Source organism: Saccopteryx bilineata, chromosome 4 (assembly GCF_036850765.1).
Source record: "Saccopteryx bilineata isolate mSacBil1 chromosome 4, mSacBil1_pri_phased_curated, whole genome shotgun sequence".
Taxonomy (NCBI): domain Eukaryota; kingdom Metazoa; phylum Chordata; class Mammalia; order Chiroptera; family Emballonuridae; genus Saccopteryx; species Saccopteryx bilineata.
This window is the reverse complement of record NC_089493.1, coordinates 64,373,969-64,633,706: the sequence shown is the minus strand read 5'-3', so window position 1 is coordinate 64,633,706 and position 259,738 is coordinate 64,373,969. Positions and strand designations below refer to the sequence as shown.

The 259,738-nt window shown below is 39.8% G+C and overlaps 1 protein-coding gene and 1 pseudogene across 1 annotated transcript; one reads left to right on the top strand and one right to left on the bottom strand.

Moving 5' to 3' along the window:
• Positions 1 to 16,643: 16,643 nt before the first annotated feature.
• Positions 16,644 to 186,724, bottom strand: PRTG (protogenin). Its single transcript, XM_066274954.1, has 20 exons — positions 186,634 to 186,724; positions 184,196 to 184,498; positions 95,078 to 95,222; positions 93,408 to 93,541; positions 91,190 to 91,327; positions 90,772 to 90,930; positions 89,955 to 90,114; positions 88,924 to 89,171; positions 86,672 to 86,836; positions 82,820 to 83,125; positions 81,713 to 81,901; positions 34,017 to 34,112; positions 33,162 to 33,348; positions 32,405 to 32,532; positions 31,037 to 31,207; positions 24,071 to 24,253; positions 22,553 to 22,673; positions 19,615 to 19,780; positions 17,595 to 17,699; positions 16,644 to 17,112 (listed from the first exon to the last, which is right to left on the bottom strand). Exons 1-20 carry the CDS (start codon positions 186,722 to 186,724, stop codon positions 16,708 to 16,710), a joined length of 3,600 nt encoding a protein of 1,199 aa, XP_066131051.1. The 3' UTR covers positions 16,644 to 16,707.
• On the top strand, positions 68,319 to 79,158 carry LOC136333901 (RNA transcription, translation and transport factor protein-like; annotated as a pseudogene).
• Positions 186,725 to 259,738: the final 73,014 nt, after the last annotated feature.

Here is a 259,738-nt window from a genome sequence, read left to right as displayed (position 1 = left end):
AGACAGAAACAGAGAGAGATGAGAAGCATCAATCATTAGTTTTTCATTGCACATTGTGACACCTTAGTTGTTCATTGATTGCTTTCTCATATGTGCCTTGACCGCGGGCCTTCAGCAGACCGAGTAACCCCTTGCTGGAGCCAGCGACCTTGGGTTCAAGCTGGTGGGCTTTTTGCTCTAACCAGATGAGCCCACGCTCAAGCTGGCGACCTCGGGGTCTTGAACCTGGGTCCTCTGCATCCCAATCCAATGCTCTATCCACTGCGCCACCACCTGGTCAGGCTAGAACTCACTTTTTAAAAACAAAATTATTTAATAACAGAATGGTAGAATTTGACTCTGCTCATCTTTCTTTCAGTCTTATGGCTCATTATTGTCTAGTGTTTTAATTCTACCTTGATTTTATATAAAATTAGTTAATAGTATTTTTGTTTTATGTAGTTAGAATGCTGCTTTGACATGATAGTCATGTTGCTCATCATGGCTTTTTTTTTTTTTTAACAGCTTTATTGAGATATAATCATATACAGTAGTTTTCAACTGCTGCTTCGTGGACCAGTGCTGGTCCACCAGAAATTCCATGCTGGCCTGTGGAAGATTTAACCACTCTGATGTATGAAGATTATAGAGTCTATAATCATTGTGTCTACAATGAAATTTCTGGAAGAACACTATTATAAACCACTGATAACTATTTTAAGAGAATGAGTCAATGATTTTTACTATATTCACAGAATGGTGCAACTATCATCACAATCGATTTTAGAACATTTCCATCCATATTATAGTTATTTTCTTTTGTGGTATTTTGATATTATCTCACCATCTCCTTACCTACTTGCTTCTTTTATTGTCACTGAGATATAGTCTTAGTATAATTTATATAATTTTTTGTTCTAATTGCCTTTAAGTTTTTCTTTGTCTTTGATGTTCCGCAGTTTCACTGAAATGTCTTGGTGTGAATTTATTTGCATATTTCTAGATTTAGGTATGTACTTCCTGACTCTGAAGATTTCATAAATTATTTAGTCATTTGCTCTTTGAATATTGCTTATCCTTCATTCTCTTTAGTCTTTCATTTTAGGATGGTTGTCAGATGTATTTTGAATCTTCTTTGCTTCTCTTTTATTTATATTTTTATTTCTCTGTGCTCAGTTATCCTGAATTATGTCCTATACCTATCTTCCAGTTTTAGATTTTCTTTTAGTGTATTTGACTTAACAGATTTTCAAAAATTCAACAATTCAGCCCTGCTCAGTTTGCTCAGTGGATAGAGCATCAGCGTGGCATATGGATGTCCCAGGTTCAATTCCCTGTCAGGGCAGACAAGAGAAGTGACCATCTGCTTCTCTCCCCCCCCCTTCCCTACTCTCTTTCTTCCCCACTCACAGCCAGTGGCTCGAATGGTTTGAATATTGGCCCTGGGTGCTGAGGATAGTTCAGCTGGTCTGAGCACATCAGCCTCAGATGCTAAAAATAACTAGGTTGATTCAAGCTTTGCCCCAGATGGGGGCTGCTGGGTGGGTTCGGGCCTCGGTACATGTGGAATTCTGTCTATCTCCCCTCTTCTCACAAAAAAAATAATTCGCCCTGGCCGGTTGGCTCAGTGGTAGAGCATTGGCCTGGCGTGCAGAATTCCCGGGTTCGATTCCCGGCCAGGGCACACAGGAGAAGCGCCCATCTGCTTCTCCACCCCTCCCCCTCTCCTTCCTCTCTGTCTCTCTCTTCCCCTCCCACAGCCGAGGCTCCATTGGAGCAAAGATGGCCCGGGCGCTGGGGATGGCTCCTTGGCTTCTGCCCCAGGCACTGGAGTGGCTCTGGTTGTGGCAGAGCGACACTCCGGAGGGGCAGAGCATCGCCCCCTGGTGGGCAGAACGTCGCCCCCTGGTGGGCGTGCCGGGTGGATCCCGATTGGGCGCATGTGGGAGTCTGTCTGTCTCTCCCCGTTTCCAGCTTCAGAAAAATTAAAAAAAAAAATCCAACAATTCTACTTTTTCATTTCTGGAAATTTTATTAATTTCTTTTTCTAATATACTTGTTCTTTTAAATATATATATACTTTCTTATTTTCATTTTTTAAATTATTTTTAATTTATTGTGTTAACATGGATTCAAGTGTCCCACTGAATATAACACCCTCACAGCCCACCCCCATGTCCCTATTTATAGCCCTTTTGCTCCCCTTCCCCTAATTCCCTCCCCGTTTCCCTCTGGGATTTGCTGTCCTGTTATCTGTATCTCTGTGTTATGTGTATATAGTTCACTCATCCCTTCACATTCTCTGATCACATCCCTTCATCCCCCTTCCCTCTGAGAGCTGTCCCTCTGCTCCCTGTGACCCTGTCTTTGCCTCTATTTCATTCCTCAGTTCACTTTGTTGCTTAGATTCCACATATAAGTGAAGTCATATGGTATTTGTCTTTCTCTGCCTGGCTTATTTCACTTAGAATAATAGTCTCCAGGTCCACCCATGTTGTCAAAAAGGTAAGATTTCCTTCTTTTTCATGGCCACGTAGCATTCCATTGTGTATATGTACCACAGCTTTTTAACCCACTCATCCACTGATGGACACTTGGGCTGTTTCCAGATCTTGGCTATTGTAAATAATGCTGCAATAAACATGGGGGTGCATTTCTTCTTTTGAATCAGTGATTTGGTATTCTGAGGATATATTCCTAATAGTGGCATAGCTGGGTCGAAAGACAGTTCTATTTTTAATTTTTTGAAGAAACTCCATACTGTTTTCTACAGTGGCTGCACAAGTCTGTATTCCCACCAGCAGTGTAGGAGGGTTCCTTTTTCTCCACACCCTCTCCAGCACTTATTGTGTGATGATTTGTTAATGAGTACCATTCTGACAGGTGTTAAGTGGTATCTCATTGTGGTTTTAATATGCATTTCTCTGATTATTAATGATATAGAACATTTTTTCATATGCCTATTGGCCATCTGTATGTCCTCTTTGGAGAAGTGTCTGTTCAGTTCTTTTGCCCTTTTTTTTTTTTTTTTTTTTGCATTTTTCTGAAGCTGGAAACAGGGAGAGACAGTCAGACAGACTCCCGCATGCGCCCGACCGGGATCCACCCGGCACGCCCACCAGGGGCGACGCTCTGCCCACCAGGGGGCGATGCTCTGCCCATCCTGGGCGTCGCCATGTTGTGACCCTCCTGGGTGTCGCCATGTTGCGACCAGAGCCACTCTAGCGCCTGGGGCAGAGGCCACAGAGCCATCCCCAGCGCCCGGGCCATCTTTGCTCCAATGGAGCCTTGGCTGCGGGAGGGGAAGAGAGAGACAGAGAGGAAGGCGCAGCGGAGGGGTGGAGAAGCAAATGGGCGCTTCTCCTATGTGCCCTGGCCGGGAATCGAACCCGGGTCCTCCGCACGCTAGGCCGACGCTCTACCGCTGAGCCAACCAGCCAGGGCTCTTTTGCCCATTTTTTAATTGGATTACCTTCCCGGTGTTGAGTTTTAGAAGTTCTTTATAAATTTTGGTTATTAACCTCTTATCAGACATATTGGCGAATATGTTCTCCCATTGTATGGGTTGTCTTTTTATTTTGTTAATGGTGTCTTTTTCTATGCAAAAGCTTTTAGTTGGCTATAATCCCTTTTGTTTATTTTAACCTCTATTTCACTTGCCCATGGAGATAAATTGTCAAAAATATTGATACAAGGGATATCAGAGAGTTCACTGCCTATGTTTTCTTCCAACATGTTTATGGTATCGTGTCTTACATTTAAATCTTTTATCCATTTTGAGTTTGTTTTTGTGAATGGTGTATGTAAGTTGGTGGTCTAGTTTCATTTTTTTGCAGGTAGCTGTCCAATTTTCCCAACACCATTTATTAAAGAGGCTGTCTTTACTCCATTGTATGCTCTTACCTCCTTTGTCAAATATCAATCAATCATAAAGGTGTGGGTTTATTTCTGGGTTCTTTGTTCTGTTCCATTGATCTGTATGCCTGTTCTTATGCCAGTACCAAGCTGTTGTGATTACAATGGCCTTGTAGAATAACTTGATATCAAGAAGTGTGATAATTCCCACTTTATCTTCATTTTCAAGATTGCTGAGGCTATTTATGTTCTTTTTTGGTTCCATATAAATTTTTGAATTATTTGTTCTATATCTTTGAAGTATGCCATTGGTATTTTGATAGAAATTGCATTGAATCTATAGATTGCTCTAGGTAATATAGACATTTTAAGAATGTTTATTCTTCCAATCCATGAACATGGTATATGCTTCCACTTGTTTGTATCTTCCTTGTTGGTTCTAGATCTTCTTGGGTTGGTGTCAGCTGTTGTTTGTAACCTGCTGTGGGCTACTTGTCTGCAGCTACTGCTCTTTTGGCTGTTTGTGAATGAGTTTTCTGTGCCTGTGTAGTGTGGAACAGGCCAACCTGTGTATAAGGATCAGCTTCCTCCTGCCTAGAGCTGACAGCAGCTCCATATAAGCCCCAAGCTCCATAATATTTGCCTCCATTTTTCAGCTGCTCCATCTCCTCTTACAGCTGCTTGGTCTTCCTAGAGTTTTCTGTAGAAAGATTGTAGTGTGGGTCCAACCCACCCAATCAAGCCCTCTACAGGTTGCAAGTTTGTTGGGTTAGGGCAGCTGAGGTTGGGAATATGTTAGTGGGATCCCTACTTCAGGGGTCTTTCAGGCAGTAGCTCAGTACAGAGATTGTGGCCCCTACTCCAGAGCCTAATCCCTCAGCCACTGCTGGATACTCAAATTTTATTTCTCCCCAACAAGGTGAGCACAGCAGGTTTAGATCTAGTGGGGCTGACAATTTCTTCTGCAGAAGTTCTTACAGCTGATGAGACCCTGGTCTCAGGGAGGAAGACTAAGTCTTCTCCTGGGGCTAACTGTGCCCCCCCCCCCAGAACGTGGCTAAGCTCCTCAACCAGATCCAACAATATGCTCACAGGGACCCACACTTTGAATGTCCATGCTCCAAACCTCTCCCTTTCCCCTTTGGAGTCTTTCTAGAATACCACTTTAGCAAGGGTTGTTAGGTCCTGAACTGATGGCCTCTCCACAGCTGGCCACTGGATGTGCCAGCCCTGGGCTTCCTTGGCAGGAACCCAGCACATATCAGTGGGAGACAATGCCTATGGCTGGCCCTCAGCAACCTTCTTGGAGCTACAAGCAATCCAAAGTTTGTGGCTGCCTCTGCTGGGCCCAGGTGCACATGGAAATATCAACTGCACTCCTAGGCTGGCTTTTACCCACTCTGGGCCTGGGGGAAAGTCTGCTTAAAATGCCAAAATTCACTGAGTCCGTCATTCTGCAGCCTCTGTCTGCTGGCTGGGCTCAGCCACTGAATAAACCTCTGCTAGAGGCTAGCACCTGTGGCAATTCAGGGATTAGGAAGGGTGGTGGGTATGGATCTGCTCCTGGGGGCCAGGTGTCAGTCTGTCCAGACTTTTTTCACAGACATTTGTAGGGTGTGGCCTCTGAGACCCAGAAATGTGGTCTGGCCATTCTTTGGACAGTTTCAACCAAGTCTCTCGTGAGGTGGAAGCAGCCGTCTTAGACTCAGGAGTGTGTGTGTGTGTGTGTGTGTGGGGGGGCGGTAGCTCTGGCCTCAACACCAGAAAACTGAGTCAATGATGTGCCCCTGCTTCCTGGCCTCTCAGAATGATCCTTTGCCCTGACTGGAGCAGCAGAGACTCCCACAGGTGGAACTTTTTCCCAGGCTGTTGCCATTCAGAGGGGATTCCTCCACCCAAGAATTATGGTGACTGAAGTATTAAAGAATGACTCAGCACAGGGGTTCTAGTGGCTGTCCCCCACAGTGTCTGTCCCTGGGCCTCCAACTTTACACTTTCCTCACACAACTCTAGTCCTTTCTCCAGACAGTTTCTACTGAGTTTCCCGTGGGGTGGAAGCACCAATCTCAGAGTCGAGAGTGAGCATGTAGGGGTAAGTTCCGGTCTCAACAACCAAAAACTGCATCACTGATGCGTCCTCTGCTTCCTGGCCTCTCAGCACAACCCAGTCGCCAAGACTGGGGTAGGAGAGACTCCCAAAGGTGGAGCAGTTGCTTCTCCCCAGGCTGATGCCAGACAGAGGGGATGCTCCATCCAAGAAAGATGGCAACTGCAATATTGGAGAATGACTCAGCACAGGGGTTCTGGTGGCTGTCCCCCAATGTCTCTCCCTGGGCCTCCAACTTTACACTCTCTTCACACAACTCTAGACCTCTCAGCTCTCCTCTGCCAGAGCCCCGGGTAGGTGGCTGTGAATAAGATTTTCTGCACAGGCCCTTTAAGACAGAGTCTGTGTCTCAGAAAGCTCAGTCTCTTTCTTGCAGAAAGAAACCTGCTCTTTTCACCGCCAAATGCTTGTGGGTGCCTCTTCTAGGCTCTGGGGCTCTGGGTTGGGGCTCCAGGCCTAGCGCTGAGCACCCACACCTCTCAGGGTGATCCTCCCCATAATGAGAGGCCCTCCGGACCCTCAGCCACCGCTTGCTCCTGGGAGCAGGGCAGCCCTTTCCACGTTTCTGCCCTTCCTACCAGTCTCGGTGTGGCTCCTTGGTTATAGACTCCTCTTCCTTTAGTCTAAAGTTGGTTTTTCAAGATGATTGTTCTTAAATTAAGTTGTAATCCAATTTGGTCCTGGGAGGTGGAAGTTGGCATGTCTGCCAACTCTGTTGCCATCTTGGAATCCTCTCTAATTTTCTTATGTTTTAATTCTTTTATATTCTCTAAAGTCAGCACAATGTCATTTCAAGAAGTTACTGTCCCACTGTTCAGTTCCCTTTTTATTTCCCAAATTGGGAGTTTAAAAAAAAAAACGAACCTAAGAATTTAATTACCTTAAAAAGCTTGTATGGGTCATAATTTATCAGTTATTTTTATTTATTTTTTTAAGTGGGAGGGTTTCAAAATTCATTTAAGCATTTTTTGATAATATTAAAAACAAAAATTCTTATCTGAATTAGAATTGTGTCTGTGGATGAGGCAATAGCATTTATGCTACCTACTATTTATTCCTTGAGGTAAGCAACCATCTACTGGAATAGGAAAATTGTTGTTTACTTGCTGCTTATTCAGATGAAATCAATTCTTACATACTATTGCTTGGAGTGGACCCTATAAATCATTCCATCCCAGGATATAAAAGCCATCATTCTATACATTGAAAGTTTTTATTCTCCATTTCCCAAAGGAAAACTAAAGAGTAAAAGAAAACATGGATTTTCTTTTTTAACTAAGGAAAGTTTTATTTAAACTGTGCAATCAATCAGTATTTAGACAGCAGTTTCATAAACATTTTGGCATTTAAATTTTTATTCATTTTTGGCATGACCTTAGGATAGTATATAAACTACCCTGGGGAGGGGGAAAATACTAGGCAATATTTACTATGATGCTAGAAAAAGAAAATAAACCCACATTATTAAACAAAATATGTTTTAAGAAGACATTAAACAGGTACATTCAAAATCAAGGCAAACATGAGCTTTCTTCCTACAATGGAGTTCAGAGAGCTGATCCCCTGAGTCAAGTATAGAATTAAAATAGCTCAGCTCTAGAGTCCATTAGTAAGTTTGCAAATGCTGCCCTTACAAGAATATTGTATATAGAGTGAAAGGATCCAAAACACCCATAATATGAAATAATATAATTGACTCCCACACTTTCATTTAATTCACATCTTTGAAAAATATAGAAAAAAATGTCACACATACATGAAATTTTGTTCAACAACAGCAACAAACAGACAAACTTAATATATGTTCTCTATTCTATTGACAGGCTAAGGCAATGTGTGTGTATTCAAGCTTTGCAAATTCCTGTAACAGGCTCAAGTTGTTAATAATCAATAATCATTTTTATTTGCAAACAGAATAGATATACAGAATGTAGTAACTGGAAAAAGAATGTTATAGGTAAAATATAAAAAATAAGCCCTGGCTGGTTGGCTCAGTGGTAGATTGTTGGCCTGGCCTGTGGAAGTCCTGGGTTCAATTCCTGGCCAGGGCACACAGGCGAAGTGCCCAATTGCTTCTCCACCTTTCCCCCTCTCCTTTCTCTCTCTCTCTCTCTTCCCCTCCCACAGCCAAGGCTTCATTGGAGCAAAGTTGGCCTGGGTGCTGAGGATGGTTTCATGGCCTCCATCTCAGGCACTAGAATGGCTCTGATTGCAGCGGAGTAATGCCCCAGAAGGGCTGAGCATCATCTCCTGGTGGGCATGCCGGATGATCCCGGTTGGGTGCATGCCAGTGTCTGTCTATCTGCTTCCCCCCAGCTTCTCACTTTGGAAAAATACAAAAAAAAAATTAAAAAAAATATTTTTGTAGCTCTGGACAGTTGGTTCAGTGGTAGAGTGTTGGCCTGGCATGTGGATGTCCTGAGTTCAATTCCTGGTCAGGGCACACAGGAGAAGCCCCAGTCTGCTTCTTCACCCCTCCCCCTCTCACTTCTTTCTCTCTTCTCCTCCTGCAGTCATGGCTCAATTGGAATGAGTTAGCCCCAGGTGCTGAGGATGGCTCCATGGCCTCTGCCTCAGGCGCTAAGATCTGTTGCTGAGCAACAGAGCAATGTCCCAGATGGGCAGAGCATTACCCCCTAGCAGGCTGGTCTGGTAGATCCCGATAGGGTGCATGCCAAAGTCTGTCTCTCTGCCTCCCCTCCCCTCACTGAATAATAATAAAAATAATTGTTGTTGCTTGAAAAGACAGTTCCATAGAAAATTAAACTTCTATAACCAATTTTTAAAGATAAGTTTGTAAGTTAGGACTATGATTAATACCATTACAAGATATGAATAAATCTGCAAAGGTGTTCAGAATATCATGAATTAAGAATGATATTGGGAAATAAAAGTGATATTGGAGGACACAAGAAAAAGGAAATATATTTCCTTTCTTAAAAAAAAGATAATAGTCCTGGCCAGTTGGCTCAGTGGTAGAACGTTGACCTGACATGTGGAAGTCCCAGATTTGATTCCTGGTCAGGGTACACAGGAGAAGCGACCACCTGCTTCTCCTCCCCTCCCCCTTCTCTCTCACTCCCCTTCCCACAGCCATGGCTCGATTGATTAAAGCACGTTGACCCCAAGCACGAAGGATGGCTCTGTGGAGCCTCTGCATCAGTTGCTAAAAAATAGCATGGTTGTGAGGACTGCCTCCAGATAAGGGTCTCTGGATGGATCCCCATCAGAGTACATGTGGGAGTCTGTTTCTCTATCTGCCCTCCTCTCAAATAAAAAAATAAAAAATAAAAAAATATAATAATCATATAATTCCTCTCAACCCTTAAAGGTAGACTTGAGCAAACTAGAATAGGTGTCAGTAGGTATTGTTCTATATAAAATTTATTCCAATTAGGTCAAAGAAATGTTAAAATGTTTCCTGATCTTGAAAAAGGAGAGCTGATAGAAAATAATCCTAAAAATGCACTTTCTCCTCACCCCTCTACCCCTCTGGGGATTTCTGACTCTCCTTAATGTTTAAAAGCCAAGATATTTAAAAAATGAAAGATTTAACTTGGTATAAAATGATTTTATGTTCGGTACTCTCAAAAGTACTGTAAATTCCCGTTTCCTCTTACACATTTACCTACATTACAAAGGAGTATTTAAATCTCATTCTGTGTCTTTTACCAACCATTTTCTTCTGTTAAGTTTTTTTGATGCATATACAGGAAATACAGTTTAAAATTGGAAAGGCTAACTCGTAAAGAAAAAAACGGGTTCTGTTTCACAGTCTCACAGAAATGACTTTCAGATTATAATTATTTATACTGAAATTTTCTTTTTAAGTTTTCAACATACTTTTGCTTCATTCCGCACCACAAATTATCCTCATTTCATAAATAGGAAAGAAACAAAAATAGGTGAAAAACTTTTCTATCAAACAAGTTTCAGAATTGTCAAGGACTAGAATTTATGTTCTCCAATGGCTTATAAATACTTAGTTCTGATTCTCCTTCAACCTTGCTCCCTCCTAAATTAGTGTGAATAATTATGTTGAATTCATATAAAAACCACTGGCTCTTCAGATCTAGCAAGGAAGGATGACTGGTTTTATTCCTCACTTTTTCCAATTAATAAATTCTGACCTGGGTACAGAGACTACAGAAGAATTACAAATGATTCTGAACACACAGCCTAGTAAGGACATGCCTGAACAGATAAGGACTCTGGAAACCATGCCTACCTTATTTTATTTCTCATGCAACTCTAGGCAGGGCATCAGTTCTGAGACACAATTCTGGCTAAGAGAAATGAAAGGTTTTAAAGGAAGCAAGAGGGAGGTAAGGAGACGACAGGGCGAGTTACAGCTCAGCCTCCTAATTCTACCGATGAATAAATGGATGTAACTAAGACAGACTTCACTCAGTTGGTTGGCTATTACTTTGTGGACAGGTTGTGTTGATACAGTAGAAGGCATTATGAGTCTGGGTAATTCAATATGATTTCTTAGCTGAGAAAATGCATCATAGTAGAAATCCTACAAACTTGGGAGTTGGACCAACTTGGGTTTGTATCTTGGCTAAGCCACTTACTAGTTGTGATCTTTGGCAAGTAAGCCATTTCAAAGCCTCAGTTTCCTGATCTCAACAATGGGAATAGTATTTGTTTTGCAGAGTGTAGCAGTTCAAAGGGATGAAGCACAGGCTCGGCACTTCACATACGCTCAGTAAACAGTATCATCCCTTCCTAGACATTACAGTTAGAAGCAGCTGAAAAATGACCAGCATTCTTATTCTTACTCAGAATATTATCAGGGTCACTACCCCACATCGGAGATAACTTTATCTGAAATGCTGAAAATTAAGATAGATTTCGAAACTATCCTTCAAAACAAAACGATTTGACTTGAAATGATCTAGGAATTAGAATAATCTAGAGCTATGGAGCCGAAAACTTTCTAGGAAAAGGGACAATTGGAATCAAAGAATGACAATAAAGATAAAATTTCCTGAGTTATTCATGTTGATAAGGTAAGTGGAAGCACTTGCTGAAACTGATGGAAAATTGAGGGGTTACCAAACTTTAAACCAAATAGTAGCTAGTGAAGTTGAAGAAATAATATAAAGGAAGAAGACTGGCTGTTGCAAATATGCTTCCAATTATAAAGGAAGAAGACTGGCTGTTACAAATATGCTTATTTTTATTCATTTAAAAAAAACTTTTATTTATTGATGTTAAAGGGGCAATCTATCTATATCTATATATCTATAGATATCTACAGATGGATATAGATAGAAACATCAATTTGTTGTTCCACTTATTTTTGCATTCATTGGGTGCTTCTTACATGTGTCCTGATCAGGGGGCTAAACCTGTAACCCTGGCAGATAAGGACGATGCTCTAACCAACTGTGCTACTTGGCCAGGGCTGCAAACATCCTTTTAAAAGAAAATGAAGAATGAACTTGAGTATGGTCCTGGTCATCTACTCTGAGTCCCTATGAAGTCCCTAGTAAGAGAAAAGAAGAAAGTTTAATTATAAGAAGGACAGTTTTCAAAAATTTCTCATGAAATTTCACAAAGTTAGAGCCAAATATTTAGGAAATTTTCTGTTAAACACATAGTACTGAGGTGTTATTTTATCAAGCACATATTCAAAAAGTTTAAAACTGAATTGGTTTTGCCAGTGATTCAAAGAGAAAGTTTAACATACACATTTGATGGGTTAAAACCTGAGGTTTTCATAGTTTTGAAATTCAAAACATGCCCAAGGGGCACATGACTTCAGACTTCTAATCTCTGTAATGCTATTGACATTTTATGGGGATCAGAATTCTACAGAAGTAATGTATCTGTTAGGGAAAATAATGGCCACCTACAGAAGTCCATGTTCAAATCCCTGGATTCTGAATATGTTAGCATACACAGCCAAGGGGACTTTGCAGATGTGATGAAATTAAGGATTTTGAGATTAGAAAATCACCCTGGATTACCCAGGCGGATTTGATCTAATCATGTGGGACCTTAAAACTGAAGAATCTTTCCTGGTTGGAGTTAGAAAAGAGAGATTGTAACTGAAGCAAGGTCCGGGAGGGAGAAGGGACACTGGGGCTCTGAGGATGGAGGGAGGGGTGCATCAGCTAGAAAAGACAAGGAAACACACCTTGATTGTGTCCCAGTGAGACCTGTGTCGGATTGCAGACCTAGAGAACTGGAAGATAACACATTTGTGTTCTTTTAAGGCCACTAAATTAGTGGCAATTTGTTACAGCAGCAATAATAAAACAATACAGTATCTGTAAGGTAAAAATGCAAGGCTTATGTTAAACCCCTTCGAAAGCCTGAGGAGAGACAAGCCTGCAAACACACACATTGCATTAGCCCTTGATCTCATATCCTGAGCACAAATCAATCAAACACAGCATTCTATGTATATGTTCTTCTAAACATCAATAAAATTCAGACAACTGTATGGTGACCTCCAGAACCCTCTACTCTGTGCTGACAGCCCTCAAAAATTATTTTGCCTATTAATTAAAAACCAAAGCGATTTGACCAGAGACCCATGGCAAACTGTTAAAAATAGTCTACAAAATACACGTGTAGGCTTAGAAAGATTAGGACTCTTTCAATAGAGTTGAAACTTTGTTTTTACATTCAGTAATCAAAATTTACATTCAATGAGCTATAAACATCCATATAGATGTCTACAGGCGCTGCTGAAGTGATGCCGCCTGTCGATATTCTCGCATTCAGGGGAAAAAAAAAGAGCTTTGAGTTGCATCTTTTTGTGACACTCTGAATTGTTTCCAAAGGTGTCTTCACATGGACTTGAACAATGGTCCTGAGTGATCAACATGAACAAGCTTCTGGAAGAAGTCCTTCACAGAGAGCCAAGAAAAACTAATGCAAATCACTGTCATTGTTCCCAATGCTGGCACTGCTCTTGTTTGAAACAAAGGCAAATAAAAGACATTTCACTGAGGATCTAATTTCCCTGGTGTGCCAAAGCTTATTTTTTTAAAGCCACTTAATGGATAAAGCTGTATCCTTACATGTAGATGAATCAAAATATAAACCTTCAGATTTCATAAAGGATTTTTGTTTCACCCAAGGCTCCACAACAATGTGAAATAACAGGCTCTTTTGATAAAATTAAAATACTTCAATTTATGGACCACTTTAAAAAGCACATCTATCAACGATTATTCTGCTCAAACAGCGGTGTGATTTGTTTGTCTGTTACATCCCAGGGCTCTCCGGAGATGAGAACATCCCTACTCTTCAGGGACTGCCTGAAGCCTTTGAATGATCCAGGCAATGCTCTTCGCAGCAGGAAGACTGCACAGGCTAGTTCACAGACTGCCACCATAATGTCTGCAACGGAAAAGCCTGCTGATATTTCTGTTGACATCTCACACTCAAGGTGCTTAGGAAAATATCACATCATTTGGCAAAAACATCCCGTGGCTGAATCAGCAGATTTAATGGAAAGTCCCTATGTATGCTATTTGTATACTGATCAGGTTCTGGAGACACATTTGATGCAAAAACAAGAAACAACAGTTTTATGTATAACTAAATTTGCCTCTATGCGGAGGTAACCTTAAATATCTTTGGTTTTATTTTATTTTTTTAATTTGCTGATAAAAGGTACTTGAATAAAAACACTGATAAATACCCATAAAATTGTATTGCTTTTAATTATGTAAACTTAGCCCTTTGATATATTTTGCTACTAAAGCTAGATTCCCTATCAGCCTCTAAATAAATTTATTTCCAATCTGCTCATCTTTACTTACTTACAGGCTAATCTATATACTTTAATGGTCTTTGGTATGAAAATACTGATGAGCAGTGTCTTGTAACATCTGGCATAAAGATGACATGCACGTATCAGTACTTACAGTAAAGAAGTCTTTGGAAAAGAAAATAGTTACCATTTGCATATCAGCCCCTTTGGAGTGAAATACCATGCAGTGACACCACTCTGAGAGATAAGTGAGAACCTTCACATTTTAGTTACAATTTCATACTTAAGGCTTCAAAGAAGCTAGCTTTGGCCAAGTTAAAAGAAGTCTTTGTAGTACACTAAATATCTTATTCAATGAGACCAAAATATTTATCTTTGGTGAAATTATTTTTTTCTCTCCAACAAGTAGTTTCAACAATTTAAAAATACTTTAATACTGAAGAGTTGAAGATTTACTTGCTGAAGAAAAAAAAATGACACTTGAAATTCTTTGGAACTTTCTATTGGTAGAGAGCTTATTTTAAATGCTCTGATAACAATAAGGTAGTTAACATTACTAGTCTATTGAACTACAACAATCGATATAAACCCTATTATTCTGGGTTAGTAACTACTTGTGTAAGCTTTGTTACCTAGTTCATTGAATCTGGGGGGAAATTATAGTCCAATTTTCACTGTCTACTGAAAATTCTTTGGTAACAGGATTATTATGAAAAAGTCTGTACAAGAACAAAACAAAAAGGTGAAAAAGTAAGAAATGTACTGGTAAATAATTAGCAAATAGTTATAGCCTAAAGATCTACAATAACTATGGGCCCATTCATCAGAAACCAACCAAACAAAATACTTTCCTCGAAGACTTCAGATCACCTTTCTAGGCTTTTAACATGATTCGAATTCACACAGTCCTGGCCACATCTTCCATAACCATGATGGATGATGTTTCAGCTTTAGGTTTTGTATGCCTTTTAATGAAAGTTAAAAAATAAAATAAAATAAAAGGAACTCGTTGGACTCCCTAATTTTAGATACTGAGAAAAGTAGGCCCCACATACTTCTACTTCTGAACCAAAAAGCATCATACCCTGTCAGTTTGCCCATGCTTCCATGAGGCAGCTCAAAAGTAACAAAACATTCCCTGAGTACAGGAAAAAAAAAAATAACACTAGCATAACTTTAAAAGGAGGTAGTATAAAACAGGAGTCATACAGGCAGGAGCGCACTGTCCCTGCCTCAGATTGCTCACCTAAAGCTCTTTTTTTTTTTTGTCTTGTCAAAAAGCCCACATTTAGATAGCTAAATGGGGACTTTAAATTTAGTTCAGAAGTGGCTGCTGACACTTAATGTTGGGTCTGCTTCTGAACACATCCAGTTTGGCACAAAATTACAGATTAAAAAGAAAACAATTTAAAAATGTTGTATCATTAGACATTGGGATAGGAGATGCTAGAGGTGGGGCCATTATTATCCAGGAATACTCGTGATTTTTAGCACACCATTTAACATAATCCCCCTTTATACACCAAAGGTTTCAAGGGAAAACTCATTAAGATCTCTTCTAAAGTGAAGCTTACAAGTAATTTCCAGATAATTTGAAAAAATACTTTAGAAAGGATAAGGCCCCCCCCCCCCACATGGCGTGTTTAATTCTCTATCCCGTCCCACTGCTGGGCACCTAGTAGGTACTGACTCATGACTGAGAGAAGGCTTATTCTATGTGGCTGAGTAAACAGTTTGCTGATTTCAAACCAGCAAGAGGATTAACTCACTCCTGGAGTTAGCATTCCTCATTCACAGCATTGACACTGAAAGAAAATTAAATAGAGTACCAAATTCTCTTAAGAATTCATGAAAATACATTAAGGGGGTAGAGCTCTGAATACTTATCCCTAAACAAAACCTGCAGGATAACAAACCAAAATGCTTTGATAAGATGCTGTATATCAAAATAGTTACTGATAAAATCCAAGACAGTCTTAAGGCAACTTTCTGTACTCTTGTCCTGAACAACCTCATGAATATTAAAAAGATATAAGGCAAAGAATTTCACAATATATAATGGAAGGCACTGTTACCATGATAACCTCATGTTAATTTTACTGTATACTGTTGCATTTATCTGCACTCTCAATATTTTATGAGATTTCTTTACCCCTTTAAGCAAGCTGGGGTTAAAAAAAATAAACCCTAGCCCATTCTCTTTAAAAATCTGTTTTCTGCATGGAGTTTTGCTACTAACTCTGGCGATGTTGAGGATGCTTTGCAAACTAGACAGTGCAGCCTCTGGCCACCTGCCAGGCAGAGGGGAAGGGAGAAAAGGCACAACTATAGGCAGGCTGAGGTTTGGGACACAGCAGATAAAGCACTCAGACTCTAACACCCGAAACAGAAAGGCCCTTGAAGCAACAGTATTCTCCATTATGCGACCAAATAGTTCTCTCTATTCTCAAGAGAAACACTTTTTTGTCTTGGTCAGTCACTGAAATCTACAGTCCCACTTTTTCTCTTCTCAGTGGGTTAACAGTCTTCACAGCAGGAGGTGTTAAGTTATACAAATCATGCAGATGTCATAGAAATTTAAAAAAAATCAGAGCTTCAGATAAACATTCTTACTCATCTACCTATATGACTCCTTTGATCACACACATTACACATACAGCAATGAAAACAAAAAACTACTAGGAAGTATCATTGGTTATCATAGCTCAGATAAACCATCACAACGCATGAGGTAACCAAGTTGTCTTCTAAGTTTGCCGTTTGGCAAACTGAGGTAGATCGTTAGCAAAGGGGCTTTCAAAAGTCTTCCCATTGCTCCAGTGATATATTTTTATAATCCAGTCAAATATCTTGACTGTCTTTTCACATTGCTGACAATGAAACATTCAAAATATGTGAGTTAAAAAAAAAACATTCAAAAAAAGATGAAATACCCAGTAATACATCAACATTTTCACAAAAGGCTTTGGCTCCCTGTTCATTGTCCTTCGAACAGAATTAAAGGTGAGAATACCTGAACATTGGCTGTCTAGATCGGAAAATCACTTCTATCAAAGGTTAGCATGGCCAACGGTGGCTGCAGAACCAAGGAGGAAGTTGGCTCAGCATCTGATGGCACCGCAGGGTCTTGACACTTCCTTGCCGAGGGATCCCCACCCGAATCACTGCCAGTGAAGGAGTCGGAGGTCAAGGGTGTGGTACTAATAACTGAAGACAGGTGTATCTCATCATTGGACTCGTGGGAGAACCGTCCAGAATCCCCGGTCTCGTGGCTGCCTTCACTATTGGCTGAATGCTCAGTATCTGCTGTAACACCAAAGGGCCTTGGGAAGCCGGTTGTCTGACTTGGGGGGCTGGGGGAGTCTTCATCACTAATTAACACAGTCGTGCCTGGCTGGTAAAAGCAGACCGACTGAGTAAATCTTCTTTGAGGCTAGGCAAAAATACATAAAACACCATCAGTGATGACAGAACGCTCCTGAAAAATAATAAATCTGGTCTTACGTATTCTATCTATTCTGAGATAGCAAACGTTCAAGTCCATGGGTGAAAGGTCATCACTGAGCAAGGACTGTCTAGGTCAGCAGTTCCCCACTGAGGACTGGGCGCACATCGGAATCACTGGGTGGGAGAAGAGTCAAAGGCGCCGTCAGAGATTCGGATGCACACTCCTGCCACAGCCCTTTCTCCACTGCCCTCCGCTCCCCACTGAAACGCGCAGTTCTGATTACTGTTCTCATTGTCATTTCAGTGACCACTCCCCAAGGCTTTCCATGGCGTCATGCCCCAAATTAATAAAATAACACCCAAAAATAACATGAAAATTAAAGCATTCATTATATTTCCCTTTCTTTTTTAATGACTGTTTTATTTACCATGGGTTGCCAAAGATTTTTCTCATTTAAGGTGGGTTACCTGCTCAACTTTTGCCTTCTTAGAATCTTGGAAAAAACACCATTTTTTCTTTGAGTTGTTTTTAACTATAGGACCATAGCTATTAATTATCAGGTCAGTTCCTCCCTGCAGAAAGAGGAAAATGTAAATATTATATATTTTAGTTTATCACAAGTAATGTATGAACTTTTTAAATGTTAAGGGAAAAGAAAATCACAGATATTACTATTTATTCTCTTACATAAGCAGCATAGAACAAATTCAGGATAGTTGCTAGTGATCAAAAAGATATACTAGGCTTATCTTTAAAAGAGATCTATCTAAATAAATTTTTCATTTGGGGTGAAATATAATGATTCCAAAACTTATCTGCAAATGATAACAGCAAACAAAAATATAGAGAGATTACAGAAGTATGACAAGACATTGAAATTACTTGTGCTTTCATTACATTATTCTTTTTAACCTACCCATGTGTTTGAAAAATTTTAAAACAGCTGAGAAGAAAATAAACTCAGCCCATATACTGCGAAAGATGGGGGACCAGCTCTTAGACCAACTCAAGAGAACGGAGGTATCTGTCCTCCAAACTGGCTTCTGGCTCGTCTGCAGGCCTCCACTCAGCTCTGCCTGCCTTCACTCTGGATTCTCCAGTTTTTATTCCAGGTCTTCCTCCCACTCTGCTTCTCCCTTGTCCTTTCCCATGTCTAGTTCCAAGTTAGTAATAACAGAACTACAATGTATTTCTGTACTTTTTATGCTTATTTAAAAGGTTTAGGGTCTAGCGTTCTAGATTAAACGAAGTGCCACCACATAGGAATAACATTACTCGGTGGGATAAGCAGTTGAAGGAAACCGGCAGTTTGGTGGAGAAACCCCGTTCTGGTAGGCTATCAGTCAGTGACGAGTCTGTAGAGGCTATACGAGATAGCTACCTAAGGAGCCCTAAAAAATCTGTGTGTGAGCCCACATCAAACTGCACTGAATAGGTATGAAACTTGGAGAGTTTTCCTTTTATTTGGTGCAGACTTCACATTTCTATTGTCTTTTGTTGCTTTCCTGTGACCGGTCAAAAGTGCACCATGACTTTACAGGCACACTGTATAGTTGTAGTACTCTAAATTTTAGGGAAGGGTCGGGGGAAAATAATGTATAGCAAAATTTGGCAAATATTTTTTCTGTAAAGGGCCACATAGTAAGTATTTTAGGCTTTGCAGGCTACATATGGCTTCTGTTGCATTCTCTCCTTCGTCTTTTTTTATTTTTCAAACTATCCTTTAAAAATGTAAAAACCATTTTTAGCTTGGGTGATGACCACATAAAACAAGACCAGAGGCGAGGTTGAGCTTGGCTGTAGTTTACTCACACTTGGTTTATAGCACATTGGTTATGAGAGCTATTAGAATAATGCACACTATCTAATGTTGTCATGTGACTAAAAATAGTTTTCAGTTGGTGTTCTAATGCTTACCACTATACTATTATTACAGATAATAGAAAGTACATGAAGTAACATCCCACAGTGACATTCTTAACTATATCCAAATTCCTCTGGCCATAATGGGAAAGATCTTGAGACATCTATTGAGATGTTTCATATTTTTAAAAATGTCATCATCATACCTGGAAAGTTCTGATGGTCAACTGAGTTAAATAAAAATTAACCAAATTAAGTATACAATAAATTAGTAAAAAACTGTCCACCCAGTAAACATAGGGCAATTCAATTTACCATAAATACAAATGACCCTGGTGTCCTTATCTAAGACATTTTAGCTGTATATAATCCCATTTCATTGAATTTGTGCTACCTTCTCTTTTTTTCTGTATTGCTTTCTTCTTTTATTATTTTGTATAACCCTATCCTCTCCCTAAATACTCTGTGTAAGGAAGGATCTGGGTAACACTGTTTCACATTTCATTAAGTGATGCATGGATATAATATAGTCGACATGTAATTTTTGTAAGTTAATTTTACATATAAAGGGAAGACGAATGGAGGGAAGGATTACACAGCAAACTGGTCTCTGGCTGGGAGTACCTTTGCATCAATAAAGCTGTTGGGCATCATCATTGGCGTTAAGGAGTCTTCACTTTCTACAGCCCCTTCCAGGTTCTTTCCTCCTTCATGTCTACCAGCTAAGGCGGCCCCAGCACGAGATAATGGCTGAGTTCCATTCTGTGCTGTCTTGGAAGCAGATGACTTCCTGAAACGTTGCAAGAAAAGGAAATCTAATTGCGTAGGAGATACAGGCAAATTTACCAAATCTGGCCTATAATCACAAATTTGCATACAAAGTTCTTTAATGTTTGCTTCTCAAATGTCTTTAGAAATTGAGTATGAATTTTTTTTATTGAGAGAGAGAGAGAGAGAGAGAGAGAGAAGCATCAACCCATTGTTCCACTAAGTTGTGCTCCTGACTACTTCTCAGATGTGCCCTGACCATGGCTCCAACTAATGCCATTGGGGTTGAGCCCTGACCAGAGTCCAAACCTGTGATCTTAGGGCTGATGACCCCATGGATCAAGCCAGGACCCCCAGGGTGAAGCCGGTAGACTGGCAACGGCAATGTCAGCATTCCAGGGCAGCACTCTATACACCACGCCACTGACCAGTCCCAGAGTGTTAGACTTTAACTCCAACTCACTCCTGAAATGTTTATGATTTAAGAAAGCTTCTTTATTTATTTTTGTTCCAATATCTGCTTATATATACTTTTTATAAGCCCTTAATAAAAACCTTAATATTGCCCTGGCCAGGTAGCTCAGTTGGTATCATCCCAACACACCAAGGTTATGGGTTCAATTCCCAGTGAGGGCACATACAAGAATTAACCAATGACCGTATAAATAAGCAGAATAACAAATCAGTGTTTCTCTCTTTCCCTTCCTCTCTTTCTCTAAAATCAATAAAGAAATTTTTAAAATCTTACTATTTACAAACCATTCTTATTATTGTTGATTATAACTTATGCATAAATAATAATTTTTCATTTCCATGCTGCTTCAGGTCTGCAGATTGTCATACTAACATCACATTTCACTTGTCAACTAATGATGGTGACCCTGGCCAGTTGGCTCAGCAGTAGAGCGTTGGTCTGGCGTGTGGAAGTCCCAGGTTCGGTTCCCGGCCAGGGCACACAGGAGAAGCGCCCATCTGCTTCTCCACCTCCCTCTCTCCTTCCTCTCTGTCTGTCTCTTCCCTTCCCACAGCCAAGGCTCCATTGGAGCAAAGTTGGCCCGGGTGCTGAGGATGGCTCCATGGCCTCTGCCTCAGTTGCTAGAATGGCTCTGGTTGCAACAGAGCAACGCCCCAGATAGGCAGAGCATCACCCCCTGGTGGGCATGCCTGGTGGATCCTGGTTGGGCACATGCGGGAGTCTGACTGCCTCCCCACTTCTAACTTCAAAAAAATACAAAAAAAAAAATTTCATGATGGCAATTTTACAATATTACTTCTACAAGATTTAGGCATCACTAAAATGTTATGCACACAAATTTTACAAAAAAAATTTTTTTTAGTGAGAGAGAGACAGACAGGAAGGGAGAGAGATGAGAGGCATCAACTCAAAGTTGCCGCACTTTAGTTGTTCATTGATTGCTTCTCATACATGCCTTGACTAGGGGGCTCCGGCCCAGCCAGTGACCCCTTGCTTAAGCCAGTGACCTTTGGGTTTAAGCCAGTGACTATGGGATCATGCTGATGATTTCATGCTCAAGCCTCTAACTCCACGCTCAAGCTGGTGAGCCTGCACTCAAGTTGGATGAGCCTGTGCTCAAATCAGCAACCTTGGGATTTTGAACCTAGTTCTCAGTGTCCCACGTCGACATTCTATCCACTGTGCCACCACTGGTCAGGCACAAAAAAATTCTGAAAGTGAGAAACTTGGACAGTAAAACTAAGATAGTTCAATATACAAAAAGATGTTAGCAGTAACTCTTCATTAACATGTTTTCCTAGTCAAGTATCGAACATACAAACTCTGAGCAACCTAGACAAATGGAGGAGGAGTCTAGTGAGGTGCATTATCTAAAAATGATATGTATTGGACTTTGCTTTTTTCTTTTTTTACTTTACAAAAGAACCTTAAGAAAGTATATTAAAGCAAAGGCCAAAATAATGAAAGGTTAAAAACAGGCAAGTTCACTGAATGCTAAGAACTCAGCTTAAGTCAAACTACAGATGAGACTGACTGACAGAATTTACGGAGAATCAATCCCACTTAGCACATCTGTTCTAATCCATGTCTGGAGATGCCCTTCCATATGCTCCGTTGGTGGCGCAGGAAGAACTCTCAGTGAGTCACGCAGCTCAGGATACATGGATGAGGAAATATCCCGGACAGTAAAGAATCCTCTCAATCAGCAGAGCTATCAGATTAAGTGTGTATTTTTTATTTATTTTCAGCGAGAGAGAAAGAGAAAGAAACAGACAAATAGGAAGGGAGGGAGATAAGAAAGATCAACTGGAAGTTGTGGCACCTTAGTTGTTTACTGACTGCTTTTCATATGTGCCTTAAACCAGGGGGCTCCAGCTCAGCTCAAGCCAGCGACCTTTAGGCTCAAGCCAGCAACCATGGGATGTCAATGATCCCACGCTCAAGCCAGTGACCACAGGGTTTTGAAACTGGGACCTCAGTATCTCAGGTCAATGCTCTATCCACTGTATTATGACCAGACAGGCAGTGCATTTTTTTTTAAACTAAAGGATTTACTTTGTGTTTTTCAAAATACTAAGAAAATGAAGAAACTAGATCTTCATTTAAGAATATTTTGACACGGTAAAATTTTCAAATGGCAAGAAAGTAATCTTCCAAAGTGGGTACATCTCTATAGCTGTAAGAACTCAAGTAATAATACATTTAAAATGAAAAACCCCAATTACTCTAAAATGCACTTGGTTTCAATTTGCTTTTTGTGATTACCATAATTTAAATGTTTCTTTAACCACCTCCACATCTCCCACAATGGAAACACACCTGGCTTTACTTCGATATATCAAGATGAGAACACAGATGAGGATGCAGGTCAGGGCTATGCCAACGCCTACAGCAATGCCAGTCATTGACTTTTGGTCCAGATGGTAATAACCTGAATAAACTAGAAGAAGAAACACATTTACTCCAAGTCAGTCAAAAAAAAATATCTAGATTCCCTTTGTCGTAATTCTCAGATAGTTGCTTTTCTATAATTTTCCTTCCCCTCACAGGAAAACTTTTCACACTATCTGTGTCTATGCAGGAAAGACACAGATTACACTTCTATCAGTGGTCTCAGGAAAATCGGTTTATCTTCCCATATTGAGGATTCTAAATATGAGCTCTGGATATTGTATTATTATATCAAACGTGAACATCAGTTTCTAATTTATAACTCTAAAAGGCACAAGGCAGTTAGCTGTTCCTTGATGGAAAAAAAAATAGCTCTCATGTCATGTTACCTTAAAAGCAGAGCTGCGTTAGATTAGTTTTCTGTCTATGTATCTGCGTTTACTCGGCAGTGCTTCTCAAACTCCAATGTACATGTACTTCTCTAGGGGATGTGTTAAAATGCAGATCTGATTCACTCAGTCCGGAATGGGGGTCATAGTTCCACATGTTTTTATTGTAAGTTCTTAGGTGAGACTTAGGCTGCTGGTCCCCAGGCACTTTGAGAGGTAAGGTGGCTGAGGTGTGAGTCTGAGCCTTGCTCTCTCTTTCCCCTGATAACAGGCTAGCTACAGTTGCTACCTGTTTCCTGTGCTTAAATCTGACTATCCTCTCCTTTCTCTCTCTCTCTCCTTCCCTGGGCATGTGTTTCTTTCTCATTCTCTCCCTCTCCGATCTACACACCGCTGAAGGACTCTCCTTGAGGAGCTGTGAGTCCCTACTGCTGGCCCGAGGTCAGCTGGCGTTTCCTCTCTTTAACCTGCCCCCGACCCCCCCCCCCCCACAGAGACTTCCTCTCCCACAGAGGAGAAAAGGGAGGTGTCAAGCCTTGTCCCACAACAGGCCTGCTTTCCTTCAGAACAGGACAGTTACCCTGAGTGGATGGAGCGCCCTCCCTCTTTAAAGCTATTTTCCCCAACTGCTTTTCTTGAGAGAAACAGCTTTCTCTGTGGAAAGGCAGTTCTTCTGCGGTGAAAACTGTTAATGAAAACCATGCTCTTCTGAGCGTGAACACCACAGCTTCCACTGCTGTTTACTTCCCATGCAACCTCGCAGGAAGCCCACTCCCATCAGGTCAGGGCGGGTGGCTCATCAATCCTGGTGGCTGAACAGCTGGGAAGAGAAATCACGGGGATACGCTGCTCTGAAAACTGCAGGTCATTCTGAGGTGAGTGTCTTCCTATGGGCATGCAGAGAACAGCCACAGCACCAGAACCTCGCACAACAAGACAAGGACCTGCACGCAGGTCTCAGGATGTGGCTGTTGCAGGAGTGGGAATAAAGTGCAGGGGAGCTGAACCCTGTACTTTCTGTTCTTAAGAAAAGTCAGTGGTGTGACAGCACACAGACCTTTGGCATCAGCAGAATCTAAACGCTTGGGCCTCTGATTTGATTCAGAAGTTTCCTTTGGAAGCACTGCCAGCTCCACCGAGTTCGAAAAGGGTCCTTCTCCCACTTCATTGGACGCAGATATCTTGACAATGTACACATTTCCTGCCACGAGGTTTTCCAACAAAGCCATGGTGATCGCCCCTATTAAAGAAAAACACATCAATGACAAATTTTAGTATATGTGCTGCCAAAGTGAGCACCATCATGACAAATTAAGTAAACTTTATCTTTTACTCATTCTTTCAATCATGGTGCTTTGTTTCAAAAATATTTTTCTGATTGTAAAAGTAACGTATGTTCATTGTAGGATATTTGAAAAAAGAAAGTTAAATATAAATATAATGACAATCTTCCATGGTTAACATCTGGAATATGTGCATGCTATGAGTATACCTTTACTAAGTGCATTTTTCTTTCTCTCTTTTTTTTTTGACAGAGACAGAGAGAGTCAGAGAAAGGGACAGATAGACAGGAAGGGAGAGAGATGAGAAGCATCAATTCTTCGTTGCGGCACCTTAGTTGTTCATTGATTGCTTTCTTGTATGTGCCTTGACTGGGAATGGTAGGGGGGCTTCAGCTGAGCCAGTGACCCCCTGCTCAAGCCAGCAAACTTGGACTCAAGCCAGTGACATGGGGTTATGTCTATGATCCCGCGCTCAAGCCAGCGACCTCAGGGTTTTGAACCTGGGTCCTCTTGCATCCTAGTCTGATGCTTTATCCACTGTGCCACCTCCTGGTCAGGCTATATATAATACTTTATATATATGAAATATGTATACTTATAAAATGTTTTTATATATACATATATATATATATAATGTTTTGCTTTTCGCATAGGAATGGATAAAAACAACACTGAAGACATTTTATGGAATATTCAAACATAGGTAGAGAACGAATGGCATAATGAACCCAGATTCAACAATTATAATTAGATTTTAAAAATCTAATGCGAAAGTTTTTTGTTTAAACTACTATGGTAGTCACTGTGATAGATGATCTTGACCTTACTACTTAAATTAGAAGCAATACAATTAGTTTTTAAAGTATGAAAATATTTTTCACCCTCCTAGTCATTATCTAAGATTTCTTGAATGTAAACAGGAAAGAAAATACCAAAGTTAGGTAGGTATCTCTGAGTGCTGAAGACTCAGACCTCAGTTAAACAATCAGAGTCACTGCCACCAATCAGCCGAGCATCTACCGCTGGGTTCCGAGTAAAATAGGTTCTGTAGGTTTGTTGTTGAATTTGTATGTGAGTTGAAACAGGTACATTTACCTATGCAACTTAGACAGATGTTTATCTTAACATAGTTTTATTTTTACCTCTCTGTGTATACAAATACTTAAACATTTTCAAGCCTACAGATCCTATCTCATTCATAATCTTCATTTGAATTTATACACATGACATTTGGGATCAAAAGGCATTTTCTGTGTTGGCATGACTGCCAAGGATTTCTATTTGGGCACTGCTATTTCTTGAGGAGTCTTTCTGTTCTTGTTCTGCCACTGCACTGAAATATTTTTCTTACAAAAGGACTCTCTCACCCTAGTAATTAATCCTAATGTTAAGAAAGCAAGCGTAACAGAAGATCAACCAGCAAGCTGTTCCATCATTGCACCTGTGAGTGGTGGAGTCACAGGGGAACCTGGCTTTCCTAAGGTGATTTCTTCCAGATGCAGTGCATCCTTACAATAGCTTCAAAGAGCTAACAACGGCTTGCAGCAGTCACCTCCAGGCCAGAGCTAGCTACTCGAATGCACCTACAAGAGTGCATTTCATTATGCAAGTGCAATGCGGGGTGATCTGAGAGCTGAGGACATGATTCCGAGGCCGCCTCTGCAGATCACATGGTGTGAGGCATATGAACCAAGTGGCAACGTGAGAAGCCAAAACCAGCTTGTTTTTATATTCTATGGTTTCAACTTGGCTTGAAGAGAGTGTGAGCTACTTGAGTACACAACTGTTAAATAAACAAACTGACCCCTATTTAGAATCAGGAAGAGCCTTTCTACTCTTACCATGTTCTTAGGCAGGTGAATTAAACAGCAAAGATGGGGTGTGACTTGTTGCAATTAGGAGGAAAAACACTTCATTTCTTTACAAATAGACATATAAATAAATTGAGCTTCCATTTTCTCATAGACTTCACATCTAATTTTTAAAAATGGTTGGCAAAAACTAATTGGTACCTGAAATTAAAAGTGTTTTCATTTAATTTAAATTTTATAAGGGGATGAACCGAGTGCATTTGTGTATGCGGACACTCCCCTTCCTTCAGACAAAATGATAAACAAATAAAAAAGGAAACTATAAGAATCTGTCCCCCAATAAGCACACTCAGAGCAGTTCCCAAATATTAAAGTGAAACTAGACTGTCCCTATATATTCAGTCAGCAGACTGGTTCAATCTCAGGGTGATTATTTCAGCCTACTTACTGCCTTTTGCCTGTGTCTGAAGCTTTAGCTAGACTAGGAGCTTCACAAACCAGATAGTGTAATAGGCTCATTGTTATATCCATGTTTATCAAATGCTGGCATGCTACCAACTAAGTAATTTGTGACTTGGGGCACATTACTGAACTTTACTTCCCTCAAGGGGCCAATAATTTCCTCCTCATGCAATTATTATAAAGATGAAATAAACTTCCACTGGTAAGTGTCTGGCACAAGTGTGTATACTCAATGTGAGTAAGTCTTTGCCTTACCTCTGACCCCCCCCCCCCAACCGTTCTGGAGGAGAGAAAATTTCTTTCATATTTGAACCGTAATATGAATGAACAGCTAACATAATGCCTTGTATAAGATAATTCCCAGTAAATGCCAATTGAACTTATATGAAAATATAAGCTATTTGTTACCAAAGGAGTGTTCACTTAAAATCAAAAGCCTTTGTAGGATTATGTTAACTAGTGTTACCCTAATAAATTCAATAAAAAATAATAATAATTCCAACTTTAAAACACAAACAAACAAAATGTAGAAGCAAAGGGTACAGTTCCCAGGTTGGTGAAGCACCCCAGAATGAAGTCTCAGATCTTTCTATCTTCCATCCACATTCTCTAAGTGATTCTAGTTCCACAGTCTTCTTTTTTTTAATTAAAATTTCTTTCAAGTACAGGTTTTATTGTTTGTTTGTTTCTAGGGGAGATAGTGAGGCAGACTCCTGCATATGCCTCAACCAGGATCTACCTAGCAACCCCAACTAGGGCCAATGCTCGAGTACTGAGCTATTTTTAGCACCTGAGGCATTTGTGCTCCAACACAGCTATCCTCAGCACTTAGGGCCACACTTGAACCAATCAAGCCATTGGCTATGGGAAGGGAAGAGGGAGAGAAGGGGGAGAGGGAGGAGAGAAGAAGTAGATAATCGCTTCTCCTGTGTGCCCAGACTGGGAATTGAACCCAGGATGTTCATATGCCAGGCCAATGCTCTATCCACTGAGACACGGGCCAGGGCCTTCAATTATAGTTTTGTATTAGTATTTTGTATTAGTTTCAGGTGTACGGCACCAGTTCCACAGTTTTAAGTATCATCTATAACTTAATGACTTCTAAGTTATACCACTAGTCCCATAAACTTAATCTTCCCACTGCTTGCTCAACCTCTGTACATGGACATCTAAGAGGCATTTCAAATTTAACATGTTCAAAAACAAACCTTTGATTTCTCCCACCAGTTTATTTACACATCTATCTGCAGCATATCTAGTAGGCTATGTTTTCAAGTTATGTTTTAATAGCTTCTTATTACCTTCCCCATTATTATCCCTGTCCAAACCCCCATTAATTCTCACACGAACACTAAGTAATAATATTAAGTAGTCTTTAACTTCTACTCTTATATCCTTCTAATCAATTTTTGCTGGTGGTTGCCAGAGTAAGCTTCTTGAAAGGTAAATCTGATTAACAGGCTCTGATATGTTTCCTCTCTCTTAGAATAAAGCCTGTGGTCCACAAGTCTGGCCTCAAGACCTGCCCTTGGTTATCTTATCACCCCTGTCCAAACCCCCTTCATTTCCCACTGCCTGTTCTTCCCTACACTCCAGCTTGCCTTGCCTTCTCATTGTTCCTTTTATATGCCAAGCATATTTCTGTCTCAGGGCCTTTGCATTTCTCACAAATACCTCATGGCTCTGCTCAAATGTCATTTCTTTCAAACGAACTTACCTTACTATCTCCATCCCTTTGTCTTTTTCCCTTATTGTAGTTTTCTTTATAGCACTGTGACACTACCTGAATATTTTTATATTTGTGTTGTTTCTTGCGATGTGAGTTCCAATAGGAAAGGGATACTATTTTGTTCATTGTTACTGCCAATGCCTAGAAAAGAGCCTGTTACACAGCAATTATTCAATAAGAATTCATTTGATCAATCACTATGTTCCTACTATTAGGAGTCCAATTTACTTGGAAAATGTTGAGTTAAATGGATTCCTTTTTTAAAGGAGTTTTATTTCCACACTGAATCTCTAATAGGAGGACATAGAAAATGGTGTTTTTGAAATTTATTTAACATGGAACTTTTTTTTTGGAACTTTTTTTTTTTTTGTAAGGCACTTCTACGATCTTGGGAAACTTACACTATGAGGAACAGAGTTCAGGAATTGCTGTAGTATAGCATGGTTTCCTACAGTGCCTTTCAGGTTTTATAACAATTGAATAGTTTGTGCTGATTTGCTGTATATCAGCAAGTGTAAAGGCTATCATTTCAGATCCTTTACACATAAGCATACTTTCAATATCACATTTTTGCTCAACCATTTTAGCATGTACAATTTTAGCCAAAAATATATGGTCACCAGAAACACTTAAAAAATGTTTCCACTGCCTGACCTGTGGTGGTGCAGTGGATAAAGCGTCAACCTGGAAATGCTGAGGTCGCCGGTTCGAAACCCTGGGCTTGCCTGGTCAAGGCACATATGGGAGTTGATGCTTCCAGCTCCTCCCCCCCCCCCCCTCTCTCTGTCTCTCTCCCTCTCTCTCTCCTCTCTAAAATGAATAAATAAAAGAAAATTAAAAAATGTTTCCACTAATGAAAAAAATCTTATTCCATTTGACAATTGCAAGTTAATTATACATGTAAATATACATAAATACAATATGTATAGAAGAGTAATAGATATAGAGGGAAGAAATATTGATATTCTTGCTCTTCCCCCCCATCTTTTCCTTCAACTTTACCAAAACAAAATATTGTTTCTATTTAGGCAGGTGCAAATGAAGAGCTAAAGGAAGTATGTGTTCATATAATTGAAATCCTTTATTAATTACTTATAAAATACTTCATTAAATCAGATTAGTCATCTGGTCAACTGCTGAGTCAATACATCATTTTTAAAATAATTAAGTAAAATTGAATTATACATTTTAAGAATATTATGGTAGATTGTAAGACTAATAGCCCCAAATAAATTACACGTCCATCTCTCACACCTGTGGGCAGTCCTCCGCCACGCTAGCTCTGTGCTGGCCTACGTGACTCGCTTTGCCCAGTGGACATTAGCAGATGTGATGCCAGCCGAGGCTTGCCAAAGCTTTGTACATGGGGCTCCCTCCCTCTAGTCCTGATTTCAGAACTCTCTTGCTGTTTTTCAGCTACACACACTCTGTTGAAACTGTGAGATGATTTACAGCCTCGTGAGTGACCTGAGGAGAGACCAACAGAATTGCCCAGCTGATCCCAGTCCAAACTGCTGACTCACGGAAGTGTGAAAAGGAAAAGTGGCTGAGTTTTAGAGCGGTTAGTTAGGTAGCAACGGATAACTGATACAAATACAGCACTGTATTGGTGGCAAGTGCTTGTTACTTCCAGGTCTCTTTGGTGACTAGGAAATCATTACTTAGCAGGGTTTCCACTTAATGAAAAATATGAATATATGACCATCAAAACACCAGCCAAAGTTACCATTTGCTTATTTTACAACTGCATAGAGCTTATTACATCCTCAGTGTCTTTAAAGTTTATTTTCTTAATTGGGTAAATGTTCCCTTTAAAAGGTAAAATGTCTGTGACGTGCCTAGTACTATAAAGTGTTTAGAATATGTAGATGACTAACAAATTTTCTTCCTGAAATCCTTAAGCCTTTATTTGCTTGTCAAACTGTTCTTTTTCCCAGCATGCATGTATGAATTAAGAAAGCGCCAAAATAATGAAGTTTTACTATTTATGGGATGGCCTATCTAAAAACTGGCATGTAGGATTTATTCAAATGAAAGACCAAAAATTTTATATAATGATAAAAACATGCAGTAAGAATGTTAAGAGTTTTAGAATTCAGTTTCACTTGGCTTAAAAAAAATTGGTGTTAAAAAATTAAATTTAGTGCTCATAAGTCCTAATCAGCTTTCCCCCGTACTTAAGTGCACTCCAATCTTCATATGGGTCAATGTCTTTGCAAGTAGTCCATTTCAGTAGCTGTACAAAGGTCTTCTCCCTGAAACCAGCTCCTTTTGCATTTGCTGCCCCAGTGGAAGACACACTCCCACCAGAAATCTAGAAATTGCCTGTAACAATCTTCCCTCCTTCCTTAAACTCTCTAGGCCGGCTGCTTTCACATCCTTAATGTCTCTCAGCCACCCTCTCCCTTCCTTCTCAAGCCTCACCACCCTAATCCAGCTTTACCATCCCTTTCCTGGGCCATTACAACTACTTCCCAGCCTCTCTACATGACTCTTGCATCCACTCCTCCTCAACCAAACCTCTTCCACTCGCAACAGTCAGAGTGATCTCTCGGAAAGGCCTGCCATATGCTCCCGCTTCAACTATGTCAAGGGCTTTGAATAAAACCAAAATCCTTAACAATTTGATACTTGAGAAATATTAACTCAAAATAGCCTCTAGATCCCTCTCTCCCCCTGGTTCATTATCACTGATGATCTTCCTTGTCCTTCTCTTTGGCAATCTGTGCCCGCGTTACCTTCTCGGTGCAGGACCTGCCACTCTCCTGCCACCCAGGCCTTCCTCGACGCGTATAAGATCGTATAGCGTGTCACCACCGTCTCTGGGCCATCAGGTGGTTTCCAAGAAACCAGAGCAGTGTCGTCCTCTATCAGCGTCACTTTCACTCCAACCGGTGGGCCTGCTGGTGCTGTGCACACATGCGGAAAATATGCATTTACTAGGAGAAAGTGGTCATAGCCACCCAAATACCTGGCTGACAGAATGACAGGAAGACTTTGAAACACCAGAAACACTATAAAAGTATTCGAAAATCCATTTTGCCGATTACTAGTGAGAATAGTAAGATACTGCTTTTCTTTTTCTGAAAGCTAATTTCATTTTTATAATATTCAAAAGACTTTAAAAATATAAAGAAGATGGTCTATTCCTAGATGAAGAATGACTAAATCAGAGGTTGTAAACATTTTGGGGGGCTCTTGATAAAGCTTTGTCAAACTCATCACTAGACACGTTTACAATCCCACCAGTAGCACCTGCTCGTTACTATAGATACTGTCTTACCCTACTAAGTACTGAAACTAAGCTACATTTCTTACTAAAATGTGCAGAATATATATTCAAGCTGCTCTAGGAAGCCATCGAAGAAAACCACTTTTGAGACCAGAAGCATTCAGTTATTCTCCAAAAGGTTGTAGATCAGTGAGTTTAAAAGGGCAGACTTTACACTAATAATTTATATCTGCAAAAAGTAGTGAAGTCTTGTGACTTTAATTGATCCCATTTTTAATATGAGCTAAAAGTGTGAAGGGCTGGATAGGAAATATTGTTGAAACCACAGCAAAAAGTCCCTTGCTAACTAAAATATATGACCTTTGCTTTCTCTCGGCATAATTAAAATAGAGGTCCTCACAGGTATTCTAGTCCTTCGCCCTCACTCTTAAGAAAAGGAAACGCAAGTTCTGAGGACATACCTTAGCTAGAGCCACAGTAAGCTATACAGAACTGGTGCTCAATCAGGTATCCTATCTGTGCGCTGTGCACAGCATCGAACCACCACACAGACAGAGGGAGGTTTTTGTGTGGACCCTTAACACATACATTATTCGCTTATTTACATTTAAAATGATTCCGGTGCAGCCTTGAACAGCATACCTTATTTAAGACCATTTGCCTGTGTAACACATACACTGAAAGGGGGAAAATATATTAAACTTATTTAATAAAGGACAAGAAATCTCAAACGTTTAAAAACAAAACAAACACATACACACATCAATTGGTAGGTGGTGACCTGGGTAGTATCCTCTTCAAAGTGACATGTATATATAATTATATATTTTTTACACATTTAGATAAAACCCTTAAGGGAGCTGCCTTTTTTTACCTTCTGGAAGTGTAGAATGGTAGACGACGGGGCTCCAGGGACTGGAAAGTTGATCCACGTGCAATCGAACAGCAAATTCATATTTGGTGTTTGGTTCTAGACCTTGAACCAACATGTGAGTTTCTGATCTATGATAATGAGCAATGAAGTTGTTAATACTGTTCTCACATTGTTCCTCAACAATTATCAGTACTTCCAATCAATATAGCTAGGAAGAGAATACTAAAATTTATTTTTACATTAAAGAGCAATCTAATTTGACTATATTATATCAGGTATGATCCTATAAAATATTCCTATAAATTGCTGTACAATTTTCCTACAAGTATCCTAATACAAAGAGATTTCCTCTGAAATGCTGAAAGTCAAATCATACTTTTAAATCTAGTGATAGGCACCTTTTTACCTATAATCTAGTCAACAGAATAACTAGCTTTATTTTTTGATGCCAGCATGACAATGATCTTTTCTTTTCTTTCTTTATACATGGTATTCTTTAGCCACATGAAAGTAACAATAGCTTCTTGTCTAATCTTGTTGCATGAGGCTAGGAAAAAAATATATTTATGGAAATTAAATATAAAAAAAAAATGCAGTTTCAGAATTGAATATGGTAAAGACGTAAAATCCCCAGACATTTTTCTGAGATAAGGCCTGAGACAAATGCTTACAGCTGAAGCTCAAACTGGCCCGAGATGGTAAGAAGTATGAATGGGGAGGGGAGCAAAGAAAACAACCATTAATAGAAGCTACATACGTTTGAAGGTATAGGACCAAAGAAGCATTCTGCAGGCCCACAGGGTTACAGCGTATGGTGTAGTTAATTATTTGTGCAGTGGTGAATGCAGGCCTCCTCCAGTGCAGGAAGATGGAGGATGAGGTGTTCGCCTTCGCATAGAGATGGTGGGGTGGTGGGGGAGGAGGAACCATGCGATCACGAACAGCTATCGGAAAAGACACTGTTAATTTACCACACGGCACAACCTTTATTGTAGAAAGTGGTAAATGGTAAAATCATAACACCCCACCCGATAACTTGATTGTAAGCTCTTTCCTCCTCGAGAGGTTTGTAGCAGTCTAGAGATATATTATTCAATACTAAGCGACCTCTCCATGAGTTAGGTAAGGAATCAAATAGTATTAATACTTAGATTGTAAAACAATAGCATAGAGAAGTCAAGCTACCAGCCAAAGGCATTCAGAAAGCCAGCAGTGGACTTAAAACTAGACTGACACCCACATTAGTAGCAATAAAATCAAACGGCTCTTAGTGGCAATAAAACTAAACAGCAACTGAAAGAAAATAATTAGCCTCAAGGGTAGAGCAGATGAATGAAAACTCAGTATATGTAGGTATTCAGGGTTTTTGTTTTCCCAGTTAAATTTCGTATGGCCTTTTGCATACAAAAGTAAGCTAGGTTCTTAGGATTAAATACATCTCTCTTAAATATTTACTGAGCACGTACTCCAAGATACTGTCTTAGGCACCATGAAGCCTATAAGGTAATCAAACCACTACGGCTTCCAAGTAGTAAAGAGACTTAAATTGAAAGAGGAGAAAAAGGACTGTGAACCATACAGAATGAAAGAAGCTGCCATGACTTCTACTTACACACGCATCCTGGGGTGCTGACTGTCTGATCTGCCTGATAGCCATCTTCTATGTTGTTATAAGCCAGCAGCCTCACGTGGTATTTTCTTCTAGGGTCTATAAAGAAACCAACAGGTAATAATTAGGTCCAGCCACCTAGATACAAACGAGGGTTTTAGACTCTTTCTAGATTTTGGTTTTATTTATTTGTTTAATAAATGGGGTTGTTGTTTTTTGTTTTGTTTTGTTTTTTACTTGTTGATTTTAGGGAAAGAGAGGGATTGAGACAGGAACATCAATCTGTCCCTGTATGTGCCCTGACCAGGGATCAAACTGGCAACCTCTATGCTTTGGGATTATGCTCAAACCAACTGAGCTATCAGGCTAGGGCTAGATTTTAGTTTTAAAATGTGAATGAATACCAGGTCTAAGTAAAATAAAATTCCCTCTCCACCATCTTACACAATGACTCAGCAATTCACCTTAGTACGGCAATTGTTATTTTTTACTTTGCTTAAACCTCACTTAGAACAATAATATTACCAACACTACTCTTCCTCCTCCTCAACTGACCAGAGAGATTTTCAAATTTAAACAACTTGGGTTGTGTGATGAATTGCCTACAAGTTACACTATGTAGAAGTTTTTGTTTAGTTATGTGAGGGTAGTTTATTAAGAGTATGAAAGTCAAAGTTAGATGGTTTCCCCAATAAAGTTAAGGAGAATTACAACTGTCATCCTTTAATACATTTGAAAATCTTTAGAACCATGTGTTATTTGTTTCTAACTATGCCCTTTCCATAAACCTTCGTTTTTCAAATTGAGAGCAAAAGTCACCAAGAAAGATGAGTTGGAGCTCCCTCTACTGGCAATCACTAACTATCACAATCTGAAAACTACAGTCCATTCCATGCATATTAAAACAAAACAAAAAATACCTTGGCCTTTGAGAAAATAAATGATTACAAATTTTAAATAATATACTTTAGAAAACATACAGTAAGGTTAATGATACCAATAAATTTAAGTGTAACTACTTATAACTACCAAGTGCTTGCTTAGGGCAAAAGTGTATATATACATAAACAATGTATTCCCCACCCCCAGCTTCATTGAGGTATAGTTGGCAAATAAAAGTAGTATATTTATAAGCTGTACAACCTGATGTTTGATATACATTATATTGTAAAATAATTACAATTAAGCTAATTAACAGATCTATCATCTCATACAATTACCATTTTCTGTGTATGTGTGATGAAAACACTTAAGACCTACACTTAGCAAATTCAAGTATACAATACAATATTTATAATTATAGTCTCTCTGCCGTACGCTAGATCTCCAGAACTTATATTTGCATAGCTGAAACTCTGTACCTTTTGACCATCCCATCCCATTTTTCCCACCTTCCAACCCCTGGTACCCACCATCCCATTGTTTCTCTAAGTTCAATTCTATTAGGTCATATATCTAATAAGTGAGATCAGATAGCAATTGTCTTTCTGTGTTTTGATTATTTTACTTAGTGTAATGTTCTCTAGGTTCATTGAAGTTATGCAAAAGATAAGATTTCATTCTTTTTAAGGTTCAACAATATTTTTGTGTGTGTACGCACACGTGTATTTTTGCAACATTTTAAAAAATCTATTTACTGATCAATAGACATTTAGATTGTTCCCATATCTTGTCTATTGTGAAAAATACTGCAATGAACATGGGGGTACAGAGATCTTTTCAAGATACAGATTTCATTGCCTTTTGGTATATTACCAGGAAGTAGAAACACAATCATCTTTAATAGATATAGACTTACAATAAAACAATAAAGATAATTCTAGAGTGAATTCAAACATTTAAAAATCCAAAAATCAAATGTGAAGTTTATTAAACTCTCCAAAGTAATTTAAGAGTTTGTGTAAATATTTTAGAAACTGATCAATATATTCTAATATTTACTAAAACCGATTTAAAGGATTTCCTAAAATGTAAAAATTTTATTTGTTTTGATAAAATTAAAAACACAAGAAAAATTTATACAGCTTAGAAAATTTCCATACTTTCTAGATAAAAAAGTAGGAAGACTAGTAACTTAAAATATGTATTTGTTTTCCATTGATTTGAAAAAGGGGGCAACGGGAAGGGGAGGGAGGAGAGAGAGAGAAACAGAAGTATCAACCTGTTGTTTCACTTAGTTGTGCATTCACTGGTTGCTTCTCACATGTGCCCTGACCAGGGAACAAACCTGTGACCTTGGCATGCTGGGACAATGCTCTATCCACTGTATACCTGGCCAGGGAGGATGAATAACTTTTGACTATCCATCCTATAGAAAATGTTTTATAGATACATTATCTTGAATATCACAAAACTCTATATTTTATCCCCATTTATAAAAAAATTGTGCTAAGGCCCTGGCCAGTTGGCTCAGTGATAGTACCAACAGCCCAGTGTGTGGATGTCCTGGGTTCGATTTCCAGTCAGGGTACAAAGGAGAAGTGACCATATGTTTCTCCACCCCTCCCTTTCCCCTTTTCTCTCTCCCCTCCCATAGCCATGGCCTAGTTGGAGTGAATTGGCCTCAGGCAAAAAAGGCTCTGTTGTGGAGTAAAGGCACCAGATGGGCAGAACATTGCCCCCTAGTGGGCTTGCTGGTGGATCTCGGTCTGGGAGCATGTGGGAGTCTGTCTCTGCCTCCCCACCTCTCACTAAAAATAAAATAAAATAAAATCATATAATAAAATAAAAATTGTGCTAAGAAGGGATTAAGTAGCATGTCTAATGTCATACAAAGCTGAACCAAGCAACTGTGGATATAACAGTACAGGGCCTTTAAACTTACACAATCCATGTGCCTTGTCACAGCAAGTTTGTCTCCTTATAATGAATTTCAAAATAGAAGTATCTGCAAATATTTTATAAAAGAACATACAAACATATTTGGATTTCAAGTGATTTCCAACATTCAGCACTGAAACTCTAAGATTCAAAAGGTTTCAGTTCAGATCAAAGGCTACTTAATTTGAATCTGTTTTTTTCTTTCTTTTCTCCTATCATGTTGCTGAACTCATAGTCAACTGAATCAATTTGCATGGGTACAGATGGAATTCAGTAGGCTCTTCAGAATCTAGTTCTTTATAAATTCACAGTGCCATCTCCAAAAAATAGTTCTTCCCTCTGTCTGGGCTCAGTTAGAAGGGTGTCTTTTGGAAAGCTTCCTCAGTGTGATGTACCATGTCAGAAATGTAGCAGATACAGCAAAGGGAGGATGAGACAGCATTTGCCCCAGGTAGTTCAGTCTCAGGGAGCTGGACCCAGAGACAGCCACCTCTCACAGAAAACTGGTTTTGAGTAGGATTATGAGGATAGGTGGAAAGACTAATCCTTTTTCTACTGTGAAAACAGCAATCAAAATCTCCATGAATACTTCTCCAGAATTTTTTTTTAACCCTAAGATTGCTTCTTCAACTTTTCTCTCCTTCCTATTTATAAAACGAACTATTTACACTAAATCTTTTTTTTTTTTTTAACAGGGTCAGAGAGAGGGATAGACAGACAGGAATGGAGAGAGATGAGAAGCATCAATCATCAGTTTTTCGTTGCAACACCTTAGTTGTTCATTGATTACTTTCTCATATGTGCCTTGACCGAGGGCCTTGAGCAGACTGAGTAACTCCTTGCTGGAGCCAGCGACCTTGGGTCCAGGCTGGTGAGCTTTTTGCTCAAACCAGATGAGCCCACGCTCAAGCTGGTGACCTTGGGGTCTCGAACCTGGGTCCTTCCACATCCCAGTCCGCCACTCTATCCACTGCGCCACCGCCTGGTCAGGCTACACTAAATTTTAAACCAAGAATTAACTTTTTGTTGTTGATCAGACAGAATCAGCTTGTATGTTCTGAGAGGACAGATGCTCCCTGAAGACCCTCAGCACCCAGCTATTCCCCACTCAGTACAGGCTCCAACAAGCCCACCGAGGGGGAGCACGCTCTCTGGGGCCCATCTGGAACTCATCCGCGTGGCCAGCACGACCCTCGTCAGGGCTAGGACGCTTCCCCTGCTAGTTGACACGAGGTCAGGAAAAGGTAAACCAACGAGCAGGCAAATCAGGCACATAGAGGTGCACTAGATTCCTCTCTATCCACATGAAAAAGCTAAGACAAGAACCAGGAGCACTTTGGAAATGATTTTAGTAGAAAAAATAAATAGGACATACTATGTGGAAAAAATATTGTAAATGAGTGGGAGAGTCCATTTCCATTTGTTCACCTGTGACCTTGGATGCTCTACAAAGAATCTTGTTCTAAAAAATAACAAGTGCCAGGATGGGGGGCCTGGCTGAGCAGTGGGCCACATGTCTTCACTGTGTGCTCCTCCAGGTTTCAAAACACAGGACTCCAATCTCCAAATCTAGTAACTATTTTATTTTCATGTGGTAATCCAGAGACCCTGGAGCAAACTGGCTTATTCTTGTTCATCAATTTGTTAGAAACTTGATTTCAGGTAGTCTTTGTAAATTTAAGAGGGGACTCAGGGACCCAAAGCCATCAAATAATGTTAAGATGAGCTTGATCAGGCAGTAAGAGTCATTAACTAAGAAAGAAAACAGAGAACAGCTCCACAATTAACAAAATTATTGATACAGAATAAAAAAAATTAGTTTAGGGCCAATATATTAAATACAGTTAAATGCACAAATAATGTGCCTCAGCTTAAATAGCACAAAGCCTAAAATTCTGCAGTTCTGCAAAGACCCTTTAATTAATAGATAAAGGACAAAGCAGACATCCAGGATCCACACTGAAGTGCCACAGGGAACCAGTTCCCACAGTCTGCTAAAGCTCTTCTTGAGTTAAGCATCGCCACATATGTGGTGCTTGGTTACAGAGACTCAGCAGACTTGGGCTATGTGGTTTAGGGGGAAAACAGCAGAGTCAGGAAGAGCAGCCACAAAGAATAATACAGGCCTTCTCAAAACCAGGAGAGGGGAGGAGAAGAAAGAGAAAGTAGAAAGTTAGTCCCAGTTTCTTCAAAACTCAACACAAGGGGTATAAAAATCACTCCTCAATAGGGTTAACTCTTCGTGGTTCCAGGGCTGATGGCTCACATAGGTAGTATTTGGATCTATCGTTAAAGTTGCTTATAGATTTAGCAACATATAAACATGAAGGGTCAGAAAAGAAAGTTCAAATTAATGTAATATAAATCTGACTCTAAACATTTTCATTCATAACTATGTAGTGTCAGCTTAAGTTAACAAAATCATGGTCCTAGGCAAATGAACATATCTTTCTCTATTAAGAAGTCAACCTTCGGCCAAGAAGTGAAGATCTCCTCTTAAAATATTTCTATAGCTGTACCCTTGACCATTTCTCCACTGGCTCCAGGATTTGCCTCTCTCCTCTCCTTTCTGATTCACTGTCACCACCACCTCTTCCTTCAAGTTGAGTTTGTCTCATCTAAGGAGGAATCAGAACCAGAAGTCTGGCTGGTCAAGAAAAGTATCAAATGAACAATTATCAAGTGCCTCCTAAAAATCAGGCACTGTATAAAAGACTCAAGGATTAGACAGGCATAACTTTTGCTTTTCATTTCAATCTACCAAAGGAGACAGACTGGTAAATGAATACTCTGAATTATTTACGAATTATATAACCTTGAACAAGTTTCTTAAGTTTTCTTAACCTGAGTTATTTGCTACTGGAAACAGATATAACCCTTAGAGGGATTTTCAAAGTTTTAAATGAAATCATGCCTATTAATTACTTTTTATAGTTCCCATAATTAGTACGCACACAATATTATTCTTGTTATTATATGAGTAAAGTTTCCTGGGAGAATATAAAAAGTACTACCAAAATATAGTGCACTTAAATTTGGGAATCATCTTTGTGAAGTCAAATGAATATAGAAAAAGTTAGTTCATACAAGTAAGGTTTAGAATCCAGAATATCAGCAAATTAACAATAAGCAAATACTGCAGCTGATTCTAACTACCCTCTGTTCTCATTAAGTCCCCAATGTGGGGAGCAGCCAAAAGTCTCAAGCATGTGTCTGACATGCATGAATGACAATGTGTTGTGGTTTGTGTGTATGGACTGCTAAGAATACTTGCTGTTTTGACAACCATGTCACATGGTGTATAATCCTCTCAGTGTAAATCTACCTTCACCCACATCTTCCATAAAAATCTAATAATCTCTCATCTGCTAACAAAGAAATCACCTGATGATAAATGCTTTGGAAAATAATAGATTTCTTCATTTATGAAACAGTCGACTGTTTCATAAATATAAAGTATGGAAAAGTTGGAGGACTAGTATTAGAAACAGCAAGCAGATGGACAGAACAAAGTAGTTCATTCTGTTAACAGTTTTAACCATTAGGTTTTTATTACTCTCAGTAACTCAGAACAAAAAACCCCAAAGGTCAATAAAATGAGACTCCTTGTAATGCCAAAAAAATTTAAAGACGTACTGATCAAGAACCTAATTATCATTATAAAAGCACATGATTTAACAATAATAGTGCATTAGCTGCATTTTTAACATATTAAGTAACCCACTAAAAACTTCTGTATTAACATCTCTATTTCTTATTGCAACACGTTCTTAAAAATGACAAAAAAACCCACACCTTCTAGTGTTTTATTGAATAACTTGTGCTTCTTTTCTCTATCACTAGATGGCATCTGTGTGCCTCGAAGGGAAGTGATGACCCCACTCATTTAGCTGAAAATGATGAATGAGCAATTCAAAACAGGTAAGCACGGAATATGGCTATTACTCAAGTTCCACTAAATAAAAGACTTCATGAAATGCAAAGCACTGAAAAGGGAGAAGGGTCTCCTTGTATCGCTGTTTGTCAAATGAACTTTTAATAACCCTGTGAGCTAGCTATTGTTTTTGTCATCTGTTCTCAATAGAGGAGGATGCTGAGACAAACAGGTAAGAATTCTGACTTCCTAATGAGTCAGCACTACTGAGTAGCAGAGAGATAATCTAGCACAGTGGTTACGGGCTGAGACGTTAGACCCAGACTTCCTGGATTCCAGTTTTAGCTTGGTCATTACTGTGTAACTTGGTGAATAATTCTTCTCTCTGTACGTTCGGTTAACATCACTTATAAAATAAGCATGATGATGATAACAGCCTCTACCTTTTGAGGCCACTGGGAAGAGGAAATAAATTAATCCACATAAATTGATTAAAAGAGAGCCCATATATAGTAAAATAACATCAACAATTAGACTGATAAAAATAATATACTGGGCCCAGGCCGGTTGGCTCAGCGGTAGAGCGTTGGCCTGGCGTGCGGGGGACCTGGGTTCGATTCCCGGCCAGGGCACATAGGAGAAGCGCCCATTTGCTTCTCCACCCCCCCCCCCTCCTTCCTCTCTGTCTCTCTCTTCCCCTCCCGCAGCCAAGGCTCCATTGGAGCAAAGATGGCCCGGGCGCTGGGGATGGCTCCTTGGCCTCTGTCCCAGGCGCTAGAGTGGCTCTGGTCGCAGCAGAGCGATGCCCCAGAGGGGCAGAGCATCGCCCCCTGGTGGGCAGAGCCTCGCCCCTGGTGGGCGTGCCGGGTGGATCCCGGTCGGGCGCGTGCGGGAGTCTGTCTGACTGTCTCTCCCCGTTTCCAGCTTCAGAAAAATACAAAAAAATATATATATATACTGATATCAATATGAATAGTAATGACAGAAAAGAATTACTATTAGCATCCCATGACTCCCAATCCCTGCCCCCCCCCCACACACACAGGATAGGCTAGTGCAGTGCTTAAAGCAGGGACACTGGAACCAGACTACATGGGTTTGAATCGAGTTTCCTCATCTATAAAATGGAAATTAAATAAGTTTATATTTGTAAAGTGCTTAGAAAAATGTCTGGCAACTAGTAGATACTTTTTAATGCTAAATAAATCAATGAGGCCTAACCTGTGGTGGCACAGTGGATAAAGTGTCGACCTGGAAATGCTGAGATCGCCGGTTCAAAACCCTGGGCTTGCCTGGTCAAGGCACATATGGGAGTTGATGCTTTCAGCTCCTCCCCCGTCTCTCTCTCTTCTCTCTCTCTCTGTCTCTCTCTCTCTCTCCCTCTCTCTCCTCTCTAAAATGAATAAACAAAAAAAAAAATCAATGAAGAGGAGGGGGCTGGTTTGAGAATTAGGGGATTTGGATTTCAATCTTGGATTTAGTAGCTGTGTGGCTGCAAATTGGGCAGTCTCCTGGAACTCAGTTTCTTCATTTAAGATTAGGAAGTTGAAATGTATCTGTTGTTCTCAAATTTGTTCAGGCAACAGTGTATTAAGGGAGTGAAGACAAAGGTACAAATAAATATCATGAAAGATGGGTGGTATTAATTTGTCAGGGGAATCAAAACAAGGGAACAGTTACTACTAGTTTGGAAAGTGGGCAGGGCTTCAAAGAAGAGCATCTGAGCAGAATCTGACCTTCTGGTAAGCATGGAAAAGAAGGGATCAAAGCCAAGGGAAGAGTGTGAGCAAAGGCTTGGGGTCAGGAACACGTGGATCCTGGATGAGTAAGAGGGAACAGTTCAGTAAAAGTACATGAGTGAGAGCCACAGAGAAAGGTAGGCTGGGGCAGGTCTCAGAGAGCTTTGTGAGCCAGGATGGAATTGTGGATTTTATAACATACATACAGAAGAGTAAATGAAATTGTTGAGGAAAGGGATTGATGAGAAGGAGGAGTAAGAAAGCTCCCAAGTTACCAGCCTGAGTAAACCCACAGACCCAGAAGAGGATATGCTTGGGAGAGCCAAAGACATGATGAATCAAAGGTACTGGAGGAAACTTCAATGGCCAATGGGTGATCAGAAGTATTGCACAGAGGTAGCAGTTAGGATGCAGAACCACACATAGCAGTCATCTCCATAGAGGATGGGCGCCAATGGAGAGAGAAGACATTAGGGACTAGAAACCTGGGGGTGAGAAGGGAAGTGGTATAAAAGAGTCCTGAGGAGAACCAGGAAGGTAAAAAATGTCACAGAAGCCATGAGAAGGAGATTGGTTGACAATGTCCAATATGGCAGAGAAGTCACCAAGAGTAAGAATAAGATCTGGTACGTAGGTTCTTTAACAGAGTAAACAGGGGTGGGGTAGCAGAAAACACGGAGGAGCAGGAGGTTCTGGGTCACTGGAGAAAAAGCTATGAAGGGGAATGAAAACGCATCATCTTCCGATATGTATCTAAATGTTAACAGTGGTATCTATTGCTATCCAGTAGAATTTTTATTTTGATTCATGTATTTCTATGTGTTCTACAATAAATATGAATTGCTTTGTTAATAAAGTAGTTGGGGGGAATGTATTACCTTTTATATGTCAACAGTTAGTTGGCCCTGGCCAGTGGGCTCAGTGGTAGAGCAGTGGCCCAGCATGTGGAAATTCCAGGTTCAGTTCCTGGCCAGGGCACACAGGAGAAGCGCCTATTTGCTTCTCCATCCTTCTCCCTTTCCTTTCTATCTCTCTCCTCCCCTTCCATAGCCAAGGTTCCATTGGAGCAAAGTTGGCCCGGACACTGAGGATGGCTCCATGGCCTCTGCCTCAGGTGCTAGAGTGGCTTCCATTGCAACAGAGCAATGCCCCAGATGGGAAGAGCATCGCCCCCTAGCGGGCATTCCAAGTGGATCCCAGTTGGGTGCATGCGGGAGTCTGTTTCTCTGCTTCCCTGCTTCTCACTTCAGAAAAATACAAAAAAACAAAAACAAAGCTAGTAAGTACTTTATATGACTTAACTTAAATAATTCTTAATACAACCCTATAAAATAAGTATTTTAAAAAAAAATTTCAAGAGAGACAGAAAGGGAGATGAAAAGCATCAACTTGTAGTTGTATCACTTTAACTGTTCCTTGATCGCTTCTCATAAATGCCTTGACCTGGGAGAGGTGGGGAGCCTCAAACCGAGCCAGCAACTCCTTGCTCAAGCCAGTGACCTTGGGATCATGTCTATGATCCCATGCTCAAGCTGGTGAGCCTGCACTCAAGCCAGTGACCCCGGAGTTTCAAACTTGGGTTTTCAGTGTCCCAGGTCTATGCTGTATCTACTGTGCCACCGCCTGGTCAGGCAAGAATTATTATTTTTATTTATAGATAAGGACACTTCTACATAAATAAACTACCCTTCCTTTAAAAGTAATAATTTTTCTATATATAGGGTAGAGCAAAAGTAGGCTTACAGTTGTATATAAAATACAATTTATTCTTGTATTATTTATTAATTCCTGTATTATTATTTATTATTGTATTATTTTCCATATGAACACCTGTAAACCTACTTCTTCCCCACCCTGTAAAATGTCCTCAAGTATTTTTAACTTCCCTGATTCTTTAGAATGCTGGAAGTTAACTGAAGCTTTTTTGAGACTTCGAAACCATTTTTATGGGCATCAATTATTGTATCTTCCACAACGTAGAGTATTTTTTTTAAAAACTTATTTTTCTTGTCCTTCAGCTCTAGGTTTACGCTTCTGAGACTGTTTTAAAAAGCCAGGACCATATAATCACTAATGTTTGAAAAGTCAAAGAGTAAAACATGTAAGAACATGTATAAATTAAGAGGCTATCTTCTAAAGCAGGGGTCCCCAAACTATGGCCCGTGGGCTGCATGCAGCCCCCTGAGGCCATTTATCTGGCCCCCGCTGCACTTCTGGAAGGGGCACCTCTTTCATTGGTGGTCAGTGAGAGGAGCACAGTTCCCATTGAAATACTGGTCAGTTTGTTGATTTAAATTTACTTGTTCTTTATTTTAAATATTGTATTTGTTCCTGGTGTTTTGGGTTTTTTTTTACTTTAAAATAAGATATGTGCAGTGTGCATAGGGATTTGTTCATAGTTTTTTTTATAGTCCGGCCCTCCAATGGTCTGAGGGACAGTGAACTGGCCCCCTGTGTAAAAAGTTTGGGGACCCCTATTCTAAAGAATGGCATCCTCTCCTACTGATTGGCTTAAATCCTTTTTTGGCTCACTACCAGGTTTTAGGTTATGTCTGAAAGAGGCTACGTTGTAGGTCCTGAATGAGTGGGTGATATTAACGTACACTGAAGGCAATAAAATACACAGCAGAGCAAAGTCAGAGGAATCAGACATAAACATTAAGGAAAAAATTAATTTTACTTTAAGTTGAAAACATTCAAGAATTCCAATCCTTTTGGATTTTGATCATCGTTCTACCCTTACACTTCAAGTTTTAGTGTCTGTGCTGCCGAAGCAAGCACTACACTTCAAGTTATAAAAGGTAAAACAGGCTCACTTAACAGGAAGTTCCCACACCCTGCTCCATGCCTCCCCCCTAACACGATGATGACCACGTGTTCCCTAGTTAGAAATGAACTCAGACAGCAAGACTGATGGACATCAATTCAAATTTGATGAATTCTCTGTTGTAATACTAACATATCTAGAGGTTTGGTTTCCTGGAAAACGCACAATAGAAAAGAATTTTTTACAAAGTGTCTAGCTGTGGACCAACAAACACTAAGAGATAGTACTGGAGTCTTGAAAACCATGCCTTTGTCTTTTCCAGCTGCTGCTTGTGGGTGAGCTCCAGAGGCCTTGAAAAGAGCCAGGCCGCAGTGGACAGTCAAGGCAAGGTAAAATTCAGAGAAAACCTGAGGTTAGGACCACTAGTAAACTTTGCCCCACAGGAGTCAGTCCATCTTTGAGATCATTTCTAAAACTCAAACCTGATAAAGATATCACAGGTTCTATTCTCCGTCCTTCCACGGAAACTTCTCAGCTAGTGGGAAAAACCACCTCCCAGGACCAAAGGAAGATAAAACAATCACATCTATTTTAGGACAATCCCTGCCACTTTTTTTTTTTTGTTCTATTTACATACATGGAACATGTTGGAGTGGCTTAATAAAATGTTTTCAGAAACTACAAAGCATTACTTTAAGAAGCACTATGTACTACTTCAAATTATTTACTTAAAATGCTGCTACAGAAAAGCTTTGCTTCTATGAGCAATATAGTGTCACAATTTAGATAGTTTTAAAACATTAAAAATAGTCAAACAAATTAGAATATACAAGCAAAGGTAAGTAACAGACTGAAAACTTGGCTGATATAAGGTCAACGTCTGAAAATGCTGAAGTAGGAAATGCTCAGAGGAAGCGAGAAAGGTAAAATTCTGAAGGATGCAACCGAGTGTCTAGCCAAATGTCCAGTTTTAATATAATCTTTTGTGCTACAATGTTTTGTGTGAGCCTTTTTAGGCCTATTGTTCCCCTGCAGTCTGACTGAAGAGCTCCTTGGTTAGGGCTAGCCAGGGTGACTGCACTGCCCCCAAGCCTGTCCCTCCAACACAATACCCCCCATATAATTATTCAGAGAAGAGGCCAGCAGTGAGGACTGCTCTGACACCTGGGTCATGGCCTCTGACATAGAATCTGAGGCCAGCCCAAGTCTGGTCCAACAGCAGACGAGCAGGGAGAACGCGATGGGGGATGGGTGGGAAAGGCAAGCAGAGTAAAAGACTTTGCTTTGAAATGCTATGTTGAAGCACAGTAATTAAAACACAAATCACACTTTTAAACAACGTGATTTACCTTCAAGTTATCCAAATGCTGCAAGGCCTGCACTGCTTCCTCCCTCTAAACAGTACTGAGATGAGGGGAGCAGGTCTTTTTTCTAAAAGGAAATTCTTTGTCTTGTACCCTCAGACTTATGTTAGAATGAAAAAAGTTAACACATGATGGTTAAAATAATGCACTACCTGAATGTACTAGCATAATGAGTTAAAAACAGAGGTTTCTAGCTAAAAGAATGTAAACTTTACTTAAACCTAGATTTAAAAAAATTCATTCTCCTTTCATTTAGAAACTGACTTTCTGTAAGGGATTGTGAATCAGACATTTTGTACTATTTGCATTATAAAAATTTTAAGTTTTATTTTTAATGACCACCAAGCCAAAATGTTATAAATCTGTCCTGTGATAATATAGAATATTTGAGTGTAAACTAGACAGAATGGCAGATGGGGTGGGCAACCCCCCCCCCCCACTTTCCCTGTGTTCTGTAGGACAGTTCTCTTTGAAAGCTGACGGTAGTTATTTGTCTAAACCTGAAATGATTCGGTCCTTTTTGTTCTGCCCCCTGAAGGGCCTTAAGACAAACAACACCTCTCTTACTAAGTTTAGGATAATTTAGAAGTTCTTTGTATGTGACAGTTGAGAGTCAGTTGTAAATCCTATTAATAATCTCTATCTTAACACCTGCTCCCCCCCAAATGGATATTGTATAAATTCAGAAGCATAAAACTTTCCCAATTTATCACATCCACTAATATTTTGATCACACGTTATTTCTCTTTTGATCACATGATTTCATTTCTATCAGGCTTTCAAACCTCCTTTAAATGCATTTTTTTTGACAAATGCATTACTGGAGGCTATCTGAATATAAAAATATTTGGGGTCGAAGACTTCCACCGGAACACTGCCATAAATGAATCTGATTTCATTCCAAATACTGGAAAACAAATCTGAAAGCGATACTGGAGGCTCCTACAGTTTTTGGTCTTTAATGTCTCTTTCTTATGACACTCCTTTCTCTTTGTGAATCCCCGTGGAAGGCACCTCGGTCCATGTGTGTGATGAGCCAGCGCTAGCGCTCAGTCTCCCCAACACTGTTAGTTAATGGAACTGTGCCCATGGCTGTCACATCCGTGGGGGTGGGGGAAGCAGGGAAGACTCCAAAAGAGCAGCAGCCTGAACTGTCCCCAAATTTAGGATAATTTATGTGAATAGTACTGAGTTGGGTCCACATATATGTTCCTGAATGGTTTAAAAGTGAATAAATGAAACAACTGATTATAACAATTTATTATTATTATTATGTAAAAAAAATCTTAGAATGGAGGTGAGTGGTGCAGTCACAATGACGAAGCTAAAAAATTTACAAATACAGTTTACTTACAAAAATGAAATAAATTCCTTTGATGATTATGTTGATATTTCTATCAAGAGGAATCCTTACCCTAAAAGCATCCAAAGTACTTGAGTTAAGCTACTGTACTTGGTTCAGCATTTGTTTAAGTAGCTGCTCTGTCTGCCGGCACACATGCACTGTCTGTCTGACATACATCACTGCCTTACAAACAATATTTTTATAGACTGACAGAGAGAGCCTATTCATGACAACCAAACTTCCCCTGAAGCCATGAAATAAATTTCCTTCCAGGACTAACATTTCTCCATTTCACTGTCATGGGCCTGCCATGCCATTTTGACCCTTTTGTGAGGCAACATGAAAATACCATCTATCATCTCCTGAACCACAGTGACTTGGTCGGAGGTGCACAGTTTCATTGCAAAAACATCTGTGGTTTGATAACCATTCCTCCAAATCTCAGACCTCAGCAGTTAAAAGCATGCTTACAAGATGGGAAAGATGCAGGCAGACAGCTTGAAACCAATCTTAAATTTCTTCTCAAGTGGGAAATGTAAGCTGGTGAACTATCAGCTTCATCAATCATAGTGATAAAACATGATTGTGTTATTTATTTATGCCTCTTTTAGAACTCACAAGAAGCGCTGTGTTACAACAATTTATTAAAACTTTACTGAATGTATCACTCTGAAATCTGATAAGAGAATTCTGGAACTTCTTTGATACAGGCAGGTGCAGGTCATTGCCATGATAACTGGCTATAAACAATCTATTCAAATTCCATATAAACCTTAAATTGTTCATGTATTGAAAGACAGTTAAGGTCTTTGGGGTACTGGAAAGTACTCAAAATACCTTAAGATGTTTTTCAGCACATATGAAGGAGAACCTCAAACAATGTGAGCATATAGTTAAACCAAAAGGATTTTCCGATAAAATATTCAGCAGAAAAGGTAAGGTTTCTGATATTCACTATCTGTTATTTTAGAAGTGCTGTTGTTTTAACCTTGTGCATAATAACAGTAAAACCATTCCTAATTTGGAGGTACTAATTAAAGATTTAAAACACAGCACAGGGCACTTTTAACTTTTTCAATTATTTTTTTAAGTGTTGATGGATTTGCTTTATTTGTTCTATTTGTGTGTGTACAAGTATACATATGCACACATACATCTTTTGTTGTTAAATCATCACAACATCTAAATACTTGGACATGTTTCCCAGGAACAGTGCATTCTCTCCTGTATAACCTCAATAGCATTATTATGGCCAGTAAATTTAATGACACAATTTTATCTAATATATAGTCCACCTTTTTAATATCCCAAATGGTCCCAATAATGTCTTTTATAGTTATTCTCTAATGCCACCATCCCCTAATCCAACACAGGGTCACCTCCATCTGTAATTGTTCCCTGTCCTTTTCCTATCTTTCACTGACAATGACATCTTTAAAGAATCCAGTCCAGATGTTTTGTAGACTATCTCACCATCTGGATTTTGTGATTTAATCAGTTCCCTGATTAGATTCAGATAAAATAATTTTGGCAAGAATACTACATAGATTATAATACAGGGTTTTTTGTTTTTTTTTTTAATTAAAGGAAAGAGAACTTAAAATCCATGTCTTTTGTAAGTGCGATTTGTTAGTCTGCTTGTTGAAGAAGAAGATTACAGTTTCAGAAGCTTTCCCAACCCCAGAATAGCCCAATTTTCTTAGTGGTCAATTTTAGCTCTATCTCTTTATATTCATTTATAAAAGTTTATTTTTGTATTATTATTTATTAATTACTGTATTGTATCATATGAAAAACTGTAAACCTACTTTTGCCCCACCTTGTATTATAATTATGTATAATTATGTATAACTGAACTGTTGCCTAACATTACAGACATTAAAGAGAAAAGCACCAACATGTTTTTAGGCTTTTTGTAAGATTTCTAGAACTATCTGGGACAGTTACTATATATACTATCTATCTATCTATACCTTTATATCTATCTATCTATCTATCTATCTATCTATTTAATGCAAATGCAGATTTCTTTTCTTCTTTTAATTTCTAATGAGTCACACTGGAATGCCAGTCTGTTACATGTACACAGCCTGGGAATGCAGTATACCAAGAATCAGGACAATAAAAGTATGCAATTGGGTCAAAAGGAGACAGAGAATTAATATGATTAAAACAATCACTGTAATTTCTCAGAATGGAAATGTGCATAGAAAAATGGGCCTTTTTAAAAAGAAGGTCTCCACACTTCTTGAAATTTTCAGAGGTTATAGATGCAGTTTCCACAGTTTTGCAGGGTCAGAATTAAGGCCCATCTGCTATGATTTCTCTTCTGAAACAAAAGGTCATTTTATGAAAAGAGTGGGAGTGTATTCAAGAAAGGGAAACACACTAGAAACCATCATACTTGGCCATCCAGATGGAGAAAGGTGAAAGTTCAAAAAAATTATTTTAATTGTTTCCCCCACTAATATCTCTAGGTCATCCAATACCTTAAACTTGTTATGTGATCCTAAAAATCGCAGGAATCTTCTCTCTTTATTATCTTAAGTCATTGTCAAGCATAAGGTCATATGATTTTCCATACATATAGATTCACAAAGAATCTCCAACAGTTTGAGTAAGTGTTTTTCTGGAGGTACTGTATTTTGGGAACTTAATTATTATATTACAATTTTCTAATAATTAAACTGTCCTGTGCCCATAGCTAACAGTGTTTGTAGTTTGCTCTGGCTGCAAGAAAGTGCACAGCTAAATTTATGGGCATTTTTAGCAACTGTACAGGACCTTATGCAATAAAGACATAATCCTAATTTCAGTGACTTTTCAATCTTTTTCTTTGCTCTAATTTCTTCATTTAAGCATATCCAATTTATAAAAATACTTTATACTGTTTTTTTCTCATTATGATAGAATATACATGTATTATAAAAAATATATAAAACTTAGACAAGTAAAATAAAATATCCCTAATACCAGCACCCAGAGATAAACACTGTGAACATTTGATTGTATGGTTTTTTCATTTCCCTCCTTACCCATATGCATACCTACTTAATATTTTTTTGTATTTTATAACCTGCTTTTTTCACTCAACATGCTGTGAACAGCAATTCATGCTATTTAAGATCCTTCTAAAACATCCCTTTCAACATCTACATTTATTCAAATTCTATGGATTACCAAAGTTTATTTAATTAAACCTCTGTAAGTTGAATTTTTAGGTTTTCCCCCAGCTTTCCACAATTATATATAAATGACCCTGTAGACTACAGTGAACATCCTGTGGCCAAATGTTTGTGCATGCTCACTATTATTTTCTTATGATAGGTGTCTATTAATGGGATTTCTAGGTCAAAGAGTATGCGTGTTACAACTTCCCTGCCACCTACTCTTTTTGGTGTTGCTCAATTATCTCTAGAAAAGTTGTGTATCATTTATACTCTATTAGTATGAATGTTCTCAAATTCCAAAATCTTAACAACACTGGGCTTTATTATACCCTATTTGTGTTTTATTTTGTTGAATTTTGTGTTTCTGTATCAAGTTACTCCAAATTTTTCTTAGAAGAAAGGAGGAGATATGTAAATTTGCAACAATGACTTTAGCTAGATGTATTTACTCAATCTACTAGATAAGGTGTATAAACTGTGATAATCATGCCAAATAATCTGCACAGGTTTCATAAGTTATTGTTAGCATCCTGGGAGGCTGAGAAAGCTGATGCCATTTTTAACCTTTGGCTGAAGCAACTGCTGTATAGTCTATGTTAAACCACAATTACGTGCCAATGGAGTCAGCTATCTTGGCTAATTCAAGAGGATGCCAGCCACTTAGGTAGGACAGCCTACATTTTCTGGGATGATAAATGAAGTCTTTCAAGATGTCAAACATCTCAAAATGAAATAGAAAAATACATACGATTTCCACAAACTCTGTCAGGATTATGTTATCACACTTGCTTATCCAAACCAACTGATAAATCAAGTTGTTTAGATAGGAAGATATACCAGTATTTAGTCTGTTCTGATGATCAGTCTCTGACTATACTTCATGCCATGCCTTCTTTAATCCTTTCATGATCCCATCAGGGTCCTTCACCCAATTAACTTCTATTATCCTTCAGATCTTAATTCAACATCAGATTTCCTGAGAATCCTACCTCAATCCTCCACCCTCAAACTATAAAGTGTCCCCTATAATGTGGCATTACAACTCTCTATGATTTTTCATCCCAGCATTTGCTCGTTTGTAATTATAATTTATGGAATGATCTGCTTAATAGCCATTTCCTTTTCTAGATTGTAAAGCTTCATAACTGCAGCAGTTACTCAAGAATACTTGATTCTTTATTTTACAATAGTGTCTCCAAATTATTTTATTTCACTCTCCATTAATAATTTTTTCCTAGCTTGCATAATCATAACATATACATTTTTTCACTCATAACAATACCTGTGTGACTGTTCTATTATGTACATAAAAACATACAAAAATATTTTTAAAAGCTAAGATAAAAATACTTTCCTTTGCCAATGGCTGTCTTGCAGCTTCTTCAACCCCATGAAGTAATTAGTGCAAAGCTTAAAATTTCATTTGCATTAACTAAGTTTTTAAAGAACAAACCTAAAACAAAACAAAACAAAACCCACAAGTATAATTAGTGCAATATAGCAAATGGTTTTTTCTATCCTCCTTGAAGTTTCTTTCATGTGCTAATGTGGCATTTAAAAAAAAAGAGGGGGGACTCTTTAACCTACTTAGATCTTTAAGGACCTCACACATCTAAAGATTCTTTACATTCTCCAGAAACTTCCAGAGTAGTCTGAGGGTTGACATGCACAATGATTAATGGACAGTATTGATTTAAATTCCTACAAAAAAAAGTTTTCCCCTCTGTAAGGAAAACTGTTGTTTACAAATCATGTCAAGCATTTTATCATCCTTACAGATTCTTAACAGAAAAATGAAAAGCTTACTAAAATTTTCCCTTCCTTCATAAAAATATTACTTGAAGGTTCTGGTTTATTCATCAATAATTATGAGCAACTTACTGATACCGAGGAAACACTGCTTTTATCTGTTATCATTTTAGTGAGGTTTTTATCAGCTCATATAGGAAACAGAAAACAGTGAATCAATTTAATAAATTAAATTCAAAATATAAACACAAGGTACTGTAGAAAATACTGACAAATACTAACCTATTTTAGAGAAAATGTCAAGTTAAAGGCTCAATATAAAGCTATTAAATAAAGATTACATAGCTGTGAACATTTATTAGACAGAAATTGTCAAAGCTTCTTCAAATGTCTTAATTTGAATTGCCATTTGGAACCAAGTTAAAAATTCTTCTGGAGACAGTGGGACTAATTTTGTTCTCCTGTACTCTTTATACTTTATATCCGAATAAAACCTTGACTTAATGTGTAAAAAAGATAAAACTATTGGTGACTACTATTCTCACTAATATTTTGATAGTGCCTGTTTTTTTTTTAAAGAAAGTTTTTTGTTGTTTTGCTTTCCCTAAAGAAAAGATATTTCACATGGAAATTTAATTTGAGAAAGCCAGCAGGAAGGGTATCTGCTGAGAGAGGGAGACAGAGAAGGATGCCTTGCCCAGGGCACCCCTGACCAAACTATTCTATCATCAGACCCCAAACTGAAGTGACACAAACTGAAAAAGAGAAATACACCACTCTTGGAATTTCACTTTATAGACTAGTAAAAAAAAAACAGAGCTGCCTGAAATAATGGAACTTCCTTATCCTGCTTATTTTCCCCATCTCCACAGGGGCCTCACTTTATTTAGGGTTCTTTTCAGCCAGGCATGTGAAGTGAGGCTCCACAAGTACTGTAAATCTTCACCCAGCGCCAGGGGTCACAGGGTTATCTGTGCTGTGTGGCTTTAGGGTTTGCTTTACCCCTTTCTTCCTTTCTTTTCTTTCTTCTTTTTAAGCAAGAAAACAAAATGTGTGCATATGAATCACAGAAAGCTAATTTAGGTACTAAAAAGGTTCCTCTTTTATACAAGAAATGCTTTCTCAAGAAAGCCACTGAAGATCAACTTCTCAGGAATTCTACAAAGAGAATTCTACTCAGATGCAGCCCAGTCCCCTCCCCACTACCACTGTCTGCTAGAAAACTTGCCACTTGGCTGCTAAAGAAGCAGTGAAACAACTTCAAACCTACAAAAGTGACGGCCATTTAGACAACTGCATCAATTTCATTCTCGGAAAAAACACCTCTGTTCATCTTGAAAAGGAGTAGCTGGGTATCATTTTTGTTCACAAATTATACTTCATTTAATAACGGGACAGATGTGTTGTACAGAGCTTTCCATGTTTTAGAGCTTAAAAAATGATGACTATTCAAGACTAAGAATATAAAAGTCCAGGGAAAAAAACCCATCAAAAGTCTTTATTTTTTCAGAACTATTTTCCCCATTAATTTTTTTTGGGGGGGTTGATATAAAAAGTTAAACATTATTTTAAGATAGTGAAAAAATGTTTAAGGAAATGCAGACACTTATTGCTGTCTTCCTTCTCTGTCTCCAAAATGACCTTTCAAAATGGAAAAGACATACAATTGTAAGGTATAACATCTTATAGGATGCCATAATGCAATTCTGATACAGTAACAGTACAATATATAGCGTAAGAGTAAAAGGCATTTACTCTTTCAGGGGACACTATCTTTTTAATGCTTTTTGCAATCTTGATTTTCAGAAGCAGAAATGTAGAACTGCTATTGCATTCAACTGAATTGCAAAAAAAGCCTTTCAAACACTGAAGAGTATAAAATAGCTACTGTGATTTGCTACAAGATTCAGTTTCAGCGCCTGACCCGTGGTGGCGCAGTGGATAAAGCGTCGACCTGGAAATGCTGAGGTCGCGGTTCGAAACCCTGAGCTTGCCTGGTCAAGGCACATATGGGAGTTGCTGCTTCCAGCTCCTCCCCCCCCCCTTCTCTCTCTCTGTCTCTCCCTCTCCTGTCTAAAAATGAATAAATAAAAAGAAAATTGTAGCAAGATTCAGTTTCAAATCTGCCAACTTTATTTCTCCCATAATATTGCAACAATGATTTGCCTGATCCCTTCTGCTTTTCTTTCTTTTTCTCTTAATTTTAAAATTTTATTTAGAAAATTAGCTTTAACAGTGTGACACTGATCAATAAGAGTACATAGGTTTCAGGTGAATATTTCTATAGCATTTGAACTGGTGATTGCATTGTGCACCTATCATCCAAAGTCGAATAATTTTCTGTCACCTTATATTTGTCCCTCTTTACACCCTTCCCCCCATCACCTCCCCATTCACTCAAGTCCCCTTCCCCCTCCCCCACATTCTCTTCCCCCTGGTAAACACTTCACTTTTATGTACGTCCATGGGTCTCAGTTTTATATTCCACCTATGTGTGAAATCATACAGTTCTTAGCTTCTTTTGATTTACTTATTTCACTCACTAGAATGTTCTCAAGGTCCATCCATGTTGTCGTAAATGTCACTATGTCATTGTTTCTTAAGGCTGAGTGGTGTACCAATGTGTACATGTACCATATCTTCTTTATCCAATCCTCTATTGACACTTCAGTTGTTTCCATGTATTGGCCACTGTGAATAATGCTGCGATGAACATGGGGGTGCACGTGTCTTTACTATACATTCAGTAGAGGGATTGCTGGGCCATACGGTAATTCTAGTCTTAATTTTTTGAGGAACTACTATACTTTCTTCCATAATTGTGCTAATTTGCATTCCCACCAGCGGTGAATGAGGGTTATTTTTTCTCCACAGCCTGTCCAACACTTGTTATTACCTGTCTTGTTGATAATAGCCAATATAACAGGTGTGAGGTGGTATTTCATTGTAGTTTGATTTGCATTTTTTGAATAGCTAGTGAAGATGAGAATCTTTATTTACCTGTTGGCCATTTGTATGTCCTCTTGGGAGAAGTGTTTGTTCAGGTCTTCTCCCCATTTTTCAATGGGATTGTTTGCTTGTTTGTTGCTGAGCTTTGTGAGTCCTTTATATATACTGCTCACAAAAATTAAGGAATATTTTATTGCTTCATATTCATTTTGAGATATTCCCTAATTTCTGCGAGCAGTTTTTGGATATTAACCCTTTATCGGAGCTGTTGTTTGCAAATATCATCTCTCAGTTAGTTGGCTCCCTATTAGTTTTGTTGTCAGTTTCTTTTGCTCTGCAGAAGCCTTTTAGTTTGATATAGTCCCATTCATTTATTTTTGCCTTTACTTCCCTTGCCTTTGGGGTCAAATTAAAAAATTGTTCTCTAGGGCCAAAACCCATGAGCCTAGCACCTGTTTTCTTCTATGTAATTTACTGTTTCAGATGTTATATTTAGGTCTTTGATCCATTTTGAATTAATTTTTGTGAAGGGGGACAAACTGTAGTCAAATTTCACTCTTTTGCATGTGGCTTTCCAATTTTCCCAGCACTATTTATTGAAGAGGTTTTCTTTTCTCCATTGTGGGTTTTTGCCTCCTTTGTTGAAGATGATTTGTCCATATATATGTAGTATACTTTTATTTCTGGTTCTTCATTCTGTTCTATTGGTCTATATGTCTGTTTTTTTCTGCCAATACCATGCTGTTTTGATGATCGTGGCTCTATAGTATAATTTGAGGTCAAGTATTATGATACCTCCGGCTTCATTCCTTTCCTCAGGATTGCGTTGGCTATTTAGGATTTTTTAAGGTTCCATACAAACCTGGTAATTTTTTTTCTATTTATTTTAAAATGACATTGAGATTTTGATGGGGGTTGCATTAAATTTGTATATTGCTTTGGGTAACATGGCCATTTTAACTAACATGGCCATTTTAACTATGTTGATTCTTCCAATCCATGAACATAGAATATTTTTTCCATTTTATTGTATCTTTTAAAATTTCTTTCAATAATGTTTTGTAGTGTTCGGTATATAGGTGCTTCATATACTTTGTTAAGTTTATTCCTAGGTACTTTATATTTTTTCTTGTAATTGTAGAAGAAATATTTTTTTAGTTCATTTCTGAAATTTCATTGTTGGCATATAGAAAAGCAGTTGACTTTTGTATATTGATTTTGTATCCTGTGACTTTACTGTATTAGTTTATTATTTCTAAAAGAATTTTGGCTAAAACTTCCAGAACTATGTTGAATAAGAGTGGAGAGAGTGGGCAACCTTGGCTTGTTTCTGATTTTGTAGGGAAAGCCTTTATTTTTTCACCACTTAGTATATTAGCTGATGGTTTGTCATATATGGCCTTTATTATGTTGAGGTACTTTCCTTCTATTCCGATTTCATTGAGTGTTTTAAACATAAAGAGATGTTGTATTTTATTGAATGCTTTTCTGTATCTATTGATAGGATCATATGGTTATTGTTCTCTGTTTTGTTGATGTGCTGTATTACATTAATTGATTTATGTATATTGGACCATCCTTTTGCTCCTGGAATGAATCCCACTGGATTGTGATGTATTATTTTTTTAATGTGTTGTTGTATTCAATTTGCTAATATTTTGTTTAGGATTTCTGCATCTGTGTTCATTAGAGATATTGGTCTGTAGTTTTCTTTTTTTGTGTTGTCCTTGCCATGTTTTGGTATGAGGGTTATGTTGGCCTCATAAAATGTGTTGGGGAGTATAGTTTCTTCTATTTTTTGGAAGACTTTGAGAAGGATAGGTACCAAGTCTTCTTTGAATGTTTGGTAGAGTTCACCAGTGCAACTATCTGGTCCTGGACTTTTGTTTTTGGAGATGTTTTTGATAGTTGTTTCTATTTCCTCCCTGCTTATAAGTCTATTTAGGTTTTCCACTTCTTCATGGCTCAGTCTTGGAAGATTGTATAGTTCTAAGAATTTATCCATTTCTTCTAGGTTGTTGAATATGAGTCTGTCCTCTTTTTTCTTAGCCAGTGACTTGTCGATTTTATTGACCTTTTCAAAGAATCAGCGCTTCGTTATATTAACTTTTTCTATACTTTTTTTGTTCTCTATTTCATTTAGTTCTGTTCTAGTTTTTACTATTTCGTTTCTTATGCTGACTTTGGGTTGCCTGTGTTCTTCTTTTTCTAGTTCCTTAAGGTGTGATGTTAAGACTTGGGATCGCTCTTGTTTCTTGATATAAATCTGTAATGATATAAACTTCCTTTTTATTATTGCTTTTGCTGCATCTCAGAAATTTTGATACATTGTTTTGTCATTTTCATTTGTCTGTATATATCTTTTGATCTCTGCTTTATTTTTTTTAACCCAGTCATTTTTTAGAAGTATGTTGTGTAATTTACTCATTTTTGTGGGTTTCTTTACTTCCTTTTTACAGATGAATTAGAATTTCAAAGCCTTGTGATCAGAAAATATGGTTAGTATAATTTTAATCTTCCTGAATTTGTTGATGTTTGTTTTGTGGCCCAACATATATTCTTGAGAATGTGCCATGCACACTGGAGAAGAATTTATAATCTGACATTTTGGGATGAAATGTCCTATAAATGTCTATTATGTCCATTTGGTCCAGAGTGTTGTTTAAAGCTGATATTTCTTTATTGATTTTCTGTTTGGATGATCTATCTAAGGCCATCAATGGTGTGTTAAAATCTCCCAAGTCTGACTGTGTTTTTGTCTGCTTCAGTTTGAAATCATCAGATGTCTTATATATTTTGGTGTTCTCTGGTTTGATGCATATATAATAAGAAGTGTTATATCTTCTTGATACAATGTCTCCTTTATCATTATGAAATGTCCATCTTTGTCTTTGCTTACTTTTGTTGTCTCGAAGTCAGCATTGTCAGATATGAGTAAGGCCACACCTGCTTTTCTTTGGCTATTATTTGCTTGGAGAATCCTTTTTCAACCTTTCACTTTGAATATACTTTTGTTCTTGCAGCTTAGATGTGTCTCTTGAAGGCAGCATTTGGTTGGGTTTTGCTTTTTGATCCAAACTGCTACTTTGTGCCTCTTTATTGGTGAGTTCAGTCCATTTACATTTAGGGTAATTATTGACATTGAGGATTTCCTATAGCCATTATATGTTTTGCTTTCTGGTAGCTCTGTGTCTTGTTTGGTTCCTCTCTTTTTTGTTTCTGTCAGTTGTGTTTGGTGGAATTCCATACTTCTTTCCCATTTCTTCTTTTTTAAAGCTGTGTGTTTCAGTAGTGACTTTTTCATGGTTGTTGCCATTACATTAAGAAAAAAATGTTCATGTGTACAAGAGTCCTTTGTCATATGAGTGCTCCAGCACTCCATCCTCCTTTGATACTACAGATCTTTATCCTCTCCCCTTCTATGTTATTGTCGTCACAGGTTATTCTTGTTTTTATTGTGACCTTGCTGGAATTTTTACTTGTAGTTTTGATTTGTTTTGTTCTTTGTGTCTGGTCGAATAACCCCCTTGAGTATTTCCTGCAGTGAGAGTTTTCTGGTGATATATTCCCTCAGTTTCTGCATGCCTGTAAAAGTTTTTACTTCTTCATATTTGAAGGATAACTTTGATGGCTATAGTATTCTTGACTGATAATTCCTCTCTTTCAGTACTTTGAATGTTTGAGTCCACCCTGTTCTGGCTTGTAGCGTTTCTGCTGAGAAGTCCAATGATAGCCTAATAGGCTTTCCTTTATATGTTATGGTCATTTTTTCCCTAGCTGCCTTGAGGATTCTTTCTTTCTTTTTTTTTTTTTTTAATAATTTTATTTTTTTAATGGGGTGACATCAATAAATCAGGATACATATATTCAAAGATAACAAGTCCAGGGTATCTTGTCGTTCAATCATGTTGCATACCCATCACCCAAAGTCAGATTGTCCTCTGTCACCCTCTATCTTGTTCTCTCTGTGCCCCTCCCCCTCCCCCTTTCCCTCTCCCATTCCCCCCTCCCCCCCGTAACCACCACACCCTTATCAATGTCTCTCAGTTTCACTTTTATGTCCCACCTACTTGTGGAATAATGCAGTTCCTGGTTTTTTCTGATTTACTTATTTCGCTTCGTATCATGTTATCAAGATCCCACCATTTTGCTGTAAATGTTCCGATGTCATCATTTCTTATGGCTGAGTAGTATTCCATAGTGTATATGTGCCACATCTTCTTTATCCAGTCATCTATTGACGGGCTTTTTGGTTGTTTCCATGTCCTGGCCACTGTGAACAATGCTGCAATAAACATGGGGCTGCATGTGGTCTTTACGTTGAGGATTCTTTCTTTGTCATTGATTTTGATCATTTTATTATATAATGTGCTTTGGAGTAGGTCTGTTGGGGTTGGGGTAGCTTGGCCTTCTTTCTGCTTCCAGATTCAAGGCTCTAACTCTTTCCATTGGTTTGGAAAATTCTCATCAATTATTTGTTTGAATAGACTCTCCATTCCCTTCTTCCTCTCTTCTTCTTCTGATATACCCAATATTCTTATATTGCTCTTTACAATGGAGCCAGACAATTCTTACAGAGCTGTTTCTTTTAACTCATGAGTCTCTGTAGCATTTCTAGTTGCTTGTCTTCCATGTCACTGATTCTTTCTTCTATCTGGCTTGTTCTCTTAGCTAAACTTGCTATTTTAGTCTTCAATTCATGTACTGAGTTCTTCATCTCTGTTTTTAAAGTTTCAATCTCCTTGGTGAGGCATTTGTTTTGTTCATTAATTTGTTTTCTGAGCTCATTAAGTTGCCTGTTGGTGTCTTCTCACATCTCAAAATTTTCAGAATTTCTCACATCTTGCATTTTCAGAACTTCAATTTTGAATTCTCTATCATTTAACTTCAAGCCTTCCATATGATTGAGATTTTTTTTTCTGGAGATTTTTCATTTCTTTCTAAAATACACCTCTGTCTCATATAGCCATGGTCTTCGATTTCTTCTTCCTTGATGGCATTTGAGAGTGGTATTGTTAAGAACGCTAACAAAAAAAACACTAAAAAATTGAAAAATTTAAAAAATATAATAAAAAAACTTAAAAATTATGACAAGTAAAAAAAAAACACACAAGAGAAAAGATCGAAAGCAAACAAAATAATAAAAACAAAACCACCACCAAAAAATAAGAATCAAAATATAAAAGTTAAAAAAATAAAATTAAAATTTGAAAAGGAGCAAAAGGAATGAGAAAAAAAGGAGAAAAAGGAAAAATAAAATTTGGTTTTGAGAGGTTTCTTCCAGTAGGTATTGCAGTATTACAACTTTTAGCTGTGAAATTCCTGGGCTGTCCACTGGGATGTTGCTGTTGCAATGATGTAGGTGGGGCCACAGTCACATTGGTTGGTGGGGCATATTGTGAGGGCTTTATGGCTTTGGCCTTACAGCTTTGGCTTCACTGCTTCAGCTTCTGGCTTTACAGCTCTAACAATGGTGATCTCAGTCTTCCGGGTACTTCTTCCCACATCTCAATAGACCTGGGGACTGGATATGGAGCACCTCTGTTCCTCAGGGGAGAGAGTGGCTCTAGAGAGCTAGCTGTGAGGTCTATCTCTGCCACTCTTCATACTGCAAGGTAAGGGAGGTGGGATCTGGGAGGCTACAGTGCTACACTTTAGCTTCCTCTGTCTCTGTCAAGTGTGGGCTGCAGGCAGACTCTAGGAACACTGACCATGACCCCGCACTCTGGCCATTGGTTTATTTCCCCTTCTGCCTCTCTGTCTCACTGCTCCTCCCAGCAGCAGTTACTCCGAGTTTCCCACTCCATTCCCCTCAGACAAAATCCAGAGAGCCCAAGCTTCCACCCTCCCCATAGTTCAGCAGAAAAGAAAAAACCTAGTCACTCCAGGTTTGTCTCCTCTCCTCTCCAAAGTCCACTGCAATTGCATTTTATCTTCCACTCCTCTTTTCACCCCATCTTTTAGTCCATTTGGTACATGGATCTTTCAGATGTGCCTGTGAGCCCAGCTAGGGTTCCTTTGCTGTGTTACAGTTGTTTAATTTGTTGAAATTTCAACAGGAGAGATCAGGAATATATCTCTCATGTTGCCATTACTTTGATATCATCCTACTTCTTTCTTATTTAAAATTCCTCTATCTTTTGTAGCAGGTAAAAAAAACTAATAAATGTTTAAAATTGCACCAAATTAAGACTATAAATATGACTTTATATGGAAAGAATTTTAGCTTCCTGAGGTCTATAAAGATGATATTTTAAAAAGACTGCACTAAAAGTTAAATAATTTTCAAAGTTTCACACAGAGAAATTCCAACAAGACTTACTGGATGCGCCCAGTTTCTTGAAAATGACCTAATGTCCTTTGTTTTACAATTATGCTAACAGGCGTTTCTTGTGTTCAAGTCTTTGTCAGTTCAGTTTCCTTCAAAGTAGCTAAGCCAGGAAGATGCAGGGGTTCCTTGGATGGTATCACAGTGCAGTCTTAACTTTCAGCTTCTCTGACTTCCTTCAATGATTCACTCTCTTAGATCTTCAGAAATCTGAGTCCACATACTAAGTTACTTTAGACATCAGTACCAGGACACCAACCTTTCCAATCCAACATTATCAAGGCTGAACTCATTATCTCCCACTTCTACCAACCTGATCTTATGTCTGAAAGGGATGACCCTCAGGAGCTCTGGGTAGGTTGGAATAGGCCTTTCAGACATAAGATCAGGTTGGGAGAAGTGGGAGATAATGAGTTCAGCCTTGATAATGTTGGATTGGAAATACCCAGAGCTTCTGAGGTCATTCCAACTTCTTCCTCTACCTAATCATATTTACCAACAGTTAGTAGTTATTGAGCACTATGTACAGGCATGTTTAACTTTATAAGAAAGACCAAAACTGTTTTCCAGAGAGGTGGTACCATTTTTACACTCCTATAATAATGCATAGGAATTCAAGATGTTCTGCATCCATGTCAGCACTTGTTGTTGGCCTTTTGGGCATTTAAAAATTTTTAGTCATTCTAATATGTATGTAGTGGTACCTTATTGTAATTTCCATTGTTTTTCCTTTTCATTGACTTTATTGGAGTGAGACTGGTTAACAAAATTATACAGGTTTCAGGTACACAATTCCACAACACATCTCTATACACTGTACTGTGTGTTCACCATCCCAAGTCAAGTCTACCCCATCACCATTTATCTGCACTATACCCTCCTCCATCTACCCCCATCCACCATCCCTCCAGCAATCACCACACTACTATCCATGTCCATGAGTTTTTCATTTTTGCCAACCACTCTACCCCCTCACCCAATCCCCCAACCCACCTTGACACTTGTCAGCCTACTCTCTATCTATGACTCTGTCTCTATTTTTCTTGTTAGTTTATTTTGTTCATTAGATTCCACAGATGAGTGAAATCATATGGTACTCGTCTTTCTCTGACTAGCTAATTTCACATAGCATAATACTCTGCAGGTACATCCATGCTGTTGCAAAGGGAAAATCTCCTAACTTTTAAGTATCCTATTGTGTAAATGTACCACTGCTTTTTTATCCACTCATCTAATGATGGGCACTCTGGTTGCTTCCAAATCTTATCTATTGGAAAAAACACTACAGTAAACATTGGGGTGTGCATATTCTAATTAGTGTTTTGGGTTTCTTCAGATAAATTCACTAAAGTGCAATTGCTGAGTCATAAAACAGTTCCATTTTTAATTTTCTGAGGTAACTCCATAGTGCTTTAAATAGTGGCTGCACCAATCTGCATTCCCATCAACAGTGTGCATGAGGATTCCCTTTTCTCCACAACCTCACCAACCCTGTTGTTTGTTGACTTATTGATAATAGCCATTCTGACAGGTATGAGGTGGTATCTCATTGTGGTTTTTTGTTTTGTTTTGTGGTTTTTTTTATTTTTTTTATTTTTCCAAAGCCAGAAACGGGGAGGCAGTCAGACAGACTCCCGCATGCGCCCGACTGGGATCCACCTGGCATGCCCACCAGGGGGCGATGCTTTGCCCAACTAGGGCGTCGCTCTGTTGCGACCAGAGCCACTCTAGTGCCTGAGGCAGAGGCCACAGAGCTATCCCCAGCGCCCGGGCCAACTTTGCTCCAATGGAGCCTCGGCTGCGGGAGGGGAAGAGAGACAGAGAGGAAGGAGAGGGGGAGGAGTGGAGAAGCAGATGGGCGCCTCTCCTGTGTGCCCCGGCTGGGAATCGAACCCAGGACTCCCGCATGCCAGGCTGACGCTCTACCACTGAGCCAACTGGCCAGGGCCTCATTGTGGTTTTAATTTGCAACTCTCTGATGATTAGTGACACTAAGCATCTTTTCACAGGTCTCTTGGCCATGTGTAAGTCCTCTTTAGAAAGGTGTCTATTCAGGTCCTTGGCCCATTTTTTAATTGGATTGTTCGTGTTTTTGGTGTTGAGTTTTATAAGTTCTTTATTAATTTTGGATATTACCCCTTATCAGATGTATCACTAGCAAATAGGTTCTGTCATTCAATAGGCTGTCTTTTCATTTTGTTGATTTTGTTTGCTGTGCAAAAAACTTTTCATTTTGATATAGTCCCATTTGTGTATTTTTAATTTTGTTTCCCTTGTTCAAGGAGATATATCAGATAAAAAATATTGCTATAAGAAACGTTTGAGCCCTGGCCGGTTGGCTCAGCAGTAGAGCATCAGCCTGGCGTGCGGGGGACCCGGGTTCGATTCCCGGCCAGGGCACATAGGAGAAGCGCCCATTTGCTTCTCCACCCCCCACCCCCTCCTTCCTCTCTGTCTCTCTCTTCCCCTCCCGCAGCCAAGGCTCCATTGGAGCAAAGATGGACTGGGTGCTGGGGATGGCTCCTTGGCCTCTGGCCCAGGCGCTAGAGTGGCTCTGGTCATGGCAGAGCATCGCCCCCTGGTGGGCAGAGCGTTGCCCTTGGTGGGCGTGCCGGGTGGTTCCCAATCGGGTGCATGCGGGAATCTGTCTGACTGTCTCTCCTCGTTTCCAGCTTCAGAAAAATACAAAAAAACAAAAAACAAAAAAAACGTTTGAGATTTTATTGCCCATGTTTTCTTCTAGCATTTTTATGGATTTGAGTCTAACATTTAAGTCTTTAATCCCTTTTCAGCTTATTCTATGTATAGTATAAAAAATGGCCTAGTTTTATTTTTTTGTATGTATCTGTCCAATTTTTACACCACTATTTATTGAACAAACTATTTTTTTACCTCATGGTATGTTTTTGCCTCCTCTGTCAAATATTAATTGACTATAAAGGTGTGGGTTTATTTCTGGCCTCTCTATTCTGTTTCATTGATCTATATACCTGCTTTTAGCCAGTACCATGCACTTTTGAATACTATGGCCTGTAGCATAATTTGATATCAGGTTGTGTGATTCATCCAATTTGGTTCTTCTTTCTCAAGACTGCTGCAACTACTCAAGAGTCTTCTGATTCCATATAATTTTTGGAATATTTTTTCTAGTTCTATGAAGTACATCATTGGTATCTTGACAAGAATTGTGCTGAATCTATAGATTGATTTGGGTATTATGAACATTTTAATGATGTTAATTCTTCCTATTCATGGACACAGTATATGCTTCTTACTTGTATCTTCAATTTATTTCTTCAGTGTCTTATAATTTTCTGGGTAAGGTCTTTTACATCCTTGGATACATTTTTTCCTAAGTATTTTATTCTTTTTGAAGCAACTGCAGATGGTATTGTTTTCTTCGTTTCCCTTCCTGATAGTTCATTATTGGTGTATAAAAATGCAACTGATTTCTAGGTATTTAATTTGTATCCTGCTCCTTTACTGAATTCATTTATCAGTTTTAGTAGTTTTTTGGTGGAATCTTTAGGATTCTCCATATACTGTATAATGTCATTGGCAAATAACTAGTTTTACTTCCTCCTTTCCTATTCAAATACATTTTATTTCTTCTCTTTTCTGATAGTGGCGGCTAGGACTTCTAGTATTATGTTGAATAAGAGTGGTGAAAGCTATTGATGCAACACATTGGTAAATATACCACCCAAGAAAGACTGCATGTGTGGTATGGGAGAATGAGTCCGCACAAGGATCCTGGCAGCTGTCTCTTTGCCTTTCTCTCCAGAGCCACAGACCCTAGACTTTCCTCACATGACTTTGGTCTGCTCCATTCTCCTCCACTAGAGCCCAGAGTGAGTGGCTGAAAATGCAATTTTGAGCCTTGGCCCTTTATGAGGGTGCCTGTGTCTTCAGTGCATTCCTGACAGATAGAAAAACCTGCTGCTTTTCAGCCATATGTTATGTTGGACACCTCTTCCCTGCTCTGGGTTGGGGAGCCTGGCTTGCAATTTAGGCCACATGCTTCTTGGGGGAATCTCCTGCAGCTGAGATATTCCCACGGAACCTCAGCCACAGCCCATGGGAGCAGGGCCAGCCCTTTTCACATCTCCACCCTTCCTACCAGTCTCAATGTTGCTGCTTCTGTAAATCCCTGGTTGTAAGACTTTTGTTCAGCTATTCTCCAGCAGGTTATTCAGGATGATTGTTCTATAATGTACCTGTAATTCCAGTTTGGTACAGTACTATAAGAGAGATTGTAAACAGTATTGTAGCTCTAGGAGCCCATCATAAAGCTCGATGGGAGCAGCTGAGTGGGCTCAATTTTTTTTTCCTTTTGAATGACTGCTAAATGCTCCTGGCTTCACACTATGGATTCAAAGAACAATTATCTTAAGGGTTTATGGAATCTGTGCCTTTGTTTCCATCATTTCCTTGTTAATTTAAAACAAAATTAATTTGGCAGTATCACAGTTTCCTAAAACTATATGTATCAAATCAAAAATAGTAAGACTTTCACAGGGGGCAGAATATATCATTAGATTTGTAACTGAATGCCTCCTAAGAGCTAACTCAAGCTAAGGGAAAGATAAATTAAAACACCTGAACTAACATAGTTACAGAATTGGTTAAAAACAGGCATAAACCAAAGGTCGAAAATCCTTCCCCTTATAAAATAGCATTTTTTTCAGATATAGATCAATATTACCACACTTACATAAATAATTTTTAAAGAGTGAAATTTGCTGACTTGGTGGATATTATTATTATATATTATTTTAGGTGAGAGGAAGGGACATAGACAGACTCCCACATGTGCCCTGACTGAGATCCACTGGGCAGCCCTCAGTGGGGTGGATGCTTGAATCAACCAGCTATCCTCAGCTCTAGGGCTGACACTTGAACCATTTGAGCCACTGGCTGTGGGAGGGAAAGAGGGCAAGAGGGAAAGAAGGGGGAGAAGGGGAAGAGAAGCAGATGATCGTTTCTCATGTGTGTGCTGACCAGGGATGGGACCTGGGACATCGCATGACAGGCCAGTGCTCTACTTGCTGAGCCAACCAGCCATGACTGGTAGATTTTATTTTATACAATGATTATAGTCCCAAAAAGTTGAGTATAAACTTATTTAAGGTGGTGTAGATAAACTCAGTCTTGCATCCTCCCACAACCACAGATAAGAATTACAACTAAACTACAGAACAACCATCACCATTCCAAATTGCCTGAAATGTGGCTGAATGGAAGTTCCACAACTAGGGATTGGAAGAAGAAACCACATCGAGTAATAAGCTGGTCCCACACCTATGTGTGGCAGTTTAAAATTGGGAGGGTATTTCAACTGTGGAGACTCCCCCTGAGGAGTGAGGGGTCCCGGCCCATGCTTCCAGTGCCAGGATGTGAAGTCCCCATAACTTCTGGCTGTAAAAACCAGCCAGGATTGCAGCTGAGTGAGATAGAGAGCTCCTGGAGTCCCAGGCAGCTCCTCTTAAAGGGCCCACACACCAAATTACTCAGACTCACTCCCTCTGAGCTCCAGCACTAGGGCAGCAGCTTGAAAGGAACCAGGGACATAAAAGGAAGAACTGGTCTGTTGGGCATCAGGGCAAGAGCAGGGTGTGGGCGGAGCTTTCTGCTAGACAAAAGTGCTGGCAGAGGTCATTGTTCCTTTTCTGAGACTTGACCCCCCCACACACACACACAGAGCTGGCAGGCAGGCATGCTCCATATCCGAGTCTTCATTATACTATTTGCCCCACCCAGGTGATTCTCTGAACCCCATCCCACCCAATGTGTGGGCCCACTGAAGCCATTTTCAGTGGATTTTCCATTGAAACAGGCTGTCTTGGTTCATATTTTGAACTTCCATAAATCAAACAAGCAGCATCTGGCCTCTAGTTGCCCATACTGAGTGGTTGCACTAGTGGAAGCCAGCCTTGGTTCACAACTTGGTCTTTCCTGAGCACTTTCAAGCCCAGCACAAGAAACAGTCATTTGTGTATCATTTTATAGCTTATGCCGCGTCACCCCAGGCAGGGCACAGGTAGGGGTGAACTCGGTGAGCACCAATGCCCCACTGAAGCAATACCTCTACTGCAGTAGCAGCTGGTCCTCGCAGCCGACTGGCCTGGGGATCAATCCCTTCCAGTTCTGCCAACAGAAATTAAAGCTGAACTTCAATAGGCACACAGCCCACACAGGGGATGCACCTGGAGTACCGAACTCGGGTGATTGGAGAGGCTGCTGTCACTGGGCCTTACAAGATACCTACTACACAAGGCTCAAGTAAGTCTGGGAGATGTAGCAGCTTTATCTAATACATAAAAACAAATACAGCCTGACCAGGCAGTGGCGCAGTGGATAGAGTGTCGGACTAGGATGCGGAAGGACCCAGGTTCGAGACCCCGAGGTCGCCAGCTTGAGCGCAGAATCATCTAGTTTGAGCAAAAGCTCACCAGCTTGGACCCAAGGTCACTGGCTCGAGCAAGGGGTTACTCGGTCTGCTGAAGGCCCATGGTCAAGGCACATATGAGAAAGCAATCAATGAACAACTAAGGTGTCACAACGTGCAACGAAAAACTAATGATTGATGCTTCTCATCTCTCCGTTTCTGTCTGTCTGTCCCTGTCTCTGACTTTCTCTCTGTCTCTGTAAAAAAAAAAAAAAAAAAAAAAAAAAAAAAGCAAATACAGAGAAGAAGCCAAAAAGCAGAGACAAAGAAAATGTCTCAAATGAAAAAAACAGAAGAAATCTTCAGAAAAGGAGCTAAACAAAATGGAGGTAAGCAAACTATTAGAGCAGAGTTCAAAATAATGGTTATAAGGATGCTCAAGGAACTTAGTGAGAACTTCAACAAAGAAATAATAACCATAAAAAATGACACAGAAATCATAAAAAAGAACCAGTCAAAAATAAAGGATATACTAACTGAAATGAAGAAGAATTTACAGGAAATCAACAGCAGAGTATATCAAGCCAAAAATAAAATCAGTGACTTGGAATATAAGAAAGTAAAAAATACCCAATCAGAATAGCAGGAAGAAAAAATTCCATGAAAGTAAAGAGAGTGTAAGGAGCCTCTGGGACAACTTCAGGCATACCAACATTCGCATCATGGGGGTGCTAAAAGAAGAAGAGAGAGAGCAAGAAATTGAAAACCTATTTGAAAATATAAAGGCAGAACACTTCACTAACTCATCTAAAGAAATAGACATACAAGTCCAGGAAGCACAGAGAATACCAAACAGGATGAACCCAAAGAGGCCCACACCAAGACACAGCATAATAAAAATGCGAAAGGTTAAACACAGAGAATCTTAAGAGAAATGAGAAAAGCTGTTAGTTCCCTACAGCAGAGCTCCCATAAAACTGTCAGCTGATTTCTCAACAGAAATTCTGCAGGCCAGAAGGGATTATTAGCAAGAAATATTCAAAGTGATGAAAAGCAATGACCTACAACCAAGATTACTCTACCCAGGAAAGCTATTATTTAGAATCGAAGGACATATAAAGAGCTTCCCAGGTAAGAAAAATCAAAAGGAGTTCATGACAACCAAACCAGTATTATATGAAATGTTAAAAGGTCTTCTTTAAGAAGAAAAAAATAAAGATAAAAAATATGAACAATAAAATGGCAATAAATACATATCAATTAACAACTGAATCTAAAAAACAAAATAAATGAACAAGCAGGACAGAAACAGACTCACAGATACAGAGAACAGTTTGATGGTTGCCAGATGGGAGGGGGGTTGGAGGGATAGGTGAGAAAAGTAAAGGAATGAAGAAGTACAGATTGGTTGTTACAAATTAGTCATGGGGCAGCATAGGAAAAATAGTAAATAATATACTAAAAACTGTGTATGGTTTCAGATGGGCATGAGACTTATCAGGACAATCACTAAGTTATGTCTCCTCACTGGGTTGTGCACATGAAACTAATATAATATTGTATGTCAACTGTAACTGAAAAATAAAAAATGATTAAAAAAATAAAATAACCTCATTTAAAATGACAGAATAGCTGTTTCCTTAAGGAATCTTTATTATTTGTGTTAAACTGCCATGTATAGTTGGACTGTAGCTAATTTGGAGTATAGACTTTTATAATGTCTCTGAATCATAAAGTTAGTGAAAAAGAAAGTCACAAAACCTCCTCTTTTCAGGGGAGAAAACAGTTCAGAACTTCTTCACATCTTACTTCTCCACATTATACTCTATACACCGAAACAAAAATTTAATCAGGTCACTGGTTTGCTTAAAATCATTTAATGGCTTCAAAATGCCCTTAGTGTAAAGACCAAATTCCCTCACATGACTTACTAGGTGCTTATAACCTGGTTTCCCGTGGGTCTCTCTGGCTTCACTCTGTGGTCATAGTAACACAGTAATTTAAATTCCTTCAGATTATGGCTCCCCTCACCTGCTGGCCATCCCGCATGAATGTCACCATTCCCCCAGGGTTCTGTTATTCCCTCTTTTTAGAAGTAGATTTACCCTACAGGTAAGAAGCTTAAGTTTCAGAGCCCTTTACTTGTATGGGGTCTATTCAAGACCTTGTACCTACAGTATATTTTTATATTTTTTTATTCTATTTTTAAAATTCATTGCCTGACCTGTGGTGGCACAGTGGATAAAACATTGACCTGAAACACTGAAGTCGCTCGCCAGTTCAAAACCCCAGACTTGCCTGGTTAAGGCACATATGGAAGTTGATACTTCCTGCTCCTCCCACTCTTCTCTCTCCCTCTCCTCTCTCTCTCTCTCTAAAATGAATAAATAAAAGGAAATTTTAAAAATACAGGGAAAACAATAAAATCAATATAAAATTTTTTAAAAATTTATTTTATTATATAGTATTTACCTGATTAGGCCCCACATTGCCTGAGTCTGTCCCTGACACTTTGCCTAGTTGATCTAGTCTTCTTTTAGATCTCAACATAAATGTTACTTCTTCCTGGAAGCCATCCCTCCATTTCAGCACTGAAATAGGTCAGAAACTCTTGCCAAGTGCTATAGAACAGCTACCTGATGTCCACTATCCAAGAGTTCATCTTATTTTAATTGCTTAATTAATTACTGGTCTTCCTGCTAGACTCTAAGTTCTCTAAATGCTATGACTATGTCTACATTGAATATAACTGTGTCTTATTTTAGGAACTACAACATAGTAAGTTTGATAAATATCTGAGAATGAAAGAATCAACTCATGAATGAGCGCTCCATGGCAAACAAAATACAGAGACAGAGGACCCAAACTGGAAGATTATACATTAGAGCCTGTGATTCCTTTACTTCCTGGATGTTTGGGGAAGAAATATTATTGATTGAATGATGATACCCAGAAAGGCCTTTTCCCTCAATGTGAAATCTGAGAAGTATGACTAGAAAAAGGGTAAGTAATGAAATGTGCAATAAAAGTAGACTTAAGAGAGACTTAGTGGGAACAATAATTAAAAACTATATCTGGCTTGATGACAAAGTCAGCAATATGGGAACCTAAAAGGTAGCAAAATACATTTCTGAAAGACTTCCAAAATGAGTAACAAACTAAAGTGAAAGTTATTAACTTATTAAGAATTAACATTGGCTATTTAGGAAAAATATTACTAGGTGATATAGACCAGTGTTCTTAAAACTTTAATGTGCATATTAATCATCTAGGAATACTGGTAAAATGCAGATTCTGCTTCAGTAGTTCTGAGCAGGAGACAGATAAGCCTGAAATTTAGCATTTTAATAAACTTCCAGATTATGGTGGGGGTTCTGGGACCGCACTTTGAAGAACAAGAATTAGAGTCTGCATCTAGAATTGGCAAACTATGACCTGTGGTGGTGCAGTGGCTAAAGCATCGACCTGGAATGCTGAGGTCGCTGGTTCAAAACCCTGGGCTTGCCTGGTCAAGGCACATATGGGAGTTGATGCTTCCTGCTCCTCCCCTCTTCTCTCTTTCTCTCTCTAAAATGAATAAATAAAAATCTTTAATAAAATATATATACATATAGAATTGGCAAACTAAAGTAATATGGTCCACTGCCTTTGGGTCAGCCTGCCAGCTAAAAAATGATATATTTAAGTATAGTTGGCACATAATATTACTTTCAGGTGTACCATATAGTGACTCAACATTTATATACCTTACAATGTGATTACCACATTAAGTGTAGTAGTAATTATCTATAACCATGCATACTTATCACAAGATTATTGACTGTTTTCTCCCTTACCTTTTCTTCCATCCTTCTCCCCTCCTCTCCTCCGGCAACCATCAGTTTGATCTCTGTTTCTGTGAGTTTGTATACATATACATACATTTATACACACACACACACACACACACACACAGGGTGGGGCAAAAGTAGGTTTACAGTTGTTCATATGGTAACTACTACAATAATAAGTAGTAATATAATAATAAACTGTTTTGCATACTCTCAACTATAAAACTACTTTTTTTCCCATCCTGTGATAAAACAGTACTCAGCAATAAAAAAGAATGAAATATTGCCATTTGCAACCACGTGGATGGATCTACCAGGTATTATGCTAAGTGAAATAAGTCAGACGGAGAATGTCAAATACTATATGTATAATGTTACATATGTGGAATGTAAAAAACACAAACAAAACAAGACAAAAACAGACTCATAGAAACAGAGATCAAACTGATTGTTTTTGTAATTTTTTTTAGAGAAAGAAAGGAAGGCAGACTGAGAAGCATCAACTCATAGTTGCTTCACTTTAGTTGTGCATTGATTGCTTCTTGTAAGTACCTAGACCAGGAGGCTCCAGCTGAGCCAGTGACCCCTTGCTCAAGACAGCGACCTTTGGGATTGTGGTGATGATACAGCACTCAAGTTATTGACCTCATGCTCAAGCTGGCTAGCCTGCGCTCAAGCTGATGAGTCTGCACTCAAGCTGGTGACCTTGGGGTTTCAAACCGACCACCTCAGTGTTCTGGGTTGATGCTCTATCCACTGAGCCATCACCAGTCAGGCTGGTTTTTGTATTTTTAAATAGTCAGGAAAAAATTTTAAATAATATTTTGTGACACATCAAAATTATATGAAACTCAAATTCTCATGTCCATAAATATAGTTGTATTGGAATTTAACCAACATCCATGCATTGATATATTTTCTATGGTTACTTTTGTGCTAAAGTGGCAGAGCTGAATACCTGTGGCAGAGACCATTTGGTCCACTCTATTGCTTTACTCGGCCTTCCATAACAAATACCACATACTGGGTGGCTTCAACAACAAAAATTACTATTGCACAGGTTCTAGAACTAAGAAGTCCAAGATCAAGGTCTGACAGGATTCAGTTTCTGGCGAGAACTCTCTTCCTGGCTTCCAGACAGTCCCCTTCTCACTGTGTGGGAAAAAATGTGCTTTGGTGTCTCTTCCTCCTCTTTTATCCCCCCTATCAGATTAGAGCCCTACCCTTATGACCTCATTTAACAATTATTACCTCAAAAGCCTCTCTATGTATATCAGGTGTAATGGCAGATAACCTTTCATTCAATATATGAATTTAGGGGCATAAACGTTCACTTCCTATTACTCACAAAACCTAAAATATTTACTTTCTGGTCCATTATAGAAAAAGTTGGCCTACCCTTGCTCTAGACCCTTGACTCTCAAAGTGGGCAGAAATGCAAAAATCTCAGGACCCACCCTGACCTACTTAAGATCCTTGGGTAATTCATACATATATAAATATTAAAGCTCAAGAAGCATCGATTTCCAAATCTAATGATCATGGTAAATAACATGGAAAAAAAATTTTAATACAGATTTCTAAACTCCACCCTGAGAAGAGTACAATTTTTAGAAACAGCTATAATAGCATAGCTAATCTTTGTTGAGCACTCACAGTGCAATTTGCCAGGTACTGTGTTAACCTTTCTGTTCATGATTCTATTTAATCCTCCTAATATTCTAAAATAGCTATTATTATCCCTATCTAAAAGATTAGGCCAGCCACCAGGATTTAATTGGTTAAATAAAGTAGTGGAGCTTGAAGTCAACCCAAGGCAGCAAACATAAAAAATTATTTAACTGATCTACATTCTTTTAACTGTTGGTTCCATGTGCCTACTCTAATTAAAGCATAGTAAATAATGTACCATGGAAATAAGTAACACCATGTAGGGTCAAAAGAAGATTCCCAGAAGAGTTGTGTTTTTAAGCTAGAAAAGATTTCTCCAAATGGAAAGAGGAGCTGTATCTCTAAGTTCACCCAGAGAAGACCAAAAATATTTTAGAATAGCATATTTCATTCAAGAAAAAGAATGTAAGGAAAGCTAACCAGAGGATGCATTATAACTTTTATACAGTGTTTAGAGTTTCTTCAATCTGCAAACAATTTTGATTTTGAATAGATGTAGTTGCAAATTAGCAAATGAAAATCTTTTTTTATTGTCTCAATGTAACAGCATTATTTTAGCAACAAGATTTTTTTTAGAAGTGAATGTTCCATCTCTTTTGAGGTATTGGTTTTTCAATTTTTCAAGTACTGAGGTTCTAATATTTGACCTATCAATCATATTTGGCATTCCAGATACTGTAGAGAATGAAATATTCAAAAGATTTTTATCCTCTTGATAAAAAAAAAAAGTTCAGTATTCCTTGAAGACTGTGTTAAAGTTTCAACCTGTTTTGGCTTGATAACAGATTAAACACAACATTTAAAAAAGGTACCTTAAATGATATTTCATAGAGAAGTGAAATACAATACTTTTAAAAATGTTCCCTTTGTGGGCCCTGGCCCATTGGCTCAGTGGTAGAGCATTGGCCCTGCATGTAGAAGTCCCTGGTTTGATTCCCGGTCAGGGCACACAGAAGAAGCGCCCATCTGCCCATCTGCTTCTCCACCCTTCCCACTCTCCTTCCTCTCTATCTCTCTCTTCCCCTCCCACAGTCAAAGCTCCAATGGAGCAAAGTTGGCTAGGGTGCTGAGGATGGCTCTATGGCCTCGGCCTCAGGCACTGGAAATGACTCTGGTTGCAATGAAGCAATGCTCCAGATAGGCAGAGCACTGCCCCCTACTGGACTTACTGGGGGGGATCCCAGCAGGGCACATGCAGGAGTCTGTCTCTCTGCCTCCCTGCTTCTCACTTCAGAAAAATACAAAAAAAAAAGTTTCCTTTGTTATAATTTGTACTCACACTTTTTTAGTTTTATGCCCTATATAGTTGTTTCCAAAATCATTCCTTTAAGAAGTCTACTAACTTCAGTTAAATGAATTTACTTTGTAAATCTTTGCAAGGAAAAGAGTAATAGAGTGCAATCAGATACTGTTCAAAGGAACTATTTCTACTAAAACTGCAAATTAACTGTAGTAAAGCACAGGAAGAAATGAAGACAGGCAAAAAAATGTGAAGTATGTCCCTAAAGATCTTCCCTGGGTAAATAACAGCAATGACGCTAAAGGAATTTTTACACAGAATCTAAAAATGATCTGTTAATGAGTAAATGCAAAGTGATCTCACCAATGCCGCTTCATCAAGTCAAAGCTAATATGGACAGACAGGTTCAAGATGTTTATAATGTTGATTGTATGTTACTTTAGGATAGGATAGAGTAAAATAGGGAAGGATAAGGACAGAACAGAAGAGAACAGAATAATCCTAGCATCTATAATGATATTTGAGCTGAAAGTGGATATCAAGACACCAGATTATCTGGAATGAATTTATAAACTGAAAGTATGGAAATATACACTTGAAACTATTCACAAATAGGAAGATTTTGTTATAAAATATAGTGTATTTGTGACTCTATCTTAAGGGGCACAATCAGGAAGTTGCAATAAAAACACAATATAAGAATTTTTTTTACCTGTAGACTGTTTCCATAGAACTTTTGAATGCTATCAAAGCTTCCTCATGTGAGAGAGATGAGGAAACAGTCTCTGAAAAGACTGTGCTTGTCTTAAAATGTGACTTCCATATTTCATATAATGAGTGATTCTAATTCTCTTCAAAACAAAATCACTATTGTAGTGAGGTCCACAATGAACTCTCTTCAATAAAAGTAGTCTCTTTTATGCCACAAAATCTTGTTCTGCCTTGACTAAAGAAAAGATTACAACTCCTTCCACATATCAGTTTGGTTCATTATTGGTTGTTCTTGACTTACTTTCTTGAGATATGTAACTATGTGACCAAATCCTATTCTATTATGGTAAAAGATAACACCCATAAATCTGACTTAATTTTATTATGTTTTCATACAAACTGGCAAAAGGACTCTAAAATTACATTGTTAACTTTTGACTTCTGCTTCAGAAGTAACTGGAAGTTCCAAGTTTAGATTCCACACCCCCCCCCCCGCCCCTAAATAAATAATCCATGAGTATTGAGGGTATGCAAGTTAGCTACAAAATTGCTAATGATTTTAAATATTTCAGATCTTTATAAATAGTGCTAAATCTCATGCTCACTAATCATGTTTGCTGTGAAATTTAATAGCACAACTTCTTTGGCAAAAAAGAAGCTAAATATTATCTAATATAAGTGTCCTAAATGTGAAACTAACACTAGTACCATCTAAATAATATCTCCCTTTTCACTCTATTATATAAAGATTGTATAATTAAGACTGCTTATGAAAATCATCCCTTTGAAATTAGAAACTCTACCTTCAGAATTTGAAGCCGATAAATAAACAAAAGACAAAGAGGAACAAATTATTTCAATCAGTCTATTATCAGGAAACACAAGTGTGTTATTAATTTTGCTCTCAGTTTGTTGTGTTACAAAAAATAAACATTGTAAAATTATACTTAAAACTGGACTGAACATTGAGAATGCCAAGAAAATAAAACTAAGTCAAAAGTAATCACTACAAAGATGAAGAATCTTGAAGAAAACCTCAAATCACAATTTAATACAAATCATATAAACATTAAATCACAAGACTAATGCTTTTTCCAAACTCTCTACGAGAAAACCACTTCTAATTAAAACCAAACTGTACATTTTTAAATCATTAAACTAGAATAAACTGGCAATATCAAAATACTTCCAATGTTTATATTACACTAATAAAGACAGAGTCATTTTAGCTACTTTAAAAAACAAAACATTCTACATTTCAGGAAATAAAGCTTAGGGTTTAGAGTAAAATGTTCTAAAATAACTTTCATTGCTAAGTGTAATTAAATTTTGTTAATCAGAAACTTTGGAGAAAAGTGAACAAGTCAGTCAACTTAATATCTTTTGGTTTAATCTTTCTTGTTTTGAGCAGAGGTAATCTGTAACATCTCTTTATCTAGTACTACAATGCTTTATTAAGAAAAATAAAAAATGCTTGTTAAATAAATTGAAAAATATACATTTATTCATCTCTTTATTTTAGAAACAAAGAACTGTATACATTAACAAGAAAAATGTGTTCCAATAACATACTGGTTTACTGAAAACTTAATTACCAGAAGTGAAAACAAAAGAATGTGTATTAGGACATCAGAAGGGGGATTAGTATGAAAATGAAATTTTGAGACATCAGTTGCTACTCAAATTGACATTGAATCGGCAAAGAGAAGCATTTAAATTTCATTTCCAACCCTACTTAGCAAATCCAGTTCCAGTTAGAGTATCTTTAATGTGCAAAAGCTCAGTAAAAGCTAGTATTCACCATGCAAGATACAGATAGGGTTCCCTTAACCTACTGCCCTCTAGACACATCACTCTCTGTTAAACAGGCAGCTACGGCCAGATGCTCTCACTAAAACTGATCACAGATGGTCAGTTGTCCAGTTAACAGAATATACTGCTCTCCCAATAGCCAAGCGTAAGAAGGAAAGGACTGAGAGCTGTTAGCACTTGCCTGCTTAGTGAGTTGAAACTATTTGCTTGCTCTAAGATTGGCTAACCCCCAACAGTGAAGTGACTTTCTAGAAAAAGCAAGAATAGGCCCTAGGGCTCTCAAGAGGAAAAGGCATCCCAAAGGTGGTCTAGTTAACAGCGGATTCAAGTCCTGATGCTGAAATCCACACAACTGCATCTGTGCTGGTCAGCCATTTCCGCTGTAACTCTGGCAACTCCTGGGGTGCAGAATTTAGTGTCCGACAAGAAAGCCCTAGAACTGGGATAGAGTCCTCTGTTACCCTGCACGGTGATGAGTCCAACCACTCAGTCTAATTCTACAGTCAGAATATATGGAGCTGTTTTAATAGATAGGGTATACTGACTGCAACAAAATCATTTCTGAGTTTATGCATCATAAAGAGATTTTAAGCTGAATTAGCCAAAATAGCTTACAGAAAGGATGTTACAATACAAAAGATATTACAACACAGGCAGCACATATGTGATTTAATTCTAAAACATCATAGGGGGGGAAGTAAAGGTTTACAGTACTGAAGCTATTACTTAGAGATTATAAAAAAAATCAGTACCACGTTCCAATGCAAGCTGTCGGCCCTATACTACCACACCCTGCTGGCTTCAGCTGCAAAGTATCTTACAGACGTTAGCTGTCCTTTCTAGATTCAACATTGACAAGAAGCAACTGGCTGGTTTCTTGGTTTAGCTGTTAGACTCGAATATGCAGATAATGCTGTAAACTACAAGGACTCAGTACTTGATAACACAAAAAATGCTGACAATGCAGCTAAAAATGCAGAGCCACTGATCAATTTTGATGTTAATAATCCCGATTTTAAGGCTGGTGTAACGGCTTTGGTTAACCTTAACCTTTAGATTCAGCATCACGATGATTAGCTGGTAATGCTACAGGCAATTCGCATTTTAGTCCAGGAGCACTTGACGCAGGATGCAACTGCTAAAGTAAAACGAGTCAAATCAAATCAAATCAATCATTAAGGAGGACTGCCTGTGCTTTAAACAAGCATGTTCTTGGTTCTGACACAGGAGGTGCAGTTCTTAGTGAAGCTGCTCAAACTCTGCGATTGCGTCATCCACACGGAAGAGCCCAGAGAGCCACAGACAAAACTGAACGAAGTCGCCTAGCAGTTCAGGCAGTTGTTGCCGATCCGAAGACAGACCACAGACTGGGGCAAGCTGGAAGATGACATTTTAGGATTTCAGCCTCTCACCTACTTAGTACAGTTGGGAACCATGTACACTGGAATGTGTTCCAAAATAAAATGCCGCATTTTCAAGGGAAGAATCCCAGAAAACTGACTATATTCTAGAGATTTACCATCATGGCATTTTCTTTAAAGTTCAGAAAAAGTGTATGTGTGTGTTGGGGGGGAGATCAGTGGGTCTTCTTCTTTATATATATGCATCTGTAGAAATTTTTTTAATTTTAAAGAATTGTTTTTCATTGCCAAAATTTTAACTGCTTTTTAACCTTTTTAATTTATTTTTAATTTAGTTTTTATTTATTCATTTTAGAGAGGAAAGGGAGAGACAGAGAGAGAGAGAGGAGAGACAAAGAGAGAGAAGGGGGGAGGAGCTGGAAGCATCAACTCCCATATGTGCCTTGACCAGGCAAGCCCAGGGTTTCGAACCAGCGACCTCAGCATTTCCAGGTCGACACTTTATCCACTGCGCCACCACAGGTCAGGCACTTTTTAACCTTTTAACAAGCAGAGCATTGTTTTGGTTGTTCTAATAAAGTATTTACTTGTTGATAAAAAGCTACCTGTATATTCAGGAAGAGTACTCTATGAAGCTACTTTTTTATATCTTCAACATATTTATATTTCCTTAACAGTGAGTTTGATGTACAACTTTTCATCAACAACTGCCCCAAATCTTGTTTCTTACTTGATACGGTGTACAATCTTCTCGAATAAATGAAACACATACTGTAAGGAGAGCAAGCCCACTGAGAAGCCATGGCTAGGAATACATGTTGCTGACTTTGGTGACAGTAGGTTTAGGCAACATCATTTCATTATACAATGATTTAAGGAAGGTCACCCTGCAGCATATGTAATTTCTCATCATTTATAAAGCTGTGTGACAGAGATCAATAGTGAAACTCGTTTAACCAAAAGCAAATTGAATTAAAATTGGACACAATAAGATTATAAGCACAATGCCATCTGGGAACCTGTGGCAAAGAGCTAGAAGCTGGAGTTCTATGTCCCTGTATCTGAAAACAGATTCCCACCACCACTTCTATTTTTTCTTTTTCTTTTTTTAGTGAGAGGAGGGGAGACAGAGAGACAAACTCCCACTTGTACCCCTCACCACGATCCACCTGGCAAACCCCTTGGGGGGATGCTCTGCCCATCTAGGGTCATTGTTCAGTAACTGAACTATTTTTAGTGCCTGAGGCAGAGGCTCCACTGAGCCATCCTCAGTGCCTAGGGCCAACTTGTTCTAACCGAGTCACGCTGCAGGAGAGGAAGAGGGAAAGAGAAGGAGAAAGGGAGAGAAAAAGGGAGAGAGGAAGGGAGAATAGGAGGGAAGGAGGGAGGGAGAGAGGGAAGGAAGGAGGGAAGGAGGGAGGGAGAGAGGGAAGGAAGGAGGGAAGGAGGGAGAGAGAGAGAAAAGGTGAGGGAGAGGGGTAGAGAAACAGATGGTTGCTTCTCCTGTGTGCCCTGACCAGGAATTGAACCCAGGATATCCACATGTTAAGCTACGCTCTACCACTAAGCGAACCGACCAGGGCTCACCACCGCTTTTTACTGACAGGGAATCATGTCTAATTTTGATCTCACAGCCTATGCTACCATGAAGCCAGGGAAGGACATGGGACAGCACACTGTGCAACCACTGTGCCTCTTCCTTCCTGCACCTCAAAGGGCAGTCTGTGACAGAGAAAGTTAATGTGCATTGTGAAGCCCAATATGTGCAGAAGATATTGAAACACTTCAGTAGGAATTTGTTTGGTAATCATAATTAGAGTTGGTGCTTTGTATTTAAGGGTTAAAATCTACTTGTGAGCAACAAACAGTTAAAGTGTGCATTTTATAATTTGAGTATATACCTGTGTGTAGCTCATGTATTTATTGTGGATACATATTATTTTCTACTAAACATGTTATACATTCTGAAATTCTTTCACTCAGCAAAGATAAATAGGGAATAAAATAGTGTCTTTCAGAACTCTGTTGAATGCAATCACCAAGTTAAGTGCTTTTTTTTCTAGTGTTTCTGAGTTAGAGCTACATAAACAATTAAAGTAATATGGGTCATATGTAACAGCATCATTTTGTACATAATGTACACATACTTTATAAATGTAAATTAATACATCTACATAGTATTCTCGGACATTTCTAAGTTAAACTTAATTACTGCATATTCTCTGATCCTTTGGTGATATTCTTATTTTACCTTCATAGTCTACATCCACCACACACCCACAATAATTGATCAGGATCTCCCTCTACCAGAAGTAAACTTTACAAAGAAAAGCAGTTGCCCACATGTGGGGGGAGAGATAGAAAGATACCACAGTTATCTGACATTTGCCAGTCACTCACAACGATGAGTCAAAGACCAGTCACTGACTTAAGCAAGACACAGCACACAGCGATGTAGTGAAGTCAATTCTTTTTTTCTTTTCACCATTCAGTTAGTTCTGCCAGTTTATACCCAGTAACTGCTCTCCCAATTGGTTAGAGAGGGAGGAAAAAAGAAAAAGCGCAGTGCAGACTCACTTACCTAAACCACTGAGCGTGTAGAGAAGGTTGCCGGTGTCCAAGAGGATGGGCCCGCTCTCCTGCTGCCCTTCCTCCTTGTAGTACAGCTTGTAGCCCCGGATGGCTGCTGTGTCCTCGGCGTCCTGCTGCCACTTCACAGAGATGGTGGTGCAGTTCAGAGGCTCCAAATGTAGCTCTGGAGACTTGGGGGCTAGAAAAATTCACCAGCAATGTTATGTATTAAAAAATCCATAATTCACATGAAAATGCCAGAAAGTAGAGATCTCGGCTATCAAGCCAACAGTTGCAAAAAAGTTCAAATCCAACCAATTTTAACTTTCAAATTTTTGCAATAATATTAAAGTTTGAGACAATTAAATATATGAAATACTATCTAAAAGACTAAGGCTTATAAATAAGAACAAAATAATACCTATATTTATGTAGTTTTTAAAGAGACAGTAAGTACTTTCTAATTCTGACCGTCTGATATTCCTCTGTGATAGACAGAACAGGCGTTATTATCAATCAATTAACAATAACAACAAAACTAGTTATGTTATATTTCACATTAATGAAAGAGAAAGGTCTAAACTTCCTAGACTTATGGTTTTTCTATTAAACTGATGTTTTAAAAAATATATAATGATAATATTAATCAGGTATATATATATGAACTTCACTTAAGTCCATGATCTAGGGCAGTGGTCCTCAACCCCTGGGCCGCAGACCGGTACCGGTTCGTAGGCCATTTGGTACCGGTCCACAGAGAAAAAATAAATAACTTATATTATTTCCACTTTATTTATATTTAAGTCTGAATGATGTTTTATTTTTAAAAAATGACCAGATTCCCTCTGTTACATCCGTCTAAGACTCACTCTTGATGCTTGTCTCAGTCACGTGATACATTTATCCGTCCCACCCTAAAGGCTGGTCCGTGAAAATATTTTCTGACATTAAACCAGTCCGTGGCCCAAAAAAGGTTGAGGACCACTGATCTAGGGAATACTTTCATTCATAAAACAAAATTAAAAAAAATAGAAACATAACATCTTTAAGTAAGAAAAAATCAATTCCAAAGTATAAATACAATGTAATTCTCCCTGAATCAACTTTAGAAATATACCTTGCACGCTTGTAGCTTTGGGCGTCCTATGTGACGTCCATACTGACGACTCCCCCAGCCCCACTCTGGTGGCAGCAGTAATCCGTACCAGGTAGACACTGTCAGGTTTCAGGCCTTTCAGAAGGTACTCCTGTGTGGTTCCCGGGAGCTCCAGAACTTGGATGGAGCTCTCAGTGCTTAGGCGGAAGGACAGACGATAGAGCACCACTTGGCCCCTCCGATACTTGGCTGGGATTGGCAGCCAGGAGATGAGAATATCAGTGGGACTTCGACTTGTCAAACTGATTTCGGGAGGTCTCAGGGGAACTAGTCATATAAGAAAACAGGTTGTTTATAAATATTTAGAATCCAAATAATCTATCAGCGCAGCAGTACTGAATTCTCTTAATAGCAACATATAACATAATAAAGAAGAGATGCTGTTAGCCCTAGCAGAGATTTTCAGAGTACAAATCAGAAGGGGGGGAAAAAAAGGGAAAAAGAATGAGAAAGGACCAACCCCAGGGAACTGAAAAAAGCAAGGTCGTCATCACTGTCATTGTTTGGAATGAATATAAGATTATTTATTACTCATACAAAATATGAGAGTACTTCTCAATCTCACCAAAATGCCTTAGTAACAAGGAAGAGAGAGTTATACAAGAGTGGGAAAACTTAGGATACCAGGGTCATCACCTGGCAAATAATATTTTGAAGCGTAATAGTGCTGTCTTAAAAGTTAGTGTAGATTTTGTATTGCCAATTATAATATATGGTGCTTAAGAAGAAAACAATGTTTTTCCTCTAAATACAACTGTCACTCCAAGAAAATGGGCAGTCTCATACTGAGTTAAGATAGGTTTTAGAGTTAGCCTGTGTTTAAATCTTTATTCTTCTACTTACTACTCTGTGTTGTACTGGCCAAATTAAGGTTTCTGTGTCTATGTTTCTTCAGATATAAAATGAAAATACCAGTAATAGCTCATTCTATCATCTTTCCTATCTAAGTTAATGGCAATTATTTGTGTAACTTAAAACAAAAACCTTGGAAAGGAAGAGAGAGAGAGAGAGAGAGAGAGAGAGAGAGAGAGAGAGAGAGAGAAAGGAAGAAGAAGCAGAAGCAGAAGGAGGAGGAGGAGGAGGAGGAATGCAGAAGCAGATGATCTTTTCTCCTGTGTGCCCCGACTGGGAATTGAACCTGGGATGTCCACACTCCAGGCTGACGCTCTACCACTGAACCAACTGGCCAAGGCCCACACTGGCTGTTAAAATGCGAGTTTAAGTACTGTCACTCTTCTGCTCAATATAGCTTTCATTTCACTTAAAGTAAAAGCCAAAGTCCTCTCTGTGGCTTCATACAAAACCCCTGTGTGTACAGGTCGGTTCCCATTAGCCCTCTGCCTCCTGTCCCACTGTTTTCCACTTGTTCCCTCCCCTCCAGCCACACTTGTGTTTCAGGTCCTCTGCCTAGAGGGCCCTTGCCAGTCACCCACCTAGCCAGCTCCCTCATTTTCATTTCCTTCAGGTCTTCATTCTAATGTCACCTCAGTGAGGCCTTCTTTGGTGACTCTTTGTAAAGTCTCAAATCCTCCCCAAATTCCCTTTTTTCCCTTCTCCTCAACACTTACACTAACATGACTATCATGTTTATTATTCCTTTACCTCCTCTCCCATTAGAAAGCAAGCTTCATGAGTTCAGGGACAATTTTTTTTTTTTTTTTGCTTCTTGTTCACTATTAAATATCGAATAACATATAGCAGGTTCTTGAAGAACATTTGTAGAATGAATGATGAAATAATAGGTAGAAAAGGGAAAATCAATTTATTAAGCATTTCTGAGTCCTTTACTTATATGAACTCATGAATTCTCACAAAAATTCAACGAAAGTAGTAACATTACCATTTCTACTTTACAGCTGAGGAAACTGTGATACAAAGAGGTCACTTGTCCCAAGTCACCCAGCTTATAAATGAAGGAGCAGATCCAGGCAGGCCAGACAGAGACCACATTCTTATCCCCCATACTCTACAATCTCACATAACAATAGTTCTTCCATCACAGACTTACGTAGGAACTAAACAAGAAGGGATAGGTACTCCACGAGTGTTACTTGTCTTGGCTGTGTACTGCTATGTAGTCTAGAAGATACACACATACACACATCTCAGTTTGAGAAGAATGAACTTAGAAAATGGGGAGAGACTCATGCAGAAACCTGACATCAGTGCCAGAGGTCTGTACGTTGTACACAGTACAAAACCAACATTAAATTAAAAGGTTTCAGAGTAAAGAAAGGTTTAAAGGAAAAAAACTTTGAGATCATAACTTAAATGGAATTGTCAAGCTTTAAAAAACAAGTAGCTTGCTATACTTAGACTCATTTTCTTTAAGGATATGGGGGTATACCTCATATACCCCCCCAAAAAAAAACCCAAAAAGTAAAACCAAACAAAAAAACACCAACCTGTGTTTCACCTCAGACATGAAAGTTGGTTGTTAAATGTAATGTCTAGAGTTAACAAACGTAATGACTAGAGAGGTCATATGGCTCATTCCAAAAGGAAACAAACTCTTAAATGACAACTGAAATTTGGAATTCAGTATCCAGATCAGTGATAACCTTTTCATTTACTCAATCTCTGAATTTATAAACACCTAAATAAGTAGCATTATAAAGACATCAGTAGGAGAACTGGGACCAAATGAACAACAAGAAAAAAGATCTGGAAATCATTTCTATAAAAATGTTTTGAATACTAAGGGTGGATCATCTCTTAAGGATAAAAAAACATTTGTAAAGGGAGAATAGTATAATTAAGCATACGTTAAATGATTTCCTTTTCACTGTACGGGATAAACCTGGGCCTTCTAGAGCTTCTGGAGAAAGAGAGATGAGATGCAAAAGAGGAGACTCAGTTCTCCAGTACTATCTTAATAGATGGAATTTCCCTCCTTAACTGTAAGAATACATGAAGGCCTGCCACAACTCAGTTCCAACCCATGGTCAGGTAACAAACTGAACAAGTATTACTTTTCTCCTTAAGTAGAAGAACCATATTGAATCTAAAGATAGACTACCTGATTTTATTTAATATTTATAACTGGCAGGCACTAAATTGTATAAACTCCCAGTTTCAGAAGTCCAATACCTCTGCCCTCCAGTTATTATATACAGTGGTCCCTCATCTATCATGGAGGTTAGGTTCCAGAGCCCCCCACGATAGGCGAAAATCCATGGAATAGCAACCTTATATCTATTTTGTTATTTATATATATTTTAAGGCTTTATAAACCCTCTCACACTCTTATAAACCTTTCCTACACTTACTTTGTTTATTTTACCGCAAAATAATTAAAATAATAAAATACCTATATATATACCACAAAATCTCGCAATATAGCGAAAAATCCGCAATACAAAATTAGATATATACAATTTAAAAATCTGCGATACACTGAGACCGCTAAAAGTGAACCGTGATATGGCGAGGGATGATTGTATACTTAATATGTAACTGTCCTTATATTTATTCATGTGTCAAGAATATACTCAGTAAAAAAGAAAATTTTTTAAAAAACCTGCAATAGATTTACAATTTAAACTAGAAAACTTGAATACAATATTACTAGCATTTTATTATTTAATGTTCTGTTATGAATTATAAAGAAAAGTTCTCTTTATTTTTATCATGTTACTGTCAAAAAAGAAAGCTCATGTTTGAAACAGCAAATTAGCCTGCTAGTTACCACACCTGGTATTTTTTTAACCAAAAACAAAGTATGTTCCTCTATTTTAAACACATTTATTTGTTGAAATTGATATAAACATATGAATGTTCATACTTTAATAATGAAGAACCATGTTTTCTTACCATCCTCTAAAGTATTCTGTGTCACATGGTCAGACATCTGGCTGGCTCCCATTGGCATGTATGCTACAATGTAGAAAGTGTAATTGCTGGCAGGTTCTAAGTCATCAATAATATAATGAGTTGTGTCATTTCCGATGACTACTTGATATTCTTCGTTATTTAAACCTACATTGAAGAATCAATGTTTAAAAATTAAGAATATTCAAAATAAAATTAGTAAGACTATTTTCTCTCACTGTAAAACACTGCTCGGTCTTTGAGTCTGAGCTCTAACAGTTACCTTGTATGATTCTCCAGAAATTGTGAATAAGAAGGTCTTTATTTTCTAAAAGTAACCCATTTGTCTTGCTATACATTACTAGTTTGCGTTCCCCCTAGATAATTCAAACTGAAAATAATTAATCTTCTCTAAACTTCATTAACAACTAGTCAAAACCCAAAGCAGAGACAATATGCAGCAGTAACACACAGAACTCAACACTACAGAATACTGGAATTCATAAGTGTAAGATTTACTTGCTTAAATTCATAGCTTCTTTTTTCTTTTAAACATAAACAGAGAGACAGTAGGGAATGTAATGTCTCTATGTTTTATAAAAACAAACCAAACTAAAAGATGTCCTGCAAAAGATCTCATGCAGCCCCTAGAGATTCTATTAAATTTGACTGACACAAGTTGTTCTTTTATGTATGCTGAAAGCAAAGTAATGGGGAAGCACAGAATGTGCTTCAGGATGCTTTGTTTCACAATGAGCTTTTTCTTTTCTTTTTTTTAGAGGAAAGAAATTCTCAGCAATTCTTAATAAAATATGCACGGCAAGGTACAGAAGAGGATTTGTCTTTGTGGGATTTAATTCCTACGGAGCAAACCTGTAAAGTAGAACAAGAGAACTGGTCGCTACTGTGATTTGTGAGCAATTCACCAGTAAATGGACGTCAACTTAATCAAAACTCTCTAAGGACAGGGCCCCTTCTCTCCACACTGGATTTATAAACAAAACAGAAGGCAAATTCCACTATTAAGTTTTCCCACATTTCTGAATGAACTTGATAGCATTTTAATTAGACAAGATTACAGGCATTTCACAACAGACTGCCTAATGTCTCGTTAATTAGGAACTGCATAGTACGATTTCTGACCTACCAAACGAGGTCCTTGAGTATGAATTAAAAAGCCTTGTTCCATCTCTCTGAATAGACCACTGAGTCGCATGCAGAGGCTCTAATGAAAGAACCATAATAGTGAACAAGAGTGGGCTCCACCAAAACCAGCATTCCTTTTACCTTCCTCAATCACTGAAAAGGGAATTAACATACCCCAACACGCTCAGTTATCAGATTTTCATTCTTCTTGCTACCATGACCCCTGATTTAAATTCAAAGTATTCCTTTACAAAATACTACTTCAAAGTACAAAAAAACAAACAACAAACCACTTGTTTCTACAGACAATTTAATTATATCACCATTCTTTGGGTGTTCAGATTTTGTCTTTAATGTCTATTGCATAAAGGGCAGGCTGTTTGTGTATAGAACTGAAATCTGCAAATCTCTACTTTGGTTTCTATGAAAAACCAACAGAGAAATCTCTAGAGTTTATAAGCAGTTTTTCCTTTTCCTCTAAAATTTTTGGCAAAAGAAATGAGAAAAAGAATTCCAGGAATGGAACAAATAGTTCTAAATAAAATTTGCAGACAAATCTGATTTCTACTTTTATATAATAAATGAAATATAAATAATGTCTTGTTCAATTTTCAGAGCATTCTATATAATTTCAGAAAACATTCAAAATATATTCAAAATCAAATATATGGGGAATTTGACAATGTTCACTTTAAAAATAACATGCTATAGTAACTATATGTTACTACATTATTTTATTAAGCAGTTAAATCATTGGTCCTATATAACTGCATACTTAAAATTGGCATATTAAGTCTTAGTTAAGGAATCTACACCTCTGCTGAAATGAAATCTGTAAATAAACCATTCTGTATATTTTACCTGGCAGAGATAGTACTTCCTTCTAGATTAAAAAAAACTTCAACTATATTTATATATACAAAGTATACAATACAAAATTGAGAAAATGACAGATACACACATGTGATAGATCAATTATTTTATGAAAAGAGATAAATGCTATAGAACTTCAAAAATATTATGTGGATTATGTAAATCATCATTCAGACTGAAAACAAACCCAGGATAGCAAGTGGAACTTAAAATTAAACACTCCTCAGACTGCTTACCTTCTGCTTTCATGTAGTGCACAGAATAAGCAATGACTTTGTCTGAATTATAAAGTGGCCTCTCCCAAGCTAAAAGGATGGCTGAACTTGACATGGTTTCAGCATGCACATTATAGGGAGCACTGGGTCGGTCTTCCGACATTACCACAGTCAGTCTGGCTCTAGATAAGATAGATCCTTGGCTGTTCTCAGCCATGCACTGATAAATAGCATCATCTTCAGGGATAATCTGGTTAATTACCAATTTACTGAAGAAAGGAAAAAAATTATTTATTTCAACAAAAAATTCTAAGAATGATGTAAAAATAAAGTTAAACCATTGCTAAGTGTATTCTCACTTTAAATGACAAATATTACTATGAACAATGTTTAGTCAGTTCTATTGAAAAATCTCTATGAATTACTTAAAATTTATTTTATTTTCTGATTCTACATAAATAAGTACTTGTCATACCTAAATCCTTTTTGCTTTAGATGACAGATCACTTTCTTTTTAAAAAGCTGGCTTTCACTAAGAAAGTATATTGCTCTGTAGTAGCATATAATTTACATAATACTGCAATGTTACATAAAATTGAGGCCAACAAACTTTTTTATAGTTTTGTGCAACATAAATGAGAATATTATAATAAGATTCATTTTATAGTAATAAAAGTGAGTTCTTAAAACCATTAAGTTTGAATTGTGGAGGAATTCTTAGACAGTTCTTTCTTTCTCACTAAGAAACTGAGACCCCTAAAGGTTAACATGCTGGCTAATAATTTAGCTACTTGCTTATCAGGACTATAATCCAGGTCTGGGGAACTGTCCAACGTCCATTTCAGTACAGCTATCCACTTCTACGATCCACATCTAAAAGGATCTATGACATGCTGATATTACAATTTTCCTTAGGTTAATTTTTTTTTTATTTTAGTTTTAAATACCAAGATAAACTGAAGTACTTGATATTATGATTATAGCCATTTCACATAAAAATTACTAAAGCCATTACATCTTATCTAAAATAGTAGCAAAGTAACATAGCCTACCTGTTGTACATTTTAATTCTACCATTTGAATGTATCTTTCTTCCATTTTTCAACCATGACATTTTCGGTGAAGGGATTCCTTCTGCCTGACATACAAACCGAGCAGTGCCAGCTCGAGGCCTTGTTAAACTTTCTGGCCATTCAACAAATAGAGGAGGAGCTATTTTTCAAAAAAAAGAAAAAAGAAAAAAGAAAAATTATTTCTGTGGTCCCAACAGGAATGATACAGAGTCAGGGAAGAGTATAGCAAATGATCAAATCCCACCCCTGAAAATATTTGACATTTTGAGCTCCAATCTACACTCTGCATACATCTATTCAGATGCCTTCTTGATGCATAGCTCTGTTAGATGTCTACTGCCCTATGGGTTTCCCCATTGAGACCATCTATATATATCATATAAACACTCTAAACATATGTGTACCACAATCCTACTTAACTAAGCCCAATACACAGCCCTTTATGAATGCATATAGACAATCAACAGATTAAAATTTTAGATTAGTGAATGGGTATCCAAAGTCTTTGTGGGTGAGTGAGGAGGAGATAAGAGGAAAGCCTAAGTAAGAAGGTATATAATGGTATGCAGGCAAAAAGAATACTGACTACAAAATAATAGTTATATTTTAACATAGGACTTTATGTTAAATTTAAATCTAATAATCCTAAAATTGATCATCAGAGTAAGAAACTTCATATCAACCTTCCTGTCAATAACACAAAAATCAAGAAAGGTAGAAGTAAGCCATAAATGAGATAAAACAGCAAACATAAAAATGTAAGACCCTCCTAAATGGAGAACGAAAGAAAACATACCTAATACAGTTAAAGTTGCCATGGCAACTGTAAAGTTACGAGTGCCTGGGATAGTGGCCCGACAAACATATACCCCAGCATGTTGCAGCTTGACATCAGATATCATAAGATTACCATTTCCAAGTACCCGAGTATTAAAGACATCAATAGACTTGTGATCTGTTTTGAAGAGAATACTTCAGTTAAAACAATGTAAAATATGACATAAAATTAATTCAAAGACCACTCTCCAAACAATCCTATCATAAAACGTACAAAATTTTCTATATTAAAACTACTTCTCTACACAGTAAAATGCCAAGAAATTTAAAGCCATCTAATTGCCAAACATGTGTTTTGTATATAAAAACCATTTTATCACTTTTGCTATAATGAACAAAGTTCAAGGAAACGACTTTTTCCCCCTGAGAAGGCGTACCAAGACGGCTCCAAGAAATGATTGGTTTGGGATTTCCTGTGGCCATGCATTCCAAAACAACAGTCTGATGAAGAGATGTTGTTATGTTCTGTGGACCTGCTATAATGGTTGGCGTGTGGAAAAATTTAGATTCCTTAGCTTTGGAGAGAGAAAAAGCAGAATATAAAAATAAATGGTTAATTAAAACATAAGCAAAATGAGTGAAAATACTTCTTCTTATTCATTAAAAAAAAACCAAATTGAGATATAACTTATATAATATACAATTCATCCATTTGAAGTATAATTCAATGGTATTTTCAGAGTGTGTAACCATCACCACAGTTATTTTAAAACATTTTCATCACCCCAAAAAGAAGTCCCATACCCATTAGCAGTCACTTCTCAATCTCCTCTCCCCATAGCCTGGCAACCACTGACTAAGCTACTTTCTGTCCCTTTGGATTTCCTTAGTCTAGACATTTCATAAAAAAGGAACCATATATTACATGGTTCTGTCTTTGTGACTGACTTCTTTTAACGTAATGTTTTCAAGATTCATACATGCTGTAGTTATGTACTAGTACTTCATATCTTTTTATTGAATAACAATAGAATAGTTAATTATAAATACAGAACACATTTTACTTATTCATTCATTAGCTGATGGACATTTGGGTTGTTTCCGTATCATTCATTTTTAATTGCGTTCAGATATTCATTTAATACTCTCACGAATCTTGTTAAGAATTCACGTGACAGTAGGAAAAAGGGAAGGAGTAGAAGAGTGCTTTTGTTTCTATCTTTCAGACCACCAAGTTAACAGAGAGTTACTAAAATGAAAGCAAAGCATTATAAATGTAATTTCAGTCTCAATGTTTTTCAAAGACAATTATTTTTAAAGATTTTATTTATTGATTTAGACAGAGGATAGAGAAAGGGGGTGAGGGGAGTGTGTAGTAGTTGCTTGCTGTATGTGCCTTGAGCAGGCAAGCCTGGGGTTTCAAACCAGTGACGTTAGCATTCTAAAGTCGATGCTTTATCCACTAGGCCACCACAGGTTAGGCTCAAAGACAATTTTTTAACCTCAAAGGATCTTTTAAGATGTAATGTTTTTTGTAAAGAATAAACGCTCATGTGAAGTTTAATGATGTCTAATCCAAGTTTTCTTCCACTATATTCAAGTAAATTTAAATGAATTATTTTAAAATAAAAACTAGCATCTATATATAATTCCATTTTAATAAAATACATATTTCCTTCTTCCTATTTACCTCTCTACCTAATTTTCTGTCTAATTATATTCATGTATGACAAAATATAAAAAATTATATTCATTTAATGTTAACAATCATAATTTCTGAGTTTTTGGAATTGGGGCTATTTTAAAACTATATTATCTCCTTGTACTTTTTTTTTTTTTTCCACTTTTCTGAAGCTGGAAACAGGGAGAGACAGTCAGACAGATTCCCGCATGTGCCTGACCGGGATCCACCCGGCACGCCCACCATGGGGCAACGCTCTGCCCACCAGGGGGTGATGCTCTGCCCATCCTGGGCGTCGCCATGTTGCGACCAGAGCCACTCTAGTGCCTGAGGCAGAGGCCACAGAGCCATCCCCAGTGCCCGGGCCATCTTTGCTCCAATGGAGCCTCGGCTGTGGGAGGGGAAGAGAGAGAGAGGAAAGCGCGGCGGAGGGGTGGAGAAGCAAATGGGCGCTTCTCCTGTGTGCCCTGGCCGGGAATTGAACCCAGGTCCTCCGCACGCTAGGCCGACGCTCTACTGCTGAGCCAACCGGCCAGGGCTCCTTGTACTTTTTAACTTTTATAAACAGTACTGCTTATAATAAACATGCATTATTATCACAAATGTAAATTATGATTTTTCTTAAAATACCAAACTGGAAACAAATATCTCTTTATTGACAATAGACAACTCTGGTGGAAATGGATGGATGTTATTTTCTGTTTTGTACTTTATAAATATTTTTTAAAAGTGAAATAGTTACAAAATATTCAATCTTTCCTAAAGATGTTGACACTAACATAACATAAAACAAGTTAGCCTACTAAAGAAGAGTTGCTTAATTCATAAAATGACAATTTTTTAAATAGATTACAATATTTTCAAAGAAATAAAGTACTACTACTCTATGGCATACTATTACAGCCAGAGAATAAAAATTCATAGCTGTGCCAATAAAAAAGAAAGGAGAAGAAGAAAGAACTTCTGTGAGGTACCTGGAATCACTGTTAGAGAGGCCTCCATGCTCTTACGTCTGTGGGCTACCGTAGCAGCAACACAGCGATAACTTCCGGTATCACTTTGGCCAACATCATAGATCTGCAATACTCCTGTTGGCAGGGCAGTTATCCTGTTATGAGAAGAAAGATGATTCAATTCTTTGCAGTAGATTTAATTTTTTAATTTTAACATACAGTCTATGATAAGATTTAATATATTCAATCTTCTTTTTATTTTCTTTTTTCCAAATGAGAGAAGTGGAGATAGAAAGACAGACTTCTGTATGCATCCCAACCGGGATCCACCTGGCAATCCCTGCCTGGGGCCAAAGCTCTGCCCATCTGGGCCATGTTCACAACTGAGCTATTTTTAGCGCGTGAGGCAGAGGCTCCACAGAGTCATCCTCAGCACTGGGGCTGATGCACTCAAACCAATCAATCCATGGCTGTGGGAGGGGGGGAGAGAGAGAGGGAAGAGAAGAAGGACAGGGAGGTGTAAAGAAGCAGACGGTCGCTTCTCCTGTGTGCCCTGACTAGGAATTGAACCCCGGATGTCCACATGCTAAGCCAACACTCTATCAGTGAGCCAACTGGCCAGGGCAATATTCAACCTTTTCAAAGTGCCAAATGCAATACTTTAAAGACCTTTTAAAATATTAGCTTGATTTGCCCTGGCTGGGTGGCTTGGTTAATTACAGCATGTCCCAAAGTACAGAAGTTGCTGGTTTGATCCTTGGTCAGGGCACATACAGGAACAGCTTGATGTTCCTATCTTTCTCTCTTTCTTTTCTGTCCCTTCCTCTCTTGCTAAAATTAATTTAAAAAAATTAAAAAATAGATTAGATTGATCAGTTGTTTTCATTTGGGCCACTATAGATCTCTAAAACATAAATAACTATGCAATATGTGATTTGTGAAATTTATCAGTCTAATTTTACAGAGTCTCACTTGACATTATAGCTTAGATACAGCTAACTGGTGGTTGATTTTTTTTCAAATTCCTGACTTTTTGTCTCTTAACATATATTCTCCAAGGTACACCTGAATGTAAGTTTTTAAAAAAAATAGGAAAAAAAAAGCACTTCTTTGAATAACTTCTTCCATTTAAGTGCCCTGTCATTTTAGCCAATGATTTTTGCCTACTTAGGAATACTGCTAACTTTTTGAAATTGCTACAAAGTTCTTGATCCTTCAACTTCAATCAACCTTCAGGTCTTAAGGGGGGTGTGCCTGTGTGCGTACACAACGGAGAGGAGACCGGGGAGTGGAAAGCAGGGACAGAAGTGGGCAGCTGCCAGGGCACACGTGGGAGACCCTTTCCACCAGCACTGCTACTGCCAGCAATAAAGGGGTACCTTGGTTTTCCAAATCCTTGGGCCCCAAGCCATCGACTCAGGTGGTCCTATGACTGGAAAAGATACTTGAGAAAAGGAACAAAGCAGTAAGATAGTCTCTCTGAATTCTGATCTGAACCTAAAAAACAGAAATTATGCCCCATGTGCCAGAGACTGATGATATCATTCTTACCTAATTATGAAGTTTCTTTAAGAAGTTGATTATTGACACTATCAATGAAAATGAGTTTCATAAGTATCTTTACCACATATAGTCTCATGATAAAGTCTTCATTACCCCTGCATCTCTCCAAAGGCAAAAGTTGCATTTACCTGTCCATTGATACAGGTAGAGTTGTTCGATTTAATTCCCATGTTATAACTGCCGGTGGGTTTGATGAAATCTTGCATGCAAATCTAGCAATTCCACCTTCTTGGACCTTAGTAGAAACTGGCTGAACTTCAAATGCAGAAATAGCTATAAGATAAAATTTGACAAATTCAGAATAAGTACATGAACTATTTATACTATACTTGGAAATAGCATTATGCTAGATATTATTTATCAGACTTGAGCTCTTGCTCAGATGCTAAGACCATCCCAACATACCACAAAAATAATTTAGGGAATAATTATGGTAAAACCACTGAGCAGTTTCCCAAATCAAGGAGTCTGGTCTTTCCCAGGATGAAATTCTAACCAACTTCTTAAGAAACTTACAACCCGTTTAGAGGAGGAAATTGACATAACTGAAATAAAAAATAAACAATTGATAATGTAATTTAAATACATACTGAACTGAGCAGTACAAACTCCAGATACTGTTGTTATTTCAGAGGAGAGGAAAATCAATGCAAACAGACCAGAGAGTAAGAACCATTTACAGAGGTTAGCTTTAAATTGAGTTTTGAATAATCCACTGGGTTTGGATGAAAGGGGAAAAACAGGAATAACATGAAGGCAATAACAAAAGTTGAAGGAGAGCATAGATAAAACAGATTTGTAGCATGGTACAAATTAAGACAGCCCCAAAGATTTTTGAGCAAAGAGGTGTCATGATAGCAGTATTTGGAAAAATTTTTATCAGGCATTGTTATATATTGTAGATGGACTGAGAAAAGAAGAGTTTCAAGTCACGACGAACAGGCTGTATAAACAGCAATGACAGAACTGCATGGTGGCAGTGAGACGGGTGAGATACTCTAATGAAAACAAGGACTTGGCTCTTTCAGACACAGATATGTCAGTGTTTGGAATCAAATGAGGCTGGTACTGGTGCTGCACACACAAAAAAGAAGACAAATGGTGTCCTGATGAACAAAAGGTAGAGAGACTCAAGAGACTATTTTTAGACTCACATATTTCTAGAGCAAAGCTAAATCTTGAGGTGTTGATATGTCCTAGAGATAATTCTTTACCACATTAGGCAGGCCTCTGGAAACTGGTCGTCAGTGTCCACGGTCTCAGTCCGGCAGAGCCCAGACTCCAGGTGCTAGTGCGGTTTTCCTTCCCTCGACTAAGTCTTCCAGGACACAAAGAAAGAGCCCCAGGGATGGCTGTATTCCATCGCCTCCGATTCCAGTTAAAAAAAATACATGCTTTTATGGTTTATCAATAAAGTGAGAAGTTATGAAAATAAATGCTTCATTAGACTGGAAAGGGTAAAAGGTCACAGAAGGCTAACAAATTCTACCTAGGACTGACTTCATCAATTCTGTAAATGGATCACAGGCCTTTAGAGGAATGGGACAAAGCCAGTAAATAATGGTGAACACAGTTTTAGGGGCATGTATTTCCAAAACGCATGGAATGGGGGTAAAGCAATACTTTTTTGTGTCTGTCACAAAAAGTTTCTGCTTCCTCAAGAACAGTGATTCTGAAACTGCTGTTGTTAGTGGAGCCACAAAGTAAAAAGCATTCTCCTAATAACCGTCATGTGCCTTTTTTATTCTCATTTCTCTCGTGTGTATATAGTGTTTTCCTGACACTACATGATGGGTGACATCACCACAGACTCAAGGCAGAAGCAGGCACCTGTGAGAATCCATATATCTCCTATTAGGCTAATTACAGAGAGTACACAATGCAAAACAAGGCCTCTCCTCTGATTATTTTATTTTGGCAAATAGTTGTTTCATGACATGTGTTATGTTAATATGAAATAAATAAATGTTTTCATTTCAATCAATATTTTTAAAAATTGTTTTAATTTCTAATAATAGGTATCAACAGATATAACCTCCACAGAAGCTCTTTAAGGGTCCTCAAATAAGTTTTAAGAGTACAGTGAAACTATGCCCTGGCCAGTTGGCTCAGTGGTAGAGCATCGGCCTGGTGTGCAGGAGTCCCAGGTTTGATTCCCGGCCAGGGCACACAGGAGAAGCGCCCATCTGCTTCTCCACCCCTCCCCCTCTCCTTCCTCTTTGTTTCTCTCTTCCCCTCCTGCAGCCAAGGCACCACTGGAGCAAAGTCTGCCTCAGGCGCTAGAATGGCTCTGACTGCGGCAGAGTGACGCCCCAAGATGGGCAGAGCATCGTCCCCTGGTGGGCATGCCGGGTGGATCCCTGTCGGGTGCATGCGGGAGTCTGTCTGACTGCCTCCCCGTTTCCAGCTTTGGAAAAATACAAAAAAAAAAAAAAAAAAGTATAGTGAAACTATAAAATGTTTGAGAGCCTCTATTCAAGAACATCAAACTCTATCATTACAATTTTTCTTTTTAATTGCTTCTGTAATTAATTCTAGGATGTTAATCTATTTATAAACATTTTTATTCTGACTCAAACCAATGTCCTACTACCTTACTGAAAAATTAGGGAATAGATGCTTATATTTATCTTCAAAATATCAGGTTCACATTCATAACAGCCTTATTTTTCAATAACAATGTAGGTCATTTTTCTATAATTAACTGAACTATGTCAAACATTCATATTTTTGGAAACTGAAGACCTAAGTTTCCATAAATGTAATGCCTGCTTTATGCAGTACTAATTTTTCTTATTGGTCCCATATTACCTTTTTTATGTGTAAGGGGGTGACTTTTAGTCCTGGTCATCACTGATAATACGTCTATATACAACTTTCTCCATAGCCCCTTGACACCTCTAGGCTAAAATATCTCATATAGTTCAACTTCCCTTCATAAAGCAGTTCTTCCAGCCCCAACTATTTGAACCCCACAATGAATCAAACACCCAATTCAGTATGTTTTATCCCATAAACTCTATATTTCTCTCATTTCTGACTTCTCTCTATCCCTAATAATCTTGTCTTCCATTCAGGCCCTTATCACCTACTGCCTGGAAGTTTGGCAGGAACCTCTTAGGTGATCTCTTTCCTACCATCAGAGTTACCTCCAGAGTGATGGTCAAAAAACGCCAATTTGATTTATATTCCTAATTAATCAATTAGTCCCTGCAAAACTCTCACTTGTTTTCAACCACTTAGAATTAATCATGTTCCATGAACATTGAATATACTATATTTCATACCTGTGAACATTTTATAAATATCTCCTTCTAAAATACCCTCGGTCCCTCTGTCCATCTGATGAAATCCTATCATCATTTATAGCCTTGTTCACTTGTCCCATACTTTGAGAGGTTGTTCCTGACCTTTTTATCTGCAACTTCTGGATATTGCAGGCTTTTATTGCTACCACTATTCCATAGTATTATTCCACTTGTTTATAGTCTTTCTCCCTTTCTAACACTGTGAGCTCACTGAGGGCCAGCAGTGGGTCACAGTCTTAGCAAGATCCCTTAGACAGCAAATAGCACAAACTCAGTACTAAAACAATACTTGTTGAATTGACCTGAAATTAAAAAAAAAAATTCTCCAATTCTATTAGGCCTTTAAACACGGTAGCCAGAAATGTAGAGAGTTTTCCAGGCTTAGGAAAATAATGCTTTTGTTTGTTTGTTTATTATAATTCTAAATGATGCCCAATGTTTGTTTGTTTACTATAATTCTAAATGATGCCCAATGTTTTAGCAGCATTACTTTGAGAGATAAAAATCTGTCTTTTCTCTATTAGAGGATTTTTATAAAGATTCAATAAGCCAATATAATGAGGGCGCTTTATACATTATATGACTTTTTATAAATATTGTGATTATTGAGAATAAAAATAATCATTCTGTTGCCTCAAGTAATCTCCCTCCAACCATGCAAGAAGTTGAGTGCTATTCGTTATTATTAATCTTATCTAACCAAACAAACAATATGATACCCAGAATCTTTTCTTTGAGCCACTCCTTTCCCCACCACCACCAGATGCATAAGTCTGTGACACCCCTATAATTTTTTATTTTAAAAATTAAATTAACTTTGCACTTCAGGTCAAATGCACTAGAACTTTGGAGTTACAAAATTCTGAGAACTAAAAAGCTTTATTGAGATATAAATCCCATAGCATATAATTTATATACCATACAATTCACTCATTTAAAGTATACAATTCAATGATTTTTAGTATCTCTATTTAGAGTTTGAAACCATCTCCATACTCAGTTTTCGAATATTTTCATCACTCCACAAAGAAATCCCACATCCTTTTAGTTACCACTCCATAATCTTTCCATCTCCTCCCACACCCCAGCCCTAGGCAATCACTAGTTTAGTTTCTTTCCTCCCTCCAGCTTTACTAAGATATAATTGACATATGCATTGTATACAATGTGATGATTTGATTGATACACACATGTTGGTAAATGATTACTACATAAGGTTAGTTAATATATCCATTAAGTAAGGGTATTTCTTGATCTCACTCTGGTTGTCAGCAAGGTCTAATGCAAGTTTGAAGATGCTTTTCAATCCTCCCAAACACCTTTATATTTAACATGTCTAATATTTTGGTTCCTTTTGAAAATTCAACCTACTGGCAAAATAATTTTTCCCCAAGAAGACCTAGCTAGATACCCGATTTCTCCATGCATAAGACACACCCTAGTTTGAAAAATTTGGGGTCTTAAAACTGGGTGCATCTTATCCAGTGGTTGCAGAATTTTTTACTTGCATTTCCTGCTTTTTTATGCTTGTTTTTGCACTCATTGTTGAAGACAGTAATTCGTCATCAGACACAGATGAGGACAAGCTAATGGATGGGAGTTTTGACAGTGATGAGGAGCTGTATGAATTTTATGATGACTAAAACTTGAGTTCAATAACTTTATGTAATACATACATTTTTTTAATCAAATTTTGGGGCCCCAAATTATGGTGCGTCTTATACACGGGAGCATCTTATACATGGGAAAATGTGGTACTTCTTGGGAGTCTCATTGGAACCTCTGAGACTGAAGAAAAAGAAGCATTCATCATCCCACAGTGAAAATGAGTTGTCATCTTTCTGTCTGTACCTCCTCCACTTGGGCACCAACCCCACCCTCTTCCCTCACCTCTGTGACTCTGAGTCAGCTGCTGCTTCTCTACCTCTCTCCTCCATATTTCTTTTCTTTTTTTTTTTTTTTTTTCATTTTTCCGAAGTTGGAAACGGGGAGGCAGTCAGACAGACTCCCGCATGCGCCCGACCAGGATCCACCCGGCATGCTCACCCCTCTGGGGCGTCGCTCTGTTGCATCCAGTGCCATTCTAGTGCCTGAGGCAGAGGCCACAGAGCCATCCCCAGCGCCCGGGCCATCTTTGCTCCAGTGGAGCCTCGGCTGCAGGAGGGGAAGAGAGAGACAGAGAGGAAGGAGAGGGGGAGGGGTGGAGAAGCAGATGGGTGCTTCTCCTGTGTGCCCTGGCCGGGAATCGAACCCGGGACCTCTGCACGCCAGGCCGACGCTCTACCGCTGAGCCAACCAGCCAGGGCTCTCCTCCATATTTCTAAAGAAGAATTCATTCTAGTTGCCTCCCCTCTTCTTCTGACTTTATGCCTCAAGCACCTAATGTGCCTTCTTCTCCTGTTATTTTACAGAAGCACTGCCTGTTCTCTTATTTTGCTGACTCCTTTTTTTCAGGCGCTCTCTCGCCTCCTCTGGACCTTCCTTCCAGAGATTCTCTGTTCTTTTCTGTCTCCATGTTCTTCTTGGGTGATCTCATCTAGTTTTAGTTTTCAGCTACATCCATCTGTTGCTGCTGACTCCCCAAAGTCCATCTCCAGCTCAGATCCCTGTCCCCAGAGATTCAGACTCATGGCTTCAGCGGCCTACCAGGCATCTTCACCTGTAAGTTATAGAAGGCACATCTAATTCATCACATCCAAAATGAAATTATCTCTTTTCTCCCAAGCTTATATCTCTCCCTCAATATGTCACACCATTATGCAACTCAACTACTCATCTGAGACAAAGACTACTGACTCCTGCTCCCTCTTCATTTGATCACCTGGCCCACTGATTTTTAACTCCTAAGCATACATCAAATTCATTTCTATGTCCCTGTCTCAACATCTCTCACTGGAGCCACTAAAAGTCTCTTATCTGTTCTCTCTGCTCTCATTTCCCCCCTTCCCCCTGCCCTTCGAAAACATCCTCCAGACAAACACCAGTGTTTGATATGGCTGCACGGGACTCACAAGCAACTTCTATCTATTAATTCAAAGACTTCTAAGGTTAACCTATTACTTCTATAATCAACAAAGAAATCATTTCACAAAAAATGTGATTCCAGCCTGACTGATGGTGGCACAGTGGATAGAGCATCAACCTGGGACACTGATGTTCCAGGTTTAAAACCCCGAGGTTGCCAGCTTGAGAGCAGGCTCACCAGCTTGAGCGTGGGGTCACTGGCTTGGCTAGAGTCCCCCGGTCAAGGCACATATAAGAAGCAATTAATGAACAACTAAAGTGATGCATCTACAAGTTGATGTTTCTCATCTCTTTCCCTTCCTGTCTTTCTCTCTCTCACATGCATGCTTAAAAAAAAAAAGTGATTCCAATTTTTTTTTTCAATTTTAATTTTATTCTCATTTCTTGATAATAGAAATTAAGGCAAAAGAAAACTGAGGCAAAGTATATTGAGACTAAGGCAAAATTTAGCCTTACCTGGTTTATAGAAAAATCAGGAATAAAATCCAGTAAAATACTGGGCATGATTTAGACGGATACAGTACAGCAGTATAGCCTTGCGGTTAAGGGTGCAAATATTAAAATTTATAGATCTGGGTAAGAATCACAGCTCTGCATTTATGAGACCAAATCTCACTAGAGTTCAAATCTCTAGTGGTAGAATTATTTATGGCGATTTTTTTGTAGTTACTTTTTCCTACAAAATACATAATTAAGAAAAAGTAATGGCATTTAAAAATACATTTTCTATTCTTACATGGAGCATGAATTGAAGAGCCTGTCTTCATAAATTTCCTACTATTGCTCTACTAACTGAGAAAATCCCTCATTCTTAATTTTTATCTGCCTCCTTTTTAGTATTTTGAGCTTCTCATGTTTTGGGTAGACATCACCTATGACCTATGGATGCCCAACCAGTGTCCTCATTCTGAAAATTCAAGAAAAAAAAACACATCTAAATAAAAGACTTTTTTCAATAAAACACAACATCTTATTTCAAGACTTAGAAACTTTAGCAAACCATGCAAATATAAATATCTATATTGTAATATACATAACCTCTGTTTCCTTGCAAGTATTTGTTTTTATATTTTGATTTTAAGTGGGGCATTAAGCTAAATAAATGAATACCTCCTTTACAATGAATGTTAGAGTCCCCTAAAACTTTAGCTATGAACTATTTTTGGCATTATCCAAGAAACACTTTGCACTTATTTAAATGGCAAAACGTCTTGCATCCTTGTGGAAATCTCAGCTTTCTCCTTGATGTGGACTTTGTTTCTGCCGGTTAGGTACGATTTTACAAGTCTACAGCCTCCTTGTGAAACCTGACCTCTTTTCTTCCCTCCACAGTCAGTGCTAACATAAACCGAGAGCCCCACAAGAAGTCATTAAAGCTGTGCTGTTAAGAGGCCAGAGCTCTATAAAATGGGCAAGAAACAGGGTCTGAAGAAACATGCGCTGTTCTCAAAAACAACTCTGCAAACACCATAAATGTAAGTGCCTATTTTATTTGTGACTTCCTCCTCTTTACCTGTCGACTTGATCATTTGCCTCTATGATTTATAGTCAGAAAAAAAAAAGGATCAAAGATGCTAAAAGGAAAATGTTCTCCAAACTTTTAGTTGATCAGAAAACAACATATACGTATTTCTGGAAATGCATAACTACAATATTAAGCTAATGTGCCAACCATACTTCTAAAAACTTAATACGTGAAATACTTGATACATGTTGATTCTAAAACCAACTAAAAGTTACAGATACAGTTTGAAATGACCAGCGATTCAATAATTTAAAACAAGTTCACAGACTATTCCCTAATGTAAGAAAAACATCACTTTCTTTTGTAAATTGCATTTAAAATATTCTTACGCTAAACAGAAAATATCTGTCAATCAGAATCTGGATGCGGGGTTTATACAGGTGGTCCTAATGCTGCCGATCAGCCAGGGGTCTGGAGACCTCAGCTGGTCTAGGACTGCATCAGTTGCTACTGCCACACCCCCTCTTTAGGGAGTCCCAAACAGCGAGGGAGCATGGCCAACAGTCACGTTCTAGCGCCTCTGTGCTGTTTCCACAGCTCTAAGCCACCAATCAGTAGTTCTGGGGAATCTTGTAAAGTAGCTTATCAAGAAAACAGGGAATTTCTAGCTCAGACTCTTGAATATCCACAAGTTCAGAGTTCCTCATGAAGTACCATGTTTTTCGCAACATAAGACGCAGGTATTTCCCCCAAAAAGCGGAGGGGAAAATGCCCGTGCGCCTTATGGAGCGAAAAATATGGTATTTTATTAAATATTTTAACACACCATTTGGTTCAGGATATTTTTTTCTTATTTTCCTCCTTACAACTCTAGGTGTGTCTGTCTTATGGTCAGGTGTGTCTTATGGAGCAAAAAATACAGTACGTGTGTGAATATGAACTTAAAGTTTATTCCTGTGACATGGGCCTTTCAAATCATGCATTTGTCTGCTAGAGGCTTTCCTAATCAAAACACAGTAGTTAACTTACTTCATCAGGTCCAACTTACTTTGAGTCTTTATACTTGAAGACTGACCTGCAACAGAACAGGAAGCCAACCAAGAGACCTGACCCAACTAATCCAAGCATCAGTGTAACGGATGCTTTACCTGATTGAGATAAAAAACAACCAAGATACAAGTTTTAAAACAGAAGTTGAAAACTTATGTCCTTAAGATTAAGAAACTACTTTTTACTTTTAAAAAATTTGTTTTACAAAAAATTTCACCTTTTCGTAAAAATAATGTAAGAAGACCGATGTGATCATTATGTCTTGAGTGTAAACCTCTTTTTATTCAGCTGTACTGAGTATGCAATAACTATCATGTAAGTGGCTTCTTACCTGACTTCTAGAAAATTTAGTAGCCTGCTTGAATCTATGGCTATTTTGACAACTAGGTGCTAAGAGGTATGTCTTTGCTTTTCAAAAGTCATATTTAAACCAAAATATGCATCCAAGGAAATGTAAATAAAATGAAGGCTACAAACTTTCTAAGTTGGGAACCAGGGACTTTCAAAAGTAGATACTACATGCAACATTTCCACAGACTAGATTACTTTCCATTCTATTCCTACTGTATCCATACTGAAAGACACCTTTCATATATATCACCTGACAAGTCTTTGCTTCTTTGATATTTTATCAACCTTGTGTTGACAAATGCAAGACTTCGTACTCACAAACTCAATTCCTTTGCCTGGAAAGAAGGATACAAAGCTCCGCAAGTGTACTGCTGTCAGCTGAACCACTCACTGCTGTCCAACAATTGTTATCTGGTTTCAGGAATTTTCTAACTTTCCAAATTATTCAGGTCCTCAACCATTTTCACCCTAGATTGTCAATTTGTTGAGTTCAGGGAATATGTCTGTGTGTTGCTAGGCCCAAAACAGAGCCTTGCATACAACAAGCACTCAACAAAGGTTTCTTAAGTGAATTCAATGAACCAAATCATAAGATGGCCGATCATCCTCCTTCAGGGAGGACAGTCCTTCTTTTGTAAGTTCCGTCCTCCCTCAAAAAGTGTCCTCCTACATGTCCTCCTTTTTTTTTTTTTTTTTTTTTTTTTTGTATTTTTCTGAAGTTGGAAACGGGGAGGCAGTCAGACAGACTCCCGCATGCGCCCAACCGGGATCTACCCGGCACGCTCACCAGGGGGCGATGCTCTGCCCATCTGGAGCATCGCTCTGTTGCAACCAGAGCCGTTCTAGCGCCTGAGGCAGAGGCCACAGAGCCATACTCAGCGCCCGTGCCAACTTTGCTCCAATGGAGCCTTGGCTGCGGGAGGGGAAGAGAGAGACAGAGAAGAAGGAGAGGGGGAGGGGTGGAGAAGCAGATGGGTGCTTCTCCTGTGTGCCCTGGCTGGGGATCGAACCCAGGACTCCTGCACGCCAGGCTGATGCTCTACCACTGAGCAAACCGGCCAGGGCCATGTCCTCTTTTTTGATATTGGAAGACTAATCAGCAAATGTCTGTATTCGATCAATGCAGAGTTGATCCACTGTATGGGATGTGACGTATTTGTATTTGACATGACGATTTTTCAAGGATCAGTACAGTGCAGTGAGATACGATTATGAGACTCATGCGCTCCACACAGGAGACCTTGAGAGAGTGTGCAATATACCGAGCACACAAATGGCTTTGTGTACTTCTTACTGAAACACAACACAGTACATACGACATTGTAGACCCACAATTATTTCTTTCTCAGTGAATATTCAATCATAGACAGGTAAGTACAAATATTTTATTAATTCATTATCTATTTAATAATTTCCAAATATGTATAATTTTATTTACAAGTATTTTCCCAAAATTTGAGTTTTAAAGTGGAAATCTAAGTTCAAACCATATCTATTAATAATGCATTTTGATTAAATAGTTGCATAAAAAAGATGTTTTATAATTAGAAAATGATAAATACACACAAATATCACTCCAAATTAGTGGTTTTGTTTGATATTTAGTTTTGTTAATTTGGCTTCTGGAAAATTCGCCTACCATGATATAATGTTTTCAGTTTCTAATGTGCTTGCATTGTTTGTGTAGCTCTATATTTTATTTTTAATTTTAAATTTCATTTAAGGGATGGAAAAAAAAAGAGACAATGCCACTTCAACAATACATTGATAAAGGAATTTCCATTCCTCATATCAAAGAAAGATATCATTGTTTTCTGCAATATTTGCAGTGGAGAATTTTGTATTGCAGTTGGGGCAGAGCAGTGATAATGAAACACTTGACCACCAACAAACATAAGCGATCATTAGGTGCATCAGCTTTTAGTTGTAAAGTAACAAGTTGTTTTAAAACTTCAAATTATTTTGAAGATGAAAAACAGTTGGCTGTAATGGAGGGAACATTTGTATTTCATACCATAATTCACAAAGTTTTTGTAGTATAGATTGTACAAATAAATTACTGAAAAAGTTTCACAATGCAAAATTTTCATGTGTCAGGACAAAATGCGAGGCTATTTTAAAATCAGTATTTAAAAATTACTGTGACAAAATAGTTACAGAGGACTTGGATACTGCAGCATTTGTAACAATTTTATCTGATACATCAAATCATAATGAAATTAAATTGTATTCAATAATAGTAAGATGTTTTAATGTTACCAAGGGATTTCAAGTAAAAATTTTTAATTTAGAATCCATTGAGGGTGAAACTTCTGAAATTTTGTCAAACCATCTATACAGAGTAATAAATAAAAACAACTTGAAATCCAAAGTTGTTGCTCTAACAGCTGATAATACAAATACAAATGTTGGTGGGCAAAGATGCAAAGGAGTGAATAATGTCTATGTAAAATTACAAGAGTTACGCCAAAATACTAGGAATAGGTTGTAATGCACATATTTTGTCAAATGCAATCAACACAGTGTCATGTGCCATGCCAATAATAACTACAATTTATTTGCATTTTAGTCATTTCACTGTTCGTGTTGCTCCTTTAAAACAATTTTGTGGAGAAGCAAATGTTGAATACAAAATACTTTTAGGATATTCAGAAGTTAGATGGCTTGCTCTAACACCTGCTAAAGAGCGTGTTCTACAATTATTTGAGCCTCTCTGTTCATATTTTTTAAGTTTAGACAAATGTCCTAAAATCCTGGAATCGTTTTTCAATAATAAAATATCTGAGATATTAATGTATTATGTACATAATCAAGCATCTATTTTTCACAAAACGATTCAAAAGACTGAAGGTGAACATATTTCAGCTACAGAAGTTAGTCTTATTTTGAATGACTTTATCCTTCTATATAAATCTTGTTTTGAAAAAAAATTTCTTCCTTTACTTATAAAAAGAAAATTGTCAGACTTAGAGGAATCAAATTCGGGCATAACAGAAAAGTTTATCAAAGAAGCGCAGAATTTTTACCAGACATGTTTTCAATATATTGAAGAATGGTCTGAAACAAATATGGGAAATAACAGTTTTCAATGGTGTTTTTTGACTTCATCGCAATCATATTGGACAGTTATTGAATCTTGTCTTTTTTTATCTAAAGAAATGCCAGACATCAAAATAGACAATTGTCTCTTTGAAGAAATTAGAAGAATGAATGTATATTTAAATTCTGAAAAATTAATACAATGGGAAAATGAACATGTTGAAATTAATAAAAGATGAGTGGAAATATTCAGTCATTTCAAAAATGAACATATTCCATATGAAAATTTATTTATTCTTGTTCAATTTACATTGTGCTGCCCTTGAACTAATGCAGCAGTTGAAAGTTTTTTCAATTGCTAATGATTTGGGACAAGTGAGAAGTGGAGAATGAATGTGATACTCCAGCTGCAACACTTGCCGTAAAATTCAATATGAAGGATATTTCTTGTTCAGATATTTCCAATATATTGTTACAAGATGATACATTGACAAAATATATTCATTCAATGGAAATATTATCTAAATGAGTACTTTTTTCTTACAATTATTATTTAAAATTAATAGGCATGTAAGCATGATTACAATATAAAATATTACAAATGCTTTTATTATGCACTTATTATCTTATAGTGTATTATTGTTGCAATGAATAAAATGTTTATTTACAATATTGTTTTCTTCAATTTATTTTTGTCCTTCTTTTCATTGTAAAAAAGTTGGTCACCTTACAAATCACCACCTCCCATCTATCTGCAACTGAAATCTCTGCCTCTTATCTCCTTGAGAATATTAACATAATTTTGGCTATATCTCTCCCTACTGTATAACCTTGAGCAAACGACTTACCCTTCCTAAACATATTTTGTTATGTAAAATAGGGTTCTTGCAGGGGCTTTATGGATTATAAAAGGTAATGCATATAAAGCACTTAATATAATGCACTCGATTTACTTATTTCTATTACATTTTTGCACATAGCTTTCCTCCTTATCACTTGAAAATTTTTCTTCACTTAGCTACTCCCCCTTCACTCCTGGTTCTGATGAAGAAGTAACCATTCCAACTTGTGTCAAGGTTAACTCTGTCCTGGCACTCTTCCTCCCACCCCTGACGACCTTCTCTGGGCCTCTATTTCATTTATCATTCCTATTCTCTTGCATCACTCTCTCATTACTAGTTGCTTCCTTACTGACTGTAAAAATCTATCTTCTCTATCCCAAAATATAGTATAAACCCAGGCCAAACTAACACTCAGCCCCTCTCTCTCCTGTCCCTGAAGTTCTTCTGGAATGACTCCATTTTGGCTATATCTCTCCCTACTGTATAACCTTGAGCAAAGGATTCTTGCACCTAATTCTTTACTTCTGCAGAGGCGGGGATGGAGAGGAGGGAAGGATAAAAGCCACAAGTGTATTTATATGCAGCGCTCAGGAGTATTTTTTTCATGGGGTTTATGGACCGATAGAGATTACTGGGCTGGCTACAACCACTGTAGCCATTAAAAAACGACCCAACATGGTCCTGGCTGGTTGGCTCAGTAGATAGAGTGTCAGCCCTTTGTATGCACGTCCCAGGTTCAATTCCCAATCAGGGCACACATGAGAAGCAACCATCTGCTTCTCTTCTGCTCCCTCTCCCCCTTCTTTCCCTCTTCTCCTCCTACATCCAGTGGCTTGGTTGATTTAAGCACTGGCCTGAGACAGTGGTTGCTGGGTAGATCCTGGTTGGGGTGTAAGCAGGAGTCTGTCTCACTATCTCGCCTCCTCTCACTTAAAAAAAAATGACCCAACAGAGATGATATTAAATCCTGATGATGTGTTCTGAACTATACGTAATTTTCAGTGGCAAATTTAATAAGGCTGAAGGTTAACCGTTTCCCAGCCTATCTGGTAGCTTCCCCCTACATTTCTACCTTTTAACACCCCTTCCAATGCATACACTCAATGAAAGAAGTGTCAGTAACTTAGCAACAGTCACCTAAAATAAGCAAAGGACTCAAGAGCCAGGAGTTAGCAGTGATTTCAATGGGCCTAAAGATCACAATACTTCATATATAACTGCCCACTATTAAATGTCTACTAAAATGACATTAACTCACAATTAGTTATGATGGAACTGTTCTTAGTGTGAAACTGTAAGACTCAGAATGATGGAAAAGAAGAAGTAAAACTGTCATTATTTGCTGATGACATGATACTGTACATAGAAAACCCTAAAGCAGGGGTAGTCAACCTTTTTATACCTACCACCCACTTTTGTATCTCTGTTCGTAGTAAAATTTTCTAACCGCCCACCGGTTCCACAGTAATGGTGATTTATAAAGTAGGGAAGTAACTTTACTTTATAAAATTTATAAAGCAGAGTTACAGCAAGTTAAAGCATACAGTAATAATTACTTACCAAGTACTTTATGTCGGATTTTCACTAAGTTTGGCAGAATAAATCTTTATAAAACAACTTACTATAGTTAAATTTATCTTTTTATTTATACTTTGGTTGCTCCGCTACCACCCACCATGAAAGCTGGAATGCCCACTAGTGGGCGGTAGGGACCAGGTTGACTACCACTGCCCTGAAGTCTCAGCCAAAAAACTACTGAATCTGCTAAATGATTCGGCAAGGTGGCAGGATATAAAATTAATATTCATAAATCAGTGGCATTTTTATACACCAACTATAAACTGCCAAAAAGAGAAATTAAGGAAGCAATCCCAGTGCTTCCTTCGATAACTCAGTTGGTAGAGCGGAGGACTGTAGCAGTGAAAGAAAGCAATCCCTTTCACTATTGCAACAAAAAAATAAAGTACTTAGAAATAAATTTAACTAACGAGGTTAAAGACTTGTACTTGGAAAATTATAAGACACTGAAAAAAAAATTAAGGAAGATATACAGAAGTGGAAGCATATACCATGTTCATGAATATAAAGAATTAACATCATTAAATTATCTATACTACCCAAAGCAATCTATAGATTCAATGAAATTCTTATTAAAATACCAATGGCATACTTCACTGATCTAGAACAAATATTCCAAAAATTGATATGGAACCAAAAACGAACCTGAATAGCCTCAGCAATCTTGAAAATGAAGAATAAAGTGGGAGGTATCACACTTCCTGATATCAAGTTATATACTACAAGTCCACTGTACTCAAAACATCTTGGAACTAGCATAAGAACAGACATACAGATCAATGGAACAGAACAGAGAACCCAGAAATAAACCCTCACCTTTATGGTCAATTGATATTTGACAAAGGAGGCAAGAGCATACAATGGAGTCAAGACAGTCTCTTTAATAAATGGTGTTGGGAAAATTGGACAGGTACATGCAAAAAAATGAAATTAACCACCAACTTACATCATTCACAAAAATAAATTCAAAATGGATAAAAAACTTAAATGTAAGTTGTGAAAACAAAAATCTTGGAAGAAAACATAGGCAGTAAACTCTCCAATATCTCTCATAGCAATATTTTTGCCGATTTATCTCCATGGGCAAGTGAAACAGAGGACAAAATAAACAAATGGGACTATATTAAACTAAAAAGCTTTTGCACAGAAAAAAACACCATTAACAAAATAAAAAGACAACCCACACAATGGGAAAACACATTCACTGATACATCTGATTAAGGTTAATAACCAAAATTTATAAAGAACTTATAAAACTCGCCCTGGCCGGTTGGCTCAGCGGTAGAGCGTCGGCCTAGCGTGCGGAGGACCCGGGTTCGATTCCCAGCCAGGGCACACAGGAGAAGCGCCCATTTGCTTCTCCACCCCTCCGCCACGCTTTCCTCTCTGTCTCTCTCTTCCCCTCCTGCAGCCAAGGCTCCATTGGAGCAAAAATGGCCCGGGCGCTGGGGATGGCTCTGTGGCCTCTGCCTCAGGCGCTAGAGTGGCTCTGGTCGCAACATGGCGACGCCCAGGATGGGCAGAGCATCGCCCCCTGGTGGGCAGAGTGTCGCCCCTGGTGGGCGTGCCGGGTGGATCCCGGTCGGGCGCATGCGGGAGTCTGTCTGACTGTCTCTCCCTGTTTCCAGCTTCAGAAAAATGAAAAAAAAAAAAAAAAAAAAAAGAACTTATAAAACTCAATGCCAGAAAGATAAACAATCCAATGAAAAAATAGGCAAAGGAACTAAACAGACACTTCTCCAAAGAGGACATACAGATGGCCAATAGGCATATGAAAAAATGTTCAACATCACTAATCATCAGAGAAATGCAAATTAAAACCACAATGAGATATCACCTCACACCAGTCAGAATGGCACTCATTAACAAAACAACACATAATAAGTGCTGGCAAGGGTGTGAATAAAAGGGAACCCTACTGCACTGCTGATGGGAATGCAGACTGGTGCAGCCACTATGGAAAACAGTATGGTGTTTCCTCAAAAAATTAAAAATAGAACTGCCTTTTGATCCAGCTAACCCACTTTTAGGAATATATCCTAAGAATCTCAAAACACTAATTTAAAAGATGATATGCACCCCCATGTTTACTGCAGCATTGTTTACAATAGCCAAGATCTGGAAACAGCCCAAGTGTCCATCAGTGGACGAGTGGATAAAAAAGCTGTGGTACATATACACAATGGAATACTATGTGACGTGAAAAAGAAGGAAATCTTACCTTTTGCAACTGCATGGATGGACCTGGAGATTATTATGCTAAGTGAAATAAACCAGGCAGAGAAATACAAATATCATATGATCTCACTTATACATGGAATCTAATGAACATGGTGAACTGAGGAATGAAATAGAGACAGAGGTGGGGTCACAGGGAGCAGAAGGACAGCTGTCACAGGGAAGAGAGATGAGCAGAGAGGATCAGAGAAAGTGAAGGGATTAGTGAAATTATATATACATATTACACAGATATAGATAACAGGACAGCAAATCCCAGAGGAAAGTGGGGGAGGAAGCCAGGAAGAGGAGGCAAAGGGGAAGTAATGGGGGGCACGTTGTTGGGGGGGGGAAGAGGGTGTTATATTGAATGAGACACTTGAATCCATGTTAACACAAGTAAAAAAACAATAAAAAAAGACTCAGAATGAGGCTATAAATGACTTAAAATCATTCCAAATATTCTGACATTAAATATCTTCAGCCTCATTATTATTGTTTCTGAGATCTAGTATACAAGGAGGCAATGACATATTTATATCTGTGCATAAACATATGTATCATAAAGCACAAGAATGCGCCGGGACTTAAGAGACTTACATTAGCCAGCAGATGCCATGCCTGTGAAAAAGGATGAGGACAATTACATACTCTTTGGTCTAGAAAGCTTTGGATAAGTCTGGAGCAGGAAAAGCCTCAAATCAGAAAGTAACATGAATATATTTAGTCAGTAGATGTTAAGAGGGTTGCACATAAAATATATATAAGGTCTACCGGAAAGTTCTGTCCGTTTCTATCACAACAAGTTTCAACATATAAGCACATGTTTATTTGGCGCATGTGTGCCTATTTTTTTTTTCTTTTCTTTTTTCATTTTTCCGAAGCTGGAAATGGGGAGGCAGTCAGACAGATGCCCGCATGCGCCGGACCGGGATCCACCCAGCACGCCCACCAGGGGGTGATGCTCCGCCCCTCTGGGGTGTCACTCTGTTGCATCCAAAGCCATTCTAGCACCCGAGGAAGAGGCCACAGAGCCATCCTCAGCGCCCGGGCCAACTTTGCTCCAATGGAGCCTCGGCTGCAGGAGGGGAAGAGAGAGACAGAGAGGAAGGAGAGGGGGAGGGGTGGAGAAGCAGATAGGCACTTCTCCTGTGTGCCCTGGCCGGAAATCGAACCCGGGACTCCCGCATGCCAGGCCAACGCTCTACCGCTGAGCCAACCAATCCAGGACCCTGCCTCTCTATTTTTATCACTTAATGTATACATACTGACATAGCAAATTAACTAAAACAAAGTTGATTCACGTTAGTCTTATGTGTGAAGCGATAGTGTACCCATGGCTACTAATAAAGTTCATTTACGCCATTGTAATTTTTACGAATTTCAACAAGGAGGAAATGCTACAGAAGCATGTCTGTCGCATCCACCATATCTCCTGGACTTAGCACTCTCCGACTATCACTTGTTTTTGTCCTTATAAAATTTTTTGAAGAGCAAAAAATTCAAAAATGAAGAAGATATCAAACAAACACTGGTTCAATTTTTCGCATCAAAAGATAAACATTTTTCAAAAATGGGATATACAAATTGCCCTCACGCTGGCAAGAAATCATTAATAATAATGGCAATTATATTATTTAATAAAGTTTATTGACGGTAAGAAAAATTTGTATTATTCCAAAAACAGAAAGACCTTTCCGGTAGACCTTTATATATATACTATATATATATATGAAATGGTAGAAGATAAAAGACAGGAAATTTTGTCATGCCAAGGCTATTCTTGTATGTAGAATAAAAAGCTACATCCTAATTACAAAATGTTGATAGAAAGGCAAAGGAACAAGAATAGCCAAAACAATTTTGAAAAAGAACAAAATCGGGACCCACAGTTTGACTTAAAGAAAATAACTTCAAGAATTATGATAAAACTAGAGAAATCAAGGAAACATGGTATTGACAAAATGACAAACACAGATCAATGGAACAGAAGAAAAAATACAGAAATAAATCAATACCAATATGTCAATTGTGCACAAAGTTGCAAAAGCAATTCAATAAAGGATGGTCTTTTCAACAAATGGTGCTTAAACAATTTTAAAAAGTAATCTTCACCTATACTTTATATAACCATCAATTCAAAATGGATCACAGACAGACCTAAATGTGAAACATAAAATTACAAATCTTTTAGAAGAAAACATAAAAAGAAATTTTTGTGATCTTCATTAGGCAAGAAGTTCTGAGATACGACACCAGAAACACAGTCCATAAAAGAAAAAATAAGTTAAACTGGACTGCACAAAAATAAAACAAAAAACTGACCTTGAAAAAAACACTGTTAAGAGAAGAAAGACACAAGCCATATAAATCAGGGAGAAAAAATTTGCAAATTACATATCTGACAAATGATTCGTATACAGAATATATGAAGAACTCTCAAAATTCAACAATTATAGACCACTCCATTTAAAAAGGGACAAAGAACTTAAACAGAAACTTTACTAAAGAAAAAAATATATATATATGGATGACAACTAAACACCTGAAAAAGGATCAGCTTCATTAGTCAGTGTCACAGGAAAATGCAGATTAAAAGCACAATAAAATACCACTACACACCTAGAAGAATGGCTTAAATGAAAAAACAAAAAACACTGACCACACCAAGTGTTGATGAAGAAGTGAAATATCTGGAACTCATATACTGCTTGTGGGAATGCAAATCTTACTGTCACTTTGGAAAATAACCTGGCAGTTTCTTGTAAAGGCAAACATACTGACTGCATTCTCATCTTTAAACATTTACTCAATAAGAATGAAAACTTCTGTTCACACAAAAACTTATACAAGAAAGTTTATAGAAGCTTTATTCATAATAGCACCAAACTGTAAACAACCAAATGTGATTCTACTGGTGAATAAACTTTAGTAGCTTTATATAGTATACTACTACTTAGCAATAAAAAGGGACAAGCTATACACTTAGCAACAGAGATAACTCTCGCATGCATTATACTAAATAAAAGTAGTAAGACTCAAAATGCTATAGACTGTATAATTCCATTTACATTACATTCTGGAAAATGCAAGATATAGTGGCTGCTAGAAGTTTAGGAGAGGAAAAGGGTGTGACTACATGGACAGCACGAGAGAATGTTTTAGGACGATGAAACTATTCTGTATACTGATTATGGAGATGGTTACATGACTATGCATGAGTATAAAACTCGGAATGTGGACCCCCAAAAGTTTTACTGTATATAAAATAAAAAATCAAGTATAAAAAGACTATTCCTTACAATGCAGAAAGGCTTTTAAGTTTCTAGTTACTCCTAATAAAGATTAATGAAGCACAATGCAGCACACATGAATTTTAAAAGCTGACTCTTGCAGACCATCTTCACTTCTGTGAGGTCACACCCGACTGTCCTGAGTAGAGTGAGAGACTCCTTTCATACTGCCAGGAACTCGAAGTATCCGTTTGCTTCCTTGTTTTATGAGCTCTACTTCCTGCTCGTGCCCATAGGACGGGGCCTGTATCTTTTACCCCTGTAGTCCTTGCAAAGCCCCACAGATAGATACGGCACTCAATAGTAACCTGACAAACACATAAAGTATACCTCCAGGTACTTATATCCGCAGTTCAGTCACCACCTTATTCATGTGGAGTGTATATAATGTGATGTGTGCATAATAATAATCTGAAAGACTATCAGATAGTGAAATTAAGTTTACATTATCTTTAGATTACTGTACATATATGAAAAGTGTACACAAAAAAATGTATCCTGATAACTAGAATTGACCTATGTTCCTGAAGAACAGGAAGAGTAAGAAACCTAGAGCCCACCTGCTCCTCCATCTCTGGAAATGGTGGGACAGCAGTCACACTTCTGCTGAGTCGCTAGAAGAGTTAGGAATCAATAAGGCATCTCACGCACATACGTGAAAACACGTGTGAGTTCACGTGTATGCATGCACGCACACACACACACCTGAAAAACCAACCCTTCCTGAGCAGCCACGCCCAGCAGCACACTAGCAGCACACTGCCGGACTGCAATTCCCATACAGACCTTTTCTAATTACTCCTACTAAAGATTAATGTACAGGCTGCTGCCCAGTACCTCCTGCAAGACACCTGTCAGTTCCTGGGCTCCCTGGCATTCTGAGTCCATTTTGGGAAATCTCATAATAGTCAACCTGACACAGGTCCATCAAGCCAGGCTTGAAATTCTGTAGAATTTGACCCTGGAACCAGTGAATTTTATCCAAGGACCTGACCCTCACATGAGATTTTCCAGAGTGGCTACAGTGTTTTGAAATTTATATCTGAACATTTGAGAGCTCTTTCAGGATTAAACTGCACCACTGAATGCTAAAGTAAAGGCGCACTGTGTTTGCACACATAGTTGTGCCACATTCATACTTCCGCTCTCCTAAAGCATAGATGAAATGAGTTCTATTGAAGGAAGAATTGCAATGTTGAAGCCTCAGCTTCTTTTCCTGCCATCCTCATCTGCAGTTGAAGTACAGTTCTCTTTAGCTAGACCTTGACCCGTGTGTGTTCTTATAGATGAATGACATCCACCCCAAAGACATCAGCAGGCAACCAGGGTGGCTTCTTAGGACCAGGCCAGAAAGAACACCAGAAGATGTGGAAATGTAATACTTTAAGACAGGGGTCCCCAAACTTTTTACACAGGGGGCCAGTTCACTGTCCCTCAGACGGTTGGAGGGCCGGACTATAAAAAAAAAACTATGAACAAATCCCTATGCACACTGCACATACCTTATTTTAAAGTAAAAAAACAAAATGGGAACAAATACAATATTTAAAATAAAAACAAGTAAATTTAAATCAAGATACTGACCAGTATTTCAATGGGAACTATGGGCCTGCTTTTGGCTAATGAGATGGTCAATGTGCTCCTTTCATTGACCACCAATGAAAGAGGTGCCCCTTCCGGAAGTGCAGCGGGGGGCCGGATAAATGGCCTCAGGGGGCTACATGTGGCCCGCGGGCTGTAGTTTGGGACCCCTGCTTTAAGAGAAAGGGTCTGTCATAGTAAGAATTTAAGGAATAGACTAGGAACAAGGAAAAATCACCTACCTAAGCAAAATAAATAGGAGCAGGCTGTCAATAAGAACAATTAAAGGAAATAAAAACAGTGTTCTATAATTGCTAAGCCACCATAAAATTACTATCAACATTCCTTGTTCCTTTCTAGAGTTGAGAAAATAAAAATAAACCACTATTCACTTTGCCTTTCATCCTTCCCAACTGCTACTTAATCTTGAGTTAAAAAATATATTTTTAAATACTCAGTCTCCATATGGTACTACTCTCATAATCTAGACAGAATCCTGTTAGTTGGGAATAAAATCTGGTCTCACTTTGAAAGACATCCCCAACTGGGATTTTACTCTTCTCAAATTATCTGTCTCCCCAGCCACAGTGTGTGGTCACAGAAGTGTATGAGACATGCTAATGCGTTTATCAAGTGATTATTCTTGGCCCCTCTGCTGGCAAAAACAAGCAGGAAATGATACAGAAAAAACATGCCTAGTAAGCCACATTAACCAGCTTCAAAGCTGTTCAACTTGTGTGGCTCCTATGAATTCAAGGGGAAGAGAAGAAGCACCCTTGCTTTGTCTTTACCAAGACCACTTCCCCTTCAGCCGTTTGCCAAGTAATTGCCTTATACTGCCTAATCCAAGAGATGCCTTCCTTATGCCTTGTTGTCATTCCATAAAGAATTAGTTCTGCTTAATAGCTCAACTGTGCAGGAAGAACATTCCATGCAATTTTACACTTTGCATCAGTCAGAAAAACAGAAGGATCAAGAAAGCATTAAGATGAGTCAAGTTCTGTAACAAAATTCACATCACTCAGTAACTTCAGCTGTGTAGAAATTTTAGGAAAAGTACCAAGTATATTAAATTAGAGCAGGAATATTTCTACTAGGATTACTTCTGCTTTTCCAAATAATTACTTCAAAGGCATTTAAAACAATTCATGAGCTGCAGTATATTATTTATTGACAAACTTTACAGTATTCTTCTCCTTTGTTATTTTATATACTGCTTTCTCAGATTATAAAAAGACATGGTTTTTCTTTCTCCTCTACATAACCTGACACTCAGTGAATGTTTAGTAAATGCTTATTATGCAATACAATTCATTAAACTTGACACAATCACAATTTATTACAATTACATGTTCTATATCAATTCATAAGCTGGCAATCTATCACTATGAAATGTCTGAATCTTTCTTTCAACTTCTAATAGCTGTTAAAGACCAAGCCTATTTAACAGATAACAGAAAAAAAGTACACACATTGTCACACGCACACACTCATCAGATGTTAAGCAACTTAAAGTGAACTCTTTATAAAGTGGACCTTGAGTTCTAAGATAAATGTCCACAACATAATGAAGTCTTTTTAATAATACCGTAGCCCATTTTTTAAAATTAGGTTTAACCACACATCCCTTAAAACGGAAAAGAGAATTAACCTACTATGTATCTTATATACATTAACTCAATATTCCCGAAAACTTTAACAGGTTAAGTAATATTACCTTACTTATAGGTAGGAAAATATGTATGTTCTGAGAAGTTAAACTACTTGCTCAGCATCATATAATTAGTAAATAGTGGAGCAAGGAGTCAAAATGGTGCTTTGCAAAAAAACAAACAAACAAAAAAAAAACACACCCACGCTGCAGTCCTAGAGACATAAGTTTGCATAAGGAGTCCACCATAGATAGCACTTTAGGGCAGAAATGCTAATCTGGCCTTCTGAGGCTATTCTCCAAGTAGAAACATACATCCATGCATAAAAACAGGCACTTTCCTTTCCTCTGATTTTCTCTGCTTTAAATGTTCCTAGAAGCACCAACAAAAGCAAACTCCCCTAAGCCTCTGTTTGATTGAACATTATATATATTACACCTATAGTCCTCAGTGAGGGCTGTAACACCTCTGCCAGAAATTCTTTCTCCCTCTTTATCCCTATTTGTAACTAACATTAATTTTTTAATTGAATTTATTGGGATAACATTGGTTCACAAAACTATTCAGGCCCCCACTTTGCTCACCTCCACCTTGCCCCACCTCCTTTCCTTTTAGCTGTCACCACACTGTTGTCTCTATGTGTTACGTATGTTTTTTGGTTAATCCCTTCACCTTCTTCCATCCAGTCCCTGGACTCCCCTCCCCTCTGACAGCTGTAAGTCTGTTCCATGTGTCCATGTCTCTGCTTCTATTTTGTCAGCTTATTTTGTTCATTAGATTCCACATATATGAAATACGGTATCTGTCTTTCTCCAACTGGCTTGTTTCACTTAGCATAATTATTTCCAGGTCCATCCATGCTGTCCCAAAAGGTAAGATTTCCTTCTTTTTTACACCCATGTAGTATTCCATTGTACAAATGTACCACTGCTTTTTAATCTACTGATAGACACCTGAGCTGTTTCCAGATCTTGGCTACTGTAAATAATGCTACAATGAATTTAGGAATGCATATATTTTTTTTCAAATTAATGTTCCAGGTTTCTTAGGATAATTGCCAAAATTGGGATAGTTGGGTCAAAGGACAGATCCACTTTGAAATTTTTGAGGAAACTCCACAATGTTTTCCACAGTGGCTGCACCAGTCTGCATTCCCACTAACAGTGCAGGAGGGTTCCCTTTTCTCCACATCCTCGCCAGAGCTTATTTGATTTATTGATGACAGCTATTTCTGGCACGTGATATCTCATTATGATTTTAATTAGCATCTTTCTAATGATTAGTGACATTAGCATTTTTTCATATGTCTATTGGCCACCTGTATGTCCTCTTTGGAGTGAAGTGTTTATTCAGATCCTTTGCCCATTTTTTAATTGGATTGGTTGTATTACTGGTGTTGAGCTGTATTAAGTTCTTAATATATTTTTGAAATTAATCCCTTGCCAGAGGTATCATTGGCAAATACGTTTTCCCATTCAGTGGGTTTTTTTTTTCATTTTGTTGATGGTTTCTTTTGCTGTGCAAAAGCTTTTTTGTAATTCCATTTTTAAATTTTTTCCTATGTTTCTCTTGCTCGAGAAGATATATTGGCAAAAAAAATTGCTATAAGAGATGTCTGAAGAGAGCGAGGGAGAATGAGAGGGGGAAGAAAGGGAGAGAGATCAATTTGTTGTTCCATCCATTCATGCATTCATTGATTCCTGTATTTGCCCTGACCAGGGATTGAACCCACAACCTTGGTATATTGGTAAGATGCTCCAACCACTTGAGCTAACCAGCTAGGGCAGACATGTTTGAGATTTTATTACCTATATTTTCTTCTTTGATTTTTATGGTTTCATTCTTTTATGGTTTTATGGTTTATTCTTGTGTTGTAGTGTAGGTTGGTGGTCTAGTTTCATTTTCTTGCACGTACCTGTCCAATTTTCCCAACGCCATTCACTGAAGAGACTGCCTTTACTCCATTGTATACTCTTGCTTCCTTTGTCAAATATTAATTGATCATAAGGTGTGGGTTTATTTCTGGGCTCTCTGTTCCATTGATTTATATGCCTCTTCTTATGCCAGTACAAGGCTGTTTCGATTATAATGGCCTTGTAGTATAGTTTGATATCAGGTATTGTGATACCTCCTATTTTGTTCTTCTTTCTCAAGATTGCTGAGGTTATTCTGGGTCATTTTTGGTGCCATATAAATTTTTGGAAATTCTGTTTTAGATCTGTGAAATATGTCATTGGTATTTTAATAGGAATTGTGTTGACTCTACATATTGCTTTGGGTAGTATGGACATTTTAACGTTGTTAATTCTTCCAATCCATGAGAATAGTATATGCTTTCACTTATTAGTATCTTCCACAGTTTCTCTCTTCAATGTCTTATAATTTTCCAAGTACAGGTCTTTTACCTCATTAAATTTATTCCTTGATGTCTTATTTTTGTTGTTGTTGTTGCAATAGTAAATGAAATTGTTTTCTTAATTTCTCTTTCTGATAGTTCATTATTGCTGTAATAAATTTCACCAATTTCTGAATGTTTTGTATCCTGCTACTTTGCCAAATTCATTTATTAGATCTAGTAGTTTTTTGGTACAGTTTTCCAGGTTTTCTGCGAATAATGAATTTTATCATGTCATCTGTGAATAATGAATTTTACTTTCTCCTTTCCATTTTGGATGACATTTCTTTTCTCGTGTGATTCCTGTAACTAGGACTTTCAGTAGTATGTTGAATAAGAGTGGTGAAAACATACAGCCCTGTTTTGTTCCCAATCTTAATGGAAACACTTTTAGTTTTGCCCTCTGAGTATAATGTTGGCTGTTGGTTTGTCAAATATGGCCTTTGTTATGTTGAGGTATGGTCCCTCTATTCCAACCTGGCTGAGAGTTTATCATAAATGAGTGATGAATTTTATCAAATGTTTTTCTGCATCTATTGATATGATCATGTACATTTTATCCTTCATTTTGTTTATGTGATGTATCACATTTGAGTTGCAAATATTGTACCAACCTTGCATCCCTGGAATAAACCCCATTTGATTGTGGTATATGAGCTTTTTAATCTATTTCTGGGTCCAGTTTGCTACTCTTTTGTTGAGGATTTTAGCATTTATGTTCATCAGGGATACTGGCCTATAATTTTCTTTGTAATGTCTTTATCTGGTCTTAGAATTAGGATAATGCTGAACTTGTAGAAAGAGCTTGGAAGTCTTCCTTATTTTTAATTTTTTTGGAATAGTATGAGAAAGACAGATGTTAGTTTTTGTTTTTTTGTTGTTTTTTGTTTTTTTTTCATTTTTCTGAAGCTGGAAACAGGGAGAGACAGTCAGACAGACTCCCGCATGCGCCCGACCGGGATCCACCCGGCACGCCCACCAGGGGCGACGCTCTGCCCACCAGGGGGCGATGCTCTGCCCATCCTGGGCGTCGCCATGTTGCGACCAGAGCCACTCTAGCGCCTGAGGCAGAGGCCACAGAGCCATCCCCAGCGCCCGGGCCATCTTTGCTCCAATGGAGCCTTGGCTGCGGGAGGGGAAGAGAGAGACAGGGAGGAAAGCGCGGCGGAGGGGTGGAGAAGCAAATGGGCGCTTCTCCTGTGTGCCCTGGCTGGGAATCGAACCCGGGTCCTCCGCACGCTAGGCCGACACTCTACCGCTGAGCCAACCGGCCAGGGCAGATGTTAGTTTTTTTAATGTTTGGTAAAATTCACTTTTGAAGCCATCCAGTCCAGGATTTTTGTTTGCTGGAAGGTTTTTGATTATTGCTTCCATTTTATTAGGTGTAATTGGTCTATGCAGGTTTTCTTATTCTTCTTGATTCAGTTTTGGAAGATTATGTACTTTCAGGAATTTATTCATCTTGCCAGGTTGTCCACCTTGTTGGCATACAGTTGTTCAAAGTATTTTCTTACAACCCTTTGTATTTTTGTGATGTCAGTTGTTACTTCTCCTCTTACATTTCTGATTTCACTTATTTGGGTCCTCTTTCATTTTTTCTTGGTTAAAGGTTCAACAATTTTGTTTCTCTCTCCAAAATACCAGATCTTGGTTTCATTGATCTTTTGTCTTGTTATGTATGTATGTATTTATATTTATTTGTTTGTTTATATATTTATTTATTTTTGGTCTCTGTGTCATTTCTGTTCTTATCTTTATTATTTCCTTCTATTCCCTCTGTGCTTTGTTAGTTGTTCTTTTAGGTGTAGGGTTAGATTGTTTATTTCAGATTTTTCTTGCTTCCTGAGGTAGGCTGTAATTCTCTGAACTTCCTCCTTAGGACTGCTTCCACTGTGTCCCACAGATCTGGGGTTCTTGTGTGTTCATTTTCACCTGTTTCCAGGTAATCTTTTATTTCTTTCTTGATCTCATTGTTAGCCCACTCACTGTTTAATAATCTGCTATTTAGCCTCCATATGTTTAAATGTTTTTCAGCTTTTTTATAGTTGATTTCTAGTTTCGTATCATGGTGGTCAGAGAAGATGCTTAATAAGATTTCAATCTTCTTGAATTTGTTAAGACTAATTTTGTGTGCTGACGTGTGGTCTATCTTTGAGAATGTTCCATGTATACTTAAGAATGTATATTCTGCTACTTTGGGATAAAATGTTCTGTAAATATCAACTAAATCCATCTGACCCAGTGTGTCATTTAAAGTCACTGTAACCTTGTTGATTTTTTGTCTGGAAGATCTATCCATTGATGATAGTAGTGTGTTAAAATCCCCTACAATGACTGTATTGCTGTTGATCTTTCCTTTAATGTCCACCAACATTTTCTTTATATATTTAGGTCCTCCTACGTTGGGTGCATATATGTTCACAAGAGTTATAGCCTCTTAGCCCTGGCCGGTTGGCTCAGTGGTAGAGTGTCGGCCTGGTGTGCTGGAGTCCTGGGTTCGATTCCTGGCCAGGGCACACATGAGAAGTGCCCATCTGCTTCTCCACCCCTCCCCCTCTCTTTCCTCTCTGTCTCTCTCTTCCCCTCCCGCAGCCAAGGCTCCATTGGAGCAAGGATGGCCCGGGCGCTGAGGATGGCTCTGTGGCCTCTGCCTCAGGAGCTAGAATGGCTCTGGATGCGACAGAGCAACGCCCCAGAGGGGCAGAGCATCGCCCCCTGGTGGGCATGCCGGGTGGATCCCGGTCGGGCGCATGCGGGAGTGTCTGACTGCCTCCCCATTTCCAGCTTCAGAAAAATGAAAAAAAAAAAAAAAGAGTTATAGCCTCTTGTTGGATCTATCCCCTTAGTATTGTGTATGACCTTCTTTGTCACATGAGCTTCTATGATTCCCAAACTTGTTATGATGGCTTTCAGATGGTGTCTTAGTGGTCTCAGTAGCACAATCTTCCAGATCACTTGAGCTCTGTGCCCTAGGAGTCTTCTTAACGTTATATGCACCCTTGAGTCTTGAATGCCATAAATCCCTTCATAGGTGGAGTTAACTTTTCAGGCTGACTATAAGACTACATCTTGATCATTATATATAAGACTATGTGTAGGGGTTTCCCCTGGAGTAGAATTGTTCCCAGCAGAGTTTGGTACCTGCCAGAATCCCTCTTTGGCTGTACTGCCTTTGTGGCTAATTGGGTCAAGCTCCAGTGTGGTCTGAAGCCCACCACCGGCTATGTTGGTTCTGAGTTCACTTGGATGGGGTTCAGGTACAGGTCAATGTTAGATGTTGTATTTGTTTGGCCCTGGGCTACCTGTCAGGAGTTACCACACTGTTCACTATTTGTGGTCATGCCTACTGGGCCCTGGGTATGCATGGGAAGGGCCAATCTGTGTATAATAGTTGGCTCCCTCCAGCTTAGAGCTGGGATCAAATCTATAAAAGGACCAGAGTTTCCTGAGATCTGCTTCTACCTGCCAGCTATTCCACCTCCCCCTAAGGTTGCCTGGTCTTCCTCCAGAGACTTCCAAAGAAAGACCAGAGTGGGCCCAGGCTGGCTGTGACCCACAGAGCTTTCTACCAGTTGCAAGCTTGGAAGGGTGGGCTAACTGGGGTTGTGACATCAGGGCTAGTGAGTCCCCTACATGGGTATCACACAGTCAGGCACTCAAGAAGGGAAAGGTAGCCCCTACTCCAGAGCCAAACCACAGTTTCTGCTAGAGCTCCAACTCCAGTTCCCGCAGGAGGGGCATGCCACGGGTTCAGGTTGGGTGTAGCCATCACTCCCCTCCACAGGAGCGAGCTGTGCTGGGCTGAGCCACCGTACTCAAGTAGGTCAAAAGGTTCTCCCAACCAGGGATGATGCTGGTCCAGCTGCAGGAAAGGACTAAGAACTTCATTTGGTCCCAGACAATAGCCTCTGCAGAACTCACACTCTGAATGTCCCAGCTCTGAGCCATTCTCCCTTCTCCCCGTGGATCTGAGCTCAGCAGGGCAAGGTAATGGGACTTGGCAGGGCTTATACGAACAGTCTCCCATTGAGGGTGGTACCTGCTAGCCTGTAGGAGGGGTTGGGCACTTCTTCCCCTTTCTGGTCTAGTGCAGCCTGAGCTTGCAAAGAAAGACAGGACTGGCCCCCTGCAATATAGCTACACAACCTAGCACCTGCCCATCTGATTCCTGGACAAAAGCTTCCCCAGGAGACATGGTCCAAAAGTCCCAGTTCTGCACAGTGCTCCAGTCCCTATGCATGGCTGAACTCAGTAGGACACGGTGAGCCAAGAGATTCAACAGGTGGCTATGGGGGGTGGGGTGGCTCCAGCTGTGCACTCAAGGTAGGGGAGACCTAACCCCTTTCCAAAGACACAGTTTAGTTGCTGTCTGAGTCTCCACCAAAAGCCTCCCCAGAAAAAGAGCACTCCAAAGAACATTCCTGGGTGCAGTGAGCAGACCCCTCCAAAGGACCTGAGCATGGCAGAGTGGCCTCGTCAGCAGCTGGGGACTGGGCAGTGCACTACCCAGGCTGAAGCTGTAATAACAGGAGAGCTCATCCCTGGGAAGGTGGTGTCTGGGCCTCCCAGGTGGACGGAATCCCCACTGATTTTCACCATCAGATGCTATGCGGGCTCCTCTTCCCATCTCCGTTGCTCTGAGCTAGGGATCCCTGTTTGAGGTTGAGAAACTACGTTCCTTCGCGGGGGGTGTGGGGGCAGGTTTAGGCAAGATATCCCTCCAGCTTCTCAGCCCCCACACCTAGCTGCAGGGGCCAGCCCTTTCTGTGTTTCTGCCCTTCTTACTAGTCTCTGTGCAGCTTCTTCTGTAAATCTTTGGTTATAATATTTCAGGTCAGCTAGCCTTCAGCTAGTTATTCAAGTTGATTGCTTTATAATTTAGCTGTAGCCTGACCTGTGGTGGCGCAGTGGATAAAGCGTCAACCTGGAAACACTGAGGTTGCCGGTTCAAAACCCTGGGCTTGCCTGGTCAAGGCACATATGGGAGTTGATGCTTCCTGCTCCTCCCCCCTTCCCTCTTTCTCTCTCCCTTCTCTATAATGAATAAATAGTCTTTAAAAATATATATATATATATAATTTAGCTGTAAATTCAGTTTGGGGCCAGGATCAGGTGAGTGTAGTTTCCACCTACTCTGTAGTCATTTTGAAATCCAACATTAATTGCGTAATTATTTATCCAATGTTCCACATTACTCTCCAATATGGATTTTCTTGTCTAGCCTAAGTAAATGTACTCGCCATTCCTTAGAAAACACTCAGAATCCAAGAACATTACACTGCTAGGGCCCTCCGTAAACGTAAAAGCCATAGGATGCTACAATGCCCCCAGCCATCAGGTCAAGACTGAGAGTCAGGGGAAGACATGTATGATCAAGAGCCAACGGACTGACTGGTAAGAAGCAAGGGATTATTAAGAGTGGTCCAGGCAGGGGGTAGAGCATGGACAAAGGCAGAGAACAATGAAAGAGCAGAGTACAGAACAGTAGAGAATTGAAATTCCATGTGGTAGGAGTTTGGGGTATATAGAAGAATCTGAGGGTAAAGTGGAGTGGCAACATGGGGTGAGAGGGCAGTAAATGCAGCCACTGGGCAGATGATGGAAAGTCTTGCTTATTTATGCTCTAATGCTTTGCTGCTATAAATATGGTCCTTGGAGCAGCCTTTGAACTATTCTTAGATTATCATGCTCCACCTCAGACTTACTAAATGCCAATCAGCCCTTTTTTAAGATGCCCAGGTGACTTATATGTAGTTCAAATTTGAGAAGAATAGCTCTAAGCGTTTGGGTTGAATTCTAAAGGCAATGAGAAGCCACTAAAATATTTTAAACAAAGGATAAACATGATCAGCCTGACCAGGTGGTGGCGCTGTGGATAGAGCGTTGGACTGGGATGTGGAGGACCCAGGTTCAAGACTCTGAGGTCACCAGCTTGAGCGTGGGTTCATCTGGTTTGAGCAAGGCTCACCAGCTTGGGCCCAAGGTCGCTGGCTCGAGCAAGGGGTCACTCGGTCTGCTATAGCCCCCCAGTCAAGGCACATATGAGAAATCATCAATGAATAACTAAGGAGCCGCAATGAAGAATTGATGCTTCTCATCTCTCTCCCTTCCTGTCTGTCTGTCCCTATCTGTACCTCTCTCTGACTCTCTCTGTCTCTGCCACAAAAAAACAAACAAACATGATCAGATATGAAAGCAATATGGAAGACTAATTATGAATAGGTACAAATGCAATTTTTTTATGGTTTACTTGCTATTGAATTCTTCTGCTTCAGAATGCCCATTTCATGTAAGTACTTCTCACTTTTCTAATTTTCTTTTTTTTTTTTTTTAAATTTTATTTATTCATTTTTAGAGAGGAGAGAGAGAGGGAGAGAGAGAGAGACAGAGAGAGAGAAGGGGAGAGGAGCTGGAAGCATCAACTCCCATATGTGCCTTGACCAGGCAAGCCCAGGGTTTTGAACCGGCGACCTCAGCATTTCCAGGTTGACGCTTTATCCACTGCGCCACCACAGGTCAGGCAAATTTTCTATTTCTATAGTTGTCAGGAGGTGGGGGGCATGGCTGGTAGAGGAAATAGGGAGACATTGGTAAAAGGGTTCAAACTTTCAGCTGTAAAATGAATAAGGTCTATAAATCTAATATAAAATATGGTAGCTATAGTTGGTAATGCTGAACTGTATAATTAAAATTTACTAAGAGAGGCCCTGGCTGGTTGACTCAGTGGTAGAGTGTTGGCCTGGCATGTGGCTGTCCTGATTTGATTCCTGGTCAGGGCACACAGAAGAAGCAACCATCTGCTTCCCCACTCCTCCCCCTCCCCCTTCTCTCTCTCTCTTCTCCTCCTATAGCCATGGCTTGATTGGTTCAAGTGAGCTGCCGCTCCCCCTTCCCCCCCAGCACACTGAGGATGACTCTGTGGAGCCTTACCTCAGGAGTGGAAAAATAGCTCAGTTGGGTTGCCAACCAATGGCCCCAGGTGGGCAGAGCACTGTAGGGGACTTGCCCGGTGGATCCCAGTCAAGTCAGGCACATGCGGGAGTATGTTTCTCTGCCTCCCTTTCTCTCACTTAAAGAAAAAAAAATTTACTAAGAGAGTAGAACTTAAATATTATGACACACACACAATGGTAAATATGTGAGCTGACGAATGTGTTAATTATCTAACTGAGGAGAATCCTCTTGCAATGTATACATATATTGAGTCACATGATATACACATTAAATATCTTACAATTATATGTCAATTATACCTCAATAAAACTGAATTTTTAGAAAAAGTACTTCCTTACCTATACAGAGGCTTCTCATGATAGGACTAGCACTTAAGGTTATTTCAACCAAGAATGCTCCTTGCCTGACCAGGCGGTGGCGCAGTGGATGGAGCGCTGGACTAGGATGCAGAGGACCCAGGTTCGAGACTCCGAGGTCTCCAGCTTGAGCGCAGGCTCATCTGGTTTGAGCAAAGCTCACTAGCTTGGACCCAAGGTCGCTGGCTCAAGCAAGGGGTTACTCAGTCTGCTGTAGCCCCAAGGTCAGGGCACATATGAGAAGGCAATCAATGAACAACTAAGGTGTCGCAACGAAAAACTAATGATTGATGCTTCTCATCTCTCTCCCTTCCTGTCTGTCTGTCCCTATCTATCCCTCTCTCTGACTCTGTCTCTGTAAAAAAAAAAAAAAAAAAAGAAAGAAAAAAGAATACTCCTCCTTTAGGATGAAAGCATGCCTAACCATATCCAACTAGTGATTTAAATCAATTTTATACAAGCATGCTTCTAAACAGTTTCAAGAACTCAAAGTTGTTCCATAAACCACTTACTCTTATTTAGCTTGGGAAAAACCTTTGAATTATTTGGGTAGGGGAGATATAGGCTATATTTGCTGTTCACAAAAGATCTTTTAACTGAGGAAACAAAGTCTTTTAGAAATTTTTACTAAATTATATGCAACCTTCAACTCAGAAGAATAAAAGCACAGAATTTTGGATGCCAGCCATATAGAAATCCTCTATAATGTGTTCAATAAGCCAAATCAAAATAAGGCATAGTTTATAGGAATGGGGCACAAGAAAGTTGAAGCTTGTATTTCATCTATTGTCAAGTGTCACATTCATTCCAGCAAAGGAAAATTAACTGATTAAATCTGCTTTTTAATGCTTGTTATTGGCAGTGAAGAGAGCCAAACAGGCTGACTTTTTCTTTGATGGCTTAATGAATGTCACAGAAAAGATTTTGTACTAAAAGCAACATGACCCTGCTGAAAAGGCCAATAAAACTGATTTTCTTAATAACAAAAACAGCAAAAATGTAGTTATATGTGTTTGAAAATGTAATGCATCTATTTCTTTATCTGAGAAGGGGAGAGAAAAACAGTAATTTGTTGTTCCACACACCCATGCATTCACTGGTTGATCCCTGCATGTGCCCCAATTAGGGACTGACTACAACCTGGATATGCTGGATGATGATCCAACCAACTGAGCTACCCAGCCAGGGCTGTGATGCATCTTTCATGGTGACCCAGAAATTACGATACAGCTACCCATGTTCAGTTCTCATAGCCATCTGACCCCCAGACTAATATTTCGAAAGGATTATAATAGGAAATAAACTACATTCAGAACCAGTTGTAAAACTGGATTCCCCAATTTTGTGCAGAGTGCTATTTACAGCCTAATGTAAATTTTCCAAGTGGCTTAAAAGCAACCTGAGTTTTTTTGTTTTTTTTTTTAAGGAAACGATCATCAGTGGCATCAGGTAATTTGAAAGATTTCTGTGAATACACCGGTGCTCAAAGGCCACTCAGGCAGTGCTTCCCAATCCGCTCTGTTCTGTGGCGAGCACCCACTCGGAGGGCTGGGAAGTCTCACTTCCCACATGTACGCATCTGCTGATGGAAGGAGTCTGTGCAGAAAGAGGCAAAAGAATCCGCGAGAAAGAGAAAGAACAAAATGCAAACAATAAAGGGGAAAATATTATGTGACAAGAAAGGAGACAAGTAAAATGACAAAGAAAAGGAACAGATCAGGAATGAATGATGTAGTAAAGAGAAACAAAATTTTAAAACAAAGGAACAAATCACTGCTCCATTAATCACTGATGAACAATTATAAAACTAGACTCTAATACATTTTAATGTGGTGACAAAGTGCTAAAGGTGACTCTACTAGTAAATGTACCTAGCAAAGATTATTTCAACCTCACCCCTGCTGGGGCTGTGAATTTTTTTAAAGTTCTGAGTTATCTGGGAAAATGAGTAGTTAATAGAATTACAGGTCTTTTTAAAGCTCCATGAGACCTTACAGATAGTTTAATTAAATTTCTGGATGGCTGTAATTATGGATGTAAGGACATGATAATGATTCAACAGCATCAGTGAGGCCACCGACAACAACAAACAAGTTAAAGAACTAGTAGAATTGCAATCCATTTAATGGCTTTACAAGCACTTTGGAAAACAGCTTCTCCCCTCCCTCCCTCCCTCCCTTATTTCCTCCCTCTCTCTCTTTCTTTAGAAAGAGTAAGGAAGGGAAGGAGAGAGAGAGGAGAGAGAGAAGCATCAACTCGTTGCACTTAGTTACACCACTGATTGTTTCCCATCTGTACCCTGACCAAGACTTGAACCGGCACCCTTGAGGGTCGAGCCGGTGTCCTGAGGATCAAACCCTGACCAGGGCTCCAACCAGCGACCTCAGGATTGAAATAGCACCCTCGTGAATGAGCCAGAACCCTCAGGATGCAGCTGTTGACCCCAAGATCCAACAGGCGACCTCAGCACTGTGGAAGGACACTCTATCCACTGCTCCACCAGCCAGGGAGCTTGGCAGTTTCTTGAAAAGTTAAACATATACCTACTACACAACCTAGCCATTTCACTCCTCAGTGCCTGGCTAGCTAGGAGAATGAATTTGTAGTTCACACACAGATTTGTAAGTGAATATTCACAGCAGCTTTGTTTATAACAGCCCTCAATTGTTGGTAAACAGCCCCAATGTTCATTAATAAGTAAGTGGATAAACAAAGAGTGGTCTATCCACACAACAGGTTACTACTGAACAACAACAAAAAATTGTACTATTGCTATACACACCACATGGACCTATCTCAAAATACTTATGCTGAATGAAAAAAATTAGACAAACTAAAGAGTACATATTATACAATTTATTTACATAACATTCTAGAAAAGGTAAAGTAATTGATAATAACAGAAAGCACACCAGTGGTTGCCTGCAGATGGGGAGGAGAGGTAGATTACAAAATGCACAAGGAGGCCCTGGCCAGTGTCTCAGTGGTTAGAACGTCAGCTGGCGAATGGACATCCTGAGTTCGATCCCTGGTCGGAGCACACAAGAGAGGCGACTATCTGCTATCCCCTACCCTCTTCTCCTCCTCTCTCTCCAAAGATGCTTGACTGGTTTGAGCGCAGCAGCCTGGGGTGCTGAGGATAGCTCAGTTGGTCTTAGAGACTCAGCCTCAGGAGCTAAAAAAAAGGAGCTCAGTACTCGAGCATTGGCCCAGACAAGGGGTGCCAGCTGGATCCCGGTCCAGGTGCACGCGGGAATCTGCCTCACTGTCTCCCCTCCTCTCATGTTAAAAAAAAAAGATGCACAAGGAAACACTTGAGAGTGATGAGTATGTTCATTACCTTCATTGTGACAATGAGTTCATCAGTACATATACATGCCTAATTCACCAAATTGTGTATTTTAATCTGTACAGTTTATTGTACATCAATCATACCTCAATAAAACTTTTTAAAACTAAAGTGGGAAAAACCCTGACTCGTGTGTGTGTGTGTGTGTGTGTGTGTGTGTGTGTGTGTGTGTGTGTGTGTATGGTGAGGCAAAAGTCGATTTACAATTGTGAATATGTAAAACAGTTTATTCTTGTATTATTTTCCGCATGAACAACTGTAAACCTATACTGCCTGTATGTTTATAAATATATAGAAAAAGATCCTGAAAAAGCTACATAACGATTAACAGTGACCACCTCTAGAGAAACAAGTACTTATTTTTTTCTGTATTGACTTCAATTTTTATGGTAAACTTGTATTACTTCTGTAACTTCAATAATAAAAACAGAAATCAAGGCTCACAAACATTTCCACTAGTTTCCTCATCTTAAACTGTATTTCTTATTAGTTTTAATGTTAGTCTACTTAGACAGTTATTATAACAATGCTATTCTATATTTTGCATTATTCAAGTACAATTTATTAGCTACTAACTTGAGTTAAACAAGTGTATTTGCAAACTAATGGTTATCTGTAGGACTTTTTTTTACCCCCATGGAAAAGTGATCACCAACTGCAAACCACTAGACTACTCATACACAGTTTGTGTCTTTCTCTTACTCTCATACCTGAAAAATGTGAATCTAGAGTTGTCTTTAAAAGTTCACTTTCTGTAATTCTAGGTTGTGATTACAAAAGTCTTCTCTATAAGCTAAAATATTATCTCTTTTAATGCATTCACTTGCCTCCTGATCAATTTTGATGTTATCTAATATAATCAAAATTATCCATCAAAAATATACTAAATCCTCAAATTTTATCTAAGATACAGAGGGAGATAGAAGAAAATGTGAAACCTTATACCAGGCCTCAGAGGACCTGCCTGTTCCTCTTTAAAAGGCTATAGAGCAGATATGACTTTAAAAAAAATCACAAACAAAAAACAAAACTTTTTTTTATTATTAATGGGGTGACATTAATAAATCAGGGTACATATGTTCAGAGAAAACATCTCCAGGTTATTTTGACATTTGATTATGTTGCATTCCCATCACCCAAAGTCAAATGGTCTTCTGTCACCTTCTATCTGGTTTTTTTGTGCCCCCACCCTTCCACCACCCCCTCCCTCTCCTCCCTCCCCCCCCTCCCCGGTAACCACCACACTCTTGTCCATGTCTCTGAGTCTCATCAAAAAACAAAACTTATGGTGGGGACTGAGAAAGAAACAACGAATCTTGATCCACCAATTAATAGCTGTGTGACAAGATCTCTATGTCTTAGTTTCTCAATCCATAAAAAAGAAATTTCTTATTTTACAGTTGTTGTGCAGATTAAATGAACTATTCTATAAAAATGATTTAATTCTGTTCATCTCGTCCCATTCCTCTATAATCCTGATTCATTTACAACCTATTCCTTCCAACTCTTCCTCGTGTCTTCCCTGACACAGTGATCTCTAAAGCTGACCTCTGCCTCCAGCTTCGATATCCTTTCACTTTTCCCACTTCACTCCTCCATCAGTGCATCTTCCTACTCCCTTCTCAACCCCATCATGACCATAAGTGATGGACCAAGGGGCTGTTCCTTGCTCCTCAGCTGATTTGGACCCCACAGCATCTACAACAGTGGGAGGTCCTCACCTTTAGACTTCCTCCTTTTCTTGCACTTCCTTCCTTGACCCACTTGGACGACTCCTCTTCTTTTACTCACTCCTTAAATGTAAGGCTGATTGTGTCTTCAGCCCTCTGATCTTTGTACACTACACACTCTTTCCTTAGTGGTTCCATCAATTTCTGCCACCTAATATATATGTTAATAACTGCTAAATCTATGTATTTCTGGGTTTCAACTTTCCTCTTGGAAAAATCTTCAATTCTACCAACATTATGGCTAAATGTCTCCATGTAGATGTCCTAAAAACACCTACAGCTTTGTATGAGAACAGACTTATTCTCCTCCTTCTCACTCACTCATATCATTTCCTAATCTTTCCCTTTTCTGCCTCTCCTACCCCACTAACACTTTCTTTCTGCCTACCTACTCCCATCATTCTTTCCAATCTGATTTAATTATATCATCACCCAAAAACATAAGTCATAAATCTTCAAATTATCTTCAAGGATAGAGAACACCAAGGCTTCACTCCCATACTTTCTCATATCTTTTCCATCTGTAGTACACTGACCACAAAAGTAGCTGAAATTCTTCACTAATCCCTGCCCCTGCTCTTTACAATGTATCTTTATAGGTTTCTCTCCCCCTTTGAATCTGGGCTGCCCTTGAGACTTGCTTTGCCTAGCAAAATGGGATGGACATAACAGTGTGCTATTTCCATGCCCTGAGAAGGCTTGTGTGATTTCCCTCACTCTCTTAGAACTTGCCACAGACACGTGAACAAACTCAGGACAGCCTGCTAGATGATGAAAGACATGTGGTCCAATCTCTCCCATTACTCCAACCAACAGGCGGCCATGGGGGTTGAGATCACCTTAGACCAGCCAGTACCTCTCCTCCCAGCAAACCTTCCCACTGATTGCAGACACATAAGTGCGCTGAGCTGACATGAGTGTAACCTAGCCATCAGGTAGAGCCAACCACCAGTTCTGTAGACTTGTAGGAAATTATACTTATAGTTCAAGCCACTATGGTTTAAAAGTAGTTTGTTATGCAGTGATAGTTAACTCATACACTTTCTTTTTTGCCCTCATGGTTACTATCCCAACTCATGCATCCATCTCTCAGTTGGCTATTGGAAAGACCCCATAATTGCTCTCCTTGTTTTATCTCTCACCTGAAATCAGTCATATATATATATATATATATATACACACACACACACACACACACACACTCACACACACATACATATATATTATAAAAATAACTTTGGTGTGTACATATCTATGCATAAATGTATATATGTGTATCCATGTATTATGTGTATGTATGTATACAAAAACATTTGTTAATGGACTACAGATATAAATGATAAGTAAAAAGTAAGTTAAATAAATAGATGATGACTCTCGAATATTACACAGAGGGAGGTACAGAGAAGGAAGAGATCGCAGTGAGATGCAAATTAAGAAGGGGGTACCATGTTCATCACAGCATTTAATCACAGTGACCAAAACACAGAAACGACTAAAGTGTCCCTCAACAGAGGACTGGATAAAGAAGATGTGGTACATATACACAATGAAATACTACTCAGCCATAAGAAATGAGGACATACTGCCATTTACAACAACATGGATGGACCTGAGACTATTATACTGAGTGAAATAAGTAAATCGGAAAAAGCTAAGAACTATATAATTTTACACATAGATGGGATATAAAACTGAGACTCATGGACATAGATAAAAGTGAAGTAGTTACTAGGTGGGAAGGGTGTAAAGAGGGACAAATATATGATGATGGAAAATGATTTGCCTTTGGGTGATGGGTATACAACATAACCAACAGTTCAGATGCTATAGAAATGTTTACCTGAAACTATGTACTCTTATTGATCAATGTCACCCCATTAAATTTAATTTCTAACTAAAAGAAGAAGAAGAGGATAAATCCAGGTATAATACTTAAGTTGGGTTAAGTTAAAATAGAGCAATGAAATGGACTATAAGGTTTACACGATTGGATTCCCCTGTGCCCCACACCGTCAATCTCACTACTAACTTTTCTGACCTCAGCATTTGCCATTCTTCTCTCTCATTTCAAAGTCAGATAGATCTTGAAGTGTAGGTTTCACTGTCAAGCACTCTAATCTAAATTAAAACTCCTATTTTTCTTTTGTCAAAATAAATAAATAAAAATAAAATGGAGCAATGAAGGCATTCCCAGGCCTCACTGTAATCTCTTTAATCATGCATTTTAGCCTTTTAAATAAAATGAGTAAGCTCACATAGAACCTCTCTTTTCTCTACTGGTAAGTCTTAGACATAAGAATGTGAACTCTGGAGGGTAAGCGAATCAATCACTAGCAACCCACACTATAGTCAAAATGGTGAAATGAAATGCTTGGTCAGAGTTCACTGGTCACTGGTCAAAGACAAAGACCCCTGTCTCAAATAATAGCTTTAGCCTTCCAAGAGGCTTGTTCTCTGTACCAGCAAAGATTTTCTAAATGCAGCTCTGCTGTGTGTTTCAACCAAATCCACAAATCTCAGGTGGGTTTGCTGTCTTCGGATATTAGAATAGCAAACTGAAATGCAGCTGATTCAACCCCTGATTGTTCACCCAATTTGATCATTGAGACAACCCAAATAATGATCCATGATCTGGTTATTATAATTGTGCTACTTCTCAAATTGAATTAACCATGTGGCAATCTGATTGATAACTCAAAGGTCTTGCTGAAGCCACTTCAGACAATTTGGTGCCAAAGATATGGTTTTAATCTTTCAAAATACACAAGGGCAGATGCTATTTCAGATTATAAGAATCATTTTATATCGAACATTTATGCAAATTAAGATTTTTTTAAGATTTTGTAGAAAAAAATAATAAAAAGACAGTTAAAATAAAATTTTAAAATAACCTGTCAAACAACTCAAGCAAACAAAGAACATTTATAGCAATGTAAGATAATTTAATTTCAAAGGTCACTAAAAGAACACTTTATCTCTGACAAAAGAGAGAAATGTATATATTTTAAAGCACTCCTTTAAAGATATTTTTTCAAACTATTTCAAACATATAGAAGCTGGAGTAACACACGTAACAAACACTTATGTACATCCCAGCGAACTTTATCAAATATCAACATATGCCACATTTGTTTCAGATTTTTTTTTTTTAAAGAATATAAAGCATTACAGATTTGGTTGTATACCTGTCTTTAATCTGATCTTTCTCTCCCCAGAAGTACCCACTATCCTGAATAATATCCTCAGTCTCATAGATATTTTATACTAAGTATCCATACAATCATAAACAAAATGTGTACTGTTTTGCATGCATATTTTCAATCTATATACAAAGGCATCATACACTATTCTGTAATTAATTTTGATGCTTAACTTATTTTGCCATTTATGCACTGATATATATATATATGTAACCCAAGTTAATCATTTTAACTGTATCACTGTATATAGTATCCTATTATTTATTAGCTATTTCCTTACAGATGGACATGTAAGTTGTTTCCAACTTTCCATTATTACAAAGGATGCTTCAAGAAACATTCTTATACAAGTTTCCTTATATACATGGGCAAGAATTTTTCTATGACATATACCTAGAAATAAAATTAGTGAGATAAAGAGTACACTGCTTTCTAAAATAGCTCTACCAATTTAGATTACCATCAGCTTTCTTTGCCATTATTTAAAAATATCAGGTATTTTGATTTTTGCCAATGTAGTAAGTACAAAATAGTATTGTTAAAGTTTTTGGTTGTTTTTTTTTTTCAATTTCCCTGACTTCAAGTGAGCTAAGCATAGTCTCATATGTTTATCAGCTATTCAGGTTTTGTCTTCTGTAAACTACCTCCTGTTCACATTCTTTTCTACTAGGATGTTTGCCTCTTTCTATTGATTTGTAGGAATTCTTTACATATTTTGGTTACTATGCCTTTGTCATTTAGATTTATTGCATATATCTTATTTGGATTGTGGCTGGTCATTTAACTCCTAGCTTACTTATATTATCTTTGTAAAATATGGAAGTTTAAAAACTTTTTAAAGTTTTACATTGTAGCTTGACCTGTGGTGGCGCAGTGGATAAAGCGTGGACCTGGAATGCTGAGGTCGCTGGTTTCGGGGCCCTGGGCTTGCCTAGTCAAGGCACATATGGGAGTTGATGCTTCCTGCTCCCCTCCCCCTTCTCTCTCCTCTCTAAAATGAATAAGTAAAATCTTTAAGAAAAAAAGTTTTACATTGTATTATTTTCTTCAGGTTTAGGCTTTTTGTAAATTATTTTAAAATCCTTCCCAATCCAGAAGTAAAGCCAGGCCTAAAGTTTCAGGCCATTTAACCTTCTACATTTCTCTTCTGTTTTGGTCTCCCATAGATGGTCCTCTTGTTTTTCAGCCAGACTATGCCTTTCAAGCTTTCTATTCTTATATTTTACCTAAAAGTGTTACGAATTTGGAGCAGAGAGACTATGTCCAGGCATGAACTTACTGTCCTATCTTGATAAGAAGTCATCTATTTTTTTATTCTAAATGGAGAAAAAGCTTTAGGTAAGGTTAAGTTTCTAAATAAAAATTATTTTCTCTGCTCATGGATCACATAAGCTTTGAAATATTAAATCAATTGTTTCAGTTATCATGGTCTAGTCCGGATATTGTCTATTCAAATCTTTCAATCACTGACACTTAAAAAATACACACATACAAAATAGCTATAAGAGATGACATATATGTATTTTTTTCTACCTAAAACATTTTATTTATGCATTGAAATTAAGCAGTGGCTTCTTAAAGAAATACATAAATATCTTTTGTTGTTGGTACAGTTAAAATTTGGAAACAAGCCTTAAAAATCTCTGTGCTTAATGAATTCAAATGGTAACCCCACAAGAGGGACTTCCTAGGAAAGTTCATTTAGAAAATTCTTTAACTTCTTAGGAATTGAGCAGTAAAATACACAAATATGACTGATAATTATACTGAATACAATCACTGTAATTCTTTTAATCTAAAAGTTTACTCAAATATTAAAATATTTTTCAAAGTAATACTAACAACACTTTCTTAAATATCAGATGTTTTGATACATTTTTTATTTAAAAAGGAATCATAATCTATTATTTAATTGAGGCTACAACAACAGGCTGTATAGAGAAACAAAATATCACCCAAAGATCTCAGTGCCAAAGCTTTCCCATTTGTTTCCTGTCTAATTAGTTTCCACCAACCATGTCCATGGCAAAACCGTAAGAAAATAAAACTGAATTTTCAGGCTAATCAGAATATTTCCACCTGCCTTCAGGGATAAGAACACTTTCTTTAGCTAATACTCACTGTTTTTAATCTGATTGATTCTATACACAAAGCTATTAGTCTACTAGGAATTCTAGCCCTTATCCTTAAAAGCAAGAGTTTGGAGTTGGGAGCTGACTTGGGGCCTTGAGAGTATTTGAAGCATTTGTAAAAGTGACCTCAGGGCAACTTCAAGCCCTAAAGGATGCTTTTAGTGTTTGCAAAAGCAGCAGGAAGTTCCTAATCCCTTTTTTCCTTAAAAGAAGAGATAAATGTCTTTGATTTGGGATCACAACAACCAAAGTCCTCTGGAATTATAGCCTCCCAAACACCCTGAGTACTAAGGATCCAAACTAGAGGTCTGCAGGGAAAATAATATTGGTTTTAAGATCAAAAAGGGCTAATCTTTAAGCCAAAACGGCAGTGAAAGAAACTCAGAAAGGAATTTACTACTGTTGGCTTGCTCTATCAATTAACACCAACTCCAAGTGAGAGAAAACCTTTGTGATAAAACATTCAGATGAACACTTCATATTCTTTTTGAACTGGCACAAGTTAAAGAAGAAGGCATGGGTAAATTATTCAATAAATGCATGGCTATTAAAATGCTCAACACTTCAAAAAATTCTCAACACTTGTTCACAGGGACTCTTTTTTTTTTTTCAGATACCATCCAAAAACTATCAGATAGACAGTATATCACTCTCCTTGAAAAAGAGCCACCAACTTATAAATGATTTTGGATTGATGATCAACTGTCCAAATAAAAGTTTGTATCAATCACAATATCCCAGTTTGTTATTAACCACAACCAAGTTTTTATCAGCATTAACCTATGGCCAGAATGAGTTACTCTGCCTACTCAGCACCTTTTCCTACCTCCCTAATCCATGGAACTAAGCTAGTTAAGACTTTAGTTGCATGGGAGGCAAGGAGTCATTGAGAGGTTTTAAAATATCAGGAGGATTTCAGTAGATGCTGCAATCAATATCTTCATAACATAGAAACTATCTTAAAGCCAAGTGCTGAGAGGATCTAATCTTAAAAAATAAGAGTATAATCTAGTTTGTAATTTTTTTTCTAAATGACCAGACTACTAAAAGGAAAAAAGAAATCCTCCTTTGCCTTTTCTATTCCCTTTTTGTATCTACTTAGTCAAAACATACAGATAAGAAGAATTCTTAGGACTGTAACTGCTGAGTTCATCACAGTGTAAAAAAAGTAATTTCATAGACATATATATAACAAAAATATATATGTATAGATGTATATATATTTAGAAAATTTGATAATACCTAAAATTCAAGCTGCTATTATGAAATTAAAAGTTTTTCATTTGCAAATGAGATTCATGTTTCCTAACATGCTCATGGGCAAAGGGTTTGTAGGCAGTAAAAGCTGAGGTTTTATAGCTACATGATACCAAAAACACCTTGATGAAAAGGGGGAAATCCAGCCACTGATGCAAAGGCTTTAAGTTACATGACACAACTAAGTGATGAAAACATCCGAATCCCTCACCCTGAACTGGTCCACCCTGATGCCACAGAGACCTGGGCATGTTTACATTTAACACAAGTGAAATATTCTAACTTATTTCAAACAGAATGCTTTAACTGAAAACATAAATGATATTTTCTACATAAAATATTAGACACAAAGAGACATGTCACAATGAGCCATTTCCAGTTGAAAAATGTCAAAATCTGGGTAAAGCACAGTATTACCCTGTAGTGGAATTCTACTAGTAGCCAACGATTTTAAGAAGCCTTAGAGGGTAAATGCTCTCTCCTGCTGATTTATGAGATGTTTCTTTCAACCATGCCTCTCTAGTAATTCTATGCAAGAGAGAAAAAGCAAAAGGCCACAATGAAGGCTTCTGGGTTGTGCCATCTGAAAGCTTTTATTCTTCTGAAGAAAGAAAGTTATGACCTTTGACATTGTGCTCTGGTGCCAAAGAAAATGTTCATAAATGTATGTCAATAATGAAGCAGAAATCAATAATTTCATCTCATCTAGTAAACTGTTATGTAGTGGGGCACAACGTGTCCGGAGAGCCACAGATCTTCTTACGTTGCTGTTTCATTAAGATAAAAGTTTATTTCCCTCTTTTTCATTTAAAAAAATATTGTAATCTTCACTCACATACATGAAGCCAGTTAAAACAAGCCTCCTTTTTTCTTAAAAGAAAAAAGCCTTGTAAAAATTCATGTACATTTTTAATGCATATTTTCATTTGCCCTTCTTAAATATTATGGATATAACAAGTTTATAAGGCTAGTTCTCCTAAGACTCAAATCACTGTTCATATAATAATTTTATACACATATACATATATAACTGGTTTTATAAATATCCACACTGTTAAGCCATTATCTTAGTTGAATTTGCTTTGAACTGCTTAGAAAAGCTGTAATTCCAAAAATAGGAGTTAGGGGACTGATTGTTTATTTGTCTTAGTTAATTATACTAAAATATTTCAAATATTTACAAAAATGGTTGCATTTGTATATACCCCATCAACATTATCTGCCAAGTTGATATTAGAAGATAAAATAAAAAACGGGAAAGTTTGTTTGTTTAAAAATCAAGGTTTTCTTCTCAAGTTGAAAACCTAACAGGCTAAAATTTTAGAAATGTATCTTTTTAGGGAACATCAATTTAATGTACAGCACAGAGAACTTTAATAAACAAATGATGAATGCCTTTTAATGGTTTCATATACTCACTGATTGTTATTTTTAAAGAACATGTCCCCCACGGCTGAACTGTATATGTTTAACTGTTATTTCAGATAAAATACAACAGCAATTTAACCATTGATGCTAAATAACTAGATTTTCTGATAACCATGACATTGATAAAAGTTTCAGGAAAATGTAAAATGGTATAATACCAGAATAATATAATTTCTAACTTTATGATAATGTCAAAACTATTAAGACAATGAGAATTCATCCAACTGTTAAGTTTGAGGCAAAATTCAGTGTTCCTAAAAACTGCTTGTTTTCACTCTACTGAAACTGCTCTAAGCCTTTAATGACCTATTAATTGCCTGGTACAAAGGGTATTTTTCAAGTCTTGTCCTACTGAAACCCTCTGTTGCATCTGATGTTGTTTCATAAACTCTTTGAAACGGCTCCCTTGGCTTCTGTGATTTTGTACTTCACTGGTTTCCACCCTCCTTCCTGACAGCTGTTTGTCTCTGTTGGTTGCCCATGCTTCTCGCACTGTACACCCGTCCTGCTCAAAGTCAAGACTTCAACTCCACTTAAGTCAGTCTGTGATGCTCAATTTGGTACCGTTAAGCCATGCCTTTCCTGACTTCTAATTCTTCTCTTGGACTACCTGTTAGCCAGCTCCACCTAGACATCTCACAGACGCCTTAAATGAGTATTTCCCAAGCCAGCCTCATAAACCTTGTTCCCGGCATCAGCACTTCCTCCTCCTCCTGTGTTCTCTGTTTCAGGGGGTGGCAACCACCATTTACCAAGTCACCCAAATAAAAAAATATGGACACCATCCTGAACTTCTCCCCTTCCCTTATTCCCCACATTTAACAAGTACTGCCATTTTTACCCCTAATGATGACCTAAAATCTTTCCTTCATACCCTTATCAGGGCTCTAATCCAGACCCTTACGGGCTTTCACCATGCTGCTGTGTCACAGCCTCTCTCTGCCATCCACTTGTCTTCCGTTCTCACACATTCCAGTGGATGACTCTATAGGACAAACTGGCCAATGCAATCCCCTCAGCTCCTCATCACAGGTCACATTCCAGGTTGCTTAACTTGGCAGGTATACTATGTAGTGAGTATTTCCTTATCTGGATCTTGCCTACATCTACAACTCCATTGTTAGCCACCATTTTCTGGAAATTTACTCTTTAGCAACACCAGATTATTATTTCATACATATTGTATTGTTCCTTACTACACCTTTTTGGATCATCTAACTAAAATCTAAAATCTAATTTCTTTTAAAATTTAGTTTAGGGACCATTTCTATAAGGATCTCTCCCTTAGTGACCCCTAAGGCCCCACTCCAGACTTGAAGATGCATGGGGAAGTATTTACAGGCAAATATTGTAATGTCTACAACTTACTTTTTTATTTAGAAAATTAAATTTAATGGGGTGACACTCATCAATAAGAGTACATAGGTTTCAGGTAAACATTTCCACAGCATCTGAACTGTTGATTGTGTTCTGTGCCCATCACCCAAAGTTAAATCATCTTCTATTATTGTACATTTGTCCCTCTCTACTCCCCTCCCCGGAAACCACTTCACTTTTATCTACGTCCATGAGTCTCATTTTTATACCCCACCTATGTGTAAAATTATATAGTTCTTAGCTTTTTCTGATTTACTTATTTCACTTAGTATAACATTCTCAGGTTCATCCATGTTGTTGTAAATGGCATTATACCATCATATCTTACAACTGAGTAGTATTCTGCTGTATATATACCACATCTTCTTTATTCAATCTTCTATCAAGGGACACTTTGGTTGTTTCCATGTCTTGGCCACTGTGAATAATGCTGTGACAAACATGGAGGAGCATACGTCTCCGCATTCCAATATTTTCAAGTTTTTTAGGTAGCAACCCAGTCAAGGGATTGCTGGGTCATGTGGTAGTTCTATTTATTATCTACTATCTATTTATTATCTAATTATTCTTAATTTTTTGAAGAACCATACTTTCTTTCATAATGGTTGTACTAATTTGCATTCCCACCTGCAGTGAATGAGGGTTCCTTTTTCTCCACAGCCTTTCCCACACTTGTTATTACCTGTCTTGTTGATAACAGCCAATCTAACAGGTGTGAGGTGCTAGCTCATTGTGGGTTTGATTTGCATTTCTCTAATAGCTAGCAAAGATGAGCACCTTCTCATATATTTATTTGTTATTTGCATGTCTTCATGAGAGAAGTGTCTGTTCAGGTCCTCTACCCATTTTTTAACTGGATTGTTTGCTGCTGTGCTTTGTGAGTTCTTTATATAGTTTGGATATTAACCCTTTATCAAAGCTGTTGTTTCTGAATCTCATCACTCATTTGGCTGGCTGCCTTTTTGTTTCATTTTCTTTTGCTGTGCAGATGCTTTTTAGTTTGATGCAGTCCCATTCATTTATTTTTGCCTTTATTTCCGTTGCCTTTGGAGTCTGAAAATTAGATTTTTAGAGAAAGAGACAAAGTAAATTTGGCAAATGTTAATTAACACCTAGGAATCTAGGTGAAAGGAATTTGGACGTTCATTATACTACCCTTCCACTTTTCTGTAGACCTGAATACAAAAAGTTATGAAAACTAATATCACATATGCAACTCTACCAGGAATATACTCTATTACTGCATAACCATACTGTTTTAATAATTGCTTATTTATGAATCTCTTTACCCACTAACCTATCATTGAAGTTAGGGACTGTTTTTTGTTTTGTTTTATTAAGTGTGGCATTCTAAATTAATAAAAACCTATCAGAGTAGACTTTCAACAAATATTTTTTTGAAAATGAATAACTATGCTAAGTCAGAAATATGCCTAAACACAGAATTCTCAATCAGTAGTAGGTATTTAGTGTCTACAATGTGCCAATCATTTTCTTGGGAGCTATGGCAGGAGGAACTATCAGTCAAGGTCACTGAAAAATCCCATTAACTAGCACTTGGCTAAGACAATGAGGAAAGAACTGTGTTTGGAAGGGATGCTGAAGATCAAAATGAAGAGAGCCAGAATTACACAGAGCAATTAAGTTAGAAAATTAAAAACTAAGTCCTCAGTGATCAGGCATGTAGTTTCTGAGGTAAGATGCGATTCTTCAAGATGCTGTCCTCATTTTCTTGCAAAACAGCAGACAGGGTGAATACAGATGCTTTCTCTCACTAAAACACACAGAAATGTTGCACAAAACATATTTGAAATAACATCACCATCAACAAAAAAATTTATGGTCAGAACAGTAAACTTTATAGCCTGATGCCATGAGGGCCCAGAAGTGGCTATAAAGTATGAGAGGCTTCTACAAAGAGGAAGTGGTTTTGTTTCATCATAACATAGTTAACTGAGACCTGAGACTAGAATCCTGGAAGCACCTTATGAAAAGATGAGTAGAAAAAACTCACCCTTCAGCAAAATTAGCACCCATCTCATTCATTTATTCTGAATGAGAAGAAGTTTCTCTCATGAGAAACATAAACCCTGGCCCATATCACAAACTGGTGTAGATTCTAAATTAATACAACTATTGCAGAGCTGCCAAGGATTAACACCAAAATTTGTCCATGACCATCGAAACCTTGGGGCATCAAACAGAAGTAAACACTTCTATAACATAGTATGTATTAAGCCAGGGGTCCCCAAACTACAGCCCGCGGGCCGCATGTGGCCCCCTGAGGCCATTTATCCAGCCCCCTCTGCACTTCCAGAAGGGGCACCTCTTTCATTGGTGGTCAGTGAGAGGAGCATAGTTCTCATTGAAATACTGGTCAGTTTGTTGATTTAAACTTACTTGTTCTTTATTTTAAATATTGTATTTGTTCCCGTTTTGTTTTTTTACTTTAAAATAAGATATGTGCAGTGTGCATAGGGATCTGTTCATAGTTTTTTTTATAGTCCAGCCCTCCAACGGTCTGAGGGACAGTGAACTGGCCCCCTGTGTAAAAAGTTTGGGGACCCCTGTATTAAGCCTTACTGAAGATGAGCCCATAACATAAGGGAAAATCACTAGACACAGAAAAGGAGGAGGCTGGCACTTCAAGAATCTGAAATAACAGTACAGTTGAAAGACACTGTGAGATATGGATTTTTTATTTTTATTTTTTAATTTTTGTATTTTTCCAAAGCTGGAAATGGGGAGGCAGTCAGACAGACTCCCACATGCATCCGACCGGGATCCACCCGGCATGCCCACCAGGGGGCGATGCTCTGCTGCAATCAGAGCCGCTCTAGTGCCTGAGGCAGAGGCCACAGAGCCATCCTCAGCGCCCTGGCAAACTTTGCTCCAGTGGAGCCTCGGCTGCGGGAGGGGAAGAGAGAGACAGAGAGGAAGGAGAGGGGGAGGGGTGGAGAAGCAGATGGGCGCTTCTCCTGTGTGCCCTGGCCGGGAATCGAACCCGGGACTTCTGCACGCCAGGCTGATGCTCTACCACTGAGCCAACCAGCCAGGGCCGAGATATGAATTTAAAATGTTTAAAAACACAAAAGAAAAGACAAAATATAAAAGTTGTAAGAAAAAATATGACTGCAAAAGTCTGGTAACACAGCCTAAAGGACATCAATGAACAACCAACCCATGCATTATGGAAGTTCCAGAAGGAATAGAGCAAGAGAATAGGGTACAAAGGATATTTGAACAATGGCTAAAAACTTTCTGAATTTGATGAAAGAAATAAATCTACATACTCAAAAAAGTTCGGTGAACTCCAAGTAGGATTTCTTAAAAGAGATCCACACAAAAATTTATTGTTAAATTATTGCCAACACAGAAGCAAAGAGAAAATATTGAAACAGCAAGAGAAAAATGACTTATCACATACTTATTATATGTCAATGAGAATAACAGCTGATTTCTTGGAATGACATATTTAAAGTGACATTAAAAAAAAAACCCATAAGCCAAGCATTCTATTATCCAGTAAAACCGTCCTTCAGAAATGAGGCAGAAATTAAGACATTCTCAGATAAACAAAAGGCAGCTCATTACCACCAGACTTGCCTTACAAGAAATCCTAAAGGCAGTCCTTTGGGTTGAAATGAAAGGACACTGAACAGTAACCCAAAGCCATATGAAGAAATAAAGATTTCCAGTAAATATAACTAAATAGGCAAATATTAAATGCACTATTACTGTACTTTTGGTTTGTACCTCAACTTTTTATTTCCTACATAATTTAACAGACAAATGCATAAAAATAATTATAAATCTGTATTATCAAGCACACAATATATGAAAATGTAATATATCACAATAACATAAAAGGAAAGACTGAGCTGCACATGAGCAGTTTTGCACATTATTGAAGTTAATTTGGCAGCAATTCAAACTAGATTGTTATAAATTTAGAATGGTAAGTATAATCTCCATGGTAACCTAAGCAAAATATCTAAAAAATATATACAAAAGAAAATGAGAAGGGAGTCAAAAGGGTTCACTACAAAAAAATCAATTAAACACAAAAGAAGGCCTTGGCTGGATGGCTCAGCAGTACAGCATCAGCCCCGTGTGAGGAAGTTCCAGGTTCAATTCCCAGTCAGAGCATGCAGGAGAAGTGATCATCTGCTTCTCCACCCCTCCCCCTACCCTTCTCTCTCTTTCTCTTTCTCTTTCTCTCATTTCTCTCCTCCTGCGATCATGGCTTGAATGGTTCAAGCAATTGGGCCCTGGGTGCTGAGGATGGCTCCACAGCCTTGCCTTAGGTGCTGAAATAGCTTGGTTGCTGAGCAACAGAGTAGCAGCCCCAGATGGGCAGAGCATCACACTGTAGGTGGCTTTCTGGATGGATCCCTGTCAGGGCGCATGTGGAGACTGTCTCTCTACCTCCTTGTCTCCCTATTTCTCACTTAATAAAACAAACAAACAAACAAAAACTAAAGAATATACTAGTAGAGGAAATGAGGGACAAAAAAAGGTACATGACATACAGAAAATAAAGAATAAAATTATTTAAATTAGTTTTTATCAGTAATTACATTAAGTGTAAATGAATTATACTCTCCCCATCAAAAGGCAGAGGTTTACATAGTAGATTGTTTAAAAAGTGATCTACAGAACTATAAGCTGGCTAGAAGAGATTTACTTTATACCCAAAGCTACAATAAGCTGAGAGTGAAAAGATGGGAAAAGATATTCCATGTAAATAGTAACTGAAAGAGAACTGGATGGCTACTAATATCAGATAAAATAGACTTTGAATAAAAAACTGTTACAAGAAACAAAGGAGAGAACATTATATACTAATAAAAAGTCAACTCATCAAAAAGATATAACAATTATAAATGCATGTGGACCAAATCAACACAGCCCCAAAATATTATATATCAAGAAAACACTGACACTACCGAAGAGAGAAACAGAGAGTTCTGAAATAATCAGAGATTTCAATATACCACATTCAGTAATGAACAGAACATCTACATAGAAGATCAATATAGAAATAAAGGATTTGAACAACATTATAAACCAACTAAACCTAAGAGACACGTAAGACACTCTGCTCAACAAGATCAAAATACACATTCTCTTCAAATACACATGAAATATTCTCTATGATACTTCATATGTTAGGTCAAGAAACAAGTCTCAATACAATTTAAAAAATTAAATTCATACAAAGTATTTTCTCCAATCACAAAGGAATAAAGCTAGAAGTAAAAGTACAGAAGAAAAACTAGAAAAACCACACATGTAGAAGTTACACAACACACTCTTAACCAGTGGCTCATGAAAGAAATCATCAAAAAAATTTAGAAAATACTGAGACAGACAAAATGATAATACAACATATCAAGACTTAGAGTTTTGGTAGAAGCAGTGCTCTCAGAATATATGCAGCTGTAAATTTCTACATTAAAAAAGAAGAAAGAGCTTGACCAGGTGGGGTTTCAGTGGATAGAGCATCACCCCAGGATGCTGAGGACCCAGGTTCAACATCCCAAGGTCACTGGCTTGAGTGCAGGTTTGTCCAGCTTGAGCGTGGGCTCACCAGCTTGAGGGCAGGATCGCCAGCTTGAACGTGGGATCACAGATATGACCCTATGGTCACTGGCTTGAAGCCCAAGGTCAATGGCTAAAGTCCAAGGTCAATGGCTTGAGCCCAAGGTCTCTGGCTTGAGCAACGGGTCACTGGCTCAGCTGAGCCCCCTTGTCAAGGCACATATGAAAAAGCAATCAATGAACAACTAAAGTGCCTCAATGATGAGCTGATGCTTCTCATCTCTCTCCCTTTCTGTCTGTCCCTGTTTCTCTCTCTCATTCACTAAATTAAAAAAAAGAAAAAGAAAGATTACAAATCAATAATCTAAACTACACTTCAAGGATCTAAAAAAGTAGAAACTAAACTCAAAGCTAGTATAAGGGAGAAAATAAAGATTACAGTGGAGACAAATGAATGAGAGGATAGGAGAAACAACAGAATCAACAGAACCAAAAATTAGTTCTTTGAAAAGATTAACAAAGTTGACAAGTCTTTAGCTAGACTGACAAAGAAAAAAAAAGACATTAATAACAAATAAAAATGAAAGAAGAGACATTACCACCAATCTTATAGAAGTAAAAAAAAAGATTATAAGGAAAATGAATAACTGTACACCAAGAAATTAGATAACCAAATAAAATGGGTAAATCCCAAAACCACACAAATTATATAACACTCCAGAAGAAACTGGGAATCACAAGTAAAGAGATTGAATCAGTAATCAGCCCTGGCCAGATAGCTCAGTTGGCTAGAGCTTCGTCCCAAAGCACAGAAGTCGCTGGTTCGATCCCCAGTCAGGGCACATACAGGAACAGATTGATGTTCCTGTCTCTCCCTCTCTCTCCCCAACTTCCTCTCTTGCTAAATTCAAAAAATAAATTTTTTAAAAAGTAAAAAGGACCAGTAATCAAAAACCTCTTTAAAAAGAATGTAAAGAACCAGGTGGTTTCATTGATGAATTCTACCATTTAAATTAGAATCAAAATCAATCTTTCTCAAACTCTCCAAAAAAAGAGAAGAAAAAGTAACACTTCCTAACTTATTCTATGTGGTCAACTCTAAAACCAAAGCAAGATAAACATATACATCACACACAAAAAAAACTTACAGACCAACATTGGTCTGTATACATGAATACAGATATAAAGTCTCAACAAACTACTGGCAGATAGAAAACATCAAATTCAAAGAATTGCCCTGCCCTGGCCCAATAGCTCAGTTGTTTAGAACATTGTCTGATAGACAAAGGTTGCTGGTTAGACCACTAATCAGTGTACATACAGAAACAGACTGATGTTTCTGTCTCTTTCTCCCCCCAATTCCTCTCTAACATCAATCAATAAATTTTTAAAAGATTTTTTAAAAAGGATTATATTGATCCAGTAGGATTTATCCCAGAAATGCAAGTGGGTGCTTCAACAGAAGAAAATGAATCAAAGTAATATACCGTAACATAACAAAGGAAAAACCTATGGACCATCTCAATTGATACAGAAAAGACAGGTAAAAATTCAACACCTTTCCATGATAAAACACTCAGAAAACTAGAAGTAGAGAGAACTTCCTCAGCATGATAAAAGGCATTTATGAAAACTCACAGATAACATCATATTCAATGGTAAAAAACAGAAACATTTTTCCATAGATAGATAGATAGATAGATATAGATAGATTTTTTTTTTTTGTAGAAAAGTATTCTATTTTTCAGTGTGCTTTCTCTTACATTAGACTCTAAGTGCCAGGTAAAGCAAACATTCTTCCATATTGCAAATGAGGTAGTAGTCTTGAAAGCAGTTAACATGACAAAGATTTTTAAGGGCAGAAAGAAACTTTTGCTGAAGCCCTATTTCCAAGTTGAGAATATTTCCATAACTTCTACAAAAAGAAATAAAAATCTGGGAACTTAGTCTCCTTTAGGAAATATATTCAGAAAAGTACACTAACATTCTCTTATTCAGACACAAAATGCAAACATCTATTTACTTGACAGGTGATACTCTCTACTTGATAAAAGTTATAAGACTTCTGAAGAGTTCTGCAAAACTGCCTAAATAAACCTTGTTATAACCCTGTACATAACACACATAAGCATTTTCCCATCAGATGTTGCAATCCTTTCAGTGATAATAGCCGTATTTCTGCTTCAAGAGCTGGAACTGGAGTGTAGTCACCATTGTACTGAAAAGTCTAGCCCAAGCAATTAGATAGGAAAAAGATATAAACAGCATCCAAATGGGAGGAAAGAAGCAAAACTATTCATTCACCAATAACATGATTCTATACACAGAAAATTCCAAGGAATCTACAAGAAAGCTACTACAGTTAATAAATGAGTCAGAAGGTTTTCAGGGCACAAGATAAACATACATAAAGCTGTTGCATTTATATATACTGTCAGCAAACTATTCTGTTTACTAGAGCATCTAAAAGAATAAAATACCTAGGAACAAATTTCACCAAAACAGTAAAAAAATTTTGTACACTGAAAACTCTAAAACACTGTTGAAAGAAAATAAAGATATAAATAAGTAGAAAGATACACTTCATGGATTGGGAGACCTAATATTATTAAGATATCAATACTACCCAAAGCAATCTACAGATTCATGCAATCCCTATCAAACAGTCTTCTTTGCAGAAATGAAAAAATCAATCCTAAATTCATATGTAATTGCAAAGGGCCATGAGCAGCCAAAGAATCTTAACAAAAGAACAAAGCTGGAGAACACATATTTCCTGATAGAAAAACATACTAGAAAGCTCCAAAAATCAAAACACTGAGGTTCTGGCATGGAGGTAGACATACAAGCAATGGAATAGAATATAGAGTCTAGAAATACACCCCTATATATCTACGACCTTGATTTCAACAGGGTGCCAAGTCTGTTCAATGGGGAATGAATTGTCTCCTCGACAAACAGTGCTGGGACAACTGGATCTTCACATGCAATAGTGTAAAGTTGGATTACTACCATTTGATTTGGAAACAGATTCTTAGATAAGACATCAAAAGCATAAGCATCAAAGAAAAAATAAATTGAACTTTATCAAAATTAAAAACTGTGCATCAAAGAATATTACCAAGAAAGTGAAATGACAAAATATAGAGTGGAAAAACATTTGTATATAACTTATAAGGGTTTACTATCTAGAATACATACATAACTCCTACAACTGAACCACAAAAGGATCAACAACCCAATTTTTTTTAAGTGGGCAAAGAACTTGAATAGTTATTTCTCCAAAGACAATAAACAAATGGCCAATAAACACATAAAAAGGTATCGACATCATTAGTCATTAGGGAAACACAAATCAAAACCACAGTGAGGCCCTGGCTGGTGGCTCAGTGGATAGAGCATCAGCCCAGTGTACGGACATCCTGGGTTTGATTCCTGGTCAGAGCACAAAGGAGAAGCAACCATCTGCTTCTTCCTCCTCCTCCTTCTCTTCTTCTGGTTTGAGCATGGCCCCTGGACACTGAGGATAGCTCTGTTAAAGCACATCAGCCTCAGGAGCTAAAAATAGCTTTGTACTTGAGCATTGGTCCCAGATGGGGTCACTGGGTGGAACCCGGTCATGGCGCATAAGAAAGTCTGCCTCACTATCTCCCCTCCTCTAACCTAAAAAATGAAACGAAACAAAACAAAAAACCCCACAGTGAGATGGCACTTCACATCTACTAGCTAAACATAGCTCTGTACTCGAGCATCAGCCCAAGATGGAGTCACCGGGTAGAACCTGGTCATGGTTCATGAGAAAGTCTGCCTATCTCCCCTCCTCTATCCTAAAAAACATAAAACAAAACAAAAACCCACAGTGACATAGCACTTCACATCTACTAAGTTGGTATTAAAAAAAAAAAAGGAAAATAACAAGTGTTGGTAAAGATGCAGAAAAGTGGTATCTCTTGGGCATTACTGGTAGAAACAGAAAATGGTGCAGTCACTGTGGAAAACAGTTTAGTGGTTACTAAACAGCTTAAATGTAGAATTACCATATGACCTAGCAATTCTACCCAAAGGAATTGAAAACCTGACTCAAACAGGTAATATTAGTATGTCAGTGAACACTGCAGAATTATTTACAATAACCAAAAGATGGATACGATCCAAGTGTCCATCAACAGATGACGAGACAAATAAAATGTGGTATTATCACACAATGGAATCTTATTCAGTCATAAAAGGAACAAAGTGCTTATACATACAACATGGATGAACCTTGAAAATATTATGCTAAGTGAAAGAAGACATGCACAAAAATCCACATCCTGCATGATTCCATTTTTATGACGTCATAATATGGAAATCCACAGAGACAGAAATTACATTATTGGTTCCAGGGAACAGGGTAGGGGAGTAATAGATGCACAAAACCCACTGCACTGAACTGTACACTGATAAGAATGGAATTACGGTATGTACATTTTATCTGAATAAAACTGGTTTTTAAAAAAACAGTTTCAGCCCTGGCCGGTTGGCTCAGTGGTAGAGCGCCGGCCTGGCGTGCGGGGGACCCGGGTTCGACTCCCGGCCAGGGCACATAGGAGAAGCACCCATTTGCTTCTCCACCCCCCCTCCTTCCTCTCTGTCTTGCTCTTCCCCTCCCGTAGCCAAGGCTCCATTGGAGCAAAGATGGCCCAGGCGCTGGGGATGGCTCCTTGGCCTCTGCCCCAGGCGCTAGAGTGGCTCTGGTCTCGGCAGAGCGACGCCCCGGAGGGGCAGAGCATCGCCCCCTGGTGGGCAGAGCGTCGCCCCTGGTGGGCGTGCCAGGTGGATCTCGGTCGGTTGGGCGCATGCGGGAGTCTGTCTGACTGTCTCTCCCCGTTTCCAGCTTCAGAAAAAAAAAAAAAAATTCCATGCCATACATAAACTGTCATTATTCCCCTCTTTTCATGAGATAATAATGACATATACTCAATCGTTTATTTAAAACTCAAATTTTTTTATTACAAAAGAGACTCATTCCATTGTAGGTTATTCAGAGAGACACTGAAAATCACTGCTTTATAGCAAACTTCCATCTGGACAGCTATATAAACAAATGCTGAGTTTCTGAAAGGACTGGAGCTCAATCTCCCCGTGTTAAGGTTACAGGCAAGAAAATAAATTCCACAAAATGTTAAGGACAGATAAAAATGGAAACATTAGCAATTCTGTTTCAAAATCCCCTATTAACTACATCATCATTAACAACGAAACCCTACATATGTACAGTAGTAAAGGGTAGCTGCACAATGATAGTTATATTTTTAAAATAAATATTAAGAAGCATCTCGGTGTCGGTTTCATTACCCTTCTCTTTTCTATATTCTGGATTTGATGGGATATATTTATAGAAAGAGACTTTTCCACACAATACACAGCAGAAAGTCTTTATTTAAGTATTGAAAATTCATGACAAGAAACAACAAATCTGAGCTCTGGTCCCAGATCTAGTAGCTGTGCCCTTCAGCAAAGTAGTTGTCTCCTTCCAGCTCATACTCATTTGCAAAATAGAAATTTCTGAAATTGCAAGTTGTGATCTTTACTCACATTGGAAGGAAAAATGGCACTGCAAGTCAATTTAGGGAACAAGGACTCTACAGACTATAGGTTAAGTTTTAGGGAATCTTAAGCTTTTCTCTCTCTCTCTCTCTCTCTCTTTTTTTTTTTTTTTTTTTTTTTTAATTGAGAGGCAGGGAGGCCAAGAGACAGACTCCCACATGAGCCCCGACTGGGAAAGCCCACTAGGGGCGATGCTCTGCCCATCTGGGGCTGCTGCTCCATTGCTCAGAAACCAAGCTACTTTTTAGTGCCTGAGGTGAGGCCATGGAGCATCCTCTGCCCCCAGGGCCAACTTTGCTCTAAACATTTGAGCCATGGCTATGGGAGGGGAAAAGGGAAGGGGGAAGGAAGGGGAGAAAGAAAAGGGGGGGGAGGCAGAGAGAGAGAGAGAGAGAGAGAGAGAAGGAGGAAGGTTGGAGAAGCAGATAGTAGCTTCTCCGGTGTGCCCTGACCAAGAATTGAACTGCAACTTCCACACTCTACTGCTGAGCCAATTGGCCAGGAAGGCAGCTTCTCTTTTCTAAATGTTCATTACCAATATCTTAACAAGTATTTAAAAGTTTAAAGATCAATGGAAAATAATAATATATTTTCTTTGTTTCTCTTTTATTTCAATTTTTAAAATGTCCTCTCCTTCTGAAAGATGTTTAACAGAGTTAAACTTCTGATTGTCAGCTTTCTTCTGTCATGATAAAGAATGGTAGAGTCAATTCTAGTATGGTAAGAAACTGGTTATTCCTCCATTGACCAACTGTGAACCTACTTATAACTTCTCATAGTACCATTTGCTGAGCAGTAAAATTCTCTCCCAAAATATCAGAGCTTCCTAACTGACATCTGGTGAACTGAAAATTAAATCTCACAAACTTCACAAAGTTAAAATTTCAAAAAGTTTTTCCTATCCATATACTATTTTCTTTTATATATTATCACAGATTTCCAAAAATGTAAATCACCCAGGTAAAGACACCTGCAGGCTTTGAAGAAATCATTTTTCATTACTTGGATAACTTTACAATTCTCTTTAATAAAAATTTTGGCAATATTATTGTTTTACTGAAGTTGGTCCCTCACTTAAAACTACGTTAAAAGTATTACTAAGTCAGGCCTGACCAGGCAGTGGCACAGTGGATGGAGTGTCAAACTGAGACGCGGAGGACCCAGGTTTGAAACCCTGAGGTCGCCAGCTTGAGCCCAAGGTCGCTGGCTTGAGCAAGGGGTCACTCGGTCTGCTGTACCCCCGCCCCGAGTCAAGGCACATATGAAAAAGCAATCAATGAACAACTAAAGTGCCACAACAAAGAATTGATGCTTCTCATCTCTCTCCCTTCCTGTCTGTCCCTATCAATCCTTCTCTCTGACTCTCATCTCTGTTAAAAAAAAAAAAAAAAAAAGGTATTACTAAGTCAGAGCATACAAACATGGCTTTCTTGAACATATAAAAAATGAATTCTTCCCCTGGCCAGGTTGGTAGAGTATCATTTCAATAGGCCAAGGTAAAGGATTCAATTCCCATCAGAGCACACACAAGAATCAACCAATAACCATAAACAAGTGGAACAACAAATCAATGTTTCTCTCTCTCTATTCCTCTTTCTCTCTAAAAATCAATAAATAAAATAAAGTTTTAAAAGAGAGAAAAGTATTTTAAGTGAATTCTTTTTATTAAGAAAACAGTCAACACATTTAACTGGTAAAATTATTTCAGAAAAGCAGTGATCTCCCTTTTAAAACTACCAAAATGGCAATACCAACATCAAAGCATTTTTTCCTATTATGTGTCTATTCTGAGGTCAATATTTTAATTGAAGTTACTGTAAATCCAATCAGAGGGACTCAAGCTAATTCAGTTTGAAAGCTGGGGGGAGGAGGGAATTAAACCTTGTTCTTAATAAGAATTGGTGCCAGCGGTGGGGAGCCAGTATAATCTACTTTTCTATTAAAATGCATCGTCAGGAGAGTTTAGCAAAACTCTTAAAATGAAATCAGCACTATTTTTTAAAACACTGAGTCAATAAACATAAGAATACACTATTAATTATCAGCAGAACCAGACACATATTTGTAAAGTTATACCTCTCAGACACTAGGACAACTTTCAAAGTAGCACAACTATCCTGGAATGCCCAGTCTCAAACAAAGTAACTTATTTTTCTAGTTCACACTGGTTTAAGATCTCCCCCTCTTCAAAAGCAGATCTCCCTAAGGGAGAAGAGTATAAGTTCCTAAAGTACCAAGTTAAATAATAGTCAACCTTTCTTAATGTGTTCTAAATGACTTAAGTGGTTCTCTTGCAATGTGATCAGACTTAGTCTTATAAAAATATCATTTATTGGTCATTTACTTTGAATTACAATAACAGAACTACAAAACTAAGGGCACTGTGTTGTTCAACATCCATCCCCTCTTTATTCTCCAGGTACCCATTTTTACAAATAAGGTAAGTAAAGATCACAATGTTAAATGACTTGTCTGAAGTTATACAAGTCACCAGCAATGGAGAAGAAATTAATGCTTGGCTCTCCTGCCTTTTTGTCATTCTTTCTGCTTTTCCACAGCAGCTCTCAACAACTCAATAAAAAAATTTAGCATTGCTTGACCTGTGGTAGCACAGTGGACTTGGGCATCCACTTAGAATGCTGGGGTCGCTGACTCTGGGCTTGCCCGGCCAAGGCACATACAAGAAGCAACCATGAGTTAACTGAATTGATACTTCCTGCTCTTCCCTCCACCTTTCTCTCTCTCTCAAAATCAATAAAAAAAAATGCTTTAAAAAATTTAGCAGCATTAAGAATATTTACCAAGTATTGGAACTTGTCAACGTCATAATTTTTCCACGAAAGGACAACAAGAAACAAGAACTCAAGAACATTAAACTCAAGAACAAAAAAAGTTTCTATTTTTGCACAAATACTATTTTTCTTAATTATAAGGAAAAAAAATGTGGGCCCTAGCCAGCTGGCTCAGTGTATAGAGCATCAGCCTGGCATATGGACGTCCTGGGTTCAATTCCTCATCAGGGCACACAGGAGAAGCAACCATGTGCTTCTCTCCCACTTCTGCTCCCCCATTTCTCTTTCTTACCTTCCTGCAGCCAGTGGCTCGATTGGTTCCAGTGTTGGCCCCAGATGCTAAGGATAGCTCCGTTGGTCTGAGTGGTCTGCCTCAGGCACTAAAAATAGCTAGGAGTCTGTCTCACTATCTCCCCTCCTTTCACCAAAATGAATGGGCCTACAGAAGGGTGAACTCCATAATTTTCAATATACCATATGAGTGAAAAGGGGATGAAGAGACGATATCACTTCAATTTAGACAATGACTGAAACACGTTTTCATCCAGCTTCCTTGGCAATACTTAAAAATAGTAAATAGTTCTCTTGAACCAATACATTTAGTAGTTTTAACACCCCCCCCCCCAAAAAAAAGGTAAAATATCAAGCATAAGTCAGAAACAGTTACAATAACTAATGGCTTCAGTACGACTTGGGAGGAGTTCTCAATTATTTTCAGAAACAATAGTGTTTTTTTAACCAGGAACGGTTTTGCCTTCAAAACACATATTTTGGTTGTCACAAGTAGGAGCAGGCATCTGGTGTGAAGAGGCCAGGGATGCTGCTCTATGACCCACAGTGCACCTGACGGCCCCACAACAAAGGAGGGCCTACCCCCAAATGTCAACTGCACCAAGACTGAGAAACCCTGAGAAATGTAATCCACAAGAAATATCTTTTCCCTTTATGTTATCGATATTTTATTATTATTATCTCAGTGGAGTAGAAGATATTCTTAGTAGTACTAAAAAGAGTACAAAACAATAAAAAGGCCATTTTGGAGGATTATTCTAAAGAATGTAATTGATTTAGAGAAAGTATATAAAGCAGAGTCATTAAAAAAAAACAACTCAGTGTTCTAAACGGGAATCACTGTAGTTTCATAAAGTAAAAATTTAAAAGAAAATTTCCTATCAATCCAAAGAACTCAGCCCACTGAAGATACAAATTTGAAGCCAGGACCCTGAACAATAACTGCATTCTCCAACAGTCATTTGATTAATCTAGCCATTGTAAATGCATCTTATAAAGTATATGTATAGAGAAATAAACACAAGAAAATGGCAAACATTCCAGAAACTGAAAAAACAAACATTTTAAACTCACGCCTTCTGTTCAGTCTTATAAGAATTTGACTTTTAAAGCTCATCAAAAGCAGTTTCTGAGAACCAGAGGTTAAAAAAGAAAAGCAACAAGGAATGTAAAAAATCAAGAAAGTATTTGTCAGGTTAGTGTCAGAGACCTTTGCGAGGATGACGCCCTTATCCTCTGCAACACATATCCCTAGAACAGTTCATTTGGCTTCAGAATTATAGCCACTGAAGGTAATTTGGTACATTTTAACCTTTTTTGCACATCACCATTCTCAGCTCTTGACTGTGAGCTTGTTTTGTGAAGATTACCATGTTAGAGCTACTGCCAGTGTTGCTTCAATGGTTACAACTCTGTCCTCTTCTTCCTCTCTTAATTACCAAGTGATGAGTTTAAAAAATGTTTCAGTACAAAGTATGGACACTATAAACTACCAGAAGTATTAAAATAGTGTTGACTGGCAATGAAAACTTAATCTGGGGTACAATTTTTAGGATTTCTCTCAAAACAATAATCATAGCTGCTTCTAAAATTCAAGCATGATCCTCAACAAAAATGCTTCACTCAACATTATGATTTTTCATATAAATAGTAATTGCCAGTTTAAAAGCTGAAAATACCCAATCCTAATTGAGTAATTATACCTATGATAAATATTTCTCAAAATTGTAGTTAAAAATATTAGGGTTTTGAAAAAGTAACCTAACACTTATCTAGGATAGCCATTCTTTGGGCATTTGGGTTGATTCTTTCTACTTTTTGGCTATTATGAACAATGCTTCTGTGAACATTTGTGTAGACATGTTTTAATTTCTTTGGGTATATACCTAGAACAGTGGTTCTCAACCTCTCTAATGCCGTGACCCTGCAATACAGTTCCTCATGTTGTGGTGACCCCAAACCAAAAAATAATTTTGGTGGCTACTTCATAACTGTAATTTTGCTCCAGTTATGATTCAGAATGTAAATACCTGATATGCATTATGTATTTTCCGATGGCTTTAGGCGACCCCGCCGGGGTCACGACTCACAGGTTGAGAACCGCTGACCTAGAAGGAGAGTTGCAGAGTTATATAGTAATGCCATGTTTAACATTTTGAGGAACTGTTAAACTACTTTCCAAAGAAGGCGCTCCATTATATATATATATTTATTTATTTATTTGTGTATTTTTCCAAAGTGAGAATGGGGGGGAGGCAGAGAGACAGACTCCCACATGCGCCCGACCAGGATCCACCCGGCATGCCCACCAGGGGGAGATGCTCTGCCCATCTAGGGCGTTGCTCTGCTGCAAATGGAGCCATTCCAGCGCCTTAGACAGAGGCCATTCAGGCGCTCCAGGCCAACTTTGCTCCTGTGGAGCCTTGGCTGCGGGAGGGGAAGAGAGAAAGAAAAGAGAAGGGGAGGGAGGAGAAGGAGATGGGCGCTTCTCCTGTGTTCCCTGGCCGGGAATCAAAGCCAGGACTTTCACAAGCCAGGCTGATGCTCTACCGCTGAGCCAACCTGCCAGGGCCCTATTTTATTTTACTTTTAAATTTTATTTTAGAAAGAGAGGAAGGGGGAGAGACAGAAAGATCTATCTGTTTCTGTATGTGCTCTGACTGGAGTTTGAACCAGCAACCTCTACATATGGAGACAACACTAACCAACTGGCCAGGCAAAACTCCATTTTATAGATATTTCTACAATGCCATAACAAAGGTTCTAATTTCTTCACGTCCTTGCTAACAATTCTTTTTTTCTTATTTTCCATCTGAGAGGAAGGGAGATAGAGACAGACTCCTGCATGCATCCCAACCAGGATCCACCCAGCAACCCCCATCTGGGGACAATGCTCTACCCATCTGGGCCATGCTTGCAACCGACCTATTTTTAGCACTTGAGGAGGTGTTACTGAGCCATCCTCAGTGCCCAGTGCCAACACGCTTAAATCAATTGAGCCATGGCTGCGGAAGGAAAAGAGAAAGAGAGAATGGAGGTGGGGGGGGGGAGAGAAGCAGATGGTCACTTCTCTTGTGCGCCCTGACCAGGAATTGAATCTGGGACATCCATACTCTGGCCGATGCTCCACCACTGAGCCAAATGGCCAGTGCTCAACAATTCTTATTATCAGTTATTTTTTTTTATTGCCATTGTGAAATGGTATCTCATCAGAGTTTTGGATTTGCATTTTCCTGGTGACTAGTGATATTGATCATCTTTTACTGGGCTTGTCATTTGTGTGTCTTATTTGGAGAAATACCTGTTCAAATCCATTGCTTTGGGTGTTATATCTAAGAAGGTTCTCACTCAAAGTATGAATTTTACTATGTTTTCTTCAAAGAGTTTTATAGTCTTAGTCCTCTTTTTCAAAAAAATATATTTTAAAAAAGATTTTATTCATTCATTTTAGAGAAGAGAGAGAGAGAGAGAGAAGGGAAAGAGAAGGGGGGGGGAGCAGGAAGCATCAACTCCCATGTGTGCCTTGAGCAGACAAGGCCAGGGTTTTGAACCGGTGACCGAAGCTTTATCCACTACGCCACTACAGGCCAGGCAGTTTTAGCTCTTACATGTCTGTGAGCCTTTCTTAGCTAATGTTTTTCTATGTATAAGGAAGAAGTCCAACTTCATTCTTTTGCATATGAATACCAGTTGTGCCAGCACCATTTGTTGAAAAAACTTCTTTCCCCACTGAATAGTCTTGGTGTCCTGTTGAAAATTAATTGACCATAATGTATGAGTTTATTTCTGGACTCTTCTGTTTCATTGATCTCTATGTGTCCTTATGCCAATACCAAGCAGTCTTGTTTACTGTAAATTTATGGTAATTTTGAAATCTAGAAGTATGAATCCAACTTTGTTCTTTTTAAAGATTGTTTTAACCATCTAGTCCCCTTGAAATTCCATATGAATTTTAGGATCAGCTTATCAATGTCTGTAAAATAGCCAATTGGTATTTTGATACAGATTGTACTGAACTTGTAGATCAATTTAACGAATACTGCTGTTTTATCAATATCAAATCTTCTGCTTTATGAACATGGGATGTCTTTCCTTTTAGTTATATCCTTTTATATTTTTAATTTCTTTTATCAGTCTTTTATAGTTTTCAGAATACAAGTTTTGCATTTAAAAAAAATCAGTACACTTTATTTTTCAGAGCAGTTTTTGGTTTACAGAAAAATTGTACAGAAAGTACAGAGAGTTCCTGTATATTCTCCCGAGTCTTGTATGCATTCAGTGTCCCTACTGTTAACATTTTGAATTAGTATGGTATATTTGTTATGAATTAACAACCCAAGACTAATATATTATTAACAACCCAAGACTATGATATTATTAATTAAAGTTAATAGTTTCACGAGGGTTCACTCAAATGTGTTGTACAGTTCTATGGGTTTTGAAAATTGAATGTCATGTATCCATTATTACAGTATCACACAGAATAGTTTCACTGACCTAAAAATTTCCTCTACCTTATTTATCCATCCCTCTCCTGAATCCCTGGCAACCACTGATCTTTATATTGTCTTTATAGTTTTACCTTTTTAAATAAATTATTCTGAAGTATTTTATTCTTTTGCTGTTATAAGTGGAATTGTTTCCTTAATTTTATTTTCAGTTTTTTCATTGCATGTATATGAAATACAATAGATTTTTATACATTGATCTTATATGATAAACTCATTTATTCTAATAATTTTTTTTCCATACTTAAAAAAACAAGTTTTATTTATTGGTTTCCATGAGAGAGGAAGGAGAGAGAGAGAGACAGGAACATCCGATTTTTCCTCTATGTGCTCTGACCAATAATCAAACTGGCAACCAGGGCTATTAGTCCTAATAGTTTTTAAGTGGATTCTTAGTGTTTTCTATATATAAAATTAAGTAATCTGCAAATAGAGATCACTTTACTTCTTCCTTTCCCACCTGGATGCCTTTTGTTTTTCTTGCCTCATTGCCCTGGCTAGAACTCCCAGTACAATGTTAAATAGAAGTGGCAAGAATGGACATCCTCGTCTTGTTCCTGATCTTAGTGGGGAAAGCATTCCACCTTTTATCATTAAGTATGTTTGTGTGTACATTTATATTTTTTTAATCAGGTTAAGCAAGTTGAGGAAACTTTTTAAGCATGTACATGCTTGGACCCTACCATTAAAAGCTCTGATTTAGTAGACCTGGGGTAAGGACTGGGTATCCTCAGTTGTAAAAAGGTATATAAGAAAATAAAAGGTATGTAAGTCATTTTGATTCATAGCCAGGACTGAGAACATCTTCCCTACTTGATTGAGATACTTTATGCTTTATTCTTTTCAAACCTATGTTACACTCTCATTCTCATCCTTCAGCTGAGAACCTTGAACTTCACACCACTAGTTCCCTAAATGCTGTGTTCTTAATTCTTTTGGGTGATAAACAGTGGGAAATGGGCTGTATTACACAGATTTCCATTCATTTACTGGGTTTGATTAAGAAATTGTATTATGATATTTTTTTCAACCTATACGGAATATAAGATATTTGATGACCCTAACTTATGTCTAATTTCCTTCCTCATCATAACAGAGTAGTACTTAGAACATAATTGTTGATGACCTATGTAAATTATTTTTAAGGTTTTTTTTCTTCTCAACCTTACTTGTTTTTGTTTTTTGAAATCAATCACATATAGTCTTGCTACTAATATTGTTGCTGTGTTTTGTTAAAACATGTAAAAAATAACACATTTGACCTGTATGGTGAATGATAATTATTTTGCTTCCTCTAGGATGCTATGTAAAATTGACCCCAGTATAAGCCATATTCTAAGCACAAGAAAGCCTGAAAAGGAAGAAGGTGATCCGCTGCAAAGAGTTCAGAGCCATCAACAAGCGTCTGAAGAGAAGAAAGAGAAGGTGATATACTGCAAGGAGAAGATTTATGCAGGGGTAGGGGAGTTCTTTGAAGAGATCCGGGTTGCAGTTTTCCGGAAGAAATTAAAAAAGCAAAGGGAAGGTATGTGTATTGATCTAGTTCAATTTTGTCAAAATAACTTAGTTGTAGGAAGGTTGAGTTAATATATTAAGTCTGAGGAAAATTACCCCATTGTTTATATAGTTATGTGGTGCTTCTATGATTTCTGCTGTTTTCTTTGTTTAAGCTGAACTCCCAATGCTGCATTCTATGAGACCCCTAGGGGAAAAAATTAAGCAACTAAGTCTGGGTTCAAAAGTAAAGGAGGAAAAGAAGCTCTGAACTATAGGAACAGTTCAAGTCACCAATGCAACAGGCAGACAGCTGTGATCCCTGACATGCATACATGTACATGCCATGCCTCCCCATTAAGTTCTTTCCTTGTACTGCCTGAAATATTTCACTTGAATTTTTTTTGTGTGTGTGTGTGTGTGTGTGGCAGAGAGAGTCAGAGAGAGGGACAGACAGACCAGGAAAGGAGATGAGAAACATCAATTCTTCCTTGCAGTTCCTTTTTTTTTTTTTTTTCCTGAAGCTGGAAACGGGGAGAGACAGACAGACTCCCGCATGCGCCCGACCGGGATCCACCTAGCACGCCCACCAGGGGGCTATGCTCTGCCCCTCCGGGGCGTCGCTCTGCCACGACCAGAGCCACTCTAGTGCCTGGGGCAGAGGCCAAGGAGCCATCCCCAGCACCCAGGCCATCCTTGCTCCAATGGAGCCTTGGCTGCGGGAGGGAAAGAGAGAGACAGAGAGGAAGGAAGGGGGGGTAGAGAAGCAAATGGGCGCTTCTCCTATGTGCCCTGGCCGGGAATCGAACCTGGGTCCCCTGCACTCCAGGCCGACGCTCTACCGCTGAGCCAACCGGCCAGGGCTTCACTTGAATTTTTATACTCTACCTGGACTATCTCCTGGGGCTTATTTGGTTAACATACTGAGTCACACTGCAGTCACTTAGATGATACTTGTTTGTATTGTTTCTTAAAGACATTATTGGCTCTGGCTGGTTGGCCTGGCATGTGGATGCCCCGGGTCCAATTCCTGGTCAGGTCACACAGGAGAAGCACTTTTTCGCTTCTCCACCCCTCCCCTTTGCTTTTCTCTCCCTATTTCTCTCTCTCTCTCTCTGTCTCTGTCTCCTCCGGCAGCCATGGCTCGATTGGAGCAAGTTGGCCCCAGGCACTGAGGGTGACTCCATGGCCTCCGCCTCAGGCGCTAAGAAGAGCTTGGTTGCTTAGCAATGGAGCAACTGCCCCAGATGGTCGGAGCATCACCCCCCCTAGTGGGCTTTCTGGGTGGATCCTGGTCAGGGCGCATGCAGGACTCTGTCTCTGCCTCCCTTCATCTCACTGAATTAAAAAAAAAAAGACATTATCTTCGCCGGACCAGGCTGTGGTGCAGTGGACAGAATCTTGGCCTCAGATGCAGAGGACCCAGTTTCAAAACACGTAGGCTTGAGTGTGGGCTCATCAGCTTGAGCGTGGGGTTGCTGGCTTGAGCATGATACCAAAGACATGACACCATGGTCACTGGCTTGAGTATAAAGGTTGCTAGCTTGAAGCCAATGTTGCTGGCTTGAGCCCAACCTCACTGGCTTAAGCAATGGGTCACTGGCTCGGCAGGAGCCCCCTAGTCAAGGCACAGATGAGAAAGCAGTCAATGAACAACTAAAGTGCCGCAATGAAGAATTGATGCTTCTAATTTCTCTCTCTTCCTGTCTGTCCCTATCTGTCCCTCTCTGTCTCTGACACACACACACACACACACACACACACACACACACACACACACAGTTTAAATATAGCTGGAGAAAAATGCAGCTGTCTATACTGATCACACTTTAAATTCATGACCAAAGATCTCAAATTGGCATTCACCAGCACCTAGCAGTCTTACTAGTTTCCCAGTAGGTGAATTTCTTCTTTCTGCTAAACAACTAACTTAATTTTCTTCATATTTTCAAATCTTGTACATTGCTCCCCTCCTTAGCTATGATCTTGCTTCAAACTTCATTGGGAAAGTAGAAGAAATATGAATATATGTGTAACTCCATTTTCTCCCACATCTACCATATCTATAATCTGTATCTATGCACACTAGTATTCTTTCTGTTAAAATTAACATTTTTCTATTCCTATCAAAGCAGTGACTTTTTTTTTCCTTCCCCCTCTAGCCTTTTTCCTAAATCATTCTCACCATCATAGAAAGATACTCTTAATGTATTTATTTTTTTGCCCTCCATCTCAATGAAAGGTATCATCATGCACTCTGTTCACTCAAGCCAAAAAAAATTCAGAAATCATTTTTGATCACTCTTTTCTTATCGTTCCCCACAACTAATGAATAAGCCCTTTAACTTTACCATCCCCAAATTTTTCAAATCTTTCATATATCATCATTCCCATTATTACCTTAATCCAAACCATAAGCTTTTAGCTACACTATGGCAACTAGGCTTTTCTAGTCATTCTGGCCTTACTACAATCCATTTTGTTTTTTGGGTTTTTTTGTATAGAGAAAGGGACAGGGATAGACAGGAAAGGAAATAAGAAGCACCAGCCCACACTTGCAGCACTTTAGTTGTTTGCTTTCTCATACATGCCTTGATGGGGAGGGCAGGGGAGTGTCTATAGCAAAGCCAGTGACCCATTGCTCAAGCCAGCGACCACGGAGTCGTGTCTGACTCCATGCTGAAGCTGGCAACCTCGGAGTTTCAAACCTGGGCAATGTTTTTCATGTGTTAGAATGTAGTATAGACTCTTGACTCCCACATGACTTGGCCTCTGCCCACCTCTCCAACCTCATCTTTTATTTATCTTCCTCTTACTATGCTACATACCATGCTGGCCTTCATTTGGATCCTTGAGCAAAATGATCTTCCTGCATTAAGCCTTTTGTGACAGCTAGTCCTTTGCCTCCAGTCTTTCCCTAGATCGGTATATGATAGGCCCCTGGTCATTCAGGTTATTGCTTTATAATGTCTCTTTCTTAGAATGATCTTCCCTCACCACTTCTCTTAAGTAGCTCTTGACCTCCATCCCCCTACCCAGTCACACATTCTCACATTACTTGTTTTACTTTATTTATTTATTTATTTATTTATTTATATTTTTCTGAAGTGAGAAGTGGAGAGGCAGAGAGATAGACTCCTGCATGTGCCTGACCGGGATCCAACCGGCATGCCCACTAGGGGGCGATGCTCAGCCCCTCTGGGGCATTGCTCCATTGCAACTGGAGCCATTCTAGCACCTGAGGCGAAGGCCATGCAGCCATTCTCAGAGCCCAGGCCAACTTTGCTCCAATGGAGCCTTGGCTGCAGGAGGGGAAGAGAGAGATAGAGATAAAAGAGATGGGGAAAGGTGGAGAAGCAGATGGGCACTTCTGTGTGCCCTGGTTGAGAATTGAACCGGGGACTTTTACATGCTGGGCTGACACTCTACCTCTGAGCCAGCCGGCCAGGGCGTTTTACTTTATTTTTAACACTAATTTTCTTGTTAATTTGTGTGTGCTTATGTTTGTCACCCCCAAATTAAATGTCAGCATCACAGGACCAAGGACTCTGTATTCTACAACACTGAAACTTAAATGTCCTTAAATTAAGTGCTTGACATATAGTAGATACTATTTTTTATTGACTGAACAAATAAGAGACTTTAAGTTGAGAATTTTGCGCCATTTATAACATTCTCACCTGTAATATTAGCATATATGTTGAGGACATAAGACCCAAAGATCATTTATGACAGAATAAATTGCTATGAGGAGTACATGCCTCAGCCAAGTTTATTGTTTCTGGCTGAGCTACTGACCAGTGCAGAAAAAAGAGTAGAAATGCAGAAACAAATTGAAGAGATGGAGAAGAAGCGGGTGATCAGGTTATTTCTCCTTTTTTTAATTTGTAAAACTAAAGCGTATTGAAACAAATTTAAGCAGTGTAAAAGCATAGAAGGTAAAAGTTCTCTTAACTCCCATTTAGAGTTCTCTCCAGTTTCTTAACTAATAGCAGCAAAGTTGAGCAGGAAAGTAATTTAACAGGTGATTTCAAATGGAATTTGTGGCATGTGACACAATTTGACTTCTTAATTCTCTCTAAACCATTTTTTAATCTTTAACATTAGCTCTTTATTCTAGTCATTATCCGTTAAAATGGAGTTCACTGAAGAAATTCAGTCTATGCTTGGCACTGCTCAGTTGAATACAAACAGTAGCAGTTTATACTAGAAACATAAATTATTGGAAGTAACTTTTGTGGAACAGATATTTTATCTTGTTAGTGGATATCTAGGGGAAAGGAATGATAAAGCTAATTTTGGAACCAAAGACTGAAAATAGGTAGCATTTTCTAGATGGGGGGACAAATCGATTTTGTTTACTTTAATGCAAATAGCAAGAAGAAAAGATGCCTAAAAAGGAGACAGCTGAACTGAGAATTGCTTCTGAGTCTCAGGAAATACCAGGAATGATTCTGTCCAATTTTGTTTGTCCAGTAAACTCTTGTGCCGCCAGGTAGGACCACACTGGTGGAAAAGACGGTGCTTATGGGAGGGCATTTAGAACCACCCTTTGACCTCTAGTGACTTGAAGTCTCCTTGACTTCTTTAGAATCAAGATATGATTGTCTGACCTGTGGTGGAACAGTGGATAAAGCGTCAACCTGGAACGCTGAGGTCACTGGTTCCTGTTTAAAACCTTGGGCTTGCCTGGGGACAGCACATATGGGAGTTGATGCTTCCTGCTCCTCCCTCCCCTTCTCTTTCTCTCTAAAATGAATAAATAAAATCTTTTTTTAAAAAAGACATGATTTTTGCAAGTCTCTGTCACAACATAAACTTTGATGCTGATGAGAAAGGACAGGTTACTGATGTTTTTTCTGCCACCAAGAGATGACTACTATTAACACTGGTATCTCCTTATATGTTCTATTTTTGTTTTGTTTTATAAAAATAAGTTTACTACACTGCTCACAAAAATTAGGGGATCAGAAAACATGCAAGATACTCCAGTACTTTCAGCCTTTTGTATGGTGCATTTTCACCAATGAAATAAAAGTTGGTTTTGCATCTCATTTACATAATTGAACTTTCTTTGACTTGTCATTTGCTTTTCTGATGTTCTTGTTTAATAAAAAAAAATCAAATGCTTCTTTTATTTTATCACTTCATATTCATTTTAAAATATCCCTAATTTTTTGAGCAGTATATTTTGTAATCTGCGTTTGCTCTTAACGTAACTTAACATCTATTATCAAACAAACTTCTGTTATCAACAATTTTAATGATTGAAGAAGGTTCCATCTTTTTAAAGAATTTGGATTGACAATACTAGAATATCTTCTTTATCTTAAAGTAAAGAAAATTATATTGAATAAAAAAAGCCTGTTGGACCTTTAAGAATTAATTCTTTCTGTGGGTACTAAGCGTATGCATTAATACAAGTTTCTTTTCAGCGAAACTTCACTTGCACAAAATTTTTGGCAAGAACAACCTCATTCGAAAGGTGAGTTCTGTTTGACAATACCATGAAGAACTTGCTGATAACCACATATTATGTAACAAATGATAAATGTTTTTTCTTAATTATATAGAGTAAACGAAGTTGAAATAGGCAGAGAGTAATAGGTAGTAAAAACTACATTATTGTATGTTTCAACCATGGAATTCAGTTATAAGCATATGATTCAAGAACAGACAGACATTTGGAAAAGCATTTTTGTACGATTCCCAGTGTTTTGAAATATTTGATTTAAATGTAAATTTAAATTTATACTAACTACCAAATAATCTTCCACTTTAGGTACTACACACTAAGCTAAGCATATCTATAGTATCCAGCAACCAAGAGTGGAAAGTGGATTTTGGAACAAAGAAAAATAGTTTAAAACTAAGGCTATTATATATTCAAATTTGTTCTCCTTTCCATTTAGAAACATGTTAACATGGTAAAAATATGAATATCCACCATAAGTTTTAGGTTTTTTTTTTAAACTAAATCGAATCTGATTAGACCTCTAATTCTAACCAGCAATTTATAGGAAATAAAAACTTGGAGGAACAGGTTAAACCACACAGAAGAATGTAATTGGCAAAAAAAAAAAAAAAAATCAGCATTACAGGGCAAATAACCCCAAAATTTTAACAAAAAATCACTTTAAAAAATTTTATGGAATAAAAGTGATTTAAGAGGCATTTTAACTGGTCACATGAATCTTACTCTATATTTCCAGTTCAAACTTTCTAAGAAAATTTTGGTAAAATAAGAAACTTCTGGCCTGACCAGGCGGTGTCACAGTGGATAGAGCATCGAACTGGGATGCAGAGGACCCGGGTTCAAGACCCCGAGGTCACCAGCTTGAGTGCGGGCTCATCTGGTTTGAGGAAAAGCCCACCAGCTTGAATCCAAGGTCGCTGGCTCCAGCAAGGGGTTACTCAGTCTGCTGAAGGCCCACGGTCAAGGCACATATGAGAAAGCAATCAATGAACAACTAAGGTGTTGCAACGCGCAATGAAAAACTAATGATTGATGCTTCTCATCTCTCTCTGTTCCTGTCTGTCTGTCCCTATCTATCCCTCTCTCTGACTCACTCTCGGTCTCTGTAAATAAATAAATAAATATTAAAAAAAAAAAAAAAGACTAAGCCTTTCCCACCCTTAAAAAAAAAAGAAACTTCTGACTGGATGTTTGATATTCAGAAATTGTTAATTCTAGAACTATGATCATGTTTTGAGAGTATGTTTTTAAAAAGAACCTCTCATAGAAATACATACTGAAATATTTATAGATGAAATGATAAGTCCTGGATTTGCATCAAAATAATTTAGAGTTGGGTTGAATTGGGGAGTGGGGGTGGGGATAAAGATAAGAGCACCCATGCTTAGTTATCATTTAATGATCTTTACTTTTATACGTTTGAAATCATTAAAAACAAACATTCCTTTTCTGTTTTAAAACAATGCAAAATATTAATTGACCTAGTTGTCTTGAAGAATTTACTCTTAAGAGTATAAATCTAGTCTTTTTCTCTATAGGTCCCAGTATACTGTTCTCCATTTTTGATGAGTTTCTTCTTTCAGAGAAAAAGAATATCAGGTTTGAGGTTTTTTGTTTTGACACTTAAATAATGTCTTCCATTTTTATAAATGAGAGGTTACTGTTATCTATGTAAATAGAAAAAAATTTGCTAAATAGAATGTCTTTTTCCAGTCTTCCTGCAGATCCATCATGGGTTTCAGTCCACGAAGGCCCCTTGCAGTTCTCAAAACTTCCGACAGCATCACCTCAGATGAGGAAGTGTCTCCAGATGTTTGAGTAAGGAACAGTATTCCTAAATTAATATAAAGGGACTAGTGGATTGTTTCATTCAAATCTCAAAAATGTTTAGGGTTCAAATGAAAATTACTGACTTAAAATAGGCACATGAAAAGATGCTTAACGTCATTAACCATCAAAGAATGCAAATCAAAACCACAGTGGAATACTACTTCACAGGCACTATAATAAAAAAGACAGAAAATAGCCTGACCAGGTTGTGGCAGAGTGGATAAAACGTCAAACTGGGAAGCTGACGACTCAGGTTTGAAACCCCGAGGTCACCGGCTTGAGCGTGTGCTCACCCAGCTTGAGCATGGGCTCATCAGCTTGAGCACAGGGTTGCTGGCTTGGGCACAGGATTATAGACATGACCCCATGGTCGCTGGTTTGAGCCCAAGGTCGCTGGCTTGAGCAAGGGGTCACTCTCCCTGCTGGAGTCCCCCATGGACCTATGAGAAAGCAATCAATGAACAATTAAGGTGACAAAACAGCTGCAATGAAGAATTGATGCTTCTCATCTCTCTCCCTTCCTATCTGTCCTTATCTGTCCATCTCTCTGTCTCTGTCTATCTCTGTCACACACAAAAAAGACAGAAAATACCAAGTAGTATTGAGGATATTGAGAAATTAGAACCCTTATACATTGCTGGTAGGAATGTAAAATGGTGCAGCCACTTAGAAAACAGTTGGACAGTTCCTCAAAATGTTAAACATAAAGTAACCACGTGACCAGAAATACCTGGTTTATATTTGAGAGAATTAAAAATGTATGTTCACACAAAACACTTGTACATGAGTATTCATAGCATTATTCCTAATGGCCAGAAAGTGGGAACAACCCAACGTCCATTAACTGATACATGGATAAATAAAATGTTTTATATCTATGCAGTGAAATATTATTCAGGCATATAAAAGAAAGAGGTACTGAACCTTGAAAACACTTTGCTAAGTGAATGAAGCTAAATACAAAAGACCACATATTATATGATTCTATTTATATGAAATGTCCAGAATAGACAAATCCATGAAAACAGAAACTAGATTAGGTATTTCCAAGGGATTAGAAATTAGAGGAGCTACATGTTTATTGCAGCATTGTTCACAGTGGCCAGGACATGAAAACAACCAAAAAGCCCGTCAATAGATGACTGGATAAAGAAGATGTGGCACATATACACTATGGAATACTACTCAGCCATAAGAAATGATGACATCGGAACATTTACAGCAAAATGGTGGGATCTTGATAACATGATACGAAGCGAAATAAGTAAATCAGAAAAAACCAGGAACTGCATTATTCCATATGTAGGTGGGACATAAAAGTGAAACTAAGAGACATTGATAAGAGTGTGGTGGTTACGGGGGGAGGGGGGAATGGGAGAGGGAAAGGGGGAGGGGAGGGGCACAAAGAAAACAAGATAGAAGGTGACAGAGGACAATCTTTGATAGTCCACTGACTTTGGGTGATGGGTATGCAACATAATTGAACGACAAGATAACCTGGACTTGTTATCTTTGAATATATGTATCCTGATTTATTGATGTCACCTCATTAAAAAAATAAAATTAAAAAAAAAAAGAAATTAGAGGAGCTAGAGAGCAGCTGATAATGGGTATAGGTTTTTTTTTGGGGGGGATAAAAATGTTCTGGAGTTCGTGATGATTGTACAACCTCGTGAATATGCTAAAAACCACAGAAATGTACACTTTAAAGTGGTGAGTTTTTTGGTATGTGGACTTTATCTCAATTTGTTAAAGTGGGGGGAAAAATTACTTTCTTAAAAGCCTTTAGTACTTTTTTTTAAACTAACATCACAAAGATTCTTTGTTCTTTTTTTAAAAAATGTTTTTTGTGGCAATGGAAGAATTAGGTGGACTAACCATTTCACTTCAGCAATATTCTGTTTTAACCACTATGGATTAGTGACATGGTAAGATTTAGGGTAAAAAGGCCTCATGTAAACATTCAGGTCAAAGTAAATAACTTTTGTCATTGACATTTCATTGAAGTTTGTTTGTTTTGTTTTGTTTTTTTGTTTTGTTTTGTTTTTGTTTTGTATTTTTCTGAAGCTGGGAACGGGGAGAGACAGTCAGACAGACTCCCGCATGTGCCTGACCAGGATCCACCCGGCACACCCACCAGGGGGCGACGCTCTGCCCACCAGAGGGCGATGCTCTGCCCCTCCGGGGTGTCACTCTGTTGCGACCAGAGCCACCCCAGCGCCTGGGGCAGAGGCCAAGGAGCCATCCCCAGCGCCTGGGCCATCCCTACTCCAATGGAGCCTCGGCTGCAGGAGGGGAAGAGAGAGACAGAGAGGAAGGAGAGGGGGAGGGGTGGAGAAGCAGATGGGTGCTTCTCCTGTGTGCCCTGGCCGGGAATCGAACCCGGGACTTCTGCACGCCAGGCCGACGCTCCACCACTGAGCCAACCGGCCAGGGCCTTCATTGAAGTTTTTAAAAAGAAAATCATTCCTCTCTTCAAACCAGCACCTGGAAACTTGTCTTGAGGTAGAAGAGAATGGAATATGTTTAATCTGAAGACTTAAGAGACGATGCAGAATGCTATAATGATTTAAAGCAGTGTTCTTCATCAAATCTTAGAGAAAGCGTCACTTGGGAAAACCTTTTTAAACATGTGTTTTTTCCTGTTTACTTCTTTATTAATGTATATTTTATTAAACAGTAAATTGTGAAAATATTAATTATATAGCTTAGATGAGTTTTTATATGTGTGAATATCCATTCACTCTCCACCTAGATCAAAATATAGAAAATTCCCAGCCACCAGGAAGAGCCTAGGGAGCCATTTAGGACTACAAGCACTCCTATCCATTCCCGCTGTACTTACTGGAAATTTCCAGAGATGAAGTCCAAGTATGTGGGGTGTTTAATATATGTATAATTTTGATAGTCCACTGACTGCTGTGAAAAGTAACAGCATAGAAGAGTAATTATATACTATATTCCTGAGAAAAGCACCAGAGGATGTAATGAATAGATAGCCTGGATTGGGAGGTAGTGGGTCTAGACTCAGCTGTTCAGGGATGGGCTCAATTATTAAAGGAGTCCATCTTAATCTCGTTTGTTGGTTTTCAATCTTTTACTTGAATTTTATTGATATATACCTATCAGAATTTTTCTCCCTAAAAATCATATTTCAAATATCTAAAGGGCCCTAGGTAGTATTTGCATAAAATGTATTCTTAGACTATAGATATCTGAATTTTACTTTAATCTTATGAATTTTAGCCACATTTATTACTTCTAGATATACCTCTCACCTCTACTTATTAATGTTTTCAGGAATTTAAAGTATATGTCAAATTGATAATCTAGAAAACTAACATCTAATATTCGCAAGGATTAAATAAAATAGGCACTTTTGTACACCGCAGGAGAAGGTATAAGCAGTGCGATCTCTCTGAGGGTGGCTGGGCAATATGTATACAGAACCTTAATGTTCATAACCTTTTGACCTGATAATTCTTTTAGGAATTACTCCTAAGAAACTAAAATAGCTCTAAAGATTTAAATGTACAAAGATATTTAAAATACTTTTATAGTAGTAAAAAACAGGGAATAACAATAAAAAAGTTTGTTGACTTCTGATAGACCCACAGTGTGGCCATATTGTTTGTAAAGGATTTTTAATAGCACAGAAAATATGCTAAAAATATAATGAGAAAGAATAGTATATTCAGTTGACCCTTGAACAACACAGGTTTGAACTGCACAGGGCTACTTCTATGTGGATTTTTTTTTTTCAATATACAGTTGGTCCTCCATATCTCCAGGTTTCACATCCACAGATTCAACCAGTGCTATTTTTCACTTGTGGCTGGGAATCTGTGGATGGGGAGAGCCAAGTGAACGCATTGTTCTATGCCATTTTACATAAAGGACTTGAGCACCTGGCGGGGGCTCCTGGAACCAATCCCCCATGATACCAAGGGACAATTTATAAGTTAAGTTTTGTAGGAGTCAAAAGTTAACCAAGAATTTTCAACTGTGTAAGGGGAGGGTTTGGCTCCCTTAACCCCTATGTTGTTCAAGGGTCAACTGTACTAGCATATATTTCACTTGTTTTACAATACCTTTTTTTAATGCATAGAATATGCTTGTTTATGTAGCCTGCCAGATATATATATATATATATATATATATATATATATGGCAACAGCAGTTGCTTCTGGGGAGTGGTAATTGAAGTGGAGATGGGCAGTCAAGTGCAGGAGGGAGAGTTTTTCACTATATATCCTTTTAAACTAGTTGACTTTTTTAAACTATATATATATATATATATATTACTTTTAAAGACAAAGGCATATTTTAGTGTGTGTGTGTGAGAGAGAGAGAGAGAGAGAGACAGAGAGAGACAGAGAGAGATATTAAAGAGAGACTCCCGCATGTGCTCTGACCGGGATCCACCTGGGAACCCGTCTGGAGCCGATGCTTGAATTAGCTGAGATGTCCTCAGCGCCTGGGGACAATGCACAAACCACTCGAGCCACTGGCTGCAAGAGGAGAAGGAGGAGAGGGGGGAGAGGGAGAGGGAGAGGACGAGAAGCAGATGGTCACTTCTCATGTGTGCTCTGACCAGGGATCAGATCTGGGACGTCTGCACGCCAGGCCGACTGGATGTCCAACTGGCCAGTCCCTAATATTTTTCTTTTTATACTTTATATTTTGTTTTCCATATTTTCTACCATGATTGGAATTACCTTTAAAAAATAAAATAAAAATTAAGTATTTGTCATAGAAGAAGATGACTTAAAAGCTAGGAGGATAGCAGATTATCAGAACATTTGCTAGGCCAGAACAAGAACAAAAATGGGATCAGTCCTCTAGTTCTTTGCTGACATTGGTTGGGGAAAAAACTATTGTCCTTGTGTGGAGAATCCTCACAGTGCATTTTTGATGAAATGTAGTTGGCTGTTTTCATGATATAAACCCTTTTCCTTCAGTGTTACGATGTGCTTTATTAAACTGTCTTTCCTTAGAGATTCTGATATGCTACATTGCTCACAAAAATTAGGGGATATTCCATAGCTTCATATTCATTCTGAAATATCCCCTAATTCTTGTGGGCAGCATATTTCTGTACCATGTCGGAAATCACTTAGCTAATGTATGTCTAAGTAAAAAAGGGCATCCCTATGTTTATTGAATGATTTCAGCTAAACTTCACGTGGTTTTTATTTCAGGATGAATTTACAGGAATTGAGCCCTTGAGTGAGGATGCTATTATCACAGGTTTCAGGAATGAAACTCTTTGTCCTAACACAGAAGACACTTGTGACATTGCTAGAGCAGCTCGTTTTGTATCCACTCCTTTTCATGAGATAATATCCTTGAAGGATCTCCCTTCTGATCCCGAGAGACTGTTGCAGGAAGAGGATCTAGACATGAAGACCTCTGAGGACCAACAGACTGCTTGTGGTACTATCTTCAATCCAACTCAGCATCAAGAAGCTGAGGTGATTGGTGATTACAGGTTGCACAAACCAGGTTGCTTAAGTGCTCGCTTCTTGTGTTTGCTTATCAGTTATAGCAATTGATTATCGAGCCCCTATTACCTTCAGGTAGTATGCTGTTTTCCATGACAGTAGGGGTCCCCCAGATGAAGTGTCAATGAAATTTAGTAATTGATTCGAATATGAGGGTTAGAAAGCTGTATTTTGATGGTTATGAGATTAAAGGCCCAGGAGGATTATAATGTCTGCCTGATTGGGAGAGAGGAAGCATTTAGTTTTCCTTTAATATATATTAAGTTTAAAATAATGACAAAATAACCTGATACTAATTTCAGTTAGGCAACTAGAGGTGTAGTTGTTTTGTTTTGAGAGAGGCTGGGGGGGGGGGGAGAGAGAGAGAGAGAAATTGAGAAGCACTGAGCTGCTCCTTTATGTGCCCTGACTGGGGAATCAAACTGGCAATCTCTGCTCTCCCAGACGACGCTTTAACCAACTGAGCTATCTGGCCAGGGCTTGATTTTTATTGACTTTTAGAAAGACAGAGAGAGAAAGGCAGAGAGAGAAAGGCAGAGAGAGGGGAGGTAGAGGGAAGCATGCATTCTTCGTTTGCTTCCTGTGTGTGCCCTGACCAGCGATCAAATTCACAACCTTGTCCATTTCAAGACGACACTCTTAACCAACTGAGCTAACTTGCCAGGGCCTAGGTATAGTTTTTAAAAGTATCTTTTCATAGACAGGTGGAAGTGAACAAAGAATAGATATGAGGAATGGCATAGGGAGCCAGAGACTAAGCCTTATTATCTATCCATATATAAAAGTTAGCTAATATAAACAAAACAAAACAAAAAGTTGGTTAATTTAAACAAACTTATGCCAGCTTGAGAAATATTCTATTTGTGCTTTTAAACTGCATTTTCAAACTTTTTTTCCAACAAATTTTTTATCACATTTGTTAATTGCTGTCCCTTTTTCTCTCTTGACTCTTTCTTATTGCAAAGTAAAAAGTTCAGAGAAGGGATAAATAGGAAGAAAGCTGGTGTCTTAGTCAGTTTAATCAGTAGTTTTGAATAGATATAGAATAGGCATTTACTATAGATTAGGTAAATAAAGCATAAACTCAGAAATTTAATACTAGGTATTACTTTTTAACCAGGGTAAAGTTGCCTAAATTCTGATTATAAATCTCTTTAATTTTTTTTAGAGAGAGAGAAAAGGAGAGAGAAACATCAATTTGTTGTTCCACATTCACTGATTGATTCTTGTACGGGCCTTGATCAGAGATGGAACCCACAACCTTGTTTTATCAGGATGGTGCTCTAACCAACTGAGCACCCAACCAGGGCTAAATCTCTTTCCGTTTCAGGAAAATAATGGCCTTTGAAAATAAGACTATTAAATATAAAATAAAATTATAACCAAGAAGTTGACATATATTTTACCTATGAGGATCGACTCATTCGTAACTCTTTCAGCCCAACTACTGAAGACAGTGGCGAGGCCACGCCCTCCTCTGGGTTCTCTGGATCTTCTGCCTCAGTTATAAGCACCTCTTCCATCAAATGTCTTCAAATTCCTGAGAAACTGGAGCTTACTAATGAGGCTACAGGTAAGCATGTAAATACCACTGAATTGTAAGCAAATATCTACATCCATGTCGAGCAGAAAGTTATTTATCTCAGCAAACTAAGCCACGTTTTTCTTTCCTAGAAACATTCCCATAAATTGTGAAATTTCTAGAGTATGTTAGTACTAACTGACCATAATATCCTAAAAAATCTGATAAATGAGAGTTATCAGGTTAGCCATATTGATCATGCAATCTTGTTTTTTCCCTTCCTGTATTATAATGCTCATTTTAGTTTTTTGGGGTGATTTCTTTTTTCCAACTCCCTCCCACCCCCAGAAAACCCCATTCGGTCACGCTGGTGTTCACAGTATCGCAGACAACTACTAAAATCCTAACCAGAGCTGAGTGTTTCTGCAGAGTTTTTTGTAGAAGATAGACTAATGCCTAAGTTGGAAATGGAGAAAGAAAATGAATTAGGTAAGTGACATTGAATGCATGTCCTTTTGTGTATGACTATATACAAATAAGTGATTATTTGTACTTGAGCTTGATGCTTTTGCATAATAAATATTTCTATATTGTAAAAAACAGAGCCATAAAGGTTGACACATTGATAAGTTCTTGTCCCAGTAACAATAGCAATTTTTTCTACCCTTCTTTCAGTGTCTAACAAGTGATTTTGAAGAGTATTTTGGCTGCTAATAACTGGCAAATAAAAGGTGCTGTTAGCCTTTAACCAGGAAGTAAAAGCTAGGGGCCTATAAGTATTCCAATGGTTTTTATTTTTATTTATTTATATTTTTTAATTTTTCCATTGATTTGAGAGAGGGGGAGAGGGAGAGGGAGGGGAGGAGGAGGGGGAAGGGTGGGAGAGGGGAAAAGAAGGGGGAGGGAGGGCAGGAAGGGGGAGGGGAAGGGAGGGCGGGAGGGGAGGGGGAGGGAGCGGGAGAGGGAGAGAGAAAAGAATCAAGTTGTTGTTCCACTTAGTTGTTTCATTTAGTTGTGCATTCATTGGTTGCCTCTCATATGTGCCCTGACTGGGGATCAAACCCACGACCTTGGCTCTGGGACAATGCTCTATTTATTGAGCCATCTGGCCAGTACCTCCAGTAATTTTTAAATGGGAGCAAATCTTCTCAACAGGTAATGAGGATTATCACATTAAACAAGAATACCTAACGTGAAGATTACAAATTATTCTGGGTGTCACCAAAAAAACTCAGCAGAATTAACCATAATCAAGGTGGAACTGATTCCTTGTCATTACATTTACCTTGGAAATAATGTAGTTTGAAGCAGTAACTGTAGCCCCATGGTACCCATCAAATCCTTTGAATAGTCTGTAAGCTTCTTATAGGAAAGTTACTGATGCTTTAGGAAATCACTCACCATTACATGCCAGGATCACATATGAAAAATAAGCTATTGTGCAAGTCTCTTAATATGTCCAAATATATTAAGTATTCTGTAATTTTATCATTTTGAGGAAATCTGGACTTTTCTGGCCTGCTCCAATATGGACAAGTTACTATTAATTGAAAAGCTCCTTAAAACCTAAAACCCTGGTTAAAAGATTTGTTCTCTGCCATTTTTTAAAATTGTTCTGGACTTCATCAATAGGCCCAGCTGTTAAATTCAGGAGCAATGACAATAAATCCCTGGACAAACAACTGCTGTGAGTGAAATCCTTTCTCTAGAATAATCAGGGACATGCCAAATACCCTTTCAAAATTCCATTAAAATGAAGCTGAACAGAAACAAAATAAACAAATACATTTATATACATCTTGAAACAAACTATAGTTCTTCCTCTCAGTGGATCCTGCATTGTTAAAAAATAAAAAATAAAACTTCCAACAACTGAAAAACAGTGAGATAGTGTTACACATTTCTGAAGATGAGAAATGATTCTCATTAATCAACTGCAAAGTAGAAAAAACTGCTTCCGTTACCCAGTGAATATCAGGTACCTGATAAACCTTTTAAGCAGACCCCAAGAACCATAGTCATTGTAAATAAGACTGTAGAACTGTAAGTGCTTTTACTTCCCTGAGTTAACTTATGCAATTTTAGGATGGTCAAAATTTTTTCTTTAACTGAGAGGCGGGGAGGCTGAGAGATAGACTCCTGCATCTACCCCAACCAGGATCCACCTGGCAAGCCCCCTACAGGGTGATGTGCTGCCCATCTGCTGCTCTGTTGCTTGGCAACTGAGCTATTGCAGCACCTGAGGGGAGGTCACTGAGCCATCCTCAGCACCCGGGACCAACTTGCTCGAACCATTCAAGCCATGGCTGCGGGAGAGGAAGAGAGAGAGAAAAGGGGGAGGGATAGAGAAGCAGATAGTTGTTTCTCCTGTGTGCTCTGACTTGGGAGTCAAACCTGGGACTTCCACATACCAGGCTTATACTCTACCACTGAGCCAACCAGCCAGGGCCAGGATGGTTAATTTTTAAGTTAAATATGTACTTCTGAACCATACCCCCCTCTCTTTAAAGATACTTTTTTTTGGGATCCAGAAAGCATCATCTGAACCCTACCTACAAGTTGCCAGATTGATCTTTCTAAATACCTGTTGTCTTATTTTTCCAAAATCATATGACTTTTACTTTTGTTAGCACTCTTGAATTAGGGCAGGTAACCGTTAACAGTGTGATATGAAGTGAACATGTACACAGGTAAGACTGTCTCTAATAGCACCTACAAATCTCCAAAAAAAAGTGACAAGGTAGCAAAATCTTGGGTCCAGGGTCATTAATAAAACTCAAAATTAGCCCGGGCTGGGTATTAATTGGTTGGAGCATCATTCTGATATGCCACGGTAGCAGGATGGATTTCTAGTCAGGGCACATACAATAAGTGATCAATGAATGCATAAACCAGTGCAGCAATAAATCGATGTTTCTCTCCTTCTCTCTCTCCCCCTCCCCTCTCTCTCTAAAATCAAATTTAAAAACCTCAAAATTTAGGCTAAGTCTCATAGTTTTTATTTTTCTCTTTTCAACACACTACTCAGCCTCTTTTCTTCTAAATATGACTCTTTAAATGTTTTCAATGCATTTTAACTCCACGTTTCAAGATTAACTTTGGCCTACAATTTGTATACCGTATTACTCTTTAAGACAGAAACCATACTCACAGACCAGTTCTTCATTAATCCCATCAAAAATACCTCAAATTTAATCTTAACTTAAATTGAGTGACATACATTTTATTCATGGAAAACAATCAACATCTTTTTAAAGGAAACAACTATTGCAACGTAAAGCTATAGAAACAAACCCCCCCCCCAAACAATTTTATGAATGAAAAAACTAACCCCAAAATTTCAGTCCATCATAAGGTTGTAATTCCTATGGTCCTCCAGCTACAAATATTCACTTAAAAATTAATTTTTATACAAGTGAACAGTCCTGAAAATCCTGTGAGATATAAGCCAGCTTTCTGTTCTCTTTCCCTCTACCCTCAGACTTCAATTTCCACCTTTTATGGAAAGGAAATAAACAACCAGCTTCCTGTTCAATCACTAGCTACAGCCAGTCTTTTTACACATCACAGAACACAGCCCGCCTCCTCCTCTACTTCTCTCAACTGTCTCTTATCTTAATTTAAACTTGTTGAAATACGAGACCGTTTTACCACACTAATGCTTTCCTATGAAATTTATCTTCCTTATTTCAACATTAAGAATGCAAGAAACGTCAAGATATCCACAGATTATTTCTTACTCCTGAAATTTATTTACATAGTGAAGTCTTAGCACCCATGAAAGTGAAAACGTGATTTGCCAAAAGTTTAAAATATTGAAATTTACAGGAAACGGTTTAATCTTCTGTTCTTACTATCCTATACAACTAGAAAAAGGGCCACCCACATCACTCCCCTTTCTATTCCAATTACATGAAAATGTAAAACAGCTATCAATAAAAAGGATTACCTTTTTTAGAAAAGCTAAATATTACTTTAACCCTATACTTTCCTTTTAAAATAGGATGCCTTAGAAAAAAACGAGGATAGACAAATTCTTTTGTGCTTGGATGAACAACAGGAAAGCAAAGCCTCCAGGCCTTTGGGGAGGAACCCTGTCCCTAAAGCAGGCTCTGATGTGCTTCGGAGATAAGGCTCCATAGTGACACTTAAGGAAAGGCCTGTTCACATTTGAATTTCTGCATTCCTCAAGAACAATTCGTGGCAATAACTAACTTTGCAGAAGAGCTACATGAAAGCTTGGGCCAATGAATGAGGGTCATCTGCTCTTTATCACAAGGGTAAACCTCATCCTGGCCAGTTTCTAACCTTTTAACCCTGTGAATTCCTAATTTACACATGAATAATGGAATTCTTGCCTAGAGTGCAACTTTCAGCTTCTAGTTCCTAAGTTTAGAAACCAAGACTTGATTGCCTGGGTTAAAAATCTAAAACTTGCCCAGATTAAAGTTTTAGATTTCCAGGTGCTGTATTATCACCCTTCTGTACCAAAAGATATGCTTGCTGACAGAATATTGGACCAGAAAATAAAAAGAACATACTTGCACCCCGCTGCTATCAATAATGAGGAGAGAACTAGCTTATATATATAAAAAAAAACAGAATGTCCACTTAAAGCCTATTCTCTTCCTGTTTAATATGTATTATATCTTTACACCAAACACAGGAAAACGTCATTTGAGCCTACATCATTCAACATTGCTTCTTAGATATCAGAACAAACATTATGAGTTCAGAATCTCTAAGAAATCTCTTACTTCTAATGAAAAATCTAACGCCACTATGCATTTATTTAAAATCTATAATACTGAATGCATTTTTAAAGCTCAATACCTCCTCACAGTTAAATAAAATGTACGTATACGAAAAGTGTGGTCCCTGTAAGGGACTGCAGTTGATATTTCAGAGCAAAGCAATGTTCTATCTAGTTTCACTGGAAAGTTTTTGATTCTTATAGTATGAAAAATACTTCACAGGAACCTTCAAAATGATTCACATCTAATTAAATATTTATTACTAATTTTCATAAAGATACAAAAATCTAAAAATACTCATAAAGCCAATACTAACATTTGTTACACTGTTCAGACTATGACATCTTAAAGCTTTGTGTACTTTCTGGGGACCCCTGAATTCTGTCAGGCTTCCTAGGAGGTCCTGGAAATAACCTGTGGTCGTGACAAATGCCTCATCTTCTCAAGGGCCATTCCACCCCGCACCCCCTCCACCTTCTCCTCCTGTCCTTTTCCTCTCCAGCAGGGTAACACCAGTTACCATTTCTGGGTATGAAAACACAAGATTTCTTAAAATTGAAAAAGAGGAAAAATTACAACTCTCTAAAACAATTCTACTTAGATAAAAATCAAATGAACAGAACAACAAAAAAAGAAGCATGCTTTCCTGTAAAGAATACTGCACAGAAAAACCATTACTCAGCAGCAACAACAAAATTAATTATGGGCCAATGATTACAGCAAAAAAAAAAAAAAAAGTTTAGAAATTCTCTCAGGTTTATGTTATTCTTGCGGGGGGGGCTAAAATTGGAAACCTCTACTTTTCTGACATTTCAATATAAAAATATCTTTACTTGTGATTTACTTTCTAAAATTAATCATTATTGTATAAATAAAATAAATTACTAATAATAAGGGTGACATAAATATGGCCATTGGCTGTTAAAATAAAATCACCTCAGAAACCTCTGCCAATAGCTTCCTAAATTTCAACTGACTGAAGAAACTATTTTCTAAAGATTATGCCTTTATCTGAAGAGCTCCCTCTTTCTATTGTTCATCTTTTAAATCAGGGGTAGTCAACCTTTTTATACCTACCACCCACTTTTGTATCTCTGTTAGTAGTAAAATTTTCTAACCGCCCACCGGTTCCACAGTAATGGTGATTTATAAAGTAGGGAAGTAACTTTACTTTATAAAATTTATAAAGCAGTTACAGCAAGTTAAAGCATATAATAATAATTACTTACCAAGTACTTTATGTCGGATTTTCGCTAAGTTTGGCAGAATCTTTATAAAACAACTTACTATAGTTAAATCTATCTTTTTATTTATACTTTGGTTGCTCCGCTACCACCCACCATGAAAGCTGGAACACCCACTAGTGGGCGGTAGGGACCAGGTTGACTACCACTGTTTTAAATGATCAATTTGTAGGTATAGTGCAGAATCTATCTTTTATGGGTCAACAAAAGCATGTAACTAGCATAGACGTAAAACCATTTTTAAGATATACAGTTGTGTGGGTCCTTTTTTTAAAAAAAGACTTAAATTGCCTATGATAATGCTGCGTGCTGCGCTGCAGAGTTCGAGCACCTGAGGGGTGGAAAGCCTTCGTAGAAAGAGGGAGTACCCTAGCTACCCAAGGCCTAGCTTTACACCCAACACGCATCAGGCCAGGCACCAAGCAATGGATCACCTGGACAAACGGTTGATCTGATGGGTTTGTTAATACAAAGGAAATCATTAGACAGCGAACTTTATGACAACTGGGGGGGAAAAAAAAAAGTGGGCAGATCTGGTTTAAGTCCATTAAGCATAATATGGAAATGGCCTTAATCTCTTTCTCTCTCAGCAGGAAAAGACTAGGAATACTTCAAAGGCTTCAGAGTTACTGACCAATGCCCTCTCTTACAATTAAAAGCAACATGGGTGATCTTACAGCAGTCAGAGAAATGGAAGGTTGGGCTATAAGAAAGATTTAACACTCAAGGGCCATTTACAAAGCAGAAGGATTTGCTTGTAATTTTTAAGTTTTAATTACTGTTTTACAAAAGATGAGCTTTTTAGAACCACTGTTGTGTTAGCCAAAGTTTTACACTCAACTCCTCTCACCGTATGAAATACCTAAATACATATAAAGCTGCTTGTACAGGTTTTGGTATACTAAACCTAATGTGACTTTTGTTCTCAATCATTCATTTGAATTTACATTTTTTTCTTAGATTTTTCTGCATGCCTTTTGTTGGCATCAAGAATATCTCCCAGAAAATTCCCAAATGTTTGTATGATTTTAGGGTTAGCATATATAAATCAGTCAAGAAATCATCAGAATGTAGCAATGAAAAATGTAACAAAACAATCAAGAACTTAAGCACTTACTTGATAAGGTAAGATGAGCTTTTTGACTAAGAATGGCTCCATATTTGTTCATTGCCAAGCACTGATAAAATCCTTCATCAGACTGCTCTCCTCGCTTGCCTTCCACCTCACTCATGTATAAAGAGCCGTTAGACAGAACCTGGATCCGTTTACTTTCAGACACTTTTGCTCCATTTTTCAACCATGTGACCTTAATAGGAATTTCACCATGAGCCTGGCAATCTAACATGACTGGGTCCTTTCTTGTGACAGTTACATCCTGTGGTTCTCTTATAAAAAACAGTTCGCTAAAGCACCACACTCCTATAAGGAAAAAGGGGAAAGGTATATCCAAAATTATAGGTATAAAATCGTAACACACAATTGTAAAACACATATTCTGGGTGCAATAAGACAAAGTTTAACAAACCATATTAGTTAACTTACAAGCACCTTAATAAACCAATCTAAGTTTCAGCAGACCGTTTCAACCAATCAGAAATATCACCTTTTACAACACCTACACTAAAAACATAGGGAAGATTTCAATAACTTCTATGCCTTGTAAGAATTGTTCTCAAGTTTCTTGCTAGAGTTTCAAAATCATCAGGAAAACTCATGAGCACAAGCTGTTTGTTACTTTTACAAGCTCGTCAAAAAGATCTTGAACAGAGTAAGTCGTAAAAGTCTAATTTTACAAGAAATCATTAGCAAAACTCCAACTCTGTGAACAAGCAAGTTTATTTCCTTGTCCCTTGAAGTGTTTTTGGAGCCCTGGCACCTACTCCTTTGAGAAGAGCATTTATCTTTTTGTGACAAATTACAAGTTTGCATTTTTCCATCTGTCCTCTAACAGCAAGGACTCTGTCTCCTCTCCTGGAAAGAGACCCATTTACTTAATTACTGCAGAGTCAGGTATATATTTAAAGGACAAACAGTTGACTTTGAAAAGTTGGTAACTCTTGCTGCTTGTACTCAGTAGGTGATTGGATTAGGAAACTTTTATTTCATTTTTTTAGAACTGCCAACTGTTGGAAAAAATGCGTGACTAATTGGTCCTTACTGTCTAATAGGGATAGGAGATTGCTTAATCAACCACACTTTTTATCAGAGTAGAGGAAAGGCTTTATCCTAAGTATACACATCGACCCCGGTCCCCTCCAGGATCCGATGACCACCCTGTCATCTCTTGGATTTAGCGCAAAGGTCAGCTAAAGTCTTGCATATTGACTGGGGCCAAGCAGGGCGTTAGGGTTTTGGAGGGAACGTTTCATCTTCCTTCTGTTTTAAACCATTCTTTCAAATCCCCGGGATTGGTCTCTGTCTCTCAGCAAGGCAGGTCCTCGGTAACCTCAGACACTAGTCACGCTCCCACGCCCGGGTTGATGACTCCTAATGGATGCCCAGGGCGACGCGAGCGACCCTAACAGCCCCGCGCTGTGAGGACCACTCCGGAAGGCGCCCATTGTGTTTCCGAGTCAGATCTGACTTTGATCCTTTTCTCATGCTAACAGAAACTAACTCCTTCTGAAAAAAGAAAGTCCGGGGTTTGTAACCTGTAAATAAATAAAACAACCCATTCGCCTGAACACCCACCCCTCCTACCCCTAACCACCCCACCCACTTTACATTGTGTATCTCTGCGAGGATAAATCAACACGGACGCAAAAGAAAAATTAGTTCATCCAAGTTTGCGCACGCCTAACCTGGAGTTTGGAAGACTCTTTAGATTTGTATACACCTCAGGCCCTGCTCCAAAATACCTGGCTGCGAGAAATAAATTCTACTTCGACGCCTTCCTTCTCAAGTTCGGGTACCTATAATCCCTCCGGGCCACAATCGCCCACGTACCTTCCAACCCACTTCTGTTCTCTTCGCAATTACAACCCCCGCCCCCTCGCTCCATCCGGATCCAGAAAAGTGGGAGCATTAGGGGTGCTGACCTGGGCGCTGAATTCACCTACTCTCTCCTCCGCCCTAAAACGTGGGGGAGTCCCCACTGCAAACTAGGAAAGTCTCGCGGAACCCCGGCGCCCCCTGCGTGGCGAGTCTGCCACTAAGGAAACAATATAAATAAAGCCACGTGCGGCCGCGGCAGCCTCGGCGGGCGGGCGGCGCAGGGCCCGGACTGGCTGCAAAGGCAAAGACACAGTCGGAGAGCGGACAATAGCGCGAGGAGGAAGGGGCGAGAGTGGACAGCGGGAGCCCAGCCCTGCAGCTCGCGGCCAGCGGGAGTGCTGCGAGGAGGCGTGTGCGCTGGGAGAGGCTCCCGCGGGCCACTCGCGCCTCCAGCAGCCGCTCCCGACTGGCTGCAAGGAGGAGACGAGGACCCGTGATCAGCGCCACCGCAAGGACCTGGCCGTCCCCTAAACACGCACCCCAGTCCGTTCTCTCTCCCCAGCCCACTCGCGCTGGCTCCCGCCCCACAGGCGCCGAAGCGCAGGAGAAAACGCGCCCACCTGGAACTGAGCCGAGGAGCAGCAGGAGCGCGCGGAGCAGCAGCATCCCTGGCGGCCGCGGCCGGGCAAGGGGTCGCAGAGAAGGCGCCATTCAGCGGGGCTGCGCGGGCATGCTCCCCCGCCGCCCCGCAGCCTCTGTCCGCCCCCAGCCCCCGCCTCCACGGCTCCCCGCGCTGCGGCGGGACGCGCTCAGCCTGGGCTCGCCCCTCGGGTACCGGCGTGGCGCAGCCGGCCCTAGTCTCTCTGTGTCGCGGTGAGGCCGGTGCACGGACACCCGCTCGCAGGAGGCGGGGGACCCGAGAGTCCGGCCTCAGGGGCGGAGTGAGGAGGCGGCTGGAGGGGGCGGGGGCGGCGGAGTGGACAGCACCGCCGCCGACCTGGGGACTACTTTCTACATCTGGCCCCTGGTCTGGGCACCGCGAGGTCGGCGCGGTCGGCGGAGGGAGACGCTGGGAGGGGGCCCCTCGGAGGCTGGGTCGCGGCCCGGGGCGAGGGGGTGTGGAGGGGGCGGGCCGCGCCGGACAATGCACCTGGGGGTCAAGCCCCGGCTGAGGGTCTCCGGCCCGCGTCCCCGCCCCCTCTGCCTCCCCGCCACCGTTGAGGGCAGAGCCACAAAGGCCGAGACTCCTGGCCAGTCTACCCCCGGGGGCCCCTCTACCGCCGGCTTGTTTAGGATTCGGGGTAGGAGGAGGAGGGGTGGGGGAGGGATGGTGTTGAGAGACGTGGAAAGGCCGGAGACTTCTCCCCTGATGGCCCCTGCCCATCCCCCACCTCCTCTCACACGCTGAGGCCCTGTGGAGGGAAACTGACTATTTCCCACTTCAGAGATTTGTCAGCGCGACTGGAGGCATCTCCGGGTGATAAGCCACACATTTAGGGACAGTTCTAATACTTCCTGCCCCCATCAGATGCAACATTGCTTAAAAACACACCCCGAAGAGCCCTGGAATGAACAATTATCTTTTGGGGAGATGTTTTTTTATTATCTCGCTCAAGTTAGTCAAGTTCTATGAGTCGTGAGAACTGGGCATACAAAAGGCCCTCTCCTAAAAGTTAAGGGGAGATCAGGAGATTTCTAGATTCTCTGAGCACGCTCTGGAGGACTAGGCTTTGATAGACTCCCTGGTCAGAAGTTAAAGTGGCTAGGAGAGACACAAATGTAAATTTTTTCACATCTCTTAAAATTAAGCATAACAAGAGTTAAAAGGTAAAACTAAAAAATGTAATAAGATGGCTAAACGTGTGGATCATCAAGAGTGTTACACGTGGATTAGCATTTGCTAATCCCGAACTAAAATCTGTGGCACATGATGAAAGCACAAGCGAAAAAGCTCACCTTAATGAAGAGTGCTGACAGAAATCTAGCTTTTGTCACTAAGACATCAACACATTGTCTTTGGCATGTTTCAAAAATCCTCATGAAAAAAGAAGAAGAAGAAGGGGTCACCAGGTTTAGAACATCTGCTGGAAGGACAGCACTGCTCTCACAGGAAGCTGACTATAATAAGGATCAGTCTTATTAACAATTCCTACCTAACTGCATGGGAAACAGCAAAACCCTTGGGTTTACATTGGCCTCCAAAACCTTACTTAAAATCTGCATGAATTTGAACTATTTTTTAAGCATCAGAATAAAATTTGTGGAAAGGGAAAATGTCTAGAGGTAATAAAATGAAACGTTTACAAGGATGTTCTAAGTAACTGATAAATCAAATTTGCACAAAATGGTATCCGTATGTGCCACTAAACTAGATTTTTAAAAATTGTATGACATTCTTCTCCCTCTTGACTCCCCCTTCTCCAAGTTCCCTTTCAGTCAACCCAAAGCGCTCATATTTCCTGGATAAGAATTGCTAATAGATGCTCTTATGCTCTCTTTCTACAATAAATCAGGAAAATAATGGCTGGGGGAGGGAGGAGATAAGCTAAAAGCAAGGGAAGAACTTTTTTTTTTACCTGCCACTTGGCCTTTTCTTTAACATTTCAATTAATCATAGGAGACTTTGATTTTTATAAGAAGGCTTTGGACCTTTAGTTGCACTAGGGAAGAATATAGCATTGCATCTACTATGAAATAATATAATATAATGTATATGATATATAATATAATGTGATTAAACGATCTTGTCATACTTTTCTGATATATTTACTGTCCCATGTTGCATAGCAAAACACTTACTCTGATCATGTAATTATACCATATTATATAAACTTTGCAGTATACCCAAGATCTCTCATTGATAAATAGTAACAAGGATATAGAATCCATGTCTTGTGATGTGTTTTTTGCTTTTTCTACTGTGATTGTTTCTGTTCTTTAATGTTAAAAGATTAAATTTAAGCCTGACCTGTGGTGGCGCAGTGGTTAAAAGCATCAACCTGGAAATGCTGAGGTCACCGGTTCAAAACCCTGGGCTTTCCTGGTCAAGGCACATATAGGAGTTGATGCTTCCAGCTCCTCCCCCCTTCTCTCTCTCTATCTCTCCTCTCTCTCTCCATCTGTCTCTCCCTCTCCTCTCTAAAATGAATAAATAAATAAAATTTAAAAAAAGATTAAGTTTAAACTTTTCTCTTTTTTCTTCTTTCTTTCCTCCTTCCTTCCTTTTTTTCTAAGCACTTATTTCTATTGGCTTCAGAATTTATGGCTTACTTCTTTAACACAATACATGTCTTCTTGGACAGTTACACTTTCTTTCATGTATAATACTTGTCTTATATGTTGTACTAGCTGCATGAGCTAATTCAGGGTTTGTTTTCCAGTTTTTGAATGTCCCACAGATTCCAGCACAGTTCCCTGCATATAGTAAGGTGATCACTATGTGATCTGCTTACTATATACAAGGTAACCACTTGCATATAGTAAGCAATAGTTAAGAGCATGGTTTTGGTGTCTGACGGACTATAGTTCAAATTTCAATGTGATATAGACAAATTACTTACACTCTCAAAAGTCATCTATTAGGCCCTGGCCGGTTGGCTCAGTGGTAGAGCGTCAGCCTGGCGTGCAGGAGTCCCGGGTTCGATTCCCGGCCAGGGCACACAGGAGAAGCGCCCATCTGCTTCTCCATCCCTCCCCCTCTCCTTCCTCTCTGTCTCTCTCTTCCCCTCCCGCAGCTGAGGCTCCATTGGAGCAAAGTTGGCCCAGGCACTGAGGATGGCTCTATGGCCTCTGCCTCAGGTGCTAAAATGGCTCTAGTTGCAACAGAGCAACGCCCCAGAGGGACAGAGCATCGCCCCCTGGTGGGTATGCCAGGTGGATCCCGGTCGGGCGCATGCAGGAGTCTGACTGCCTCCCCATTTCCAACTTCAGAAAAATACCAAAAAAAAAAAAGTCATCTATTTAGTGAGAATAAATATAAAATAAATAGCTGCTGTGATATAATAAAATGCATGGAAAGAAACCGATGCATAGCTCCATAAATAGTTGCCATTAAAATAAATAAATGGGCCTGACCAGTGGCACAGCGGATAGAGTGTTCACCTGGAACACTGAGGACCCAGGTTTAAAAACCCCAAGGTCACCAGCTTGAGCGCAGGCTCACCCTGAGTGCAGAGTTGCTAGCTTGAGCATGAGATCATCAAAAAGATCCCATGGTTGCTGGCTTAAGCCCAAAATTTGCTGTCTTGAAACCCAAGGTCTCTGGTTTGAGTGCAAAGTCCCTGGCTTGAGCAAAGGGTCGCTGGCTCTGCTGGAGCACTCCTCCCCCAGGTCAAGGCACATGTGAGAAGCAATCAATGAACAACTAAAGTGACGCAACAAAGAATTGATGCTTCTCATCTCTCTCCTTTCCTGTCTGTCTCTTTAAAAAAAAATGAAAATAAATAAAACAAAATGAATTGAAACTATATTAAATTTAAAAGTTCTTGCACAGCAATAGAAACTGATAACAAATTAAAAAGGCAGCCAACCAAATGGGAGTTAATATTCACAAACAATAGCTCTGACAAGGGGTTAATATCCAAAAAATGTAAAGAGCTTACAAAGCTGAACAACAAATAATCTAATTTAAAACTGAGGTGAGGGCCTTGGCCAGATAGCTCAGTTGGTTTGAGAGTTGTCCTGAAGTGCAGAGGTTGCTGGTTCAAATTCTGGTCAGGACACATACAGGAATAGCTTGATGCACCTGTCTCTCTCTCTCTCTCTCCCTACATCTCTCTCTCTAAAAAAAGGAGAGGGCCTGAACAGATACTTTTTTCGTAAAGACATAAAACAACAAATAGATACATGAAAAGATGCTCATCTTCATTAGCTATTTGAAAAATGCAAATCAAAACTACAGTGAGCACTGGCCAGTTGGCTCAGTGATAGAGCATTGGCCCGGCATGTAGAAGACCTGGGTTCGATTCCCGGCCAGGGCACACAGGAGAAGCAACCATCTGCTTCACCCTTCCTCCTCTCCTTCCTCTCTATCTTTCTCTTCTCCTCCCGCAGCCAAGGCTCCACTGGAGCAAAGTTGGCCCAGGCGTGCACTGAGGATGGCTCCATGGCCTCTGCTTCAGGCGCTAGAATGGCTCTGTTGCAATAGAGCAGTGCCCAGGTGGGCAGAGCGTCACCCCCTGGTGGGCTTGCCGGGTGGATCCCAGTCGGGTGCATGTGGGAGTCTGTCTGTCTGTCTCCCCACTTCTCACTTCAGAAAAAATACAAAAAAACAACAACAAAACTACAATGAGATACCACCTTATACCTGTTAGATTGGCTGTTATCAACAAGACAATAAGTGTTGGAGAGGTTGTGAAGACAAAGGAATGCTTGTTTACTGCCAGCAGTAATATAAACCAGTATAGCCACTCTGGAAGACAGTATGGTGAGCCTACAAAAAATTAAGACTAGAGTTACCATAGGACCCAGCAATCCCTCTACTAGGTACCTACCTGAAAAACTTGAAAACATTTGCACGCAAAGGTGTATGCAGCCCCATGTTCATCGCAGCATTATTCATGGTGGCCAAGACATGGAAAAAACCAAAGTGTCCCTCAACAGAGGATTGAATAAAGAAGATGTGGTACATATATACAATGGAATAAATACTACTCAGAAATAAGAAATGATAAGCCCTGGCCAGTTAGCTCAGTTGGCTAGAGCAGTGGTCCCCAACCCCCGGGCCGCGGACCAGTACCGGTTCATGGGCCATTTGGTACCGGTCCACAGAGAAAGAATAAATAACTTACATTATTTCCCTTTCATTTATATTTAAGTCTGAACGATGTTTTATTTTTTAAAATGACCAGATTCCCTCTGTTACATCCGTCTAAGACTCACTCTTGACGCTTGTCTCGGTCACGTGATACATTTATCCGTCCCACCCTAAAGGCTGGTTTGTGAAAATATTTTCTGACATTAAACCGGTCCATGGCCCAAAAAAGGTTGGGGACCACTGGGTTAGAGCACTGATCCAAAATGACAAGGTTGCGGGTTTGATCCCCAGTCAGGGCACACATGGGAAGCAACCAATGAATATACAACTAAGTGGAACAACAAATGAATGCTTCCCTTCTCCTTCTCTCTTCCCTTTCTTCTCTGTCTCTAAAAATTTTTTTTTTATTTATTCATTTTTAGAGAGAGAGGAGAGAGAGAAGGGGGAAGGAACAGGAAGCATCAACTCCCATATGTGCTTTGACCAGGCAAGCCCAGGGTTTTGAACCAGCAACCTCAGCGTTCCAGGTCAACACTTTATCCACTGCGCCACCACAGGTCAGGCTCTAAAAAATTCTTTTAAATGATAATAAGCCCTGGCCGGATAGCTCAGTTGGTTGGACTGTTGTACCAGAACGTGGAGATTTGTCTGTTTGATTCTCCGGTCAGGGCACATACAGGAGCAGCACAATAATCCTGTCTCTCTCTCCCTGCCTCTATTGAAGAAAAAAAAAGGGAAATGATGAAATATTGCCATTTGCAACAACATGGATGGACCTTGAGAATATTATGCTAAGTGTAATAAGTAAATCAGGAAAAGCTAAGAACTATATGATTTCACTCATAGATGGGATATAAAACCAAGACTCATGGACATAGATAAAAGTAAAGTGGTTACAAGGGGAAGGCTGTGAGGGGGAGAGGGCCAAATATACAGTAACAAAAAATGATCTGGTTTTGGATGATAGGCAGACAACACAATCAACAATTCAAATGCTATAGAGATGTTTACCTGAAATCTCTGTGTTCCTATGGACCAACGTCACCATATTAAATTTAATCTTTTCTTTTTCTTTTTTAAGTGAAAGGGGAAAAGATAGTGAGACAGACTCTTGCATGTGCCCCAACAGAGATCCACCTGGCGCCAATGCTGGAATCACCTGAGCTATTTTTAGCTCCTGAGGTTGATGCTTGGACCAACGAGCTATCCTCAGCACCCAGGGCCAACACTCAAACCAATCAAGCCACTTGCTGTGGGAAGAGAAAAGGAACAGAAGGGAGAGAGATAGGGAGAGAGAAGCAGATGGTCACTTCTTCTGTGTGCCCTGACTGGGGGTCAAATCCAGGATGTCCATACACCAGACCTATACTCTATCCACTGAGCCAACCAGCCAGGGTCAGATTTAATTTCTAAATGAATTCAATAAATAAATACTTGCCATTATTATTTTTTTTTCATTTTTCCGAAGCTGGAAGGAGTCAGACACACTCCCGCATGTGCCCGACCAGGATCCACCCAGCATGCCCACCAGGGGGCGATGCTCTGCCCCTCTGGGGCATCGCTCTGTTGCATCCAGAGCCATTCTAGCGCCTGAGGCAGAGGCCACAGAGCCATCCTCAGCACCCGGGCCATCTTTGCTCCAATGGAGCCTTGGCTGCAGGAGGGGAAGAGAGAGACAGAGAGGAAGGAGAGGGGGAGGGGTGGAGAAGCAGATGGGTGCTTCTCCTGTGTGCCCTGGCCGGGAATCGAACCCGGGACTCCTGCACACCAGGCCGACGCTCTACTGGCCATTATTTTTTAGTAAATAAATATTCCCAGTAATGAGAAATCTTTGTCCTTTCAGAGTTGGCTTAATTTTGAAATATTCAAGTATTTAAGAGTCAAATCTGATTAATTTGGTGATTATGCTGATGGCAACTCTAATGACTTCTTTGAATAGTTCCTAAACTGGTCCTGAACGAGGTAGAAATGCCTTGGAGTTTGACCTCCCAAACTTATCCCCTTGAGAGATAAATTACATTGAGATAAACAACTACCTAAGCCCTATTTGCTTTCATATCCTAAAACAAGTATTTTCAGGCTGAAGAGAAAAGAACCTATATAGTTTAAAACACACACCCACACACACAACACAGAAATCTGAGGGTAGATTAATATAAAAAAAGAAATTAATTATTTTTAAATAAATTCAAATTGGGTCTCCTGGCCCAATTTTGAAAGAAAAATTCACATAATTTTATCCATCAAATTGTGAGGCTGTACCAAATGATATTGAAGCCCTCTGACCTCCAAACATTATCTGGTTCTATAAAATGATACAACCATTCTTATATGTTTACAGAGAATAAGAAAATGAAGCAAAAGTTTAGAGTTGTGTAACTATTTATTTGACAAATATTTATTGAGATCCTACTATGTTGGTTAGAGGGCCAGGCCCTCGATGAAGATCACATGCTATGATCTTACCATGATCGCAGAAATCACTCACTGATGAACTTTCAGAATGTTGTAATCAGAACCATTCTGAAATGGATCATTTTTTAAATGGGTGGTAATTCTTCATGGCACTGTAAAATGATGCAGCACCTATGGAAAACATTATGGAAGTTCCTCAAAAAAAATTTAAACACAGTCCTGGCCAGATGGCTCGGTTGTTTAGAGTGCTGTTCTAATGTGCAAAGATTGTGGGTTTGGTCCACGGTCAGGGCACATGCAGGAATGGATTGGTGTTTCTGTCTCTCTCGCTCGCTCTCTCTTTCTCTCTCAAATCAAGACATTTAAAAAAAATTTAAGTTAAAAATAGAACTACAATCCCACTTCTGGATATACATCCAAAAGAATTGAAAAATAGGATCTTGAGGGGATATTTGTACATTCATGTTGATTGCAACATTATTCATAATAGCCAAGTGTGGAAGCAACCTAAATATTTATCAACAGATAAATGTGTTAAAAAAATGTGATTCTATAGATATGTATATATGTATGAATATATATGATGAAATATTATTTATCCCTAAAAGAGAATGAAGTCCTGTTTATGTTACATTAATGAAACTTGAGGACTTGATTTTATGTGAAATAAATCAATCACAAAAAGACAAATAATGTATGATTCCACTAATATGAGGTATCTAAAGCAATCAAACTCATAGAAACAGAAAGTAGAATGGTGGTTTCCCAGGGGCTAGAGGGAATTGGAAATGGGAAGTTATAGTTCAAGGGTATGGAGTTTCAATTATGCAAGATGAAAAAAGTGCTACAGATCTGTTGTACAATAATGTGTATATAGTTAAAAATACTGTACTTTACACCTAAAATTATTAAGAGTAAATTTATATCATGTGTTATTTTTCCACTATTTTAAAAAAGTGGACTGTAAATGCATGGGAAAAGCAGTGATGATAATAACAAGGCAGAAGCCTATGTGTACATAGAAGATCAGGATCAAGGTAGACCAAGGAAAATGGAAAAGCAAAATACATTTTTAGGCCTGACCTGTGGTGGCGCAGTGGATAAAGTGTCAACCTGGGAACACCGAGGTCACCAGTTCAAAACCCTGCACTTGCGTGGTCAAGGCACATATGGGAGTTGATGCTTCCTGCTCCTCCCCCCTTCCTCTCTTTCTCTCTCTCTTTCTCTCTCTCATCTCTAAAACGAATAAATAATAAATTTATTAAAAAATACATTTTTATTTCAGCAAGACATTTGACCACCTACGTCTCATGATTTTCTTATGAAGAACTATTGACTGTATATTAAAGGGATTATGCAAAATAACATTGGATTGAAACATCCCCTCACTCCCACTCAAGGGTTCTATGTTGCCAAGTTTCTCTCTAAAATCTTTTTAAATCTGCTCTCCGCTCAGTTTCTCCTGCCACTGCCTATGTTTCAGTTCTCAGTACCTCTCATCTCAGCCATTGAATTAGAATAAGCTATCAACCGACTTCCCCAAAATCTTTCAATCTTTCCGTGCTCCAGTTTGTTTTTATTGTTACGAACCAGGTTCATTTGCCTGTGATCAAGTTTTTCTTCCGATCAGAAACTATAACTGTCCCCTCTATTGCCTGTAAAGTGCCAAAGTATTCATTAAATAACAAACTCCTTAATCCCGATGGCTCCCTGATCTGGCCCCAATCTACCATTACAAATTTATAGTCAACTTTTCCTACGTATATTCAGCATTCAGGCCAAAGTGAACAATTGATCTGTGGTGATCGCTGAACAGCACTTGAGTTGTCCTAACTCTGAGTCTTTGCAGAAGCTCTTTCCTAAGCCAAGAATACTTTCCTTAGCCTTCATCCTCACACTGTAATTGAGATCCTTCCAAATATTATCTGTATTTTCAGGGGTAGCACACATGTTATTTCATCTGAAACCTTACAGTATTTTTGTGGTGTATAACTCATGCATATTTTATGACTAGCATTTTGAGGGCACAAATCATATCTGATTTGTCTTTGTGTTCCTTACTGCTTTGAAATGAAGAGGAACAGAATAGATTTTTGTTGACTGAAAAAAATAGTGAATTACTGTACTGAAATATTGACTAAATAGATGGAAAGCAATTGGGAGAAAGTTCTCTAGTAGAATAGTGCAAAGTCCTATACTTGGAATTGACCTTGCCTATTCTACATTTATTTTTACTGGCTTGAACTAGAATTACAGAGGGCATATTTACCTGAATTTGCAAGTAACACAAGGTATAACTAATATGTTGTATGATAGAATGTGAATTTTTCCCACTATTAGTAGTTGTCTAGGAAGGTGCACATTAAGAAGAGAGGTTCTAGGGACTACTCTTCAAAAGAAGATTGTTACTAGTACATAATTTCCAAGAGAAAATAGAGAGTCAAGAAACAAGATTCAGAAGTAACTCATCAAGTACCAGAACTGAAGGAGTCATTCTGGGCCAAGAAAAGGGAGGCATTCAAGGGTTTGTAGCAGGAATGAACACAAGACTTTTAGAACTGAGGTCAGGAGCACTGGGCATCCTTTTGAATAGACACCCACAATGGGAAGAATCTTTGACAAGCTGCTGGGAGCTGACATGTTCACTCACTCAACAAAGTACTAAGCATTCAGTGTGTTCCAGGCACTGTTGCAGATACAGTTATAAGAAAATTGTGTAGCCAGTGAATATTATGATAAAGTCTGAAATGATCAGGATAATCTGAGAACAGAGTTTAAGGAGCAATTTACACTCTTACAGTGAGATAAAATAGGAAGGGAGGGCATGTACCCCCAAGACGTATAAAGAGTCTCAAGTTTTACCCTGCTTGCAAGCTAAAAGATTAGCCTACCACTGTTTTATGGATACTGGTGAAAAACACAAAACTCCTGTGTCAGAGATGAAGGACAGTTTATTACTCATGGCAATGTGGTAACCAGAGTACCAGCAAATTTTCATCAGTTTGCTATGCCTCAAGTCCCGCTGGGCAGCACAATGAGGGCCAGATGTCAACTGCACACACAGGGGGTTGTACTATGGGAAAGGAAGCCTAAGCTTAAGGAACCTAAATCTTTTATAATGGGTAGTAAGTATGCCTGCTCTTTGCTCGAAAGGGAGACACTATCTCTGTATTCCATGGCTATTCACTATACAAACATCCTTGAAAAGCATGAGCAAAATACAGCTGGTTCCTCTCGCAAGTTGTACAGAAATACAAGAGAACCATAAAGAACTATCTGCCAGCACGTGCTTCACATTGGAGCTGTTACCTGTGATGAACCTTCTGGATGAGTGGACATTTTCTAGTTGGATTAGATTGGCATAAGCCTTCCAGAGAGAACAATATGACTGTAGCATTGGAGTAGGAAGGCTCAGGAAATTACAGGTGAGTCAGTACTGCTAGAATACAAGCTACATTGAAGAGTGGAGGGAAAAGAGGGGCAAAGCCATGTCAGAAGAGACCCCATGCCATGCTAAGTAACTTGAACTTCTCCTGCTGCCACGATTTCCTGCAGGCTGCCCTCTCCCTGGCTGGGTTGCTTGTGGTACATTCTTTGTGTACAAGTTCAGGACAGGCAGGTTTCGTTTCACTACACGCCACTCCGGTCATACTAGGTGTAGCACACTGTATTCATCTCTGAATTCCACACTTTAAGAGGCAAGGTCTAGAATGCATGCAGGTATCCTAGCAATTTTGCCTCGCTCCGTTCTCAAAACCAGATAAACTAGGTATCACTATCCTCGTTTTACAGATGAGTTGAGGCTCAGAGAGGCTAAGGAGCTTCACCTGGTTCACACAGCAGATGCACGAGCACAGCATGATTCTCCCCCAAGTCTACCTGACTCAGGGTTCTTGTTCTCAGAACTCTCAATGTCCTAGGGAAAGTAGAAGAGAGAGAGGAGTGTTAGCTGGAGATAAACAAATAGAGCTACTAACTGATTCTAACAAGATCATTTTTTACAGGCCAAGAGTTGTTTCTATATTTATTATGCTCTGAAATGACACTACTCACTGGATCTTACTGGCACACTTTCCATCCTCCTATCACAGTCTACCTGCGGCTGCCAACTCCCTCCCCCTGCTCTGCATGGACAGCAAACCATAGGCAACTGGTACAGCCGGACTGTGTGATGGGTGAGAAATATCTCCTTCATTTTTCAAATGGCGTGGAATTTAACAGAGATAAACTTAAGCTCCTGTGTTTTTGGTTAACTTAATTGCATTTTATGGACAGGAGTTAGGGCTGGGCATGCAGAAACCTGAATTAGCTGCAGTTTTTGAGTGAAAGATCTATAGATATTGATCACACTGAGCCAACAATGTGTGTGGATGCGATCGTGCTAGTGCAAACTTGTGCTGTGCTCATAGATGTGCATTGTTCAGGACAGGAAGGTTTCGTTTCACTACATGTCACTCTGGTCATACTAGGTCTAGCACATTGTATTCATCTCTGAATTCCACTTTGTAAGATGCAAGGTCTAGCATGCATGCAGAGAATAACCAAAAGGATAAAATGTTTGGAAGCCAAAATAATAATATCAGCAACAGCAATAGCTAATCCATTCTGATAAGAGGACACGGGCTTGGAGAGGTTAAGAAACTTTCTCAGGGTCATGCCAGTGAATAATAATGCAGAATTCAAATTTGAGCTTTATCACTTCATGTGTATTTATTTCCTTAACCACAGCAAGAGGTTTCATCATGGGACTCATATTTGCCTTTATTGGCCTTCAATTGTGTTCAAAAGTCTATAGTAGATAAGATTTAATATCAACTGAACTTTTAATTCAGGGATTCTACTGCAGTGCATCCTAGAAATAACAAGCAAAATACATACATTCGTGGAAATGTGGCGATGTGATGCAGAAACCTCACATCTGGCATCTGAAGGTTAATCATTCTCTCCTTCTCAGCAGTGGAATTATTTTCACATGAGACTTTTATTTACAGCTCTGCTTGATATAACTTAAGAAGAAAGAAAAAAAATTAGAAATGGAAAATTTGGAGATGTTGAAGAGGACAGCAGGGAAAATTTGTAAAGTGAGACCAATAGAAAAAGGTGGAGAATGACCAGGCGGTGGCACAGTGGATAGAGCGTCGGACTGGGATGCGGAAGGACCCAGGTTCGAGACCCCGAGGTTGCCAGCTTGAGCGCAGGCTCATCTGACTTGAGCAAAAAGCTCTCCAGCTTGGACCCAAGGTCACTGGCTCAGGCAAGGGGTTACTCGGTCTGCTAAAGGCCTGCAGTCAAGGCACATATGAGAAAGCAATCAATGAACAACTAACGTGTCGCAACAAAATAAAGCTGATGATTGATGCTTCTCATCTCTCTCTGTTCCTGTCTGTCTGTCCCTGCCTATCCCTCTCTCTGACTCTCTCTCTGTCGCTGTAAAAAAAAAAAAAAAAAAAAGAAAAGAAAAAGAAAAAGGTGGAAAAAATGTTTAGACCAAAGAAGTAGGATTTATGAAATAATATTACAACATTCCTGCAAGATTTAGAAATTCCCATTTTACATAGAAGAAAACATAGTTACTAAACGCATGGATCTTGGCCATAGAGAACAATTCATGAATTTGACACCGAAGTCAAGGGAACTAAAGGCAAAAATAAATGAATGGGACTATATCAAACTGAAAAGCAGAAGAAACTGACAACAAAACAAATAGGCAGCCAACCAAATGAGAGATATTTGTGAACAACAGCTTTGATAAGGGATTAATATCCAAAATATATAAAGAGCTCACGAAGCTCAGCAACAAACAAGCAAACAATCCAATTTAAAAATGGAGAGAGGACCTGAACAAACAGTTCTTCCAAGAGGACATACAAGTGGCCAACAGGTATATGAAAAGATGTTCATCTTCACTAGGTATTCGAGAAATACAAATCAAAACTACAATGAGATACCACCTCACACCTGTTAGATTGGCTGTTATCAACAAGACAGGTAATAACAAGTGTTGGAGAGGCTATGGAGAAAAAGCAACCCTCATTCACTGCTGGTGAGAATGCAAATTAGTACAACTATTATGGAATAATATATGGTGGTTCCTCAAAAAATTAAAAATATGATTACCATATGACCCGGCAATCCCTCTATTGGCTATCTACCCCCAAACACTTGAAAACATTGGTACGTAAAGACACATGCAACCCCATGTTCATCACAGCATTATTCACAGTGGCCAAGACATGGAAACAACCAAAATGTTCCTCCATAGAGGAATGGATAAAGAAGATGTGGTACATATATACAATGGAATACTACTCAGCCATAAGGAATGATGACATAGTGACATTTACAACAACACAGATAGACCTTGAGAACATTATTTGAGTGAAATAAGTAAGTCAGAAAAAGTTAAGAACTGTATGACTTCACACATAGGTGGGGTATAAAACTGAGACTCATAGACATAGATAAAAGTGAAGTGGTTACCAGGGGAAGAGGTGTGTGGGAGAGAGGGACAAGGTGGGGGAATAGTGCAAAGAGGGACAAATATAAAGTGTCAGAAAATTATTTGACTTCAGGTGATGGGTATAGAACATAATTAACAGTTCAAATGCTATAGAAATGTTTGCCTGAAACCTATGTACTCTTATTAATCAATGTTACCCCATTAAAGTTAATTTTCTAAATAAAATAAGAAAAAAACAAATAGAAATAACCATCTTTCGGACCTGGCTGGTGTTTAAGTGGTTAGAACATCAGCTTGGCGTACAGATGCCCAGCCAGGGCACACAGGAGAAGCAACCATCTGCTTCTCTCCTCTTCCTCTCCCCTTTCTCTCCCTCTTCCCCTTCTCTTCCTCTTCTCCTCCCACAGCCAGAGGCTTGATTGGTTCAAGCATGGCCCTGGGCACTGAGGATAGCTTGGTTGGTCTGAATGGGTCAGCCTCAAACACTAAAAATAGTTCTGTACTTAAGCATCATCCCCAGATGGGATTGCCAGGTGGATCCTGGGTTCAGGTGCATGCAGGAGTCTGTGTCTCTAACTCCCTTTCTCTCACCTAAAAAAAAAAAAAGAAAAAAAAGAAAATCCCCATCTTTCAACCTGTCCTGCTGCAGAGCTCCTGGGCACTGAAGAGGTACTCATGCTCAATCTGGTGGATGAGAAAAAGAGAACAGTGGTGGTGGTGGTGAGGGAGGGAATGCTGTGTACTAAGATATTGTCCCCAACACCTTCACGCTTCATTAGAGGCACTCCAGGAGTCTAAAGGAACTTAGGCACTCCCTTTCCAGACACACCCATGCTAAGCTTTTATTTAGTACGTTCATAAATCTTTTACGACTGTCTTCAAATAGTGCACCATGCTTCAACACCTTTGCATAGCACCTGCCAAAGTGCTTTGCACACAGTGGACCAGGGGGTCCCCAAAGTTTTGAAGGGAGAAAGAAACTGCTTTTCACTTCGTCTCTTGATGAGTGAAGTGGTGCTGACAGTCTGCAGTCCAGTAAGTATGTGTGTGGTGGCGCTGATGTGGAAGGAGGGAAAAGAAGGTTGGTCACAATGAGAAGCGTCTGAATTGTATCCGCTCCACCCCCAACTCACCTGGCCAGTGTTTCAAGCCCCAAACTTCAAGAAAAAACAAACTCTTCACTTCCTGCTATGGGAAATGTTGATGATAGACAGACAGAGAGATAGTGGCAATCGCTAGCCCGTAATTTACTGAATTAGGTTTTATGAACCAACAATTTTCTTGATCAACTCCTCAAAGAGATCTATAAATTGGTAAGTATTAAATGTCTCATTGAAAATGCATTTTATGCATTTACAGGGGAGGGCGGGGGAGGGCGGGGGGGGGAGGGAGGAGAGGGAAGAAGAGGGGGGAGGGAAGGGGCACAAAGGAAACCAGATAGAAGGTGATGGAAGACAATTTGACTCTGGGTGATGGGTATGCAATATAATTAAATGTCAAAATAACCTGGAGATGTTTTCTCTGAATATATGTACCCTGATTTATTTATGTCACCTAAAATTAATTTAAAAAAAGAAAATGCATTTTATGTCTGGGAAATTTCAAGTCTGTCACTATATATAGGTTCGCTCTTACTCCTGTTCCTTTTTACAATAAATAATTGCACTGTGGTATTTAGTAATTGCTGTTTACTCTCTAGTGGGTGGCTATATCCACATGGTTCACTATCTCTCCCTAAGAGCTCATAAACTGTAGATTCTTGACACTAGGTACACATGCTTCTAGTGAACAAACATGCATATGTATTTCTATAGTTTGTGGATTGCATGGCTGTCATTGGCAAGGGATAGATACCATGTGAAGGTGGTTAGGGTTAACAGGTTACTTTTAATAATTATAATTATAGACACAAATTTTTTAACGTTTGTATAACATTTCCAAAGGTGTTTTCTAGATCTCTTGGCTATAAGCGTTAGAGAAGAAAAGGTAAACAAATGTAGGGGCACATATAACCATACAAATAGATTATAATTCCTTTGTTCAGAAAATTTATATTCTGGAAGTCCACGTTTTCCCATAAAATAACTAAGTCTAATGGTCTTAGCTCAGTCAGTTAGAGCATCATCCCGAAACACCAAGGTTGTGGGTTGGATCCTGGTCAGGGCAACCAATAAATGCACAACTAAGTGGAACAACAAATAAATACTTATCTTTCCCTCTCCCCACTTTCTCTTTCTGTCTCTCTAAACTCATTCAATAAATCAAAAATGCCTACATTAAAAAAAATTAAATAACTACGACTGATGACTTAACAGGTTAGTTATTGCCTGATAGTAATTCATAAATACTATCTTCCAGGAAGTACTCTTTTTTATAATACAGAACAATTTTATTTTATTATTTTTTTTGGAGAGAGGCAGGGACAGAGAGACAAAGACAGAAAAATTGAACCATTCCTGTATGTGTTCTGACCAGGGATCGAACTGGCAACCTCTGTGTTTTGGGACTATGCCCCAACCAACTGAGCGATCTGGCCAGGGCTTAATTTTTTTTTTTTTTAATTGGTGGATTGATATGTTTTTAGAGAGACAGAGAAAGAAAGGGAAGAGGGGAGGAGGAAGAGAAGCATTCATTTGTTGTTCCACTTAGTTCTGCATTCATTGGTTGCTTCCCATGTGTAACCTAACGAGGGATAGAACCCGCAACCTTGTCATTTTGGGAGGACACTCTAACCTACTGAGCTAACCAGCCAGGGCCTAGTGTAACTTTCTTATGTAGCATTTTAAGTGATAACATAAGAACTGTGAACAAACACTAAGTAGTTTAATATGTTTTTCTTTTCTTTTTTTTTAATTTTTATTTATTCATTTTAGAGAGGAGAGAGAGAGACAGAGAGAGAGAGAGAGAGAGAGAAGAGATAGAGAGAGAGAAGGGGGGAGGAGCTGGAAGCATCAACTCCCATATGTGCCTTGACCAGGCAAGCCCAGGCTTTCGAACCGGCGACCTCAGCATTTCCAGGTCGACGCTTTATCCACTGCGCCACCACAGGTCAGGCTGTTTTTATTTTCTAAGATAAAAAGGCATGACTATATATTTTGGGAGTGGTAGGCATGACAAAAATTAATCCTTCTTATGTATGGTTTAAGAATTAGAAGAGCTTTTAACTTTAAAGCTTGATCCTGAAGTTTCCCTTAGGTTCCATGACCACTAAGCAACCATAGTCCCACTTGTCCTGGGCAAATCCCGTTTATCCCTGAATAGCAGAGGCTAACAAGGAATGGTACCCTGGGTCCTTGGTTTTAGTTCAAAGCTCTTGGCCTGGTGCAGAAGTGTTAATTTCTTCAAAGACTTCACAGCAGCCCCTTCACAGCCTTTGAGAGGGCAAGGCATCCTCTTCTGAGTCCTGCCACAGGCCTCCTGCTCTATTGCCTGAGGCAGGGAAGGAGGGAGGAGCTGCCTGCCTTCCCTCCTTCCTCTTCTTCCTCCTCTTCTTCCACCTCTGCTTCAGAAACCTGAGCCCCACTTGCTCCTCACTAAAATCACACTGTGAGTTTTCTGAGGCTGTTTTCTCATCGGGTGGAGGGAAACAGAGGGCGAACAGGGACAAAAGGAAGGTGTGGGACCTTCCCAGGCCACCCCACCCAAGAGAGCACCTTTTTCTATCCCACTGTCATTCTCTGTCCCCCACCCCAGCACAGCACAGTTGCAGGTAATTATTTGTAATTCTGTGTTTCCTCTTTCTCCCACTAGAAAACTTAACCTGGTTTACAGGAAGCTGAAGTTTTTCTGGCATAAAATGGACACTGAATATCTTTTCAATGCATGAGTTCATGCATTTTGCCTGTGTAATCATTTCATCTGTTGGTAGTATAATATTCATGTCAAGAGAATATTCCTGAAATGTCAGGGATTTGAAATAACACTTTTCCTCTGGTTTGAAATTCTAACGTGTCAATATAAAATACTTTTTCTGAGGAATTTCTTTTAGGCAGCTATCTTAATCAGTATTTGGTGTAATCAGTCAAACATATACCATCTACCCAGGCACTACACTGAATGCTGAGAAAATCAAGATGAAATAACACAGCCAGATCCTCATAAACCTCCCAGCATAACTTTGGCGACAGACATATAAACAAATGCTGATAAGGTTCTGTGATACCTGCTGTAAAAGCAGTGTGTATACAGTGCTGGGGGAGGGGACTAGGCTGTGTCGGAATGTGTTTAAAGTGGTGGAGAGAGAAAAATTCAAGGATATAATTTAAAATATTAACTTAAATATTATTTAAGTAACATTTATTATTTTTCACAGAGTAAAAAGTTATGATGAAACTGAATAATACTCTCTGCCCTGGCTGCTGACCAGAGCGTCCCCGCTCCCTCCTCTGGTCGGGGCTGGCCACTCAGTCAGCCTGCTAGCCTGCTGCGGAGCATTGTCCCGGGACTTCTTCCTGGCTAGCCAGAGCTGGAGCCACGTTTCCTGAGTCCTCTGACTTCTTTCTTGCTTATTCCTTTATTTTGCTAAAGCATGTCCTGTAGTAGATCACCAAGAAAGGATACTTGGAGTGTATTATTTGAGTCCTTGACAGTTTGAAAATGCTTTTGTTCCACTCTAATGCTTCAGTGATAAAGTTTGTTAAGACAGAGAATTCTTGATTGAAAATCACTGTCCTTCAAAAATTTAAAGATATCCAATGTCTTCAGGCCTCATTTTGCCTTGGGGAGTTCTAAACCATTCTGATTTTTAATTCTTTGAATGTGACTTGCTCTTTCTCTCTGAAAGTTTTTAGGATTATTGTTTTACCCAGGCTATTCTAGAATTTCATCATCATGTGCTTTGGTGTGGGTTATTTTTCCTTTATCATTCCAACAACCAGTGGACTCAGAATTTCTGAGTTGTGAATTTCTTTTTTTTTCATTTTGTGTGTGTATGTGTGAAAGAGAGAGAGAGAGAGAGAGAGAGAGAGAGAGAGGACATAGAGACAGAAAGACAGAGAGATGAGAAGCATCAACTCATAGTTGCAGCACCCTTAGTTGTTCATTGATTACTTTCTCATATGTGCCTTGACCAGGACGGTTCTGGCTGAGCCAATGACCCCTTGCTCAAGCCAGTGTCCTTGGGCTCAAGCCAGCAACCATGGGATCATGTCTAAAATCCCATGCTCAGGCCCGCAACTTCATGCTCAAGCTGGACGAGCCAGTGTTCAAGCTGGCGACCTCAGGGTTTCAAGCCTGGGTCATCAGTGTCCCAGGCTGATGCTCTATCCACTGTGTCACTGCCTGGTGAGGCAAGTTGTGAATTTTTTGAGAGTAAGCATTTTACTGAAGTCTATCAACTTGCAAGGGTTTCTGATTTATTTATTTATTTATTTATTTATTTATTTATTTATTTATTCATAGCTGAGAGGAGGGGATATAGTGGGACAGAATATCACATGTGCCCTGACTGGGATCCACCTGGCAACCCTCGTCTAGGGCGGATGCTCCATCCACTGAGCAAACCAGCCAGGGCCAAGTTTGTTTGAGCTTGACTTCAGAAAATTGAGAGAGAAAATTGTATTTTAAAGAGTCATTTTCAGTTGTTTGCCTAACTAATCCCAACTTAAAATTTTTGTAATATGAGAGAAGTTTCAAAAGCAATGTCTTTTTCTAAAATGTTAAACACCAAACCATAATGCCTTCCATATATATAATTTTTATAGTTTACTAAGTCTTTTCAAAATCTTAATCTCATACTGTGTTTTACCAGCTATTGTGAGATATTTTAAAAGAGACATCACAAAAACAGTGAATAAAATATTGACATATTCCTGTTTCTATTTCTTGAAGAAATGTCAGATTAAGTGTGATTTTTTTTTTCTATCAGGGACTAGGTTAGCATTTTCTTTGCTCTAGATAAATTGAAAAAACAAGCCATTTGGGAAAGGCTGTCTGGTGAAGAATGTAAAAATAAGACAGGTAATTTGGAGGAAGAAATGAAAATATCTGAACAGAATAAAGACAAAAAACACAAAGAATTAGAAATCTGTGAGAGGAACTAGGCTAATGCTTTAGAAAACATAGAAATTAAAACAAAACGTTATGCTTTACATCCTAAGGTAAAAAACCAGTCAAACTTAATGGGTTTGTAAGGGCCCAGCTTGCTGAGAGGATTAAGTAATGAATCCTTCACTTTAAGTGTGTGAAAATGAGGAGGGTTTCTACACTAAAGTTTTTCATCAGCCTCCAAGTTCACCGCCAAATATCTTTTGAGGTCCCACCCAGTCTAAGAATAGGAAAATACCTCTTATTTCAGTCTTAGGTTTAAAACTAGCTTCCATGGCCTTCAAAATTATTATGTGAATGCTCACAAAGAGTAAAACAAAAATTCAAAATTTTATTAAATGCTTATCTCTCTTACTAAATTATTTTTGCCTAATGGGTTTATTTTAGTCCAACACAAATCCAAATCTTAGACTACACTGGCAAAAAATAAATAAATAAATAAATAAATCTTATTTTAACCAGTCAACTTCGCCTGATTTGGAACTAACTACACACACGAAGTTCTCTTTCCAAATTTCTATTTTTATTTTTTATAGCCATTGTAGTTATTAAGACTGTATTTTCTAATCCTGAATCTGACCACTTGGTTTCAAATATTATTTTCATTGGTACTTTTATGATTTTGGTCATGTTGCTTAATCCCCTGAATCTCAGTTTCCCCACCAGTACTATGTGCATAATAATTAGTACCTATTTCACAGAGTTGTTGTAAGGATTAAATGAAATGATACATATAAACAGAGCGCCTGGCATATAATAAATAAATGCTCAATAAATGTAAACCATATACATTTACATATATAATGTACTACTGAGCTCTGTGTTAAGGATTTAATATTACAAAAACTCCGATTTTGTTTTTAGTGAATATAATAAGGATTTTGGGCTTACAAAAGGTCAGAAAAGTATCTGGTGCAACCTTTCCTCCATGGGAACTACTGGAATCAATGCACAGCTATTCAATTTTAATCTCTAGTGACCAAGAAGCTTCAAATCCACCTGCCCTACCAGATAAGTTTATACACATACTTGTATTTATATATAACTTTTCCAGCTATTGGCATTGCATATAACAGCTAGTTACCTTAGGTTATAAAATTTTGACTAGTTTGACTCTAATTTGTTAGATGTGTGAAATAACTATTACCAGATAGGAAAGTGTTTCCTATAGGGAAAGTGCTAAACAATTTATCGAGCTTTGTTTCTGCATGCTGTTTTGGTAGGTCCGTGTATTATCAGTTATAATAAATAACAATAGCTGCTGTAAAATTCCATGGTTTAAGACACTAAACATTTATTGTATGCTTACACTATGTCTAGTGTAAATACTATATTCATGGTTGGTGATCCGCATGGTCATGTGGGACCCAGGATCCTTTCATTTCGGTCAATAGAGCTTCATATTCTTCTGTTAAGGACTGTACATCTGGCCAGCAGACTGGAAAAGAGAGAGAGTGTGTAGTGCTGTGCAGGAGGTACTTATGGGCCAATGTTGGAAGTGGGGTACATTATTTCAGCCCATTTTTCCACTGGCCAGAACTCAACTACATGGCCAAGTATTACAACTTGGAGGCTGAGAAATGCAGTCTATATGGGTTCCAGGAGTAAAGGAAATGAGTAGAATTGTTCAGAAAGTAAGCCAACAAATTCTCTGGAAAGCTGTCAGAGAGTGTGACATCAACATGACATCGTGGTCTGGTCAGAGGAGAAGTCAGGGGTCGGGAACCTATGGCTCGCGAGCCAGATGTGGCTCTTTTGATGGCTGCATCTGGCTCGCAGACAAATCTTTAATAAAAAAAAATAATTACATTAAAAATATAAAACATTCTCATGTATTATAATCCATTCATTTCCTACCGCTCATGTTTATGGTTGCGGGTGGCTGGAGCCAATCACAGCTGTCCTCTGGGACAACACCAAATTTTATTGGATAATGTGTAATGTACACAGGTTGTTGTATGGCTCTCCTGGAATTACATTTTAAAATATGTGGCATTCATGGCTCTCTCAGCCAAAAACCCAACCCCTGCTAGTAAAAACAAAGCAACACAGGATGAATGGCTTTCAGAGGTAGTATGCTTACCTGCTGGGTGACATGGCTCAGTTCCTTAATCTTTCTGAACCTGAGCTGTCTTGGTCAGTAAAATAGGGATTGTAACAGCACTTCTTTTTTTGGGTTGCAAGAATTAATAATAGAATGTGACCTGACCTGTGGTGGCGCAGTGGATAAAGCGTCGACCTGGAAATGCTGAGGTCGCCGGTTCGAAAGCCTGGGCTTGCCTGGTCAAGGCACATATGGGAGTTGATGCTTCCAGCTCCTCCCCCCCTTCTCTCTCTCTGTCTCTCTCTCCTCTCCCTCTCTCTCCTTTCTATAAATGAATAAATAAAATAAAATAAATTAAAAAAATATTAAAAAAAAAACTTAAAAAAAAAAAAGAGAATGTGTGGAAAATTCCTAGAATATAAGAAACACCAAATGTCAGGTATCATTATTATTATTATTAGAATATTTTTAAGACCTAGGAAAAAATTGCTATGTAGTTTAAATGTGGTTTTGTCTTATTTGCTCACTTTGTAGCCAGTTCCTAATGCCATCCAATCTTTTTCCCTCCTGCTTAGCCAAATAACAATTGCTAATGCTTATTAGTTTTATTTATTTTTTTCTGAACATATTATTTTTTTAATTTTAATTTATTGTGTTTAAATAGATTCTAGTGTTGCCCTGAATGCATCCTCCCCTCCCCCGTGTTCCCCTCAACATCCCCTTTCCCTCCTCCTTGGAACACCCTCCCCCTTTCCCTCAAGGATTAGCTTTTCTGCTCTCTATAACGTTGTGTTATGTGTATATAATTTCACCAATCTCTTTCCCTTCTCTGATCCCATCCTATCATCCCCTTTTCCGCTGTCCACTTTCCCTTTGGACCCATTGATCCCGCCTCTGTCTCTATTTCGTTCCTCAGTTCATATTGTTCATTGGATTCCTCAAATGAATGAGGTCATATGATATTTTTCTTTCTCTGCCTGGCTTATTTCACTTAGCATAATAGTTTCCAGGTCCATCTATGTTGTCGCAAAAGGTAAGATTTTCTTCTTTTTCATGGCCCCATAGTATTCCGTTGTGTATAATATGTACCACTGCTTTTTAATCCACTCGTCCACTGATAGGCACTTGGGCTGTTTCCATATCTTGGCTATTGTAAACAGCACTGCCATAAACATGAGGGTGCATTTCTTCTTTTGAATCACTGATGTGGTGTTCTTGGGATATATTTCTAAAAGTGGGATGGCTGGGTCAAAAGGCAGTTCCATTTTTTATTTTTTGAGAAATCTCCATACTGTTTTTCCACAGTGGCTGCATCAGTCTGCATTCCTACCAGCAGTGTAGAAAAAATTATTTAGAAAGTTAAATTTAACGGGGTGACATTGATCAATAAGAATACATAGGTTTCAGGTAAACATCTCTATAGCATTTGAACTGTTGATTATGTTGTATATCCATCACCCAAAGTCAACTCATTTTCCATCACCTTATATTTGTCCCTCTTTACAACCTTACCCCCATCCATCCTCTACATCCTCCTTCCCCTGGTAACCACTTCACTTTTATCTATATCTGAGTCTCAGTTTTATATCCCATCTCTGTGTGAAATTATACAGTTCTTTGCTTTTTCTGATTTAATTATTTCACTCAGTATAATTTCTCAAGGTCCGTCCATGTTGTTGTAAATAGCAATATGTCATCATTTCTTATGGCTGAGAAATATTGCATTGTATATATTTATATGTACCACATCTTCTTTATCCAATCCTCTATCAAGGAACACTTTGGTTGTTTTCATGTTTTGAATAATGCTGCAGTGAACATGGTGGTGTATGTGTCTTTACGTACCAATGTTTTAGAGTTTTGGGGATAGATACCCAGTAGAGGTATTGCTGGGTCATGTGGTAATCATATTCTTAATTTTTGAGGAACCACCATACTTTCTTCTATAATGGTTGTACTGATTTGCATTCCCACCAGCAGTGAATGAGGGTTGCTTTCTCTCTATGGTCTCTCCAACACTTGCTATTACCTGTCTTGTTGATAATAGCCAATCTAACAGGTGTGAGGTGGTATCTCATTGTAGTTTTGATTTTTATTTCTCGAATACCTAGTGAAGATGAACATCTTTTCATATACCTGTTGGCCACTTGTATGTCCTCTTGAAAGAACTGTTTGTTCAGGTCTTCTCTCCATTTTTAAATTGGATTGTTTGCTTGTTTGTTTCTGAGCTTTGCGAGTTCTTTATATATTTTGGATATTAACCCCTTATAAGAGCTATTGTTTATAAATATCATCTCCCATTTGGTTGGCTGCCTAGTTGTTTTGTTGTCAGTTTCTTTTGCTGTGCAGAAGCTTTTTGGTTTAATGTAGTCCCATTCATTTATTTTTGCCTTTACTTCCCTTGCCTTTGGGGTCAAATTTATAAATTGGTCTCTACGGCCAAGGTCCATGAGCTTAGTATCTATGTTTTCTTCTATATAATTTATTGTTTCAGATCTTATACTTAGGGTCTTTGATCTAGTTGTATTTACTTTTTTAATTTAACAACAGAATTATTCAAGAGAACAAAGCAAAAATGACAGCGGTTTTAATGACCTAGCAAAAGAACTCATGTACCATCACTTCTGCCATATTCTATTTGTTATATTGACCAGCCCTGAAAAACTGTGAGATGTAATTTCAAGGAAACAAGACTCACAGGGAGAGATCATCTTGGAAGCCGGCTATCCACAGTCTGCCTTCTGGCCCCAATGTTTCATATATCTCCGACAGGTAACATGTACTCACCCCCTCGCAAGGTCTCCCAAAGTTTCAGCCCTTGGTGAAGGTCAACACCCTTAAGCATCTTAGAAGTGTCGTTGTAAAACTGAACAGTTTTCTAAGGCATAATCTTGCATCATTATGAGGACTTTCCCACAGGATTCTAGAGTGAGGGAAAGTCTAGGTTTCATCTTTACATAGTCCAGGTTTTCCTGCAAATGCCTTGGATTTTATCTTGGTCCAGAAGCCGTTTCTTAATTGTAGCCTCATTTGTCATCTGGAGAGGCTGGGAATTTTCAAACTCAGTGATTCCTGAGATCTTCTTAGCAGTCCTTTCTTTGGCTTATCTCCTCTCTCACATTTTAGCTTAAGTCGCAAAGGGAAGCCCAGTGGCATCTTTAATTCTCTGTCTGGAAATTTACTTAGCTAGCTGGCTGAGTCCATTAAATACATTTCTGCCTTCCAGTTACTACAGGTAAGTATCGCTACATAACAAGGATCACTTTTCCTCCAGTTTCCAATAAAATGTTCCTAACTTTCCTTTAAGACATCACTGTCAGCCTCCTCACAGGCTTTCACACCTTCTTGGGAAAGCCCTTTAGGTTCTTACTAACACTCTCCTTAAGGTTCTTCTAGTTTCTTCCCATGGATTGGTTCTAAATTTCTCCATAGTCTAAGTTTTTATTTTGGCAACATCCCAATTTTAGGCATCAGAATTTTTATTTGTTGTCTATTGAGGCATAACAAATTACTTACCTCCCTAAAATAACAGTAAACACTTTTTATCCTCACAGTTTCTTTTCATGTATTGCTTTTCTGCAGCTGCTATAACAAATTACCACAAATACAGTGACTTGAAACAGCACAGTTTGTGATCTCATAGTTCTGTAGTTCAGAAGTCTGAACAGGTCTCCTGGGCTGACATCAGGGCATCAGCAGGGCTCTCTTCCCTCTGGAGGCTCTAGGCAAAATCCGTTTTCCTGTACTTTCCAGCTTCTGGAGGCCACCACAGGCTTTTTCTGGTGCCCTTTTATCTATCTTCAAAGCCAGCAATGGCAGTTGAGTTCTTACATTGCTTCATTCTGGCCTGTTCTGTGTTCCTCTTCCATATTTAAGGAGACGTGTGATCACATGGGCAATCCAGGATATTGTCCTTATTTTAAGGACAGCAGACTCACAAGTTCAATTCCACCCACTACTTTGATTCCTCTTTCCTATGTAATATAACATAGTCACAGGTACTGGGGATTATGACATGAACATCTCAGAGAGGGAGTCATTATTCTGCCTATGCCAGTGGATTAGAAATTTCAGGATCATCTTAATTTAGGGTCTCTCATGAGGTTGCAGCCAAGATGTCAGCTGGGCTTGGAAGATGCACCTCCCAGGAGACTCATCAAGTTGATGCTGGTTCTTGGTGAAAAGTCTTAGTCCTCCACGATTGGGGGTCTCTTCTGCTGCTTGCAAGTCTTCAAGATAGAACTGTTGACTTTCCCCTGAGTGAGTGATCCAAGAGAGCGAAGCAGAAGCAGCAACGTCTTTTATGATCTAGCTCCCCAAGTCACACACCACCACTTCCACTGTATTCCATAGTTCACAGAGACTAACTGATACAATGTGGTGATGGAAGGAGGGGGGGAGGGGGACCACACAGGATGTGCATACCACAAGGCAGGGCTAATTGGGGCCATATTGGAGGCAGACTACCACACTGCCACACCCTTTGTATAAAATCCTCTCTAACCCTGCCTTCCACCATACTACTGTGTGCTTCCTCTGCCCAATACTGACTCACACTTTCTCTCATTTCACTCATTTGTTTACCAGTGAGTTTTCCTTTCCCTCATTTTGAGCTCATTGAGGTTAGGGGTTATGCTTTACTTAACACCAAATTCCTAACATCCAGCACAATGTGGTTGAATTAAATTTAGTTAGGAAAAGAAAGTCTGAGGACCAGAACTTGGAAGCAAACTTCACTCTTATAAGGGAGACTTGCTGAAGTTGCATAGTGCCTGATTATCATTATTAATTAGCTAGAGAGAATCTCAAAATAGTAAAACCTTGAGTAATAAAATACCTTAACAGTAAATGTAAGGAACTTAAAGGCTGGGCAGTAGGTATAATAACTTCTTTTGATTGCTCTCTTGTCTTGAATAACATTAAAACTTGGTGAGCATGCTGCAGTCGTTCTAATTGTCTGTTTGCATAGGGAGACTTCTCCTAAACAAGCTGTTCCTGATCTGTCACTTTGACAGTGTGATGAGAACTAATAACTGAGGATGATTATTTACCTATTTAAGCCCCATTTCTTTCTCTCCAACCATCTCTATCTACCAGAGAGACTTTTGACAATTCCTTTAAAGAGAGAATTTAATTGGACCCCTAAAACTTAAGTTTCCAGCCATCCTGTGTTCTCTCCTTCTTGAAGAGCATCATAAAAGTCCACAGGGGCATATACTATGTTTGTTCCATGCGTTTTCCAAACTGTGTATTAATCTAGGCTCTCCAGAGAATTTTGTGTTAGTGAAAATTATTGCAGCATCCTGTGTTAGTGAAAATGGTTTCAAATTAGACAGCTTTAATTTCTTAATAGAAACCAGAGAGACTTTGGGGTAATATGTGAATTGAAAGAAAAGAATCTGTCTGTTTCTGGCCAAAAGGTGACCCCTGTAAAGACATATTTGTTAGTTGTGAATGACAGAGGTTACAGAGCCAGCCAGGACCATTTCTAAAGTGTTAAACTGACCTTAGGTAACAAGGTCGTGAGGTCAGTAGGGGTCAGGATTGGTTGTGGAGAACTCTTTGCCTTTGTGCGGAGTTTTTAAAAGGCTTCAACTTTCTTTCCCTCACTCTGTTCTTTCTGGTCTCTCCCTGAATAGCTGTTTTTTAAAAGCCACCATGATTTTAAAACTGACTCACTGGCTGACCTCCCAGTCTAGGGCACATGATTAACCAGATGCTGGGGTGCAAACCCCTTCCGGTTTGGCAGAGTGGCCAAAGCCATTAAGACTGCCTTAATGAGTCTCCTATCCCTCATATGCTATCAGTAAGACTTGTTTCAATATGATATGGCCTCCAAGTTCTTGGCATTATTTCCTTTGGTTTCTCTGAGTATATGATTTTGAATTGGTATCTTTGATGATCTTGAACAAGTCATTCAGACATTTTGGGACTCATTTTTCTCATCAACAAATGAGATTGTGGGACTGCATTTTGATAGTCTGGATAGTTAAAATGCCTATGCTCCTTTGTGGTGGGTTCCTAGTTAGTAAAGAATTAAATCAGATCACATTCTGTTTTCTATAGTATCTCTCTGGGAATAAAGACACTGGATTACTTTTGCTCTTACAAACTATTTTCCATGTATAAAATGGTTTATATTCTAGAAGGTAGAGTAAGTCATTTGGGCACCTACTAACCTTTTGTTTTCATCTGAAAACTAGGTAAGAACTTTAATACAAGCTTCCAATACTTTGCACATGGTATATGCTCAGCATACAGTTTCTCTGGCATCTAACTTATATATTACTTATGTAAGTAAGCTTCTCTAGTTTGCACAGTATTTTGGACAGTGATTTCTTATTAAAAGGATTTTGTCTCCCCCCCGCCCCTGAACATTTTAAGGGACATTTGGACAGATATCTTTTAAATAGAGAAATTTAGTGTTTTGCTCACGTATACCTTAACTGATTCAGGGGTGCTTCCTTCTCATTAAACTCTCTTCATCAATTTGATAAGGAAATCAAGACCTCATCATGAATTCCCTCCTACTTCCACATTTCTTTTCCTTTCTTTGAAAATCTGCCTGACTTTTGAATACACTGCTCACAAAAATTAGGGGATATTTTATAGCTTCATATTCATTTTGAAATATCCCCTAATTTTTGTGAGCAGTATATTTGCCACGCTTCCAGCTGCAGTGATCTCAGCTCCCTGAAGCCACAATTGTCCACAGCCTCAGGGTGCACCCCCAGGAGGCTGCTCCAATGGTTGGAAATTCAGAAGCCCCCCCACACCCACACCCCCACACACATACCCTGTGGTGTTTGCCTGCTGAGGGCTTGGGGCAGGAGTATGGGCAGTTCTGGCTGCCAGATGCTTATCTAGTCCCTTAGCCTCCATTTTAGAGGAAAATAACCAGAGGAAGAAATGATGGTGTTAATAATGATCATGGTCCCACAGAGATCTAGAGTATATGCTGCAGAAGCAGAATACGGGAAAGGAAAGCCCCGAGACGCTGATTGAGAAAGACGGATTCGTTTCCATCTGATTCAATTGTTACAAAACAAAACTGAGAAAAATTTCAAGATCTTATTGACTTTACTCAGTGACTCATGAATCAGGCAACACCCCACCTGGCAAACAGAAAAGTCCTCTGAGGAGCTATGCAAAATGAAAAACTTTTATAGGCAGAAGGAAGTGGGAACAAGAGCATTATACTAACAGAAAGATTGGTGAGACAAGGTCACTTTCCTTTGGGGGAGGGATGGCAGGGGTCTATTGGGCAGATTACCTAACGACTGCTGATTGGGTGATTCCCGATTGACTGATTTAAGATTCTTTTTCTGGGAGATCCAAAACTGTAATTAAGTTTGGTGGTGGTATGAGGCTCAGCATACATGACTCCATTTTGTCCCTGTTATCTTTTCTTTTTTAAACACAACTCAACAAATATTTATATGAGTAAAATTCTGTAATGTGGGCATGGGGGTGTATAAAATACACAAGAGATATAAACTGTGGGTCCACAATCTAGTGGAAGAAAAATGTATAGAGAACTTAAGTACAACCACATAAAGCGGTGCTCATGAGACTAGAGAAGTCACACTGAAGGGAAGATTTCAAGAAGGCTTTGTGTACAAGGTAGCATTTTAGCCTGGTTTTAAGGAATGAGTGTAATTTAATGCACAGATTTGGCTGTGGGGACAGAGCTCGGGGGGTGGGGAGATATTGCAGGGAGAAAAAAAGGGAAAATGCTAGGGGAGGCAGCAAATGATGGGAGGCAGGCAGGATGGAATCATTGAGTAGGTTTTAAAAAATTACACTTTAGCCTGACCTGTGGTGGCGCAGTGGATAAAGCGTCAACCCGGAAATGCTGAGGTCGCCGGTTCGAAACCCTGGGCTTGCCTGGTCAAGGCACATATGGGAGTTGATGCTTCCAGCTCCTCCCCCTATCTCTCTCTCCTTTCTCTCTCTCTCTCTCTCTCCTCTCTAAAATGAATTTAAAAAAATTTTTTTAAAAAAATTACACTTTAGTTTGAAATCATATAGAGGAAGAGAAATGTAAAATTATAATTAATAGTTGGATGAAGAGCACAGGAAAATTTAAAGACAAGATCACTTTTGAGGCTTAGTTTAAAATTTTAAGAGAATATTGGTACATGGCAAAAAACCCAACATTTTGGATGATTCAAAACATATTGGAAAAACTTTAGTAGTATTTCAGATACTATTTGGATCAGGGTAGAGGTTGGAAAAGGGAAGATAATACTATAGTATGGGATAATAATTCTTATTTAATTTTAATTTTATTTATTCATTCTTTTAGAAAGGAGAGAGAGAGATGGGGAGAGAGGGGGGGGGAGAGAGACAGAGAGAGAAGGGGGGAGGAGCAGGAAGCATCAACTCCCACATGTGCCTTGACCAGGTAAGCCCAGGGTTTTGAACTGGCGACCTCAGCATTTCCAGGTCGATGCTTTATCCACTGCACCACCACAGGTCAGGCAGTAATTCTTATATTTAGGATTATGGTAAGGATGAAGAAGATAATTTAGGGAAAGAAAAGCTTACAACTAGGCCAAATCCCTAAATGGTAGTTGTTATTATTTAAAAATATTTTCTGTTTATTGTTCTTATTAGAGTTATATGAAATTTAACCAAGTGCAAAAGAAAAAGGACTTGAAAAGTCCGTGGCTTTGAGAAGAGAGGGGAGGAAAACATCACAACATGACCATGAAGATAAAGAGAGTGAAGGTACCAGTGCATGAAGAATGAGGCTAGGCACCTTAGTGAGCACCCTGGGGGCCCTCTCCCCCAGCCTTGGGCCCTAAGCTTGACCAACTGCTTCCAAACTTGGAAACACCACTTCTGCCAGTTTCCTGCCCATCTCTCTCAGCCCAGGCCAATGCCAGCCCTTCCTCAGGGCTCAGCCCTCTGCCACTCAGAGTGCAGAGTGTTTCCTCTGGGTACTCACAACCTGATGCATGGACGTTGAGTAGCCACATATTCGTACATATGTCGCCCCACTGAATTCTCCTGAGTTCCTTACACTCAGTGGGTACCTCAGAAGCATTTATTAAAAATAAAACATGGCATGTAATCAGTTATAAATTTTACGACAGCTAAATTTTCAATGTAGGTGTTGGGGATAGCCTCCAACATCAGATGTATAAAAAAGTTACTTTTCTAAAAGTCCTATTCACTTCTTTTGGTGTGACAGAAATGTAATAGTCAGGGAGTCCTTTCTGCTTTTCTCTAGGACGGGGTGTAAGTTCTGGAGGGCTCATTCAGAGCCATCTCGTACTCAGCCTTCCCTTTCCACAGCTCCTGGACGGGTAACCCCTTGTTCCTTGTTTCTTCTCTGTGCTTCTCAGGCTCCAGGAAGTTCATTCTACACCCCAGTCCCTGCTTCTGGTGCTGTGTGGGCCAGCTGCTCAGACCCTCTGGCATTCTGGGGTCCACTAGAGCAGTGGTCCCCAACCTTTTTTGGGCCACAGATCAGTTTAATGTCAGAAAATATTTTCACAGACCGGCCTTTAGGGTGGGACAGATAAATGTATCATGTGACCGAGACAAGCATCAAGAGTGAGTCTTAGACGGATGTAACAGAGGGAATCTGGTCATTTTTTAAAAATAAAACATCGTTCAGACTTAAATATAAATAAAACGGAAATAATGTAAGTTATTTATTCTTTCTCTGCAGACTGGTACCAAATGGCCTACAGACTAGTACCGGTCTGCGGCCCAGGGGTTGGAGACCTCTGCACTAGAGGACTGGGGTACAAGGGTTATCTCCTTTCAGCTCCCCAAATGTATCTGTGGTTTCTGTTGTCATTTCCCACTGCCACCCTCCAGGCCGAGTTAGAAGAGACAGGCAGGCCCCACGCCTCTTTCCTCAGGGAGCTACCTGCTGATGATCTCTTCCCCCCAGCATCCCAAGGGTCTCTACAAGACCTGGACTTCTAAGTGTTGAAAGTTTTCCCTCCACATATTAGGGCTCTGACTGTCCTCTGGTCTAGCTGCCTGACTAAAAGATGAGTGGAGGGGGTAACAGCAAGTATTGGACTGGGGGACTCCAACATTTCTGCTGCACAGGCATCTGGCGATGTGGGTCTGCAGTAGAGAAAAGAGAACTGGAAATGTACATTTGGGAATCAACATAGCTTGTTAGAACATATCCCAGTGTGGCCTCCGGCTCCCTCTGCTACCTGGTTCCTCACCACCGCCCTCCTTGACCACTCTTGACCACTGCTCACTCTAGCCTTTGCCAGGCTATTCCTTGAGGCTGGAATGCCTGTGAGACTCTCTCTCTTCTCTTCCGCAGCAAACTCCTCCTTAAAGATCAAAGGTCTTTTCTTGAAAGCTTTCCCGATGCCTGCAGCGGTGAGTTCCTATAGTTCTCACCAGGACCTGATACCAGCAACCACTGGCCTTTGAAATATCTGAGGGCAGGGACGATTCTACCACATGCCTAGCATAGCACTTGGCGCATGGTGGATTCTCAGTAAATATTTGTTGACTGAATGGGGAAATTGTATAAACATGCAAAGCTGTGACAAAACAATACTGGTAACAGTCGACAGCAGTAATGATAAACGTGTGTTGTGTGTTACAGTTACTGTTCTAAGCACTTTACCTTCGCAGTGTCAGTCCAAGCTACAGTCCTATGAAATGAGCACAATTTTTATTTCCATTTATAGATGAAGACACTGAGAACTTGGGCAGAGGATTTAACGGCAGGCACACCAGGTGTGCGCCATGGGCCCCAACTTCTAAAGGGCCTCGCAAAACCCCAACTTTACACTTTTTTTCTAATGACACCAAGTTTGGTTTCACATGGGCAATTTTAACATTAATAGTACATAATTTTATTTATTTAAAAATATGGTTAACATGTACTGTATGTGTATTTTCCCTCTCTTTTTTTTAAGGGGCCCAATAGTTTCTTCTGCACCCGGGACCTCAACCGACCTTAATCTGCCTCTGTACTTGGCGTTGGTTGCCCAACCGTACTAAGAACAGGTGCTGAGCCTTGGGCAGGCTTCTCAACTCCTCTGGACTCCAGTCTCCTCAGGCTCAAAGGGAGGCCATTGCATTGGATCCTGTGGTCTACAAATCAGTTCCAGTTTGGAAAATCTGAGACTTCATAGTCAGGGATATGACTGACATGCAATGTGTGCACGTGATGGAAGCAACGAGGGCAGGGCTTGGCCGGGGAGAAAGATGCATTCTGAAAGCAGCCACTGATGGAAAAGTGGCACTGAGGTTCACAGCTGTCGTTCGCGGGAGCAGCCCAGGCACTCCCTTTTCGGAGAGGAGGTGGCTGGATTGCCCCTCTTCTCCCACCACTCACCTTCCTCACGATTCCTTCAGAGAGGCACCTTGTAGCTTTTATTTATTTATTTATTTATTTATTTATTTATTTATTTATTTATTATAAGAGAGAGAGAGAGAGAGAGAGAGAGAGGAACAGAGATACAGGAACACTGAGCTATTCTTGTATGTGCCCTGACCAGGGATCAAACTGGCAACCTTTGTGCTTCAGGATGACACTCTAACCAAGCTATTCAGCCAGGGTTTAATATTTGATTTTTTACAGAGACAGAGAGAGGAAGGGAGAGAGGGGAGGGGGAAGGGAAGCGTTCATTTGTTGTTCCATTCAGTCGTGCACCATTGGCTGCTTCCCATGTGTGTCCTGACCGGGGATGGAACCTGCTACCTTTTCGTTAGCTAACCGGCCAGGGCTCTTTTCTCTTTTTTAGGTTGTACTACTTCATGTTCACTTGCAATGCCTTTCCCTGGGGAACAGAGCTGGGGACGATCTGCTGAGGATGCACCCACTGAAATGGTCGCAGGCCCATGCCTGCCCCGAGGCCCGCCAGCCCTCCAGTCACCGTGGCTCAGAGAAGGGACGGGGCCCTCTGAGACGACAAAGATGGCAGGTCAGCAGGGCTAAGTGGGTTGTGGGATGAAGTAACGGATCTGTGTAGGTATCCACTCCCTGTCACTTTTGTCCTCTCATTGTCCACACATCTGGTTTCTTTTTTTTAATTTTATTTTTATTTTATTTTATTTTTTTGTATTTTTCTGAAGCTGGAAACGGGGAGAGACAGTCAGACAGACTCCCACATGCGCCCAACCGGATCCACCCAGCATGCCCACCAGGGGTGACGCTCTGCCCACCAGGGGGCGATGCTCTGCCCCTCCGGGACATCGCTCTGTTGTGACCAGAGCCACTCTAGCACCTGGAGCAGAGGCCAAGGAGCCATCCCCAGCGCCTGGGCCATCTTTGCTCCAATGGAGCCTCGCTGTGGGAGGAGAAGAGAGAGACAGAGAGGAAGGAGAGGGGGGGGGTGGAGAAGCAGATGGGCGCTTCTCCTGTGTGCCCTGGCCGGGAATCGAACCCAGGACTTCTGCACGCCAGGCTGATGCTCTACCACTGAGCTAACTGGCCAGGGTGCACACATCCGGTTTCTAAATCTCCTCCACCCCACCCCTCACAGCATGGGCCTCTATCCCTCTTTCCCACCACTTCCTGGTTGGAGTTTGAAGTGTGTCTTTGCTTTGCTGCAGGGACCTCCCTAACAGTTTCTCCTCTTTCCAGTGCCTCTTATGCCACGCTATCAGATTCATCTCAATCACAGGTCTGGTTCCACAATTTTTTTTTTTTTTAATTAATTTCATCTGCTTTTCTTTTTTTTGTTGTTTTTTTTGTTTTTGTTTTTTTATTTTTTATTCATTTTTAGAAAGGAGAGAGAGGAGAGAGAGAGAGAAGGGGAGAGGAGCAGGAAGCATCAACTCCCATATGTGCCTTGACCAGGCAAGCCCAGGGTTTTGAACCGGCAACCTCAGCATTTCCAGGTCGACGCTTCATCCACTGCGCCACCACAGGTCAGGCTGGTTCCACAATTTGAAGGCCCAGGACCTCCAGTCCCTTTCCATCCTTTATCCTTCATGCTCTGGTCCCAAACTCTCTGCATCCTCATTTCCTACTTCGTGTAGGGAAACTATCCCAGCCCATCAGTGCCTGTGGAAACCCTCTTAGACCCAGTTCAAACGTCATGGCTTTTATAAAGCATTCCCAAATACCCACAAACTTAATTTCCTACGGCACTTCCTCGTGCCTCTGTTAGAGCAGAAGATTACAACCAAACTTGTACTTACTGTTATTTATTTTTTTTAATGTTTACTGTATTGATTTAAGAGAGAGAGAGAGAAGAAGGGAGAAAAGGGAGAGAGACAGGAACATCGATATGTTCCTATATGTGCCCTGACTAGGATTGAACCGGCAACCTCTGAGCTTCGAGATAACACCCCAACCCACTGAGCCATTCAACTGGGCTTTACAGTTATTTTTGTTAAATCTGCTTCTGATAGGCTGTGAGTTCCAGGAAAGTAAGGACCCATGTTTTTATATTTCTCACAGAGGCCAAGTACACAAACTTGCATTTAGTGGGGGCACTTGGTAGCCACAGAAGATGTAAAGGAATGCAGAAATGACTAGGTTGTATTCACTGAGGTTGAGCAAGATGAGCCAGCACTCATGAGTTACACACGCATGTCTACATTAAACTAAGCAAGGGGATGTGTAGGGTCTATTTTGTTGAAAGCCGGGTGTGATGGAGTGGGTAGAGGGAACCCAGTAGTGGTTTCTCTGGAGCTTTCTGTTCCTGGGCTTCCATTCAGTAAGTTGCATTACTGATTTTCAGTTTGTTCAGCACTTTTCGTTGTGTATGTGGACAGGAATGACAACCTCCAAGCTTCTTACAGTGTAGATGGGAAACCAGAACTCTCTATGGGGTCTATTTTGGAAGGAGAGAGAATCAGATGACTCAGACTTAGAAAGGACCCAGGGCAGCTGTGGGTACTTGTGTAGTGGAAGCCGACCTCTTCTCTGGAGTCCCTCCACTGTGGTTTAGCATACACGATGCCCAGGCTCCCCATCTCTTCCCTTATACCTCACATTCTAGGGGGACCCGAAGGGGTTTAGCCACCTTGGATCAGTCAGCTACAGACGAGATCACTGGGCCACCTTGTATAGATGTGGCTTCTGGGGCCCACGCCTGTGGGCTGGGGCCACTCCTCAGAGGCGGCGGAGCCTTCCAGGGTTGTGTAGAGTCACAAGAAGCAGTCAGAGGCCACCGTTTGACAAGTTTGTCGGAAGAGGGAACTGGGCAGGTGAAAGAATACATTAACCTTGAGAGGAGGCATAGGTTGGGTAAGGGAAGAGCTATCTCTGTCCAATCCTGAAAGGATGGAAGATATAAACAAGTCTTTGTTTTAAAAATTAAAAAAATGTTACTTTTATCCCTAGTAACTTAACCTACAGTGTTTTTTAGACTGAAGAGGTGGAGGCTGGAAGGGGCCAAGTATACATAACAAAGAAATCGATCTTAAACTCATGCTGATTTGGGTCATATAGACGAAGAATCTACTGTTAATGGAAAGAAAAAATAGGGGACAGTGCAAGGAGGCTGTAAATCCAGGGATTTCTCTCTTCTCTTGCTGGTGAAAACACGAGGGTGTGATTAAAGCTGGGGATGCGAGGAGGACGTCAAGTAAGAAGGGCGGCCCAGGGTGCAAGGTGTGTCCTTGGGGGCTGGGGCACAGCTCTGGAAGCCACAGAGGCCACGGCTGCCTCTGAAAGCAGATTGGCTGCTAGCAGAACTTCAGGGAGTAAAGAAAGGATCAGGGCCGGGCTTGGGTGGTGGCTACTATGTGCACAAGCAGAGGAAGAACATCTGTCCCCCTCTGAGAACACAGGGAGGATAGAGATTAGCTGCAAAGGCGGGCAATATGGAGCCAGAGAGGACTGATCACATACGAGCAGCCTGATGCTTTAATCTATTATCTTAGTACAGTACTTTCAAAATGAACATTGCTCCTGTAGTAGTTTCCTAGAGCTGCTATAACCAAATATTACAAGCTGGGTGGCTAAAACAACAGAAATGTATTGCCTCACAATTCTGAAGGCCAGGAGTCTGAGGTCAACTATGGACATCACTGGTTCCTTCCGAGAGCTGGGAGGGAGAATCTGTTCCATACCAACTTCTGGTTGTTTGCCAGCAATCATTGGTATCCTGACTTATTGATGCGCCACTTCAATCTCTGCCTTCATCTTCACATGGCATTTTTACTGTTGCCTTCACATGGGCGGTTCTTTATAAGGACATGACCAGATTGAATTACCCAGCTTTAGTATGACAACATCTTAACCAATCACATCTTCAACTACCCTATTTCCATATAAGGTCACATTCTGAATTACTAGGTACATTCCGAGTCAACATATTTGCTTTGAGGGAGGAGGGGACATGTTGGGCAGATAAAATGTATTATGCTCACTTTGTTAAAGAGGCCGTTGCCCAGGTGATATTAATGTGTGTTGGGGTGGGCTAAAGGCAGGGAGAATCCTTGTAGCCTGGGGCTTGGTTTTGGGATTAAGCCTTTCCTACCCTTTTTGGTGTAAGGTGGTACAATCCTATCATGCCTCAGAGAAGTGACTTTGTATTAGAGACTTCCCTATTATGTATATTGATTAAGGGTTTGGATTTCTACACTATAAAATAGGAATGGAGCGGGAGTTTGGCTCTTGGTTCCTGGGATGATTAGAGGAGAGAGTAGAACCAGCAGCAGAAGGAGGCCACGTGGAGTAGGCCAGGAGAAGCAGCCAAGATGGCGGAGTGCTGAGTGAGATGCCAGTTTGTGTAGAGTTTGTATCTGGGATAAGGAAAGGAGATGGGGAACAGAGGTGAATAAGTCTGGTGAGCTAGAAACCTTTGATTCTAGGAAACTCGGATAAGTCAGTAGCTTTGTGAGCACTGAATGTGACTGGGTTTTGGAGCCCAGTGTGTATTTTTACTTGCCCGCCGGGTGCAAAGCTAGAATTAAAGACTATGGCCCACCAGTTTTTGGCTCCGCTGTTTCTTTGCCGACTGTCCGAATCCAATGCGAACCTGCATGGGCCGGAAGGCTGCTCTGATGGTGGCTCTGGCCCTGGCTTCTGGCTTTACAGGACACAATTCAACCAATAACAGTTCCCATTTTACAGATCAGCAAACTGAGGCTCAGAGAGGCTAAATGCATTGCCCATGGTCATTCAACTAGTAAGGGTGCAAGTTAGGATTTCAATCCATGTCTAACTTTAACTTTAGACTGAGATGCTCTTTTCTCTTCTGTGAACTGAAGGTTGGTTAAGAGAAAAGGGAACATTCAAAAGAAAAAAGGTTAACAGCAATGTGGGCACTGAGATACAGAAGTAGCAAAAGGGCTATTGGCAAGTGGCCAGGACTCAGCTGAACTAGAAGAAACAAAATTCTGGCAGGTCTGTGTAATCAGATGCCATGGACATATTTTAATAACGTGTAATATTTATGCACCTCAGGGTGGGAATAGCAGTGTTGGGATTTGAGAAGTCCTTCTCCATATCTGGGGAAAAGTTACTGAGTGCTATTTTTAGAGCAGAAGGTCAGATAATAAAGATAGTGATGATAGCAATAACTAATACTTTCAGTGTTTTACAATTTATATAGGATGTTTATCCTGTGCGGTATCAATGGCCATCCTGAATTTACTGGAGAGGAAAGTGGGGCTCGGAAAAATAATTACAGACATGAGCTGCTTAATGATGGGGCTCCATTCTGAGAACCGCATCGTTCGGTGCTGTGTTGTTGTGCGAACATCGTGGAGTGCGCTAACACAAACCTAGATGGGATGGCCCATTACACACCTAGGCTTATAGGCAGCCTATCACTGACCAAAATATCCATAGGCAGCGCATGTCTGTATGTGGCTTACCCAGGGACGCCCAGCGGGAGTGGGAGGCATGGCCAGGGTCCCCTTCTGTTCTCTTTCCACTGAGTCCCCTCACATGACTTCTTTCCAGAAATAATAGCTGAAGCAATGAGAATGAGAAAACATAGCTTAAAAACAGCACAGGGTGGAAAAAAGAAGAGGAGGGACAAAGCCCGATCCTCAAAGACCATATTTTAAAGCCATGGTGGAGACAACCAAAGGAACAAGTGGACTCGCACTGGGCAGAATCACAGAATCCAGGAGGAAAGAGATCGTGATAGGCAGCCTCAAATGCTGGAGGAAGGTCAGGAGAATGAAGATGAGGCCAATATCCCTGGGTGTGGAAATGAGTGGTTCACAGTGACGTCTGAAAGGGTTCAGGAGAGCAGTGGGAGGAAGCTAGCATGCAGGGGGTGGGGTTGAGGAAATGGGATGATGAGTGGCTCCATTTTTCATTCAGAAAGTTTGGCAGGGAAAGGGAAGAGAGAACAGGATCATAGCTGGAGGGCACAGCAGGACCCAGCAAAGGTTTTTCCAAGGGGGAGGCAGGGGGACCTGTGCATGTCTGGAATACATCTGATCTCAAGGCTATCCTCTGTTTCCAGATGTGCAGCAGCCAGTGATGAATACAATAGTGTCTCCATCTGTCAGCAGAGCCGTGGTCCTTCTGCTCTCACAGAGACTTCCGTGTTTACTAACACATGTTATTAATTTTGTTTGCATTGTCGTGGACAGTCTATTGCCTAATGTGTGTCCACACTGGATTTAGATCTACATTACCATTGAGCAATATTTATTGCAAAGTGACCGAAGAGCTTGGTTTTTGAAGTGAGTCAGACCTGGATGTGAACATTGGATCTGCAGTTCTGGGCCAGTTAATGTCCCTTCACCTCAGTTTCCCTACCTGGAAATCAAGGATCATATCTATCACAGAGTATTATCAGTAGGATTAAATGAGCCAATCCATGCACCGTGCTTAACATAATGCCTGGAACATAAACAATCCAGGTCCACAACAGTAGTCTTAGGTGAAGCAGTAAAATCAATACGACTCCTACCTTGTCCTGAAAAGCAGAGTGAGGCATTTGTTTTTACTCTTTGCACCTCTACCCTGTACAGCAATCCCACAGTCTCCTTTTACCAGGATCTTCTTTAGATCGGGGACTAAAGGTGCTGGACTGGTGACCCTCCACACCAGTACAGACCCCTCCCCCACTCATTCCTCTACTATCAGGTCAGTCTGTGTGTGGGAAAAGAGATCTGAGTTCTTTTCAAACAGATCTGGGGGGAGGGGAGGAAAGAGGAGAGAAGGAAGGACACCAAATGAAACTCTTTGATCTAAAAAAAATGCCTCCAACACACACACACACACACACACACACACACACACACACACACACACACAATTTGGTTTCTCTCTAGCCCGTCTCTGTCCACAAGGCTTTCTCGCTGAGGCCTCAGAGACAAAGAACATTGTTGAGGGTTTCTACCTTTATAGCTATTAAAAAAATTTTAAATCCAAATGACTTATCACAGTCCCTTCTCAGTCTATAAAAATCATTGATATTTTAGGTGCTTGGAAAAAAATTACAGAATTACGCACACATTTTTTTTCTTTAAACTTTTAGAAAGTGATCCATTTTGGGGAATTGATGGAGTGAGGGGTGGAGGGATGAAGAAAGGGCCGAGCTGCTGAGTCGCTGCAGGCCAGACCGCCCCAGAAACCCAGACAAATATAAACAAATATCCATATGCCCACCGCGATTTTCTTTCAAGTTTTCTCAGTTCTTCACAAATACCACTTCTCCTTTGATCAACGTGTCTTCTGAAGACCCGGGGGAAAGATGGAACGGGCTTCCCGCTGCTCTCACCCTATTTTATCTGGGCGAGACCCTCTGCTGATTAGGAGAGCCCGCTTGGCCGGGGAGCCCACACAGGTCTGCTTCTGGAATGTGCTCGCTACAGTACTCTGCTGTCAGAGGAAGAGTGATGGCTTCTCTGGAGTGTGAAGATAAACAGATTTCTCTGCCTGCAAAGCTTGTTCCCAGCACCACCCACCTGCCCTTGCTCTGGAAGGACCCTGCTGGTCAGTCCCCTGCTTTAAAAAAACAATCCAAAAATATGACAGCCGTGTGGACCCAGACTTTTTCTACAGTCACATATGACTGTCATCTCAGGATTCCTGGGGAGGACCGCGGTTCGTAGAACTCGGGTTCTTAACGTGGAGGCGATGCTAAGGTAAACTGCTTCAGAAATAGCGAGCAAACAGGACAACAGAAGACAGGGGTATGAACACATACTGGTCTCTGATGTCATCACTGCCTGAGAACGGCTGTTCAAATTTCTTTCTGGGGACTTACATGGATCCTGCCAAAACCTCTCTGGGAACACAGCTTCTGTTGTCTTGCAGCTAGTGGTGGCCCCAGGGGTTCACCGTGGCCACCGCCTCCTCCACCACAGGGGAGCATGTCTGAAGCCCCTGTGCACCCCTTTATTTGCTGTGTGATTCAGTAGCAAGTGGGGGTGCAGAGCGATTATTTCTGGAAACGACTCAAGTAGGCATGCAACTGTATACTCAATAGTTCAGTGAAAATCCAACATGTATGTCCATCAGTGAATAATTGTGAAAGGCAAGAGTGGGCAGGGAGCAGTCTGCTTGCAAGGAGCCAGGGGCCTGCTCTCAAAAGTCGTCTTCCTTTTCACGACAAAAGCAATCAGCTTTGTTGTCAGGACCATGACAGTTACTTACTGGCATGATTTGCAAGCACCGGATTTTATCTTTTCAAAGTGAAGGCCTCACATAAATTGAAGGAATAATCACTGCTCCCTAATGGATCCACACATGCAAATCTCATGTCTGGTGGTGAGACTGAAGCACAGAAAAGCACAGCCCCGGGCCAGGTAGGAATTTTAAACCGATAACCTTCTCAGAACAGCCAATTGGGTCAATAATCCCCCAGCAGCAGGTAACAAAAGGCTTCTTGATGAGTTGCAGACAGCACTCCCTGCCAGAGGCCCCTAATGGTCAGAAGTACATTCCCTGGTGTCTTCAGGCTTTTGTCCTAGAAAAACCTCTCCAGGCTCCCTGGGTTCCCTTCTGGCGCCAGCTCCCCTGGCAGGTGAGGGGAGGGAGGGAGTCGAGAGAAGAAGGACATCCCTCTTCAGTAGCCCCAGGAAAGTGCTCTGTAGGGCGGTGGGAGGAGGGAGGAGGGAGGAGGGGAGGAGAAGGAGGGAGGAGGGCTGGGGAAGTGGTATATCTGACCCTGTCTTCTGCTTCCCGACTTGGGAGCTGCTTCCCTTGGCAATGGGCAGACGGATATCCCCAGCAAGATGGATAAGTTCTATCAATCCCCTCTGGACTCCCAGGGTGTGCAGGAGAGTGAGCTTTGGGGGCTTGGGACCCATTCTTGAACCTCCAAGAAAGGACCAACTTTTCATCTGATCTTGGGCAAGAAAGGACAGGCCTCAGCAAATGTTGGAGGTGTGCAAATTCAGTGTTGGCACCCCCTTTGTGTCCCCTCTCCCTCTCGCTGGTCTTCCACACCCAGCACCCCAGTTTGTTCTCATCCCCCAGGTCTCTGCTTGAAGTCACCCCTTTTCTGAGGCAGCTACATGAAGTGACTCCCTTCTCTTTCTCCTTTTCTTCTTTAATCTCTGGATTCCTTCTTACACTCAGCCTGATGTGTGGTCTGTTTATATACTTGTCTCCTCCGGACCTTACGGCCTGGAGGTCAGAGCATGTCTACCCGGCTGGCCTGTTTGCTATATAGCATCATCTTGCTGAGTGCTGAATTAATGGGGAAATGAATATAAAAATTACAGTCAGGATCTCTCCCTAACACATCCCTTCCATTGCTCCAAAATGTCTCCTTACTCTTTAACATTCACAGAGGGGCTTCTAGGTGTCCGGTGCTCTAAAGCAAGACAAGGAGAATAAATTCTAACACAGGTAACACCAACCATGTGCCAGGCACTCCACTAAGCACTTTTCATTTTCTCGTCTAGGCCTCACAATTCTGTGTTGAAGCAAGCATCATTCTTACAATCTCCATTTTACAGATAATGAAACTTAGTTTATGTGGCTTGCCTGAGATCACACAGCTCATAATTGGCAGAGGTGGGATTAGGACTCTGGGAGCCGATCTGCGAGCCCAGACCCTGGTTATCTTGTCTCATCATTCTATAGCAGCAAAGGGAGACCTTGTCCCTATTGGGTGAGTACAAAGGCTATACAAGTTTTGTAAAAATAAAATAAATAATAAATAAAAGAGTTGGGTATGTTTAGTAAAAAGAAACATGCCCATCTGCGTGAAAGGGCTGGTTCCCACCTCTTTTTAGTAGGCTGTCGTCAGCCAGAAAGGCAAACAGCGTGAGTAACCCCCTTCAGAAACCTCTTCCCTCAGACTTGAAAGGCAACGATAATGAACATTAAGGCGTAAAAGGCAAATGGCTTAATATATACTTCTAACTTCCAAAAAGGAGCTTGTTAATACAAAAGAGCATCTGAGGAAGTTCAGCTGGTTGTGGGGTCACTTGTTGGATTGAGACAGCTGCCTGGGGTTATAGGACGGGTGTCTCGAGACTGGCTGCTGTTGCAGACAGGGGTGGCCAGCAGAGGGCTGTTCTCTCAGGATCCTCAGACCATCCTGCCGCAAGGAGGACCCAGTCCACAGGTCCCCCCTTCCCAGTGGGATTCTTTAACAGGGTTTGGCATTTTATAATTTCTGTAACACATTCATCTTTATTCTGTAGGATTCTCATGAGCAACCCTGTAATTAGAAAAATATGAGTAAACGAGGAGCATGTTCTTCTTTTGGAAAAAGTGTGCTAATAAGTGGATGGCTCTTGATCATGCACTATTCTTGGGATGTTGGTGGGAGTAAACACTGCATGCTGGAAAGCAGAGAAGAGGAAGGCTGGATGGGTACGGGGCTATTTTATGGAGGGTCTTAAAAGCCAGAGAAGTTTGCCTGACCTGTGGTGGCGCAGTGGATAAAGCGTCAACCTGGAAACGCTGAGGTTGCCGGTTCAAAACCCTGGGCTTGCCTGGTCAAGGCACATATGGGAGTTGATGCTTCCTGCTCCTCCCCACTTCTCTCTCTCTCTCTCTCCCTTCTCTATAATGAATAAATAATAAAAAATCTAAAAAAAAAAAGCCAGAGAAGTTTAAATGCTCTACTGAATCTTAGGAGGCTTTTGGAAAATTTTGAAATCAATAATGTCCATTTATTCCTAGTTTAACAAAATGGTAGCCACAGGTGTTACCATGATGAATAAGGCAATCTCTGCCTGGTGTGATCTCTTAGACTGGAGAGAGGTGTATAAGCAAATATCTACAACCCAGCTGGACAGGTGTGCTGACAGAGGAATGTTCAAATAGCTACCTAAGCACAGGATGGAGGGCTGAGCCCTCCAGGAAGGCTTCTTGGACAGCTGAACTAGGTTTTAAGAGATGAATACGTGTTGACTAGGTAGAGATTTGATTATAAGCATGGAAGTAGATGAAGGTGGAGGGCATTCTGAGTATGAATAAAGATCATCAGTTAGCCTGACCAGGCGGTGGTGCAGTGGATAGAGCAAACCTGGGAATGCAGAGGACCCAGGTTCGAGACCCCGAGGTCGCCAGCTTGAGCGTGGGCTCATCTGGTTTGAGTAAAGCTCACCAGCTTGGACCCAAGGTTGCTGGCTTGAGCAAGGGGTTACTCGGTCTGCTGCAGCCCCACAGTCAAGGCACTTATGAGAAAGCAATCAATGAACTAAGATGTCGCAACAAAAAACAAATGATTGATGCTTCTCATCTCTCTCTGTTCCTGTCTGTCCCTGTCTATCCCTCTCTCTGACTCTCTCTCTGTCTCTGAAAAAAAAAAAAAAAAAAAAAGGAATGCCAGTCTTATGATATGTGGTATTTTGGGAAGAAAGAAAAAGAGAGGTGACGGTTATGGTTATATATTTTATAAAAATATATTTGTGTGCCCTGTGTGCCCTGGCCGGTTGGCTCAGTGGTAGAGCGTCAGCCTGGCGTGCAGAAGCCCCGGGTTCGATTCCCGGCCAGGGCACACAGGAGAGGTGCCCATCTGCTTCTCTACCCCTCCCCCTCTCCTTCCTCTCTGTCTCTCTCTTCCCCTCCCGCAGCTGAGGCTCCATTGGAGCAGAAATGGCCTGGGAGCTGGGGATGGCTCCTTGGCCTCTGCCCCAGGTGCTAGAGTGGCTCTGGTCGCAACAGAGCGATGCCCCGGAGGGGCAGAGCATAGCCCCCTGGTGGGCAGAGCGTGGCCCCTGGTGGGCATGCCGGGTGGATCCCGGTCAGGCGCATGCGGGAGTCTGTCTGTCTTTCCCCGTTTCCAGCTTCAGAAAAATACAAAAAAAAAAAAAAATATATATATATATATATGTATATATATATATACATATATATATATTTGCCTTTAGATAGTCTTCATATTTAAAAAATATTTAAAAATAATAAAAAATATATATGTAAAAACAAATATATATATATATTTGTTTAAATATATTTATATATGGTTTAAAAAAAGAGGTTAGGGGCCCTGGCCAATTAGCTCAGTGGTAGAGTGTCAGCCCTGCGTGTGGAAGTCCCTGGTACGATTCCCAGCCAGGGCACACAGGAGAAGCACCCATCTGCTTCTCCACTCCTCCCCCTCTCCTTTCTGTCTGTGTCTTTCTTCCCCTCCACAGCCAAGGCTCCACAGGAGCAAAGTTGGCCCGGGCACTGAGGATGGCTTCATGGCCTCTGTCTCAGGTGCTAGAATGGCTCTGGTACATCGAAGCAATGCCCCAGATGGGCAGAGCATCACTCCCTGGTTGGCAAATGCGGGAATTTGTCTGTGTGCCTCCCCGCTTCTCACTTGAGAAAAAAAAAGTTAGGAAAGCAGTTGGGAGCCTGATAGTGAAGGGCCTTGCCTGTCTACAACAGGGTTTGAAGCCAACTTTCAGCCTTTCTTCCATTGCTTTCCAAAGGGTCACCAGTACCCTTGGCACAGCAGTGCACATTCCAGTTTGAAGGAGTCCTCTGTTCTGTGGTCTAGTATACTTAAGGAATTCTTGGGTTAAACAAATTTAGACATAGGTCTTTTTCACTTCCTGAATTTTCAGAGTCTAATATATACAAGGAGTTTTTATTTTTTTATCATGAAAACACGGTATTTTATTGTATAGGATAAAAGCATTTTTGTAAGATTGAGTAGCATATTAGTCAGGGTTCTTCAGAGAAACAGAATAGGATTTGAGTATAAAAATATATATGTATGTGTGTATCAAGAAGGAGGAAGGGAGGGGGAGAAAGGGAGGGGGAGAAAGGGAGGGAGAGGTAGATGCAGGGAGGGGGAGGGAAAAAGGGAGAGAGGGGGAGAAGGGGAGAGGGTGAGGGAGGAAGGGGGACAGGAGGGAGAGGGTAAGAAGAGGGGGAGGAGAGGAGGAGGGGAGGGGAGGGAGAGAAGGGGGAGAGAAAAAGAGGGAGGGGAGGGAGAGAGGGGAAGAGTGGGAGAGGAAGAGGGGGAGGGAGAGAGAGGGAAAGGAGTGAGGGGGAAGGGAGGGAGAGAAGGGGAGGGAAAGGGAGGAGGAGGAGGAGGCAGAGGGAGAGAGGGGGAAGGAGAGAGGGAGAGAAGGAAAGGGAGACAGGGAAGGAGGGAGAGGGGAGAGAGGGAGGGTGGAGGGGGGGGAGAGAGACTTAATTTAAGCAGTTGGCTTACACAGTTGTGGTAGCTGCCAAGGGTGAAATTTGCAGAGCTGGCCAGCAGGCTAGAAAATGCAGAAAGAATTAATCATAAATCTTGAGTCTGAAGACTGGAGGCAAAATTTCTTCCTCTTCTGGAGACTTCAGTCTTTTCTCTTAGGGCCTTCAACTGACTGGATGAGGCCCATCACTATTATGGAGGGTAATCTGCTTTCCCGAAGTTCTACTGATTTAATGTTAATCTAATTTAAACAAAAACCTTCACAGCAACATCTAGACTTGTATTTGAGCAAGCAGCTGGGCAGTATAACATAGCCAAGTTGATGCATAAAATTAACTAACATAAGCACCCATGAGGCACTAAACTGCTCTGGACACTGGGCCACAGTAATGAGCAAAGTAGATAAGGTCTCTGCTCCCATGGAGCTTACATTCTTATAGAAGACTCTGAATGTCATTTACAGCAGTGGTCCCCAACCTTTTTTGGGCCATGGACTGGTTTAATGTCAGAAAATATTTTCATGAACCAGCCTTTAGGGTGGGACGGATAAATGTATCACGTGACCGAGACAAGCGTCAAGAGTGAGTTTTAGACAAATGTAACAGAGGGAATCTGGTCATTTTTTGTTTTGTTTTGTTTTGTTTTGTTTTTTACAGAGGCAGAGATAGACAGGGACAGACAGACAGGAACGGAGAGAGATGAGAAGCATCAATTATCAGTTTCTCGTTGCGCGTTGCGACTTCTTAGTTGTTTATTGATTGCTTTCTCACATGTGCCTTGACCATGGGCCTTCAGCAGACTGAGTAACCCCCTGCTGGAGCCAGCGACCTTGGGTCCAAGCTGGTGAGCTCTTTGCTCAAGCCAGATGAGCCCGCGCTCAAGTTGGCGACCTCGGGGTCTCGAACCTGGGTCCTTCCGCATCCCAGTCCGACGCTCTATCCACTGCGCCACCACCTGGTCAGGCGGAATCTGGTCATTTTTCAAAAATAAAACATCGTCCAGACTTAAATATAAATAAAACAGAAATAATGTAAGTTATTTATTCTTTCTCTGCGGACCAATACCAAGTGGCCCACGGACCGGTACTGGTCCGCGGCCCGGGAGGGTTGGGGACCACTGACTTACAGGATGAGTTGGGGGGTGGGAGGAACAGGGGAGGAGAAGGTTGAGATCTGGAGGCCAGAGAATAGTCTTGTAGTAGCATGAAGACATGAGGTAATGACATTAAGATTGGAGTGGGAGCAGTGGGATGGGAGTGGCAGGGAGGGGCTGGTAAAAGATCTGTTTTGGAGGAGAAATAAATAGTAATTAAAATAATAGGAAGGGCTTTTTGGTTATGGAATACTACTCAGCCATAATAAATGATGACATCAGATCATTTACATCAAAATGGTGGGATCTTGATAACATTATATGAAGTGAAATAAGTAAATCAGAAAAAACCAGGAACTGCATTATTCCATACATAGGTGGGACATAAAAGTGAGACTAAGAGACATTGATAAGAGTGTAGTGGTTACGGGAGGAGGGGGGAGAGGGGGAGGGAAAGGGGCACAAAAAAACTAGATAGAAGGTAACAGAGGACAATCTGACTTTGGGTGATGGGTATGCAACATAATTGAACGACAAGATAACCTGGACATGTTATCTTTGAATATATGTATCCTGACTTATTGATGTCACCCCATTAAAAAAATAAAATTATTAAAAGAAAAAAATTAAAAAAAAATAATAGGAAGGACACTGACTTCTCATTTTACAGAGGAGAAAACACAGATTTAAGAGGTGTTATGACAATTTAATAATTTAATATTTCATGACGTGTGGTAAAATTCTTGATACATTTCTCAATAGGTTTGCACTGACATCCTAGATACCCTGAAATCACAGGTGTGGGCTAAAATTTAATCAATATGAATTTTATAATAATATATAACTGATGATGCTTTATTTGTCTACAACTAAACACAGCCTACTGTGAAAAATCAGACCACGATTTGAGCTAAATGAGTTAAATGATGGTGTATAGAATTAAGTACCCTTAACTTGAAAACGGTGGGATAAAAGGTCAGGTCACCCAGTTACTAGAAGATGTGAGCACTCTGCCTCAGAGGAGCCTGGAGGAGACCCAACTCAAAGCCAGTTACAAATGAGTAGAGCAATCCTGCTTTGTTTTTCTGATTACCCAGCACCACTGCAGGAGCAGAGAGAACCAGCAGTAAAATCCCACCCTCAGTGGGCTGGGAGGGCTTCCATCAGCCAAGAGCAGCCCTGAGAATGGCAGTCCCGAGGGCACACTGCTAGGAGAGGCTTTCACTTAATTACATTTAGCAATTGTTCTGATTACATTTTGGAAACGTTTTGTGGCAAAGCAGCACCATTACATTCAGACATTTAAAAAAATACTAGAGAGTGGGCCCTGGCCGGTTGGCTCAGTGGTAGAGCGTCGGCCTGGCGTGCAGAGGTCCCGGGTTCGATTCCCGGCCAGGGCACACAGGAGAAGCGCCCATCTGCTTTTCCACCCCTCCCCCTCTCCTTCCTCTCTGTCTCTCTCTTCCCCTCCCGCAGCTGAGGCTCCATTGGAGCAAAGATGGCCCGGGCGCTGGGGATGGCTCCTTGGCCTCTGCCCCAGGCGCTAGAGTGGCTCTGGTCGCAGCAAAGCGATGCCCAGAGGGGCAGAGCATCCCCGCCTGGTGGACAGAGCATCGGATCCCGGTCGGGCGCATGCGGGAGTCTGTCTGACTGTCTCTCCCTGTTTCCAGCTTCAGAAAAATACAAAAAAAAAAAAAAAAAAAAAACTAGAGAGTGAACTGAACTCTCTTTACTCCAGGGCGACAGCTGCTGGATCAAAGAGACCACGTGTCCATGGGCCATCACACTGACCGACAGGACTGCGGTCCCTCACCTCCCTCCCAAGGCCTGGTGTGGGGTCAGATACATGGCTGTTGGGTGTGGGTTCAGACCAAATCAGGTCTAGGGGTTGGGTTTATGTAGGAGAGAGTCCCAGCATCCCATTCAGCTTGAGGTCAGCTGGGATATGCCCCCCTTCCTGGCCTGTCTTTCCTAGGTGATGCTGAGCTAGACCATCCCTTCCCCTCCCCCATTGTGAAGGCTCTTCTTCCCTGGGCTCACTACAGGCCCCCATCAAGCAGAGAGGCAATAAAATCAAAGACAGCTTGTGATTAGGCAGCAGTTGTGGGTAGAGAGAAAAGTTCCCTGCCTGCAGAGCAGGCTGCAGTGAGGACAGGGAAGGCTTCAGAAAGTAGGTGGGAATCAGATGGAGCCTCAGTTCTCTCAGTGAGAACTCAGCCCCATCAGATGCTTGGAGAAACCATGATTATTTATGGAGTGACTGTTGTGTGCCAAGCCCTTGGCTGAGCAGTTTGCGTGTATCTCATTCTTCATGTTCAACGAGGGTGAGTAGCACAGCTGTTTCGCTCACTGCTCTATCCCTGACATCCAGAACAGTCTCTTGTTCAGTAGATGCGTGCCTAATACTGGAATGGTAGGCATTACTATTTTTCTTTCTACAGTGAAAAACTCTGAATGAGAGAAAGTGACCTGCAAAAGTCACAGAGATCCAGTTGGGACTCAAACCCGGGTCTTGTGGACCTGGAGTTCTCTCTCTTACCCATTCTACTGCACTGGGACCACCTGGGCTTTAAAGAGGGCAGTGCTCAGTATACCTACAGCGTGTAGTCTGGAGTCAGTGCAGGGACGTGCCTATTCTGGACTGTGGGAAGTTAAATGGAGTCATCCAAAGAGGTCAGCATAATCCCTACCCCCATTTAGAGACAAGCCCTGACCACGGCAACTTCGGGGGTCATCCTCCCAGCTCCTTTCCGTCAGTCCTATAATACACAATGGCCAGAGCACTGCTGCTTAGAAACATCATTCGAATGTGTTCTTTCCGTACATGTTCGTTGTATTTTTTCTTGCATTTTTGACTTGCTATTTAACTTTATTTTTATTTTGTTTTACTTGTCTATATACCTGCTTCTCCCAATTAGATTGTAAGTGAAGTAAGTCTCTGCTCCCAGGGTCGTTCTCCATCTTGTCCTTCCCACTGTAGACAGCCCAGGGCAGGTAGATGGTCGGGCTTTACTGAGCCTAACATGAGTGAAAAAAATTGTCATAAAATGCCCCACGGGCAAGGTCTCCTAATTACGCAAGTTCTCTTCCCTCCTCATTCCACTATTAGGTCTTCCGGCTGGTCCATTGGTATGACCCTATGCAAGAGGCTGAGCAGGGTGGGAAGGGTGAGAACAGGCCCAGCTCCTGCCCTCAGAGGGTGTATGCATAACAGGTGGCATGGACACGGCTATTAATAACTATGTCTCAAAATAGAAAGAAATCGCTCCATTAGACAGGCACAGATAAAGCTTATTACAGCGTGTCACAGGAGGGAGAGATTGCTTCCAGCTGTTGTGATCAGGGAAGATGGCTTTTGGGATGTTCACTGTCTTATGCCACTCACCCCCATCAAAGAGAGGTGACCTCGAAAGACTTCAAAGGAATCCGCTCACTAAGTAGATAACTGAGCAACTGGAGAGCCTAGCCTCGTCTGTGGCCCTTGGAGGACTTTTGTACTTACTGCAAAAGTGGAATCCTGTTTTAAAGACCTGTGTTGATTACAGAGAGCTCAGAAAGAAGAGGACGGAGAGACGGCCCCTGACTTCAGTTAATCAAGTCGGAGGCAATTCCGGAAAGCAACGTTTCAGAAGCATGTGCGAGTGGAAGCCAGACTGTGGGGATAAGCTGGGAGTGTATAATGAGGAAATGGAGACATTTAGTCATTTACTCAGCAATTATTTGTATGCCAACTATATGCTTGGTACACAGTTAGACATTGGGGGTTCAGAAATATGCAAAACAGAGATGTTTTTACTCTTTGGAGTTGGCAACCAAGTCTTCTTTCAAGAAGACTGGGGAAATGTTATGTGTCAACTATACCTCAAGAATTTAAAAAGAAAGGGGAAAAACAAGTCAGAAGTGCCATGAAGAGAATTAACAGGGAAGCGCTACAAAGTAGTTGAGGGAAGTTTGGCTTTGTTTTGCTGTTTCAGGATTCAGAAGAGAGGGACCAGGGTGTGGTCTCAGGCTGAGCGGAGACCAAGATGGAGAGTTTGGAGGCAGATGCCTAAGAAAGCCAAACCCTAGAGTAGGTAAGAGTAGAATGCTGAAAGCATGCCGGCACTGTGCTAAGCACATCTTGTAAATTAACTTATCGGATCCTTACAATAACTCTGTAAGGCAGTTATTATTAGCGATGAGCACACTGAGGTGCCAGGTCTCAGAGCAAGTAGATAAAATCAGAGGTGTGAAGTCAAGTCCAACTGCAAAAGCCTGGCTGGCTCACATTGCAATGTTTCATAGACCTCTGGGCCAGTGTTTGCCTGAACTTTCCAGTTTTAAGCAGTGCTGCATGGGCGTGGGGATCATCTTCTCCCACTTCCTGCTGCTCTGAGCCCATCTGCAATAATGTTCTGGTGTCCATCCTGGGTGGCCAGTACCAAGGCTGACCGTTCCTTCCTTGCCTCAGGAATCGTCCTTGGCTCAGCATTGTTCCCCCAGTCATTCCCTCCCTACCCACCCCAGTTAAGGTTCTCTGAACTTTATAAAGTGCTTAGTGCATAGGAGGTGGTATAGAAGTGATTGACGGCCCTGGCCGGTTGGCTCAGTGGTAGAGCGTCAGCCTGGCGTGCAGGAGTCCTGGGTTCGATTCCCGGCCAGGGCACACAGGAGAAGCGCCCATCTGCTTCTCCACCCCTCCCCTTCTCCTTCCTCTCTGTCTCTCTCTTCCCCTCCCACAGCCAGGGCTCCACTGGAGCAAAGTTGGCCTGGGTGCTGAGGATGGCTCCATGGCCTCTGCCTCAGGCACTACAATGGCTCTGGTCGTAACAGCAATGCCCCGGATGGGCAGAGCATCGCCCCCTGGTGGGCATGCCAGGTGGATCCCGGTCAGGCGCATGCGGGAGTCTGTCTGACTGCCTACCCGTTTCCAACTTCAGAAAAATACATGGCCCTGGCCGGTTGGCTCAGCAGTAGAGCGTCGGCCTGGTGTGCGGGGGACCTGGGTTCGATTCCCGGCCAGGGCACATAGGAGAAGCGCCCATTTGCTTCTCCACTCCCCACCCCCCCCTCCTTCCTCTCTGTCTCTCTCTTCCCCTCCTGCAGCCAAGGCTCCATTGGAGCAAAGATGACCCGGGCGCTGGGGATGGCTCCTTGGCCTCTGCCCCAGGCGCTAGAGTGGCTCTGGTCGCAGCAGAGCGACGCCCCGGAGGGGCAGAGCATCGCCCCCTGGTGGGCAGAGCTTTGCTCCTGGTGGGCATGCCGGGTGGATCCCAGTCGGGCGCATGCGGGAGTCTGTCTGACTGTCTCTCCCTGTTTCCAGCTTCAGAAAAATACAAAAAAAAAAAAAGGCACAGGCTTGCTCAGATAAACCTAGATTTCAATTCCCTTTCTGGTACCTAGGAGCAGTGTGACTCAGAACAAGTTCCTCATTTTCTCTGAACCTGATTGCTCAATTAAAAATAGGATAACAGCCCTGGTCAGATGGCTCGGTTGGTGTCCTGCAGTATGAAGAAGTTGCTGGTTCGATCCCCAGTCAGGGCACATACAGAAACAGACAATCTGTCTCTTGCTCTCTCTCTCTCTCTCTCTCTTCTTCTATCTCTAAAATCAATGTATAAATTTTAAAAAATAAGATAACAAAACCTTCATTCACTGTAGTGAGGATTAAATGAGATAACTCATATAATGTGTTAAATGTCTTCTTCATAATGTGTTTCCAATATGTGCTGGCTTCTTTCCACCTCAAATACATTTTAATAAAGCACTAACCCTCACAAGAGCCTGTGGGATTGGTTCCTTAATTCTCATTCAACACTGTGGGAAAGTCTCAGAGAAGGAAACAGGACCTAAATCATCTTCCAGTTTGTCAGAAATCTAACTGGGTTGGCTTCTCAAAACAGAAACAGCTTTACCCTTCATATGCTGTCATTAAAGGCATTTGTACACCAAAAGTGCAGCTTTAAACCAAACAAGAGAAAATAACTGTCTTTTGCAAACGCTGGGCAAGGTATGGATTACATTTCTAAAGCCACCGCAGAATCCTCTAATAGAGTTCATTTGTCGGTGGTGTCACAAGATGCCTGGTTGACTGTACAGTAGGTCTCATCTGTTAGGTGAGGAGAAAGCCAAAACTTCAATGGGGAAGTTCTTCTGTAAGCAACAACCGATGAAACCATGCCACTGCTCTCACCCCCATGCCACCTGCTCCCATCCTGCAAACCGCCTAGGAACAAGAGCAGGAAGAAATGTTCTGGGAGGTAGCAACCCACTGAAAAAACAAGCCTCTACAACTCCTCAGAATTGTCGTTCTGACAACCCTCAGGTCCCTTCCACCTTTTAACCCTTGAAAGATTGAAAAACTGACCTGGCCTTTTGGCTCAGCGGTAGAACATCAGCCTGGCACGTGGAAGTCCTGGGTTTGATTCTCAGTCAGGGCACACAGGAGAAATGACAATCTGCTTCTCCATCCCTCTTCCCTCTCTCTCTTTCAGGCACTGAGGATGGCCCTTGCCTCAGGCACTAAAATAGCTCAGTTCCAAGCATTGACAGCGGCCACAGATGGGCAGAACATCAACCCTGTACTGGGGTTGCCGGGTGGATCCTGGTCGGGGCAGTCTGGATGCATGCAGGAGTCTTCCTCTCTGCCTCCCTGCCTCTCAATTGATTAAAAAAAAGAAAAGATGGAAAAGCTGAGGGTTTCTAAATATAAATTTCAAAGCCACATAGTTAATAATGAATAAAAATGATTTTATATAACAAGACCTACAACCACCATCGATGAGACCTGATGTAATTTCTCTAGCAGCCTAAAACAATCAGCTTAGTACTAATAGAAGAGACCAGAGAGGAAATTGTTCTGCCTTCACCACTTCCTTGGCCATGAACAAGGAATTGATGTCTCTTATTTCATATGATAAAAAAATCTCGCATAGGATCTAAAAATAAGTTCTTCCTCTTCAAAATGGATACATCCTAAACGTTCTGCTAAGGCTGGTACCGGGGAAAAGTTTTGACAACCTCACATTCAAAGGTCAAAATCAGTCCATAGGATAATTTGATTTAGCCTATTAATTTTCCAGCCCTCCAACCAAATATCTGTTTAGTGCTTACACGTGTAAAGGAGATCAGGTGAGCTAGAAGGCCAGATGATATTTTTCTATTTCTCAAGAAGGGAAAGGCAGGATAATCTATTTGAACATTATTTCAGAAAAGTCATCTATCTACTTTTCTCTTTCTTTTCCTCCCCATTCCCTTTCATTCCCCTTCCTTCATTTGCTGCTTAACTCTTTCTAAAAATTAAAAATTTTTATTTTTAGTGAGAGGAAGGGAGGCAGAGAGACAGAGTCCCGCATGCATGCAGACCAGAGCCACCAGGCAAGCCCACTAGGGGGTGATGCTCTGCCCATCTGGGCTGTTGCTCTGATGCTCGGCAACAGATCCATTTTTTTTAGCACCTGAGGTGGAGGCCATGGAGCCATCCTCAGCACCAGAGGCCAGCTCTTTAACCAATGAGCCATGGCTGCAAGAGGGGAAGAGGGTGAGAGTGAGAAAGAGAGAGAGAAGGGGGGAGGGGTGGAGATGTGCCCTGACCAGGAATCAAACCCAGGACATAAGGCTGGGCGGATGCTCTACCACTGAGCCAACCTGCCAGAGCTGCTTAACTCTTGAGAAAAGCCAAAGGGTAGAAAAGTCAGAAAATTTTCATCTTAAACTTCTTTATATATCCAGGACTGGCCTTGGGTAAAATGAGGTTTGGCCTTAAGTCCATTTCCTGTCCTGCTCAAAGGAACCCCAGACTATTAAACCACGTTTTCTGGATCTCCCCAGCCTGGCTAGCTGCTGCCAGAGATCTGATGCGGCAGAGCTGCATCTGTGATCTATGTGGCAATTAGGCAATTGTCAGTGCAAGTGGCCATTGGTACCCTGTGAACAGCATGCAGACGGCTGATTGTGGGTGCACTTCCACAGCCTGTGCTCCTGGGTATCTGCAGTTTTGCTGTTGAGCAAAGGGAAAGGCCACACAGTGGGGAAGTTGGCCCTGCTAGATTTCTCCATTTTTCCCCTTTTCCTAAATACTGAGGACCGTCCAAAGGAGGACGATTCTGATATGCTGGGGAGCAAGCCAAAGGACGGGAAATGCAGCCACACTGTGTCAGCGTCACCACCACGATTTTTAAAAGTCGGTTCAGAGGCAGCTGCGAAGCAGGGGAGTTTTCAGGCTTCTTTTCAAAGCTGAGGGGAGGTTAACAAATGGACAGGGCTCATCTTTGCAGGAAACATGAATTAGTGGTGCCACCTCCTGGCAGAAATGACCTCCTGGCGAAGGCTGGGAAAACATGGCATCCATTTTGTTTTGGGCACCAGAAGGTTCAGAGCTGGAAGAGATCCCAGAACTTGTTCTAACCCGCCCACATTTTACAGGAGAGGAAATCGAGGTCAGGAAAAGTGACAACATCAGTAGCAGAGCTGGGATTTAGGAACTAAATTAACCACATCTGTTGAATCCTTACTAAGAGCTGAGCTCCGCGCAAAGCACATTACATTATCATAACAACTCTCTGAGGAGGGTACCATTCTCTCCCATCTCTCCCATTTTCCAGGAAGAAAAGTGAGGGGCAGAGAGGCTCAGGTGACAGCTACTAAATGACTGGGCTCCTCAGAACCATTCCCGCACAGTGCTTCCTACCGCCTTTCAGACCCATTGTATCTGGACAATCATTATTGCTCTGCTCACTGGTACTAAGAGTCTGAATGGACACAAACCCTGTGCTGCCAAATGGGCCCGGGTTGGGGGTGAGGGGCAGGGGAGCCCTGGGAGTGGTGGACTGAAATCTCGAGAAGGCAACTGGTTCCCGAGAAGTCAATCAGTAGATAACACTCATCAGACACCTTGTTCTCTCCATGAGCTTTTTCATAAATGTCAGACAACTTTTTTTTTAAGTGATAATAGGGGAGATAGAGAGACAGACTCCCACATGAGTCCCGACCAGGATGCACCAGACAACTCCATCTGGGGCCAATGCTTGAATCAACTGAGCTATTCTCAGTGCCTGAGGCTGATATTCGTACTAAGTGAGCCACTGATTATGAGAAAGGAAGAGAGAAAGAAGGGGAAGAAGGAGGGGTAGAGAAGCAGATGGTCACTTCTCATGTGTGTTCTGACCTGGTACGAATCTAGGATGTCATCACACCAGGCCGATGCTTTATCCCCTGAACCAACCTACCAGGGCCCAGACCAGCATCTTATTTGGAAAATATAGTTCCTATGAGAAATGCAGTTGAAACCCAACATATATTTCTTAAATGAATTGTTCCAAAGGGAATTGGGAGATCATCACCCCACACAGTGCTATAACCTGCCTTCTCTCTCTCTTACTCTTCTCCTTCTCCCACTCCCTCACAAATAAATTCCTCTCCAATTTCTTATTCAGCTGGACATTCAAGTTTCCTGGGCTTGAATATCTTCAGGAAACTCACTATTTTCAGAGGTGGCCAATTTTTAGTAAGTGCTTATCATTAAAATTATCCCTATTGTTGAATTTGTCATCCAACAACTGCACTTCCTGGTCCTGATTCTGGTCTCTTGGGCAATACGGTACCTATCTCATTTGTCTTGTATATATAATAGTGGTCAAGTTTCTACTAGACTCCTTCATTTTATATTAAATACCCTTGGTTTCTTTCATACTTTCTGCACAAGGCTTCCCTTCTATGGTCACATGGTGTTCCCAGAACTCGACTCAGCTTCCAGGCAGATCCGCTACTAAGGAGCAAGACTTCTCTTGTCTAAGCCCAGGAAACCACCAGACCCAGGACTGCCTACTTCTGGACTTGATATGTGAGAAAAGCAAAACTGTAAAGCCAGCTCTCTGTTACTTGCAGCTGAACACATCCCTAATAGGTGTGTGTACCTGCTCTGTACCTGACTCTGTGCTGGCTACTGTACTGCTGCCACCTCCAGTCACTTCGCTGGGAAAGTTCCCTCGCCAAGCCCACCTCAGTGTTCTTGTCCGCACAGTGAGGGATCTGGACCCAATTATCTCTGCGGTCCTCTCAGTATCTGATGTCAGCTCTACTGGCACCACCACCGAAAGTCCTAATGCCCACATTGGATTTTAAACAGTGCTGGCATTTCTCTTTGATGGTTTCTAGTCACAACTGTATTTAATTTGCATTTTGATATTTCCTTCTTGAAACTATTTTTCATAATTGCAGAATCTGTTCCTGCTGAGTTGGAGAATTCTTAATATTCCAGATCATTTCTTTCCTCCTCCCCCTTGTCACCCATTCCTCAGGCCAGTGCAGGGACAAGCACACCCCAGACACCAGCCTCCATCACTTGGTGCTGAGAAAGAGAATTGGGAGCTGGGGTGAGGGCTGTGGTGTGGGCTGTTGCCCGCTGGCCTCCATGCTTTGGGGGTGGGGGACCATACAGAGTGTGTGGACATATAATGATTCAGTACTAGCTACTGACTAGGACTTCTCTAGGCCTGTGCATGTCCATCTGTGTAGCGGAGGGTGGGGAATGCTACCTGCCTAGCCTGCCCTGTGAGGTTGCTCTGAGGAGTTGAGGATTTTTGAACATGTAAAGAGGCTATTCATGTCAGGATTAGTTTTATAATTCTGATAGTTACTCTTTCCATATGATTGGTAACATTTTATGACCAGGGTTGTTATTGTTATTTGTTACAATTCAGAGCTGGTAGTTGTAGAAACTTGTCCTTACCCAAATATTTCCATGAGGTTAGAACACACATTTATTTGTATAATCACTACATTTATCAGACCAAAGAATACACAGTTTAGTGCATCTAATGATTCTAGCACAAGAAGCATTTATTCTATTCCTAAATGGGGCAAAGCACCCCTTTAAACCCTTTTAAAGTAAGTGACAATTGCCTGGCAATGGCTATGAAGCAGACACTATTTCTGACTTTCACTCTTATATCTCTAAAAACCAATGTAAGTGTTAAGGCTGAAACTCAGGGCTGTGGCCGCCACAGGGTCTTCACGTTCCCTTGTAGATAATGGAGGCAGGACCTGCTCTAGTGGCTGCCACTGCATGGGAATAATCATCAAAAGAAAGAAGAGACAAAAATATTTTAATTGCCTTGTAACCTTTCTTTAGCTGTGAAACAAGGTGGCTTTTACAACTGCCCCCCAGAGAGACTAAACACTGGGCCAGGACTGTTTTGAATGGAAAGCTATAAAGTGCAAACATTTAAAAGGAGTGTAACTCTGTAATCACCGCTGCTATTTATAGAGCTTGCCCTGCTCCACAGGCTCATGGCCCCAAAGAGAACACCTCTCAGCAACTGCCTTTACCAGCTAACTCTGCTGTGACTGAAGGTGAGGTTGTGGTGGGACTTGCAGTTGGAGGAAGTCTGGGTGCTATGATGTTGCCCTCATTCATACAAGGTTTCCCAGGAGGGGGACCAGGGCCTAAGCCCAGGCAGGAGACTTCCACTGCACCAGGCCAAGCAGGGAGGAAGGTCCGCAGACCACCTATCCCTACCATCTTTCTCTCCCTCATACGTGAAACTCTTGGAAGCTAGGATACGTTCTTTCAGAAAAATAAGATACTTCAACAATTTTTAAATTAGAAGTTCTCTCTTCTCTCCTAATGAGATCAAGCAGCTTTAGAGTTGTCTGAATTTCAACATTTAGGGATTGTCTGGTGGACAGTTTAACTTTCTGCTTAGCCACCTGCTGACTGACAGGCCTCTGCCATTCACATAATTTTATTTTATTTTATTTTTGAGAGAGAGACATCAATTTATTGTTCTACTTATTTATGCATTCGTTGGTTTATTCTTGTATGTGCCCTGATGGGGAATGAAACCTGCAACTTTTATCAGTATGATGTTCTAACCAATTGAGCTACCCAACCGGGGAAATCTCTTACTCTTTTACTTTTTTAAATTTTCATTAATTTGAGGGGGACGCAGAGAGGCAGAGAGAGAGAGAGAGAGAGAGAGAGAGAGAGAGAAAGGGAGGCAGAGAAAAAAAGGGAGAGAAAGCAGCATCAATTTGTTGTTCCATTTAGGTAACTGATCTGTTTAGTTGTACACTCATATGTTGCTTCTTATATGTGCCCTCACCAAGGATAGAACCCCCAACCTCAGCATGCTGGGAGGACACTATCGACTGAACGTGGCAGGGCTTTTATTCTTAAACATGAACAGAAATCAAGGATCACCAGACAGTTGGTTCAAATTACAACATGAAATTACAATGAAAGAGCCACACAAATAGAAAAATTAACTCCAGAAGAAACAAAGGTAATTCAGGGAACAGAAAAAAACTTTAAAAAATCTATAAATAAAATTCTTAGGAAAATGTGAGAAGGTATCATGTCTTTAAAATGATAACAGAATGTTGTTTTATTTTCTCAAAATCCTATTTTAAAAAGGGAGAAACATGAAAAAGGTCTTGGGAAATAAGATGTTAATATCTAATACCTACTGTGACATTTAATAGAGATTTTAGAAATAAAAAAGATCTTCCCAGAAGGTAAAATGAAAAGACAAAGACACTAAACATGTGAGAAGAAAAAAAAAAAAAGAGACACAGAAGGTAAGCCAAAAAAAGTCCAAACTCTTGTCTTCTGAGTTCTGAAAAAAATAACCAAAGAACATGGATGGGAGGAAATTTTGAAAGAAAGAATTTAAGAAAAATGTCTGAATGACATTACAATGCAATGAGTGATGTTGTAATTAAAATGGTCCACTGAGTGCCTGGTACAATACATTTTAAAAGCAAATTTATACCTACATATAGCATGAAAGTTCACAATACTGAGCTGAAGAAGATCTTAAATGCTTCAAGGTAGAATAAAACAATGTCTACAGAAGAACAAGAAACAGAATGACAGCACCAACAGCAAATGCTAGAAGACAGTGGGACAAAGACTTTAAAATTCTGAGGGAAAAAATATGATCAACTTTTGTATACCCAACTAAACTATCATTTGAACATGAGGGTAAAGCCAAGGCATTTTCAGACATGTTAGGACTCAATTATTCATGTAAACCTTCTACTAGGAATTTACTTTATGATATACTCCTGAAAAGGGAGGGAGAAAATAGAAGAAAAAGTAAAATCTAGGTAATATTCAAACCAACATAGAAAGGGAGTCAAGAGATCACAGAGATTTCTTCATCAAACAGTCCCAACCTGATCAGGAAGCCAGGAATCCCAGAAAAGAGGTTTCCATGAGGGAAATGGGGACTTGGAATACTTATGGTATTAAGAATTGAGAAATTACTGGGAATAGAATAAAGACAATTGATGGAAGAAACAAAAAGAAAGCTAATGAAAAATTCCAGGAAAGAAAGCTGCCTCAAAAGGGAAACTTTAATTATAGTGTATACACTAGTTGAATCAATAGTGCTTGGTATTTATTTGGTTATAATGTGATAGTTGCTTACTGATTTTCTACTGTAAGACTTAACCAGTTATGTGTATTGGGGATTTGTGATAGTGGAGGTAGAATAAATGAGCTATCACAGAATATATGCTGCTCACAAAAATTAGGGGATTATTTCAAAATGTACTTTCAAGATCAGGGAACATGCAGGTACTCCATCTAGTACTTTCAGCCTTTTGTATGGTGCATTTTCACCAATAAAATAAAAGTTGATTTTGCATCTCATTTGCATAATTGAACAACTTTCATTGACTTGACATTTGTTTTTCTGATGTTCTTGTTTAATAAAAAAATTCAAATGCTTTTTTTATCGCTTTATATTCATTTTGAAATAGCCTCTAATTTTTGTGAAAATTGTAAAATTAATAAACATTGTAGATAAAGAGATGGGAAATAAATAAAACTTTAGGGGTAGAACTGAGTGTGCAATAGCTACATTGATTTAAAAAGTTCAAACTACATTAATGTTTTTATTTTGCAAATAATTTTAAACTTAAATTTATACAAAGTAGTACAGCCCTGGCCAGTTGGCTCAGTGGTAGAGCATCGGTCTGGCATATGGACGTCCCGGGTTCCATTCCCAGTCAGGGCACACAGGAGAAGTGACCATCTGCTTCTCTCCATCTTCCCCTCCCACAGCCAGTGGCTCGATTGGTTTGAGCATTGGTCCCAGATGGGGGTTGTCACGTGGATCCTGGTTGCGGTGCATGTGGGAGTCTGTCTATCTCCCTTTCTCACTTTAAAAAAATAGTACAGAGATTTTCTCTATATTTTTCATCCAACTTCCCTTAATGTTACCACTTCATATGACCATAGTACAATAATCAAAACCAGGGAATTAATACTGATACAATACTATTAACTAATGATAGGAATACATGCTATCAACATGGATTATCACTGTGATTTAACCTTGATCATTTGGTTAAGGTGGTGTGATCTGTAGGATTTCTCCACTGTGAAATTAATGTTTTTCCCTTGGTAATTAGTCTCTCAGGGGAGATACTTTGAGAATAGGCAAATATACCATTTCTCTTCAACTTTGCCCACTTTAGCATCCACTAGTGAGTCCTGCCTGCAGTAATTATTACTGCAGTATTTGCCTAATCATAATTTTCAATTTCTCTCATTGTTCCCACATTTGTTAATTGGAAGTCTTCTCTAAGGAGGAAGTATTTTATTCATTTACTGTATTTCTTTATTGAATTTTATCAGTATAGGTTCATTGAAATTTCTTTTATTCTATGGGCTGTAATTCAATACTATCATTATTTATTTTTTTGCTTAACTTATTCCAGTTTTCACAATTGGGAGCTCCTTCAAGTTGGCTCCTGTGTCCTTTTGAAGTCCTGTTATCAGTTTCTGAGCACGTCTTTATTTTCTGTTACAAGCTGTTCCAGGTTTGTCTTCTCTTTTTCCTGCCCCAGCTCTGGATTCAACTCTTTCTTCAAAGAGCCTGGTTCCTTTCATTGGAGAATTATGGATTTATCTACCTACCTTTATATACTACAAACCATAGTTCATCACAGTTCCTCCCAATTATTTAACACTACAGAGCTCTTTCTAGCTTCTCACTTTTTTTTTTTTTTTTTTTTTTTTGTATTTTTCTGAAGCTGGAAACGGGGAGGCAGTCAGACAGACTCCCGCATGCGCCCGACCAGGATCCACCCGGCACGCCCACCAGGGGGCGATGTTCTGCCCATCTGGGGCGTCGCTCTGTTGCAACCAGAGCCATTCTAGCGCCTGAGGCAGAGGCCATGGAGCCATCCTCAACGCCCGGGCAAACTTTGCTCCAATGGAGCCTCAGCTGCGGGAGAGGAAGAGGGAGACAGAGAGGAAGGAGAGGGGGAGGGGTGGAGAAGCAGATGGGCGCTTCTCCTGTGTGCCCTGGCTGGGAATCGAACCCGGGACTTCCGCACACCAGGCCGACACTCTACCACTGAGCCAACCGGCCAGGGCCTACACTTTTCTTTTTGGTAACTTCCTTCTTAGACCTTGAGATACATGGCCTTCAATATCTACAATATATATACTTACTTGTTTAATCCTGATTATACTTACAGTAGTTTCAGAATTGCTTATCAATATAACTTAGAAAAACAAGTTTAGAAACTGGAGTACAGTATTTTTATAAAGCTTGTCTTTAGCTTTTTAGTATCCAGTAAAAATAATGTTTTATCAAGTTATCTAGATGATTTCTTTCTCACCCTCTTCAGGGTAGTTATTTTCTAGGTTAGGTTCGTTTTGTACTGTTTTTATGCCACATTGGGTTCTCCCACATCCTGGTTGATTTTAAGTGTTTATTTTGGGGCGGTATGGGAAACATGACTATGGTTCTGAGTCAGAGCTTCACAGAAGTTATTCAGAGACTGGTGGCTCCTTCCTCAGCCTACTACCCCATTCTAAGTCCTCCCTTCTCTCACCCTCTCTGCCACCCTTCCCTTCGTGGGAACTGTATTTCCTAAGGCTGCTTTATGAAGTGCCACAAACCGAGTGGTTTAAAATAACAAAGTGAGTGTCTCAAAGTTCTGGAAGCTGGAAGTCCACAGTCAAGGTGTGGACAGGGCCACGCTCCCCTCTGAGCGCTTCTCTTCTACTTCTAGCTTCTGGTGGTTTGTTGGCGATCTTGTCAGTCCCTTGCCTTGTACAATAGATGCATCACCCTTACCACTGCACCTTCACGTGGACATCTTCTCATAAGGACACCAGTTAAATGAGGTTAGGAGACCAGCCTATTCCAGAATACCCTCATCTTAATTACATCTGAGACAGCCCTGTTTCCGAACAGGGTCACATTCTGAGGTACTGGATATTAGGACTTCTTAAACAGACTTTTTTGGGGGAGGCGGGAGAGGGATAGGGAGAACCAGAATTCATCCTGTGACAGTAAGCTCTTTCGTTTCTGGATTATCCTTCCCTTATTTCTTTTATACAAAGGAACAAATACATGTATGTCTTATATCCCTTCTTTCTTACATGTAGGACAATATTGTTTTTTAACTTAACAGCATATCCTGAAAATCACTGCATATCAATTTTATAGAGGCCTTCCTCATTCTTTTATAGAGATGCTTAATTCCATTTTATAGATGAGCCATAGTTTATTTCATCAGTGTCCTATGAAATAAGCATTTAGATTGCTGTAGTGAATAACCATGTGCATGTGTATTTTCACATTATGAGATCTGTATCAACAGATTTCCTGAAGGTGGTATGACTGGGTCAAATGACACAGGCAGTTGTTAGGTATTGTCTATTTCCCTTTGCAGTTTGCATTTCCACCAGCAATGTCAGTTTTCCCACAAAATGTATTGTCATGCTTTTAAATTTTTGCCGGTATCATAGGTGAGAAATGGTATCACTGTGTTAATTTGCATTTCTTGAATTATGAGTGAATTTGAGCATTTTTCATATACTCGAAGCATTTTTCTATTAGATTTTGGGTCATTTGTCTTTTTGAAAACATTTAAAGATATAATTCATACCCCATAAAATTCACCCCTTTCAAGTACGGGGGGGTCCTTGGGTTATGACAGTCTCAACATACGATGTTTTGAGTTTACTACACTCACTCCCATAAAAACTTTAAAAAAATCGAGACATGAGTGTTTTGGCTTATGCCGTTAGTGTGGTACTTATGGGCTACGTGGTGAACTAGTTTGACTGCACATGGTGGAAAAATGTGCAGTAGGTGGCGTACGAGTGAGGGAGTTGGTGCCCCCCATTACTTTTACTTACACCATTTTGGACTGTTAAAAGCACAAGTGTTCTCTTTGTGTCGCTTTGTTTGGTGACTTTTTGGCCCTTATCCTGGCTCCTAGATGAAAGTCAGAGTCTTCAGATGGGAGTGCTTCAAAGAAGAGGAAAGCCTATGATTTACAACTGTGTTAGGATAGGTACGTGACTTAGGCTAGTGTGTGTTTCAACTTACACCAAATTTCAGGTTACGTCACTGTCATAGGAACAGAACTGTGTCGTAACCCGAGGACTGCCTGTATATAACTCAATGGTTTTAGTGTATCCATGGAATTCTGCAACCACCAACACAATCTAAGTTTAGAACATTTTCATCACCCTGAAAAGAAACCTTGTATCCATCCCTATTCTTTCCTGCTCCTCAGCCCTAGGCATCCTCTAACCAACTTTCTGTCCCTGTGCAGACCTGCCTGTTTTAGGCATTTAACGTAAATAGAATCATATAACAGTGGTCTTTTGGGACTGGTTTCTTTCATTTAGTCTGTTGTCAAGTTTCATCCATGTTGTAGAATGCATCAACACTTCATTCTTTTCGTTGAAAAATATTCCATTGTATGAATGTATTTCACTGTTTATTCATTCATTGGGTTAGCAATTTTCAAGTCGTGTGCCGCAAGAATTTTTAAAACATGCAGTATCTGACTATTTAGTCAGGGGCACTGACCTATTCTCCCTTAGCTTGTCAAATAAAAACAACAACAGCCAACACAACAATAGTCATCTGGTGTGAATGAAGCAAAATTACATCTTTTTTTCATTTCTTTTTTTTGTCACATCAGCAAAAAATAAAATTTTGGTGGGCTACAGAATTTTAGTAATTAGTTTACATGTGTCATGAGATGAAAAAGATCGAAAATTACGGCATTAAGCGATGGGCATTTGTGTTGTTTCAACTTTTTGGCTTTTTGAATAGCAACATTTATTAAAATGCCCATCTTTCCCTATTTGAGATGCCACCTTTAATGCGTACTAAATTTCCATATGTACTTGATTTCTAGGCTTTCTATTCTATTTTGTTCATCATTTTTTGTTCACGTGGCACTACCACACTTTTAATTATAGAGGATTTATAATATATTTTAACGTCTGGTAGGGCTAATCATCTCTTATTATTCTTTTTCAAGTGTTTTCTGTTTTTCCATGTAAACCTTATATCAACTTGTCTAAAAAAGTTTGTTGGTAACACATTAGATTTTTAAAATCAACTTAGGGAAAAACAACATCTGTATAATGCTGAATCACACCATGTAAGAACAGAAGGTATCTTTCCATTTGTTCAAGAATGCTTTTGTGTCTGTCAAGAGCGTCAAACTATAGTGTTTAAATTGCCCTTCAATTATTTGAGGGGATGTGTTGAGTTTTTAGGAGTGTGATAACATGCAAAATGGAAAACAACATTCCGTGCAGGAAAAAAAAAGACTAATTTCTTAAATGCTAATAGGACTTATATAGTAAGTGATATTTGAAAAAACTGTTGCCTGATTGATGAGTGCCTTTGATGAAATTTTATCAGGGTCAGCTGCAGAGAGATGCTTTGGGCAGCCAGGGAATGCCGGAAATACAGGTTTATTTTCTTTTTCGGATCTTCCTCTCGGGGCTCTGCAGGGAGCCAGGGCTTGCCCACCTAAACCATGAAATTTCTTCAGAAAGATAAACAGCTTCCTCCTCACTGAAGATGGGAAGAGGGAGGCTGACATAACCAGTGGAGTCAATGATCCAAGACAAAATCTTTCAGAATAGGGTAAGAAAGAAAAAGTGTGTAAGAGTTTGTAGCCAGGACAGCAAAGCCCATGTAATAGAATAATCCAGTGCTGGTATGTTGCACAGAATTTACACTTATACATCTACCCTTTCTACCCTCACACACACAGAGGACAGAGAATGACAAAAGAATTGGTCAAGACACAAAGGTCTGAGAATACAGACCCAAACTCGGCCACCCCAGCAGCTCCCCACCCCTGTGAGATGTGGTATTCTAAGCTAAAAGCACCTTGACACACTAGATTTCTAATCAGTTGTAAAGTTTAACTATTTAGAAAATGTTTTCTGTTGTTAACACTGTATTTTGAGAATATTGTTTATTACAGTCCCAGTTTAAGAACCTAATAAAATGGTATGAAAAATGCAAATTTCTCTTTAAAAAAACTTTTTGATTGACTTTTATCAAGAGAGGGAGATCAGAAGATTGATCTGTTCCTGTATGTGCCCTTACTAGGGATTGAACTGGCAACCTCTGCCCTTCCGCAACACGCTCTAACCAAGGAAGCTATACCACCATGTGAAAAATGCAAATTCCAGTAGCTACTACTACCCACTAGTCCCTGGCTCAAAGATGGATGGTCTGCCTTTAGCCTGTGCACAGCCTTTCTGTCAGGAGAGAGGAAGGGTACCAGCTCTATGACTGATCAGTGGAGAGGTTGCCTCAGGCCTCACCTGCAGATCAGACATAGTGAGATTCAGGTGAGTTCATTAGACCTATGCAAAGTCCTGACTTTATGTAAAGACTGGGGCAGGAGACCACCCACAGAGGCTGACCTCCCTTCTAGACCCAGCTCTGCTCCTAATTGACTCTGTGACCAGAGCAAACCCTGCTGCATCTTGTTTTACCTTTCTGATCTGTCAAACGAGAATAATGGCATGTGCCCTACTACTTTATTGGTGTTAAATATAATGAGACTATAAATGTGAAGACACATTAGAGAGAATTAAAAGTCTAAGTAAGGGTTGTTCTAGAGTGGTTCACTGAACTCCGTGTTCTGGTACTTTTTAGTGTCTTAATTAGGAAGAGAGGGAGCAGTTAGATAGCTTGCAACCATATTTGTCATGGATTAAATAAATATCCACTCACTTAGTGGCTGAGTCACCACTGTAACCACGGTTGTCGGCATGTTAGATAGTTTTAAAGGGGCTGAGAAATCTGTATTCCACCAGCTGAAATGACTTCCAAGCCCTCATCACCTGGAGGACAGACTTGGGAATGAAGCCATCCCCACACTGCTGGCAGGGGAGGCCAAGAGGGGTATGTATGGCCAGTGGCCACCACCATCACGGCCATTCCCATGCAGGTTCACATTGAATTCGGACAGATGGTAAAGAAACAGTGGAGTCAAAAAGTGGTGGGCCATTCCTTTTTTTTTTTCAAGGACAGAGAAAGTCAGAGAGAGGGATAGACAGGAATAGAGAGAGATGAGAAGCATCAATCATCAGTTTTTCATTGCGAGACCTTAGTTGTTCATTGATTGCTTTCTCATATGTGCCTTGACCGTGGGTCTTCAGCAGACCAAGTAACCCCTTGCTCGTGCCAGCGAGCTTGGATCCAAGCTGGTGAGCTTTTGCTCAAACCAGATGAGCCCGTGCTCAAGCTGGTGACCTCAGGGTCTCGAACCTGGGTCCTCTGTATCCCAGTCTGACGCTCTATCCACTGAGCCACCACCTGGTCAGGCGGTAGGCCATTCCTTGATTAAAGTCTTGCACTGGCCAACGAGCAAACACACAGGGAAAGCACTTCCCTTTCATTCAAGGCTCCCAAAGCCACTGACATCTTCTCCAGTTCCTCCTAGAATCAAGGGCCCCACCAGTCTCAGCGGAGCTTGCAAAGCCCCTCAGCTCTGGTTCCCCATCTGCACACCTCTCTCTCTGCACAAACTGGCTTCTTCTTCAGCCCTCTGCATTCTTTCTTCTCTTTCACTCTGCAAACATGCCTTCTTTCTCCCTCTTCTTCTTCTCTCTCTTTTCAACACTTTCTGGCTTGAAAACCTCTCCTCTAGCAAACATTAGCAAAACAAAGGCCCTTCCCAAGCAGGAAGGTAATTTGCAATTCCACAGACCAGATATACATGATGCTGCCCAGCCCCCAATGCAAACTATAAGTTAGCAAACATAAAAATTATATTTTACAAACTTATTTGACCAACAGGAGAAGGAGGTTGAGTCAAAGGGAAAAGTTATTGTGACTCTGGAGTAGTCCGTAGACTCAGAGAAGGAGCGGCTGTTATATTTAACTAGGGAATCAATATAATGAAAGAAAGCCTCACATTTACATCTGTTCCTTTCCGGGTAAGCTTATCTGTTCTCTGAGTTCATGCCCAGGAAAAGTAAGCACCTTGAGGAACTCAGTACTTGGAAGTATTTTATGGCACAGAGACCTGTGAAACCTTCTCCCACACAACAGGCTGGTGAAACCTGGCACAGATGGAGTAAGTCACACAGGGACCCTGCTGCAGCGACACCTCGCTGCCCGTGCCTGGGGACTCTGTTCTGTCGCTTCTCTTGGACTGAGACTGGACTCAGGGAAACAGGATCCAGGAGACCATGCGAGGCTGGGAATTCGGTCTTTCAGGATCTCAACTTCCCCTTTCGAAAAGGCACTTTTTCAACCTGGGGGATGTGTCTTTTTCTTAACTGCTATCAGCACTGGGAGAGGACTCACCTCAGACACCTACGTTTTTCCATAAATACATTTGAGGTCAGGAAACTTTCTCCTTTGTATCATAAGTTCAGGCCTTTAAATAGGGAAGTGAAAATGACATATTTTCTTTTAAGATATTTACAGTCATCAGCAAATAGGTATGTGGTATCTCACAAACTCCTGCTAGCGAGGCCAGCCCCAAGAGAAAATTAAATGTAGTTGTTTAGGGGACTTTGGGATCATTGGGGGTACAAAGGTAGAGGGGAGCTTTCTTCATCCCCCAGGCTTGCCCCCTGCTCTCTGTCCTGGAGCAGCCAAGGCTTCCTCCAGTGGCTGCTTGCGGCAACACAACTGTAAAGCCAGGAGCCAGGACTACCATCATAGCAGCCCCCTGGCCCATGCAGGTTCGCATTGGATTCGGACAGTCGGTAAAGAAACAACGGAGTCACAAACTGGTGGGCCATAGTCTTTAATTCTAGCTTGCACCCGGTGGGCAAGTAAAAACACACACTGGGCTCCAAAACCCACTCACAAAGCTACTGACTTAACCGAGTTTCCTAGAGTCAAAGGTTTCTAGCTCACCAGCCTTATTCTCCTCAGTTCCCCATCTCCTTCCTTATCCCAGATACAAACTCTGCACAAACTGGCATCTCACTCAGCACTCCGCCATCTTGGCTGCTTCTCCTGGCCTACTCCACGTGGCCTACTCTGCTCCCTCTGCTCTCTCATGCTAATCTCAGGAACCAAGAGAGCAAGCTCCCGTTCCATCCCATTTTATATTGTAGCTTCACAACCTCTAATCCAATATACAAAATAGGGAAGTCTCTAATACAAAGTTACTTCTCTGAGGCATGATTGGATTGTACCACCCCACATCAAAAAGGGTGGGAAAGGCTTAATCCCAAAACCAAGCCCCAGGCTACCAGGATTCTCAACACACATTAATATCACCTGGGCGATGGCCTCACGTGGGCAACGTCATCTTTAACAAAGTGAGCATAATATATTTTATCTGCCCAACAACAACTTTGATCCCGTCCCTGCGGAGCAACCTGCTCCTCGCTCCCTAACTCATCCCTGGTCTCCATACCTCTTCCCCAAAATCCCCCAAGGTCAGGAGCCCATTCTCCTCCTCGGGCCACTTGCTGGGGTTTCCGTTTCTCCACCCGCCCGCACTTCCTTGTGCAGGTAACAGCTGTTTTCCATCCATGAAGTGAGCCTAACTTGCAGGCTGGAGTGCCCAAGTGTGGGGAAAACAGCTGTGTTAGGCTTGCCCGCTGGCGAATGGGCTGCAAGCACTTTGCTTGATTAGTGGTTGAGCACGTGGCAGCAACACCTGTGGATAGTCTACGTAAGGCTATGAGTGCCTGCGCTCAGGACGGAGTGCAGATTGCAGCGGAGGAATGCAGATCGCCCGGCTGCCACCGTGAGGGGCCGTTTTCGCTGTTTGTTTGCCTGAGAAGGGATTTTTCTCGTCTGCTCTTGTGAGAATCTATTAAATGGGAATGGCCCAACGCTTTCTGGCTCTGCAGTTTCACTACCGTCTGCCCGAATCCAGTGTGGACCTGCCTGGCTTTGGCCCCTGGCACTACAGCACAGGCTCCAGGCCTGCTGGCACCTGGATGCTCAAGTGAAGAAGAGGGGGCTGAATTATCAGGGGCGCAACAGGCAGGGTCTCGGATGGGATTGAGCAAAGAGAGATGTGGCCTGGCGCAGGAGAAATGGGATTGGGAGCCTAAATCATCAATAGGCCAGGCTCAGATGTATACACACATATGGTGGGGGGCTGGCAAAGGAGGTCAGCACCCAGTGGAGAAACTGTTGGCACTAATTACAGGTGCTGTAATATGTAAGGAAGAGGAGGGAACAAGCTTGGATTTTGGCTAGAAAAGCACGTCCAATTATACTGTTATGAATCTTCCCCTAATCACAACTTAATTAAATACAAAGTATCATGAAAGGAACTCATCAGAAGTGATGTTTGGAAATGCCGACCTTAAGGTTTGCTGCACATGTAATATGGTCTCACAGGCTCACAACTATTTGCTGATAAACTCCAAATCTCTATCCACCTTTACGTCCACAGCTGCCACCAGCTGCCTCCCCTTTGATGTCACCATGTGCACGTCAATAGTCTTCGTGTTTTAGCGCCAGTGGCAGCACCAGCATCCAGACAGCGGCTCCAGTCCGTATGTCACAGTAGGTGCAGCCTAGACTCCCGTCTTCGCCCTTCTTGCTCCTTTCTACCCAACAGCAGGGGCTGGTTCCATCTCCCCTCCCCTCTCCATACCAAGGTCTCCACCCTGGCTTCCACTACCATCTCTTGTCTGCGTCATTGGAATGCTCTGCAACCAGTACGTCTCCAGTCTTGTCACCCCTTAACAGTCATAATGAGCTTTCTAAAGTTCATACCCAAGCATATGTTTTTGGGGGGCTCATGACTTTTGAATTAATTACTCCTATTGATCAGATTCCTTAGCATCAGATGTAAGGTTTTTCATGATCAAACCCCTCCTATTTCTCCGGCCCCATATAACCCCTGCTATTTCACTCGTTGAGAGTAACTCAGTAGTATATGTTTGGTGAGTCTCTTTTTTAATTTCACTCTTTTTCATGGGCCACACGCACGGCTGGAAATTAGAGGGCTGGTTCCAGTTCAAAGCCTTTGTAGCTGGACTGAGCTCTCAGCCGGTTCTCCAGCTGCACTCTATTAGCCTCCTGATCGCATTTTGTTATTCTCTTTGCACCAAAAATACAAAACAAAACAAACAGATGTCTCTCCCACAGTCTGCCTTCCCCCCAGTGTCAGAGAGGTTCTCTCCCAGGTGACCCCCTGTGACCCCACGGAGTTCCTTCCTCTGCAGTAGCCTTACCCTCCTGGTTGTCCAGACCTCCTGCTTCTGGCTGTTTCTTTCTGATAAACCAGCTCATTCCCTGGCTCCTTGCCTGTTCTGGTGATGATCTTCCGAGGTCCTAGAGCTAGTGCCAATGGGGCGCTAGTGCCAACGATTCCCATGTGCTTGCTTCTGCCACAACTTCTAGGGCACCTTCAGTATCACTGTTGGGGACAATCTCAGCGCTAGGGAGCAGGTCTCGGGTGTGTGACTCCAGGATTTAGCTTCCCTCCCCATAATCAACATCAGATCTTTCCTGAGGCGGTCCTGGGAAGCATACAATCTGAGTGGAATCAGTGTGCTTACAGTGTAAACACAGCTCCCCTTTCAACCAGACCACCATCCTTAAGCTCCTAAATGTAAAATTTGGAATTGCCACAGAGCGGCTGTCCAGAACGTTGTTTAGCTTTCAGCATTTGGTACTCTCTGGAGGAACTTCTTCCAAGTCTCGGGAGTTGCCCGGAGGAAGCAAGCTCTTTAGCACATCACCAGGTGAACAACTTCAAGCAGCTTTTCAATTCCCTTTTGCCGTGTAGGAGCCTGACCTAGACCCACTGATTCCAGTGTTGTCCAATGTGGTAGCACCAGCCACATGTGGCTATTTGAAATGCGGCCAGGTTGAACTGAGGTATGCTGTAAGCATAAAATACACACTGCATTTTGAAGACTTAGTACCAAAAACTGAAAAATATCTCATTAACAACTTTCTATTGATTACATGCCGAAATGGTCATATATTAGATATATTGGGTTAAATAATATATATCATTACCGGTAAATTTACTTATCTTTTACTTTTTTAAAATGTGCTACTAGACAATTTAAAAATCACAGCTATCACCTCCATTATATTTCTTTGGGACAGTGCTGGTCTAGACCTCAGTTCAGAGTGAGGTTTTTAATATGTCTTCATACTCTTCCAAAGGTTTGCTGTAGGTGCTACCTGTTTCCTCTTTCCTGCCTGTGGCAATGCTTAAA

Coding starts and splice junctions, on each gene's coding strand:
- PRTG (XM_066274954.1), bottom strand. CDS start 186,724: ATGGCGCCTTCTCTGCGACCCCTTGCCCGGCCGCGGCCGCCAGGGATG. Junction 81,902..82,819: donor CAAAGCTACAAGCGTGCAAG/GTATATTTCTAA, acceptor GAATTTTTCTAG/CCCCCAAGTCTCCAGAGCTA. Junction 19,781..22,552: donor ATATATCGAAGTAAAGCCAG/GTGTGTTTCCAT, acceptor GCAACGTTTCAG/GAAGTCATCTGCTTCCAAGA.